This window comes from Sus scrofa, chromosome 2, assembly GCF_000003025.6.
Source record: "Sus scrofa isolate TJ Tabasco breed Duroc chromosome 2, Sscrofa11.1, whole genome shotgun sequence".
NCBI classification, from domain to species: Eukaryota; Metazoa; Chordata; class Mammalia; order Artiodactyla; family Suidae; genus Sus; species Sus scrofa.
The window spans coordinates 5516135-5759927 of NC_010444.4; the positions used below are offsets into that span (position 1 = coordinate 5516135).

General features: G+C 49.3%; 6 protein-coding genes and 1 pseudogene across 36 annotated transcripts; 4 read left to right on the forward strand and 3 right to left on the reverse strand.

Annotated features, from left to right (window-relative positions):
• On the forward strand, window positions 8203-25774 carry LOC110259301 (annotated as a pseudogene).
• On the forward strand, window positions 50474-71663 carry PC (pyruvate carboxylase). Its single transcript, NM_214349.1, is given in 23 exon segments — window positions 50474-50609; window positions 50714-50898; window positions 51103-51268; window positions 51348-51493; window positions 51628-51745; window positions 51861-51943; window positions 51946-52011; window positions 53478-53579; window positions 53582-53595; window positions 56143-56305; window positions 58164-58346; window positions 67212-67356; window positions 67722-67811; window positions 67902-68123; window positions 68574-68730; window positions 69274-69514; window positions 69629-69878; window positions 70090-70334; window positions 70420-70599; window positions 70671-70919; window positions 71198-71338; window positions 71416-71475; window positions 71478-71663. Coding segments are annotated over 23 exon segments (3528 nt in total).
• LRFN4 (leucine rich repeat and fibronectin type III domain containing 4) lies at window positions 60491-63263 on the reverse strand. The gene is made up of 2 exons (XM_021082774.1): window positions 61892-63263; window positions 60491-61341 (listed from the first exon to the last, which is right to left on the reverse strand). The coding sequence occupies exons 1-2, from the start codon at window positions 63238-63240 to the stop codon at window positions 60780-60782; spliced, it is 1911 nt and encodes a 636-aa protein (XP_020938433.1). The 5' UTR covers window positions 63241-63263; the 3' UTR covers window positions 60491-60779.
• RCE1 (Ras converting CAAX endopeptidase 1) lies at window positions 71719-79274 on the reverse strand. 13 transcript variants are annotated; one of them, XM_013987241.2, is made up of 10 exons: window positions 76791-79274; window positions 76551-76653; window positions 76373-76452; window positions 76027-76105; window positions 75371-75538; window positions 75172-75243; window positions 74831-74893; window positions 74398-74514; window positions 73285-73514; window positions 71719-73144 (listed from the first exon to the last, which is right to left on the reverse strand). In XM_013987241.2, exons 1-10 carry the CDS (start codon window positions 77055-77057, stop codon window positions 73028-73030), a joined length of 1296 nt encoding a protein of 431 aa, XP_013842695.1. In that variant the 5' UTR covers window positions 77058-79274; the 3' UTR covers window positions 71719-73027. The 13 variants fall into 13 exon arrangements, with proteins under 13 accessions (XP_013842695.1, XP_013842696.1, XP_013842697.1 ...); XM_013987242.2 differs by having other exon boundaries at window positions 76373-76456; window positions 76791-77073; XM_013987246.2 differs by having other exon boundaries at window positions 73007-73144; window positions 73285-73485.
• Window positions 77111-183129, reverse strand: C2H11orf80 (chromosome 2 C11orf80 homolog). Of its 12 annotated transcripts, none has more exons than XM_021082786.1 (16): window positions 166972-167086; window positions 164361-164502; window positions 159069-159122; window positions 136184-136293; window positions 127889-127972; window positions 123952-124007; window positions 123164-123235; window positions 115277-115472; window positions 107439-107589; window positions 102534-102680; window positions 98575-98696; window positions 97430-97540; window positions 94723-94821; window positions 81222-81297; window positions 77385-77538; window positions 77111-77328 (listed from the first exon to the last, which is right to left on the reverse strand). In XM_021082786.1, exons 1-16 carry the CDS (start codon window positions 166999-167001, stop codon window positions 77187-77189), a joined length of 1746 nt encoding a protein of 581 aa, XP_020938445.1. In that variant the 5' UTR covers window positions 167002-167086; the 3' UTR covers window positions 77111-77186. The 12 variants fall into 12 exon arrangements, with proteins under 12 accessions (XP_020938445.1, XP_020938437.1, XP_020938436.1 ...); XM_021082778.1 differs by having other exon boundaries at window positions 77111-77252; window positions 77351-77538; XM_021082777.1 differs by having other exon boundaries at window positions 77111-77252; window positions 77351-77538; window positions 81222-81300.
• Window positions 167280-223284, forward strand: SPTBN2 (spectrin beta, non-erythrocytic 2). 5 transcript variants are annotated; one of them, XM_021082771.1, is made up of 39 exons: window positions 167280-167369; window positions 176327-179969; window positions 185336-185461; window positions 187191-187369; window positions 192181-192332; window positions 192765-192938; window positions 194094-194185; window positions 194285-194365; window positions 194656-194771; window positions 197874-197986; window positions 198110-198297; window positions 200077-200194; window positions 200954-201112; window positions 201647-201949; window positions 203446-203599; window positions 203788-204658; window positions 207007-207144; window positions 207471-208227; window positions 209394-209596; window positions 209796-209886; window positions 210127-210273; window positions 212049-212312; window positions 213467-213691; window positions 213983-214072; window positions 214935-215195; window positions 215279-215409; window positions 215594-215798; window positions 216509-216883; window positions 217569-217813; window positions 217909-218047; window positions 218610-218694; window positions 218942-219138; window positions 219964-220106; window positions 220199-220274; window positions 220358-220408; window positions 220612-220832; window positions 221077-221250; window positions 221772-221814; window positions 222432-223284. In XM_021082771.1, exons 4-39 carry the CDS (start codon window positions 187213-187215, stop codon window positions 222663-222665), a joined length of 7173 nt encoding a protein of 2390 aa, XP_020938430.1. In that variant the 5' UTR covers window positions 167280-167369; window positions 176327-179969; window positions 185336-185461; window positions 187191-187212; the 3' UTR covers window positions 222666-223284. The 5 variants fall into 5 exon arrangements, with proteins under 5 accessions (XP_020938430.1, XP_020938429.1, XP_020938431.1 ...); XM_021082770.1 differs by lacking the exon at window positions 185336-185461; XM_021082772.1 differs by lacking the exons at window positions 167280-167369; window positions 185336-185461 and adding an exon at window positions 181483-181594 and having other exon boundaries at window positions 179950-179969.
• Window positions 229230-242043, forward strand: RBM4B (RNA binding motif protein 4B). 4 transcript variants are annotated; one of them, XR_002339625.1, is made up of 5 exons: window positions 229230-229456; window positions 230128-230551; window positions 238302-238978; window positions 240557-240778; window positions 241358-242043. XR_002339625.1 is itself a non-coding variant. In XM_021076836.1 (4 exons), the coding sequence occupies exons 2-3, from the start codon at window positions 230140-230142 to the stop codon at window positions 238967-238969; spliced, it is 1080 nt and encodes a 359-aa protein (XP_020932495.1). In that variant the 5' UTR covers window positions 229230-229456; window positions 230128-230139; the 3' UTR covers window positions 238970-238978; window positions 240557-242043. The 4 variants fall into 4 exon arrangements, 3 of the variants coding, with proteins under 3 accessions (XP_020932495.1, XP_020932489.1, NP_001116660.1); XM_021076836.1 differs by having other exon boundaries at window positions 240557-242043; XM_021076830.1 differs by lacking the exon at window positions 240557-240778 and having other exon boundaries at window positions 241439-242040.

Consider the following 243793-nt stretch of genomic DNA (forward strand, 5'->3'; position numbering starts at 1 on the left):
AGGATCTGACATTGTCACTGCAGCAGCCTGTGCTGGGGCACGGGTTTGATCTCTGGCCTGGGAACGTCCACATGCCACAGACGAGGCCCCCCCAAAATTGGTTGCATTACCTATGCTTGCTATTCCCATTTCACTCGTGTAGGCAATTGCAGGTTAGCTGTAATCACCTATTGTTCCAGAAAAGATAATATCCCTTAAATTATGTGCCTTTCAGTAAGAGTTCTCTGTGTATATATTTTTTTTCCTGATGGCAAATAGCTTGGTTGCCTTTTCTGATCACATAGGTAGTATCTGCTAATGATAAGAGATGCAGATAATGGCCTTACTTGGACCATGGCCTTTAGCTTTTAAAGGCCTCCAAATAATTCCACATCTGCAAAGGAGCTTCTTTTTTAAGAATCTCTTTGCCCTGTCTTGCTTTTCATCATCTTCTTTGCCTCTTGAGTTTGCTTGGCTTTCATCATTTCCTGCCAAATAGCTTCTTAGTCACCTTCTTTGAGACAGATGCCATTGTCCTCTTGTCTAAATCTTGTTTGCAAATAAAAAGGAAGAATAGAGTGTTTGCCATTTGTTCTGCTAAGTCAGTACCCCCTTAATTTCGAAATTTTTCCTTTCTCTCTCTTCCCTTTTTCTCTTCTTTTTATTTTTTGGTTGCTTCTTTCTTTATTTGTTCTCTCCCCCCCCTTTTTTTCCCTTGTGATTTTCTGAATTCCAAAGCTGTGTTGCTTTTCTGTGACCCACTTAAAACCTTCGTCTCTGACATAGCTCTTTTGCAGAAAGGAAGCGGAAGACTTGTAAGACTTCTCCCTTTCCCTTTGCGCGTGGCAGAGATGCTCACCAGCCTGCCTTGCTGCTCGGTGGTGTCTGGTCCCTTCCCCTGCTGCACTTCTGGCTTGGCAACCTCGAGGTGAAACAGGGTAGCAGTGACCGGCCATTCTGCTTATGAAGTTAATGTTCCTGACCTGTGCCTTGCTTTTCTCTTGGGAGTTATTTCCCAGGAATGAGGATGCTTTCATACTCTCTGCCTCCTTGTTTGAAACCACCACCCCCCCTTTTTTTTAGCTAGCAGCAAACTTGGGCAGGGCAGTTCCTCAGACTGAGGGGAGAGCCGAAGGATCTGGAGTGAAACTAACAGGCCTTCTTCCTGATGGAGAGGCTGGTGCTCTCGGCCTCCTGGGGACAGTAAACGATTCATGTCACCTGCAGCCAGGCAAGGATGTGAGCCAGTGACAGGAAATAAAAGAGGAGGACCAGGCACTTCTCCGAGGAGTTGCAGCTGCAAGTCTAGCAGAGCTCATGGCCATTGCTTTTCCTAACTGATGCTAAGGACCCAAAGAATGTTTTAATCTTAGGATGAAGCAGTCATTTTTTGAATCAAAGTATATCTGTCTATAGCTGCTGCGGCTTCCTTCTTGTCATTATTCTGTTTATTTAGATTTCAAGCCCCAAAGCCTATTTTCCACCCTCTCCCCTCTGGTTTAAATTAATACTGTCTAAACCCCTTTTTCTTCAGAAAGTCTATTCTGGGATTGTGGAGGCTGGGTAGGCTTTGTGCAGACAAAGCGACCCCACCCTCATTCACAAGCACCAGGAAATTGTAATTAGGAAGATGCTGGGTCTCTTTTTTCCTGTTTAGCTGGAGTTTAGGGAAGGAACCCCTTTGTGAATGATGTGGGCGGGGAGGTAACTTTCTCTTTGTTGGACCTTGTCAGTCTGAAACTCTCAGGGAGAATTCCAAAGTGCCAGCACAATGAGGTCAGAATTCTTGGGTTGTTTTGTATCTTTGGGTTGATTTTTCCTCATTTAGAAGTAAATTTATGAGAAAGAATGCAACACTCAAGTAGCAACAGCAACTACCTCCGTTCTGCTCAGCTGTGGTCTCTTCTGGAAGCAGAAGGAAACTGAGGCTCTGTCGGGTGAACGACTTTCCAAGAGTCGTCCAGCTACGAAGTGGCAGAGTCCAGGCTCTGGTGCTCTGCAGACAGCCAGGCACGCCCTGCGTGGCCACTGCCACAGAACGAGGCGCATCCCACTATGCATTGTGTTTCCTTGTCATGGCTGTACTTGTGTCCTCCACAAAGCCTGTGGCTTCCTTTTACAACCCCCCCCCCGCCCCGCGGCCTCTGACACCGCGATGCCCAGGGTCTAGAAGCAGGGTTCTCAGCTCTGCCAGCTTGGTTCTTATCTGTTTTACAAGATTATCCTTGACCTCTGTTCTCTTTTTGCATTTGTTTCCTCTCTGGAATGCTTCTTTAGTAATAAAGATAATCCTGCCCAAGGGCCTGAAGAAACAAGGAGCCGCTTCCTTAGGGAGCAGTCAAGTTTTTCAGCGAGGTTATTGTCGCTCCTTGATGCCCTGGTGAGAGGGGGTGGCCTTCCTCGCACAGCAAGGAGACAGGTGTATGCGAGAGCGCCGTCGGGGCTGTGGACCCAGGAAGCATCCTGTCCGTGGCCACGCTTCCTGTCACGTTTCTCTGCACTGGGGACGTTAATTGAGTCCAGGCCTAGCACGGTTCCCTGCAGAGGCTCAGAGTTCTGATCCCAGGTAGAAAGAGGAAGCCTGAAGGACGGGTGAGTCTGCCTGGAGGAGGCTGCAGTGAAGACAGAGGCGTGGCTCTGAGAGTCTTGGGGACTTGGGGTTGACAGGAAGCCACTGCTGAGATGGGCCCTTTGCCCTTCCTGGAACTGCCAGTGGGTCCCTGGGAGACAGACAGGCCTTCCTGGGGCTGCCACTTTCTGCACCTGGTTTGGGGTCCTGGCCATTTCCCCTCTTCCCCTGTCCTTGTCGCAGCCCCATGTCCCCAGGTCTGGGGCTGATGGCCCTGCTGAGGCATCTGGGCTTCCTCTTGTTGGCACGCGGGGTCTGGCAACACTGCCCTTCTCTCCCTCCCCTTCCGTCGAGGCCCCAGCTAGAGATGCCATATGTTCGGGGTCCATGTAAAATCAGCTTAGTTGTCCCCAGTCACTTAACGCTGTCACTCTTTTCTGTCTGTGCTACTCTGACTGCTCTGGATGGAACCAGCCCCACTCTGAATTCATTCATCTGTATGTTCGTTCAGCAGGCGTCGTGTGCCAGGCCCTGTGGCAGCCTACCCTCTCACGGCTGCATCTGATGTCAGACCAGTACCAAGTGTACAAGTTTGGGTCACTGCTCTGCCTTTGACCTGGTGCCCCTTTTATAAACTCATTTTCCTCTGGAGTAATACAGCACCTCCGCCCAAAGAGCTGAGACCTGGACTTTGATTCTAACCTCATCCAAAGGAGGAGCCTGGACCAGGCCCCTCCCTGCCAGGTCTCATTCTTTTCTCAGCCGTGGGACTTAGAACCTCCCTCTGCCTTTGTTATCTGTCTGCTATTCCTAGCACAGATCCTCAGGAGCCGCCTGTCCCCTGCCTCTGGCCTGGAGCCCACTGGACTGTTGTCGCTGCCCAGTCCCCCCACCTGCCGCCTCTCGCTCCTGCCCCCAGGCAATGGCTTCTCATTCCTTCCCAACCTGTCCAGCTCCTGGAGGTCTCCCATGTCCCTGGCTGCACACAGGAAGCCCCATCCAGGGTTCTGCAAACATTCTCTTAAGGGTGTGAGTGAAGGGAAGGTTTGAAAATAGAAAAATGGTCTCCATTTGTTTACCCTCTGAGACTAACCTTGTGGCTTGAAAGGCTCCACCGGGACCCAGGATGCCAGGACTGAGTCGTCTTTCCCAGGGACTCTTCTGAAACCCTCTGTTTTCTGGGTGCTGGAAGCTCTTGTGGGTACTGGAGGCCTGTGGGGCTTGGTCCAGCTCCTCTCTGAAGGGCTGTGTTAGGGGCATTTCTGGATTAGAGACCTTCAGCGAGAGACCCCAGTGCTGCTGTCCTTTGGTCCTGGGCCTGCTCCACTTGGCGGAGGAGTAGGACATCTGGAGGCTTCGGGGGAGGAGGAGTCTTTTATTCATCCTTTTATTTATTCTTCTGCCTCTCAGCTTCCCCCTACCACCCAGAGAGACGGCCAGAAGTAGAAATGTTGGCGTTCCCGTCATGGCTCAGTAGTAATGAACCTGACTAGTATCATGAGGACTTGGGTTTGATCCCTGGTCTCACTCAGTGGGTTAAGGATCCAGTGTTGCTGTGACCTGTGGTCGCAAATGTGGCTGATTCGACCCCTAGCCTGGAAACGTCCATATGCCACAGGCGCGGCCCTAAAAAAAAAGAAGTAGGAATGTTCGCAGCAGAAGAGACGCTTGGAGACTCAGGCCTGGTGGTTTATTTACCTTCCTTCTGCAGGAACCGCAAGTGGAAACAGGGTTCTAATTGCCTTCACATGAATTTTCCTTTAATGCAAAACATTTTTAGAAGGAAGGAAGATTTTACTTGCTGTTTTCTTTACCACCTAGAGCGCTCACAGGTTGCTGCAAGGGTAGAGGCTCAGGCATTTCAACTCAAGAGTTTGTGGCGGGTGCGCCATAGCGGTCAAGAACGCGTGCTAACTTAGGGGAGAGCAGACAGGCTTCCAGTTTCTTCCTCCCTATAGGTCCTCATGGCCTTTCCGAGGCCCTTCCCCACAGCCCACCCTGGGCTGTGAGTGTTGTGCTCAAGGCTGAGGCCAGGGGCTCTGGTGCCTCTTGCCCCAGGTCACCCAAGTTCAGGCCAAAAAAATCATCTCTCCCTTGTTATAGAGTGCCAGCAGTTTTCCAGAACCTTCTCCCTTGTCCGTCTCTTTTTTTCTGAGCAGTTGACAGGCATTTATGTAGGTGTTAGATGACGCTAAGCTTAGGCAAAACACGGACATACCAGACAAAGCCCGAGAACAATGCACAAAGCAGCGAACTCATCAACCGCTATAAAATGTGATCAGGCCTCAGGGCCTGGTTCCTGTTTTCCTTGGAGCTTAGTTCTGGAATTTCAGACTGGACCTCTTCTCTTGGCTTATCAATTTTCCATAACCTTGAACCCCTGTCTCTGGAAACCCGTACTGCTTGGCCTTGGTCTTCATACCGAGCAGGGCACCTTCACATATGTTCTTGGGGGAGCCCGTCAGGGACCTCATTTTGCAGATGATTTGCCTGCGGTCACAAAGAGGCAGGCCTGGGGTCCAGGTCTTCTGCCAGCAAGTCTCCTGTCCATCCTGCAAGGCCACGTCTCCCTCCCTTTAGGGTTTATTTGTTCTCTAAACATTTACTAATGCCTACTGGAGGCTAAAAGCGATGCTGGTGGGTGTGTTCGTGAGGGGGAGGGGGACTGAGCCAAGGTGGCGGGTGGGGGTGTAGGGAGAAACGGGGCCAACGGGGGGGTGGGGGTGGGGAAAGGCTAGTTAGCACCTGGCTTGACATGCTGAGACACCGGCGCCTAGGCGAGGCCGAGAAAGGAGAAGAGAGACTGAGGGTTGGAACCAGCCTCTCTTCCCTCACGGTCGCTCCTCAGGGTCAGGAATTCCACCTGATGGCCCCTCTGTCCCTTTCGCACGGGACTGCAGGATATTTGCCGTGGAAGTCTCAGAACCTGGCCCAGTACTTCCTGAGGAATTGCTGCCTGTGAGGCTCACCGATGCTGACTGTCCCCTCCCAGCAGCCCTCACCGAGGGGAGGGCCCCGGCACAGCTCTGCTCGGGCTGCAGCGGAATCAGCCCTGGAGCCCTTGGGCTCCATGTCCCTGGGCACGGGGCAGTCTGCAGCCAGCTCTCAGCTTCAGGGGCCACTGTGCAGCTCAGGGGGACTTGCATTTGCTCCCTAGCTGTTTCTTGAGTGCTCACCCTGTTCTGGGCCCCATGCTACATGCTGGAGACACAGCAGCGGACCAGGGAGGCAGACGAAAGGCCTGTTGCTGTGTAATTGCAGCCGTGCTGTAGGAAGCATGCTGTAACCTGGTGGGCCAGGCGAAGCCGCCCCCGTAGTGCTGTTGTCTGCGGCACTGCAGGCCGGGGCTGGGTATGGATCTTGGCAGAACACAGGGACCTGGAACAGGTGTTAGGAATCCATGAACTGGAGGGGAGGGTGGGAGGAGCGCCTTCCCTCCCCGGCTGGGGTCCCTCTGGTGGGTCCCTCTGGTGGGTCCCTCCCTGCACCCTAGGATCCCGAGGGGCACTGCTCTTAACCCTGCCCTGCGGGGATGGCAGAAAGGCCCCGAGGGGACAGGGCCCGTCAAGCTGAATGACATGCTTTCTTGCCGACAGCAGATTATATAATGTGTGTGGATTATTTTCTTCTCTCCTTCATCCATTGAGCAGTTACTTCAAGCCAGGCCCAGTCCTTCCCTCTAAACTCCCAGCAAAGTCTTCTTGATGTCTTTCTTCCTGGCCTCTTACCTTGTGACCGTACTGAGAACCCTGGGCCGTGAAGTGTGCCATCCATACCAGCCGCCTTGGTACCCATGGGAGTGCAGGCGGAGGAGACTGAGCCGAGTTCGGGGTGCCCAGGTGGCAGTGAGCAGGCAGCAGGGAGTGCGGGGGCTGGCAGGGGCTAGATTTCTTTGTTTGTTTTGTTTTTTGTCCTTTTAGGGCCACACCCATGGCATACGGAGGTTCCCAGACTAAGGGTCTAATCGGAGCAGTTCCTGCCAGCCTACGTCAGAGCCACAGCAACGCCAGATCTGAGCTGTGTCTGTGACCTATGCCACATCTCATGGCAACGCTGGATCCTTAACCCACTGAGTGAGGCCAGGGATCGAACTCGCAGACTCATAGTTCCTAGTTGGATTCGTTTCTGCTGCGCCATGACTGGAACTCCTAGATTTCTTTTTGAAGGCAACCCTCGTATGCTTCAGGCTATGACTCCGACTCTGTCCACAGGGCCAGTGCCACCCTTAGGCCAGGCACGTGTGGCCTCTGCCTGGAAGCTGCCCCTCGGGGCCCCCTTCCGAATATCTCCCTCTGAATATTCAAAGCCACTCCCGCCAAACCCTGGCCAGTGCTGTTCCTGCTGGGCATTCTGAACCCAGACTAGGATCCACGTCCACCCCTTTGGGGGTGCTCTCATCCCCAACCCTGTGCAGGGACAACCAGATGTCCAACCAATTGTCCCAGGGCCCCAAGTCCAGGCCTTGTTCGGGGAGGGCAGCTTCCACTGGTGGCCGCGCTATTTCTTTTATACGATCGTGTGAGATTGGGTAGCCCAAATGGCACTGATGTACTAATTTTGAGTGACTCAAGTTTTTTATACCGATGAAGGGATCCCCTCAAACTACTTGCCTGGGACCCCCCCACCCCCACCCCGTATGTAGGGCATCCCTGCCCAGGGCCTGCTCACTGGTCCTTCCAGCCCTGCTTAGCAGCTCTTGCCAGGAAAGAGGATAAGGGCCTATTGTTTGTCCCTGGGGCCTGAATGGCTCTCTGCTTTGTGCATTCAGCTCCCTGGCTGGGGGCTTTCATGCTGCTGCACTTGTAACAGTCCAGTCTCCGAGGAGAAACCCGCTCCCACCGTGCCGTCTGCATCGTTTGACTGAAATCCTGGGAGGACAGGGCTTTGAGCCAATGTGGGGTCTTGTGCCGGCCACTGCCGGGTGGGAGCTGCTAACGGAGGTGCTGAGAGTGGGCTTCCTACCAGGAGACCCTGGTCTGGGGAAGGAAAGAGGGAGGAGCCCCTTTGTTCACACTGAGCCCAGGGGCTCGTTGGCAGGAATCCAGGCCAGCTCTGAGCCCGCTGGGAGGGTGTGCAGGGGAGGCCGTATCCCCGGCCTCTGCCCTTTCTCCCCGGCCTCCCGGCTGCCCCTCCCCAGCCACATGTGTTCACCGCGAGGAGCAGGAGAACAGCCCGAGAATGAAAGGGTGTCTTTTGTCAGAGGAGGTCAGAGGAATGGAAAGGGGACGCTGGGCAGCGAGGGCGCCTGCAGGGAGCTTGTCTGTACGACTCTGAAGCCACGGGAGGCCGTGTGCTCAGGAAACTCCTGGGCCCTTTCATTGCAGGGCGCCCGGCTCAGCCCGCCTGCCGAGGCTCAGCATGGGACGCGGTCCCTTTCCGCACTGGCCTCTGCTACCTCTTCTGTCACAAAGCGAAGAAGCCTGTTCTCTTTATTGTAAAGTTGTTTCCCCTTCTCTCAGTCGCAGGGAGTGGCCTCCTAGACCCAGACCGGTGGTTCTTCAGGGGGACGGGGGGAGCCCTCTGGTCCCTGCAGGTCCTCAAGACCATTTCAAGGGAGTCCAAGTCAGAACGACTTTCCTAGGCGCCTGGGGGGCTGCTCACCGCCTCCACGGGGTTGGCATTTGCGCCGATGGTACAGAAGCCAGGGGGGCAGCATGGCTGGCGATCGGGGCACAGGTGATCAGGACACAGCGCTTCACCTCTGCCCAAGAGCCAGCCTCACTGAAGACCAGCCTGCACGAAGCAGTAAACGGTTCATTTTACTAGCTGTGCTTGTGTGCCCGTCTTTGATGTCCTTTGTGATGAGCTGGGAAGCAAATGAACTGCCTTGCTTGGCTTGAGGGACTGCACTTCTGGGGCTTGGAGTTACAAGCTAAACTAGCTATTTGGGCCGGGGTGGGGGGGCTGCTGTTTTTACTTGAAAATAACTGACAGGCAGCTGTGGTTATTCAGGCCGAGGTGTCTGACAGAGGTTTTCTGGAAAATGAATGTAATGAGCCTGAGGCTTCAAAGAAAACAACCTAACAGTATTTGTTGCCAATGGTAAAATTAGAGCTTTCCAGCAGCAGCTAGAATTTTAGAAACCTTGTATCCACATCTTGAGCTGCAGAGCTTCTCAATACTTAAAAGATGTTTCTAATGCGATTGGTGGTGCTATTTTACATGTGATACCTTGGCATTTTAAAACAAAATATGTCAGAATATTGAAGATCAGCATAACTCAGTAAACTGATACTTTCCAGGTGACCCGTGTATGAAGTTACGAAGTCATACTGGGAAAAGGCCCGTGTGCAATTTAAGAAAGGCCAATGGATTTTAAAGTAACAGAGTACATTAAGCTCATAGGGGTTCATATTTCACATTATAGTTAACTATTATTCCGCAAGTTTTACTGTAGTAGCAAACAGTGGTATTCACAGTTGTCTGAAAAGACTATTCAAATAGTCCTTCCTTTTGCAAGTACAGCTCTAGGCAAGTCCAAATTTTCTTCATAAACATTACTTATCACAATAAATTGAACACAGAGGCACAGATATGGGAATCCAGTGTGTTCTATAAGCTGGACATTAAAGAAATTTGCAAAAAATGTAAAATAGTACCACTCCTCTCACTAAGTTTTCTAAAATATAATTATGTTTTATTATAATATTTATGTTAACCTGCCCTCTGGTTAAAAATGTCAACAAAGGTACCACATCTTGGAATAAGCCAGCATTTCTTTTCCTGCAGAAAACCCTCTTCCATCATTAAAGGACTCTGAGGTTAAGGAGCATATAGACTTCCAATTGATGGTTAAAAGGCAAACACTAAAAACTTACTGGCACAAGGGTGTTAACTTCTTAAAAAGCTTTGACATATATTATTTAAAAAAAATTTTTTTAGGGGGGAGGGCATGTCTGCATCATGTGAAAGATCCCGGGGCGGGGGATTGAACCTGAGCCACTGTGGTGGAACACTGGATCCTTAACCCATGGGCTGAGCCACACAGAAACTCCCAAAATTCATTTTTATAACAACTTTATTAAGCTATAATTCATATACTTTAAAAATCACCCTTTTAAAGTATATAATTCAGTGGCTTTAGTATATTCACAACGTTGTACAACCATCACCACTATCTAATTCCAGAAATTTTTTTGGGGGGGGCTTTTTGGCTTTTTGGGCCACACCTGCAGCATATGGAAGTTCCCAGGCTAGGGGTCGAATCAGAGCTGCAGCTGCCGGCCTACACCACAGCCACAGCAACACCAGATCCAAGTCATGTATGTCTCTGACCTACACGTCACAGCTCACGGCAACACCGGATCCTTAACCCACTGGGCGAGGCCAGGGATTGAACCCACATCCTCATGGATACTAGTTGGATTCATAACCCACTGAGCCACAACAGGAACTCCTCTAATTCCAGAACATTCTTATCACTCCAGAAGGAAATCCTAATTTCTCCAGAAGGAAAGCCTCCCCTCTGGCCCCTGGCAACCACTTTCTGTCTTTGTGGGTTTACATATTCTAGACATTACACAGAAATGGAATTGAATAACATATGCCCTTTGTGTCTGGCTTTTTTTCAGATAGGATATTTTCAAGGTTCACCCACTGCGTAGCAAGTAACAATACTTCATTTTTAATGGTTAATTAATAGTCCAGGGAGTCCCCTGGTGGCCTAGTGCATAAAGGATCTGGCATTGTCACTGGTGTGGCATAGGTTCAGTCCTTGGCCTGGAAACTTTCACATGCATGCAGCCAAAATGATAATAATAGTAACACAAAATATACCACAGTTTGTTTATCCATTCATCTGTTGGACATTTGGGTTGTTTCCATCTTTTGGTCATTATGAATAGTCCTGCTACGATAATTTATAGATTCATATTTGTGTGGACAGATGTTTTCATTTCTCTTGTGTATATATCTAGAAGCTGGATCATATGATAACTCTGCATTTAATTGCCTGAGGAACTTCAGTTTTCCAAAGCAGCTGTACCATTTCATATTCCTACCAGCAGTGTGTGAGGGTTCCAATTTTCTCCATATCCTCATCATTACCTGCTGTTGTCTGTTTTTTTTTTAAATCATAGCCACCCTAGTGGGTGTCAAATAGTGTCTCCTTGCAGTTTTGATTTGCATTTCTCGAAGACTAATGATATTAAGCATTTTTTCTTATACTTATTGGCCATTTGTATTTCTTCTTTGGAAAGATGTATGTTCAAATTGTTGCCCATTTTTAGTTGGGTGGTTTGTGTTTTTGGCATTGAGGTTTAAGAGTTCTTTATATATTCTGGAGTTCCCGTCGTGGCGCAGTGGTTAACGAATCTGACTAGGAACCATGAGGTTACAGGTTTAGTCCCTGCCCTTGCTCAGTGGGTTAACGATCCGGCGTTGCCGTGAGCTGTGGTGTAGGTTGCAGATGTGGCTCGGATCCCGCGTTGCTGTGGCTCTGGCGTAGGCCGGTGGCTACAGCTCCAATTGGATCCCTAGCCTGGGAACCTCCGTATGCCGTGGGAAGCAGCCCTAGAAAAGGGAAAAAAAAAAAAAAAAAAGAGTTCTTTATATATTCTGGATATTAGACTCTAATCAGATTGTATGATTTATGGCAATTCTCTCTCATTCTATGGGTTGTCTTTTCACTCTCTTGCAGGAGTCTTTGAAAGCACAAACTTTTTATCTTGATGAAGCCAGTTTATCTACATTCGTTTTGATTGCTTGTGCTTTTGCTGTCATAGCTAAGAAACCATTGTCTAATGCAGGGCCATCAGGAGTTATATTTTATTCTAAGATTCTTACAGTTTTAGCCCTTAAATTTAAGTGTTTGATCCATTTTCTGTGAGCCTCTTTAAATGGCATGAGGTAGGGGTCCAACGTCATCCTTTTGCATGTGTGTATCTAGCTGTGACAGCACCATTCGTTGAATTGTCTTAGTACCCTGTTGAGGATCTAGTGACTGTAAATGTGAGAGTTTTCTGGGCCCTCAGTTCTATTCCACTGATCTGTATGTCTCTCTGTATCTCAGTTTCACACCATTTTTTTTTTTTTTTGTCTTTTTGCTATTTTTTGGGCCGCTCCTGCGGCATATGGAGGTTCCCAGGCTAGGGGTCGAATCGGAGCCGTAGCCACCGGCCTACAACAGAGCCACAGCAACGCAGGACCCGAGCCGAGTCTGCAACCTACACCACAGCTCACGGCAACGCCGGATCCTTAACCCACTGAGCGAGGCCAGGGATGGAACCCGCAACCTCATGGTTTCTAGTCGGATTTGTTGACCACTGCGCCACAATGAGGACTCCCTCCAATTATATTCTTTTTAAAGATTTTTTGGGCTGTTCTGTTTCCTTTGCATTCCTGTGTGAGTTTTAGAATCATCTTGTCAACTTCTGCAAATAAAGTAAGGTGTGATTTTTTTTTTATAGAGATTGTGTGCATTGAATCCCGTAGGTCAATCTGAGGAGTGTTGCCGTTTTAACGGTATTAAGTCTCTAAACATGAGGTTTTTGTTTAGGTCTTTACATTCTTTCGATGACATTTTGCAGTTTTCAGGGAGCCAGTCTGCGCTTCCTGCACACTGATTTAACCCTGCCTTGTTTGCTCTCATCCTCACTCCCCTCCCAGCGGCTGAGCACCCTGAGGGCCTGGCACGTTGGGAGCCCAGTGCACTGCAGTAAAGATTTTATTTTTCTTTCTTTTAAATCCTCACTGCCTTTGTAAAGACGGCATGGTCATTCTCCTCCTTGGCCTAATGGCTGAAGAAACAGAAGCCCAGAATGCAAGGCGACTGGCCTGTCAGTGGAGAGGGGACCAGGACTTTTCTGACTCACGGCTCCTCCAGTCACCATCCTGCATGGGGCGGACATGCTATTCTGGGTCCCCCAGCTTCTCCCTGTGTTGCCACCTCTCTTCCCTGGAGTCCCAGGGCACAATGGGAGGAGAAGAGGATCCAGGCTGATATCACCAGGGCAGATCAGTGGGGTCACTTTCCGGGGTACCTCTGATGTGCCAGACTCTCTAGCTATTTCAAAAAGATGTGACTTCCTTAAGTCCTCAGAGCAACTCTAAGATGACTCAGGTCATTTTGCATTTTATAGATCAGGAAACTAAGTTTCAAAGGGTCACATAAAGTCCCGAGTCAAAGGGCGAATTAATTCTGTGTTGGAGCGGCAGTTCAGCACAGTTCCCTAAGCTTAAGCTGTGGTGCTGGACGAGGGCAGTTGTGGCGCCGGAAGGTATGGGTCGTGTCGGGGAGGAGGGAATGGGGGCCTCTTGGGAGTCATGAGGCTCATTCACATGAGGTTGGTCTGGGCCAGTCCAGAAGCATTTGCTCATTGGGCTGGAGCTGATAGCTCAAAGTGGTTGGCTTGTTGCATCTTTCTGAGGGTGACGAGCAGAGCGCAGAGGCCTGGAGCCAGCCCCTGTGATCCTCTACCCTGTGGCGATAACCTGCGCTGGGTAGCTCTGCTGGTGGAAGCTCATTTGCCGTGTGTAGGTCTTGCCTTCACCATCCGCAGGGGGGAATCTTCAAGTGCAGGGTCATCACCTTCTTTGTTTCTCCATAGCTTCTAGCATCGGTTCTCTTACCTGGTGGGCATCCTTCTTAGAAGCTTTTTGAATAAATGGAAGGCATTCTATCCACTTGCTTTTGCTCCCTAGAAATCAGAACCTCAGTGCCTCTGTGGCTGGATTTGGGGTGGTGGAGAAGAAGGGGGGACGAAGGCCATTAGAGGGGTCCTGCTGTTTTGGGGGTATGAGACAAGAGGCTTGGGCTGGATGCAAGATCTGCCCCCTGTTGACCTTGGCCCCATCCCCAGAGTCCCGTACAGACCGGTGTCATCTGTCCCAAGCGGAGTCAGATCCGAGCAACCCGTGAACCAGAACAGCAGGGAATAACTTTGCCATCAGTTGAGCTGAGCCAGACCCTTACCCCCTGCCCCCCACGATAAAGAAAATAATCCTGAAGAAGTAGCAGCAATTGGTGGCCTTGGCTGTATTTTACAACTACTTAGAAAGTTAATTGCTGCGTTTTTCTATGCTGGAGGTTCTGCTTGGACTAAAACAGTAGCACAGATGGTTACGTTGCTCTGTGACGTAGGAGGGGTGGGGAGCTGGCCCCTCCCCAGCCTTGTTCTGGCGTGGGCGGCCCAGCCACGCCAAGCCATGCATGGCTGGTGAACACGCAAGGCCAGGTGGCCTCCCCGTCTCAGCGCTCCCTCTTCCTGGAACACTTCCTCCTCCTCCTTCCCTGCCAGGCCACCTGTCCGTCTCCTCCTCTTCCAGTCTCATCTCTGGATGCCTCTCCTGCTACCCGATTCTCCTTCTCCCACCGCCAGCTTCCGGTTCACCATTGCTTCCTAGGCCCTCGCCTGCCTGCTTATTCCCACATGATGGTACCCGCCACACGTCATTTCACTTCTTTTTTTCAAAATTGAGATATAATTGACACATAACGTTGTATTAGTTTCAGGTGTACAATGTGACGATTTGATATTTGTATATACTGTGTCTGTTGAAATGACCACCCCAGTAAGTCTAGTTAACAGCCGGCACCACACATAGTTACCATTTTTTGGTGTGATGAGAACTTTTAAGATCCACCCTCTTAGCAACTCACAGAAACACAATTTTATTCACTGTAATCACCATGCTGTAGAATTCCTTTCAATTCTTTGTTTACGTGTCTGGTGCCTTCCGTGGGAGGCACCGGAGGGCAGGGGCCATGCCTCAGTCACTCTGTGTCCCTACAGCTGATAGATGCTGGGCTCCCAGAGCACCCATCACAAAGCTGCTGCAGCTGCTGCTGCTGATTTTTGGTTCAGTTCAGTAACAATGGGTGAAATGACCACTGCAGGCAGACCTAAGACATGGGCTAAGCTCAAGTAATTTCTGATCTGAACGAGGAGCAGAGGCCCCTGTTCTGCCTGCTCTTGGTGTATAGAGATGAAGCATGCACAGAGGTGGCTGGGACCAGGAAAAGTGTCCCCTGAGGAGTGGCCTCAGTGCCCCCGGATATTGTCCCAGTTCCTGCTGGCCCTAGGGAGGTCCGAGCACAGCCCTGCATCCTCTCAAATCCTCTCTCCTTTCAGAACACAGGACTCTTCCTTCCTCCCTCCCTGCCTCCCTGCAGCAGGAGGGAGAAGTTCCCAGGCCAGGGATCCAGTCCAAGCCACAGCTGCAGCCACGCCAGCTCCTTAACCCACTGCACCAGGATGGGGATCAAACCTGCACCTCAGCAGAGAGCTGAGCCCCACAGACACAATGCCAGATCCTTAACCTGCTGCGCCACAGCAGAAACTCCAGCCAGGACTCTGCTTTCTGAGGGTACTCCCCTTCAAGGCTGGTGACTTGCCTCTGTGATCTCATCCTGGACACTGGGTGCCTAAGGGAGAAAAGTACCAGGCCTCCCAGGGCCTCTGGGCTGCCGGCGGTGTCCAGGGAAAGGAGTGTATGTCCCCAGCCATCCAGCTGGGCCTCCTTGTCCTCCGGTCTCTCCTCCAACCCTTGTCCGTCTTTCGTTGAATTCTTCCCTGTTGGGAGATGAACAGAAGTTGCAGAAGCAGTAGACCATTGGGAGAGAGTTCTCCTTCCCGTCTGCCTTCGCATGAGGAAGGTTCTACTTTTATGAGAAAAGCTTGGAACAATAGAATCTGGCAGTTCCTAATAGTCAGGCCCATCGAGGCCTCCCAAACAGCCCTGCGAGCTGGGGGTTGTTAATCACCATTCTGCCAGTGACAGCGTTGAAACGGGGAGGTTAACTCACTTGCCCAAGGCCATACACAGAGCAGCGCCGGGATCCAAGCCCAGGTCTTCTCACTCCAGCCCTGTTCTTTCCTACGGCTCATCCTCCGTGAGATCTGGTGCCCCCACCTCTGTACCCCGTTGGCACATGTCCAGAGCATCCAGTGGACGGGTTCCCATCCTGCCCAGTTTCGGCCAGTTCTTACCCAGGGGTGCTCAGGCAGGGCTGGGACCTTTGCCCAGGTAGGCTCATCCGGTCCGTCTCAGACCTGAGCTGGCGTATCTTGTTTCCTGTGCTGGTGTCATCAGGGTTTCAGCTCCCACCAGTGGGGATAAACGGCCCTGTCCTGCCGTCTTCCCAGTGCTGTGGGGAGCTCAAGACACGGTGTGGGCAGGTGCCTAGAACGATGGACCAAGACCTCATGCTATAGCAGAGTCCTTCGGACCCGCCTTGCTCCTGGCTGAGGCCGAGGCCAGTGCGAGGGCCGGATGCTGACCCAGCCGGCGGATGGCCAGTCTCGAGGTGGACTCTGCTGATGCTGATGCCGGGGGAGGAGGGGCTTGCCGCGCACAGAAGATGGAGCATGGGGAGGGGGATTTCTATGGGGTTTTCATGGTGGCATTCCAACCCACCCTCTTCTCTTGTTCCCAGGCAGGGCCGCCAGCTGGAGTGCCACTCTGGCCTCATCTCTGGGGGTCTCCAGCTGCCTGTCCTGGCAGGATTTCTTAGCAGATAGCGCCCTTTCTTGGTGGGCTGGAAACAGAAGTGCCTGTGCGGGTCAGGACCCGGATCCGAGAGGAGGGAGCAAGTCTCTGCCCCCACTGGGTTTTCATTTAACTGTGGGCTCCAGGACAATCCTGTGATTGGGGCCTCCGCAGGGGTCAAGTGCCCACATGTCAGCAGCAGGCTCAGCACACTGACGTCTCTGGGCACCACCTGCCCTATTGGGTGGATGCTTGGAGCCAGGAAAGGCCCTTTCTGACTAATTAACCTCGAGCTTGGGGTCAGAGCAGTGAGTTACTGGCTCTGCTTCCTCTAGGAACTTGTCAGAGCTGAAGCTGGCTTGTTTTTGTCTTGATGGTAGTGGGTGGTGCTCAGTGAGTGGAAACTCTATTCCCTTCTTTTTTTTTTTTTTTTTAATTTTATTTTTTAAGCGAAGTTGATTGAGTTGATTTAATTTATGTGGCTGGTTCACAAAGTTGTGTTCCTTTCTGCCGTGTAGCACAGTGACTGAGGTTTTGATGCGGTGATTCAGTGTACATATGTATACACACGCACGTATTCTTCTCCATTGCGGTTTCTCACAGGATATCGAATGAGCTCCCTGTGCTCTACCGTAGGACCTGCTGTTTATCCATCCTGGGTGTAATAGTTTGCATCTGCTGATCCCAAACTCCCACTCCTTCCCCCCCTCCCCCTTGGCACCCACCAGTCTGTCCTCTGTGTCTGTGAGTCTGTTTCTGTTTTGTACGTAGGTCCCTTTGCGTCCTGTTTTAGATTCCACATGGAAGCGATATCATACGGTATTCGTCTTTCTCTGACTTACTTCACTTAGTGCAATGAGATCTAGGTCCGTCCATATTGCTGCAAATGGCATTATTTCATTCTTTTTTATGGCTGAGTAGTATTCCACCGAGTATATGTACCACCTCTTTATTCATTCATCTCTCGATGGACATTTAGGTTGTTTCCATGTTCCAGTCCTGCTTTGGACTGGAGTGATCTTTGGGAGACCACTACGTTAAATGATCTGGTCTGGGTGGGCTTACTCGTATGGGTAAGCATTTAAACACCTTGCTGACGAAGTCACGCCAGGCCAGCGGCTCACAAGAGCCCCTGGGAAGTGTGCCTTGGGAGGAATCCAGTCTCCCATGGGGAGAAAGGACCGTAATGTCACCAGTTCCCGGGAGGACAACGTGAGTCCTCAGCAGAAGGAGAAAGACGTTAGACCCTTCATTTTTTGCTTCCTGGTGCGTCTGTCTCTCTCTCGGCTGGCTGGCTCTTCCATCCCTGGCCCTGGTCCTCCTCCCCTTGTAAATCCCAAATACCACTGCCCTTTAATCCTCCCGCAGAGCCCACGGGCAGCGGCTTTTCCCTGCCTCCTCCCAGCTCACCCCTGACCTGATTTTGTTTTTTTCCCCTTTCTCAAACAGGCCGTCCAAGGTCTACTTCTGAGTTGGAGATTGGCTCACAAGCAGCCTCTCTCCGGTGAGCTGTAGGGAGGGGGCAGTTCTGGAGAGTCATTGACAGAGGCTTAACCTGGAACATCAATTATAAACAAGCAGCAGGCCCGGGGCCCAGGCTGGGGCGTTCTGGCACCTAGGACAGCGTGTCCTCGCCGGGGCTCTGCAGACCAGCTGCCACGGTAAGAGGACCACCTCTCAGAGGCCTGGGCGCACCGTCTGGGTGGGGTGTGCACGCGCCCCGGCCACCCTCCTCTCTGGAACAGGGCAGCCTTCTCATACTTGGGAAAGGAGAGGGCAGAGGGATCCTGGGCTGGGTCATTGCTCATGGGACCATGGGGACTGTTCTGGCCAGGGATGGGCAAAACTGAGGAGCCAGGGTAGGCAAACCCTGCCTGAGCCCAGGGGACAGAAGAACATGGGCAGTGGGTCCCAGAGCCCTGGGCCAGAATGCCTCTGTGTGGTGGTGACATTTAGGGGAAAGGTCACATGGTTCCCTGGACTGGGGTCCCTTGTGGAGACGATGAAGCTGTCTGGTCAGAGGAAGAGCCTGCTCTGAGCACAGCACGAGCCCAGGAGCCCCGGGCACACACACGCTGTGCTCCAGGTCCTTGGCTCACCTGGGCCTTGATGAAATGCTCGAGGGGCTGCAGAGCAGGAAGGCCCAGCTCTCCTCTGGGACCAAGCCTGAAGGGCCACAATCAGCTCTTCTCAAGACTGGTGACCGTGTCCTAGACGGCAGCAGAGGGAAGGCAGGTATGCACCGCCTTCTGGGAGCCAGATTTCTGGCATTTTTACAGACTCGCAGCTCAGATCTAACGGGAGAGGACTTTTCCCAGTTGCTTAGAAGAAAACCTTTCCCTCAATTCACAGGGAGGAGAAACTGATAAGGGCCCCAAATGGCTTCTGGTTCTTATCTTCAACTGCAAACAGGCCAGAGTTTGCTCCGAGTCATGGGACAAGGATTCAAGAAGCGAGAAACTGGCGGTGTGTGTGTGTGGTTTGAGAAACAGGCAGGAGGGAGAGACATACCGTCCCCTCTGCTTCGATCCACGCGTCCCAAGAGCAGAAGCAGATAAGCAGCGGGCCTTTTCCCTGCGGTCCTGGACCAGGGATGGAGTGGTTCCTTTGACTTTATTCTCCGTCAGGAACTTTAAGGGGCAGCTGTCTTGAGGAGGAAGCCTGAGACCAGGAGGCAGTTGGGTCTCACTAATCGGGATGGGTCTGGAACAATCTTACGTATGTGGTCTTCTTCTGACTAGAGCAGGACGTCACTTTCACGAGGGCAGGGTCCTGCTCTCTCTTGTTCAGGTGCCTGATAGTACCTGGCGGGTCACAGAGGCTCCATTCAGCTTCATCTTCTGTTGATTCCAGACGTTTCACTTGATCAGCATCTGCCTGGTGGCCCCTGACCCTTCACTCATCAGGCCAGACCGGGCTTGCAGGGAGAGGATGCCAGACCCTCTCACCACCCATCTGCCCCCCAGCAGGGGCTGACACCTGTGTGCCAGGCACCCACCCCCGGTGCCTCTTGCTTGGCTCCTTCCTTGAGCCCAGGTCAAGTCCCCTCCCGTGACACCTTGCCTCACTCTCCCCAGCCCCGTTACCCACCCCCTCTTCCCTTTTCTCTCAAAGCAGTTCCTTGGCGAATGCTAGTGTTTAATAGTCCTTTATATTTCAAGTGTACTGGTCTGGTCTCCTCCCCACATAGAATGTTTCTTGGAGGCAGAAGCTGTGTTTTTTATTCTCTTCTGTCCTTCAAAAACGTGATACGGGCGGTAGGTGCTCCATAAACACTTGATGGATCTGATTGCACAAGACCCGATCGCAGTCTTGCAGTTGACAGTTTATGAAGCTGAAGAGACAGTCTGCAGCCTGCTTCATAGGTGGACTAACAGGTTTGAACTCTTTCTCACTTGTAACACTTCTGAGGTCAGATAGGAAGGGTTCTTCCCCCACACCAACCGACTCTCCAGGTCTCCGCACACATCAGCTACATATCCTCCAACTCAGTTCACTTGTGACGCTGGAAGTGAGTTAGCGCAGCCCCACAGGCCAAGAGCTCAGCCTGCAAGATGGCCCCGCGTCACACCAAGTGCAGGGCCTGGCCTCCTGGCCTCCGACCAGCCAGTTGTGATTCACGTTCCCAGGACCCCTCCTCGAATGGATAATTTGAGAGGACTGCTCACAGAACTCCGAACAGTACTTTACTTCCTGTTACGAGTTTGTTGTAAAGGATGCGGCGAACAGCCCGATGGAGAGGTGTACAGGGCGAGGTCTGTAAGGGTCCGGGGTGCAGGAGCTTCCGTCCCCAGGGGCTGGGGTGCACCACCCTCTTGGCACACAGGTGCGTTCACCAACCTGGAAGTTCTCTGAACCTCATGGTTTGGAGTTTTGTTTCGTTTTGTTTTTCAGCTGCAGCATGCAGCAGCTTGATGTGGGATCTTATTTCTCAGACCAGGGATTGAACCTGGGCCACACAGATAGAAGCACCAAATCCTAACCATTAGACCACCAGGGAACTCCCTCGTTTGGAGGTTTTTTTGGTTTGTTTGTTTGTTTTGTCTTTTTAGGGCTGCACCCGCAGCATATGGAAGTTCCCAGGCTCGGGGGCTCATCAGGGCTTTAACTGTGGATGACCTACGCCACAGCCACAGCCACACCAGATCCTAACCCACTGAGCGAGGCCAGGGATTGAGGCCAGGGATTGAACCTGAGTCCTCATGGATACTAGTTAGGTTGGGTATCACCGAGCCACAAGGGGAACTCCTCTTTTGGAGTCTTCATGGAGGTTCAGCTACATGGGTGTGACAGGCCGTTGGGTTGGCGTGTAACTCAGTCTCCAATCCCTCCCCTCCACATGGGAGGGGGAGGTTGGTCTGAAAGTGCCAGACTTCTAGCCACATGGTTGGCTCCTCTGGCAGCCTGCCCCATCCTGAAGCTACCTAGGGCCCCACGGGGAGTCACCTCATTAGCATAACCCCAGGTGTGATGGAAAGGGGCTCATTTTGAATGAGAAAAGTTGCTCCTTTCTCCCTTAAGACTCAGGAAGTTCCAAGGGTTTTAGGAGCTCTCTGTCAGGACCCAGGGACCCGCCTCACTCAGTGGATCAAGGATCCAGCATTGCCCTGAGCTGGTGTAGGTGGCAGACTCAGCTCGGATCCCGGGCTGCTGTGGCTCTGGCGTAGGCTGGCAGCTGCAGCTCTATTTCAACCTCTAGCCTGGGAACTTCCATATGGTACAAGTGCGGCCCTACAAAAAGGGGGAAAAAAGAGGAAGGAAGTGAGGGACAATATTGTTAAATATAATTTTCAAGTTACAGCTCAATAGGGTTGTCAGGTGGGATCATATCCAGCTCATAAGTGTAGGAGAGGACCTGGCCTGTGCCTCGTCCCAGGCCTGGCACTTGACAGACAAGTGTAGCCATCATTCATGAGTGTTGTTTTTGTGGTTTCTGTAAGACGTGACCTCTTCCCACAGAGAAGGGTGGGTGGCGCTGAGCAGGCCTCCCGGGGGACTGAGAAAATGGGAACAGCAATCTGTCGTCCAAGGCTTTCCTCACTGATTTACTACCTTGGTCCTAAAACCCTGTTTTTCCAAAAGTCTACAGTTCCCTGCCGGGCTGCCCCTGCCTTCCTGGAGCACTTCCTCACTCCTCCACGTTGAGGAGGAAGCATCACGTTCAGTGAGCTCGCCCTGCTGTGGGGGAGCGGAAGGCGGGTCTGGGCACAGGAGAGCCTGCTGAGCAGGCCAAGGGCCTGCGTTGTCCGGTTGTCACTGGGTTGTCACTGCTGGAGCTCCTGGGGCCACCCCGCTGCTCTGCCCTCACAGGGCCGGCCCTGTGGGGACAAGGCCAGTGCCAGTCTGTGAGCCTCGGGTCATCTCTGCGGAACTTCACCCCCAGGGAGGTTTCTGCCCCACTCTGCTGGGCGTGAAGCTGGGCTCCCACCTCCACAGGCATCAGGACGGATGAGACAGTTAGCCCGGGGGGCGGGGGGGGAAGGCTGTGCTGGTGAGGAGATAGGATGCGGATGTGACGCTGATCGGGCTGGCCCAGGAGGAGGCCCTCACCCAGTGATGGAATGCCCCGGGGTGGCCGGGGCGGGCATGATGGTCAGGGAGGCACAGCTGGAGGTTGGCAGGCAGCAGGGAGAACCTACATAGGACGGCAGGTCTGAGATCTGCCCACAGGGGCTCCTGGGGAGCAGGGCCATCACGGAGGTGCCCCTTGGGAAGGTGGGCAGAATGGAATACGAGTGCTTTGGGCTTTGAGACCGTGGCCACGCTTCTTATCCTGAGTTTCCGTTTCCTTACTCACAGAGCTGGGGCCATACTACTCACCTTGCAAGGTTTTGGTGGTTAAATGAGAGAATGTGAGGCCCTTTGTGCAGTGGGTGGCACTCGGTGGCAAGCCCAGGCAAGAGGCATCTGTGCTCCTGAACTTTGCCAGGTGCCTGTGGTCACTGGGATGAAACCAGCAGGAGCGGGTGCCCAGGACCCCGTCGCTGGGAGGCCTCTGGCCAGTTTTGGTGCTCGAATTCCAGAGCAGGGTGAAAGGTCTGATCAGGGGGCCACAGAGGCACGTCTTCCTGGGGAGTCAAGTACAGCCACAGTCAAGGTCATGTCCTGTCTGGGTCGCTGTTTACTTTGCTCCTTCCAGGAACCAAGGCCATTTGTCACTGAATTCCCGTCCATCCCCTCGGTTCACGGACTCTGAGCGTTGGTGAGCAGTTCACCAGAGAACCAGGTTTTCTCAGTGAGGTTCCATAGCGCCGGCCTTTACAGGAATGTTTGGGGGCTGGGCGTTTGGCAGAATAGCAGTAAAGGCTGGCCAGGAATGGCTGACGTCACACTTTGATTCTGAGGAGCTGAATTCATCAGCCAAGGCAAACGAGGCTCCCAGCAGGGGAGGATGAGGGCCCCAGGGATGAGCAATGGAGGGAAGTCATTATTACATCCAGGCTTGAAGGGGTCGGGAGAGGAAATGGTGTTTCCTCCAGGCTCCAGGAAGGGTTGACAGTCCCAAGGCAGGACTGTGGCACCTAAGCCGGTAGAGCTGGGAAGCCTATAGCCCACGTTCTCTCTCCTCCTGCCCATGCCTCCAACAGCTGACCCTGCAGGACCCCAGCTGGTGAGGGAGCCAGGCGCCTGCATCCACAGGCCTCAGCTTCCCCGGTGCAGAGCAGAGAAGGGGGTGCGTGGAGAGTAACTAACCAGGAAAGGCTGGATCTGGGGGACTCTTGGACTCGGCAGGCGTGGCAAGAGGAGTGCGAGCCTGGTCGCTAAGGGTCGTACAGCTGCTGCTTGTTTGGAAAGGGCTCTGTCCAAATAAGAGTCAGTCACCAGCTTCAGATTTATCATCAAGGGCAATTAGGAAAGATAATGAAAGGCATACAGATTGGAGAGGAAGAAATAAAAGTATCTTTATTTGCTGCTGACGTGATCTTGTATAGGAAAATCTAAGGAATTCACTAAAAATCTATTAAAACTAATAAAGGAGGAGTTCCCATCGTAGTGCAGCAGAAATGAATCCAACTAGGAATCATGAGGTTGTGGGTTTGATCCCTGGCCTCCCTCAGTGGTCGATGATCCGGCGTTGCTGTGAGCTGTGGTGTAGGTCGCAGACATGGCTCGGATCCCGGGTTGCTGTGGCTGTGGTGTAGGCCTGAGCCTGTAGCTCTGATGAGACCTCTAGACTGGGAATCTTCATATGCTGCAGGTGTGGCCCTAAAAAGCAAAAAAAAAAAAAAAATCAACTGTATACAAGTAGCAGTGAACAATCTGGAAATGTACAATATCATCAAAAAGAATACTATGCCTAGGAATAAATTTAACAAAAGAAGTATAAAACTTACAAGAATATAAAACATTGTTCAAACTATTACATAGATACGCAGTGAGGTTCTGCTGTATAGCACGGGGAACTATATCCAATCGCTGTGACAAAATCTATGACATCTCATAGAAGATAATATGAGAAAAAGAATGCATATATATGTATAACTGGGTCAGTTTGCTGTACAGTAGGAATTGACAGAACGTTGTAAATCAACTATAATAAAAAATTAAAAAAAATTGTTGAAAAAAATGAAAGAGGAGTTCCCGTCGCGGCTCAGAGGAAACGAATCTGACTAGCATCTATGAGGATGCAGGTTCGATCCCTGGCCTTGCTTAGTGGGTTAGGGATTCGGCGTTGCCGTGAGCTGTGGTGTAGGTCATAGACACAGCTCGGATCTTACTTTGCTGTGACTGTGGCATAGGCCAGCTGCTACTGCTCCTAGCCTGGGAACCTCCATGTGCCTCGGGTATGGCCCTAAAAAGACAAAAAAGAAAAAAGAAAGAAAAGAAAAAAAATGAAAGAAAACCTAAATAAATAAATGGACTCTCTGTGTTCATGGATGAGAAGAGTTAATATTGTTCAGATAGCAGCACTCCTGATCTTGATCTACAGATACAATGCAGTACAGTATCCTTCACAATTTCAGCTGCCTTTAATTGCCGATGACAAGATGGTCCTAAAATTCCCCATGGAAATTCAAGGGAACAAGACAGCCAAAAGAATCTTGAAAAAGAACACACACACACACACACACACACACACACGGGAGTTCCCGTGGTGGCGCAGTGGTTAACGAATCCGACTAGGAACCATGAGGTTGAGGGTTCGATCCCTGCCCTTGCTCAGTGGGTTAAAGATCCGGCGTTGCCATGAGCTGTGGTGTAGGTCGCAGACGCGGCTCGGATCCCGCGTTGCTGTGGCTCTGGCGTAGGCTGGTGGCTACGGCTCCGATTCGACCCCTGGCCTGGGAACCTCCATATGCCGAGGGAGCGGCCCAAGAAATGGCAAAAAGACAAAAAAAAAAAAAAAAAAACAAACAAACCTCAGAGGACTCATGTTTTCTAATTTCAACACTTACTACAAATCTGCAGTAATCAGGACAGTGTGGTGCTGGCATAGGGACAGACATGCAGATCAATGCAAGGGAATTGAGGGCCCAGAAATAAACACTCACATTTCTGGTCTGTTGATTTCTAATAAGGGTGTCAAGATAATGGGGAAAGAAGAGTCTTTTCCACAAATTGTGCTGAAACACCTGGATATCCACTTGCAAAAAAATGAAGTTGGACCCCAACCTCATACAACATAAAAAATTCAAAATGGATCAAAGACATAAGCATAAGAGCTAAAATGGTAAAACTTTCAGAAGAAAACATAGTCATAAATCTTTGATTTTGGGTTAGGCAGTGGTTTCTCAGATATGACCGCCAAAACACAATAACATTTTATAAATAGATAATTGGATCTTCATTGACATTAAAAACTTTAGCAAAGGACACAATCAAGAAAGTAAAAGGCAACTCAAAGAATGGGAGAAGCTCTTTTTGCCTCCAGCTGCCGCAGCGGGAGGAGCTGGCATCATGGATGGTGGTGCAGAGCTGTGCCAGCTTCCTTTTTTTTTTTTTCCTCCAGAATTGTTAAGTGTATATTTTATTTCTCAAAGAACAAGGGACCGTATCAACTTCTTTTTTTACGTTTTTAAAAATGTTTTCCTTATCAAGTAATCTTATTGTAATAATTGCTATTTCCCCAATACCTTTTTTTTCTACTGTACAGCATGGTGACCCAGGTACACCTACATGTACACATTCTATTTTCTCACATTATCATGCTCATCATAAGTGACTAGACATAGTTCCCGGGGCTACACAGCAGGTGCTCCAGCTTCCTAATCAAGAGGAAACAAGCAGACGTACAAGCACCGAACCCCATAACCTGAAGACTCGCAACTCCTTCCGCTGCAGCGGGCTGATTCACCACAAGACTGCGGGCGTGGAGCCGGTGGCGGACGGCAAAAGGGGTCGTGGTGGTGATGAAGTGGAGATCCAGGCAGCGAAAGCGGCCACTGCCTACGTGCCGACCACCGTCAACGAGGACGCCCAAGCCACTCTTGGCAGCATCTGGCACATGATCCGAAAGAACAGGTGCCGTCCGGATGTGCGCATGCCCAGCATCTGCGGCGCCAGTGCCACCCCGCGCAGCCAGAAGCCTGTGACTGTGAAGAGGAAGCCCACCCGCCCACCAAGAGCTCCTGAGCCATTCCTTTCCCCAAAGCCGTAAGGACGTCAGTTTCCTCCCCCCTCCCCCCCAAAAAAAAGAATGGGAGAAATTTTTTGCAAATCTTTTATTTGGTAGGCACTTATACCTAGAATATATGTTTAAGAAACAAACAAAAAACTCTTGGGAGTTCCCGTCGTGGCTCAGTGGTTAACGAATCTGACTAGGAGCCATGAGGTTGTGAGTTCGATCCCTGGCCTCGCTCAGTGGGTTAAGGATCCGGCATTGCCGTGAGCTGTGGTGTAGGTCGCAGACATGGCTCGGATCCTTCGTTGCTGTGGTTCTGGTGTAGGCTGGCAGCTACAGCTCCCATTAGACCCCTAGCCTGGGAACCTCCATATGCCGAGGGGGTGGCCCTAGAAATGGCAAAAAGACAAAACAAAAACAAAAAAACACAACTCTTGCAACTGAAGAGTAAAAAGACATAATTCAAAGACAAAAAAATCCGACCAAATTAATAGGTTAAGAGTTTGGATGTTGGCTATTCCAGGCTCTGTTCTGAGTTCCTTTACATGTAGTAACTCATTGTATCCTGACAACCACCGTCAGAGATGGGTATTATGAGAAAACCGAGGCACAGAGGTTCAGTAATTAGCCCAAGGTCACATAGCCTCCCCGTATAGCCCACTGGTCCAGGGTGCCTATTTGGGCAGAATGGGGTTGGAATATAGGCCATGCCCCTTTATAGCTGAGGACCATTGAGCAACTGGAGCCCTTCTGCACTGCTGATGGAATATAAACCGGTACAACTGCTGTGGAGAACAGTCTGCCTGTTCCTCGAGTGTTAAACATAGAGTGATCCAGCAGTGCATACCCAAGAGGAATGAAAACACACGTGCACCCAAAACGTGTACGCAGATGGTCACAGCGGCACTGTCCATAAGAGCCAAAAAGTGGAAACAACCCAGATGTCCATCAGGTGGGTTAGAAACGTGTGGGTATCTGTACAGTGGGATATTCTCTGGCAATTAAACGGAGTCTGGATACAGTCACAACATGGACGAGCCCTGAAAACATCATGCTAAGTGAAAGAAGCTGGACATGAGGGACCATATAATTTATATGAAATGTTCAGAATAGGCAACGCTGTGGAGACAGAGCGGATTAGCAGTTGTCTAGGGCTGGGGAGCTGAGGTGGGGGCAGGTAATGGCTAAGGGGGGGTGAACATGTTCTATAATTGTGGTGATGGGGACACACATAAAAGCCATTGAATCATACTTCAACTATGTGAACTGTGCGGGACATGGATTTTATCTCAATAAAACTGTTGAGGAAAAAAAAACACAGGAAATTCCCTGGTGGCTCAGCAGGTTAAGAATCTGGCATGGTCCCTGCTGTGGCTCTGGTTACTGCTGTGATGGGGGTTTGATCCCTGGCCAGGGAACTTCTGCATGCCACGGGTGTGGCAAAAAAAAGGAAAAAACACGCAAAAACCTGGCTCCCCAGGGGTGATCCAGTGCGCTGAAAAGTCTGTGGCTTTACGAGGAAAATTTCCCACTGTTCTGTGACCACTGGCTGGCTGGGCAGAGGTGTTGCCTGACTCTGACTACCCTCAGCTTCTCTTTCTGGGTGTGAGAGCATGAGAAGCCCCCCGCCCCAACAGATCATTGTAAGATTAACTCAACTTTATTTTGGTTCAGTTAAATGTTTCCAGAATCCTACTGCAAACCAGGCACCCAACTAGGTGTTGTGATAAAACAGGGGCTCTGGAGTCAGACAGGCTTGAGGATTCCTGAATCGGCTACTCCTTGTGGGTCTTTCTGGGCCTTGTTTTTCTTGTTAGAAAAATGAGGTTGATCCCCATGGGACTGTGCTGAGAATTAAGCAAACTGGAAGATGCCTAGTGTATAGTTGGCAGAGTGAAAGTTTCCTTCCAGGCTCTTGGAGCAAATTCAGAGGTAAGTTAGATCTGGTTCTGGGGCTCAGCTGGGGAACCAGCGAAGGCTTCCTGGGAGAGAGGCCTTGACGACTGGGGGGACGCTCTTTTCTTATATTGCATTTTATTCGCCTTTTGAGTAATCAGTTACATGATGCAAATTCGAAAGGGTGAACAGTGAGAGATAAGCCTTTTCCCCACATCTCTTCCCTAGAGGCACCCACTGTTACCCACATCTGGGGTCTTATTCTAGAAAAATTCTACCTTCAGGCTAAAATGTCAGAGGCAAGGCCTCAGGCCTCAGGTGTCACATGGCCTTCCTGTCTCACGGTCAGGTTCAGCCGGAGGCCCTTTTGCTGTGGGTCCCATCAGTAGGAATGCTGTCTCGGCTTTTCTTCCGGTCCCTGAGGTAAGGGTGCCCCTGAAGTGGTCCTGTGTAGTCCTTGACTCACCGGTGGGCCCCCTTTGCGTGATGCACTCTGGGGACACCCTCTGCCTTCCTCCTCTTGCAGCTCCTGCCTCCTTTCCGGCCTGTTCACTCCCTCGCTTTGGCAGAGCTCATGCCCACCAGCTTGTCAGGTCAGTTGCGGCAGCTCTGTTCTTGGTCTTTATTTTACCCCCACACACAACAATTGATAGTTTAGAGGGTTTCAGGCTGGAAATCATTTTTCCTTTTATTTATTTATTTTTGTTTGTTTGCTTTTTCGGGCTGCACTTGCGCCACATGGAAGTTCCCAGGCTAGGGGTCAAATCAGAGTTACAGCAGCCGGCCTACACCACAGCCACAGCAACGTGGGCTCCTAGCCGCATCTGTGACCTACACCACAGCTCACGCAATGCTGGATCCTTAACCCACTGAGTGAGGCCAGGGATCGAACCCGAATCCTCATGGATCCTAGTCAGATTTGTTTCCCCTGCACCACAACGGGAACTCCTCCTTTGCATTTTTGAGGAATTGCTTTGTACTTTGCTAGCTCCCCAAGTAGCTGTTGGGAAACCTAAAACCTGGCTGATTTCCTTGTGTCCCTTCTCCCCGTTTCTGAAAGTTTACCAGGTCTGGAATTTCATGAAGTGCCTGGCGTGGGTCTGCGTTCATCCCCCTTGTTGGCTCCGTGGTCTTTCCATGTGAGGACATGTCCTATCCTGGAGGCTTCTGGAATTATTTCACTTCTTCCCTTGTGTTTTCACTGTCCTCTCTTTCTGGGACTCCTGTTATTGATTTATTTATTTTTAAAATTATAGCATGGTTGATTTACTGCGTTGTGTCAGTTTCTGCTGTGCAGCAAAGTGACGCAGTCATACGTACCCAGGAGGTTGCATAGAGTTTCCTGCACTGTGCGGTAGGACCTTGCGGTCTACCCAGTCCAAATGCAGTGGTTTGCATCTTCTAACCCCAAACCCCCAGTCCATCCCTCCTCCGCCCTCTCCCCCGTGACAACCACAGTCTGTTCTTTGGGTCCATGGAGACGCCTATTATTTAGTTCTTGGATCTCTTGAAAGGGCCTCTAATTCTCTTCCTTTTCTTGTCTACTTTCCACTTCTTTGTCTTTTTGTTTCAGTTTTTAGATTTCCTTTACCCAGTCTTCCAACCCTCCTGTGGATTTTTTGTTTTGTTTTGTTTTTACTCTCCTATTTTTAATTTCCAAGAGATTTGCTTGCTCTCTGAATGGGTCTTTAAAAATGTGCATCCTGTTGTTACACCTGTGCAACGTCTTCTCGTTTCTCTGAGGATGTTAAAACTTGCTTAAGTTCTCTTCTCTTTGCATTGGCTGTTTCCTCCAAATCGCTTTGTTTTCTGCTGCTTTCCTTGGGTCTCTAGCTTTGAAGGAGTCCTGTCTTCAGCTGCCCAGTCATCTTTGGTTGCCTGCTGACCATTACTAGGGGCCGAAAGCCACCTGGGAGTCCAGTTCTGAGCTGTACGGTGGGTGACGAGGCGTGCTGTTTGTGGGGGGGACCCTGAGGTCAATACCCCGAGGTCTTCCCTCTAGGACTGGGTCAGGTCTAGGAGGAGGGGAAGGGCTGGCCAATGGGGTACTGGGAGCTGGGTGGGGCAAGGGGGCAGGGTACATAGACTCACCTAACTCCCTCTCCTGTTTTTGGCAAGGGACCCTGACCCTTGCATGTGCCCCCATCCCCCAGTGCAGACTCCGAGCTTCGCCCTCTCCGGAGAGCAAACCCCTGTTCTTCAGGAGGGGAGGAGGGGAGCCGTCCCCTGCAGCATGAGCTAGGGGAGCGGACCCAGGGATCTAACTGCTTCTCAAACGCTTTCATCCGGCTTCCATTGTACGTGTCAGCCTGTCTATCCCAGGCCCTAGCCTCCCCTGGGTCCCGAGCTGAAGCCGGTGGACCATCAGCCTTGTCCACTGCCAGGTAGGGCCAAGTGGTCAGTTACCCCGAGCTGCCTTCCAGCTTCCAGAGGCTGTGGTCTCCTCTCCTGGCCCCTCTGAGGACTTACAGCTAAAACAAAACAAGAAAGACCCCCTCTTACTAAAGTATGTTGGGATTTCAGGAGGGAGAAATAGACACATAACCCAGACGTGAGCAGGTTTTGCACAGGCAGCTAGCAGGCAAAGGGCTTTCTAGGTGGGAGTGTCCTGGTGGAGGGAGGTCCCTGAGGGAGACGGAACACGCTCAGATCTTTTAGGAGCAAGGAGGAGGCAGTTTGACTGGAGTTGTGGGATCCAGGAGGCTGGGAATTACGGGGAGTGACAGGCAGGTTGGACTAGGGATGGGAGGTGGGATTCTCACCTGTGGGCAGTAGGGGTTATGGCGGCTTTTAAAAGGAGGGTGATGGAGTTCCCCTTGTGGCTCGGCGAGTTAAGGACCTGACATCTCTGTGAGGATGCTGGTTGGATCCCTGGCCTCTCTCAGTGGGTTAGGGATCCTGTGTGGCTGTGGCATAGGCCTCAGCTGCAGCTCTGATTTGACCCCTAGCCTGGGAACTTCCATATGCTGCAGGTGAGGCCCTAAAAGTAAAATTCAATTCAATTTAGAAAGAGTGATATAATGCCTGTATTTGGGATGCTGACACCAGTATAGAGCGTGGATTTGTAGCTCAAGCTAACCAGTGGCTACAGTTGGTAATGGTTAGGAGGCTTTTACACTAGTTCAGGGAGCAAGAAGGGACCGGCTCGGGTAGCTTGGTGGAAATGAAGGAAGGAGGATGGAGGGGTTTCGGAACTGGAAGTGATGGGGCTTCTTGACTGGATGGTGGGAGGAGGAGAGGGAAGGGCGGAAGATAACCCCAAACTGAAGCCCTTGTTCCCTGGGCGTAGGAGGTGGGAAGAGGTATTTGGTTGGTTTGAGGGAGTGTCTGTCGTCTGGGGGGCGGGGTGGGGGGGGAAACACGTTCTGTTGCAGAATAGACACTTGACAGGTATATCCGACAGCTGTTATTTTAAATCCTCACATCTCGACCTGCAAAGGCCTATGCTGGTTAAGAAAGAGAGAAAAGTTGTCGAGGAAATCGGTCCCTTAAGAAACAAGGACTAATCTTCACCTTGTTAAATGAGGTGATTCAAAGGATCTTTGTTTTGATACCTCCCTGGTTCAGGAGTGTTGCAGAACAGCCTCGGAATTGCCTTGCGTGTGGAGACGGCTTCCAATTCGTTTCTCCCTTAGCCTGTGCTCGTGTTTTGACCGCATTAGGTGCCCTGCACACCAGGCCTTTATGAAAGACACAGAGGTCCCTTTGGGTTTTGTAGCCAAAAGGGAAAATAGAGAAGCGGTGCTACCAGTCACCCCGCCCCCGTTTCCGCCTGTCTTGGGTCAAGGTGAGACGCAGGGCCGTCTAGGGGTTCTTTTGCCATGGCTCCCAGGGAGATGAGGGAGGAGCCTGGCTGTAGCACCTGCTGAGTCCTGTTCTGCACAGATGCCCACTGTGGCCCATTTCAGGCTGCCAGCTTGATGTCCCTGAGCAGAGGGTTGGAAAGGGACAGAGTTGAAAGACTGGGAGCGAGCTGGGGGCCAGGAGGACCCCATTTCTTAGGTCGTCTGACTTGTTCTGACTAAGGGAGCTAGGAGGGTCAAGTTGGACTTCAAAATGTCCTCTCTACAAACAAGGTTCTTCATGCCCAAGCCAGCCCCGCCCACCTCCACCCACCAGCGGCAGGGCCAGTCCCCTGTTCAGCCTCTGCATTGCTGATGCCCAAAGCTGACATTCATATTAATGGCTGATTGGAGTTCCCATTGTGGCTCAGAAGGTTAAGAACCCAGCACACTGTCTGTGAGAATGCGGGTTCAATCCCTGGCCTCGCTCAATGGGTTAAGAACCTGGTGTCGCCATAAGGTGCAGCGTAGGTCACAGATGCGGCTCAGATCCTGCATTGCTGTGGCTGTGGCATAGGCTGGAAGCTGCAGCTCCGATTTGACCCCTAGTCTGGGGAGCTTCCATATGCTGCAGGTGTGGCCCTAAAAAGAAAAAAAAATCATGATAAAGACTGATTTTGTGCCCGACACTCTTCTGAGCACTTTGCATATGCATTGACTCATTTGATCTTTCAACAGACCTGTGTACACTGCTGTTACCATCCCTGGTTTTACAGCTGAAGGAATTGAGGCCTGGAGGTGAGCAGCTGAGAGCCCTGATTGGAACCCAGGCAGTGGGACCCCTGGGGGTTCACTGTGTTATCCTTGCCTCGAGATGTTAATATCTAGGAATTCTCTCTCCCTCGCTGCCTCTTTCTCTTTAGAATTTTGTGGGGTTTTTTTGGGGGGGGCGGGGGTTGTTTTTCACTGCACCTGTGTCATGTGAAAGTTCCCAGGCCAGGGATCGAACCCACAGGGATCAAGCCGCAGCACTGCATCCTTACTTAACCCTCTGCGCCACAAGGGAACTCCAGGAATTCTCTTCATGTATTTTTTTCTCCTAAGAGCTGGTCAGGGCCTCAGCACTGCTGGTGCATTGGGGCTGCCACATAAAATATAGGATGGCTAGTTAAATGTAAATTTCGGATAAACCAATAATTTAGTCGTATAAGTATGCTCCAAATATTGCACGGGACATACTTATACATTTTTAAAAATGCGGTTTATCTGAAATTCAGATCCTGGCTGAACAGTTGGCATTTTAACTGGCCGAATCTGGTGGTCCTGGCTCAGCAGCTTTATCTTGGTTGAGAAGAAAGTTGGGTGCCAGGAGGAGATAAGTTATTGGTCTTGCTGCTCTCATTTCTCTGGCCAGGTGGTGCTGAGAGTTACAAATCTCTGATTCATGGTACATTTAAAATTTTTCTGTTGTTAAAGTATAGTTGATTTACAACGTTGTGTTAATTTCTGCTATACCGGAAAGTGACTCAGTTTTATATATATATATATATATGTATATATATATATATATACACACAAATAATATTCTTTTCCACTATGGTGTATCACAGGATATTGAATATGGTTCCTGTGCTATACAGTAGGACCTTAGTATTTATCCATTCTATATATAATAGTTTGTATCTGCTAATCCGAAACTCTCAGTCCCTCTCTACCTGTCCCATACACCCCTCCACAACCACAAGTCTGTTCTCTTTGTCTGTGAGTCTGTTTCTGTTTTGTACATAGGTTCATTTGTGCCATGTTTTAGATTGCACATATAAGTGATATCATATGGTATTTGTCTTTCTCTTTCTGACTTAGATCACTTAGTGGGATAATCTCTAGGTCCGTCCATGTTGCTTCAAATGTCATCACGTCATTCTTTTTTATGGCTGTGTAATATTCCATCGTGTATATGTACCACGTCTAATTAATCCAGTCCATCGATGGACATTTAGGTTGTTTCCATGTCTTGGCTATTGTGAATAGTGCTGCTATGATTCATGGTGCATTTTAAAGTGAAATATACTTAATATCTAAATTCCAAACATTTCTAACTTTTGCTTTTCTCCTCTAAAGAAAGAATGTTAAAACTTCACAGGAATGTGCCAAGATATAGGTAGAGCACAACAGAAATTTAAGAAATCTCCTGCAATCAGTCTACTATTTTGCTATTTCAGAAGACTCACTTGACATAAACCAAGTCATTCAGAAAGCTGTCTAGATTCTTTAACTCCTCAGAGGGACATGCCATTGCTTTGTCTAATCTGTATCTTTTGCTGATCTGGCCAGATATTTCTCTTAAAGCTTAGTCTCATCCTGCTTCTCATAGCGGCCTGGCTAACAAGGACTTTGGGTGTGAACAGGAAGCTGTGTCTGGGGATCTGTCTTCCCTGGGCTGCTGCTTCTCCCCTGTGCTTCTCACTGGAGCACAAAAGCTACTGGTCATTTCCACCCTTGGCTGGGTCAGGGCCTCCAGTGACACCTGGGTCCCAACCAGCTCCATCCTCGCAGCTGCCTGGGGCCCGGTGCTGGCACCTTGATCTCAGAGGAGGGAGGTGCTCTTGGTCCAGTTCAAGGCCCGTCGTTCACCTGAGCCTTGGAGCCTCCTTCCCAGGGTCACTCCATCTCTTTAACTCCCAGCAGCCTTCCTCCTCCTGCAGAAGCTTTAGCTCGCTTGTACCCCCAGCCAGATGTGTACCTGCCTTCCCTGCATCCCTCCTTCTCGTGTGGTTATGTAACCTTTTAAAAGTACATTTTCAGTTTTTACATTATGAAAATCAGGTGAATACTCACAGCTGAGAACACCCAGTGTCTACATGATAACATTTTCCTGTGGAATCTCTCCGTTTCCCGGAATTACTGTTCATCCCATTCCTTCATCCCCAGATGAACTATAAACTCCCATCTCCTCCCTGTTCTTTCAGAGACATCAGGCAGTCCAGCCTTTTGGGGTTTTTGTTTGGACCCCCCAGCCCCTGCCCCCTGGGGCCCGACCCCCCGGGACCTTCCTGGCCTGTGCTGTTGTCTGGAGCAGTGGTTCTGGTTCTCACGGCCTTTCTCCTCCCCTGAGGATTCCCCACATTCCCTCCGTGCTGGTCCCCCGGGCGCCTCAGTCTTGGTTTATTTACTTCCCTGTTTGTCAGTGCTCCTCCCCCAGCTTCCAGGGCAAACACACACTTGGATTGTAAACTTTAAGGCCAACCATGTCTGAAAATACCTTTATTTTGCCCAAATTTGACTGCTAGTGTAACTGGGTAGAGAATTCTAGATTGGCAAGCATTTCCCTCAAAGGAGGCTCCGTGTGGCTGTGACCCCTGCCTTCTCCTCGGGAGGGCAGTGGGCTGAGTGCTGGCCCCCACAGATATCCAGGTCCTCACCCTGGCACCTGTGAGTGTCACCTTATCAGGGAAAAGGGCTTTGCAGGTGTGACGGAGTTAAGGATCTTGGTGCAGGGAGATGATGTGGATGATCTGGGGCCCTAAATGCCGTCACAGGCGTCCCCAGAAGAGAGAGGCAGGCGGTGAGACACACCCTGCGGTTCAGAGGCGGAGACTAGGGGCCACAAGCAGAGGCGGCACTGGAGGCTGGAGGAAGCAAGGAAAGACTCTTGCTCCCCTGCAGCTTCCAGGAGGCCCGGGGAAACTGACGCTGAACTTCTGGCCTCCAGAACGAAGAGAGAACACAGTAGTTTTACGCCACCAACTCTGTAGGAATTTGACACAGTAGCTCTGGAACGGAGCAAATACAGGAAGCTAAAGGGATCCCCCGATCTCATTTGGGGGAGGGACTTAGGGCTTGTGCGTGGTAATTTTGGGCTCATGCTGGGGTCTCAGGCTCCTCACAAGCACCAGGGCATGTCCCCAGCTCCAGGGGGTGCTGTTGGATGATGCTGCCCTGCTCTCCAACCCCCCCCCCGGGGGGGGCGGGGGAGGGGGCTGGGCTCCCTGGATTCATCTCTGATTTCGTTACATTTTCTCCTATCTACTGTATGTCAGTTTTTTTGTTATGCTCTCTGGGTGATGTCCTCGACTGTCTTCTAATTCTTCTATTTATTATGTTTTAAAATGTCTGCGATGCTATTTTTAATTCCCTAGAGCTCTTTCTCGTTGCCTTTTTAAAATAGCTGCCGCCTCTCCATGCAATAGCTTCTCTTCTCAGAGATTAATTATAGCTTTTCCCCCTAAGTATCTGCTCTCTACATTACTCTCTCCTCAGAGGTCCGTGTTTTTATTCCCGGTTTGTTTTGGTGAATTTTTTGGCTCTTTCCTCAAACATCTGGTGACTTTGGCCATCCCTTTGTACAGAGGGCTGGCACCAAGGCCCGACTGGGCACCACGGGGCTTGTGGACCAGTTGTCCTCCCCCTCTGAAAGGGGGCTGCAGGCCACCTCTTTCTTCAGGCACCCACTATGTGTCAGTGGCCGCAGGACATCGTCCTGGGCGCGTGGTTTCCTAGAGAGCAGTCTTCAGGGTGCTCCCTGGCGATCAGTCTGGGAACCAGTTCGTGAAAGCCGAGGGCCTCGCTGCCGCTGTCCGGGGTTCTGGCTGTGGCCTCTCCCCGGGCTGGGCCTCAAGGCCGTACTGGAGCCTTTCCGGGCACCCAGCCTCTCATCACCTGAAAGGTGCCAGTGCCTGGCGGTCAAGAGCAGGGCCCTGGATGCCCATGACCCTTCCATCGGCTCTGATGCTCCCTGGCAGTGCACCCTTGTGGACACGTGACTCCATCTGTCCTGCCTGAGTCTCCGTTTCCACGGCTGGGAACTGAGACCTGGGAGGCAAGTGAATTGTCACAGGGGTTGCTGCAGGAATTCAGCAAGTGAATCCACTGGCCTTTGCGAGACTGAGGCTGTTCCCTGTTCCTCTTGTTCTGGGATGTGACAGGGAGACAGGTCTGGGGCTCTCCTGCCTTTAGACTGTAACCAGACTTCTGTTTGCAGCCCTGCCGTGTAGACACCCGGCCCACCAAGTGCCGAACCTCTCAGAGCCTTCAGCTCGAATTCGCTTGCTCCGTGGCCCTTGCATGCTGCTCTCCACCCTTGACCTTGCTACTTGCCCACAGGCTGTGCGTTGGCCAGTTTGTGGGCCTTGCAGCTGCTACTGATGACTTTCCCATTCTTTGTCCTTGAGGGTTTGTGCTTTTTTAAAAAAAGAACCTTTTACGATGTCTCAGTGGGATTTCAGAAGGGCAGAAATGAACCTCTGTGTTCGGTCCATACATTTCCCGACCTAGTTCTCACCATCGCATGTGAGGCAGATACATCAGTGCCGTGACACCGGCTTTATGGGTCTTACATTGCTAGCTGTACTGTCTGTATTTTTCAAATGTTTCATAAAGGAAGGAGAGAGAGAGAGAGAGAGAGAGAAAGAAAAGGGGAAAGAGAGTCCCTTGCTCCTAGTCCCCTCTAACCCATCCTGCATTTTTCCTCTTAAACATTCTTGGAGTTTCTGCTGTGGCACAGTGGGTTAAGAGTCCAGCTTGTCTTTGTGGAGGTACGGGTTTGATCCTTGGCCCAGTGGGTTAAGGGATCCAACACTGCTGCAGCTGTGGCGTAGGTCACAGCTCTGGCTTGGATTCGATCCCTGACCTGGAAATTTCCATACGCTGCAGGTGCAGCCATAAAAGAAAAAACATAAACAACATAACGTCTTTGTCCAGACACTGGGGAGTCTGCAGTAGAGACCTTGCCTCTCAGTAACTCACTTTTACATCCGCCCATTCTGAGCCACTGCTGAGGCCACCACCAGTGAGCCCTCTGCTGCCAAATCCCACATCTTTTTTTTTTTAAATTCTGGTGCCTTAGACACTGAACACCCCTGGGAACCCTCGCTCTCCCCACATGCCCACCACTTGGCTGGGCCCCGCATGTGCCCCTCTGCTCATCCGGGTGGGGGTGGCGTTTCTGGCTGTCACATCTGCCCCTCCTGCTCTCATCTCCCCAGACCTCCCTCTCCCGCTCAGAGGGCTCCCTCGACCTCAGACTCACGTCCAGCAGCCTGTTTGGCCTCCCCAGCCTGATAGTTTGCAGTTACTTCAGGCTCATCAGGGTCACCACTACCTACACTGGCTTCTGTGTTGGGGTCACCGGTGCTCACCCTGTCCCTTGAAACAGGAGCTAGGAAGTTTCCGTTGAGGGAATTGCCCTAAGTGGTGCAGTAGAAACGAATCCGCCTAATATCCATGAGGATTCGGGTTTGATCCTTGGCCTTGCTCAGTGGGTTAAGGATCCAGCATTACCGTGAGCTGTGGTGTAGGTCGAAGATGTGGCTTGGATCCCACGTTGCTGTGGCTGTGGTGTAGGCTGGCAGCTGCAGCTCTGATTGGACCCCTAGCCTGTGAACCTCCATATGCCTCAGGTGCAGCTCTAAAAAGATAAAAGTAAGTAAGTAAATAAATAAATAAAGGTCCCATTGTGGTGCAGCGGAAATGAATCTGACTAGCATCCATGAGGATGCGGGTTCAATCCCCAGCCTCGCTCAGTGGGTCAGGGATCCAGCATTGCCCTGAGCTGTGCTGTAGTTCGCAGATGTGGCCGGGATCCCATCCCACATTGCTGGGGCTGTGGCTGTGGTGTAGGCTGGCAGCTGCAGCTCCAATTCGGCCTCTAGCCTGGGAACTTCAATATGGGTGTGGGTGTGGCCCTAAAAAGCAAGCAAATGAACAAAACAGCAACAACAACAAAAAACAGGAGCCAAGCGTCACCCTTAACCTGCGGCCTCTTTACCCCTCATCTGACGGGGGCTGGAGGTGATGCCTCTGGGGTGTGGCTCGTCCTGCATCAGAGCATCTTCCTTGCTTTTCTTCCACCTCTAGCCTTTCCTCCTCAAATTCAGCTTCCTCAGAACAGCCAGAGAGGTCCCTGCAAATGGCAGGCCCTCCTCCCCCGCCTGGTTTCTCGGGTCTCTGCATGCAGGCTCGTGGCCCAGTCATGATGTCCAGCCTCGGCCGCCTCCTGAGCAACTTCACTCACTGCCTCTGGCCTCAGTGGACATTTGCCAGGCTCTCTGTTCCTTTGCCTTTGCTCCAGCTGCCTCCATGCCCGAGCCGCCTCCCTGCTTTCTTGCTGTCCTTTGATTCGTCCCTGGTGGCCCTCTTTAGGAGGTCTTCCTGCTGACTCTGCCTGTGCTCCACCCAGCCACGTGCTGGCATTGGCCCTGTTCACATGCTTGGCTTCTTTTTTGCTGCCACCCACTCAGCCTGCCCCAGAGGGGGTGCTGATCGCAGTTGTAAACAGCTCCGTGCTCTGAAGGCCCTGGCGCCAGGGCCTGCTTCAGGCTGAGCAGGTGAGAGAAGGTATTGTTTTTGACACCCTGTGCTCCCAGCCCCTGGTTTTAGGGTCTCTGCAGGCTCTGGTCATTTGTGGAGAAGGAGGATCTAGTTTCCTAGGGCTGCCTCATCTAGTGTCAGAACCGGGTGGCTTATAACACCAACAGCCTGCAGACCAGAAGTCCAGGCTCACACTGTTAGCAGAGCCCACTCCCTCTGACAGGGGAGGGGCCTTCCTTACCTCTCCAGCGTCTGGCATCTCCAACAGTCCTGGCGTGTCTTGAATCGTCCATGTGTCTTCTCCCTGTGTGTCTCCACGTCGTCTCCCCTCTGTACGTGTCTATCTCCGTTCTAATCTCCCCTTTTTATAAGACACCAAGCATATTGGACGAGTGGCTGTATTTCACCAATCACTTCGGTAAAGACCTTATTTCCAACTCAAGTCACACTCTGAGCTCCTGGGGGTTGGGACCCCTACATAGCTTTGGGGGAACAAAATTCAGTCCATATGCTAGAGTCCGCTTTCCTACCACCTGGAACTAGGGTGACTTGCTTGAACACGTTGGGGTGAGGTCCTCCATGACCCTCCAGCTGGAGTGGGTGTGCCACGAAGGTGTCAGGGAACTTTCTGGACCACCTGCATGCCTGCCATGTTTTGGCGTCTGCCCCCCTGCAAAGCGTCATCCAGCCATGGTTAGAATTGAGGCTTTAGTGCCTTCACCCCTCTTAGCCCTGAAATGCTGTCCTGGTTCCCACCCTCAGTCTAGGAGGTATTTTTTGCTGACTTTGCCCTTTGACCTTCCTTGGCAACACCTTGGGCTCTAACCTCTGTGTAAGGGACATTTCTATGTCCCACTAGCTTGTGTGTGCTGCTTCTAGGCGGAGCCGTGCCTATTTGCCCATAGTATTTCTGGACTCTCCTCTGCAAGCTTATGGGGCCTGGCGTGCTCATTCATTCCTTCCTTCCTTCTTTCCTTCCCCAGACATCTAATTTCCCTGCCGGGCACTGTGCAGAGTACAAGGGAGACGGGACAAAAGAGACCGAGAATCCTGTCCCCAAGGCCCTCAGTGTCTGGTGAGACTGGTCCAGGAATCAGGGCAGCATTACGTGGTCCTTCCGGAGGACACAGGCACGACCTCACGGAGAACCCCCTTGGCATGTGGCAAGGATAAGGGCTCGGAGCAGAGCTGTGCTAAAGATAAACGGCTGCCTGAGGGAGGGTATCCGAGCTGACCGGGGAGGTGGGGGTGTCCAGGCAAGCCTTCTTGAGCGAGTTCTGCAGGAGGCCGAGGAAGGAGGGCCAGCGGCCTTCCCACAGTGACTGTTCCCCAGTACCTGGCGGCCCTGGGCAGACCAGCAGTAGCGCTCCTTTTGCACCAGGGGGCAGTGTTTGCCCTGCAAGTCTCCCTGCCCTCAGCCGGCTGGGACCCGGCAGCCGCTGCGGGGCTGCTGACCACTCACCCCGGGCCACCCCGTCCTGCCTCTCCCCCTGCAGACCCCGATCAGCCCTCCAGCGTCTTTCTCTGAGCCTCCTCCGCGTCCCAATCCACACGTCCCCTCAGCCCACGCAGCGCCAGTTGTCCCGCTTGCCGCTGTCCCACCCCCTCCCCGCCGCCTGCCGCCTTAAACCGAGGGTTGCCAGGGGCGATGCGGAGCCACGACGCCGCTCTGGGTGGGAGCGTCGCGCTGCTTCTGCCCTGCCTTCGGTATTCTCGCCCTCCTTTCTTCTTCACTGTTTCTCGTTTCTCCCTTCGGCTCCCCCTACTCAGAAATCTCAGCCTCCGTCTGTTCTCTCGGGCGCTTTGATAGCAGCCGTTACAGCCCTGAAGTCAGGTGGGGTCTCTTTCTTCTCTCCCCCTTGGCCACCAGCCCTGGGGCTCCCATGGGACACTTGTAGGACCGCGCAGCGCAGAGTTGCCTGGAAGGAAGGCTGCCGGAGATCGGCCCCCTCCATCAGGGGCTCCCTTCCGCCGCAGCGTGGAGTCCTCCACCAAGAATTCTTTCTCTCCAGTTCTGACCTGCTTTTGCTGGCGGCTGCCCAGGCCGGCTGGGGGCAGCGGGTTGAGCCTGCTGGGTGCTAGTGTTGGGCTGCCAGCAGGAAGCAGATGCATAGGAGCCTCGTTGGTTAACCTGGAGCTCCGGGGGCCTGTTTCCAAGTCCCCTCTCCTCTCTCGCCTCCTCTGGCTCCTCCCCAGCACGCATGTGAGATGGATGTGCTGAGGGACTTGGGGACGGGGGGTGGGCAGTTCAGTGCCTGGGCTTCCTAAACTGACACATCAGCCGACCACCCCTGACGCAGGACCATGGCTTCCCTTTCCTCTGTGGCTCCTGCCCATGGTTGCCCTCCGAGTCTGCAGGAGATGCTGTTTGAAGAACAGGGATACTTAGGGTGGAAGCCATGCAAGTCCTCAAAGGAACATTCCAGAGCCTGATGCTTGGCTGCAGCAGCCATTCAGGTGGCCGCCCCCACGCTGATCCCAGCCGACTGCTCTGGCTGAGCGCACATCTACCCTGAGCCCAGTGGCCATTCTGTCTGGACCAAAATGTGGACGGTGATGGCTTGACGGCAGAGTTTTGTGCTGTTCCTGGTTGCAGGAGGCAGCCTGAAAGATGTAGTTTAGGTCTAAAGTAGTGGGACTTCTAATGATATTTCATGATTTATTGGACAAGTTAAAGCTGCCCAGGGCATCAGGGACCCATGACTGCCACCACCATTAGCCTGCTCTCCGGTGGGAAGTGCCAAGCACCACTGGTGGCCCTGCTAGAGTTCAGGCAGTGATGCAGTGCTTATCAGGGGTGGGGTTTGGGGATCGTCTCTTTTGGTTCCTAGGTGCCTGTCAGTGCTGTGCTTCTGATGGAAGACACAACTGCTCCTTTAGTTAGGAGGTGACACCCCCTGGCCTAGTGGGTCAGAGCTCCTGCCCTAAGGGAGGCATCCACACTGGTCCTGCTGGGTCATCTTGAGTGTGACCTGATCCCACGATACCTGGTTCCTTCTGTTATAGGGAGAGAGTAGTTGTGGGGGTTACCTGAGGTAGTACCTGTGGAGCCCAGTGCCAGGGAAAGAGTAGTAGGGACTATGCTGGGTATGCTGGTCCCTGCTGTGTCCTCGCCTGCTGGCATCAGCCTGGCACAGAGTGGAGCTTGGTAAGAAGCAGTTTGATGTTGTAGAAGCCCCCGGGGTGGCACAGGTCACAGGGATGGGCAGATGATGTCAAGACCTCCCTGCCCCATGCCCCAGGTCATCATTGGCCCCTCTCCTGCCTCCACCGTCACCTTCTGGAAGGAGAATGGATCCAGTGTGGGGGACTCGAAGCTGGAAGAGAAGTAGGAGTCACGCTGAGAGGCAGTGGGGGAGAAACAGGTGTTCCTGACACCCCCCGCCTCACTGTGCCTCGTTCTTGCTGCCAACCGTTGTTTACACGTCCCAAGTGAGAGTCAAAGCCGTCTTACTCCCTGTCTCTAACGCACAACCCGAGGCCAAGGGAAGGGATCTGTCAGCTGGCATTTGCAAAAATAGCAGACGGGTCTCTCTGCCCATCAGCTCTCCGGGGAGGAAACCAGTGAGGGATCTTCCAGGATGGCAGATGCTTTTCTCTTGCTCATCATTCTCTCATCTCTGAGGTCAGAAAAGGAGATTTTTGCTCACGTGTATCACCGGCACCGAGTGAGGCCATGTGGTGTCCCTGAGGCAGGTGACCGGAGGCCAGCTGCGCCCCGGCTGCCTCTGAGGAGCTTCTCCTCCATGGAGACTCTGCTGGTGAGGGTGCCCCGTCCGCAGAGCAGCCGCCCTCGCCGAAGCCTTGTTCCGCCCTGGGGAGAACACCAGGGCTTCCCAAGACTCCAGGTTTAGTTAACCAGGGGCTTGGAGTTTTTAAGGAATGTTGCCAGGCAAACTGTCAATGACCTTGAGGACTTCTGGGTTACCATCCACGGACCCCAAACCTAAAAGCAGGGTGCAGTGTGCCCCATGGCGGGTGCCTGGCCTCTGCTTTCCTGTGACCGGTGCCATGGCCTGTGCCCTGCCCAGGAGTGTGACAAAGATGCGGGTGCTCCAGGGCAGGCCAGTGCTCTAGGCAGGTGGCCCTGTGAGGAGAGAGGCTGGCCCCCAGGTCACTCCCAGATGCCAGAGCTTGATTGCAGGGCCATGTGCCCCTCTCAGAGGGTGGCAGGAAAGGCCTTCCCCGCTGTGCATGCCTCAGGCACTTGGCTTCTGCAAGCGGGCTCGTTGGGTGCCTCCAGCCGTGCAGCTTCCTGCCGCTGCCACCACAGGCGGGAATCTCCCCACTCAGCTCCCCACTTTGAGCCACCCCAGACCCCTCAAACTCCACACACCCAGAGTGGTGCATCGCGCGCGCGCACGCACACACACACACACACACACGACCCTCAAAGGTCCTGCTTCCTGGAATCGAGGCTGCTATGAGGAGGCCCACGTCGCCCTGCAGGTTTTCTCCCAGCCGAAGTTGATTCCAGAAAGGCCTTGGGCAGCACCAGGCAGCCGAACCCCTGGGTTTCGGGTCCGGGAGGAGAGTGCAGTTTGCCAAGGGGAAGGCTGGGTGTTGGCCTAACCAAGTTCTGAGTAGGATAGAGATGTGTGCCGGGGGCGGGGGAAGGAGGCAGTATTTTTATTTGCTTTGTGTCGTGAGTCTCAAGCCTGGCATTGGGGGGTCGGGTGGGGGTGGGGCCATGTGACTAAGCCAGGAACTGAGCTGCAGCGGTGTCTAGGCTCTGAGGGGCGGTGTGACCTGTGCTGTGTCATCCCTGAGACCCCATTCTGCCTGCTGGCTGACATCTCCCTGCCTTTCACCTCTAGTGGCAGCAGTTAGTCTGGCGTCCTGCCTCAGAACATCTCCTGCACCATCCTTCCGGTCCTTGGGGATCAGGGAGTAGACTTTGGGCTGTGAACCTCCTGCTGCCTGTGTGACCCAACCTCCCTGCCTCCCCTGCTCTCCCAGGCCTCTGGGCCCGCTCCCGGGTGCCCCTTCCCCCGGTTTCAGCCTTGGCAGCCACCCCGGCCTCCAGCAGTCTGGGGCCAGAGAACTTTGTGTCCTGGGCCAGTGAGCAGCCGACGGTCTCCCTGGACCCCGGCCTCCAGCAGTCTGGGGGCCAGAGAACTTTGTGTCCTGGGCCAGTGAGCAGCCGACGGTCTCCCTGGTCAGAAGCAGCTCTGGGCCTGGCTGGTGCAGGGTGAGTGCTCTAGGGGCTCTCGCTTGTTGCCCGGGGGTCTCTCTGCCTGAAGGCGTGATCTGCTCTCCGTGTGCGCATGCGCAGGTCCTTATCCTGTGCGAGCCACCGGGCAGAGGCGGGGTGGGGGTGTTTTGGTGGTTTGGGTGGGAGTGAGAGCTGCTTGGGGGTGGGCTCCAGAGCAGGGGATTGTGTGTGGCTGTAGGATGCGGCTTCCTTCTTGCATCCCTCGCTCTTCTGGGAGGAAAGCCAGTGGAAGGTGATCAGGGCAGCCCACAGCCAGGCCCGCGCCTGGTGCTCAGGGCTCCTGCTCAGTGATTCCCCAGGACAACCTGCTGAGGCCGGGGGTGGTGTTACTGTTACCACTTTTACAGAAGAGGAAGGGAGGCCTCAGGTGCCCAGGTGTTGGGGGGCAGGTGGATTGGGGCCAGACCCAGGTCGGCTGACTATGGGTTCATGCAGCCGTTGGAGGAGGCTGCCTCTGGCCCACTTTCCCCACTGCTCAGACTTCAGCCAAGGACCGTGACCTTCTCCTCCTTTAAACATCTGCTCGGCTCCTGCCCCCTAGGGTCTGTTCAGGCCTTAAGTCCAGGCTGGCATTTGCTTCCCTCTGCAGGGGATTCAGAGCCCCCTCCAGTGCCCAGATCCCGGGGTTCTTGGTTTATAAGGTGGGATGCCAAGGAAGCCCTTGCTGTCCAGAGCATGTGTGAGGGTCAAATGCAGAAATGAGGTGTGAGTCTCTAAGGCTGGGCAGCGGATAATTCAGACTCCTTGTTTCCTGACTGAGCTAGCGAGGCAGTTGGTACCCACCCTGTGAGCATAACCTCTGGGGATCTCTCTCTCTATCTGGAAGAGGGACTGAGGAGTGTGCGTGATGGGGGTGGGGACAGAAACGCTCTGTTTACCCACAAGACAGCGCATAAGTGCCAGGGGTCCACAGGGGCACGTGCGCCCAAGTGGGAGGAAGGAGCTCGCCTCCCTGGGAATAGCTGAAACATCACCAGAGGATGGAGGGTCTGTCTCTGGGAAGCTGCTCACCTGTGGACAGGTGAGGAGGAGCTGTAGGAGGCTCACCTGGGGCAACGGGTGAGGACAGTGAGGGGACCCTGCTGTGTGTGGAGTGTGAGCCTCCTGGAAGTCCAGTCCCACTGAAAGCAGGACAAATCCAGTCCAGTCACCCAGGGAGACTATTCAGGAAGGACCTCCTCTTGGCGCTTCTGTACAAAGGTCTTCCTCCTCCCCTGTGTATTTTTTTTTTTTTTAACATTATTTTTTTATTTCTTTTTTTTTTTTTTTTGTCTTTTTTTTTTTTGTCTTTTTGTCTTTTTATCTTTGTTGTTGTTGCTATTTCTTGGGCCGCTCCCGCGGCATATGGAGGTTCCCAGGCTAGGGGTCGAATCGGAGCTGTAGCCACCGGCCTACGCCAGAGCCACAGCAACACGGGATCCGAGCCGTGTCTGCAACCTACACCACAGCTCACGGCAACGCCGGATCGTTAACCCACTGAGCAAGGGCAGGGACCGAACCCGCAACCTCATGGTTCCTAGTCGGATTCGTTAACCACTGCGCCACGACGGGAACTCCCCCTGTGTATTTTTTCATTTTTTTTCTTAAAAATAACAGTCTCCAATGGCAAAAATGTAGACTGCCTGGAGAAACATAAGGAAGGAAAAAGCAACACCTCACCAATTCTAGAACCTAGTGAATAACGGAGACCTGCCAGGTATTTTCCTGGCCTTAAAAAAACATTAATGATGGAGTTTCTGCTATGGTGCAGCTGGTTAAGGACCCAGGTTGTCTCTGCAATGCCTCAGGTCTCGGCTGAGGCACAGGTTCGATCTCTGACCAGTGCAGTGGTTTAAGGTTCCAGCATTGCTGCTGCTGTGGCACAGGTTGCAGCTGCAACTCAGATTCAGCCCCTGGCCCAGAAACTTCCATATGCTGCTGGTGTGGCCAAAAACAAACAAACAAACAAACAAAAAACCCACCACCACCAACAAAAAATCATTAATGGGATCGTATTATTTATCGTCTTATAAAGCATATTATAAGCATGTCCCATGTCATCGAAACTGTGGAGTCATTTTTAATGGTTGTGTAATGTGTGTATTGATGCCCCAGTGTTGGTGATTTAAGTGACTTCTAATCATTTGCTATTGTAAATAATGCTGATTTGAACATCTTTCTGCATCCATCTTGGTTCCCATTTTAGAATATTTCTTTGAGTTGGATTCCTAGATTGGTAATGACCTGGCCAAGGGGCATAAATTTTTAAAGGCTTTTGATAGGTTTTGCAAACTCCTTTCCGGAGAACTGCCCCAACATCCAGACCACGCCTGCGGGTCTGCCCCCTCCACCCGCCTTAGGCCTTAGCAGCATGCAATCTGCTTATTCACAGCTCTGTTCATAGGCCAAAGCAGCACCTGCCTGTTCTCTTTTGAATGTGGTGATTTCTGGTGAGGTGGGACTGTTAACAGTTTATTAGCCACTTGCGCCTACTGTTCTGCCCCTGCACCTGTCCTGGAGGACACATTGCCTTTTCTTGACTTGACCCTATGTGATTGGTGTCTTGGGCGCTTCCTCCTTGGCCTCCAGGCGGTCAAGATCCAGCCTGCAGCTCTGAGCAGAGCAAGCATCTGGTGCCCAGGCCGAGTGGGAGATTCGTGTCCCTCCCTGCTTCCTGGTGTGTCTGGTGTGTGTGCCTTTGACCTCCAGGCCTGCCTGCTCCCTGCTGCTCTCCTGGGAAAGCCTTTCCCTGGGGGCAGGGTGTGGGATGGGGTGGTGCTGTCCGAAGGTGGAAGGTGGTGCAGAGGATTCAGTGCTGCTGGGAGACCCCGGAGGGGGAGATAGCGGGATCCCTTCGAGGCTCACAGGCTTTCAGAAAGGCGTGAAGTCAGATGTTTCCACTCTGAGGCCAGAGTGGCCCCTGCTGTGAGCAGGCCCTGGGGTCCTGGGGGGACTCCATCGTGTCAGCTGCAGTGTGGCTCTGTGCCGTGTGCCACGGGAGAGTGGCAAAAGCGGTACAGAGAATTCTCTCACACCCTTACCCAAATTTCCCAGATACGACTGACCACGTGTTCCTGCGAACCATTTGAGCGTCATTTGCAGACACGATGCCCTTAACCCCTAAACACCTGAGTGTTTCCCCTAAGAAAGAGGATGTGCTCTGATGTAACCGCGGTACAACTAACACTGACACAGGGCTCGTTTCTAACCTGCAGACCTGTCCCCCTAAGGTCCTTTCGCACAGCTGAAATCTAGGATCCAGCCCAGGATCTCATGGGTGCATTTGTTCTGTCTCTGCAATCTCCTTTAACCTGGGAGCTCTTTCGTCTTGGTCTCTCATGACCCCTGACGTGTGTGAAGAGTACAGGCCAGTTTGGTGGAACAAACGCCCCATATTTAGGGTTTGCCTCGTGGTGTCTGCCCATGAGACTCAGGCTGGCATCTGTGGCAGGACACCCATTGGCAGGCACATGAGGGCCGTTTCCTGCTGGAGATGTTAGTCTGGACCCCTCATACCCGGGAGCCTGCCAGGTCGGTCCACTCTGCATTAACAGGTGAGGGCGGGGTTCTCTGTTTTAGAAAGGGGCTGGAGCCCAGGGAGGCTCCCCTCCCCCAAATTCATGCTGCCGGGTTGACCCAGGGCGCCCACCTCCCACCCCCCTCTTGGCCCCTGTTGGCTTCTGCTCCAGCCGTCTTCTCCCTGGTGGGTCTACCCCAGGCCCAGGGCTTCAACCCCATCCTTTTGCTGGACCGCACACAGGCTTCCCACCTGGCTCTGACCTCTCCTGCGGCCCATCCCCGCTTGCAGGCTGGCCTCTCCTGAGACGGGGGAGGTCACGTCCACCCCCTCCCCCATCCTGGTTTCACCTTCCCCTCATCTTCTGCGGTGGCTCTCAGAGAGTCTTGCCTGGGGGACCCCCGGATAGTCCCCCACCCCCGCCCCTTCTGCTCCCACCCAACTCAGAGGCACTGTGTCTCCCTCTCAGCCCCCTCCTTCCGTCCCTGCTGCTCCCAACCCAGACACCGCTTCCAACCTGCAGCAGGCCATGCCCCCTCTGCCACCAGAAGAGGTTGTGCGAAGAGGTTGTCCCCAGAGCCTGGCCCGTCCCCCTTCAGCCTCAGGGCAGCCCAGGGTCCCTGCCCCCAGCTCTGAGACCGGATCTCGGACACTCGCAGCTCCTTCTTCCTGTTACATCTGCTCGGGGCACGTTCCCTGCAGGTCAGATCTGTGCGTGGCTTGCTGCCTCTCTCCTCTCAGGTCTCTGCATCAGTGCCCTCCTCAGAGAGGCCTGTGTAATACATGCGCCCCCCCCCCATTATTCACAAAATGTTACCTGTTTTCTTGTCCTCGAGGCCCTCATCACGATCTGAACGATCCTGTCTGTTTTTTCTGTCTGGTTTTTCCTTTTCTCCTTCCCCAGGTCCACCTCCTGCGGGAGCCAAGGCCTTCCTGCCTCCTTCTCGACGCCCTCACCTGGGGCCGTGCCTGGGGGGGGCTGGATGGGCCTCCTGCTCTCCCCTGGTCTGACCCCTTCCCTCCTCTTCTCTTCTATGTAGTCCTTATTTATTTATTTTTGTTCCTTTTCTTTCTACTTGGTCTTTAGGGTTCTTCTCCATCTTGTCAGTCATAATACAATGCTGAGGTTTGTGCAATACCTTTTATTCACGGAATGTATTTTTAAGTTTCTTAGTTAAAATTGTCGCGTTGAACATTTAAACTTAACTAAGAAACACATCACATGGTTAGCTCAATAAAGGCGCTGGAGCAGAGGTTAAGGACCATGTGCCAGTTCGGGCTCTGCTGTAACAGCGGTGTGACCTTGAAGGCATCTTTTAAAACTCCTCTGGGCCTTGGTTTTCCTCACGTGTAAACGGAGCTGGGTGGGTCTGATGATGTTCTACATTCTGGAATGTAAGTTGCCCTCAGTTGTTTATTTTAAAAATTCTTTATATTGTGATAAAATCTGTATAACAGAATTTGCCATCTTAATTTTTTTTTTTTTTTTTTTTTTTTTGGCTTTTTGCTATTTCTTTGGGCCGCTCCCAAGGCATATGGAGGTTCCCAGGCTAGGGGTCTAATCAGAGCTGTAGCCACGGCCTACGCCAGAGCCACAGCAACACGGGATCGAGCCGCGTCTGCAACCTACACCACAGCTCACGGCAACACCAGATCCTTAACCCACTGAGCAAGGGCAGGGACCGAACCCGCAACCTCCTGGTTCCTAGTTGGATTCGTTAACCATTGCGCCACAACGGGAACTCCCATCTTAATTGTTTTTAAGTGTACGGTTAGTTCACTGGTGCTAAGGACATTCGCCGTGTTGCACAACCATCACCTCTGGCCATTTCCAGAACTTTTTCATCTTGAAAACTCGAAACTGCCCCCTTTATAATTACTTATTTTTTTTTAGTAATTATTTCCCCAATACGATTTTTTTTCTACTGCACAGCATGGACACCCAGTTACACATACATGTACACATTCTATTTTCACACATTATCATGCTCCAAAAACTGTCCCCTTAAACACTGACTCCCCAGCGCCCCCCCCCCACCGCCCTTGGGTGCCCCCACCCCCGCAACTGTCTGTCTCTATGAATTTGATGACTTTAGGAGCCTCATCTAAGTGGAATCGTGCACTTTTGTGTCTGGCCGTTTTTATTGTCCTCATCAGATTTTCATGACGAATTTACTTAGTAGCCTTGCAGAAAGGGAGGTGTCTGCAGTCCGAAGAAGTCTGCATTTCAACTGAGCAGAAGCTCTTATTCCTGAGGGAGAGCGCACTGCTGCAGTCGGCTCCTGGAGAGATCCGTTGTCACCCTCACTGCCCAGCCAGACAGAACCCTGAGGGAGGGACAGCCGTCAGGGTGGGGCACGAAGGTGCCAAAGCCTGGGGCTGCCTGGCTGCTCTGCTGGGCAGAGGGCACACTGACGATACACACCCTGGTCCTACAGGGCCTCTGGCTGGCCTTGAAATTGCTTTTTTTTTTTTTTTTTCTGTCTTTTGTCTTTTTAGGGCCGCACCCTCGGCATCTGGAGGTTCCCAGGCTAGGGGTCTAATCGGAGCTGTAGCTGCCAGCCTACGCCAGGACCACAGCAATGCCAGATCCAAGTCTCATCTTCGACCCACACCACAGCTCACAGCAACGCCAGGTCCTTAACCCACGGAGCAAGGCCAGAGATCAAACCCACAACCTCATGGTTCCTAGTCGGATTCGTTTCCGCTGAGCCACGACGGGAACTCCCTGAAATTGCTTTAAAACTTGTGTGGGAAGTTCCTATTGTGGTTCACCAGTAACGAATCCAACTAGTATCCATGAGGACGAAGGTTCGATCCCTGGCCTCCTCAGTGGGTTAAGGATCCAGCATTGCTGTGAGCTGTGGTGTAGGTCGCAGACGCGGCTCGGATCCCGAGTTGCTGTGACTGCGGTGTAGGCCTGCAGCCCCAGCTCCCACTTGACCCCTAGCCTGGGAACCTCCGTATGCTGCCCTAAAAAGAAAAAAAGAAAAACAAGCTTCAAGTGTGGTGCTTTAGAAATTAGAGTATAAGTCTGGAATGCCACTTGGGTTTGAATTTGCTCCCTTCCCTACAGCCAGTCAGCTCTACAGGGAATGTTGGGCTTGGCCAGGAGTTGAGGCGGGCAGTGTCCTGGCTTTCCTGTGGGGCCAACGTGGGGTTGGGGCGGGACCCTCACTCTTCCCGAGGACCCTCTGTGCTCGGGCGGCTCTAACCAGGCTCTGACTTCCCTCCCCAGATGCTGAAGTTCCGAACTGTCCGCGGGGGCCTGAGGCTCCTGGGTATCCGCCGAACCTCTACTGCCCCTGCCGCCTCCCCGAATGTCCGGCGCCTGGAGTACAAGCCCATCAAGAAGGTCATGGTGGCCAATAGAGGTGAGCCCAGTGGGAGGAGCCGGCGTCCAGCCCCGCCCCCGCGGCCGCCTCTCTCGGCCCGGGGATCTCACTCACTCCTCGTCCCGTTGCCCCGCCTCCCCCAGGCGAGATCGCCATCCGTGTGTTCCGGGCCTGCACGGAGCTGGGCATCCGCACGGTGGCCGTCTACTCAGAGCAGGACACCGGCCAGATGCACCGGCAGAAAGCCGATGAAGCCTATCTCATCGGCCGCGGCCTCGCCCCGGTGCAGGCCTACCTGCACATCCCAGACATCATCAAGGTGGCCAAGGTGAGCCGGGCCGGGCGGGGCCGCCTGAGGGCGGGACCGGGTCCTGTGCACCCGCTGGCAGTGAGCCTCTCCGAAGGGGTGGTGAATGAGTGGAGTGAAAGGAGCCGTGAGGTGGGGCAGGCGCCAGGGCCGCAGGGCTGCATCAGGCCTGTGCGAAGGGCTCGAAGGGGAGCCCCGCTCTCCTGACACCGCCCCCGCCCCCAGGAAAACAACGTGGACGCCGTGCACCCTGGCTACGGGTTCCTGTCCGAGCGCGCGGACTTCGCCCAGGCCTGCCAGGATGCGGGCGTCCGGTTCATCGGGCCGAGCCCCGAGGTGGTCCGCAAGATGGGAGACAAGGTGGAGGCCCGGGCCATCGCCATCGCCGCAGGTGAGCATGCGCGGGGGTTGGGGGGCTCTGGCCAGATTTCCACCTGTCCCTGAGGCCTCACCTGCCTGCCCTCCGACAGGTGTCCCCGTGGTCCCCGGCACAGACGCCCCCATCACGTCCCTGCACGAGGCCCATGAGTTCTCCAACACCTACGGCTTCCCCATTATCTTCAAGGCCGCCTATGGGGGCGGGGGGCGTGGCATGAGGGTTGTGCACAGCTATGAGGTGAGCAGGAGCCCAGGGCTGCGGGCCGCAGAGGGTCGGGGCGCTGGGAGCCGGTGGGGCACGCAGAGGGCGTGACGGAGCCCCCGGGCCCACTGATCTCCTTCTCCGCACCTGCCCCCCGACCCCCACCCCAGGAGCTGGAGGAGAACTACACCCGGGCCTACTCGGAGGCTCTGGCCGCCTTCGGGAACGGGGCGCTGTTTGTGGAGAAGTTCATCGAGAAGCCGCGCCACATCGAGGTGCAGATCCTGGGTGAGTGGGGCAGGGGCTGTCTCTCAGGAAGACACCCCCCTGCCGGGAGGCGGGCTGTGGGGCGGGGCAGGTCGCCAGTTGAGGATGGGAACTGAGCCCAGTTACCTCGCCCCAGGGGACCAGTACGGGAACGTCCTGCACCTGTACGAGCGGGACTGCTCCATCCAGCGGCGGCACCAGAAGGTGGTGGAGATCGCCCCGCCGCCCACCTGGACCCCCAGCTTCGGACCCGGCTCACCAGTGACTCCGTCAAACTTGCAAAGCAGGTGCGGAGCGGGGGCTCTCGGGACAGAGTTTGAAAGCCAAGGGTATGGGCCCCTGTCCTCATGGAGACAAAGAGCCTGTTCCAAAGGCATGAGCCTCAGGGCCAGTGGTCACTGGGGCCGGAGGTGGCCAGCCCTGAGCAGGGAGGACAGAGGGCTGGTGCGGGGCCCCCCCGGGATCCTCGCTGTGCAGTCGCAGATGCACCCGGCCCAGAGGCCAAGCCTGGAGAGCAGAGAGCCCGAGAGGAGGAGGGAAAGACCACTGGCCTCCCCCAGTGGCCTCCGCATAGACGGGGCTTCTCCGTGGCACCAGCGCACCCTGGAACAAAGGGACTGGGAGTCAGTGGTTCCGCGGAGATTAAGGAACAGAACGAAGGCATTTCTTCCCCACTCAGTCTCAGCTGTCCTCACACGTCACGTTTACTGTAACCCATTTGCTCCTCGGGTCCTCCTTCTGCCTGTCTCTGCTCTGGGGGCATGAAGTGACCTGCCCCAGGCCTGGCCCAGGAGAGCCCTGCCAGGACCAGCTGCAGCAGGGGTCCTGCTCTCTGTTCTTCTGTGCCCTCCTGCCCCCACCCCCCTCAGAGCCCAGGCACCCTGCCTCTGCCGGCCCTTCCCAGAGCCCCTAGTGGGCATCTATCTTTTCAGACCTGCTTTCCCCAGCAGCCGGGTGGGCCCCTGGGCCCGCTCTCCTTCCAGAGCTGAGCTCCCCCAGGCTCTCAGACAGCCAGGGCCCCCGGACCACAGACCACGGATGCTTCTGTAACCTTCCCCTAAGGGAAGCCAGGGTCAGCACTCGGCAGTGAGGCTTCAGCCACAGTGATGTGGGGCCTTCGTTAGGGTCTGATTGATAATAGTTGAAATTTTGGTTCCTTATTCTTGCCTTGAGTTTGGTCTTATTTATTGGCTGGTGCCGTGTCTCATCGTAGAACAGACTCGAGGGAGCCAAGTGAAGTCTAGTTAGTGGTTTCGGTGGGACCAGAAGTGAAACTGGAATTAGGCTTGTATTTTGAGTTAGAGCTTCAGCTGTTGGTTCATCTCAAATGGCATCTCTTTGGGTTGTGGCCAGAGGGGAGGAGAGAGGAGCTCTTTCTGAAGACCGTCTAAGAATAAGAAGAGCGTCCACGCGAGGCCAGGGTGTTTATGGTGGGGCGTGAAGGCTGAGGAGCTGCTGGGGTCGTGGGAGGCACCGAGTCTGGGGCGGACAGGAGTGTCTGCTCATGTCTCATCTGGACAAACGGGGTGCAGCCGTCAGGGGCTCCTGGCAGAGGCCTGGAGGAGATGGCCTGGATGGGGCCCAGCTGCAGGTCCTGGGCACTCGCCTCCCTGGGCCACGGCAGGTGGGCTGCCTGAGGTCAGCTGAGGCAGGGCTGCTGCAGTCTGTTCCTTTGTGGAGCCGACCTGGTGGGTGAGCCTCGTCCCTGTGGGGCTCCCGCAGCTGCAGCCCTGCTTACCCGGCTGCCCCGCAGGTGGGCTACGAGAACGCGGGTACGGTGGAGTTCCTGGTGGACAAGCACGGCAAGCACTACTTCATCGAGGTCAACTCGCGCCTGCAGGTGGAGCACACAGTCACGAGGAGATCACAGAGTGAGTGCGGGGCCGGCCAGGGGCAGGGCCAGGGGCCGAGGGGGCAGAGGGCGGCCTCCGGGACCAGCCTGCAGCTACAAACAGGAGGCGGCGTCTTCCCCATCTTGTGTAAAACCCACATCAGGTGGCTCCTAGGGAGCCGGTGGCCAGGAGCTCAGCTCAGTGTCCACTGACAGAGAACAGTTAGGGATCCCCGTTCTTACTTCTTACCAAAATTACTGCTCTGAAAGCCCGAGGTGGTTATTGTAAGAAGTAGCACAAAGGAGCAGATAAAAATGAGTCAGAGCCCTACCCCTCAGGAGCAGGATGCTGAGGAGGTTCCTGTGTGCTGTCCACCCTGACCTCCCTGGAGGAAGGGGCCCGTCAGCCCCATTCATCCGATGAGGAAACGGAGGCTCAGAGAGGTTAAGAGAGTTGCCCGAGGTCACACAGCTGGTCCTCTCCAGCCCTGTGCTCTCCCTCCTATGCCTGCGCTAAATTCCGTCTTTATTTACTTGACTGTATCAATAGTTTGAGATGTTTGATTACAGCTTTTGTTCTACTTTTTAAATTGAATATTTGTCTAAGGCATTCTCGGAGGCCATTATTCTTCCTGAATAAACTCTGCCCGCCTCTCTGAAGAGTTGCGAGGCCACCTTTAGTAGGAGTCCCTGAGGGGCAGATAAGCAACATCTCACCGAAAGAGCTTTCTAGATTTTGCTTGTACCATTTTCTCCCACATGCATTGCGTGTAGACATTCCCCAAACTCTGCCCATTTTATAAACAATTAAAATGGCCTTTCATTGTTTTGAGATATGTTTTTGTTTTGTTTGTTTTTTGGAGGTGGGGGGGGGCTTTTTTTGCTGCCCTGCAGCATATGGAGCTCCCGCCAGGCATCAGATCTGAGCTACAGTTGTGACCTAAGCCGCACCTGCAGCAATGTCAGATCCTTAACCCACTGTGCCAGGCCGGGGATCGAACTTGTGTCCCAGTGCTCCCAGGACACTGCCAGTCCCATTGCACCACAGCACGAACTCAACTCGCCAAGATACGTTTTTTTTTTTTTCTTTTCAGGGCTGCACATGCGACGTATGGAGGTTCCCAGGCGAGGGGTCACATCAGAGCTACACCTGCCGGCCTACGCCACAGCCACGGCCACTCCAGATCTGAGCCGCATTTGTGACCTATACCACAGCTTGCGGCAACGCCGGATCCTTAACCCACTCACTGAGGCCAGGGATCGAACCTGCATCTTCATGGCTACTAGTCGGATTCATTTCCACTGCGCCACAAGAGGAACTTCAAGATACATGGTTTGAGCCATTTAAGTGTTACGCCCTGGCTTTAGGCCAGTCCCTCTCACCAGGGAACGTTCCTGACGGTTCCTTCCCCACCCCTGACCCCACCTGAGCGAGGATGCTGCCAGGCGCCTGCCTTTGGCTGGCAGGTGCGTGGAAGCCTCCAGAGCCCCTGCTCCCTCAAGGTAAAGGCTGAGTTGAGGCAGGTGCACCAGCCTTGCGCTCTGGCCCGTGAGACTTTCCCCGTCAAGCTGCTGTGACATTGACAGCCATCTCGAGCCTCCCCTGAGCCTGTTGTGCTAGGGGTGGACGTCTGCTTGCTCGGGAGCGGAGGCTCTGTGTCAGACAGACACAGATCAGGCTGAGGAGGCCTCCCAGGTCACTGGCCACCTAGCGCTTGGGTGAGCCGCCGCTCCTCTGACCCTCAGGCTCCTCTGATGGGAATGGCAGTGACTCTCAGAGCTTTATTGTGGAGCCAAAGCCCAGAAAGCGCACAGCCATGGTCCACGCCGCGGACGTGGCGATACGTGGTGATTGCTGTCACTACTGTGAAGTGGTTTAGCAGGAACCACGAAACACTGAGGAGAAGCTGCCAGTGTAGTTTCCAGGCTGTCCTTACCACAAGCCTCAGTGACAGTAAATTTAAAACCTTGAGTTTTTTTTTTTTTAAACAGCTGCTCTCCTTGGATTTGTTGCTGTCCTTGGGAGTGCGGCCGTCGGCAAGGCTGGGGCTTAGAAAACCAGGCACATTTGGGGAGCTTTGTACTCTAAGATCTTGTTTGGGGAGGCGAGGGTCTTGGGCCCAAGCCCAGCCACAACACAGTCCTGGCAGGGTGGCATCCTGACCACGCTGGTGCCCACCTCTGGTCCCTCCGACAGTGGGGGCCCCATTTCCGTGAGTCTGGCCTTGGGGACACCCCCGTTCTCTCGCGGTGACCCCTCCCCACACCTCCCGCGGTGTAGCACCTGTAAGAATGCGGGTCTGAGGCTTCAAACCCAGGCTCGACCAGGGGAGGGTTTGGGGAGGCAGAAGGACAAAGAGCCCCCAGGACAGGGTGTGGGAGGAGCGTTTGGGGGGTGCAAGAGCAGGTAGGTGCGGGGTTTCAGCTGCCCCTCCCTGGCTGCCGTGCTCTCATTCCCACCAAGTGCGATGGCACGGGCGGCGGTCTGCGCGGGAGGAGGCCGGGCTCGGGTCCTCGGGCCGCCCCCCACCCCCCGCAGCCCCGCCTCACGCTCTCCGCCTGCTGCCGTCTTCTCCCGCACCCGCAGTGTGGACCTGGTCCACGCCCAGATCCACGTGGCCGAGGGCCGGAGCCTGCCCGACCTGGGCCTGCGGCAGGAGAACATCCGCATCAACGGCTGTGCCATCCAGTGCCGGGTCACCACCGAGGACCCCGCGCGCAGCTTCCAGCCCGACACTGGCCGCATCGAGGTAGGGCTTCTTCCCGCCAGCCCACCGCCGCCCTCGGTGCGCGAGGACTGCTGCTCCGGGGGCGCCTGTGGCCGGGGCGGTGCAGGAGACCCCGCGCTTGCTGATGGGAAGTTGGCTTGAGGACGCGGGAGCCGGGCGGTGGCCAGTGTAAGGGGAGAGCGTCTGCCGGGAGAGGGCCACGTGCGTAGGCCAGGAAGACCAGCGCGTCTCTCCGAACCCAAAGGGGAGCAGACCAGCTGGGTGGAGCCAAGTGCAAGGTCGCGGGGGGAAAAAGCTTGGCCCTTGGCTCTGTCTTCTGGAAGGAACCAAGCTTGGCTGCCCACCGGGTGGTACTCCTGGCCTCTGTCCTGCCTTCAGTCTGGGGGCGGGCAGGAGTAACCAGGGGTGCAGCAAAGGGGCAGCGGCAGGATGTCCCAGTGGAGGGGACAGGCTGGGCCAAGGGACCCATCAGGGATGAATGAGGGGGTCGGGGATGTGGGGGGCAGGGAGGACCCTGAGGGGCAGGCTTGGCTGTGGGGCTGAGGGCCAGGGCGGGCCCCCCTGCAGCCGCCTCCCTGGCCCGCCGCAGCCTCTGGGCCTCCATTGCCCTGGCTAAGAACCCCTCCAGATCCAGGTCCTGCCACCAGCTCTGCTGGTTTACTGCCTCCACATCTGGCCTGAGCCTCTGAGGAAGCAGGACACGCACAGGAGCCCAGGGAGGAGGGCCAGGGTGGTTTGCAGCCGGTACTGAGCTCCGGAGACAGTGACCTGGGGGTGGGGGAGGGAAGGGGAGCTCTCTGGGTTCTAGAAGTCCTGTGGAGCTTGGTTGGCTTGAGGCAGAGAGCTGCCTCCAGGACTCAGTTTCTGGAAGGATCCAAATCATAGGTGGGGGCCAGCCCCAAGGCCAGCGTGCCACCCAGCGGGCAGCCCCCGACTCTCTGCCCTCGGCCGGGGAGGCTGTGCTGCCTTCCTCCCCCTCCACCTCCAGGCCTGGCTCCTCCGAGCCTGGTTTACCACAGAATATTTTTAGCTGGCAGTTCCTGCTCACAACTGAGTGCTCACCCTTAAATATTTCATTAAGTTCCTTTTTATCGAACACAGGCCTGCGTCCCTTAGACACGAAATGTGTGGTGCAGTGGGTGTCCCCCAGCCCGGCTCCCCGACCTGTGCCTCACAGGGTCCCCCACCCTGTGCAGGCGCTCCTGCCCCTGCCGCAGACATTCACACCCCAAGCCTCTGTCCCCATGCTGTGGCCCCTCCTAGTCGGACTGTTGGAGCCCCTGTGTGTCCCCAAGAGTGGTCCCTCTGCCCTGTCACTGCTCCCCTCTCTGGGCCTTTGGGTCCCTGCCTCTGGCCCTCCTCCTGGCTCCCCTCTTTCTCATCTGCCCGTCTCCCTCTTCCTCCCACTTGGAAGGAAGGGAAGGTGCGGGGGGCACGGAGGCCTTCCCCGTCATTGTATACGATAAACCAAGATCCCTTGGCCTGCCCCTCTCTTGTCCCACAGCGTCCTTGTCGCCAGCAGGCTGGGAGCCCTGGGGATCTGGCCCACCTGCCCAAGTTCCTCTGGGCTCGCAGGCTCTGCAGCTCCAAGTGCTGGGCCTGGAGCCCTGGGGCTGGCAGGCACGTCCTCCCATGTCCCCTGTCCCCTGTCCCGCCGCCTTTCCCTGCCTGCACCTCCTGGGGAGGAGGAAGCAGTGACTGTGTGGCCCTTGGAGATGGTGGGGCGCCCCTGGGCTTGCTGGCAGAAACTAAGCAGAACTTCGCTGCCAGCGTTGGGGTTGACCTGTGGACCCTGGTGCACGGGCCTCAGCACCGCGCCAGGGGACACGTCTCGGCTCCAGCTTCCGACCCGGGTCCTGATGCTGGCCTCTCCCCGCAGGTGTTCCGGAGTGGGGAGGGCATGGGCATCCGTCTGGATAACGCATCTGCCTTCCAAGGAGCTGTCATCTCCCCCCACTACGATTCCCTGCTGGTCAAGGTCATCGCCCACGGCAAAGACCACCCCACGGCCGCCACCAAGATGAGCAGAGCCCTTGCCGAGTTCCGAGTCCGAGGCGTCAAGGTGAGAGGCTGAAGTCTGCAATGTCCTTTGGCCCCTGGGTCGGGCCCTGTGACCTGTGTCTGTAGCTGGAGGTGAAATGACAGCCGTGTGACTTCTTGTCCTGGAGGCCAGCACCGTCCCTGCATCCGTGGGTTTTCCCTGGGCAGACGCTGCGGGCAGGCACCCTGTGAGGTGGGAGGAGCAGGAGGACGGGGCTTGGCCCACGTGATGCTGGCTGCCCGGCAGACCCACTCCTCCTCTTCTGAGAGTCCCAGGGATGCTCTCCCAGGGCAGAGGCTGTGACCCCGCCTGCTGCACGCAGGTGAGCTGGTGGCTGAGGGCCCCTCAGCACCGCCTTCTCCAACTCGGTTGCTTCCGGCCCTGCCTCTGTCCAGGCTGGGCAGTGGGTCTGGGGCATGTGGCCCTCGGTGTCCTCTCAGTCCCATGTCACTCCCCTCCTATCGACGCACTCCATGGCCTGTCCTGGCAGGAGCTCCCTGGGTGCAGAAGCCTTTTGGAAAAGCATGTGGGAGGGAGGAGCCTGTGGGCCGATGCCACCTGGCCCACATCTCGGGGGCACCCGTTCCCTTGGTGCTATGGGGTCGCCGCATGCCCTCAAGGAGCGTCAGGGCTCCAGATCAGGAACGTCTCCTGCACGCGTGGCAGGGACGTGTCGTGACACCGGGTGCTCAGCCCACTTCTCGTTGCTTGATTTATCTGCGGGGTGGCCGGGGCAGTGGGTGGTGGCCACGCACCCCTCACTTGCTGCCCCTGTGGCTCTGTGTGGTCCTGTTGGTGAACCGGCTGGCCCCTGTGGTGGTGCCCCTGGGCCATCGGACCCTCCACCTGGCCTCCAGCCTAGAGCTGGAAGGTGGAGAAGGGAGACAGGGCCACGGGGCCGTGAAGGGGCAGAGGGAGGCGGGAGAAGTGCAGGACGTGTGATTCCTGTTCCTGGGCACCAGCGTCCTCCCCAGATGTGCCCGCAGAGTCGGCCTCGCCCCCGCCAACCTGCACCTGCCACCCGCAGCCCGTCCCTGCCCTCCACCCTCGCTCCCGGCCCCTCCCTGTTGAAGACCTTATTTCATTTTATTTAAACCAGAATCTCTCAGGCCACCTGCAGGTACGTGCTCCGGGTGGGGGGGGAGCACACTTGTGTGTCAGCGCTCTACACACCTCAAGTGTGTGAGCTCGGCCTGCACACGTGTACACACACACTGTGTACACACGCACTGTATTGCACCAGCTCTCACCGGGCTGCCGTCTGTGGCCGCACGTGGCAATGCCCCACACCCCTCAGCACAGGTCCACTGCCGCGGCCTGGGTGCCACACCTGCTCTCTGCAGCGGGGCCCGGGCAGCTGTATGTTCTGGGTGCGCCTGATGCTGTGGGAGAACCACGCGTGCCTTGGAGTGTGTGTTCAGAGCACTGGCGCCTCCAGCTGGCGCCCGGGAGCATGGTTGCTGGGGAGGCCCTGCCTGGGCCAGAAGCTGACGGGAACTTGGGCCAGGAGGCAGGGCAGGGCACACCGCCCAAGACTGTGGTTCTTGGAGGTGGCCATATGGGCATGGGTGCCCCCTGGTGTTTGCCCCGGGTGTCCAGCAAGAGCAAAGCCACAAGGGGCATCAGTGCAGCTGTTGAGAGGTCTCCCTCAGGGCCTGCACCCCCGATAGGAACCTTCCAGGGAGTCCTGGTCTGAGAGCAGGGTGTGGGATTCCTAGCCCTTTCCAACCTTTTGGGATGACTTTATACAAATCCAGAGGATGCCCTGGCAGGTGGTGAACAGGCTGTCACCAGTGGGAGCCATGGGGACTTTCTAGTGGCGTAAGAGCATTGGCAGCCCAGGTCCTTTTGCCCAGAAGGCCTGCAGCATCGCCTACCTGCTCCTGTTGGGCCCTGTGCACCGTAACACCCATGCTACGTGAGGACGTGACGTCCCGTTCATGCTCTGCCCGGAAGGGGCATTCTCTGCACTTAGAGCGGGCACGGAGCACAAAGGCACCTGGTCCCCACAGCGCTCTTGGGCCGAGGACACCCCAGGCTGCTGGGGCCACTTCCACGGGGCTGGTATCCCCGCGCTGACCCCATCTTGTCTGTGCCTCCACTGGCCCCTGTGTCCCCACCCCCCTTCTCAGGGAACCTGGCAGGACAAGACCAGAGACTAGCACTGAGGTGTCCCCAGTAATTTTATTATAAAGAAAAACAAGACTTCCACTTGGTGGCTGCAGCCCCTGCCTCAGAGGCCATGAGCACCTGTCACAGGGACCTGTCCCTTTTTGCCCGACTGGAGGCCAGAACCAGGGAACGGGCCCCCTGTCCTGCCAAGCAAAAGGGGGCCTGAGGTACCCAGGGTAAAAGTGGGAGGGGCTCTAGGCAGTGCTGACCCACCAGGCCAGGAGGCTGCCCACCCCACGCCCTCTGCCCTGTGCAGCCCGCCCCGGGCTGGCTCCCTTCCCATCACACCACGCTCTCTTCCAGCCGTTCCGCACTGCCCCCCACTCCCCGGCACCCCGCCCCGAGCAGCCCCCCATGCACAGAGTGGCTCCGTCGGGCCCAGGCCCCTCCGAGGCGCCTGGCGTAACCGTAGCACCCGCCAGCATCTCCCAGGTCCAGGGAACAGCTGCGCTGGGGCCGAGGTGGGGGGCTCCGCGGTGGGTGCGTCTTGGGTGTGGGGCTGGGGCCTCCATTGGTCTGAGATTGGACGTGGCTGAGCTTGAGGGGGAGGCGGCCATTCCCGGCCCCCCGGCCCCGAACCAGCAAGGCCACAGTGAAGACCAGTAAGGCAGCCACCAGCACACCCCCCACAGCCACGGTCAGGGTCCCGCCCAGCACGTGGGCCTGCAGGGCGTGGCACAGGGGCGTGGCTGGCAGCGTGGAAAAGTGGGCACAGCCCAGCAGCCTGGTGGCCGTGAGGTCGGAAGGCCCAGCGGCAGGTGACAGGGCCAGCAGGCAGAGGTCATAGTCGGCACCGGGGACCAGGTGCTTCAGCAGGAAGTGGTGGCTGGAGGCTGGGACGATCCTGTGGGTGAGGACAGGTAGTCAGAGCCCAGGCGTCGGGGTCCAGGCCCCGTCCCCACATCCACCTCCCCACACCCACTGGGCTGCGAAGCACTCTTCACAGCCCACCCCGCGTGCTAGGTCCCCGGGACCACGTGGGACTGTGTGTTCACTTAAGAAGGCATGTGTGGCCCTGGAGACAGGGCGAGGGGCCAGACAGGTGCGCGCGTTGGCACCCAGGCCCAGGGCAGCTGCGGAGGCGCTAGAGGGGCACATGCCACAGGCCCATGTGCTTAAACACAGACACCAAGCCCCGCGCCTCGCCTGCGCTGCCAAGCCTGAGAGACCTCGCCGGGCACAGGTCCTCCACCCCCCCCCACCCCGTGCCTCCCCATCCCTCCCCTGCAGCCCCACCTCCCCCCAGGCAGCTCAGAAGCTGAGGAAGGGTGTGTGCAAGCCCCAAGGAGGGAGAAGGAGCAGGAGAGGTGGCTGAGCCCCAGAGGGAGGAGCAGGGCTCAGAGGGAGGCGGCTGGGGCGAGGCTGGGGCCACGGACCGCGGAGCTCGTCCTCACCGGTAGATGGGGGTCTCGTCCTCGCTGCTGTTGTACTGGATTTGGAACATCCACACAGGGTCCGCCGGCCGCCCTGGCCCCCAGCTCACCAGCCCCGAGGTGGCGGTCACCTCTGTCACCTGCACGGCTGGCTCAGACTCTAGCGTCCCCTCGCCCTCGGCAGCAGTGCGGGCCGAGGCTGCAATGTCCGAGGGCCCCGGGCGGCCCCCCTCGGTGCTGCCGTTCCCTCCATGGGGTAAGGCCAGCACCCGTAGTTCTACACGGGCTGTGGCCTCGCCGGCAGGGTTGGTGGCAATGCAGGTGTAGCCCCCTGCATCCCCGGAGCCCGTCACCCCAATCTCCAGGGTCCCGTTGGGAAAAGCCCGGGCTCGGGAGGAATTGCCGACCAGCCGGTCATCAGGGCCGACCCAGTGCATGGTGGGCGCAGGGTCGCCGAGGGCCCGGCACCGCAGCGTGGCCCGCTGGCCCTCCAGTACCCAGAGGCGCTGCGTGTGGCGGGCGATGAGGGGTGGCTCGCAGGAGAACTCGCCCTCGGGCACTGCCCAGAAGTAGCGGCCAGCCAGGCCCGGCGGGGAAGCACAGGTCTCTAGGTCATCGGGCCGCGCCAGCCGCCGCAGCCACAGCAGCTCACAGTTGCAGTGCAGGGGGTTCCCGCTGAAGCTCAGCACCAGGGGGGCTGGCGAGGCCTCGGCGTCGCGCCCCCGGGAGAAGAGTGGGTCGGGGGCCAATGTGGCCAGGCGATTGGAGGTGAGGTCAAGGCGGGAGAGCTGGCTGAGTTGGGCAAAGGCGCCCGGGGGCAGTGCGTCGATGAGGTTGTGGTCCAGGTTGAGGGTGTGCAGGGCGGGCATGGCACCGATGCCGGCCCAGGGCACCTGCCGCAGGTTGTTGTAGGAGAGGTCCAGGTCCTCCAAGCTGTCCAGGAAGTCGTCGAAGGCCCCAGGCGCGATGCGGCCCAGCTGGTTGCCACTGAGAATGAGGTGCTGCAGGTTGACGGGGCCCCGCAGGCTGCCGGCGCCCAACTCCACCAGCCTGTTGCCGTCCAGGTGCAGGGAGCGCAGGCTCTCCAGGTCCCCGAAGGCGCGGGCCCCGATGCGGGTGATGGCGTTGCGAGACAGCGTCAGGTCCACCAGCCCTGTCATGTTGCGGAAGTCCGGCGGCCCCAAGGCCTGGATAAAGTTGTCAGCCAGCCGCAGCTCCACTGTGCGCCGGTCCACGTTGGGTGGCACGAACAGCAGGCCTCGGTGGGCACAGAGGGTGCTGAGTGACTCGGACAGGTTCTGGCAGACGCAGGGCAGTGGGCATGCAGCCGCTCCACTGGCCAGCAGCAGCAGCAGGAGTGGCGGGGCCATGGTGCGCACCCTGTAGGGAAGGGTCACGGCCCAGGTACAGGTGAGGCTGGCACAGGTGCCCGCTTGCCCCCGGGGGCCCAGTCTCAGGGGCCAGCTTCCAGAGGCTGGCCTAGGGGTGGGTCAGGGTCAAAGGCCCAAGGGGTCCCCCAAGGCTGAGAGAAGGCTGGGGCCTGCAGGGCCAGGCCCCCCAGAGTAAAGGTCACATTTCCCAAGCAGTTAGGGGGAGTCCTGGCTCTGGGGACAAGGTGAGGCATGAAGCAGGAAGCGGAGGTGGCCATGAGAGCAGGGAGGGTCCCGGAACTTCCTTTCCCCGGCATCCCCTGGAATCGCCAGTATGCCTTCGGCGCCATCCCCTCCCCTGCCCGGGCAGGTGCGGCCCTAAACCCTTCCCTGGCCCCTTGCCCCTCCCTGGCCAACCCCCACGGGGTCCCCCGCGGCCCCCTCACCTGGTGTCCGTAGCTCAGGGGGCGCGGGCGGGCCTCCCCGTGGGCCCGGCCGGCCCCCGCCGACTCCAGGCGGCTCTCCCGCGGGGGTGAGGCCCGGGGCTGACCAGCCGCCCTCGGCGCGCCTTCCGGCCCATGGCGCTCGGGCCCGCGGCCCGGGCTCTCTCGGTTCCCGGCACCTTTTCCCGGCGCGGCTCGCGGCAGCGGCAGCGGCGGCAGCAGCCGCGAAAGGCAGGCGGGTGCGCGCCAACGAGCACGCGCACCGCGGACACGCACGTGGAGAGCAGACGGGGAGGGGCGCGGAGATCCACCCGGGCCCAGGCTGGCTCCCGAGGTCACCGGGACGCGCGGCCACTGCAGCACCCACGGGGGGCTCCTGGTCACGCCCGAGGCCCGGGCCGGCGCGGACCCGCCGCGCAGCCCCCCAGCGCAGCCGCAGCGCACTCACCCCGGCACAGGCGCGCGCGCCCCCGGCCACCCTGGCGCCCCGGCATCCTGCACCGCACGGGCGCCTGCTGCCGCTGCGCGAACCGTCACTCTGCAGACAGCCAGACAAAGCGCCAGCTCGCGGGCCCCTTCACCATCTCCCAGAGACGAGAGTCTTTGTCACATGTCGCTGGGCACCCTCCCCAACACACCCACACATGCCCACACACCCACACGTCCCCGCACCCACCAGCAGGGCCGGGTGCAAACCCGCACTGTTGCTGGGACCCTCGCATTCGCAGACACACGCTGAAGGTCATAACCGTCCTGCATCACCAAGTCACGTGGAGGGTCCCCAACGGGCAAGGCCCTGCGGGGGGAGAGGGGAGGGTTCGGGGCGCTGCCCCCCGGCAGGGCTCCCGTGGGGTGGGGCCGAGAGGGCTCGGCCTCCGGGCTGGCGCCGTGCCCCGCCCCCGCTGCCGGCCCCTCCCTCCTCCCCGGCTCCCCCGCCCCGCCCCGCCCCGCCTGGCGCGCTCGGGAGCCAACCGGTCTCCGCCTCCGGCCCGATTGGTCTGCGCCGCGCGGTTTCCCAGCAGGCCGGCGGTGGCACGCTGTTTGAAGCTGTGCGTCAGTGGTCCTGGCTGTGTCGGCAGACCCCCTTACCCCTTCTGCCGCGCCCGGGTCATTTCCCTGGAAGAGTGTCCCAGACAAGCTCGGCTCTACAGAGAAAGGGCTCCCTGGACGGGGGGGCGTTGGGTTCCCGGCTTTCTGCCTCTGAAATCCGGGGCTTAGGTGGGAGTGCTGAGGGCTCAGAACCACGTTGGCGACTGGTCTTTCGTCGTGGCTGCCCATTCAGAACACAGGGGAAGTCACCTCCTCCCCTAAGTATCCCTGGTCCTCCGGCTACTCAGGTCCCTCCCTGCCTCTTTCCTTTTTCCCATCTCTCAGGGAAACAGACTGAATTCTCACCCTGCCTGGTGCACCAGGTAACCTTGAGGAAGTTATTTAACCGCTGAAACCATTTCCTTATCTTGGCCATGGGTCTTAATTGTAACGACTTCGTGGGGTGAGAGAAGAAATGAGGCAGCCTGTGAAGGGCTTAGCCACCTGGCAGCTGGAAAGCCAGTCTGTTGCCACCCCTTGAGCCTAGGCTCCTGCATTTGTAAAATGAAGGTGCTGGATCCTAGCTCGGGTCAACTCTGATATGCAGTGGCATCAGATACTGCCTTGTTTTTTTTCTCCCCATAAAAAGTGTTTTCACTTCCTCTAAACACGTGCACTCGTGTCCACCATGAGCAGGGGGTTCCCGTACATCAGGAACCAGATGGGCCTGGTCCCTGCCCCCATGCAGCTTACTCCCCCACAGACAGCAGATGGGGTGACAGATCCTTCAAAGTTAGGGAGGGGTCTATAAAAGAGGAGTGCAGGGTGGGATGGGGGGGCTCCGAAGATCCTCTCACCCCCGCCTGATTCTAGGTTCTTTAGATGGTTGAAGTGGTTTTCCCTTTCCCGTGCCATGCCTTGGCCCAGCTGAAAGGTCCACATCTCTTACAGCGGAGCATGGACTAGTCTCAGGTGCAGACAGGCACCAGGCAATGCAGTGGAAGCTGTGGGATGCTGGGCGGGTGCCCTTCGCAATCCCAGCCTCCAGGTGATGGGAGCCCTGGGGGGACAGGGAGGATCTCTCAGAGTAGCAACAGGGCCCAACAGCCCATACTGGGCCTGGACCTCCTGAAGGTGCCACCAGGGATCCTGAATGGATGATACACAGAGCTGCCTTCTCTGAAGTGACAGCCAGGCTGTAGCCATACGGTCATAGGCACAGGCGCACTGGAATCCCATCCACTTGGCCTTGAAGTCTTAGGGCATCTCTCCTAGCACCGGCTTCCAGGCTAGGAGAGGTTGGACTTATTCTGGCCCCGCCTGAGGCTGTCACTCAGCTGTTTAATGAGCAGAACCGAGGACGCCTGTGCACAGAGCACATGGACACGAGTCCCTCAGGCAGCACCCCTGCCCCTCAAGCGCTCCTGGCCACATGATGGATGCAGACAAGCAAAGGATGATGAGGCTGACGGGGGACCTTTCCAACGGCTGATCCCACAGGGTCCTAGAAAGGGGAGAGTCCGTCTCCACCATGAGGGCAGATGAGGACAGATGAGGTCTTCGAGTTCTGGCCTGCCAGGCAGGTGCAGAGGGGTGGAAGGTGAGGGCACAAATCAAGTTTGGTGTGACTAGAGGTGGCTGTGACAAGGAAGCTTGGCAGAAGGCATGGCCTGTGGACAAGGGCTTCACAGTCCAGAGATGGTTGTGGTAGGTCGTCTGGCTTGACCAGTGACACAGGCGTGGGTGATGGAGCATAGGTTTTGGTAACTGGGTAGGTGGCGAGACACCCCCAGGAGGCAGAGAAGGACTGGGTGACAGAAGCTGACTTTGGGCTTGAGCTTGTGTGAGGGTCACACAAGGAGAGGTGCCTGGGTCTGGAGCTGAAGCCTCAGGACAAGGCAACCCAGGGAGAGTCTGCTGGGTGACAGCCCTGAGAACTCCATCCTGCAGGGGTGGGAGGAGCCCCCAGTGGGGACAGGAGAAGGAGGGGAGCAAGATGTCATGGAAGCCCAGGGGGAGAATATCCAGGTGGGAGCTGCTGGCAAGAGGATGGTGGGAAGGTGCCCACAGGATTTAACTGCAGGAGGGACCTCAGAAGCATGGCTGTCAGGGGGGAGGAGGTAGGGCCTCTTGGAAGAAGCGTGGCAAGGTGGGCAGGAAGGTGGCTGCTTCATGCCACGGTGCCGTGGGAAAGGCCTGATCCGTGTTCCGGGCCGCCGGAGGGTGAGGTGCTTGTTTCCAGATCCTGGAGGAAGGAGGAGGTGGGGTTCAGGACGTGCTCCAGGGGGAGCAAGGACAAAGAACGGGCTCAGACCCCTGGCAGCTCAGGGGGCTCTGCCACAGTGGGGGTGGGGGTGGTGACGAGATGGGGTGGCTTGAACCTCAGTGTGGAGTCCTGGGGAACCGGGGAGGCAGTGCTAGCCTAGGGTGGCTTCTCAGCCCCTCCTTTCCCTGCCCGCGCTGCCCGGTGACACCCTCCCACCCACCTCTGTCCTGCAGACCAACATCCCCTTCCTGCAGAACGTGCTCAACAACCAGCAGTTCCTGGCAGGCACCGTGGACACCCAGTTCATCGACGAGAACCCGGAGCTGTTCCAGCTGCGGCCTGCACAGAACCGGGCCCAGAAGCTGCTGCACTACCTTGGTCCGGCCCCAGACTGCCCTCCTCTGCCCTCCCAGGCGCCTTGCTTCTGCCCCACCCCCACAAGAGAGCTTCCCAGCACCCGCTGCCCCTGTCCTCAGCCTGGTCCTGCACCTTCCTCCTCTGCTTCACCCTCCTCTCCACCCACCCTCCTTGCTCCTGATCTCAGAGGCCCCCTTTTCCATCCACGTGGCCCTCAGTAGGTCCCCACTGCCTGGACCCAGGAGACCCTGGCTGTGGAGAGGACAGGGGCCAGTTGGAAGACTAGGGATCCTGGAGGAACAGCCCATCCCTGACCACAACTACTCCCTCCTGCCCTCAGCTCTGACTGCCCATCCTGCCTGACCAGCTGCCCGCTCTCTCCCCAGGACATATCATGGTGAATGGCCCAACCACCCCGATTCCTGTCAAGGCCAACCCCAGCCCCACGGACCCTGTTGTCCCTGTGGTGCCCATAGGTAGGTGAGATTCATTCTGCCAGCTCGTATGGGCGAACAAAGAGGGGGCCGCCGTCTGCAGGATGAGTGCTAATGCCCAGTCTGCCCTAGGCCCGCCTCCAGCTGGTTTCAGAGACATCCTGCTGCGGGAGGGTCCCGAGGGCTTCGCTCGAGCCGTGCGGAACCACCAGGGGCTGCTGCTGATGGACACAACCTTCAGGGACGCCCACCAGTCACTGCTGGCCACTCGTGTGCGAACCCACGACCTCAAAAAGATCTCCCCCTACGTCGCCCACAACTTCAGCAAACTCTTCAGCATAGAGAACTGGGGAGGTAGGCTGGAGGGGGAATGGGACATGGTACCCACAGTGTAGGCAGGCCACTCAGGCACCCCAGGGAAGCTCGGGATGTCCATACTTAGGGAACCACTAAGAACTGAACAAAGCACAGCATTCCTTGCTTTAGCAAATAATGACTGGCGCCCACTCTGGTGCCGGGCATGAGACCCAGGCAGCTCAGGGTCTGAGAGAAGAGACACCTGTTAATTACAGCACAGAGAAGGGGGGGCTAGGAAAGGGGGCCTGGGGGGACACAGCCTGAGCTGTCCCAGGAGATCAGCCAAGGAGAGAGTCTGCAGGGGTCGGGGCTGGGATGTGAACGACCCTGAAGATGAGCAGGGCCTGGTCTCAGGGCCAGAGTCTTAGGCTCAGGCTCAGAGCTGCAGGGTGTGGCAGGCTCCCCAGGACGTGCAGGGCTGACCTGGGCCTCTTGCTCCCTGTGCAGGAGCCACATTTGATGTTGCGATGCGCTTCCTGTATGAGTGCCCTTGGCGGCGGCTGCAGGAGCTCCGGGAGCTCATCCCCAACATCCCGTTCCAGATGCTTCTGCGGGGGGCCAACGCCGTGGGCTACACCAACTACCCCGACAATGTGGTCTTCAAGTGAGCCTGGAGTGGGTGGGCAGACACTGCGCTGTGTGGCCGGGCAGGTGCCAGGCCACAATGTGGTGGCCCATGCTCCCCACCGTGGGCTTGAAAGCAAGCCTCTCAGTAGCTGTATCCAGCAAGGGCTGCGAAATCAGAGAACTAGAAGGGCTTCCAGTGGAGACCCTAGGAGGCAGATGGCTGGTCCCAGGCCACCTGGTAGAGCTGGGGCTGGAACCTAGGTCTCACCGTCTCCCTTAGCTGCCTGCCCGTCCTTTGCAAAGAATCCCCAGCTGAGTCTTCTGAGCTGGGCGGACTGAGCTACACTGACGTGGCTAGGACAGGACAGCCCTGCCCCTTGCCAGAGGCCTCTGGGGCGACCCTGCCCAGCCCAGGCTCCCTCACTCTACGGTTACGTTCTGAGCAGCCCCCCTCCCAGCTCTGTGGGTGCGTCCCTGCCAGGCCAGACCATCGGATCTTACTCCACAGGCGCTGTAAGTGGGCCGGAGCCAGGAAAGGAAGTTGCGGGAGGAGCTAACCCGAGCTCTCCTACCCACTCAGGTTCTGCGAGGTGGCCAAGGAGAATGGCATGGATGTCTTTCGGGTCTTTGACTCCCTCAACTACCTGCCCAACCTACTGCTGGGCATGGAGGCGGTGGGCAGTGCCGGCGGTGTGGTGGAGGCCGCCATCTCCTACACGGGTGACGTGGCCGACCCCAGCCGCACCAAGTACTCGCTGCAGTACTACATGGACTTGGCTGAAGAGCTGGTGCGAGCTGGCACCCACATCCTGTGCATCAAGGTGCCTGGGCTGCCCGGCCCACCCCAGGAGTCTCCCCACCACACCCTCATCTCCCCCGCCAGGCACCCGTCATGCCGCCGCCTCACCTGTCTTTCTCTGCCCCTTTGCCCTCAGGACATGGCAGGGCTGCTGAAGCCAGCCGCCTGCACCATGCTGGTCAGCTCCCTCCGGGACCGCTTCCCCGACCTCCCGCTGCACATCCACACCCATGACACGTCAGGGGCGGGCGTGGCGGCCATGCTGGCCTGTGCCCAGGCTGGGGCCGATGTGGTCGACGTGGCAGCCGACTCCATGTCTGGAATGACTTCGCAGCCCAGCTTGGGGGCCCTGGTGGCCTGTACCCGAGGGACTCCCCTGGACACAGGTATGAAGAGCAGCTGCCCATGGCCATCCCCCTGCAGAGCTCCAGTCCCCCGCAGAGTCGGGCATGAGCTAGAATCCAAATGCTTTTGCCTGGCCTTGCCTTCTATCACCCACGTCTGCGATGGGGCCTGAGCCGGCCCTGGGGTTCTGGGAGGAGCACCTGGGAGCCCAGCGCATTTCCAAGCCCTGTCCTGTTTCTGGCCTGACTGCAGGGGTGCCCCTGGAGCGCGTGTTTGACTACAGTGAGTACTGGGAGGGGGCCCGGGGGCTGTACGCAGCCTTTGACTGCACGGCCACCATGAAGTCTGGCAACTCGGATGTGTACGAGAACGAGATCCCAGGAGGCCAGTACACCAACCTGCACTTCCAGGCACACAGCATGGGGCTCGGCTCCAAGTTCAAGGAGGTCAAGAAGGCCTACGTGGAGGCCAACCAGATGCTGGGTGACCTCATCAAGGTGAGCCAGGCCCAGTGCTCTCACCCCTGCCTCTGGGCCGCTGTAAAGTGCCTGGCCCCCTAACCCAGGGGGCCCCTCTCCTCAGGTGACACCCTCCTCCAAGATCGTGGGGGACCTGGCCCAGTTTATGGTGCAGAATGGGCTGAGTCGGGCAGAGGCTGAGGCCCAGGCAGAAGAGCTGTCCTTCCCCCGCTCAGTGGTGGAGTTCCTGCAGGGCTACATCGGCACCCCGCATGGGGGCTTTCCTGAGCCCCTTCGCTCCAAGGTAAGGCAGGCCCAGTGGTGTGGGGGAGGGGGGTGCAGGGCTCAGGCCTGACCCTCTGCTTTGTACCCCAGGTACTAAAGGACCTGCCAAGGGTGGAGGGGCGGCCTGGAGCCTCCCTCCCTCCCCTGGACCTGCAGGCCCTGGAGAAGGAGCTGACGGAACGGCACGGGGAGGAGGTGACCCCGGAGGATGTGCTCTCAGCAGCCATGTACCCCGACGTCTTTGCCCACTTCAAGGACTTCACTGCCACCTTTGGGCCCCTAGACAGCCTCAGTACCCGGCTCTTCCTGCAGGGACCCAAAATTGCAGAGGAGTTTGAGGTCAGTGGCTCTGGCACCCCTCTGCACTCCACCCCGGCACCCCTGCCATCCCCTACGGACCCCAGCACAGCTAGAGCCCCAGGCTTTGGCTTGGCTGTACCTGGCCTCATAGCTGTGGGTTCACGAAAGTACCTTAAAGAGACCAGGGCGCTAGGCCTTTACAGTCGAGGCGCTGAGACCCAGGGTGGGGAGGGAGGCTTCCCTGGGACTGGGTCAGAGAGCGCCTCTCCCCAAGCTGCCCCCAGCCCTAGCTCTGAGCCTCCACTTCCTCTCTGCAGGTGGAGCTGGAGCGGGGCAAGACGCTGCACATCAAAGCCCTGGCCATAAGTGACCTGAACCGGGCTGGCCAGAGGCAGGTCTTCTTCGAGCTCAACGGACAGCTGCGATCCATCCTGGTCAAGGACACTCAGGCCATGAAGGTACAGCTCCCCTGGGGCCAGCCAGGGGGTGGGCTGGGCAGGGCCTGGCGTCTCACGTTCCCTCTGCCCTGCCTTAGGAGATGCACTTCCACCCCAAGGCCCTGAAGGATGTGAAGGGCCAGATTGGGGCACCCATGCCGGGAAGGTGATAGACATCAAGGTGGTGGCAGGGGCCAAGGTGGCCAAGGGCCAGCCGCTGTGTGTGCTCAGTGCCATGAAGATGGAGACTGTGGTGACCTCGCCCATGGAGGGCACTGTCCGCAAGGTCCACGTGACCACAGACATGACACTGGAGGGGGACGACCTCATCCTGGAGATTGAGTGACCTTGCCCTGGACTGGCAGCCAACCATCCACACCCCAAGCCTTCAAGATGCCGTGCTGCCAGGGCAGGCCCAGGCCAGCCAGGGCTGAGGGCAGGAAGGCCTGGCCCTGGAGCGCCTGTCCTCAGCTGCTCAGGGCGGGAGACACTGCCTGTGGTGGCCCATTCTCTTCCTCCTGCCATCTGTCCTCCACCTGCCAGTGGACAGTTGCTCACATACTCATCTCTTGCCAAATAAGGGTCCTCCCCTTGCTGGAGGCCACAGGTGGGGGCGCAGGTGGGCCCAGGACCCAGGGGAGCAGACTTAGGGGTCCTGCCTCCTGCAGGGGAGACCCAAACCCAGGTCCTGAGAACTCTGCTCAATAAAACTGGCTTCCCCTGCCCTCCATTTTGGGTCCTGTGCAACCCACCGCACCCCTAGTGCCACTCAGCAGAGGGCCAGGGCTGCCCTTGAGAACTCCCCTGCGGGAGTTCAGTTGTATCTTCCTCCTTGGAGGGTAGTGAGGATGGAAACTGTGGCCCTGGGTTAAGCCACTACTGAGTGCCTACTGTATACACACCCAAAACAGAACTCGCTAGTTGTCACTGAGACCTTGGACGGGGGAAAGGGTTGTTCTAAGCATGTAACATCTATTAACTCAAAGAATCAACCTTTACCCCTTTTAAGAGACACAGAAATGGAGTCAGAGGCCGTGCCCCACAGCTAGTGAGAGGCAGAGAGGATTAAAACCAGCCTATTGGTGGACTTGCTTCTCCACATCCTGCTTTATTTTCTAGACCAGGACTAACCTCCCACCCCGTTAGTGCAGCTCTAGATGCAGACAGACACCACTTTGTAGGGGGCAGGTGAGACCCCTGGATGTGAGGACTCTGATGGGAGGTTAGGCGCCCCTGACTAAAGGCCCAGGATCTAATCCTGCCACCCCCCACAACCAGCCCTGGGGAGAATCCTAATCCTTCCCCACAGTTCCCCACCTGTGTGTGGGATGGCACCCCTTCCTATCACTGGGCAGCTGCCCACTGCACGGGGGAGGAGGAGGGTGCAGTGAAGAGATGGGTGGGGCGCTGGGCAGTTCCTGAGCAGGGATGTAGGAAGGGGAGGGACCCTCGGGGGACCAGGCAGGAAGTACATCCCGGCACCCTGCCAGCCCAGCCATCTTGGGGTACCACGCCTAATCTTTGGGGTGGGGCTGCGCTGCCCCCTCTTTGGACTCCCAGATCCCAAATGGACCCTCTATAAAACCGGCCTGTGCTCACTCCCTCAGCTTCCCTGGCAGCTGCCATGCAGGCTAGCGGAGAGGAATGTTCTCCAGCAAGGCAGGTATGTGACTCACGGTGCCCTTTTAGATCCAGACAAATACAGTTTAGTCACGGCCAGTTGTGTTTGGGGGCTGCAGGGAGTGACTGCACATCCGTTTCCTTTTCTCCGACCACCACCCTCAGGGAAGGGGACGCAGGACAACCTCCTTGAGTCTGGGATAGGACCTGGAGGGAGAATATTCTCTCAGTCTTTGTCTTTTTTTTTTTTAAAGGGGGGGACGGCATAGAGGCAGGGGAATGAGAACATAGGAACCATTCTAAGAACAGGAAGAGCACGTAAACACTACCAGATTCTAGAAAAAAACCTTGAGTTCCAGTGTTGCGTGGCAGGGTTGCTCATGCTCTGAGCCTTTGGGCTGGGTTCCTCCAGGAACCAAAGAAGTGGCATCGTGACAGCGGTCTGAGGTGGAGAGAGCCAGAAAAGCCTCCACTCCCAGGTGACCGAGCCGGTTCCTCTTCCATCTTAGATTTGTTTCCTCCTGTGTGATGTGAGGCTGGCAGACTTTCTGTGGAAGGCACAGAGCGAAGGGTCCACCTATCAAAGGTCAGAGGATGGAGGCTCCATCACTGGGGTCAGGGCCCTGGGTCCCTCTCCCTGCTCCTGATCCTGAAGACAGACACAGGTCCCAGGAAGAGCTGGGCCCATACCTGGTACCAACAGTTCCAGGATCATCTGTGCTAGGACCTGGGTCCTGGTTCAGGAAGGAGGAAGCTAGAGACTGAGGGGTAGCCAGAAGCCCCCGTCCTGTCCGTTACTGCAGGCCGACCTGCCTAGAGGTCAGTGCTCACACTAGCCGGGACAGTGGTGGGCACACTCCCAAGACTCTGAATAGGCAGATTCCCAAAGGTCCAAGGCCGTGTTACCCAAGTTAAATCTCTTTAATATCCCAATACAAAGTCCTGATGCAAAAAGACAATGAGAAAACCCTGGGAAGTTGGGGGGAGGGCTTTTGTAAATTCCACCCCCGAGCAGCTTTTCAGAGGTGGGGGGTGGGGATGGGAGCGGCAGAGGAGCTCAGAGAAGCAGCAGTCCAGTGAGGAAGGGAGTGCCCAGCTCCTGGGACCTGCCCCTTGCCCCCTCACCCCCAGCTGCTCCTCAACCCCCTTTTAAGAGGGACCGCACCCTTTGGATATCTGCTTCTTTCTCTTGGTCCCTGGGAGTCAACTAGCTCTGGCTTCGATCCCCTACAAAAATTCCTGAGTTCTCGGGACCTCAGCCAGCTCCTCCCCTGCAGTACCCCTTGATGGGGAGGGGCTGGGAAGCCCATGAGTCCATAGGCGTGTGTACAGGAGCATGGGTCAGGAGCACAGTGGAGCCTCTGAGTCCCCGGCCCGCTCCAAAAGCACACAAAGGGGGAGGCTGCCGTAGAGCTTAGGGTCCGTGAGGGGCTGGAGCAGAAGAAGGAAGAGTCCCACACCCAGGGCGTAGCCTGCCAGCAGGGGGCGCCTCTGTGGATGCTCCAGGGCTGCACACACGGCAGGAAAGCCCATGTAATTGCAGAAAGAGTGGCAGAGAACTGGCCCAATCAGGTGTCCTGGGGAGGAGACACAGAATAGCTCATGGAGCAGCCCCACCACCACCAACCCAGGCCCTTCCAGGACTAAGACCCTCATCCCCAGAAACAGGAGATCAATGCCCCCAACCCCTGACCACCCCCCCCCACACCACGGCCTCTGCTTCCCTCCACCTGTGCTACCGCACCAGGCTGAGGACCCTGGCTCAGCCTGTCTCAAGGACTGTGGTAGAAGAAACATCACTCCTAGAATAAACACATTCCCATTCTCCCCCCACCCCCCCATTCCTATGGGCCCTTGAGCCCCCTGGGGACCCACGAGAGACTGAGGACCAACCTGTACGGATGAAGAGGAAAGCAGTGTAGGCACCGAAGACAGCTGTGTAGGAGAACTGGAATGCTGGAGATGGGGAGGCCGAGAGTGACCACCCCTGCTTGCCCTTCCTGCCCCTGCACTGTACACCCGTCAGCCAGGGACAGCCCCTTCCCCCCTTGCCCCGGGAACAGTGGCTGCCTGCCCCAGCACCTAGGCTCTCCTCCCCACCCCAACTCCCATAGTCAGTGGCCTCTCCAAAACTCTGCTCCCCATTGCTCCCCATTCTTCCTCCAGAGTGACTATCAGGGACACCCTCACACGCCCAGCCCAGGACTGCCCCAGGCAAGCTCTCTAGGACTCACCTGCAGACAAGAAGATGCTCCCCACGCTGCTCTGGCGGAAACGAAGCTGCTCAAAAATGTGATGAAAATGGGCTGAGAGAAAGATGAGAACAATATCACTTTCCTCCCGGCCTGCCCACCAGGCCCTGCCCTTGCCCCGAACCCCATTCCCAATTCCCAAGCTAGCAACATCTCAGCAGGACCAGGAAGACAAACTCACCAACTCCAAAGAAGAGTGGGCAGGTGAACACAGCAGGGCCCAGGCCTGTGCACGGTGCTAACATGGGCAGCATGCAGGCCCGGAACACCAGCTCTTCTGTCAGGGGTGCGATCACTTGGTTCCGCAGCCAACGCATGTCTGTGAGGCAGCGAGCCCAGGAGCGAGGTGCTAGCGAAGGGATTTGGGACAAGTGATGAGTGACTACTGAATAAAGTGACCCTAGAGGCCCCAAGGGCCCCTCTTCCACAACCTCCCCCTGGCCAAACTCAGGTTAAGCATAAATACTCGTGAGAACAGGGAACGGTCGATTTTCCTTTATCAGACCCAGTATAAAACACTGTCTCAAGGGGTCTGAAAGGGAGGGTAGCGTATTCTGATAGCAAACTCTGGAAACATCAAAATTTGACCAACCTCTAGTTTGGGAAACCAAAGGTTAAGGGAAACAAGGGACAGTGTTTTCCTGTCCACGCCAAGTACTGCTGGGGAGTCCCTACTGCTGGGAACTCAGTGAACATCAGGAACTAACTCTTAGAGACCACCCAACATGTGTTCCCGTGCTCCCGTGTCCACCAGGTCCCACCACAAGCACACTGATTCCCTCTTCTCACAGTCCTGAACTGCCTGTGCCTACTTTCCCCTCAACTATGAGGACTCACCTAGAACAACCTTCAACCCATCTGCCAGGTCACAGGAACAATCCATAGACAGCTGCATCAGTGGCCCCAGGAAAAGGATCTGGGGGAAGAAAAACAGGAGCGATCAAAGGAAAGGCTCAAACCATAATCCACTGCCCTTGCTCAGATAAGGCTTCTTGAGATTTCAAGCTTCCTATTCTTCGCCAGGATTTTCCACCTATGCATACCCGAGGGCCCTGGGCTATCTCACCTGTCTCCCATCAGTCTAAAGCTGGACACAATCAAGATAAAAAAAAAAGGGCCATGGAAAGGAGTGTCACGCTAATAACAATGAGCAGAGAAAGAAACGTAAAGCAGGAGCACTCACCATGGTCAGCAGCAGGGGCAGCAGCGCTGCTGGAAAAATGCCCTCCAGCCTGAATCCCATCAGGGTGAGCAGGGATGTGCCTGGCTGAGCCACAGGAAAGGGGGCATCAGTCTTGCTCCCTCCCCCAAAAAGCCCTGAGACGGCTCCCTCACTACCCTCTGCCCCGCCTCCTTCGCACCTGGATGCCTGTAAGTTCCCTCCAGAGTAGCACGCAGAGGGGCGAGAGACTTGACACCACCAGGACACTGGTGAAGCGCCGCTTGATGACGGCAGGGTGGTCCCTACGAAGGGGGCAGTAAGTTCAAGGGGCCCCCAGCCTCCTCCTGACAGCGCGGCCCCGCCCTCTTTTCGCCCAAGCTCCGCCCGCAGCCCCGCCTCGCGGAGGCGCGGGTTCCGGCCGCGCGCGCAGCCCCCGCACCTGGGCAGCTCGCTCTTCCACACGTAGAGGCTGCCCACGTAGGAGCAGGCAAGGCTGAGGCAAGAGAACACGGACACCCAGCAGCAGAGCCCGGGGCCCGGACCGCCCAGAGCCGCCGACTCGGGCGGCCGCTCTGGCCGCGACACCGACAGCAGGCGAAGCCCATCCCCGCCCAGCGCCGCCATCGCGCCTGGACCCGCGGCGCGCACCAGTGACGCATCCCGCCGCTGCCCAGCCCGCGCTTGCCGGAAGCGCGGGTGACGTCATCCGACGGCGCGGGCTGCCGCCCCGCCCCCGGCCCGGCACTAAAGAGACACGCGCGCGCGGAGCAGGTTTATTGAACAACAGACTACATGCGGCCCCCGCGGGCGCTGGGGCGCGGGGAGGGGGCACAGTTCAGGGCGCAGGGCCGGGACTCAGCCACTCGGACAGATTGGAGATTTCCTGCAGCCACAGCGCGTCCTGCGGGAGGAAAGGAGGCCCAGCGTGAGGACCCCTCGGCAGCAGCCGGGCCCCGCCCTGCTGCCGCTCCCTCCCCTGTGCGGCCTTAGCCCGGTTACCTCCAGGTCGCTCCCGGGGCCCGTCCTGCTTCGACTAGGGGTCAGGGGGGCCGCGGTGGGCTCCACGGGGCGCGGGGCCGCCTCTGACGGGCTCAGGGTCCCAGGTGAGTAGAAAGTCCGCGTCTCCTCCAGGCTTTGGCGGAGTCTGCCCCTCTTAAGTTTCTTGATTTCTGCCTGCCTGCTGGTCCCTAGGAGGAAGCACGCCCGCCCATCTTACTCCCTTGTCCTGTGCTAGAAGGAGCCGTAGGGGAAACCTGGGAGAAAAGGAGGCGCTGGGGTGCGGCTCCCTTAGCCCTCCCACCTCAGAACACTTTCCTCTGGTCCTCTCCGGATTAAAGCCTGGCAGCTCCGGATCCCAGGCTGAGGCTGCGCAAGGGCTTCAGTCTCCCTGTCCCCTCTGAGCTGGGCCGGGGAAGAGGCATCTGGGACTGTACCAAGCCCTCACTTGAGGCTCGCGTCCACTCACTCACCACACTGATCCTTTGTGGCGTCTGCACTACCCAGCTACTCCCTCCCTGCCAAGCTGTGATTCCCCTGCCGGAAAGGTGGCCTCGCCTTTCCCTTTGTTGCTCAAGCTGCATTAGGCGGTGCAAATTTAAAGCAGTTTGGATCTGTAGATTGTTTCTGAGAAGGTCCTGGGAACATAGATCAAAGAGCTGTTCCCTGGGTGAAGCTCACAGATTCTAGAAGGATGCAGAAGTGTGTACGAAGTCCACCGGCAAAAGAGAAAGAAGCTCTTAAACCATCTCTGTAGATGAAGGAAGATTCCCTTGAGATGTCTCAGTTGGGTTTTGAAGGATGAAGAGAAATAGACCCCACTGACAAGGCAGAGGAAAGAACTTCCTGGGTGAAACTGCTGGGCAAACACTCAAAGGCATTAAACAGTGTCCTACCTAAAATGCAAGGTGGGCATCCAAGGAGATGAATCTGAAGGGGTTAGTGGGAGTCAGAGAAGGCTAAGAAATGGATTTTTATCTGTAAGAACTAGGAAAGCAGTGGAGTCTTAACATTGGAGAACTATTAATTCTGTATTTCAGAATGATCATTTGTCAAAAGTGTGGCTTAGTCAAATTAGAGAAAAGACGACCTCAAGAGCCCAGGAGAAGTGAAGGCAGTGGGTATGAAGGAGTCAGAAGTATTCATAAGGCCAAATCAACAGGCCTTGGTAGACTGGATGCGGAGCATGAGAATGAGGGGCAGGTTTCAGATGTGAAAAGCGATAGGCTGTGGTGCTATTAATGGTGACTAAAGAAGAGCTGGTCATGGATGTGTGTGCAGAGGGCAAGATATCACGAGAGAGGAAACCCGAGGTGCCAGTGGGACCTCCACACAGAGCAGCCAGTGAGCAGAGAGAGTTCACATCTAATGTTCCAGAGAGGCCTGGACGGTTTATACCGTCTGCGGAGTCTTACACCCACAGGCAGTGGTCTACAACTACGATGGAAGAGAGCAGCTCGGGAAGGAGTACAGCATGGGCACCATTTGGGGGTGGCCAGAGGAAGCTAGCTGAAGAGAAGACCAGAGAGGGGAGAAGCAGGTGAGTCCCAGTCTCAGAGTGCCAAATTCACAGAATTTGAATAGTGCAGATATGATGAAGAGATGCATAGTCAATTTGGTAATGAAGAGGCCTTCCCAGACAAGAGACCGTGTGGTTCAGAAGCCATGCAGAAAGCAAGTGTGGAGTTCCCATAGTGGCATAGTGGTTAACGAATCCGACTAGGAACCATGAGGTTGCGGGTTCGATCCCTGCCCTTGCTCAGTGGGTTAAGGATCCGGTGTTGCCGTGAGCTGTGGTGTAGGTTGCAGATGCAGCTCGGATCTCGCATTGTTGTGGCTCTGGCATAGGCCGGTGGCTACAGCTCTGATTAGACCCCTAGCCTGGGAACCTCCACATGCCACATGAGTGGCCCTAGAAAAGGAAAAAAAAAAGAAAAGAAAGAAAGAAAGAAAGAAGTGTCCTGGATTAGGAAGAGAGGGAAACAGAGTGTACCTTGCTTTTTTGAGAAATTTGACTGAGATGTGATGGGGAGAGAGAGAGGTGGAAGAAGTTCAGGACCTTTTGAAGAATGAGAGACTGACCTCCTGGGGGAAAGGAACTCAGAAAAGAAGTTGAAGATGCAAAAGTGACAACTGATGCTACCAAGAAAGGAGTAGGGACAGTGACACCTCTGAACCTGAGGGGATGGGTGGGCCCCCCACTGGTAAGGTTCTGGCAGTGGGGAGAGTACACAGTAGGTGAGTTTACAGAAAAAGCAGACTAGTAAGTGAAGTACGAGGCTAAATCAGGAGGCAGAGGCTGGGTAGCCACTGCCGAGAAGACCAGGAAGACAGTGGAAAGAGCCGACAAACTGACGGCTCCTCAGTGAATGGACCACAGGCGTGTGCTGCCGTCGGACGACATTCAGTGATTTTCTTAGCATGGCTGCCCACACGGGACAGAGGACTGCTGGCAGCTAGAGCTGCAGCTTGGTAAGGCAGAGCAGCTCAAATGATTCCCCCCCCCCCCGGGGGGGGTCTACCATATCAAAACCACCTAGATTTTCAGGCTTATGTTGCGCAGTAAACATGAGCTTTAAGGCAGCAGACTGCAGTTCAGATCCCGCTCCTGCTAAGTGCTCTACCTGCTCTCAACCTGCATTGTCTCTTGTGAGAGGGGACCAGGGCTGCCCACCCCAAAGGGTCACTGTGGAGAAGTGGTCACTGGAAGAGCCAAGCATCTCCCTGGGTCCACAGAAGCTGCGGAATTAAATGTTAATTTCTTCCTTCTAAGGAAAGTACTTAACTCTTTTCACAGCAAAACTGCTGAACTGTGTGTGGTGAATACTGAATTGTGCTATGTGGTATACTTCCATTCTTTTAAATGTCCTAATCTAAGTTCGTAAAAATAGATTCTTTGCTTTATACAGCCTTTGCTGCAGGGTTCTTTTCAGTAGGAACAGCCCCCACAACATTTAAAATACAGTTCAACTGACAGAGTGATTCAGAAACACATCTTAGGCCTAAGCATAGACAACATGCTTACCCTGGAAAAACGAATTTTACCAACAAAGCACAGGTGCTAAAGTCAGTCCCTGCATTCCCTCAAGCCCAGACCCTGTTTTGTCTGATAGTACATCCCCACTAGTCTGGCTCTGGTAGAGAGAGACCAGAGCCAGGCCACCTGGGTTTGAATTCTGGTGCTGTCATTTACTAGCTGTGTATCCTAGGTAAGTTTATTGGCATCTCTGGGCTTCAGCTTCCTCATCTGTAAAATGAGGATAATAATAGTGCCATAGGTTGTGTGTGTGTGTGTGTGAGAGAAGAGCATAAATACACTTCAAAGCTCAGACTAATGCCTGGCACCTGCACCATACAGGTTCAGGCACCGAAGGCTGTGATTATTTTCAGACACATACACACACCTGCCACTGCAGGCCTGTTCACGTGTTGGAGGGAGGGGGAAGGACTTCAGCAGAATCACCATCACATCTCACACTGACCCCTCTTCATAACCTTCATCAAGGCTGAGGTGGTGTCTGCACCCAGGAGCAGCCTCCAGAGCACCCAACAGAGAAGTAACCAAATCCAGGGGGAGCCAGAGTATCAACATCAGTGATGGAGAAGCGACATGAAGGAACCAACTGGATTCAGGGCGCTGCCCCATCACGTGCAGTTTTCCGTAGCTACACAAATTGTATGAGAAACTTCTAGTCCTGTTTTACCAGCTTTTGGAGGAGCGTGCTTCCTGCTGCCCCAGAATACCTGTGAGTGATGGTGGGAGCCAGCCAAATCCCAGGACATTGCTGTGACATAAGGTGCAGTTTGAAAGCTTGAAGTCATGTTTTTACTTCCCAGCTTTGTCCAGGGCTCACCTGAAAAGCCGAAACCCTACCTGTGAGGAGCTCCAGACCGCTGTTCTCATGTGTGTCCTCTCTGCTCTGCTCTGCATCATTTTTCTCTGGGAGCAGCTGCTTAAAAAATTAGAAAGCCTAAGTGAGTTTTGCAGATGCATGAATAAACCCCAGTGAGGTCACGTGCATGGTGGGTTTGTGGCCCTCACAGTGTTGACCTGTCTCACCTGGAACCCCTCTTACTTCCTCCTGGCTCATGTGAAGCCCTCCACCCAGCCCCCAACCATCAAGGCTTCCCTCCTCTATTGGAGACTTTGCACCTCACTTCAGCCTCTCTGGGCATTTCCTTCTTCTGAACTCTGGTCACTCATCTACTGTCTGCTCCACTCTTGGGCTCTCAGGTATGCACTGCACGTCCCTTCCCCTCTTTGTACGTGTTCATGTCTTTCTGTTTTGTTTTTTGCTTTTTAGGGCCACACCTGCGACATATGGAGATTCCCAGGCTAGGAGTCTAATCAGAGCTGTAGCCACTGGCCTACGCCACTGCCACAGCAACGCCAGATTTGAGACACGTCTGTGACCTACACCACAGCTCACAGCAATGCCGGATCCTTAACCTACTGAGTGAGGCCAGGAATTGAACCCGCAACCTCATGGTTCCTAGTCAGATTCATTTCTGCTGCGCCACGACAGGAACTCCCTGTATGCGTTCATGTCAATTTTCTACATCTTAAATTCCTTGAAAGGTAAGGTTCCTCACACCTAGATCTCTTTTATAGGTAGCATAGCACCTGGCACAGGGTAAGTGCTCAACAAATGCCTGATGAGGTCAAACATGGGAAGCCACAGGGCACATTCTGTAGTTTCCTGTAGCCTTTCAAAGCCCTGCTGATTTGGTTCAACTTGGACAGAGAAACAGAAGTCAGAACCCAATCCTCCAAGAGCCTTGCTTTTCAATATAAGTATGTAAAAATAGATATCCTCTTCATCAAAATAAAAAGCTTTTGTGCTTCAAGGGACACTTAAATGAAAGTGAAAAGTCAACCCACAAGAGTGGGAGGAAATATTTGCAAGTCACATCTGATAGGAGACTTATATCAAGAGTAAAGAACTTAGGGAGGTCCCATCGTGGCTCAGAGGAAACAAAAATGACCAGCCATCCATGAGGATGCAGGTTCGATCCCTGGCCTTGCTCAATGGGTTAAGGGTCCGGCATCATGAGCTGTGGGGTAGGTCACAGATGTGGTTCAGATCTGGCGTTGCTGTGGCTGTGGTGTAGGTCAGCAGCTAAAGCTCCAATTTGACCCCTAGCCTGGGAACTTCCTCATGCTGTGAGTGTGGTCCTAAAAAGATGAATAAAGAACTCAGTTCAACAGTAAAATGACAACGCAATTAAAAAATAGATTTGCGAGTTCCCATTGTGGCTCAGTGGGTTAAGAACCCAACTAGTATCCATGAGGATGCAGGTTCAATCGCTGGCCTCAGTGGGTTGAGGATCCAGCATTGCTGCAACCTGCGGCATAGGTTGCAGCTGTGACTTGGATCTGGCTATGGCGTAGGCTGGGGAACTTCCATATGCTGCAGGTGCAGTTCTAAAAAGCCAAAAAAACGGGGGGGGGGGGCTTGAATAGACATTTCTCCAAAGAGATATAAATGGCCAATAAGTACATGAAAAGATGCTCAACATCATTATTCATTAAGGAAAAGCAAATCAAATCCATTAGGAGATAGCACTTAAAACCTACGGGGATGGTAGTAATAATAGACAGTAACAAGTACTGGTGAGAATGTGGGGAAACCGGAACCATTCTACAGCGCTGGTGGAAGAGTAAAACGATGCAGCCAGTGTGGAAAACAGTTTGAGTTCTATGACCCAGCAATTCTACCCCTCGGTGTTCTCCAAACAGAATTATAAACGTGTGTCCACACAAAAATGCTCATAACAGAATTATTCATAGTAGCCAAAAAGTGGAAAGAACAGTCCATCAACTGATGAATGGATTTTAAAATATGGTATATCCATACAATACAATATTCTACAACATGGGTGAACCTTGAAAACATTATGCTAAGTGAAAGAAGTCAGACATAAGAATCTACTTATTACATGACTCCACTTACATGAAATACCCAGTCTAAGCAAATCCATTGAGACAAAAAGTAAACTAGTTGCCAAGATACAGGAGATGGGGGAATTGGGACTGACTGGAAATTAGGTACAAGGTTTCTTTTTGGCATGGTGGATATGTTCTGGAATTTAGTGGTGATGGCTGCAAAACACAGTGAATATACTTAGAACCACTGAGTTGTGTGTATGTATATGTATATGTATATTGTACACATACGTACAATTCAGTACATATATATATATTGCTTTTTAGGGCCACACCCATGGCATATGGAGGTTCCTAAGCTAGGGGTCAAAGCTGGAGCTACAGCTGCTGGCCTACACCACAGCCACAGCAACGCAGGATCCAAGCCCCGTCTGTGACCTACGCCACAGGTCACAGCAGTGCTGGATCCTTAACCCACTGAGTGAGGCCAGGGATCAAACCTACAACCTCATGGTTCGTAGTCAGGTTAGTTTCTGCTGCGCCACAAGGGCAACTCCTGAATTGTATAATTTAAAATGGTAAATTTTATGGTATACGAATTCCAACTCAATAAAAAATGTATTCTATCATATGTTGTTTACTAAAGCGAGTTTCGATTTCTAAGTAATTATATTCCAAGGAACAGAGAGAAGTAAAGATGGCCCTAAAGGTATGAAAAAAGAAACAGTATTGGTAAAATTTCCGAACATTTTTTTCTTTTTTTTTTTTAGTCTTTTTTCTAGGGCCGCTCCCGAGGCATATGGAGGTTCCCAGGCTAGGGGTCTACTTAGAGCTGTAGCCACTGGCCTAGCCACAGCCACAGCAAGGCAGGATCTGAACCGCGTCTGCGACCTACACCACAGCTCACAGCAACGCCGGATCCTTAACCCACTGAGCAAGGCCAGAGATCGAACTGCATCCTCATGGTTCCTAGTTGGATTCGTTAACCACTGCGCCACGACAGGAACTCCCCTTTTCTTTTTTGAGGGAAAACTTATTCTTTTACTTCACTCCAGCTTAGAAAAATCTCAAGTCATAAGACAAACCTTTATCCTATCTTGAAATTGGTCTCACCAAGGCAATACCTACATTCAGATATAAATCCCAGTCCTGGAGAGACTTGTATAACCTTCTTTCGTCATCAGCTCCCCCAGATGAGACAGCCTTATCCTCAGGATAGAGTTCCTTGGATTTAACACTCTGAGACGTTTTGTTCTGGTCTGCCGCCCAGGAAACAATATCTTACCTTTACCCCAGCTCCTGCTTATTCTGAGTTTTTAGTGCCTACATTCATCTGTGACAGTAAGTTCAGGATTACCATCTTGTCTTTCAGAGCCCACTGTCCTCTGTTCCAACATCTAGGCTTAAAATGAATATATTCTATAAAACTCTGGGAGTTCCCATCATGGCTCAGTGGTAGCGAACCTGACTAGTATCCCTGAGGACGAGGGTTCAATCCCTGGGGGGTTCGATCCCTGGCCTTGCTCAGTGGGTTGGGGATCTGGCGTTGCCATGAGCTGTGATGTAGGTTATAGACTCTGCCCGGATCCCGCCTTGCTATGGCTGTGGCGTAGGCCAGCAGCTACAGCTGGGATTCACCCCCTAGCCTGGGAACTTCCATATGCTGTGGATGTGGCCATAATGACACACACACACAGACCTCTGAGTAGTCTCTCATTTCTTCCATTTCTCCATACACTATATAATATCTACAGATGGTTTTATTCTGTGTTACTGAAAAGGTCAGCTATTTACCTCACCGGTTTAGAAATGGAAACTGAGGGGGTGGTCCAGAGGAAAAAGAACTGGACCTATCATCACTGACATTGTAGTTTTTAGCTATAGCCACTGGGTGCCACTCTTGTGTCACTAACAAGTTATCAATAAATGGCCACTATCAGGGAAAGTACTGATCTTGAGTAGAGTGGGTTCTTCTCAATGCCTTTGGTGACTCATCTTCCCTGGGCTTGTGATCCAGTCGTATACAGTAAAAATGTTACTAGGCTTTGGATCCAGGGACCTCATTATAAATCCTAGCCTTTCCATTTGCTGACTGTATGATTCTGAGAAAATTAGAAAAGTTCTCTAACCAGTTTCGTTCTCTATGAAATGGGAAAACTGCAACTTACCTCTTAAGATCTTTGTGGAGATTAAAGTGGAAATCTTGGCACAGATTAGGGATTCAATAAAGGTTCCTTCCTGGATAGGATGGCTACAGGATAAGACCTTGGGTTCACTAGCCATCTGCCAAGTTTACTGGGCTATATATGGCCCTGAAGCTATGAGCCATCACTACAGGGACACAGTGGGGCAAAGGAGGTCGCATCATTGCCTTTTCAGACCTCAGGGGGATATCAGAGGCCCAAGCAGAAGGACTTCACAGGCTGAAATACTTTTAGATCCTGCCCATATATCTCACGTACTACAGTGTCACACACCTTGTCCCGTACCTATCCCTATGAATAGCTGCAGTGTATTGAACCGCAGCCCCCAAAAGATATGTTCAAGTCTTAACCACTAGTACCTATGAATGTGACCTTATTTGGAAAAAGGGTCTTTGCAGATGTAATTAAGGATTTTTTTTTTTTTTTGGCTTTTAGGGCCACACTCACGGCACATGGAGGTTCCCAGGCTTGGGGTCAAATTGAAGCTACAGCTGCCGGCCTATACCACAGTCACAGCAACGCAGCATCCAAGCCGCTTCTGTGACCTACACCACAGCTCACGGCAACACCAGATCCTTAACCCACTGAGCAAGGCCAGGAATCGAACTTGCAACCTCATGATTCCTAGTCGGATTCATTTCCACTGAGCCAAAATGGGAACTCCTTTAATTAAGGATCTTAAGAGAAGATAGTTGTGGATTTAGAGAGGGCTCTAAATACAATGACAGGTTTACTTAAAACAGACAGGCAATGGAGTCCCCTGGTAGCTTAACAGTTAAGGATCCAGCATTGTCACTGATGTGTCTCTGGTCACTGCTGTGTGAGGGTTCAACCCCTGGCCTGGGAACTTCTGCATACACAGTCAGAAAAAAAGGAGTTCCTGTCGTGGCACAGTAGTTAACGAATCTGACTAGGAACCATGAGGTTGTAGGTTCGGTCCCTGCCCTTGCTCAGTGGGTTAATGATCCGGCGTTGCCATGAGCTGTGGTGTAGGTTGCAGACGCGGCTCGGATCCCACGTTGCTGTGGCTCTGGTGTAGGCCGGGGGCTACAGCTCTGATTCAACCCCTAGCCTGGGAACCTCCATATGCCTCAGGAGCAGCCCAAAGAAATAGCCAAAAAAAAAAAAAGACAAAAAAAAAAAAAAAAAAAAAAAGGAAAAAAGGCACAATTGTAGCACTATTTATGATAGCCAAGACATGGAAGCAACCTAAATGTCCATCAACAGATGAATGGATAAATATGTGGTATACGAAGACAGTGGAATATTACTCAGTCATAAAAAGAACGAAATAATGCCATTTGCAGCAACATGAATGGACCTTGAGATTATCACACTAGGTGAAGTAAGCCAGCCAGAGAAAGACAAAAATCACATGGTATCACTTACATGTGAGATCTTAAAAAAATGATACAAATAAACTTATATTAAAAACAGAGGAGTTCCTGTCATGGCACAGTGGTTAACTAATCCGACTAGGAACCATGAGGTGGTGAGTTCGATCCCTGGCCTTGCTCAGTGGGTTAAGGATCCAGTGTTGCCGTGAGCTGTGGTGTGGGTCGCAGATGAGGCTCGGATCCCGCGTTGCTGTGGTTCTGGCGTAGGCTGGTGGCTGCAGCTCCGATTAGACCCCTAGCCTGGGAACCTCCACATGCTGCCGGAGCAGCTCAAGAAAAGGCAAAAAGACAAAAAACCCAAAAAACAAAACAAAACAAAGCAAAAAACAGAAACAGACCCACAGACATAGACAACAAAGTTAGGGTTACCAAAAGGGAAAGGATGGAAGGGATAAATTAGGAGATCACTATATACCATATAGTACTGTATATAAAATAGGCAACTAACAAAGACCTAGTGTATATAGCACAGGGAACTATTTGTAATAACCTATATGGGAAAAGAACCTGAAAATTATGTATATATTTGAATCACTTTGCTGTACACCCAAAACTAACACAACACTGTAAATCAACATAGTTAAATAAATCACCAAGCTAATTTAAAAAAGAGAAGGACAAAGGGAGATCTGAGAGACAAAGGAGAATGGCCATGTGAAGATGGAAGCATAGACTGGAGTTTTATGGCCACAAGTCAAGGGACATCTGGGGCCACTAGAGCTGGAAGGGCTAATGAAGGATTCTCCCCCAGAACCTTTGGAGCGAGTGTGGCCCTGCCAACACCTTCCGGACTCCAGAACTGTGAGTCACAGAAGTAACCTGAGCCACAGCAGCGACGGTGCTGAGTCTCTAACTGCTGGGCCACCAGGGAATACTCTTTTGTTTTTAAGCTACCAAATTTGTGGTAATTTGTTATGGCATCCACAGGAAACCGATACAATGGGTATTAGCCTTTATTTGCTCAAGTTGTGGGCAGCAGCTTTCCAAGTTGAAGGGAAACCAGCAAGAGTATGTGCAGTGAGCCCACTGAAAGGAACAGCGTTCCTAGGAAAGTACTTCCGAGAAAGCACATACGGCCATGCAAAAACAGTGTGGTGAAGGCAGCATTTACAGGGCTTCACTGCTGCAAAGCAGAAGAGGGTGGGAAAACCCATGAGATGCTGTGCTCCTTAGGTGCCGAGATACCTAAACCTCCCCATCCAATCAGGCAAACAAATGGAGGAGAGGTAGAGAGGCAGAAGAAGTGTTATTATGTCTGTAATTTTTAACAATTTTATTGAGACATAACTTGCACAATACAACACGTTTAACAATTTGTTAATTGTAGCACACGTACATACTTGTGAAACCACCACATCAGGAAAATGAACATATCCATTATCCCCAAAAGTTTCTTCTGCCCTTCATAACTCCTCTCCAACTCCCTCCAATTCCTATACCTCATATTTTTAAGCAACCACTGATCTATAACTATAGAGTAACTGGCATTTTATGACTTGTACATAAATGAAATCAAGCAGTATACACGCTTGTATTTCCAGGGGGACTAATGACTAGACCACCAGGGAACTCCCCATGGTAAGATTTTTAACTAAAAATTCAACTTAATAGTCGTAGAGATACTAAGTATATGGAGCTATTTCTTCTTGAGTAAACTTTGGTAACTATATCTTACTAATTTTTAAATTTTATTTTATTTTATTTTTAGGGACAAAAGCGCAGCACATGGAAGTTCCGGGGCTAGGGGTCAAATCGGAGCTGCAGCTGCCAGCCTTCACTACAGCCACATCAATGCTGCAGCTTGCAGCAACACACCAGCAACCTAACTGAGTGAGGCCAAGGATTGAACCTGCAGGCTCAGGGACACTATGTCAGGTTCTTAACCCACTGAGCCACAACAAGAACTCCAGTGACTATATTCTTCAAGGAGTTTTCCATTTAATCTAAACTGTCAAATTGAGTGCAGTGTTCATAAGATTCCCTGATAATCCTTTTAATATCTGATGCTACTTCTCTAATTTCAGATAGTTGGCAATTTGTGTTTTCTCTCAATTTTCTTTCTCAATGAATCACCTTTAATTTTCACTGATTTTTTTTCTCTATTGTTTTCCTATTTTCTACTTTACTGACTTTTACTCTGATCTTTATTATTTCATATCTATCTTTAATTTGTTATTCTTAATCTTTCGAAGTTGGAAGCTGAGGTCTTTGATTTAAGGCCTTTTTCTTTTCTAACACAGGCATTTCCCCCAAGTGCTGCATTAGCTACGTCTCAAAAATTTTGATAATTTTCACTTCCATTTTAATTAAATTAAAATATTTTCTAATTTCTCTCTCTCTCTCTTTTTGTCTTTTTAGAGCCAAACATACAGTACATGGAAGTTTCCAGGGGCCAAACTGGAGCTACAGCTGCTGGCCTTTGCTACAGCCCCGGCAATGCAGGATCTGAGCCACATCTGCAACCTACACCACAGCTCACAGCAATGCCAGATCCTTAACTCACTGAGGCCAGGGATCAAAATGTACCCTCATGGATACTAGTCAGATTTGTTACCGCTGAGCTATGATGAGAACTCTTGGGTTTAATATATCATCTTACTGTTATCTTTTTGGCAACACCCATGGCATATGGAAGTTACAGGGCAGGGGATCGAATCCAAGCCACAGCTGTGACCTAAGCCACAGCTGTGGCAATGCTGGATCCGCAACCCATTCCAGGGATCAAATCTGCACCTCAGCAGAGACCCAAGCCACAGCAGTGACAATGCCAGATCCTTAAGCCACTGAGCCACCAGGGAACTCATCTTTGTTTTTAAAAATAGTTTTATTTGGAGTTCTCTAGCAGCTCAGTGGATTAAGGATCTGGCATTGTCACTGCTGTGGCTCCAGTTCAATCCCTGGCCCAGGAACTTCAGCTTGCTGCAGGCATGGCAAAAAAAAAAAAAAAAAAAAAGATAGTTTTGTTATGTAAAGAATCCCAGGTTGACAGGATTTTTCAGTACTATATGTTACTCCATTTTCTAGTTTATACTGTTTCTGATGAGAAACTCTGTAATCCTTCTTTGTTTCCTTGTACATTAACAAGGTTTGGATTTTCTTTTTTTGTCTGTTTGCTTTTAAGATTTGCTTTTTACTACTGATTTTAACCCATTTAATTATGATGTACCTTGGTGTAGTTTTCTTTATTTTTCTTGGACTTGGTGTTTGTTAAGATTCTTAGATGTAGGGGGTATAAAGATTTCATCAGTATAACCAGTATGGGGAAAAATATGGAGGTTCCTTTATTTTTAAGATTTATTTATTTATTTTGCTTTTTAGGGCCATACCCATGGCATATGGAAGTTCCCAGGCTTAGGGGTCAAATCGAGCTATGGCTGCTGGCCTACACCACAGCTACAGCAACGTGGGATCTGAGCCAAATCTGTGACCTACACCACAGCTCACGGCAATGTCAGACTGAGCAAGGCCAAGAATCGAACCCCTATCCTTATGGATACTAGTCAGATTCGTTTCTGCTGTGCCACAACAGAAACGCCCTGGAGGTTCCTTTAAAAACTAAAATTAGAGCTACCATATTCAGCAATCCTACTCTTGAGTATATATCCAGAAAAAAAAACTTAATTTGAAAAGATACATTCACCCCACTGTTCATTGCAGCACTATTTACAATAGCCAAGACATGGATGCAACTTAAATTTCCATCAACAGATGGATGGATAAAGAAGATTACACACACACACACACACAGGACTATTACTTGGGCATAGAAAAGAATAAAATAAGGCCCTTTGCAGCAACATGGATGGATCTAGAGATTATCATAGTGAGCGAAGTAAGGCAGACAGATATCATATGACATCACTTATATGTGTAATATTAAAAAAAGATACAGGAGGGAGTTCCCATCGTGGCTCAGTGGTTAACGAATCCAACTAGGAACCATGAGGTTGTGGGTTCGATCCCTGGCCTTGCTTAGTGGCTTGAGGATCTGGTGTTGCCATAACCTGTGGTGTAGGTCACAGACATGGTTCAGATCCCGAATTGCTGTGGTTCTGGTATAGGCCGGCGGTTACACCTCTGATTAGACCCCTAGCCTGGGAATCTCCTTATGCTGCGGGAGCAGCCTAGAAAAGGCAAAAAAAAAAAAAAAAAAAAGATACAGGAGTTTCTTTTGTGGCTCAGTGGAAATGAGCCCGACTAGTATCCATGAAGATGAGGGTTTGATCCCTGGCCTCACCCAGTGGCTTAAGGATCTGGCATTGCCGAAAACTGTGGTGTACGCTGCAGATCCTGCATTGCTGTGGCTGTGGCTGTGGCTGGCAGCTGTAGCTCCAATTTGAACCCTAGCCTGGGAACTTCCATATGCTGTGGGTGTGGCCCTAAAAAGCCAAAAAAAAAAAAAAAAAAAAGGTGCAAATTAACTTATATACAAAACAAAAATAGATCTACAGACATAGAAAACAAACTTATGGTTACCAGAAGGGATAGCTGGGAGTAGAAGAAGATAAATTAAGAGTTTGGGATTAACATAAACACACTACTGTATATGAAATAGATAACCAACAAGGACCTATTATATAGCACAGGGAACTACAATCAATATTTTGTAATACCCTATAAGGGAAAAGAATTTGGAAAATATGTATATATGTATAACTGAATTACTTTGCCATACACTTGAAACTAAAGCAACATTGTCAACTATATTTCAATTTAAAAAAACCTAACAAACAGGAAGTTTCCTTGTGGAGTAGCCAATTAAGGATCTAGCATTACCGCAGTTGCAGCTGTGGCACCAGTTGCAGCCGTGGCACAGTTTCAATCCCTGGCCTGAAAACTTCCACTGCCACAGGTGCAGCCAAAAACAAAAACTGGAATTCCTGTCGTGGCACAGTGGAAACAAATCTGACTAGGAACCATGAGGTCGCGGGTTAGATCCCTGGCCTCGCTCAGTGGGTTAAAGATCTGGCATTGCCATGAGCTGTGGTGTAGGTCGCAGATGCAGCTCGGATCCTGCATGGCTGTGGTGCAGGCCAGCAGCTGTAGCTCCATTTGGACCCCTAGCCTGGGAACCTCCATATGCCATGGGTGTGGCCCTAAAAAGCAAACAAACAAACAAAACCCACTAACAACAAAAATATTTCATCGAATTTAGAAATTTCTTAGCCATTATTTCTTCAAATATATTTTTTGCTTTTACTTCTTCAGATTCCCGAATTATACATGTATTAGGCTACTTGAGGTTGTCTCATGATTCACAGATGCTCAATGTTCTATTATTATTATTGTCTTTTTAGGGACACACTTGTGACATATGGAAGTTCCCAGACTAGGGGTCCAATTGGACCTGCAGCTGCCAGCCTATACCACAGGCACAGCAACATGGGATCCAAGCTGCATCTGCAACCAACCCACAGTGCACAGTAATGCTGGACCCTTAACCCACTGAGCAAGGTCAGGGATTGAACCCAGGTTCATTACTACTGAGCCACAACAGGAACTCCTATTATTATCATTATTATTATTATTTTTTTTTTTTTGGTCTTTTCTAGGGCCACACCTGCAGCATATGGAGGTTCCCAGGCTAGGGGTCTAATCAGAACTGTAGCTGATGGCCTACGCCAGAGCCACAGCAACACCAGATCCGAGCCTGTCATGTGCAACCTACACCAGAGCTCACGGCAATGCCGGATCCTTAACCCACTGAGCAAGGCGGGAGATCGAACCCACAAATTCATGGTTCCCAATCGGATTTGTTAACCACTGAGCAATGATGGGAACTCCCTATTATTATTTTTTTAATCTCTGTGTTTCATTTCAGATAGTTTCTGCTGCTGTGTGTTTTTTAAGTGTCTAATGTGCCATTAATACTATTCAGTGTAATCAGTATAATTTTCACCTCAGAGACATTAGTTTTCAACTTAAAATGTATTTGGGGTTCTTTTTAAAAAATACCTTCCACATCTTAGTATGTTCAATCTTTTTTCTAGTTCCCTAAACATATGGAAGACAATTATAACAACTTTTTTTGTTGTCAACTAATTTTATCTTCCATGTCGGTTCTGGATCAGTTTTGATTGGATCATTGATTGATCAACTGATTGAGTTTTCATTGTGGGTTGTATTTTCCTCTTCTTACCTTATTAGTTTTTTGTTAGAGTCAAGGCTCTACGAATATTACCTTAGTGGGTGCTGGATATTTTTGTATTCTTATAAATATTCTTGAATTTTTGTTCTGCGATGCCACTGAATTACTTGGAAACGACTTGATCCCTTCAGGTCCTGCTTCTGCTTTTGAGCTTTGTTAGGCCGAACCAGAGGAGTGTCTACTGTAGATGTAATTTTTCTCCATTCCTGAGGCAAGACTATTCTTAGTATTCTACCTAATACTCCATAAATTATGACTTTCCTCTCTGTTTGATGGGAATAGGTACTATTCCTGGCCCTGAGGAAGCTCTGCATTTTGTTCCCTCTAATCCTTCTGGGTGGTTCTTCACTGGGACAGTTTCTTCACCTGAATGAGCCGATCAGTATTCAGCTGAATACTGGAGAGAGGAACCTCTGGGTGCAGCTGTCTCGTCTCGTCTCCAGTACTCTGCCCTGAAAACCTACGCTGCTTTGGCATCCCTGGACTCCCAGCTTCATCTATTTAACTCAGAGAGCCCACTAGGCTCTGCCTAGATGCCTGTTCCCTACGCCCTAGCTTCCCTGCTTTTTCTAGGCAGTGTGTAAGACAATCGTAGGGCTCACTGTGTTTGTTTTCCATCTCAGGAATAGCTACCCCATTCATTGTCTGAGGCCCAAAGTCTTGAGAACCATTGTTTCATATGTTGTATTTTTTGTTGTTGTCCAGATTTTTGGTTATTTCGGGCAGGAGGGTCAATCTGGTCCCTGTTACTTTATCTTGGCCAGAAGTCACTGTATATAATTTTGCCCTTAATATCATTTATTTATTCATCTTTTACTTTAATATCAGAAAAGTCACTGAATATAATTTCACCCTTAATATTGTTTATTTATTCATCTTATACTTTAATTCCTGATTGTTACAAAGGGAGTTAGAGAAGTGGGCTTCAGCTGGAACACTACTACTACCTACACACAGAATCTGGAAATACATACAATTTCCCAGCTATGATTTCTCTTCACTCCTTAGAGAAGCCTGTAACTATCTGACCATCATCAGGGCAGAGACCCCAACTAATGCAACTCTCTATCTCCAGCATCCAAAAAGGTGAATGGGGAGTTCCCGCTGTGGTACAGTATAGTGGGTTAATGATCTGGCTTGTCTCTGTGGCCTTGACGGTTTGATCCCCAGCCCAGTGCAGTGGGGTAAGGATCTGGTGTTGCATAGCTGTGGCATAAGTCACAGCTGCAACCTGGATTCAACCCATGGCCCAGGAACTTCCATGTGTCATGAATATGGCCAAAAAACAGGGGGAAAAAGGTGAATAGATAAAAGTATGTTTTTCATTAGGCAAAGCTAAACATAAGAATTCCACCGTATTGTCATCATCACAAAAGTAGCTACGTGCTTAGCACTTTACATATATGATTGTATTCAAACCTCACAGTGATCATTTTAGGCATGTATCATGCCTGTTGTACTGACAAACTGAGACTTGGAAAGGTTAAATAGCTTCCACAAGAACGTCATGTAACCAGGTAGTGGCAGAAATGGAATTCAAGCAACATCGCTAACCATGCTCTTAGTTGCTATGTAATACTCAATTCTATAAAGTTTTTCTAAACCACAGGCTTCCATGCTGAAAGGCTAACCCGCGATTGCGCAGTCTAAAGCACCCGCACCTACCCACCTGTGTTCAGGGTTCCCACACTTCAACATGGAAGATTTCCATCAAAGTCTGGTTATTACTCTACGCTTACCTGCTTCACCTCACATGAGCAGTGGAGAAGAAACTGGTGCTGGGTGATCTCATGAAATGATTTATGCAGCTTGGTTGCAAATTCCTGTGTGTCAGATGCCTAAAATGGGCCAGAGATAGAATATGCTGAGTTCCAGTACTGCCAACCAAAGCTAAGTGCCCACAGGAAGTTTACATGGGGAGAGGCTGAGACAAAGAGAAAAGCAAACCACTGACATCCTTCGTGTTCCTCAGCTGTTACGGACACAGGAGAAGGAGGAAAAAGGTCTGGGTTATTTGACATGAGACAGGTAGTTGTGGCTCCTAAGCAAGATCTTTCAAACAAGGTCTTTGTTCTCCTCTCTTTAGGAGATAAATATCCCTGAGAGCCACCTGTTCAAGAAGAGGTTATATACACTGCTCTCCTCTAAAACAAGTTCCAAGAGAGGGGAGGTTCTACTTAATAACTGAGGCTGAAACAGGAACGTCTTCTAGGGAGAAAAAGAACAAAGTGACATAGTTTACACCCATCAAGAATGGGTCACAGCTTCCTCTCTTTAGTATAGAATTGTAGCATATTAGAGTCAAAGGGGACCACGTAATCACCTCCTACAATACACTAATTCTGTAGATGAAATTCAAAAAGGAGAAGTGACCCACCCAACTAGCACGTGTAGAAGTTAGGGCTGATTCTAGCATTGCCAGTATAGTGTTCTTCTCACTACCTCGTGCCATCCACATGATCCAGAAAGCTGAAGCTGTGAGAAGATGCACTAGATTATGAAGTTAATTGCTTTGACCAATTAACTCTGTTTATAGAAATTTATTCTGGGAAATAATTCAAAAGAAGCAAGATATCACATAAAGATATTAACTGAAGTACTATTTATACTGGCAGAAAGAATGTAAACAACTTAAACGTCTATCATTAGGGGAATGGTTTATTAAATTAGATTAAACCAACACAACAGGAATATTGGTTAAACACACAGCTGCAACCTGGTCCAGGGAATTTCCATATGCTGCAGGTGTGGCCAAAAAAAAAAAAAGATTGTTCAAACAGGGGGAAATATTAAATTACATGTGAATATAGAATATTTTGGTTATAATTATATAATGCAGATAATATACAAAGTCAAAAATTAAGTGATAAAATTTATTAGTTATTAATTTAAATTTTGTATATATTATACTACCTTTTCAAGAAAAAAAAGTATCAGAGCTCCTGCTGTGGCATAATGGAAATGAATCTGACTAGTATCCATGAGGATATGGGTTCGACCCCTGGCCTTGCTCAGTAGGTTAAAGATCCAGCATTGCTATAAGCTGTGGTGCAGGATGCAGACGCAGCATGGATCTGATGTTGCTGAAGCTGTGGCATAGACCGGTAGCTGCAGCTCTGATTTGACCCCAGCTTAGGGACTTCCATACACCACAGGTGCAGCCCTAAAAAGAAAAAAAAAAAGTACAAAAAAAAAGGAAGCAACCGATATGGAATGAATGCGTTACCCTACTGATAATACCAAATGGTCAGCACACATTGAAAGGAAGGAAGGAAAGAAACCAATATTTATTAAGAATCTACCATGTGTTATAAAGGTTCACATCCAGCCCTCTACTTCATAATAGCCCTGTGTGGGACTATTATTTTTTTCCAATTTGTAGATGAAATTCAGAGTTCAGGAGTTCCCGTCGTGGAGCAGTGGTTAACGAATCTGACTAGGAACCATGAGGTTGCAGTGCAGGTTCAATCCCTGGCCTTGCTCAGTGGGTTAAGGATCCTGCATTGCCGTGAGCTGTGGTGTGGGTTGCAGATGCGGCTCGGATCCTGCATTGCTGTGCTGTGCTGTAGGCCGGCGGCTACAGCTCCGCTTCGACCCCTAGCCTGGGAACCTCCATATGCTGCGGTAGTGGCCCAAGAAATGGCAAAAAAGACAAAAAAAAAAAAAAAAAAAAAAAAGAAGAAGAAAAGAAATTCAGAGTTCAGTAAAGGCCTAAGTCCACATAGCCAGCAAGTAAATGAGCCAAGGTTTGAACTCAGGCCTCTGTTCCCAAAACTTGTTACACTACTCCACACTGCTAAATACATGTAATCCTTACGGTTGCTCAGTTATTTCCAAAATGTTCTGTCACCATGAGGTAATAGAACCTTCTTCAATAAGAAGTTGGGAGGGGGGAGTTCCCTTCGTAGCTCAGTGGTTAAGGAACCTGACTAGGATCTATGAGGCTGTGGGTTCGATCCTTGGCCTCACTCCGTGGGTTAAGGATATGGGGTTGCCATGAGCTGTGGTGTAGGTCAAAGACGTGGCTCAGATCTGGCATTCCTGTAGCTGTGGCATAGGCCAGTGCCTACAGCTCCAATTCCACTGGGAGCTTCCATATGCCATGGGTGCGGCCCTAAAAAGCAAAAAAAGAAAGAAAGAAATTGGGAGGAATTCCCATTGTGGCTCAACAGTCATGAGCCCAACTAGTATCCATGAGGATGTGGGTTGATCCCTGGCCTCGCTCAGTGGGTTAAGAATCCGGTGTTGCTGCAAACTGCAGTGTGATGCAACATGGATCTGGTGCTGTGGCTGTGATTTAGGCTGGCAGCTGCAGCTCTGGTTTGACCCCTGGCCTGGTAACTTCCATATGCCACAAGTGTGGCCCTAAAAAGAAAGAAAAAAAAAAAAAAAAAAAAAAAAAACAGAAAACCCTGGCACTTTCAAACATCCTCATCTCCTACTAACTTGAAGCGTCTGGAGGCAGATCTTTCGGAAGTTGCTGCTGGTGCTTGCAGTCATGATACTCATGATGGAATTTACAGCCACTGAGAGTGAGGCTTGCAGTTTCTGATGAGCCTAGAGAACAAAACAAGTAAAGAGGGGACTTCAGTGTATAATAATTACAAGCTGCTGGTTCAGAGAATCCCAAAGGAACCAAAGATTTTAAAGCAGGATTTGAACAGTTCTTCCCCCACCATCAACAATACTGAGATCATAATATATACATGACACTTGGGAATTTAAATAAATAAAAAATGTTCTCTCCTTTCACAGAGGTGACTTACTGACACAGACACATTCAGAAAACACAAGCAGTAAGACACTAGGCAATAAAACAGATACAATTACTATTTAAAAACAAAAAGCTTTAAGCTTCACTCTTTTAGTGTATTCATTATTTCCCTGAAAAGGGGGCCATATCAAAAAAAAAAAAAATCTGTTACCAAAAGTACACAGGATGGAGGAATTCAGAGAGTCAGGTAAGAAGAGAAAGCAATGTAAAAAGGATTAGGAAATGGGGGAAGAATGTAGGATTTATTTATTTATTTATTTATTTTTGTCTTCTTGCCATTTCTTGGGCCGCTCCTGCGGCATATGGAGATTCCCAGGCCTAGGGTCTAATCGGAGCCATAGCCGCTGGCCTACGCCAGAGCCACAGCAACGTGTGATCCGAGCCGAGTCTGCAACCTACACCACAGCTCACAGCAATGCTGGATCTTTCACCCACTGAGCAAGGCCAGGGATCAAATCTGCAACCTCATGGTTCCTAGTCGGATTTGTGAACCACTGAGCCATGACTGGAACTCCGAATGTAGGATTTAGTGAAACAGTAGCTCCAGAAGCATGTGTGGAAGGGAAGATATATAGATAAGAAAGAGGTGCGTTATTAGTCCTTTCCCCCTACTATTTTGCCCTTATTTATTCAAACTCACCTACTAGGAGGTGAGCCTAACAAGTTGGTTACAGTGACCCATCGAAGCAAAAGCCCAAGTTCCTAGGCGAGATGCAGATTATCAGATCAGCCCAGGAGGAAGGGCTTTCAGGCTGTCTGCCATATACTCCACCATCTTCTGAGAGAGAGAAGGAGAAAGGGAGTGTGAATGTATTACCTTGGCAGCCTGGTGATGCTGCTCCAAGGCCTGGTCCACAGCAACCTGGATGGACTCGTGCACCTTGCTGCGGCTCTCCACGAGGACGGCACTGAGATGAGCTGTGAGCAACGTGTGGACTCCTGAGGGGAGGGAGAGTGTTGGTAACCCTGAGTGAGAACGACCACTTCAAGGCTGCTGTTCATGTGTTATGAGTCAGGGCTGAGAACGGGAAAGAAGCCTCTTGAAAGAAGAGGCCACTTCTGCCTATCCACAAATAATTACTTTTTTAGAAAAACTCCCAGCAACTTACAAACCTACCCAATCCCCACTTACAAATGAAAGAAACCTCCTGAAAATTAAAGAATGACATTATTTTTGAAGAATCACATGAGGGATCTTGTTTAACTCACCTCAGAAACAGAAATACATATACTACATACTCTAAACAATGATCCGGGTGGCTCCCAAGGGAAGGAAAAGCCTCCTGCGGAGGGGGCCTAGCCCTGCTCTTTTCCTCCTTGAACGTCACCATTGTGGTGAGTTATTACCAGGGTATCAATTTTTTTCAGATATGCTGTGGTACAGAAAAAGTTAAAACTCACAAAGATGACTCTGAGAACTGCTGGTACAGGTCTTTCAAAATGGGGAACTATCTCTGAGAAAGTAACCATATGCGCCACTGCTCAGCATCCTTCAGAAAAGCTAACATGTGAGACGGATGGATAAAATATGTCATTAAACAATATGCTAGCATTGGTGACCCTGATACAACAATACGTGGAGGCAAATTCACTTTTCAGTGCACCTGGAAAAGATGCTTCTTAATTAATCTTTCTTTTTTCAGTGTTTTTCTAAGAAACTCTCCTCTGCATAGTCTGTTCAAAGGTGCTATGGTGAAGCAGCCTAAGGCTGGCTGGCTTTTCCAGGGCTGCGTTAAAAATGCAAGCCAGAAGGAACATTTTCTGCCACAAGGCACCATGATGCTTTCCTGGAAAGGAAGATAACAAGAGCTCTGCTCGAAAGGGGTCTGGAACCAGAGTCAGGAGAACCTAGATTCTAGGGTCGATTCTACCGCTAACTAGCACAGAAAGTAGCTTTATTCCACTTGCTCTCCCGGGCATTTTATGCAGAAAAACTGGAATAATATACAATAATATACAATGAAGTGTTTTAAAATTTACATTAAATATTCAAAGAGAAAATATTGCTTTTGCGATGATATCGTCTGGATTACTGTTTTCTATAGTTTGGTTCTAAGATTAGCCTCATGAAATCAGTCAGATCCCCTTTGAAAGCAGACATTTAATTAAAAAGCTATAGTTTCATTCCTAAAATTGCAGATACTGCCAGATGCCTTTAACACTGTGGCAAAATAATGAGTTAATCATAGAAAAGTTACCATGACGAGGTGGGCAGAAGGCCAATTAAGTGATTTTTTTAAGACACATGGAAACAGACTGTAGTTCTGCACAATCTGTTTCTTAAAAGGAGCTCTGGAGAAAGCTTTCAAGGATATGAGAAAGAAGAGGGGGAAAAGGAGATAAAATTACCACATATAGCTATGTCTATGTAGCTGTATCGACCTACCCTCACAGTGCATCTTCTTCAAAGTCTAAACCTAAACTATCAGATGTATAAGGACATTTTAAAAGATACTTTCTATGTTTACTAAGGATTTCTATGTAATCCAGTACTGAGTACAACTACCTGTGATGCTAAGGGCCTTCAGAGTCAAACTAAACAGGGGTGTACCAACTATCATGGTACTACAAGAATGACAGGTAACCCTGGTATCAGAGGAAGTATGTTCAATAGGATCCAGAATGTGGTATCAGACTTTATGCCATCCTTGTGAAGACTAAACATGGTGCCCCCTCTGGCAGAGCTTAAATGAACAAACAAACAAACAACCTGCCAGAGATAGCAGATCTTACATCCTAAGAGAGTCCCTAAAACTACAAGGGCCTTTGATATCACCTAGTCTAACAATCTCATATTAAATATATGAAAAGGGAGTTCTCACTGTGGCACAGTGGGCTAAGAAACCGACTGCAGTAGCTCAGGTCGCTGTGGAGGTGCAGGTTTGGTTCTGCCCAACACAATGGGTTAAAGGATCTGGTGTTGCTGCAGCTGCAGGGTAGGTCACAGCTGTGACTCAGATTCAGTCCCTGGCCAGGGAACTTCCATATGCCATGGGTGTGGCCATAGAAATAAAATAAATAAATAAAAATATGAAAAGGGGAAGTCCCCTTGTGGAACACCAATTTAAGGATCTGGGACAGTCCACAACTGTGGCATGGGTTCCATTCCCAGCCCAGGAACTTCCGCATGTCGCTGGTGCAGCCGAGAAAAAAAGCAAATATGAAAAGGAAGGATCAGATGATTTATGTGACTGATTCCCAAAAATCATTAAGGAATTTTGCAGCAGAACTAATAAGCCCAGATCTCTTGATTGTACCCTAAAGTCCTTTCAACCATACTAAGCTGCTTCTCTTAGAAGCCTCTGTCCACGCTGGTAACAGCCCTATGCATTCTCACCTTTGACCTCCTTGCTGGAAGCTCATTAATTTGGGTCTCTTCTATGTTCCCATTCCAGGGCCTTAATGAATGGAACAGTGGGGCACCAAAGAACACCAGCTCCTCAAATAAGAGTCGCAAGTCAGAGCCCAGGAAAGCAGTGCTTTTCTCCTAAAGAATATATACATGATGGGAAAAGATAGGAGAGGCATGGAAGGCAGGCAGCAGAAAGAATCCTACAAGGGACAATGGTTCGTTCAACAAATAGTTGGCACCAGTCAATGTGAGCTCTTCTGATCTGGGGTTGTAAGCTGTCTCATTTTATCTATGACTCAGCCATACCAAACAGCACTGGAATGCCTAGAGAGCGAAGTTCCAGGAAAAAAAAAAACAAAAAACACTGGCCCACAAAGAAAAAATAATAACATAGAAACATATAATGAGCATCAAAAGGGAGGCTTGTGAAATTTCCCCAGACTTTTATAAGCTTCACTTCTTGCTGCTTTCTTCAAAGATTCAGAGGGCATTGAGAAACACTGAAATTTATGCCAGGCTTTATTAGATTAAAATGCTTTAGCCAGCTCTCACTAATACTCAGTGGTTTTCAAATTTAACTATGCTTAAGAATTGCCTGAGAACCTTGTTAAAAACACATATGCTTGAGCTATACAGATTTTTACATTACAGCAAAGCAGCAAATTAATCCCTGCCCAGGAAGCCGCACATTTTCAAATACTCCAGGTGATTCTGATGCATGTGTTTCATGGACCACAGGACAGTGAACTCACTGCTTTAACTCCAACAGAATCTTTCTGATAATAGGTTATCACCTATCTGTTAGATAAATGCCAAAAGTTCCCCTTGTTTGCCTGAACAAGGATAATTTCTCCCTTTCCAGAGGTTGATGTGGCAATCACACAAAGCCATTTATACCACTGCACTCCCACACCTCCTCTGTTGTATTTGAGATTTGCATCAAGGCCAAGTAAGACTGATAACTTATCTTGACTCCACCTGGAAAAGCAGCAGAGTGGTGAACTGTTTTCAAGCTTAAGAAGCTTTAAAAACATACTGATACCTGAGCCCACTCAGTCCAAGGAAATCCAAATCTCTAGAGGTGAGCTTTGGGCATTTTTTAGAAGCTCCCCACATAATACATTGTGTGGCTGAAGTTGGGAACTATCCATTTAAGGTTGTATCCTCTGTAGGGACCAACAGGAAGTGTCTGCTGATTTCTAGCTAACCAAATCTGGGCATGTTGTCATCTGAGTGATGCTTGAAGGTACAGATCTTTCCCATAGAGCATATAATTTGCTTATTTAAGCAAGATTTTTCATTGAAATGTGTTATTCTATAGAAACACAACTAATTCAGATTTATGCATCATATAAAGTCTGCCTTTTTTATTCACTTAACATTTAGGCCCACCGAAGCTGGCAGCTCCATTCTCCTGTACCTACCCCAGAGTTCCATTTGCTGGACTGGAAATCCGCTGTGGAAATCCACAAAGAGAAAAAGCAGCAGTGTTTGTCCCTGGGGGTCCACATTCTGAGACTGATCCCCCTCAATGGATTCCACCTGATAACTCACATCTGGAAGCACCAAATCTAGAGAACAAGATATCACAGCATATTCTAAGACAAGTGAAGCCCTCAAAATGCTAAGTGAATAAAGAGACTATACCTCAAACAAAGAAGAATCTGAGATAGATCTAAATTTGAACACTCCCTTCTCCTCCTGAATCTGCTTCTCTACCCACATGATGGGAGCAAATAACAGTGACTCAAAGGAAGAACATCAAAATAGCAACTAGGTGTGTACAGTGCAAACCGAACAGCATTCTTTAAAATTTACTGAGAAGCATTATACAGTGAATTCATCCATTCCTCATACAGCTTTCTAAGGTAGGTGTCACTGGTAAGAGTAATAACAGCTACCTTGCACTGAATGCTTACTCCATGCCACGTACCACGTTAAATTCTTGGCATGTACTGTCTCAACATTTACACTTCACAGCGCTATGGTATCAGATCTAGTCTTACGCTTTTTTATAGATAAGAAAAACAGAGAGGTTAAAGACATCGCCCAAAATGAGACATTAGGTGTGGAACTGTTTTAGACTAACTCCAAAATCCGTGCTCTTAACCACAATGCTATATGATATTTGTATTCTCAAGTAATCTGCTCCCCCCAGTCACTTTCTAGCCTCTTGATCTTTTAGGATACAATCACAGTGGTCCTAAATTCCACCCAAATCCATACGCATAGGTACCCACATGTGGTTCCTGGTTGAGGGAGGGCGAGGAGGAGGCATTTTCTGCATTACTCATTTCCATAATTAACTGAGCAAGTTCATGCATCATAAATTGGCAGGAGTACTCGTTGTGGCTCAGTGAGTCAAGAACCCAAAGTTGTCTCTGTGAGGATGCGAGTTCTATCCCTGGCCTCACTCAGTGGGTTAAGAATCTGGTGTTGCTGCAGGCTGTGGTGTAGATCACAGATGTGGCTTGGATCCAGTGTTGCCGTGGCTGTGGCATAGGCCTCAGCTGTAGCTCCAATTTGACCCCTAGCCCAGGAATTTCCATATGCCACAGGTGCAGCCATAAAAAGAAAAAAAAAAAATTAAATTAGCAAAAATGAAGAAAACCAACAAAGCATGAGAATAAAAATGAAAGAGAGGAGTTCCCGTTGTGGCTCAGTGGTTAATGAACCTGAGTAGTATCCATGAGGACGTAGGTTCAATCCCTGGCCTCAGTCAGTGGGTTAAGGATCTGGCCATGAGTTGTGGTGTAGGTTGCAGACACAGCTCAGATCCGGAGTTGCTGTGGCGTAGGCTGGCGGCTACAGCTCCGATTCGACCCCTAGCCTGGGAACCTCCATAGGCTGCATGTGAGGTCCTAAAAAGACAAAAAAAAAAAAAAAAAAAAAAAAAGAGAGAGAGAGAAGGAGATATGGAGAGCCCTAGAGATTAAAAAATTCTGATGGCATAACATTCCATCTGTTAAGGTCAAATATCCTTTTATCTTTTTCATTTTTTTCCCCCTAGAGACATCAGTGGTTTAATGGATAGGAGATCTTCCATGTCTGAAGCAAGGTTCTGCAGTGACACCCCACCATGTAAGGCAGAGAGTAGGCAGCACATGGTTGTCAAATCTGGAGAGGCTACTTTAGACAGGCATCCCCAAACATCCTACAGAATTTACCTAAAGGGTCTTAGCTCATATACATTTACTTAAAATTTCATCATACCAAGTTATTTTCCTTGCTGACAAATTTGCAACAGATGTACGGTATATATATATATATATATCTTTTAAAAATACATCTATATATGTTTGTTTGTTTGTTTTGGCTACCCCCACTGCGTATGGAAGTTCCTGGGCCAGAGTGAAACCCATACCACAGCGGCAACCCAAGCTGCTGCATTGACGACACCAGATCCTTAGCCTACTGTACTAGATGGGAACTCCAACAGACATGTATACATTAATGAAACCAACAAGCTTAAGCTAGCTTCAGTACCAGGTATCAGTACTAACTTAGTACTATTTTCCAGATCACATAAACCTAAAATTCATTCTGGAGTTTCTTTTATATTTCTGAGAATTTATATAGCACTTAATTTCTTTTAGGCCAATTAAACAGAACTCATCCACAAACCAATCTTGGCAATGCCATTTGGAGATAGAGACACCTCATATTTAAAAGGTACACATAAGACATACACATAACCTAAATGCACACAGAAATCTCACAACTTTCCTGCTACAGTTTAAAAAGGCCTCTTTTTTTTTTTTTTCATGCTCAGAGATCACAGGTGATTAAAATTCCTGAGAGCCCAGGTAGATCATTTACGTCTCAAAAGCACAGGAAGAGAAATACCAATTCCTTCTAGAAAGCTAACCTCCTGTAAGGGCATATGCAAATACCAGTTTTAGAATTCAAGAGTCCCGTCTTGGGCATTTTCAGGGATTTTTCTTGGTTTCTAAATAGCCAATTCAGTTTAAACAAATAACAGCAATAGAAAATAACACAAATTCACTCACTCACTTGCTTTACTTTCAGAGGAACAGGAAGTTACTAAGACCCTCAAAAGAGAGTCAAAACCAGGAAGAGAGAACAGGATACTAAGACCCTCAAAAGAGAGTCAAAACCAGGAAGAGAGAACAGGATTTGGACTCAGGTACTGAGGCGCGAGCGAGCGCGCGCTCACACACACACACACACACACACACCCACACACACCCACACACCCCACACACCCCAAGATAAAAGCCAAACCAATTCTGAAAGGCTCACTTTGTTGTTGTTTTGCTTTTTAGGCCAGACTTGCAGCATAGGGAAGTTCCCAGGCTAGAGGCTAAACTGGGGTTACAGCTGCCGGCCTACGCCACAGCCACGGCATTGCAGGATCCGAGCTGAGTCTGCGACCTACACCACAACTCACAGCAACACTGGATCCAAGACCCACTGAGCGAAGCCAGAGATGGAACTCATATTCTCATGGATACTAGTCAAATTCATTTCCGCTGTGCCACAGCGAGAACTCCCCCAAAAGGCTCACTTTGCTATAAGAGCAGAGCCACTGGGGCCACAGTTCTCTTAATACATCTTTCACAGTTGCCCAGTGAGAGGAGCAGTAGGTACCACACCTCCACTGGGCCAGGACACAGCAGGTGGCCATCACCCAAGAGAGCAGGGAAAGCACTTCTCCCTCACTGATGGTCAGTGCTGCCTGAGGTCCGGGTGGCTAGCCACTGAGGCCATCTTTGAAGGTTTCTGGACAATTAAATATAATGTCTTCCCCGATGCCTGGGAAACAAACCTTTGCTTCCACTGTTCGCTCATCATCTGTGGCTTTTCTTAATATAAAAAGCAATGGGGAGTTCCCATCATGGCTCAGTGGTTAACGAATCCGACTAGGAACCATGAGGTTGAGGGTTCAATCCCTGGCCTTGCTTAGTGGGTTAAGGACCTGGCGTTGCTGTGAGCTGTGGTGTAGGTCGCAGATGCAGCTTGGATCCTGTGTTGCTGTGGCTCTGGCGTAGTCTGGTGGCTACAGCTCCGATTAGACCCCTAGCCTGGGAATGTCCATATGCCGTGGGATCGGCCCAAGAAATGGCAAAAAGACAAAAAAAAACAAACAAAAAAAACCCAAAAACAATGGCCAGCCAGCTGCGGTCACTGCCTTATTAAGACCAAACTCTTTCTGCACAAAACCACTTAGCTACAAGAACACAAGAACACCCTCCTTTCATTCCACCCTCTGGCATAACTACCCACTCAAGAAGAGTCTTCCCACGAGGCCTACTTCCTAGGTGAAGATTCCGTCTTCCCCCAGAGATACTTCTCCAGACCAGGAAGCTCCGATCTTCTCATACCAGTCACAACTCTTCCTACTGGTGATCTGCCTCAGGATCCAATCAACCAGACTACCTTCCTAATTTCAAAGAATTCTAGCCAACATCAATCAAGCTCAAGACCTCAGCTCATGGCTGCATATTCCTATTTCTCAGTTTTATGTCGGCACATTTTTTTTTTTTTTAATTTTACGGTCGTGCCCGCAGCATATGGAATTTCCTCGGCCAGGGACTGAATCCGAGCCACAGCTGAGACCTATGTCACTGCTGGGGCAACACCGGATCCTTTAATCCACTGCACTGGGGATGGAACGCACGCTTCCCCGTGACCTGAACCACTGTCATCCAATTCTTAACCCCACAGCACTACTGCAGGAACACTTGTCAGTCCAGTTATTAAGCACCCAACTTTCAGGATGATTCACCTAGAGCTGATGTGGTTAGGCTCCATATGAAGAGTACAGCCAGCTTTCTAGGTTCATTACTACATGGTTTATACTCCTGCCTTGCTTTTATATAGTATCATAATTTTTCTAAGTAATTTTATATGGATTTTCTCACTTCACTAGGAAATAAATATTACTTTCACAACAGTTCAAAGATGTCATTGCTCCTTAACGACCTTTCTAACCCCCGCCCCGAGTTGATGAATTAAGGTACAACAGAAACCTTTGAACAAGTCCCTACATGACGCCTTCAAGAGGACTGGGAATAGAGGAGGCAGTAGAAACGAGAGGAGAACCGGCATCAACATGTAATGGCCAAGACGGCTGGGCTCTGATGGGGCTTTGGCTGTGGACTCTGTTTGACTCACTTCCTGTGGACCCTCCAACTTAGCCAGACTCCCACCTGTACCCCTCAACCTAAGCCATTAGGTCACTGGGTCCTACTCTTGTATATACCTGCTGTTTCTTCTTCTTTGCACTTCTCTAATATTCTACAGATTTCTTTATTCCCATGTACACACACACACACACAGAGAGAGAGAGAGAGAGAGAGATTTACCTCTGTCTAAACTGAGATCCAAATTGGGCACCATTCGCAAGTGGTATTTCTTCCAGTCAATGAGATTAGAGGTGTCTTTGAAGACAGCGGTAGACAGGTGCTCCTGCCCCGGCAATATCAGAGGCAGACCTGAAGGTCCATATAGAAATATGTAGAGTTGCTAAAGAAAACTGCAAAATTTTAGTTTTTTGGCATCATTTGCATAAAATAAACATAACATTGACCTGGTTCACACTCTCAGAAATAAACTAGCGTGCTAGGTATTACATAGTAAGGCTTTTCCACACTGAGGATAGGTGTGAGGCACCAGAGGTAGATCCATTAGAATCCCCAGGAATTTATTTTGGGTTTAATGGGTGAGAGCCACAAGTATAGTACTGAGGCAATTCATTTATTTATTGATCCTACTCATTCAATCAGAGGCTTGAATGGTACCACAGGCTATACTAAGTTCTGGGGATACAAAGATGAATATACAGATTTAATACCTAACTTCAAGTTATCATGTTTAGAGTATGCGAGGTACATATAAAATCCAGGAAATTGTAGGAGTTCCCATTGTGGCTCAGGGGTAATGAACTGGACTGGTATCCGTGAAGATGCCAGTTCAATCCCTGACCTCACTCAGTGGGTTAAGGATCCAGCATTGCCGTGAACAGCAGTGTAGTTCACAGATGCAGCTCAGATCTGGCGTTGCTGTGGCTGTGATGTAGGCCAGCAGCTGCAGCTTCAATTTGCCCCCTAGCCTTGGAATTTCCCCATGCTGCAAGTGCAGCCCTAAAAAGAAAAAAGAAAAGAAAAAAAAAAAAAAAAAAAAAAGCCAGTAAACTGCAGTATGTGATACGTGCTAGAATAAAAGTATATACAACCCTATTCTCTAACCAAGACTAAGGAAGGTAGGCCCCTAAAATGGTTTCCTTCTCATAAACTTCCCATTCCTCCTCTCACCTCCTTTTTACCCAGTGTGTTTTTAACCTTGGCATTTTGACACTTTGGGCCAGGTAACTCTTCATTGTGGGGGCTGTCCTGTGCATTGTAGGATGTTTAGCAAAATCCCTGGCCTCTACCCACTAGATGCCAATATCACTCCTCCCTCTAGTTGTAACACTCAGACTGTCTCCAGACTTGCCAAATGTCCTCTGAGGGCTAAAAAAAGAAAGATAGAGGGGGGGGGGGGGAAAGGAACCACTGCCTAACCTTTTTGTCCCCTGAACCAAGGCTAATAAGACCAGAATACATTTTTTCCTTTTTAGGGCTGAACCCGTGACATATTTCCACATGCCAGGAACAGGGGTCAAATTGGAGCTACAGCTGCCAGCCTACGCCACGGGCACAGCCACTCAGGATCCGAGCTGCGTCTGTGACCTACACCACAGTTCACAACACCACCAAATCCTTAACCCATTGAGCAAGGCCAGGGTTCAGATCCGTAACCTCATGGTTATTAGTCAGGTTTGTTTCCGCTGCGCCCCAGTGGGAACTGTTTTCGACCTCTTTTTAATAGGGTAAACATGCGGCATTAAATGTAAAAATGAAAATCCTTACTCGGCACTAGGGCATTACAGAAAGTCACGATAGGAAAAAGGGAGGCAGTGCTTATAAATGAGGTCTCCGTCACAAATCCCAGAAGGCATTAACATGTGAGCCACGGCCAACACATTCACTGCTTAGAGCTGGGGAGCTTTAAGATGCTGCAAACTCAGAATAATAGTGGAGTATTTGAAGATTCAAAATGTGTGAATGTCTTTTAATTGGGTTGTTTAAACTATTTACATTTAATATGAATATCATTATGATTGGGTTTAAATCTAGCATCTTGTTACCTGTTTTCCGTTTGTTCCTTGTATTCTACTTCCTTTCTCTTCTATTTTTGGATTCCATTTTGGATTGGGTATTTTTGTAATTCCATTTTATCCCTTTGACTTACTAGTTATAACTCTTTGTGGTATTAATTCAGGGATGGCTTCAGACTTTAGAGTATACAAATCTAACTTACCACAGTCTACCTTCAAGTGATATTTTAACAGTTCATGGCAGTTCCCATCGTGGCTCAGTGGTAACGAACCCAGCTAGTAACCATAAGGACGGGCGTTAGATCCCTGGCCTCACTCAGTGAGTTGAGAATCCAGCGTTGCTATGAGCTGTGGTGTAGGTAACAGATGCAGCTTGGATCCTGAGTTGCAAGTGGCTGTGGTGTAGGGCGGCAGCTGCAGCTCCAATTCAACACCTAGCCTGGGAACTTTCACATGCTGCAAGTATGGCCCTAAAAAGGAAAAAAAAAAAAAAAAAAAAGAACTCAGTTCACACATATGAGAATCCTTCAACAATGTATTTCCATTTCTCCCCTTCTGGCCTTTGTGCTACTGTCACACATTTTACCACCACATACGCTGTAATTCTTACACACTTGATATTTTTAAACAGTCAATTATCTTTTTAGGAGATTTTTTAAAATAGGGCTAAAGTCTCTTATATATATCCAAATGGTGACAATTTCCAATGCTCTTTTTTTGCTTTTTTGCTTTTTAGGGCCGTACCCACTGCACATGGAGGTTCCCGGACTCGGGGCTGAATTGGAGCTACAGCTGCCAGCCTACACCACAGCCACAGCAAAGCCAGATTCGAGCCGTGTCTGCGACCTACACCACAGCTCACAGCAACAACGGATCCTTAACCCCCTGAGCAAGGCCAGGGATTGAACCTGCAGCCTCATGGTTCCTAGTCGAGTTCATTTCCATTGTGCCACAACAGGAACTCCACAGTGCTCTCACTTGGAGATCCAGAATTCCATCTGGTACCATTTTCCTCCTGCCCAAAGCATTTTCTTTAACATTTCTTATAATACAGGTTTGCTGGTGATGAAGTCTTTTGTATACCTAAAGTAGTCTTTACTTTGCCTTCATTTTTGAAAAATATTTTCTCTTGGTATAGAATCCCACCTGAACAGGTTTCTTTTCTTTTTTCGTTACTTTAAAGATGTTGCTCCACCTTCTTCTAGCTTACACTGTTTCCAGTGAGAAATCTGCTGTAATTCTTATCTGTTCCTCAACATGTAACGTGTCTATATCTCTAGCTGTTTTTAAGATTTTTTTTTTATTACTGGCTTTAAGCAATTTGAATATGTTGTGTCTGAGTACACTTTTCTTCGTGTATCTTATGTTTAAGGCTTGTTGATATTGGATCTCCAGGTTTCTTTTTTTTCTTTTTCTTTGCTTTTTTAAGGGCCGAACCCGTGGCATATAGAAGTTCCCAGGTTAGTGGTCAAATTGGAGCTAAAGCAGCCGGCCTACACCACCCCTATAGTAACACAGGAGCCAAGCCATGTCTGTGACCTACACCACAGCTCATAGCAATGCCAGATCCCTGACCCACCGAGCAAGGCCAGGGATCGAACCTGCTATCCTCATGGATACTAGTCAGATTTGTTTCCGCTATGCCACAACAGGAACTCTGTGCAAACTTCTAGTTTTCAAAAAATTTGGAAATTTGGGGAACATTATTTCCTAAAAAAAAAATTTTTTTTTTGGCCGTGGCAGCATCCTGTGGAAGTTCCCAGGCCAGGGATCAAACCCATGCCACAGAAGCAACCCAGGCCACTGCAGTGACAACACCAGATACTTAGCCCACTGCTCCACAAGGGAATTCCATTTCTCAACTATTTTATCTGCCCACCATCCCTGCAGGACTCCAACTGCACATCCCTGAATTAGCCTACTTGAAGTTATCTCACAGTTCACTGATGCTTTGCTTATATTTTTAGTCTTTTTTGCTCTGCATTTCATTTCAGTTTCTAGTGTTGTATCTTTAAGTTTACTAATCTCATCTTATGCAATGTATAAATTTGATGTCAGTTCTATCCAGTATATCGTCATCCTAAAAACTGTATTTTTTTCCTCTAGAAGTTCAATTTGGGTCTTTTAAAAAAGCTCTTTTATCTCTTAATACGTTCAATCTTTCCTCTCACTTTTGGAGTTCTGTTTTTTTAATGGCCACACCCGTGGCATATGGAAATTCCCAGGCCAGGGACTGAATCTGAGCCACAGCTGTGATCCACCCTGCAGCTGCAGCAATGCCAGATCCTTTAACCCACTGCACCAGGCAGGGATTGAACCTGTGCCTCTGCAGCAACCCAAGAAGCTGCAGTTAGATTCTTAACCCACTGCACCTCAGCAGGAACTCTTACTTTTTGAATATGGAATATAGTTATCACTTTTAATATCTTTGTTTACTAAATCTATCACCTGTATCATTTCTGGGTAGGTTTCCATTGATCGAAAATTTTCTTTCATTATGAGTCCTATTTTCCTGCTTGCCTGCATGTTAAGTTTGGACACTCAGCATTGTTAAGTTTACTTTGTTGGGTGCAGAATATTTTTATATTTCTATAAATACTCTTGAACTTTTTTATGGGACACTGTAAAGTTATTTGGAAATAGTTTGAGCCTTATTGGTGTTACCTATAAGCTTTTTTAGGTGGGACCAGAGACTCCTGTAGGCTAGGGCTCACTTCTCCCCAGTTCTTGGCAACCAGTCTTAACCTTCCTAGGACTCCACCTCATGCCTTAATAATGAGGCTTCTCACTCCGCCTGGTAGGAACAGAAACTCCACCTAGCACTGTGTGCACTCCAGAGTTCTCCTCTATCTGGAGCTCTATCTCTATTTATTTCCTCTTCAGTACTCTTCTACAAATCCTACCTATCCAGGCCTCTCTGAACTCCAAACTTTGTCACCTTGACTCAGAGAAATCTCCCAGATTCCTGTGCCACAGGCATTGGGTACCCCAACTGGCACCACAGCCTGGAAATTCTCTCTGGACAGTACGTGGGCAATAGTAAGGTTCACTTCTTTGTTTCTGCTCTTTCCAGAACCACTGTCTTAGACTATTGGTTGTGTAACATATGAAAGCTGTTGTTTAATATAATTTGTCCATTTTTTCTAATTGTTCAAGGTAGGATGATAAATCCTGACCCTGTTATTTGATCATGGCTGACCGTTCCTAAATCCTTTGACATAATAATCATTGGCCTTTTTTTTTTTTTTTTTTTTTTTTTGCTTTTACAAGGCATCTGGGAGAATGAGAAATCTAGAATCATCTTAATCCAATCTCAAAATTAAGATTTTCTGGTCTGCCTTAATTACCCCCAAAATATATGCATTCCATTGAAGGATGGTTTATTTCAGGTTCATCTTACTTCTTAAAGTGTAGCTTTTTAGTTATCTCTGTCCAAAACAAGAGGTATTTTTAACAGCACCTCCAAGCTTGGCAGGCCCTGAACACTTTGGCCTTCTTCTCCTGCACTGATTCAGAAGTTCATCTTAGCCTCTCAGCTGATTGCCCCAACTGTTAAAAGACCCCAGGGCAAAACAGCTCCCAAGCTGGACTCAGGTTTTTGTTTCTTTCCAAATCATGGTCCAGAAATTCCTCCCTATTCACTAACTCTTAGGTATTTTTATGATGTCTTAGTATTTCCTCCAGCCTTCGTCTTCCATAGAGAGCTGGTCTAAATGACCTAAGTTTGTCATTTTCAGAAATGGAAATGCCACCAGTTTTCACAGTTAGTTCTCTCTCTCTTTACTAAAATGCCACCTCCCTAGAATCTTCACTGACCATAATATATTAAAATAACATCCCATCATTATCTCTTTACCTGCTTTATTTTATCTCCACCGCACTTATCACTACCTAACATCCATTTATTTATTAAAATTTCCCACTAAAATGTAAACTCTAAGAGGATAGAAAATTTGTCTTATTCTGGAGAATGGGATGAGGAGGAAGAAGAAAGTTTTACATTTTACTTTATACTTTTCTATATGATGTAGATAGTAAGAAAAAGTATGTTTTAAAATACAAAATGCCCATGCATAGTTTATCACTATCTGTTCCTCCCTCCTCCTTAAAGATACTCTCAGCTGACATTTAACATACCATGACCTTGGCCGCCTTCTGTTCTTGTTTTTATTTATTTATTCATTTATTTGTCCTTCTGTCTTTTGAGGGCCACACGCACAGCATGGAGGTTCCCAGGCTAGGGGTCCAGTCGGAGCTGTAGCTGCTGGCCTACGCCACAGCCACAGCAACACAGGATCCAAGCTGCGTCTGCGACCTACACCACAACTCACGGCAATGCCAGATCCTTAACTCACTGAGTGAGGCCAGGGATTGAACCCTTGTCCTCATGGATGCTAGTCAGGTTCGTTAACCACTGAGCCACGACAGGAACTTCCTGTCCTTGTTCTTTATACTCCACTATAGCTTCACTTACTCCTACAGCTTCAAAATATAGTAACACAATATTTATTGAACACTTATTACGTGTCAGGAAGTCTGCTAAAAGCTTCACATGGATTATTACACAGTTAATCCTAAAACAAACAAAGCCCCAAAGAACAACTACAAAAACCTTTGCAAGAAAAAATAAATAAGTATTATTATCCCCATTTTAAAGCTGAGGAAATAAAGGCTTAGGCTGGCTGAGTAGGTTGTGCAGTCACACAGCTAATTAGGGTGAACCCAGTATGTATTCTCTTGCATCATGCTCTAACCATACCCCTACACAGTACTCACCTATGGAGAAAACTCTGAGGCTCTAAAACCTCTATCTCTAAATCTGACTACTTCCAAATTCCAGACCAAAAATCTCTAAATGGCTGCTTGCCATTTTTAAAGGATGTTCTGTAGGCACCATAAACTCAACATATGTAAAGCCAAACGAATCTTTTTTACTCCTCAAATCTGCTATTTATAATTTTCATCTTGTTGACAGTATCATTATTCTGTCAGCCATCCATGGAAATCTTTTTTTAAAAAGCTTTAATGAGATTTAATTTACATATCATACAACTCACCCATTTAAAGTGGTCTTAGTATACTTGCAACCAACGCCACCATCAATTTTAGAATTTTTTTTTTTTTTTTTGCTTTTTAGGGCCGCATGCACAACACATGCAGGTTTCCAGGCTAGGGGTCTAATCGGAGCTACAGCTGCCGGCCACGGCCACAATCACAGCAACACAGGATCTAAGCTGTGTCTTCGACCTACACCACAGCTCATGGTAATGCCAGATCCTTAACCCACTGAGCGGGACCAGGGATCAAACCGGCAACCTCATGGATCCTAGTCAGATTCATTTCCACTGCACTAGGATGGGAACTCCAATTTTAGGATATTTTTATCACCCCCCAAAAGAATCATTCCCTATCTATTTTCTGTCTCTATAAACTTGCCTACTAAGGATACAGAATTCTTTGACATCAGCTTTAGCCATTCCCTGCCCCCAATCCCTTCCCACCCAAACAGTGAACTGATTTCCTCATTATACTGACTCCTTCCAGTGATAAGCCCCTCCTTTCCACGGTCATCATCGCACCTTTAACTCATTCACTCATTATCTCCGGCCAAGTTCACTTACTTATTTACTTAGTAATTACTGACTTCTCTCTCCCACCCATCCTGTTGCTAGATGATGCTAGATTCCTAAAATATTCAATCGTTTCCCATTAAAAAGAAAATACAGTTCACACTGCTTAGTGTGGCACTTGAGATCCAACACATTCAACCTCAAACTACTTTCCCAGCCTCATCGCTCCCTCGTGTACCATTCATTCCATGCTTCGGTCATATTAAATTACATGAAGAGTGTGGCACACATGTCCTATTTTATAGTTTTCAGTTTCTTGGAAAAATTCTCAAGCTTAGCTTTCATATTGGATTTTTGTCTTTATACAAGTCATACCAACTTCTGGACACAGAGTTTCCAAAACTGAAATATAAAAATCCATTTTCAAAGACAACAAATTTGAAAATTTTGATGGACACTGTCATCGAAAGGATATGGAAACTGAAGAGATCCTATTCGGTTGGTTGGAAGAGACCTTTGGGCAAGGACACAAAGCAGCAGCTGGCGTCAGTATCAGCTCTCCCAACAAGCCCATTCCAGCCACATCGTCAGGGATGACGAGCAGTACTGGATGTCCTAGCACAGGATGGATTCTGCGGCAGAGTAATTCAGTTGTACCAAACTTTGGTGTACTGTCAAAAAACAGGTAAGACAAATTTAGCTTCTGCTCCCCTCTTAAGGAATTATTTTAACAGGAATTCAAATTCTTTTTATAACCTCTAGCATATGCATAACCATGTAATCCACTACATAAATTTTGTTGGAATAAGTAACTTGTGTCCCACTCAGGAAAGCACAAGCAATGGAAAAAGTAAACAAATTGGCATTTTAGGAATGACAGCATGGTTCCTGCTTTTATTGCCACCAATGGCCGTTTTATAGACTCAAAAGTATATTTCCTCCACTAAATTTATTCTATGGCTCTGAGCAGAAGTTTCCAAGATCACTCAAAGACCATCATGGTGGGGGTGGGAGCCAGGGGTCCCTAAATCACAAACACCCTAAAACTGGCCTCATGACGCCTGCTCTTACACCTGCTACACCTTTCCCTGAAGAAGTCTCAGGTTACTGTTTGACAGGAGTAATGACAAAAAATTGGGACATCTTTCTCTCCTAAAAAAAAATCTAGTGAAATTTGATATCTGCTTACTTTCCAATAGCTCTTTTCTAAACAGAAAAGAAACATTAACAAACCATTCCCCCTTTCTCCAAACTAATCAGGTCACCCAGGGAAATATGCCCACACACATTGGCTTAGAGGCTTAAACTCTCTCAGTAAATCTATGATAGCAAGCTGTCTACCTGTAGGGACTGAATGGTGCTAGAAGATTACTAAAGAAAGATATGTGTGTGGGGGGTTGTTTCCTGCAGATATTAAAAAATAAAATATATACTAATCTGAGAGGTCATTTGGGGCAGGAGTAAGAAAACAGACTGAAAAAACACAGGCAGCTTCTTCAAGCCTTAAGATCTATGACTACCTGTGTGGATTCAGGGCATATAAATGGAGGCACAAACTACTGAATAAAGAACAAATTAGTTGGACTTAAACATAAGTTAGGTTTTTTCTTGCTATAATTCATGTTCACTTTGGATTCTGTAGTAACAGGATAGCACAGGAAGGCAAGGCACAGGGTTCTATTCAATTTTTTTTTCTGCATCCTCCATGGATTTGTTTGTAATCTGAAGACAATGGAGGTGGGAAGAGAGATGGTTTCTAAGCCTATGTAAGGAGATGGGATTAAGATGGCAGACTAGAAGGACTAGAGCTCAACTTCTCTCCTAAAACCAACAAAATCACAACTAAAGGCTGAGCAATCTTCACTCCAATGGAGCAGAAACCTTAAAAAAGATATCCTACTCCAGAAGACAAAGAGGAGGCCACATCAAGAGGTAGGAGGGGTGGATTTCGTGATATAAACAACCCCATACCTCCGGGTGGGAAGCCCCACAGACTGGAAACTAACTGGTTCACAGAGACTCACCTACAGGAGTGAGAGTTCTGAGCCCCACATCAAACTCTCACGTGTAGGGATCTGGCATGGGGAGAAAGAGCCCCTGGAGCATCTGGCACTGAAGGCCAGCGGGGCTTGTGCACAGGAGCTCCCCAGGACTGGGGGAAACGGAGACCCCATTCTTAAAAGGCACACACAGACTTTCACGTGCACTGGGTTCCAGGGCAAAGCAAAGTCTCCAGAGGAATCTGGTCAAACCTGACTGTAGTTCTTGGAGGACATCCTGGGAAAACAGGGGTGAATGTGGCTTGTTGTGAGGGAAGGACATTGAAAGCAAAGCTCTCAGAAATATTCAGCAGCTGCCGGTCTCTGGAGGTGGGCATTTTGGGAAAACCTGGCCTCACCCGTCAGTCAGTGCTGAGAAGCCCCAGGGCAAACAACAACCCAGGTGGGATCACAGCCCCACCCCTTAGTAAACAGGCTCCCTAAAGACTCCTCAGGCACACAGCTGCCTCTAATCCCATCCAGAGACTAAGCCCCACCCACCAGAGGGATTAGAATCAGCTCCACCTACCAGTGCGCAGGCATCAGCCCCTCCCATCAGGAAACCTACAGCAAGCCCCCCATACCGACTTCAGCCACAAGGGGGGCAGACATCGGAAGTAAGAAAGGCTACAACTCTATTATCTGTAAAAAGGTCACCACACCAAAAACCTATAAAATTGAAAAGACAGAGAGAACTATAACTCAGATGAGGGAGAAAGGAAAAGCCCCAGAAAATCAGCTAAGCGATGAGGAGATTCTCAGCCTCCAGGAAAAAGACTTTAGACTGTCGATGCTGAAGATGATGCAAGACATTGGAAATAAACTGGAGGCAAAGATGGATAACTTACAGGAAACACTGACCAAAGAGATACAAGATATAAAACTTAAACAAGAGATGCAAAATACAATAACTGAAATAAAAAATTCCCTAGAAGCAGCTAACAGCAGAATACAGGAGGTAGAAGAACGAATAAGCAAGGTGGAGGACAGATTAGAAGAAATTACGAATGTGGAACAGAAAAGAGAAAAAAGATTGAAAACAAATGAAGAGAGTCTCAGAGAACTCTGGAACAACGTTAAACGCACCAACATCTGTATTATAGGGGTGCCAGAAGGAGAAGAGAGAGAGAAGGGGACAGAAAAAATATTCCAAGAGATAATAGCCAAAAATTTCCCTAACATGGGAAAGGAACCACCCACTCAAATCCAGGAAGCCAACGAGTACCATATAAAATAAACCCAAGGAGGAACACACCGAGACACATATTAAATCAAACTGACCAAAATTAAAGACAAAGAGAAAATATTGAAAGCAGCTAGGGAAAAGAAACAAGTAACATACAAGGTAAACCCAATAAGGTTATCGGCAGATTTTTCAGCTGAAACTCTGCAGGCCAGAAGGGAGTGGCATGATATACTTAACGGGATGAAAGGAAAAAACCTCCAACCAAGGTTACTCTACCCAGTAAGGCTCTCATTCAGATTTGAAGGAGAAATCAAAACCTTCACAGATAAGCAAAAGCTGAGAGAATTCACCAACACTAAACCAGCCTTACAACAAATACTAAAGGAACTTCTCTAGGCAGAAAAGAAAAGACAGCAACAGGAAACAAAAATTCCACAAATGACAAGGCTCACTAATAAAGGTATATATACAGTAAAGATACGAAATCATCCATGCACAATTATACCACCAAAATCAGAAATCATGAGAAGAGGTGGGTACAAATGCAGGACACTGGAGATGAACTTGCAATTAAGAGAACAACAACTTGGGAGTTCCCATTATGGCTCAGTGGTTAACAAATCCAACTAGGAATCATGAGGTTTCGGGTTCGATCCCTGGCCTTGCTCAGTGGGTTAAGGATCTGGTGTTGCCGTGAGCTGTGGTGTAGGTCACAGACACGGCATGGATCCTGCGTTGCTGTGGCTCTGGTGTAGACTGGTGGCTACAGCTCCAATTCGACCCCTAGCCTGGGAACCTCCATATGCCGCAGGAGTGGCCCAAGAAATGGCAAAAAAGACAAAAAAAAAAAAAAAAAAAAAAGATAGAACAACTTAAAACAATCTCATATACATATAGGCTCTCATATCAAAATTTCAGAATAACTGCAAACCAAAAATCTACAACTGATACACAAACAAAGAAAAATCAACCCAAATACAACACTAAAGATAGTCATCAAACCAGAAGAGGAGAGAACAAGAGAAGAAGGAAAGAAAAAAGAGCAACAAAAACAAATCCAAAGCAATTAATAAAATGGCAATAAGAACATACATATCAATAATTACCTTAAATGTTAATGGACTAAACACCCCAGCCAAAAGACATAGACTGGCTGAATGGATACAAAAACAACACCCATCTATATGCTGTCTTCAAGAGACCCACTTCACTTCTAGGGACACATACAAATTGAAAGTGAGAGGATGGAAGAAAATATTTCATGCAAACGGGGATCAAAAGAAAGCTGGAGCAGCAATACTCATATCAGACAAAACAGACTTTAAAATGAAGAATATTTTAAGGGACAAAGAGGTCACTACATAATGATCAAAGGATCAATTCAAGAAGAAGATATAACAATTTTAAATACCTATGCACCCAACATAGGTTCACCACAATATATAAGGCAACTGCTAACAACATGAAAAGGACAAATCAACAATAACACAATAATAGTGGGGGACTTTAACACCCCACTTACAGCAATGGACAGATGAACCAGACAGAAAATCAATAAGGAAACACAGGCCCTGAATGATGCATTAAGCCATATGGACTTAATAGATATTTATAGGACATTTCATCCAAAAGCAAGAGAATACACATTCTTCTCAAGTGCACATGGAACATTCTCTAAGATTGATCACATCCTGGGCTACAAATCCAACTTTAATAACTTTAAGAAAAATGAAATCATATCAAGCATCTTTTCTGACCACAACATTATATGACTGGAAATCAACAGCAAGAAAAAATCTGCAAAAAAACACAAACACGCAGTGACTGAACAACATACTACTAAACAACCAATGGATCACTGAAAAATCAAAGAGGAAATTAAAAAATACCTAGAAGCAAATAACAACGAAGGTACGACACTCCAAAACCTATGAGATGCAGCAAAAGCCATTCTAAGAGGAAAGTTTATGGCAATACAAGCCCACCTAACCTAGAAGAAATGGAAGAATTCTTAGAAAAGTACAATCTTCCAAGACTAAACCAAGATGAGATAGAAAAGATGAATGGACCAATCACAAGAACTGAAATTGAAACTGTGATTAAAAAACTTCCAACAAACAAAAGTCTAGGACCAGATGGCTTTACAGGTGAATTCTATCAAACATTTAGAGAAGAGCTAACACCTCTCCTTCTGAACTATTTCAAAAAATTGCAAAGGAAGGGATACTCCCAAATTCATTCTATGAGGCCACCATTACCCCGATACCAAAACCAGACAAAGATACCGCAAAAAAAGAAAACCACAGGCCTATTTCACTGATGAACATCGATGCAAAAATCCTCAACAAAATACTAGCAAACCGCATCCAACAATACATTAAAAGGATTATACATCATGATTAAGTGGGATTTATCCCAGGGATGCAAGGGTTCTTCAATATCCACAAATCCAGCAGTGTGATACACCACATTCACAAACTGAAGAATAAAAACCATATGATCCTCTCAATAGACACGGAAAAAGCCTTTGACAAAATCCAACACCCATTTCCGACAAAAACCTTTCAGAAAGTGGGCATAATGGGAACCTACCTCAACATGATAAAGGCCATATACGACAAACCCATAATGAACATCATTCTCAATGGTGAAAAGCTGAAAGAATTCCCACTGAGATCAGGAACTAGACAAGGATGTCCTCTCTTGCCACTGCTCTTCAACATAGTTTTGGAAGCCCTAGCCATGGCAATCAGAGAAGTAAAAGAAATAAAAGGAATCCAAATCAGAAAGGAAGACGTAAAACTATCACTATTTGCAGATGACATGATACCATACCTAGAGAACCCTAAAGACTCTACCAGAAAACTGTTAGAGCTCATCCATGAATTTGGCAAAGTCGCAGGATACAAAATTAATACACAGAAATTGATGGCATTTCTATATACTAACAATGAAAAAGCAGAAAGAGAAATTATGGAAGCAATCCCGTTTACCATTGCATCCAAAAGAATAAAATACCTAGGAGTAAACCTACCTAAAGAGACAAAAGACCTGTACTCTGAAAACTATAAGCCACTGATGAACGAAACCAAAGATGACACAAATAGATGGAAAGATATACCAGGCTCATGGATTGGAAGAGTTAATATTATCAAAATGACTATACTACCTAAGGCAATATACAGATTCGATGAAATCCCTATCAACTTACCAAGGACATTTTTCACAGAACTTGAACAAAATATTTTAAAGTTTATTTGGAAGCACAAAAGACCCAGAATAGCCAGAGACATCCTGAAAAAGAAAAATGGAGCTGGAGGCATCAGGCTCCCAGACTTCAGACTATACTACAAAGCAACAATCATAAAAACTGTATGGTACTGGCACAAAGACAGAAATATAGATCAGTGGAACTGGATAGAAAGCCCAGAATTAAACCCACACACCTACAGTCAACTCATCTATGACAAAGGAGGCAAGAATATACAATGGAGAAAAGATTGCCTGTTCAATAAGTGGTGCTGGGAAAACTGGAAAGCCACATGTAAAAGAATGAAATTAGAACACTCCCTAATACCATACACAAAAATAAACTCAAAATGGATTAAAGACCTAGATATAAGACCAGATACTATAAAACACTTAGAGGAAAACATAGGCCAAACACTCTCAGACATGAACAGCAGCAATATCTTCTCAGATCCACCTCTTAGAGTATTGACAATAAAAACAAAAGGGACCTAACCAAACTTAAAAGTTTCCGCACAGCAAAGGAAACCCTAAACAAAACAAAAAGACAACCCACAGAATGGGAGAAAATCTTTGCAAGTGAATCAACTGACAAGAAATTAATCTCCAAAATTTACAAACACCTTCTGCAGCTCCATACCAAAAACAAAAACAAAAACAAAAAAAAACCCCACCCCATCAAAAAATGGGCAGAAGATCTAAACAGACAATTCTCCAAAGAAGACATACAGATGGCCAAGAAACACCTGAAAAGATGTTTAACATCACTCATTATTAGAGAAATGCAAATCAAAACCACTAGGAGGTACCACCTTACACCAGCCAGAATGGCCATCATCCAAAAGGCTACAAACAATAAGTGCTGGAGAGGGTGTGGAGAAAAAGGAACCCTATTACGCTGTTGATGGGAATGTAAACTGGTGCAACCACTGTGGAAAACAGTACGGAGATTCCTCAGAAAACTAAAAATAGAACTACCATTTGATCTAGCAATCCCACTCCTGGGCATCTATCCAGAGAAAACCATGACTCGAAAAGATACATGTACTCCGGTGTTCATTGCAGCACTATTTGCAATAGCCAAGACACGGAAACAACCTAAATGTCCATCAACAGAGGAGTGGATAAAGATATGGAATATCATAGTGGGATATTTCTCAGCCATTAAAAGGAAAGAAATATGGCATTTGCAGCAACATAGATGGACGTAGAAATTATCATGCTAAGTGAAGTCAGTCAGACGGTGACACACCAACATCAAATGCTCTCACTGACATGTGGAATCTGAAAAAAGGACAGACTGAACTTCTTTACAGAACAGATGCTGACTCACAGACATTGAAAAACTTATGGTCTCTGGAGGAGACAGTTTGCAGGGTGGGGGGATATGCTTGGGCTGTGGGATGGAAATCCTGTGAAATTGGATTGTTATGATCATTATACAACTACAGATGTGATAAATTCATTTGAGTAATAAAAATATTAAAAAAAACCCATGTAAAATGCTAATATACACACAATAACATATAAAGAATTCCTTTGTATTCATAGTATCTTTCTAGCCAAGAGTTCAAGTAACCTTTTAATGTCATTTGTCTCTTCTCACATATAAACGGGAGTGGAATTTGTTTTTTTTCATTTACAAAAGAAATTAAGCCGTGGAGAGGAGAAAGAATATGTACTCAGGTCAATTAGAATATATTCAAGGAGCTGGGAATAATAATAGTTTTTAATAGAGATAGCTTAAAATTTTTACTTTGACTTTTCATACAGAGAATCTGACACCTGGCACTTTGACAAGTGAAACCATTTCCAGTTTCTCCTAAATTCATTCTCATAGTAGGAGAGTAAACAACAGTGCATGGACGACAATGCCTTTCCCCTTCACCTCACATAATGCTGATCGTTTACGACAAGAGCAATTCCGTTTGACAGGTTCAAAGTAGGTTCATTCTCTGCCCTGCAAAGCAAAAAAAACCTAAGCCACATTTCAAAGATGCTAAAACAAATCTCCACCTGATAAATTGGGGCCCAGGAGTACCAATCCCAGAGATTATTAGAATTTAGTAAGCAATTAACCAAGGGGAAAATGGCTATTTTCAAGTTCACTCATCCTAGTGAAAGGGAAAGACATGAAAGGTTTAGATTAGTCTACTTACTTATTACAAGATAATACAGAATAAGGAAATGGCGGAGGTCTCATAAAATTAGTTTAAAATAGCAACAACAACAACAACAACAACAAAGACAAAAGACAAAAAAAAAAAAAAAGGAGTTCCCGTCGTGGCGCAGTGGTTAACGAATCTGACTAGGAACCATGAGGTTGCGGGTTCGGTCCCTGCCCTTGCTCAGTGGGTTAAAGATCCGGCGTTGCCGTGACCTGTGGTGTAGGTTGCAGGCGCGGCTCGGATCCCGAGTTGCTGTGGCTCTGGCGTAGGCCGGCGGCTACAGCTCCGATTCAACCCCTAGCCTGGGAACCTCCAAATGCCACGGGAGCGGCCCAAGAAATAGCAACAACAACAACAACAAAGACAAAAGACAAAAAAAAAAAAAAAAATTAGTTTAAAAGTGACGAGTCGAAAAATCAAACTCTGAATCTACTGGAAAAAGGATAATAGTGACTGAGAAAAACTGTACAGACATTGCATAAACTTAAGCTGTGGATTAAGGACTTACCCAAAGTTCTCCATGGAGAGGATTCCATTCACCTTTACACTGAAATTAAATCTAAACTGCAAAATAAATGGGGTGTAAGATTTAACATGAACTATGATATGGATTAAAAACTTCCCTACTCAATCCCTAAAGAAGATTTTTTTTTTTTTTTTTTTTTTTTTTGCTTTTTTTTAGGGCTGCACCCACAGCATATGGAGGTTTCCAGGTTAGGGGTCAAATCGGAGCTAACAGCTGCTGGCCTACATCACAGCCACAGCAACGCAGAATCTGAGCCACATCTCCAACCTACACAACAGCTCATGGCAACGCCAGATCCTTAACCCACTTAATGAGGCCAGGGATGGAACCCACAACCTCATGGCTCCTAGTAGGATTTGTTTTCACTGAGCCATGATGGGAACTCCGAAGAAGATATCCTTTATGTCATCTTTTTCCCCCAATGGACTTTCCCTAATCACAATTAACATTTGTCTATGTTCAAATTCTGCATCTTAAATGTATTAAGTTCCACACTACAATTCCAAACAGTCACAAATTATCAGGAAATACAACCATTTTCTCCTCTGCTGTTCTCCTAATGTATCTTTTCTCCCTCTTCTTTAGATTTTTTTTTTTCTTTTCTTTATCAGCCACCCCCAAGGCATGTGGAAGTTCCTGGGTCAAGGATCGAATCTGAGCTGGAACTGTGACTTATGCCATAGCTGCAACAACACTGGGCCAGAGATCAAACCGGCATTCCACAGAGACAAGACAAGCTGCATCTTTAACCTACTGTGCCACAGCAGGCACTCCTCCCTCTTAAAGGTACTACCAATTTTTCTCTCTATTCCCTCCACTGTTTTTCATCAATGGAATATCCTGTGCTATTTCTTCTCCTATCCCCATTTGACTCTTATGTCCTCCCTCAATTTATTTTACTGTTGTAATTATTTTCTACTGTCAACCTATATTTTTCTTTCTATATAAATAATAGGTAATAAGGGACTCTAGAGCTAGACTACCTCATTTCAAATCCTGGCTCTGAAAATTATTTAACTTCTGTACTATAGTTTCCTCGGCTATGAAAGAGGGATGATGATGACAAAACCTACTCACAAGGGGTATTGGGAGAGGTGAATGAGTGAGAACATGGAGAGCACTCAGAATAGTGACTGGCAAACACTAAATAATGAATCCTGCTTAAGACAGAAAGAGTAAGAAGCTTGCAGAAAAAAGAGGGGAAGTTAATAGCATACTTAAATGTGTGAAACTTTATGAACATATCTAACTACACATAATAAAAATTTTAGCTCTCTAGAGTTCAAAGCACTTTATCAAAATTTCCTTATTTGCTCTTACACTCACTTTAGAAAAAAAGGAGTCAATCAGCAAGGTTTATTATCCAGGCTTAAAAGAAAAAATGAAGCAGAGAGGAGGGACACAAAGTACCCAAAGTGATAAAACAGTAAGGTAGTGAAAATAAGAACCTAAAAGAAAGTTCTCTCTATATCCAAGGGCTCTCAACTATGTCACTTGACCAACATAAAGACTGCCTTAGGGATACAGAAACCAAATCAAATCACATCAAAAGCTGTAATAACTGTCATTAAAAGAAAGAACACCAGTCAGATTGTTCCATACTCTACAGAGTGAAAGTCTTTAAAAACATATGCCTTAGTCCCTTCAATAAGTGGTGCTGGGAAAACCAGACAGCTACATGTAAAAGAATGAAATCAAAACACACTAACACCATACACAAAAAATAAAGTTAAAATGGGAGTTCCCGTCGTGGCGCAGTGGTTAACGAGACTAGGAACCATGAGGTTGCGGGTTCAGTCCCTGCCCTTGCTCAGTGGGTTAACGATCCAGCATTGCCTTGAGCTGTGGTGTAGGTCGCAGACACGGCTAGGATCCCCTGTTGCTGTGGCTCTGGTGTAGGCCAGGGGCTACAGCTCTGATTAGACCCCTAGCCTGGGAACCTCCATATGCCGCAGCAGCAGCTCAAGAAAAGGCAAAAGACAAAAAAATAAAATAAATAAATAAATAAATAATAAAGTTAAAATGATTAAAGACCTAAATATAAGACCAGATACTATAAAACTCTTGGAGGAAGACAAAGGTCAAACACTCTCTGACATAAACTGCAGCATCTTCTCAGATCTACCTCCTAGAGTAACAACAATAAAAACAAAATAGGAGTTCCCATCGTGGCTCAGCAGAAACAAATGTGACTAGTATCCATGAGGACACAGGTTCGATCCCTGGCCTCAATCAGTGGGTTAAAGATCCAGCATTGCTGTGAGCTGTGGTGTAGGTTGCAGAAGCGACTCAGATCCCACATTGCTGTGGCTGTGGTGTAGACCAGCAGCTACAGCTTCAATTCGACCCCTTGGCCTGGGAACCTCCATATGCTGAAGGTGCAGCTCCCCCTCCAAAAAAAAGACAGAAAATTAAAAAAATAAACAAATGGGACCTAATTAAACTTAAAAGTTTTTGCACGGCAAAGGAAACCCTAAACAAAGCAAAAAGAGAACCCACAAAATGGGAGAAAGTATTTGCAAATGAAGCAACTGACAAGGGACTAATCTCCAAAATATATATGCACCTCTTGCAGCTCGACAAAAAGAAACCAAAAAACCCCAGGAAAAAATGGGCAAAAGATCCAAACAGACATTTCTCTAAAGAAAACATACAGATAACCAAAAAACACATGAAAAGATGCTCATCATCACTAATGATTGGAGGAAGGCAAATCAAAACTACTATGATGTACCTGCCACCTTACACTAGCCAGAATGGCCATCATCAAAAAGTCAACAAACAATAAATGCTGCAGAGGGTGTGGAGAAAAGGGAACCCTCTTACACTGCTGGTGGGAATGTAAATTGGTACAACCACTATGGAAAACACTATGGAGATTCCTCAGAAAACTAAAAATAGAATTAACATTTGATCCAGCAATCTCACTCCTGGGCATCTATCCAGAGAAAATCATGACTTGAAAAGATACATGTACCCCAATGTTCACTGCAGCGCTATATACAATAGCCAAGACATGAAATCAACCTGAATGTCCATTGACAGAGGAGTGGATAAAGATGTGTGTGTGTGTGTGTGTGTGTGTGTGTGTGTGTGTGTGTGTGTGTGTGTGTGTGTAATGGAATATTACTCGGCCATAAAAAAGAATGAAATAATGGCATTCGCAGCAACCACAGATGGACATACTACTAAGTGAAGTTAGTCAAACAGTGAGAGACAAACATCATATGCTATCACTTATATGTGGAATCTAAAAAAAGGATACAAATGAACTTATTTGCAGAACAGAAACAAACTCATAGACTTTAAAAAACTTATGGTTTCCAGGAGTTCCCGTTGTGGCTCAGTGGTTGACGAATCTGACTAGGAACCATGGGGTTGCGAATTCGATCCCTGGCCTTGCTCAGTGGGTTAAGGATCTGGCGTTGCCGTGAGCTGTGGTGTAGCTCGCAGACATGGCTCAGATCCTGAGTTGCTGTGGCTCTGGCGTAGGCCTGTGGCTACAGCTCCAATTCGACCCCTAGCCTGGGAACCTCCATATGCCTCAGGAGCAGCCCTAGAAAAGGCAAAAAAAAATTTTAAAATTAAAATCTTATAAAGGGCACAAGGGGGAGGGATGGACTGGGGGTTTGGGATGGAAATATTCTAAAATTAGGTTGTGATGGTGGCTGTACAACTATAAATATAATAAAATTCACCGAATTAAAAAATACATAAATTTTAAAAAATCAAAAAAAAAAAAAACAAAACTAATATGACTTAGGAGTTCCCTGGTGGCTTACTGGGTTAAGGATCCTACATTGTCACTGCTGTGTCACAGGTTGGATCCGTGGCCTGGGAACTTTCACATGCCATGGGCATGGCCAAAAAATATATAACTTAAACAGGAGAATCATTTTTGTGCAAAAGAACAGCATACCTTAGGGAGCACCACGACAGTTTTATGTAAAAAATTCTTTATAACCAGACTATCTGTCATCAAGGTTCTGGGCTTTTCATCAACCTGTAACAACATAACAGAAACATCCACCACACATGTACAAACTCAAGAACACAAATGAATTATGGTATTTCTTCTTATAAAAGTAACTAAACCTCAGAAAACTTTTCAGACATCCAAGGGGAAACATCTTTGGATCTAAGAACTGGACACAAAAAAGAATTTAACAGCCATCACTTCTTGAGTTAAAGTACCTTTTTCATGGAACTTCAGGAGACACATGAACGAACATAAGAGTAAAACCCACAATATCAAAACCACCTTTGGGAACAATTTTTAAAAGTTATTTATTTATTTATTTAAATGTTAACATTTTATTTTTTACTTTTTAAAAAATATTTTGGAGTTCCCATTGTGGCACAGCAGAAATGAATCCAACTAGGAACCATGAGGTTGTAGGTTCAATCCCTAGCCACGCGCAGTGGGTTAAAGATCTGACATTGCCATGAGCTGTGGTACAGGTCACAGATGCAGCTTGGATCTGGCATTGCTGTGGCTGTGGCGTAGGCTGGCAGCTGTAGCTCCGAATCGACCCCTAGCTTGGGAACCTCTGTATGCTGCAGGTGCAGCCCTAAAAAGCAAAATGATTTTTTTTTTTTTTGTCTTTTTGTCTTTTGTTGTTGTTGCTATTTCTTGGGCCACTCGCACGGCATATGGAGGTTCCCAGGCTAGGGGTCTAATTGGAGCTGCAGCCACCCAGCCTACGCCAGAGCCACAGCAACGCGGGATCCGAGCTGCATCTGCAACCTACACCACAGGTCACGGCAACGCCGGATCCTTAACCCACTGAGCAAGGGCAGGGACCGAACCTGCAACCTCATGTTCCTAGTCGGATTCATTAACCACTGCACCACGACGGGAACTCCCCAAAATGATTTTTAAAATTAATAAATAAGTAATATTTTGGCCACACCCATGGCATGTGAATGTTCCTAGGCCAGGGACTGAACCCACAGTACAGCAGTGACTTGAGCCACAGCACTGATAACACCGGATCCTTAGCCCACTGAGCCATCAGGGAACTCCTTTAAAAATAATTTAGATTGGGAGTTCCTATTGTAGCTCAGTGTGTTATGAGCTCAACCAGTATCCATGAGGATATGGGTTTGATCCCTGGCCTTGCTCAGTGGGTTAAGGATCCAGCATTGCCGTGAGCGTGGTGTAGGTCGCAGATGCAGCTAGGATCCTGTGTTGCTGTGGCTGTGGTATAGGTCAGCAGCTGCAGCTCTGATTTGACCCCTAGCCTGGAAACTTCCATACGCCACAGGTTTAGCCCTAAAAACCAAAAAAAAAAAAAAAAAAGGAATTTATATTGGAGTTGAGAAGAGAATTCTATCTCAATTCTACCATCCTAATGTGGGTCAATTTGTATTAAGAATCTGAGCAGAGGAGTTCCCATCATGGCTCAGTGGTTAACGAATCCGACTAGGAACCATGAGGTTGCGGGATCGATCCCTGCCCTTGCTCAGTGGGTTAACGATCCAGCATTGCCATGAGCTGTGGTGTAGGTTGCAGACGCAGCTCGGTTCCTGTGTTGCAGCGGCTATGCTTCTGATTCGACCCCTAGCCTGGGAACCTCCATATGCTGTGGGAGTGTCCCAAGAAATGGCAAAAAGAAAAAAAATAAAAAATAAAAAGAATCTGAGTGGAGTCAAAGAGGCAGACACTATCCGTTTATCTGAACATTTATTAGTTGTAAAGCAGAAAGCTCAAAAGTCAGAAGACTGGTGTTCTAATTCTAGCTCTGTAAAAATGAAATAATCATGAAAAAAAATCGCTTAATTGCTCTGGACCTTACTTCCTAACCTGCAAAACAGAGATAAAACTCACGCTTTCAACCTCACAATACTATTTTAAGGACCAAATAATAAATCAAAAATATGTTATACATGATAACAATAGACTCTACTTGATGAATGCCTACTACCTGGCAAACAATGTGCAGGTGCTATGACTACATCACATCACAACAGTCCTGGAGGCAAGTATTACGATGCCCTCTTTGTAGATTAAAAAAAAAAAAAACTGGGAGTTCCCGTCGTGGCGCAGTGGTTAACGAAGCCGACTAGGAACCATGAGGTTGCAGGTTCGGTACCTGCCCTTGCTCAGTGGGTTAAGGATCCGGCGTTGCCGTGACCTGTGGTGTAGGTTGCAGACGCAGCTCGGATCCCGCGTCGCTGTGGCTCTGTTGTAGGCCGGTGGCTACAGCTCCGATTCAACCCCTAGCCTGGGAACCTCCATATGCCGCGGGAGTGGCCCAAGAAATAGCAAAAAGACAAAAAAAAAAAACCAAAAAAACCTGGAGTTCCCTTTTGGTGCAGCAGGTTAACAATCAGGTGTTGTCACTGAGTCGCTGGTGTGGCGCGGGCTGGATCCCTGGACCAGGAACTTCCAAGTGCCACAGGCACAGCCAAAAAACAAAAAGAAGAAAGTACTGAAAATTCTGGAAATAAATCTAGGATTATTTATACATGCAAATAATAATATTTAAATAGTAACTCCAGCATACATACCATAGTCACATTCTTTTCTTAAAATTTATTATTATTATTAATTTTAAGTGAGAATTGCAACATTTTTAATTTGTATTTTTTATTTATATTTTATGTATGTATGTACATATGTATTTTGCTTTTTAGGGCGCAGCATATGGAGGTTCCCAGGCTAGGGGTCAAACTGCAGCTACAGCTACCGGCCTATACCACAGCCATAGCAACGCCAGATCTGAGCCTCGTCTGCAACCTACACCACAGCTCATGGCAACGCCAGATCCTTAACCCACTGAGCGAGGCCAGAGGTCGAACCCGCAACCTCACGGTTCCTAGTCTGATTCGTTTCCGCTGCGCCATGTCAGGAACCTCTTGTTATTATCATTATTTTTTTTCTTATTAGGGCCACACCTTCAGCATATGGAAGATCCCGGGCTAGAGGTCAAATCAGGGCTGCAGCTGCTGGCCTATGTCACAGCCACTGGCACAGTGGGTTAAGGATCTGGTGTTGCTGCAGCTATGGCTCGGTTTGATCCCTGGCCTGGGAACTCCATGTGCCACAGGGCAGCCAAAAAAAAAAAAAGTAGCAGAAAAGCAATGATCTCTTAAAAGCATTTTTTTTTTCCTGGATTTTTTTTCTTAATTTTTATTTTTTCCGTTATAGCTGGTTTATGTCAATTTTCTACTGTACAGCAAGGTGACACATACATATATACATTATTTTTTCTCACACTATCATGCTCCATCATAAGTGACTCGATACAGTTCCCAGTGCTATACAGGAGGATTTCACTGCTTATCCATTCCAAAGGAAATAGTTTGCGTCTCTTAACCCCAGATTCCCAGTCCATTCCACTCCCTCCTCCTCCCCCTTGGGAAACAAGTCTGTTCTCCATGTCCATGATTTTCTTTTCTGTGGAAAGGTTCATTTGCGCCGTATATTAGATTTTCTATACTTAACACTTCCAAAACAACTTCTTGGAAAAGTTCCAAACTTCTGTAACCTTAGTGATTACAGGGTGTATCATAGAAAGGGCTTAATTATATCTAGCAGTAAGGCAACCAAATAAGTGAAAGTTCCTTGAGCAGCTCTACCAGAGAGAGTCTACAATTAATAATGACAGGAGCTACCATTTACTGAACACCTGCTACATGACAAGCAGTCTATATACAAGTAGGAAATACCCCATTTCATGGATGAGGATAATGAGACTAAATAAGCTAATTAATTTGTCCAAGGTCACACATTGCTAATTAAGTGGCAGAACCAGGATCCAAACCTAGACCTAACTCTTTTTTTTTTTTTTCCCACTGTACAGCAAGGGGGTCAGGTTATCCTTACATGTATACATTACAATTACATTTTTTCCCCCACCCTTTGTTCTGTTGCAACATGAGTATCTAGACATAGTTCTCAATGCTAGATCTAACTCTTAAAGCCCACATTTCACTATGCAATGCTGCCTCTCAGGAATGTTCATTTTCTGTACATATACCATTTGAATCAGATATTACATAATCTATCAATTTTTTATGGACCTTGACAGGCAATGTTTATGCATAACGACTATATATGTATTTATTCACTAATAAAATAATTAATGTGGTTTATTATGTACCTGGGCCTACAGAGATAAATAGTATCTTAATTTGAAGAGTTTACACTAAGGTAGAAGAAAGACAAGCAAATAATTTATATGACAGTGTGAGAAGTTTTATGACTTATATGTTTAAGAGGTGCTAGAGAAATATACAAGAAGGACTGGCACCTAATCCAGACTGAGACGATACAGTGGCATAATGTCAGGTCAGTGGCAAATTGCTCACACAAAGCAAACAGCGCCTTCTAAGATCTACTCATGTTCTTGAGAGAGACAGACAGAGACAAAGACAGACACCACACAGTCTTTTATAGCCTTTTACACTGCGTGTTAGAAACCCAGTACCCCAGGCCTGGCAAACCTACAGAAGCAATGAATTTACTTTCATGTTGATAGGAAAAAATAGATGTTGCCAGCCCTGGGCAGCAGAAACCACTACTGAATCATATCTTTCGGCCTTTACCTTTAAATACGAGTCTAATTATATGACAAAATATGGGGCTGTTTTATATTTTCAAACATGAACTTTGTGATTATGGGTTCTATATGACTTTTTAAAAGAAAGTCAGAGTCTCTCTTTCCTTAAGTAGTTAAGTAGATATATGATGGATAATATAGAAATACAGATCGGTATAAATACATAGACATGTCTGTGTATATATATGTATTTCTCTACTCATTTTATCATTTAGTATCATGACAAAAATAAATATTAAAATGAATATCACTGTCAAGAATGTCTTGTAAAATCAAATTGTTTTTGGAAGGACATGTTACCCAGCCTAATGGACCCCAAGATGAAGGACTGATTGAGCATAAACACAAAACCCAGCATCTCTCTTAAATGAAGTTTTCCCTGGGATTAGCTCTTCTCAGATGCCCAACGCAGTGGATCATTTTTTACAGCTTTTTCATAGATGTCTCCACTCAGTAGCCTTTGCTATAAACCTTGCTTACTTGACTCTTCTCCTCAGTCAAGTATACAAGTATGATGAAATCTTCCTCAACCTCCCCTTTTTCTCTTCATTCAAATATCTTTTAAATAGCTGCACAGTATGAGAGACAATGAAATGTAATAGAACAAAAATGCTTTCAAGAGATCCTTGCTCCTCTGAGGTTCTACTCCTCTCTCCTCACCCATCACCAACTGATTACTGGGCATTAGTTCACAGCTTTCCTTTACACTCAAGTCCTGCCATCGTCTTGGCTGACTTCCACACCCAAGCAGATGACCAGTCTGAACAATAACATAGCCTCACAGCTCTCTCACCACCTCATCCAACAACATTGACCTTCACTTATTTCCATGCCCATAGCTTGGAACTGTACTGTTCTGGAAACCTTGAAGTGAAATGTCCCACTCTTACGTGAAAAGACATACACTAAAATGTAATAGTGGCCACACTGATTAAGTCAAATAATCTGTGCTCCAAATCACACACTTTGATTTTCCTGGGGAAAACACTGCTTTTGTAATAAGGAAAAAAAAATGAGAGAGAAACTTTATCACTCTGATGACAGCTTTCTATTCTTTCAAGTCTCTGAACCCTTTAGACCCAGAAAATCTGTTTTTCAGTCTCATCAGGACCTCTAGACCTTGACCCTTTGCCCCTGGGATAGGTACCCTTCCTCTGGGCTCCCACAGCAGTCAGTGCTTACCGCTGTCACAGTATAACCACATTCTCCTGTTTACTGTCTATCTGTTTACTTCTCTATCTTTTCCTTTAGAATCCAAGTTCCTTGGGATCAAGTAACAAGTCTTAGAACTCCGTCTAGCACAGTGAGGCCAAGGTGAATGCGCAAGGGTTTCTGAATGAATGAATACTGAAAGAACCCTGATCAATATGAGTAAGACTTTGGTTCAAATTCTATTGCTTAACTTTGGTATGACCTTGGGAAAGCCAGTCAAATTTTCTGTATCTCAGTGTTTCTCAGTGTTTCTTTTTCTTTTTTTCCTTTTTCAATTTTATTTATTTATTTATTGGCCATACCCGCAACATGCAAAAGTTCCTGGGCCAGGGATGGAACCCACACCACAGCAGCGACAATGTCACAGCAGTGACAATGCCAGATCCTTAACCCACTGCATCATGAGAGAACGCCTTGTATCTCAGTTTCCTTGTATCTGTAAAATAGGGCGATAATCCTTGTCCTATCCACTTCAGAGTTGTCAGGAGGCTTGAATAATATATATAAATGTTAGGTTAAGAATTACCATTGTTTGTTCAGACTGGCTAAAACACCTGATCTCATTTTCTAGAACTGCTTCCCTTGGTTCACTGGAATTAGTTTTTTTATTGCTACTTGACTTTAATAGTTTTAGAGCTGACTAACTTAATTGCTCCAGATTGTTTACCCTTTGTTCCCCTAAAAGAGATAAGGCACAGCCAGGGATATCTGCTGTCCCAAACCATACTCATTTCCTTTTATTTATTTTTTGGGTTTTGTTTTGTTTTTTAGGGCCACACCTGTGATTTATGGAAATTTCCAGAAGGGGCGAATGGGAGTTGTAGCTGCCAGCCTATGCCACAGCCACAGCAATGCCAGATCCAAGCCACATCTGAGACTTACACCCACAGCTCACGGCAACATCAGATCCTTAACCCACTGAGCAAGGCCAGGGATCGAACCCGAGTCTTCATGGATGCTAGCTGGGTTCATTACTGCTGAGCCACTATGGGGTCTCCCACTCATTTCCTTTTAGAAGGAGCATATGATTGTTCCAACACGAGAAAGTCCTCCCAAGTGCTTTTTGAGAAAATGTTTTCAAGTAGTCTAATTCTTTGTCTCCACTAGCTCAAAGGAAAGAAAGATAGAGAACCAGAGAATTGGAGGGTGAGGGAGGGTTTGCATTTTAGGGCTGCCTTCATGGCATATGGAAGCTCTCAGGCTAGAGGTCAAATTGGAGCTACAGCTGCCAGCCTACACCATAGCCACAGCCATGAAGGATCTGAGCTGCGTCTGCAATCTACACCATAGCTCACAGCCACGCTGGATCCACGACCCACTGAGTGAGGCCCAGGGATCGAAACCACATTCTCATGGATACTAGTTGGATTTGCTTCTGCTGAGCCCCAACGGGAACTCCAGAGAATTGTTAAGGGGAATGGAGAACCCAATTGTCACTTTTATAAATCTGGGCTATTAGTAAATCAGTAAAGATCTTTAACCTAATAAAACTGTATCTAAATAAGATCTGGACTGAAAATCGATTTTTCTTTTTAAGGATCTCCAAATTCAATAATGGCTTATTTATGTGGTTCTCAAATTTACCTGCACATTAGGAACCATCTGGGATTTTTTTGGGGGGGGGCGGCTTTTGTCTTTTTAGGGCCACACCCACAGCATATGGGGGTTCCCAGGCTAGGGGTCCAATCGGAGTTGTAGCTGCCAGCCTACCCGACAGCCTCAGCAACGCAGGATCCAAGCCGTCTGTAACCTACACCACAGCGCACAGCAACCCCAGATCCTTAACTCACTGAGTGAGGACAGAGATCGAACCCTCAACCTCATGGTTACTAGTCTGGTTTGGTAACCACTGAGCCATGACAGGAACTCCTGGGATTTTAAAAATATTCCAACGTTCAGGCCATACTTCTTATGGACTGAATCATATCCTCCCAAAATCATCTATTACAGCCCTAGTCCTCCCCACCCCCAGATGCGGTTACATTTGGAAAGAGGGCCTTAAGGAGTCATTAAGGTTAAATGAGGTCCTAAGGGTGGAGTCCTCACAAGAAGAGACACTAGAAAGCTCTCTCCACATATATACACAGGAAAGGCAATTTGAGCAAACAGTAACAAATCAACCTTAATCTTGGACTTCTAGCTCCAGAAGTATGAGAAAATAAGCTTCTGTTATTTAAGCCACCCAATCTGTGGTATTTTTTTATGGCAGCCCAAGAAGACTACTCCACCACCCTAGACCAATTAAATCACAACCTCTTGGAGTGGGACACAAACATCGCTAAATTGAAAGCTCTTATGTGATTTAAAATTTGCACAGGGAGGTTTGGGGACCAATGCCTTATTTCATTTCAACCATGGACCTAGGTTTTTCTATCCTGTTATTGTAAAATAAGAATCAAAACATCATTAATTTACAGAACCACAGCAAAACTTGCCTCAAAAGTCATGAGGAAGGATGTCATCCCCGATGTGTCCTGAGAATAGCTGGCTTCATCTGAAGTCCAGTTCAGCTTTGCAGAGAATCCAGGCAGTATAGATTGTATCTCTGTGCGAGAAGAAATGGCAACAAAATAGAACAAGCGGTCAGCATAAGGACCAGAGTTTCTGGGGCTGTTTATTAAACTGATGAGCCAAGAAAGCTTTTCCCTGATGAAAAGATTATCTGCAAAATTTTAAATATGACTGGAAGTGGCTATGCATCAGCAAATTGCTTGAACACTCAGAATTACTTTATGGGGTTAAGACATTTCATCTCATGTTTTCAATTTTACACAAATTGAAAATTTGCTAAATCAATTTGTATTTTCAGTTAATTTCCACAAGGTCAGATCCAATGCCAGAAATCTTCAGAACTGATAGCTCTGATATTCCTTTTTTTTTTTTTTTTTTTTTTTTTTTGGTCTTTTTGCCATTTCTAGGGCTGCTCCCGTGGCATATGGAGGTTCCCAGGGTAGGGGTCTAAACGGAGCTGCAGCCGCCGGCATACGCCAGAGCCACAGCAACGAGGGATCCAAGCCGCGTCTGCAACCTACACCACAGCTCATGGCAACACTGAGCAAGGCCAGGGACCGAACCCGCAACCTCATGGTTCCTAGTGGGATTCATGAACCACTGAGCCATGAAAGGAACTCCCTGATATTCTTACATTTTTAATAAATCAATCCATCATTTAATAACACAAATCCAGTAGATGAGCTAAATTAGAAAGCAGAAAAATTCAGGAATGACCTTCTCAGGCATTTACTTAACATTGTATGTCCTTTAAGGGTAGTCTTTAACAAAGAAAAGGAAACTTTTGCTAATTTAATTTGTAAATTAACCACTTGGTATATTTACATATGTTGACTCAGAACTCTTTACACAAAGCGACAGTGAGTCCTGGATCATCATCAATAAAGAGGACCTCAAAGTACACACCATCCCTCTCTCTTTCTGTACCTTGGCACTCTTATTAGAAAGGGAAGAAGCAAATCTCCCATTTTATAAAATGCCACTCCCCTTACTCCCCCTCTGTAGTAGTATTACAATGGAAAACTAAATATGAATAAAGATCTCAGTCTCTGCAAATTCTACCTTTTAAATACGGTTGATAACGGTGACATACAATAATTCAACTTTAAAATTTAATAACAATAAAATATGTTCTAAAATAATACTAACACCTTTCTACTAAAGCATTCATGACATATAGCTAATAAAGCATTAACCACCTCAAAAAGCATGAACTTTACCAAGATCAAGTTCTAGCTAGCAATCTTAATGGGTAATATTTTTCTTACCATTAGTTTGTTTTTCAAATATAATTCAGTCACGAAGCCTGAGATAATATGGAAACAAGGTTATGCTACATTGAATTTTAATGAACTTGGCACTAAACCAGGAGGACTTGCATCAATCTTCAGTTTTACCACTGACTGACTTTCTGACCTAGGGTGACCTCTCTTTTTTCTGTGATTTAATTACTTTTCTGTGAAATAAGAAAAAATTGTTTCTGACTTTAAAGTAGCATTACAATCAAAAAGAATAAAATACCTAGGAATAAACCTACCTAAAGAGACAAAAGACCTGTACTCTGAAAACTATAAGATGCTGATGAAAGAAATCAAAGATGACACAAATAGATGGAAAGACATACATACCATGCTCTTGGGTTGGAAGAGTCAACATTATCAAAATGACTATACTACCCAAGACAATCTACAGATTCAATGCAATTCCAAGTTTGGAAGCACAAAAGACCCAGAATAGCCAGAGACATCCTGAAAAAGAAAAATGGAGCTGGAGGCATCAGGCTCCCAGACTTCAGACTATACTACAAAGCAACAATCATAAAAACTGTATGGTACTGGCACAAAGACAGAAATATAGATCAGTGGAACCAGATAGAAAGCCCAGAATTAAACCCACACACCTACAGTCAACTCATCTATGACAAAGGAGGCAAGAATATACAATGGAGAAAAGATTGCCTGTTCAATAAGTGGTGCTGGGAAAACTGGAAAGCCACATGTAAAAGAATGAAATTAGAGCACTCCCTAACACCATACACAAAAGTAAACTCAAAATGGATTAAAGACCTAAATATAAGACCAGACACTATAAAACTCTTAGAGGAAAACATAGGCCAACACTCTCTGACATAAACAACAGCAACATCTTCTCAGATCCACCTCTTAGAGTACTGACAATAAAAACAAAAATAAACAAACTGGGAGTTCCCGTCGTGGCGCAGTGGTTAACAAATCTGACTAGGAACCATGAGGTTGCAGGTTCGATCCCTGCCCTTGCTCAGTGGGTTAACGATCTGGCATTGCCATGAGCTGTGGTATAGGTCACAGACATGGCTCAGATCTGGCGTTGCTATGGCTCTGGCATAGGCTGGTAGCTACAGCTCCAATTAGACCCCTAGCCTAGGAACCTCCATATGCTGTGGGAGCAGCCCAAGAAATGGCAAAAAGACATTAAAAAAAATAAAAACAAACAAATAAACAAATTGGACCTGATCAAACTTAAAAGTTTCTGCACAGCAAAGGAAACCCTAAACAAAACAAAAAGACAACCCACAGAATGGGAGAAAATACTCTCAAATGAATCGACTGACAAGGGATTAATCTCCAAAATGTATAAACACCTCCTACATCTCAATACCAAGAAAACAAACAACCCCATCAAAAAATGGGCAGAAGATCTAAACAGACAATTCTCCAAAGAAGACATACAGATGGCCAAGAAACACCTGAAAAGATGTTTAACATCACTCATTATTAGAGAAATGCAAATCAAAACCACTAGGAGGTACCACCTTACACCAGCCAGAATGGCCATCATCCAAAAGGCTACAAACAATAAGTGCTGGAGAGGGTGTGGAGAAAAAGGAACCCTATTACGCTGTTGATGGGAATGTAAACTGGTGCAACCACTGTGGAAAACAGTATGGAGATTCCTCAGAAAACTAAAAATAGAACTACCATTTGATCCAGCAATCCCACTCCTGGGCATCTATCCAGAGAAAACCATGACTCGAAAAGATACATGTACTCCGGTGTTCATTGCAGCACTATTTGCAATAGCCAAGACACGGAAACAACCTAAATGTCCATCAACAGAGGAGTGGATAAAGATATGGAATATCATAGTGGGATATTTCTCAGCCATTAAAAGGAAAGAAATATGGCATTTGCAGCAACATAGATGGACGTAGAAATTATCATGCTAAGTGAAGTCAGTCAGACGGTGAGATACCAACATCAAATGCTCTCACTGACATGTGGAATCTGAAAAAAGGACAGACTGAACTTCTTTGCAGAACAGATGCTGACTCACAGACTTTGAAAAACTTATGGTTTCCAAAGGAGACAGGTTGGGGGTTGAGGGGATGTACTGAGGATTTGGGATGGAGAGGAAAGGAAATTTGGTTGTGATGGTTGTTGTACACCTATAAATGTAATAAGTTCATTAAGTAATTAAACAAAATAAAGTAGCAATACAAGATTTCCCTCATGGCCTACACCATAACTACTTGGAGTTGTCTCTACAATGGCTCTGGTTCAATCCCTGGCCCTGGAACTTTCATATGCCGCAGGTGTGGCCACACGTTTAAAAAAATTTTTTTTCTTAAGTAGCAATACAGTTCAGAATGGGGAAAATATGAAGGTACACGAGGAAAAGGCTTGTCAATAATTCTGAATTCTCTACAAATCTTAATAACAATTTAAAATAAAACAAAACAAAATACAATACAATAAAATAAAACAAACAGAAGTTCCCATTGTGGCTCAGTGGTAACAAGTCTGACTAGTATCCATGAGAATGCAGATTCAATCCCTACCTAGCCTTGCTCGGTAGGTTAAGGATCTGGCATGGCTGTGATCTGTGGTGTAGGTTGCAGATGAAGCTCAGATCTGGCGTTGCTGTTGCTGTGGCGCAAGCCAGCAGCTACAGCTCTGATTTGACCCCTAGCCATGGAACCGCCACATGCAGCAGGTGCAACCCTAAAAAGACAGGAAAAAAAAAAAAAAAAGAATCTAGCATTGCCATGAGCTACGGTGTGGATCACAGACATGGCTCAGATCCTGTGTTGCTGTAGCTGTGGTGTAGGCCAGCAGCTGCAGTTCTGATTCCACCCCTAGCCTGGGAATTTCATATGCCACACACGTGGCCCTAAAAAAGGCAAAAAAAAAAAAGAAAGTAGAGTTCAATAATTGAAATTAAGATAGGTTTAATAGCAGATGATAGAATAATAACATTGAGATGATAGAAAAGTCAGTGAAATTATTGAAGGCAAAGAACAAAATTATCTAATCTGGATATTAGAGAAAAAAAAGGTTGAAGAAAAATGAATAGAATATTAGAGATCTGACAATATAAATTCTAATATAAAAAAAAAATGTGTAATGGGAGTCCCAGAAGAAGAAAGTGAGAATGGAACAGGAAAAATATAAAATTATAGACTAAAATTTTCTAAAATTTGATGAAAAATAAGAAAACATGAAAAGCTCAGAAAACCTCAAGCAGGATAAATACAAAGAAGATCACACCTAGGTACATAGTAATCAAGGTGACTTAAAAAAAAAAGATAAGGGAGTTCCCGCCGTGGCGCAGTGGTTAACGAATCCGACTAGGAACCATGAGGTTGCGGGTTCGGTCCATGGCCTTGCTCAGTGGGTTAACGATCCGGCGTTGCCGTGAGCTGTGGTGTAGGTTGCAGACGCGGCTCGGATCCTGCGTTGCTGTGGCTCTGGCGTAGGCCAGTGGCTACAGCTCCGATTAGACCCCTAGCCTGGGAACCTCCATATGCCGTGGGAGTGGCCCAAAGAAATAGCAAAAAAAAGGACAAAAAATAAAATAAAAAAAAAAAGATAAGGAGAATAACTTAAGCTAGAGAAGCACATATTACATATTGAGGAACTATAATATAAATTATAGCTGACTTCTTCCAAGAAACAATGGAGGCCAGAAGATAATGAAATGACATCTTTAAAATACTAAAAGGTAAAAACTGTCAAGCTAGAATTTCAAATCCAATGAAATATGCTTATAAAATAGGGTAAGATAAAGATATTTTTAGATAAAAGATTAAATAATTTTTTCCACGAGTTCCCACTGTGGTGCAGTGGGTTAAGGATTCAGCATTGTCTCTACAGCAGCTCAACCTGCTGCTGAGGCACAGGTTCAATCTCCAGCCCTGGAACTTTTGCATGCCACAGGCACACCAAAAAAAAAGAAGAAATAATAAGTGGATAAATATAAAAGACTATTTTTTCTTCTTGCATTTTTCTTAACATACATTTTAAAGCAAAAATAATAACAACACTGTAAGGCAAGAATTGTAACAATTGAAAATTTTCAAAACAGTATTGAATTATAACCCCCCAAAATATAATAAATATCCACAAGTTCATCCTCATATGAATAGGCAAATTAATAAATTAAAGGTGAAGAAGAGACAGCTCTTCCTTATAAACTCCAATGAATATGGAAGGAATGGGACATATTAAATCATGATAACACTATACTGCTACAGGTAAGACCCACCAATGAATGCTAAATTAGTAGATAAACGTTTAAGGAGAAATAGGATATTTGCATAGTCTCACGGTATTTCCCCCAAATATTCAAAAATATTTTGAATATCTCTACTTGTAAAAATCTAGCAGATAACACCTTAATCAAGTGATCGAGGTTAATATTATCAACAATAAGACATATCAATTCCCTGATATCATGCACTAAAAGGGACATATCATCTCTGTGGTATTCTTCCTAACAATGTATAACCTCAATCTAATATAAGAAAACATCAAACAAGCTCAAACTGAAGGACATTCTACAAAATACTTCACAAGTACATTTCAAAAATGTCAAGGTTATGGAAGAAAAAGAGAGACTTAGGAACTGTCATAGATGGCAAGAGATTAATAAGGCACGAAAACTGAATACAAAGTGAGATACTGGAATGGATCAAGGAATCGAAAAAGAATGTGAACATAAAAAGTGATAAAATCTTAAATCTGTAACTTAGTTAATAGAATTTCACCAATATTAATTTCTTACTTTTGATAACTGTACTACAGTTATGTAAAATATTAATTCTGGGGGAAGCTGGGTGAAGGGTATATAGGAACTCTTTGTACTGTTTTCGCAACTCTTCTGTAAATCTAAAATTATTATTATTATTATTATTTGCTTTTTAGAGCCATACTCACAGCATATGGAGTTTCCCAGGCTACGAGTCAAATCAGAGTTGTAGCCTCTGGCGTACGCCACAGCCACAGCAATGTGGGATCTGAGCCAAGTCTGTGACCTACATCACGGCTCACAGCAATGCCAGATCCTTAACCCACTGAGTGAGGCCAGGGATCGAACCCGAGTCCTCATGGATACTAGTCAGGTTTGCTACTGCTGAGCCATAACGGGAACTCCCAGACCAATTTTTAAAAATAGAATATCCTTCAATTTGTGTGGTCTTCTCTTTCCTTAAAATATGCAGGTTATGCTTTTTTTTTCTGCAGAAATACCACAAAAGTGATGTTGTGTCCCTCACAGGACATATCTGGAGGCATACGATATGAGTTTGTCCCAAAACTGGAGATGTTGGAGTTCCCGTCGTGGTGCAATGGAAACAAATCTGACTAGAAACCACGAGGATACGGGTTCAATCTCTGGCCTCGCTCAGTGGGTTCAGTTGCCCTGGTCTGTGGTGTAGGTCGCAGAAGCGGCTCGGATCTGGCACTGCTGTGGCTGTGGTGCAGGCCAGTAGCTGCAGCTCTGATTTAACCCCGAGCCTGGGAACCTCCATATGCCATGAGTGCGGCCCTAAAAAACAAAAACGAACAAACAATACTGGAGACGTTAAATTTGATCTTCTGGTTAACATGTCCCATAGATTCCTTTACTGAAACTATTTCCCCCTTGTAATTAATAAATATTTTCAAAGTACCTCTCCCCCAGTTATGTAGTCTATTCCTCATCAAAGTTACACGCTTTGGTTTTAGGATCCCTTCATGATTTTCTAAGTCCTTTATCCCTTCTACATTTATTAGTTGGCATTCTACCTGTAATTTTTATGAAGGTATATGATCAGTATCTAGATTCTTTTTTTTTCCCATGTGGATGTCCAGTTGTTCCAATACTAACAGGAACTTTGATGAGGAGTTACAACAAGTTTGCAGGATACAAGGTTAGTGCACAAAAGTCAACTGGTTTCCTATACACCAGCAATGAACAAGCAGAATTTCAAATTAAAAACACATGACCATTTATATTAGCACCGTAAAAACAAAGTACTTAGGTATAAATCAAAAAATCAAAAAACAAAACAAAACCCCTAAGTATAAGAGCTACATGAGGAAAATTATAATACTCCGATGAAAGATATCAAAAAAGAATAAATAAATGGAGAGATGTTCCATGCAGTGCTGGGAAGACTAAATACTGTCAGTTCTTCCCAAGATGATCATGGATCCAATGCAATCCTAACAGAAATCCCAGAAAGTTATTTTGTGGACATCAACAAACATTCTAAAGTTTATACGAAAAGGTGTTCCTGCCGTGGCTTAGGGGGTTAAAAACCCGACATAATGTCTGTGAGGATGTTGGTTTGATCCTGGCTTTGCTCAGTGGGTTTAGAATCTGCCATTTGCCATTAGCTGCACACAGTGTTGCTGTGGCATAGGCCAGCAGCTGCAGCTCCAATATGACTCTTATCCTGGGAGCTTCCATATGCCACAGGTGCAGCCATAAAAAATTAAAAAATAAATAAAGTTTATGTGGAGAGGCAAAAGACTCAGACTAGTCAGTTCAATATTAAGGGAGAAGCACAAAATCATAAGACTGATTTCAAGACTTCCTATAAAGTCACAGTAATCAGGACAGTGTGGTTTTGTTGAAGAAAATAAATATCAATGGAACAGAATAGAGCAACCAGAAACAGGGCCCAGAACAGAAAGCCCACATAAATACAGTCAACCTATCTTTGACAAAGGAATTAAAGCATTATAAGGATCTAGCATTTTCCATAAGCTGCATTGTAGGTTGCAGATGCAGCTTGGATCTGGCATTGCTGTGGCTATGGCTGGGACATATGGCAGCTGCAGCTCTGATTCAGCCCCTAGCCCAGGAACATCTATATGCCACAGGTATGGCTGTAAAGAGAAAATAAATAACGTTTTTACATTTTAACCCTACTAACAACCCTAAGTGTTATTATTCCCATTTTACAAATGAGAAAACTGAGGCACTAGGAAGCTATGTAACTTGCCTATGATCACAAAGCTGGTAAGTGGCTAACCTGAATGACTAAATCTTAGTTGTATGCTCGCCTTCTCAATTTCTCTGCTTCTTGAGCTATCCATTCATTCAACAAACAATTTTTGACTATCTACTGTATACAAAGAATGACGAAAGTTACAAAAATTCAGAATAAGACACTAAGGTTAGCCATTTTTTTTTAACAACTGCACCTGCAGCATATGGAAATTTCTGGGCTAAGGGTCGAATCCAAGCTACGGCTGCCAGCCTATGCCACAGCTACAGCAACACCGGATCCAAGCCACACCTGTGACCTTCACAGCAGCTTATGGCAATGTCAGATCCCTAACTCACTGAGTGAGACCAGGGATCAAATCCACATCCTCACAAAGACAACGTCAGGTCCTTAATCCACTAAGCCACAACAGGAACTCCAAGGTTAGCAATTTTTAAAACTATAGAAAATGCTCACAATATAACGTCATGAATAGAAAAAGATCTTGGCTATTGTGAACAGTGCTGCTTTGAACATAGCATCTGTCTTTCTGAATAAATGTTTTGTCTGGATATATGCCAGGAATGAGATTGCTGGATCATATAGTAGTTCTACATTTAGTTTTCTAAGGTACCTCCATACTGTTTTCCATAGTGGTTGTACCAATTTACATTCCCACCAGTAGGAAAAGAGGGTACCCTTTTCTCCACACCCTCTCCAACATTATCCATCAATGGATGGATAAAGAAGATGTGATACATATATACAATGGAATACTACTCAGCCATAAAAAAGGACAAAATAATGCCATTTGCAGCAACATGGATGGAACTAGAGATTCTCATACTCAGTGAAGCAGTCAAAAAGAGAAAGACAAATACCATATGCTATCACTGATTTTTGGAATCTAAAATATGGCACAGATGATCCTATTTACAAAACAGAAACAGGAAACACCCAAGGAGAACAGACTTGTGGTTGCCAGGGTGTGGGGGGAGGGAGTGGGATGGGCAGGGAGTTTGGGCTTGGTGGATACAAACTGTTACATTTGGAATGGATGGGCAATGGGCCGCTACTGTACAGGACAGGGAACTGTGTGTGATTAGGTCATTTTGCTGCACAAGAAAAATTAAAAGAAACACTGTAAATCGACTACAGTTGAACAACAACAACAACAAATAGAAAATGCATGTTAAGAAGCTCTATATACCATTTGATTCGAACTTTGTTAAAAAAGAAAACCAACCATATTAGCTATGTCTGTTACATTGTTTGGGCTTATGTGTAATTATTACTATACTAAGATTATAAGAAAAAAACATCAAAATGCTAAAAAATATTATCTCTATTCAGTGGACTGATGAGTGATTTTTTGTTCATGTTTTATTGCATATTCCAAATGTTCTACCACCAGTACTCATCTTATAATTAGAAAGCAATTATTAAAATATAAAAATATAATAGAATAATGTTGACCTTTTAAGGGTGGTTTCAAAAGAATGATTAAAATGAAGAGTCAGGAGCTCCCATCATGGCACAGTGGAAATGAATCCAACTAGAACCATGAGGTTGCGGGTTCAATCCCTGGCCTCACTCATGGGTTAAGGATTGGGCTTTGCCATGAGCTGTGGTGTAGGTCGCAGATGCGGCTTGGATCTGGTGTTGCTGTGGCTGTGGTGTAGGCCGGCAGCTGTAGCTCCAATTCGACCCCCTAGCCTGGGAACACCCATATGCCACAGGTGCAGCCCTAAAAAGATAAAAGACAAAAACAAAAACAAAAAAAAACAAGAATCAATTTATAAGACACTAAGGAATTGAGTGAATGAGAAGAGTTAATAAGACCAGTAAGTAGAGGAGTTCCCGTTGTGGCTCAGTCGTTAATGAACCCGACTAGGAACCATGAGGTTGCAGGTTCGATCCCTGGCCTTGCTCAGTGGGTTAAGGATCCGGCGTTGCCGTGAGCTGCGGTGTAGGTTGCAGATGCGGCTCGGATCCCGCATTGCTGTGGCCCTGGCATAGGCTGGTGACTACAGCTCCAATTAGACTCCTAGCCTGGGAACCTCCTTATGCCCTAGGTGCGGCCCTAGGAAAAGACAAAAAAAAAAAAAGTCCAGTGAGTAGAGATTCTTCCCTTAAGAAATTTATGTAGGAAAGGAAAAAAACTATACAGCAGGATTGAGGGTTGATTATTTCTATTCTTTGAAAGACTGGGGAAGACTTGATAATATCTGCACATAGGGCAAAAAAGCTAGTACAAGAGAGGCAAAGATTTAAACAGCAAAAAATGAGGCAATATAGCTAAGCAGGAAGAGACTAGAGCCCAAAGAAATATTTATCTTTCTTAAAGGATGAGAAAAACTTCTGGAAATACATTATATCACTTATGTTCATTTACATGGTGTCTTATACTTTTTCAAACTGCTTTCACATTATAAAATTAAAGCTACCTATTAAAGAGACCAATGTTTTTCATTTTACGTATATCAGAAAAGGAGTTCAGAGATGTAAAGCAGAAGTTTAAAATTAGATTTTGAAAGATTTTTACACAATGACTTTCTATATTTTATATTCTAGGAAAATAAAGTACCAAAAAAAAAATCAAGATAACCAAAATCACACCAAAACTATTTAATGTCAGAGTCAGGACTACAACCCAGATTCCTCAATAGTCACTGCACATCTTAATGAGACCATAGACATTTAACACAGATATTTAGGTAAGTTTGTTATCTTTTGCAAGAAAGTTTTTCTTTTATAAACACCTTGTACCTACATAATCAAAAGCACTTCATTATAATTTTATAATAAAGCTATTACAAATTAAGTTCCAGAGAGTCAAACTTCTTAAAAGATATTTCAGATAATGACATAGTTATGAGACTCAAGTATCTAAGGCCATAGACCTAATGAAAGATCTCTTCACTGAAATTCAATATTTCAAACTTAAGTTACAAAGAGAATTTGAAGAAATACCACTTAGACAACCTCACACTTCTCCGTAAAATAGATGGCCTTTGTTTAGATGAGTTCAGGCAGTCTGTAACATACATTATGGGAATTATAAAAAAGTATAAAAAAGATTTAAAAATTAATACTAAATGACCCTAATTAGAAATTCTACTTAAATTTGTAGTATACTCAATGTCTACTTTTATGATTTGCACTAGTAACATTCGGCAGCTTAAAAATAGGAGTTACCGGCGTGGCACAGGGGAAACGAATCTGACTAGGAACCATGAGGTTGTGGATTCGATCCCTGGCCTTGCTCAGTAGGTTAAGGACCTGGCGTTGCCATGAGCCGTGGTGTAGGTCACAGATGCGACTTGGATCTCATGTTGCTGTTGCTGTGGCTGTGGTATAAGCTGGCAGCTGTAGCTCCTACTGGACCCCTAGCCTGGGAACCTCCATATGCTACAGGTGTAGTCCTAAAAAGAAAAAAAAAAAAAAAAAAAGAGTGGAGGGGAAGGGAGTGGGATGGACTGGGAGTCTGGAGTTAATAGATGCAAACTATTGCCTTTGGAATGGGTAAACAATGAAATCCTGCTGTACAGCCCTGGAAACTATATGTAGTCACTTATGATGGAGAATGATAACGTGAGAAAAATAATGTATATATGTATGCATGACTGGGTCACTTTGCTGTACAGTAGAAAATTGATAACAGAAAAAATGAAAATCATTTAAATTATTTTTAAAAAGTGAAAAAGCAAACAATGGGGATCACCCATGCTTAGAGACTATAAGGAAGAAAAGGTATAAAGCCATGGTAGTGTGGGGATTATACTGCGATAAGTGGTTAACTATGGGTAGGGTAGCCAAAAAGGTGTCAGTCTAGAGAATTGGGAAGGAAAAGAGAATGGGAGTTCAAGAAAATTTAATATCACATAACTACTGCTTAAAACTCAGATATAATTCAAATACCATAAAATTCACCATTTTAAGTGCACATTTCAGTAGTTTTTAGTATGTTCACAAGGTTATGCAACCATCACGACTCTAATTCTAGCACATTTTTATCACACCAAAAAGAAAATTCCATACCCATTAATAGTAACTCTCCGTTCTTCCTCCTCCCACTAATCTACTTCAGATGTGCCTCTATAGACTTGTCTATTTTTAGACACTTCATATAAATGAAATCATACAATATGTTGTGACCTTCTGTGTCTGGTTCCTTTCTCTCGGCATAATGTCTTCAAGGTTCGTTCATGTTGTAACATGTATCAGGACTTCTTTCCTTTTTATAGCTGGATTAAGATTCCATTGTATGGATAGACCACATCTTGTCCATCTTGATGGACGTTTGTGCTGTTTCCACCTTTTGGCTATTGTAAATAATGCTTCTTTAAATATTCATGTGTAAGTTTTTGTATGGACATTGCTGGGTGATATGTTATAACTCTATGTTTAGATTTTTTAGGAAATTACAAACTTTTTAAAAATTTTAAAATTGTGCAGTCACTGCACAAATCAGGGGTTAGATAACACCTCCATCATATCACATAATTATATATATATATATATATATTTTTTTTTTTGCTATTTCTTTGGGCCGCTTCCGCGGCATATGGAGGTTCCCAGGCTAGGGGTCGAATTGGAGCTGTAGCCGCTGGTCTACGCCAGAGCCACAGCAACGCGGGATCCATGCAGCGTCTGCAACCTACACCACAGCTCACGGCAACGCTGGATCGTTAACCCACTGAGCAAGGGCAGGGATTGAACCCGCAACCTCATGGTTCCTAGTAGGATTCATTAACCACTGTGCCACGACAGGAACTGCACATAATTATATTTTTAACTCAATGAATTTTATTACATTTATAGTTGTACAACAATCATCACAACCAAATTCTGTAACATTTCCATCCCAAACCCCCAGCCCATCTCCCAACCCGTCTCCTTCGGAAACCATAAGTTTGTCAAAGTCTGTGAGTCAATTTTGGTTCTGCAAAGTTCATTGTGTCCTTTTTTTAGATCACACATGTAAGTGATAGCATATGACACTGGTGTCTGTCTAACTTCACTTTGCATGATAATTTCTAGGTCCATCCATGTTGCTGCAAAGGCCATTATTTCTTTCCTTTTTTAGGGCCGAATAATAGTCCATTGTGTATATGTACCACGTCTTTAACCACTTCTCTGTTAATGGACAGTCAGGTTGTTTCCATGTCTTGGCTATTGTATATAGTGCTGCAATGAACACCAGGGTACATGTATCTTTTCAAGTCATGGTTTTCTCTGGATAGATGCCCAGGAGTGGGATTGCTGGATCATATGGTAATTTTATTTTTAGTTTTCTGAGGAATCTCCATACTGTTTTCCACAGTGGTTGCATCAATTTACACTCCCAAGCATTCATTGTTTGGCCAGTGTAAGGTGGTAGGTAGCTCATAGTAGTTTTGATTTACATTTCTCTAATAATTAGTGATTTTCATAATTTAGTGATTTTCATGTGTTTTTTGGCCATCTGTATGTCTTCTTTGGAGAAATGTCTGTTTAGATCTTCTGCCCATTTTTTTGTTGGGGTTGTTTTTTGGTATTGAGTTACAGGAGGTGTATATAAATTTTGGAGCTTAATCCCTTGTCAGTCACTTCATTTGCAAGTATTTTCTCACATTCTGTGGGCTGTCTTTTTGTTTAGGGTTTCCTTTGCTGTGCAGAAACTTTGAAGTTTACTTAGGTCTCATTTGTTTATTTTTGTTTTTACTGTCATTACTCTAGGAGGTGGATCTGAGAAGAAGTTGCTGTAGTTTATGTCAGAGAGTGTTCCGCCTGTTTTCCTCTAAGAGTTTTACAGTATCCGGTCTTATATTTATGTCTTTAATCCATTTTGAGTTTATTTTTGTGTATGGTGCTAGGAAATGTTCTAATTTCATTCTTTTACATGTAGCTGTCCAGTTTTCCCAGCACCACTTATTGAAGAGACTATCTTTTCTCCATTGCATATTCTGGCCTCCTCAATCATAGATTAGTCAACTGTAGGTGTCTTTTTACTTTCTTGGCAGTATTCTTTGAAGCATAAAAGTTTTTAATATCAAGTCCAAATTATCTATTTTCCTTTTTTTTTTTTACTTTAAATGACATATCTAAGAAAATATTGCCTAATCCAAGGTCTTGAAGATTTACATCTATGTTTTCTTCTAAGAGTTTCAGTTTTAGGTCTTAGATTTAGGTCTTTGATCTATTTTGAGTTAACTTTTGTATATACTGTCATAAGACCACCTCTTAAAATGTGCTAAATGGGAGTTCCCGTCATGGCACAGTGGAAATGAATCTGACTAGGAACCATGAGGTTGCGGGTTCAATCCCTGCCCTCGTTCAGTGGGTTAAGGATCCAGTGCTGCCTTGAGCTGTGGTGCAGGTCACAGACACAGCTCGGATCTGGTGTTGCTGTGGCTGTGGTGTAGGCCGGCAGCTATAGTTCTGATTCAGCCTCTAGCCTGGGAACCTCCATATGGCGCAGGTGCGGGCCCCCCGGCCCCCAAAAATGTGCTCAATGGCTAACCATAAGGTCTACTCAGGAAAATGATACTCAAAATGCCCTTTCTTCTCATATCTGCCAGATTCGTTACCATAGACAACTAACATTTTCTACTACAGAGATGAAAGGGATATGGTAAACCAAGAGGTCAGAGATGGAGCAACAGGCGCCTGGCTGATACTCACTGAAGGGAAACGACAATTCAAGCATTTTAAGCCAGAGCAGGTACAAGGTGGGCCAGTCCCAATGATTACTGAATAAAAGCCCCTCAAACAGGGTTATGAGCCATTTCTCAGGATCACTAATAAGAAGAGTTGTCCATCCCCCCCCCCTTTTTTTGCTTTTTAGGACCCAACCTTCAGCATATTCCAGGGCTAGGAGTCAAATCTGAGCTACAGCTGCCAGCCTACACCACAGCCGCAGCAACATGGGATCCAAGCTGTATCTGTGACCTACACCACACCTCACAGCACACAGGATCCTCAACCCACTGAGCGAGGCCAGGGATCGAACCCTCATCCTCATGATCACTAGTTGGGTTCTTAACCTGCTGAGCAACAACGAGAACTCCCATTTCTCCCTCTTTTACCTACCCAAGTTCAAGAGGAAGAAAAATATATCAAGGTTCATGTCCTCTCCATCCTCTTCTCTTTCGTATTAAATCTTGAACATATTCTCAATAGTGAAGTATGATTAGATAAATTTAATGGGGAAAAGAGTAAATAAATATCAAGGAAATAAAAGCATACAAATTCATTTATTCTTTTCTCTTTTTTTTGGCCACACAAGTGGCATGTGGAGGTTCCTGGGCCAGGGATCAAACCTGAGCCACAGCAGTGACAACACCAGATCCTTAACCTGTTGAGCCGCCAGAGAAGTCTGATTTTATCTTTTGATCTTCAATCTTCTCTTCATAAAAAAAATTTTTGGCCACACCCAAAGCATGTGGAAGTTCCTGGGCCAGGGATCAAATTGTGCCACAGAAGCGACCCAAACTGCTGCAGTGACAATGCTGGATCCTTAACCCTCTGTACCACAAGGGAACTCCTCTTCATAAAATCTTGCCAAGTGTTATGCAAACTTTGCAGTAAGACACTATCAGAATGTATCAAGAGCTTGAGGACTAAGTGTGAACTCACAGGATAACCAATGACCTAAGTGCACAAACTCTTCCCTTACTTCTAAACTTAACATCAGAAGCTGAGGTAAGTCTCAGTTTCCTCATCTGTGAAACCGAAATGGTGATAACTTATGTCTGACCTACCTCTTGAGAATGAATGAGGTCATGTCAACAAAATGAGCTCCTGGGAGAAAAAGTGTTAGATAAGTAGTGAGCCTTAGCTCTGTTGATCTTGCAAGATATTGTAACAGATTTAAATTTGTGAATATGAAAATCTCAGATTTTAAAAAGATATATTAAGTCAGACATCCAAGAGTTCATCATTGTGAGTTTCTCGCTCAATGATGAGCAAGTCTGGACACATCACACAATCTCTCTCATGTATGAAAAGCACCACTCCTCACTTCCATTCCCAACAAATTCACAAAAGGGACAAAACTAAACTTTTTTCTTTTTTAAGTCTCCCTGATGCCAAAACAGCAGAACACAGGGAAGTGGCAAAAACTTAACTATCATAACAATATAACCAAACATCAACAGCTAAGCTTTCTTCCCTACTTTCAAGGGCTGGTATTCCTACCTAGTCTTTTGAAGAAAAAAAAAAAAAAAAAAAAGGCTATAAATTTTCTTACTTGGGAAAAACACATGAACATTTTTAAAAAATGACTATCCAAAATTTATTTTACCAAAGAGTTAAATTATGTCAATAAACATGACAATGTGGAGATATTTATTTATTTATTGATTTTTAAGGGCCGCACCCATGGCATATGGAGGTTCTCAGGCTAGGGATCCAATTAGAACTACAGCTGCCAGCCTACACCACAGCCATAGCAATGCCAGATCCGAGCTACATCTGCAACCAACACCACAGCTCATGGCAACACCGGATCCTCAACTCACTGAGTGAGACCAGGAATTGAACCCGAAATGCGAAGATATTTAAAAGAAGATTTAAAAAGGAATACCCTGGTGGCTCAGCGGGTTAAGGATCCAGAATTGTCACTGCAGCAACTCGGATTGCTGCTGTGTCATGGGTTCCAATTCCTGGCCCGGGAACTTCCACATGCCATGCGTGCAGCCAAAAAAAAAAAAGTTTACTGGACAAAAGTACAAATAATGTTCAGAGAAGAAAGAAAATTTAAAAAGAGAATATAAACTGTTAGGTAGGAAAACAAGGAGATTATCTTTTTTTTTTTTTTTTTGTCTTTTGTTGTTGTTGCTATTTCTTGGGCCACTCCTGCAGCATATGGAGGTTCCCAGGCTAGGGGTCGAATCAGAGCTGTAGCCACCGGCCTACGCCAGAGCCACAGCAACGCGGGATCCGAGCTGCGTCTGCAACCTACACCACAGCTCACGGCAACGCCGGATCGTTAACCCACTGAGCAACGGCAGGGACCGAACCGGCAACCTCATGGTTCCTAGTCGGATTCGTTAACCACTGCGCCACGACGGGAACTCCCAATCTTGATCACTGTTTATTAGGCTAGCATAAATAAAACACCCAGAAATATGAGCCTGTTTGTTTGTTCTGAATTATTCGGATCCAGAGAAAAAGTACCTTGGTACAACTCTGACAGAACAAATTGAAGAGTAAAGAAAACTGAAGCTGGATGGTTCTACAACAGTACAATTCCCCTAAAGAAAAGACAGATCTTACTTTAGGCACTGAGAGAAATCAGCTGAGCAATGAAGAGATGACACAGCTAACAAATTGAATTCAGAAGCATATTATTCATTTTACACAGGTATGTAATTCTTTAGTACCTGATGGCTAATGAATCAGCCACCAGAGACTTTCTGATGAAGCTAATTAAATAGTCTAAAGACTTGTGAACAGACCAATTTAAAGCAGTTTGCTGAATGCTAAACAAATAACAATAGTAATAAAGGCATAATTAATGGTATATAAGCTAGGGAGCTAAGGGATTCAAATCTCAGTATTGGACAATTTCTTTTGTGAGCTTCAGTGAGTCACTTTTGTCACTAATTAGTAAGAATAAATAGCAGTATTGAGTGGAAGTTAACATTGTAAGCCCTAACAGCTGGAGAGAAGACAAGCTAAAGTTGGCTACTAAATGTTTCTACGAGAAAATGACTCAGTTGAGGACTTGATCTGAAGCACTTCCTCTTTGTACAAAAAGTTGGCCACCTCCACTTTATCACAAGGATATGAAAACAGATTAAATAAATATGCACAAAATTGCTTTAAGCCTTTAAAATAACAAATTAAAACTGAGTCACCATGACACAAACTGTCTAAAGTTTGTATTAGCATAACAAATAGGTGGTTATTCCACAAACTATACTCAATATGATACCTTCTCCCTAGTATTAATAATGATAATAAAACCATTTCCTTGTACGTACATGGCTTTTTACTTTTTTCAAAGCACTTCTAGAATTATCAGTCATGGCATTATGCAAGATTTAACCACTAATTGTACAGGCATGTTAAGTATAGGTTTATGTTGCAGGAAATACTCCTATCCCCTCCCTAGTGTTAATAACATACTCCCTTTTATTTTTATGAATTTCCATTTCTTTCAAAGCATTTTCACACATTTAACTGGAGCAGTGGCATTAAAAGTGATCTTTCCATACATGCAATTCTATGCAATACTGTAAGCACTATTTACAACAGCCAAGACATGGAAACAACCTAAATGTCCAACAGAGGGAAGGATTAAAAAAGACATGGGGTGTGTGTGTGTGTGTGTGTGTGTGTGTGTGTGTGTGTGTGTGTTCAGCGGAATATTACTCAGCCATTAAAAAGAATAAAATAATGCCACTTGCAGCAACGTGAATGGACCTAGAGATTATCATAATAAATGAAGAAAGAAAAAGACAAAATATTATGATATTACTTATATGTGGAATCTAAAATACAACATAAATTGATATATCTACAAAACAGAAACAGGCAGAGCTTCCTTGCCTGTCCACTTGCATCTCTCACAAGTATCCTACCCTAATAAATCTATTTTTTGCCTATCAAAAAAAAAACAAACAAACCAGAAACAGACTCACAGACATAGAGAACAAACTTGTGGTTGCCAAGGGGAGGGGCAGGGGAGGGAAGGATTGGGAATTTGGCATTAACAGAGGCAAACTATCATAATAGGATAGATAAACAAGGTCCTACTGTATAGCACAGGGAACTATATTTAACATCCTAGGATAAACCAAAATGGAAAAGAATACATATATAATGTATATATGTATGTATAACTGAGTCATTTTGCTGTACAAGAGAAATTAACACAAGATTGTTAATAAAATATACTTCAATAAATTTTTTTTTCTTTTTAGAGCTGCACCTGAGGCATATTCCTGGGCTAGGGGTCAAATCGGAGCTGCAGCTGCTGGCCTACACCACAGCCACAGCAACATGGAATCTGAGCAGCATCTGCAACCTACATCACAGCTCACAGTAATGCTGGATCCTTAACCCACTGAGCGAGGCCAAGGATCAAACCTGCTCCTCATGGTTACTAGTTGGGTTCTTAACCTGGTGAGCCACAACAAGAACTCCTCAATAAAAATTTTTTTAGAAGAATTATATTTCCATTCTTTGCATAATCTCAACAGCATAATTCCAAAAAGGAAGAGAACTAAAGATTGATAAATACACTAGATGAATTTGAGGGAGTCAACTCATGATTCTTAAAGTTGAATTCAGATTTCCTGAAAATCTTAGAACTGGAGCAAACTCTCCAGGTCAGTAAGCTGGTTCTCCCTTTCTTTTAAACACAGGCTTTGAGAAAAAGTAGAATTAAATGATTAAGATATTTTCAATATGAGACTAAGGGAAGAATCATGTTCACCACTGAAGCCCTCTGTGTCAAGCACAAAGCTCAGTGCATAGTAAATGCTCAACAAATCGTCATTTTGATTATTGCTACAGGGAGAACATTCTATTCAAGCTTCCACGGAATATCTGTTACAGAGCTAAGAACAAAAATCTCAATTTATTTTTTGTTTTATTACTTTTCCTCCACAATTATTGCTTTCAAATGTGTGCACACCAAGCAACATGTAAACAAATTAGGACCATAGAGCAAAAAGCTGAGATCTGTTAAGAATCCAGGATACAGACAACCTGAAGGTAGATTCAGAGGGCCAAGACAATTTCACACCTCACAACTGTTAACAAGCAAACTTTTAAGTCCCCATGCTTAAACTAAACATCACTTCAAAAAAGAAGTTTCAGGGGAGTTCCCATTGTGGCGCAGCAAAAACAAATTCTCTTAGGAACCATGAGGTTGCAGGTTCCATCCCTGGCCTAGCTCAGTGGATTAAGGATCTGGAGTTGCCGTGAGCTGTGGTGTAGGTCATACACGTGACCCAGATCCTGCATTGCTGTGGCTGCGGTATAGGCCAGCAGCTATAGCTCTGATTTAACCCTTAGCCTGGGAACCTCCATATGCTGTCCATGTAGCCCTAACAAGCAAAAAGTAAAATAAAATAAAATAAAAAAGAAGTTTCAAAGGTAGAATTATTTCCTACATGTTTACATCTTTAGAGTCTTTCATCTAGTGAGTTCCAAAAAAATAGTTTCCTCTTTTGCTTTGATATAGCTAAGACAAAGGAAGATACTTTGGCCTATGCAGTAATTAAGTTGAAATGAAATTTTAAATTGATTATATTTTATTTTATTTTTATTTATTTATTTATTTTTGTCTTTTTGCCTTTTCTAGGGCCACTCATGTGGCTTGTGGAGGTTCCCAGGCTAAGGGTCTAATCAGAGCTGTAGCCATTGGCCTATACCAGAGCCACAGCAACGCAGGATCCCAGTCAAGTCTGCGACCTACACCACAGCTCACAGCAATGCTGGATCCTCAACCCACTGAGCAAGGCCAGGGATCGAACACGCAACCTCACGGTTCCTAGTCAGATTTGTTAACCACTGAGCCACAACAGGAACTCCTAAATTGATTATATTTTAAAAAGCATTAAGAAACCTGGCCATATCAGAGTTCTCTTATGGTGCCATGGGTTAAGGATCTGGCAGTGTCACTGCAGCAGCTTGGGTCGCTGCTGTGGTACAGGTTAGATCCCTGGCCTAGGAACTTGATTATGCCACAGGTGTAGCCAAGGAAAAAAAGAAAAGAAAACGTGCCATTTGAAAAAGTCCAATGGCGGCAGAGCCTCCTTGCCTGCCTGCTTGCATCTCTCACAAGCGTCCTATCTTAATAAATCTATTTCTTGCCTATCACTTTGTCTCTTGCTGAATTCCTTCTATGTGGAGGCAAGAAGAACCTGAACCTCAAACTAAAACCCGCAACAAACCAAAGAACTATTTGATGAAGCATTTATTCTTCATTCTGGGAAGAAGGACCACGAGAACCAGGCCTGGGGCCACTAACATCAGCTTTGAAAGACAGTGTAACCTTGCAAGCTTGCCTCTACCCTGATACTTATCTTCAGCCTGATTTATTTTTTCCACTCCCCAAACTATAACCACCTTCTAATCTCTCCCAAGGGGGGCACAGTCTTTAAGGCAGTATCCTGCTATGGCCCCATTTGCCTGGCAAAGCAATAAAGATATCGCTTTCTCCTTCACCCCCCAAAATAAAAAAATTTTAAAAATCAAAAAGTCCGGGAGTTCCCGTCATGGCCCAGTGGTTAACAAATCCGACTAGAAACCACGAGGTTGCGGGTTCGATCCCTGGCCTTGCTTGTGGGTTAAGGATCTGGCATTGCCGTGAGCTGTGGTGTAGGTTGCAGACGCGACTCGGATCCTGAGTTGCTGTGGCTCTGGTGTAGGCCGGCAGCTACAGCTCTGATTAGACCCCTAGCCTGGGAACCTCCATATGCCACAGGAGCGGCCCTAGAAAAGACAGGAAAAAAAAAAAAAAAAAAAAAAAAAAAGTCCAATGGCGGTATATCTCACCAACATTTATATATAACATTATACTATTCTAATGTAGCTTTTTTATTACCTCTATATTTAATATGTAGCATATTTTCTTAAAGCAATGACAAATGTTTTTTTAAAAACCCACCAAAATCTACTTACATCCCAGATTTAGTTGGGGAAAGTTTCTTTTAAAAGGTTATTTTTGGGGGTGGGGAGATGCACTGAGGGTTTGGGATGGAAATGCTATAAAATTTAGTTGTGATGATCATTGTACAATTATAAATGTAATAAAATTCATTGAGTAATAACAAAAAAGTAATTTTGGGGAGTTTCCCTTGGCTCAAAGGAAATGAACCCAACTAGTATCCAAGAAGATGGGGGTTCAATCCCCAGCCTGGCACAGTGGATTAACAATGTGGTATTGAAGTTATTTTGTAAAATTAACCACTCATTAGGAAAAGACAAGTCCTCTGGATAATAAAAAACCATGAAAGATTAAAATGAAAGCACAATGGTTCTCAGATCCTTTTGGTCTCCTTAATGTATGTCCTTCAGTTTTAGATTATTCTCAAGTCAAAGGAAAGAAGAACTTCTAAAACCAGTCACTGAAAACTCCTAAAGCATACCAACTTTGACATGTGGAAAACACTATTAATACTAGTCTAAATCATTTACAATAAAAACATTCCCCGTACATTATTTCTTTGAGGTAGATGAGAACAAATACTTTACTAAAAATTTTATTTTACATCTGGGAAAGTTTTGCCCAAGGTTGTATCGAGAGAATTCAGAAAAGCTACAGTGACCTAGGTATCTTGTCTTAGGTCTATACAACTTTTCCGTATCTATACAATTTTACAGATCATCTTTCAGTAGGATTTCCAGATAAAATATTGCATGGAACATATATATATATACACACACACACTAAAATATATATACACACACTAAAAAAGTATTCAGTTTATCTGAAATTCAAATTTAAGTGGGCATCTTATATTTTTATTTGCTAAATCTGGCAACCCTTTCAATATACGATGAGTCTGTTTTAGAAAATACCAAACTTACTGTCAGGAAGAGATTCAGTCTTGTGGAAGTTGATAATTCTTTACCTTTTAGGAACTTCTTGAGGACCAAACCACCATAAACACTTCCTGCTGAAACAACTGTAAGAAATAAAATAGAAAGAAATATCACAAAGAGAGCAATTAAATGGATATTACCTAGGAATCACATGGGAGCCTGAAATCACTGTGATAGATACAGAACATTAAAATGATGGCCACTACCAACGAATTCAATAAAAATTGAAATGCCAAAAAAGTACCATAAGCCTACAACAACTGTTTGGGATAGAATAGCTTCTTGGAAACGAGAATCTAACAGCAAGTCTTTTTACCTTTTCACTAGGGATGCTTCTTTGGGTATTACTGTTCCTGATAGAAAAGGATCATAGAAAGACTGCAAACTGTGGGTGGTAACCAGAGCACACCACACCAATAACTCACATTCCAGTACAAGATTCAATTTGAAATTTGGCCTTTCTTTTAACCTCTTTACTCCTGAGTAGAAAATACTTGGAGTTCCTGTTGTGGCACAGCAGGTTAAGGACCCAGCATTGTCTCTGCAATGGCTCAGGTTGCTGCTGAGGCATGGGTTCAATCCCTGGGCCCAGTACAATTGGTTAAGAATCTGGCACTGTTGCAGCTGTGGCATTGGTCACAGCTGCGGTTCAGATTTGATCCCTGCCCTAGGAACCTCCTGCACGTGCAGCCAAAGAAAAAGAAGGAGGAGTTCCTTCGTAGCTCAGCAGTTAACAAACCGACCCAACTAGGATCCATGAGGATCGATCCCTGACCTTGTTCAGTGGGATAAGGATCCCTCGTTGCTGCGGCTGTGGTATAGGCTGGCGGCTGTAGCTCCAACTCAACCCCTGGCCTGGGAATTTCCAAATGCCACGGGTGCAGCCTTAAAAAGCAAAAAAAAAAAAAAAAAAAAGGAAGAGGAAAAAATGCTTTACTAGACTATCAGGGAAGAATTTTCTGTACCTGGAATTCTAAATATGAACACTAGAACATTTGGAGCAATAATTCTTCAGGGGCAGAGAGGAAGCAGGCAAGTAAGGGAAGATCAGAACCATCTGAAGGCTTTTTTCCCCAAAGAGAACATGTCTTCCCCTAGAGTGATGTGACACCATAGTTCAGAATCTAAGGAGCACTGCCATAGGAACCAATGAAAATGGGTCTATCCCCCAAGAAATACATATTTTTCAGGCAGGGAAAAAAGGTTGACAATCACTGATCTAGAGTGAGAAGCAATATCATTCTCTAAATGTGTGTGGTCCAATACAATAGCTACTAGCTACATGAGACTATTTAAATTTAAATGTAGCTACATTAAATTAAGGGAAAAATTCAGTTCCTCAGTCACACTAGCCACATTTCAAGTGCTCAATACCCAAGTGTGGCTAATGGCTACTGTACTGAATAGCATAAAGAATATTTCCATCACCACAAAAGTTCTAGTGGTTAGCAATGTTCTAGATCTCCAGATTTTGAATAATTATGGGTAAAATGACACATACTTCAAAAAACTTAAGCCCCAGTAGCATGGAACATTTAATTAAAAACAATCTTTTCTTCACATGTAAATCAATGAAATTAGAACACACCCTCACCCCACACACAAAAATATTCAAAATGGCTTAAAGAGTTAAACATAAGACATGATACCATAAAACTCCTAGAAGAGAACACAAGCAGAACATTCTGACATAAAGCATATAAATGTTTTACTAGGTCTGCCTCCCAAGGCAATAAAAATTAAAACAAACAAGTGGGACCTAATCAAACTTACAAGGTTTTGCACAGCAAAAAAAAAAAAACATGAACAAAACAAAAAGCCATACAGAATGAGAAAATATTTGCAAATGGTGCAACTGACAAGGGCTTAATCTCCAAAACATACAAACAACTCATACAATTCAACAGCAGCAACAACAAAAACAAGCCACCCAAATGAAAACCGGGCAGAAGACCTGAGTAGACATTTCTCCAGAGAAGGCATAAGGAAAAGATGATCAACATAACTATTATAGAAATGCAAATCAAACTACAATAAGGTACCACCTCACACTGGTCAGAATAGCCATCATTAATAAGTCCACAAATAACAAAACGCTGGTGAGGATGTGAAGAAAAGGGAACCCTCCTGCTTAACTGGTGGGAATGGGAATGTAAACTGGTACAACCACTATGGAAAACAGTATGGAGGTTCCTCAGAAAACTAAATATAGAATAACTACATGATCCAGCAATCCCACTCCTGGGCATTTATCCAGATTAAACAATAACTCAAGGGAGTTCCCGTTGTGGCCCAGTGGTTAACAAATCCAACTAGGAAACATGAGGTTGCGGGTTCGATCCCTGCTCTTGCTCAGTGGGTTAACGATCCGGCATTGCCGTGCACTGTGGTGTAGACTGCAGATGCGGCTAGGATCCGGTGTTGCTGTGGCTCTGGCGTAGGCCCGTGGCTATGGCTCCAATTAGACCCCTAGCCTGGGAATCTCCATATGCCATGGAAGCGGCCCTAGAAAAGACAAAAAGACAAAAAAAAAAAAAAACCCACAATAACTCAAAAATATATCTGCATCTCTGGGGAGTTCCTGTCATGGTGCAGTGGTTAACGAACTCAACTAGGAACCACGAGGTTGCAGGTTTGGTCCCTGGCCTTGGGTTAAGGATCCGGAGTTACTGTGAGCTGTGGTGTAGTTTGCAGATGTGGCTCAGATCTGGCTTGCTGTGGCTGTGGCTGATAACTGTGGCTTCCATTCGACCCCTAGCCTGGGAACTTCCATATGCAGCTGGTATGGTCCTAAAAAGACAAAAGAAAAGAAAAAAAAGAAGATATAGAGGTTCCCTTGTGTTGCAGTGGGTTAAAGATTCAGCATTGCCATAGCTGCAACACAGGCTGCAACTGCAGTGTAGGTTCAAGCCCTGGCCCAGAAAGTTCCATATGCCCCAGGTGCAGCCTAAAAAATATAAAAAGAAAAAAAAGACAAAAATACGGTACAAAGGAACCTTTCTACAAAACAGAAACAGACTCACAGATGTAGAGAACAGACTTGTGTTTGCCAAGGGGGAGTGGGGAAGGAGTGGGATGGACTGCGATGGATTGGAGTTAAAATTAAAAAAATCTTTTTTTTTTCTTTTTTTTTTTTTTAACTTAGCTCCTCAACTCAAGAAACACCAAGGGCTTTCTGGCAACTACCAGAAGCTAGGAGAGATGCATAGAATAGATCTCTCCCTCAGAGTCTCCAGAAGGAACCCTATGGAGACCTTGATTTTGGGATCCTGGTCTTCATAACTGTGACAGAATAAATTTACTTTGCTTTAAGCTACCCAGCTTATAATACTTTGATACGGCAGCTGTAGCCATCATCAGAGATTTCAGACCAATGACACCACTCGACTCTTTCAGGTAAAAATAGCCAACTTAACGTACACATCTATTTTTACTCCCTCCTGGAATCTCAATAAAACAACAGAAAAGGGATATTCTTTTAAAAGAATAAACCCACAAAGAAAGAGAATAAGAGACAAAGATGACTGTGATATCAGAAACCTCTTGAAGTAGAGGTGGGAACCAAATAAGAAGAGTCAGTTGAAAAAATGAATTTAAGTAGTCATATCTTCAGATTCCCTCCTCCACTCAGCATTCTAGGGACTAGCCCTCTCTAACCTTGAGAGGGATGCAGAGAGGTTATTCTTCGAAAAGACGGAAGCATGGGTCTCTAGGCTAGAACCAAAGTTGTACTAAAAAAACAAATGGATTGACTCAACATAAACACTGAATGCTGAGATACACAACCCCCTCCTTATACCTCAATCCCAGAATGCTAGCAATCTGGCTTCCTATCTACCTGGTGAAAGACTATGAACATACACATAGAAAAGTCTAGAAAAACATATATTGAATGCTAATAATAATAATCTCAAAGAGTGAGGTTACTGAAAAGTCTCATTTTCCATATGTTTCTGTAATGTTAGAATGTTACATGACAAGTACATATCATCTTTCCTCCTACTAAAAAAATAATAATTACATAAAAAATCAGAGACAATAAACAGAAGAGAAATGCCCCTTATGCTAGGTGGGCTGAAGATGTCTATTAGGCTCAAAATGGATTTCGGTTTCTGGCCAAAAGCTATTGCGGCTCAAATCCTTTGCTTTGAGTGAAATCAACCCTGTCACCTTGGTCACAGTTACTGGACCAGAATCAATGCGTGAGCTGATACAACCACATGCAGACCAACATCACCCTAGCCACGTGCTAACCATCTCTCTCATGAAAGGTGGGAACTCTAACCAATCAGAGTGGTGTCCAAACTCTAATACTCTCTTGAGGATGTTTACTGCTAGGTACACAAAGAGAAGACGGGCCATTCCAGTTCAAGCGAGAAAATGTCTTGCAGAGCTTAAAGTACTGTCCAGTCTCAACTGGGACTCAGGGTGACTCCTCTAAGACTGATGCAACAATTTCATTCCAAAGTATTCTTCAATAAACCTATACACAAACACACACACAAACAGACAAAAAAGTTTATCACTTCCCAAGTTCAAGGAAATCGGTTGTGTCAGGGCCACTCAATGCATCAGCTTCCCAAGAGTATCGGCAAAAATGATGAAAGATTAAGAGCCAAATAGAAGAGATATATATTTTCAAATTAACTGCGAGTTAAATTATCAAAGAACGCACTTCTTTTCTTTCTTTCTTTTTTTTTTAGGGTAGCACATGCAGTACATGGAAGTTCCCAGGCTAGGGGGTCGAATCAGAGATGCAGCTGCCAGCCTACACCACAGCCACAGCAACGCGGGATCCAAGCCACGTCTGCAACCTACACCACAGCTCACAGCAATGCCAGATCCTTTACCCACTGAGCAAGGCCAGGGATGGAACCTGCATCTCCATGGATACTAGTTGGGTTTGTAACTCACTGAGCCACAACGGGAACTCCTCCATTTCCGTTACTTTTTGGCTCTTTCCCAACTACTAAAGGCTAGACATCAAAGAAAGGAGATAAAATTCAATGTAATACAACTTAGCTGTGAAAAAGGAGGTTAAAACCAAGAGCAAGAGTTAGATTGTTTCTGAGCAATTTCAACTCAAACCAGTAAAATAAATAATCCTTTGATAAGAGTCATTCTACTCACCTTTCCTATATGACAGATTTGTAAATCTATCACCAGATACTTATTTCATAATCCTTTAAGTTTAATTTGGGACAAATTTGGACTGATAACATGATAAAAGATTATGACTAACTGAAAACTTTAAATAAACTGTAACATAAATCATAACAAAACAAAGATGGAAATCAGTATTTTCTTCCTTCTCCACTTACTAGTTGTTACACAATGAAGAGTATCTGCCTGGTACTTAGCATTTAACGCGTCTATGGAAATCATTAGCTGTCCTTCTGGCAATGCTCCTTTTGATACTCCTGCTGTTTCACACTTCCAGTGAATTATTAAATATTTCAATATCTGAAAAGGGCACAATTCAAAGAAAGCACAACCTTCTTTAGAAATCATGTAGTAGTAAACTTTTATGATACGGTTAAATTAATAATTCTCATTTCAAAAAAAAATTCTTGCTTGCAAAATGTCAGATTTACATTTGTTCAGAACAAATATTATGTCTAAACAAAAGAAATATCTAGGGGAGTGACATAGAAAAACAGACAGTGAAATTCAACACAATGTCCAAGAGAGAAAATGGAGACCAAAAAATTGCTTTATTCAAAGAGTAAGTTCATCTGGAAATAATAATTTGGAAAAATTAAGTGGGTGTTTGTTTTTCCTGTGTTTTTTTTTTTTCCCTCCCCAAATAAAGGCCAACAAGAAGACTAAGAATGGCATCTGCATATGAAGCATCTTTACCTTCCAGGAGCCAGAATACTAGTCAGGAGCACTGGCTCTGGAGACGGATAACCTGGGTTTGAACCCCTGATGAGCCAAATTCTAGCATGTGGCTTTGGGCAACTTATTTAACTTCTCTGTACCTCAGATTCTTCATTTATAAAAAATGAAGACAAATCTACCAGGTATGGCTGCTGCTGAAGGTAATCAAAATAATATGTGGAGTTCCCACTGCAGCAAAGCAGTTTAGGAATCCAACTGCAGCCACTTGGGTCATTGCAGGTGTGGTTTCCATCCCCAGCTCAGCGCGGTGGGCTAAAAGGTCACAGCTGCAGCTCGGATTCAATCCTTGGGTGGGGAAAACTTCAATGTGCCTCAGCTGCAGCCACTAAAAAACAGTATGTGCACGAGTTCCTGTTGCAGCTCAGTGGTTAACAAATCTGACTAGGAACCATGAGGTTTGTGGGTTTGATCCTTGGCCTTGCTCAGTGGGTTAAGGATCCGGCATTGCCGTGAGCTGTGGTGTTAAGTTGCAGACACAGTTCAGATCCCGCTTTGCTGTGGCTGTGGCGTAGGCCGGCAGCTATAGCTCCGATTCGACCCCTAGCCTGGGAACCTCCATATACCATAGGAGTGGCCTCAGAAAAGGCAAAAAGACCAAACAAACAAACAACCAGTATGTGCAAAATGCTCAACACAGTACGTGGCATTTACTAAGTGCTTAATAAATATTAGCTATTCTTTTTTTTTTTTTTTTTTTTGTCTTTCCTATGGCTGCACCTGTGGCATATGGAGGTTCCCAGGCTAGGGGTCTAATTGGAGCTGTTGCTGCTGGCCTACGCCACAACCACAACACCAGATCCTTAACCCACTGAGCGAGGCCAGGGATTGAGCCCACAACCTCATGGTTCCTAGTCAGATTCCTTAACCACTGAGCGAAGACGGGAACTCCCAACATTCCATCTTGATGCAACAAATTTAAAATAAAATATACTGTATTTAATGTCGTTTACTGTTTATGACAGTAGACACTCACTTCCACACTGAGGTACCATAACGAAAATTACTACTTTTTTTTTTCAAAGGCAGGGAGATCTCAGCGTGAGAACTTGGGAACGAAGATCCTAATTTGTACCAGTTTAGAAGGATGGTTTCCAGGCTTTTCTACAGTCTACCACTTTCCTTCACACATCCTCTGACTTACTGTGCTCCCTCTGCTAAGATTTTCCCAGTTTCTTTATCCATAATGAGAGAACAGTTGGGGAAAGGACACTAGCCTGTGAGTCAGAAGCTCTGGTTCTATCCTAGGTTCTGCCATCTGTAAAATCTAATCCTCCAACTTTCTTTGAAAATGAAGAAGGCAGGGAGACTGGGAGAGGTGCCTGCAGGTCAGCCCCTTGCGGCCTCTGGTTGGATCTGATGGGTCTAGCATCCCTGATGAGGCCAGTACCCACGAATTCAATCAGCTAAGGGCTGGGAAACTGCTGTCATAAACAAAGGTGGCGGGAACTGGGGCCAGAGCGGAAGAGCGGGGTCCGAGCAGGGCGAGCGAGGCCTCTGGACCTCGGCCTCTCAGCACCCCAGCTGCTCCCGGAGCGGCCCCGAGAACCCGCCCCACACCTCGGCTGACCCGGGGCCTGAAACCGCCTTCCCTCGCTCCCACCTCGCACAGGTGGGCGCCCACATCCCCCCAGGGGCGCCCGGCCCCGCTTTCTGCGCGCCCTGCCCCGGGCCCGAACCCGGCGTCCGCTGACGTCGGCCGAACGCTCCGGCTCCATCCGCGAGCCTCGGTTTTCTCAGCTGTCACGTGGGGGCGACACCTGCGCTCCGCGGACCGCCATGCCCCCCGCCCCTACCCCGCCTAAACACTCCTCAGGGGCACCCCGCGGGCTTGACGTCCCACGGGCGCTCCACGTCCCACGTGCTCCTCAGAACCCCGCGTGGGACTGGCTGCCTTCCACCGACTCCTATCATTCCCGAACCTTCCTTCTCCCCTCAGGCAACGCCAGACCCCTCTGCCCAAACTTCGCGGCCTCCTCACAAGGGCCGTCTCCTCAGTGCCCTTCTTGGCTTGCGCTCCCTTCCGGGCATCACCTCGCAGACGGCCACGGCCGTGCCCTCCATGCCGCGCGCGGGGAACCGCAGAGACGCCCAGCCGCCGGCGGTCCGCCGTGACTTCGACCTCCTCCCACGCCCGGCCGCGCGACGCTGCCCCTTCCCGCCCGCGCGCGCGCGCCCCGCCCACCGGCCGCCGCGCCTGCGCACTCGGCACCGCCCACCCGCACAGCCACCGCCTCTGCCGCGAGCGGCTGGGACCCGCCGGGAGCGATGGGGAGGACCCAGCGGGCGCGGCGCCCCGTGGGTGGACGGCGGGGCGGGCCGCGGGGTGGGGGTGGGGGGGCTGCGGGCGCGATCGAGGCTGGAGGCGAGCAGGAATGAGGCCAGGCCACGACTCGTCCTTCCCGAAAGAACTTTCCCACGGTCCCTCCGAGGTACAGCCCTGGGCGCTTTGCCTCAGCCGGGAGAGGCCCTGCTAATGCGGGTGCGGGATCCCCATGCTTGTGCTTGACCCCCAAACAGTCTCAGTTTCTGCAGGGCCTGCCCCAGGTGCCCCAGGCCAACCTCCGGTTCCCAGACTTAGAAAATTTAAAAAGTTAAATTTAAATTTCGATGTAAAAAAAATATCAATTTATCTCCTGCAATATTTGGGACATATGTATACTAAAAAAATTATTCGTTCATTTGACATTCAAGACTGGGTGTTTTCGTATTTTATCCGGCCACCTGTCCCAAGCAGTTTCCCAGCTTAATTGCAGGGGCCCAGCCAGCCCCAGGCAGGGGACAAGGTCCCCTTCCCAGGAAGAGGCTCCTCCCCACATTTGACTGCGCTAAATATGCCAGCGGAAGGAGCTGGCTTTCTTAGGTTCCAGCTGACAGGAGAAGCTCTGGGGTTTTCCAGGAACGTTCCCAGCTGATAGGAAGACAGTCCTCCAGACTCCAGCTGCTGAACTCCCAGCTCTTCAGGGAGGGGCGTGATTAGAGAGAATTGAGCCCAAACTGGTGCTTTGGCAGCTGGTTCCTCAGACCTCCAAAAGGAACCTGGTGAGAGAGAGCCCTGCCTGGCAAGTATTTGCCCAAGGAGAAGGGTGGGGCAGGGTGTTGGCTGCTTTCCTTCAGGGAAAATTCTTCCACCCCAGCTCCAAGAAGCCAGGACCGGGCAGAACAGGCAGAGGGCTGGCAGAGTGGCTGTCCAGGACACAATCTTGGTGCCACTCCAGAGAACGTGTCTCCTGAGCCAGGGGTCATGGACATGTCTGCTCAGCACTGACCATCCTTCCCATCTCTGTTGCTCAGAGATAGACCCCTTGGAGAAAGGTGACTTTCTTTCTGGAAAATTCTTCATAATACCATCTCGGATTTGATAAGAGAGCTGAGATTTGGGGAATCAATGGAGCCTTCCTCTCCCTTCCACGCTCCTTTCTCGAGTGCCCCTCTAGGAAGGGGAGCTGCCAAGGGGAAGGGAACCACGATGAAATGACTGACTACCTGTCGTCAGATGCCACTGGTTCATTACATCATGTTCTTTACTCTCGCAAGCATCTTGTGAGATAATTACCTTTACTGTGTGGTGGGTGAGAAACCAAGGTGCTGAAGAGTGTTGACTCAGCAGAAAATGCCCCACCTTGAGAACGGCACTGGGAAGGAAGGGTGGAGGAACAGCTGCCAATGGCTCGGTTGTCCTGGTGTGTAGCCCTTGTCCTTGGAGTGAGCCTCAGCGATGAACATGGAGAGGAACATTCAACATCATCCTAGAGGCAGGGGAGGCCTAACAGGTGGCCAGGGCCATAGCCGGGGACCAGATGTAGGCAGAAGGGAGGGAGGGAGCTTGTGATCTCAGGGCCTGTCCTCAGGATTTTCACCACGGAAACCACAGTAATCAGCCAAGTTGGAGTCAGGCTTTTGCCATTTGGTGAGCACCTACTCTGTGCTCAGTGGTCTTCGCCTTCCCTTTCATCTTAAGTAATCCTCCCACCTTGGCAGGGAGATGCTGTTATCATTGTTTTACAAACGATGAAAATGAGCTTCCAAGAAGATACTGTATGGGACCCTGAGTTTGGAGATGGCAGAGCCAGAATCTGAAATAAAAATCTCTCAACCACTCTCTCCACTTCTCCACAGCTGCTCAGCGCATCTCGTGTGTGGCATGACCTCCCTAACTGCTTGTCCCTTACCTTAGTTCTGTGGTATGGGAGCATTCACTTCACTATGAGAAGCCGGCCCCTCCGTGCAAGAGCTAAGACGATGAGCTCAAACGCCCTCATCTCCCTAGAAACTAAGGCTTGAGTCAGCCACAGCTCCCACCCTTCTTTCACCTCTCAGTGTGTGCCCCATCCTGTCTGAGAGCCAGTAACTAAGATATTATTGGACCGACTCCCCACATTATCAAACTCATTTTTATCCACACCCCATCCTCGGCGCTGTAGAGTGTCAGAGCCAGAGGGGTGTTAGAGGCTCTCAGTGATCCTTGATAGATGAAAAGATTTGAGGCCCAAAGAAATTAAATGACCTGTGTGAGGTTAAGATCACTTCGTCAACCAGGTCAGCCAAGGAGCCTTTGGATGCTGCTCTGGACATTTTCAGCGCTGGTGTCCGGGACCTTAGGAGTGTCTTCAGGGAGCCAGTCCTCTCCAGTCCTTAGACTTAGTGACATACTGGTTCTGCTTGCCTACCTCCACCTACCATGGGGCTATGGGTGCATATGACCACTTTGGACATCCCATCTGTTCAGAAAAGAAGTCCCCTGTCTGGCCAAAAGAGACACACTCCCCACCCCCAAAGAGCCCCACATTGATTCTGACCCAGACCCAAGGGTTTGAGTGAAACTAAAACGTCATAGGGAATGCTGCCAGGTGAACAGTGATGTTTTAGCACCTGTGAAGCTGTTTTTCCCCTTTGTGCCCTCTCTGTGTATATCATTCATGGATACTTCCTAGGAACTACCTTGTTCTCAGGCTCCCCTGGAGCATTCAAAGGCCCGGAAGAGACCCTAGGCATTTAGGTGGAAAATATCTCTGAAGTTCCCCTTCTCAGGCTGTTGCCAAACTAAGTCCATTTGAGGAGTTTCTTTCCCCCTGGGGAACTGTTAAAAGAGACTTTCCCACACAGGAAATGGTAAAGGGTTAATAAACTGCTTCTCTCGGGTCCTGAGCCAAGTCTGTCCTCCACCAGTTCCTATAACCGGGTTTCCTGAAATGGAGCAGGTCCCAGGTGCCTCTCCACTAATCACATCCCTGGAAATGGGGCCAGGAAGCTCAGATTAGCTCATCCCTTCACCTTCTTGAGGCCTTCTCCACCTGGAGCACAGAATCTGGGTCTCACCTCCCTCTGCTTCCCTACCCGGGGTCAGACGGGGATGTTCTCGCAAAGGAATATTAGGTTATGGGGCCACTAGAGGCCACAGGGGTGCTGACTTTTGTGCTAATTCTTGGGCTACAGCAGAGGAAAGACTCTCCCCCAAGACAATACCAACATTTGTGTAACTAGAGTATTTCTTCTTCACCCCCTTCCCTATGTTTCTTCCTCTCCTTCGTAGAATGACTGTGATACTGGGTAGCTTCCTGTTTTTCCTGCCTCTGCAGAAAAACCCTCTGCAGATTTCTCATCTACCAGTAGCAGTTTCTGGGACCAGCCCAGGAGAATAGCGTTCCTTTCATCTGAGTGTCCAGTTTCTCGCCTTCCTAGATAACCAATAAAATCTCTATCATAAAGTGGTTCTGCTCTCTGTAATTGGCTTTTTACTTTCTGTGTAGGCAGGGCTGACTTTGTCCTTCCAGCTGGTGTCCACCGGAAGGAACGTATTCCTTGTGGTCTAGAGGACTTGGGAACGGAAACTGTGTCATCTGGTCACATATGGCCAAATAAACCTATTGATCCAAAGGCCAGATGATCAATTTCATTTGACGGACAAGTAGGCTAACCGAGACAAAGACTCTTCTCCTAGGCACCCCTTGAAAGAGGATGCTGGCTCCACGTGTTCAGTCTTGGTTAAGTTGTTATATGATTGCAGGACTTGAAGTATTTTTCTAGGAATGCTGATGAACAAAATCTTTAAAGCAAGTAAGATACAACCTTGGTGGAGCTTACGTTTCACCGATCTCCAAAGTTGACTCGATTTCCCCCCATTCTAGCTCTAAGGCCATTTCTGTCTTGTTTCCCCAGTTTTCATTCTCAACAGTTGAGAGGAGGCTGTGGGATCAAAAGTCTAAAAGGGTCAGGATGTCTGAATTCTTTTCCCATTTTACCACTTACTTTAGGTGTTATGTTCTAGTTTTCCACAACTAAAATAGGAATGTTCTCCCAGGAATATGGTTAAAATAACATCTGCGAAACAATTGGAGACTTTTAGAATCTTTAAATTAGAAGGAATCTTAGAAGTCATTCAATCTAGTACTTCCTGACCAGAGGAGCAATATTTTTTCCAATTCGTTTACTTTATCTCCAGCCCTCCTCCCGTCTCTACTTCCTCCTCAACCTCTTCCTGGTATCCATGGCAGAGAGCAGAACTAGTTGGCATATCTTGTGTCTTTTGGGTTAGGAAAACCACCCCCTAATGTCAGGCAAGAGTCATTCCAGCTGTCCTGACAAGTTGATATCTAGCTTTTCCTTGAATTGTTGGATTTGGGGACATTTGCCATCTCAGAGGCAACCCGTTCCCACTTTGGAAAGCAGTGGTTTGGTAGACGTGCTCATTACAATGAACTGAAATCTCCCCCACGCTCTCTTCCACCCGTTAGTTCCCAACTCTGCCCTTTGAGACCACAGAGAATTCATCTAATCCCTTTATAAAGGGTGGTGGGAAATACCCAGGATTGTTATTGTTACCTTGTCACAGTGGCTCAGACCTGGCCTGAATGATGGTCTTACAGACGTCCTTTGCTTTATACACTAGCTGTCCTCCTAAAATGCTGTATAAACCCAGTTTTGTGTGAATCAAATCCATGTTAAACATACTGGGAAGTTGACTGTCTGAAACCCTGTAATCAGTTCTTTCATGAACAGAACTATCTTTTTTTTTTTTTTTTTTTTTTTTTTTTTTTTTTTTTTGTCTTTTTGCCATTTCTTGGGCTGCTCCCGTGGCATATGGAGGTTCCCAGGCTAGGGGTCTAATCAGAGCTGTAGCTGCCAGCCTATGCCAGAGCCACAGCAACTCTGGATCTGAGCCGCATCTGCGACCTACACCACAGCTCACGGCAACGCCGGATCGTTAACCCACTGAGCAAGGGCAGGGGTCAAACCCGCAACCTCATGGTTCCTAGTCGGATTCATTAACCACTGCGCCACGACGGGAACTCCAAATAGAACTCTCTTTTTGTAATGCAAGTAACTTCCCTTAACCTTTTTTTCAAATCTAGATTTTCATACATTATGTTTTACTTATTGGAAGATTTGTCTGCTTATGAAACAAGTAAAATAATGATAATAGCAATAGCTAACATTTACTGAGCCCTTAGCTGGCATCAGGTGTCACATACCTGACATGCATTTTTTGGTTTTGGGTTTGTTTTTGTTTTTGTTTTTTTGGTTTTTTTTTTTTTTTTTTGGTCTTTTTAGGGCCACACCTGAGTCACATGGAGGTTCCCAGGCTGGGGGTCGAATCTGAGCTATAGCTGCTGGCCTACGCCGCAGCCATAGCAATGTGGGATCCTTAACCCACTGAGCAAAGCTCATGGATCTGCTGCGTTAACCACTGAGCCACGATGGGAACTCCCTGACATGCATTATTTTATTCCTCTCCACAATTTCCCTTAAAATTATCCCCTATTTTCAGAGGAAGCTGAGGCTTAGAAAAGTTAAATAAGAGTTCCCACTATGGTGCAGTTGGTTGGGAATTTGATTGTAGCAGCTTGGGTTGCTGTAGAGGCATGGGTTCGATGCCTAGCGGCCTGGCGCAGTAGGTTAAGGATCTGGTGTTCCTGCAGCTGTAGTGTAGGTCACAGCTCCTGCTCAGATTTGATCCCTGGCCCAGGAGACTTCTGTATGCCGTGGGGGTGGCCAAAAAAGACAAGAAAAAAAAGAGAGAGTGAAATTAAATAATGTGTCCAAGTTCACACGAGTAGAAAGCAATGGCCCAGAATTTCTACAAGGTCATAAGACTTCAGAACCTTGTGTTTTAACTATCAGAAAATTTCCGATGCCAATAATAGTTGACATGGCTAGTTCCTAGGAATTGTGCCACAGCACAGATAAATCAGGCTATGATACAGAAAACTGGTCTAAGATTTCTACATTTCAAAGATGGACACAGCCTCTCCTCTTTGGGGGCTTCTGGCCTAGTAGGATTCCCAGGAAAATTCATATTTTTGATCAAGGAACTCCAAAGGCAGCCCTTCAGCTCTTAGCATTAAGCAGATGCTGCCAAATTGTATTTCAGGTGTGTGGTGGGTATCCTCATTTTTTTCAAGAGAGTCTGTATCCTTCCAGGGGTTTGTGACATAAGCTTCTTAGAATGAAAAAAGTGGTTCATTATGGACAGGTAAAATCAAAAGTATTGAGAGTCGTGGTTGATCCTAGCCTGTTCCTTAGTGAATCAGAATCATTCAAATGTATTTTGGGGCCCAGTTTTTAATGGTGCTTAGGTTTGCAAGTTAAAAATAGTTTGGAAGGTATTTCCATAAATAAGTACTGTTTTGAATCCAAACTGGACAGAGATAAATGGATGTAATACTTCTATGTCCTCAAATCAGTTCCAGTTTCTCCAGTTTAGTCAACAGCAGCTTGCACTCAAAACATCGCTCAGCTCAGAACACATCCCTAGCGGCTCCTGGAACCCCAGACACTCCTGCATTGCGTAAGGGAGCTCCAGGTAGGACCCTCCATGGCCGTCCTCCACCCTCTGCCATCCGAATGCCCCATTTGACTGGAGACTTTACCTTGGCTCATCTGCAGACTTTTACTTTCAAATACACGATCATTCTTTGCAAATCGTGGCTGAGTTGGTGTTGCACTGGTCTCTGGGTCCACATTAGTCTCAGGAAATCAGGGCAGTCCCTGTAAGGCACTGGACCTCTCCTGCAAGCCCACCTTTCTGACCCCTTTACCTGTACAGCAGACTTGTTTACAATCTCAAGTCAGAGACTCAGGTGAGGAAATATGTAATTTTTTTTTTTAATTTGCTTTTTAGGGCTGCACCCGAAGCATATGGAAGTTTCCAAGCTAGGGGTTGAATCAGAGCTACAGCTGCTGGCCTCCACCACAGCCACAGCAATGCCAGATCTGAGCTATATCTGCGCCCTCACCATAGCTCACAGCAACACTAGATCCATAACCCATTGAGTGAGTGCAGGGATCAAACCCATATCCTCTTGGATACTAATTGGGTTCATTACTGTTGAGCCACAACAGAAACTCCCCCACTTCTACTAATGGCAGAAAAATCATAAACTGTATCAATTTAAGACTCAACCAGCTGCATGACCTTGGCCAAGCTGCTTAACATCTTTGGGTCTCAGACTGCCAGTTTTTTCAAGTGAGCCGTTTGGATTAAATGATCTCTGAGCTCCATGCCAACTCTAAGATTCTATAACTCAGTGCTAATGTCCCCTTTACTTTTTCAATTTATTTATTTATTTTTTTTGGCTGCGCCCATGGCATGTGGAAGTTTCCAGGCCAGGAATTGAATCCTCTACACAGCGGTGATACCCTGGATCCTCAGGCCCACTGAGCCACCAGGGAACTCCCAATTTCAAGTTTTAAATTCAATCTCTCAGGATTCTCCTCCCAATCCCCTCCCACAATGTTCCACTTTGTGGTTTATACATTATTCCGGTATATGGAAAGGGCTTCAAGGTCAAGTGCAATCTTCTGTCTCTCTTGGATAAAGTGCAGCTTCCTTCACTGGGTCTTGACTTTGGGCTCTATCACACTGTGTCTGGAGTTCTCTGGCAAGTGGAAGCTGTGGTCTTGGTACAGAGCAGGTGCAGTGATTGCTTTGTGAGGAACTCTGTGGCTTCCATTTCAGCTTTCTCTGGTACATCTGAGGCTCCACCGGGGTCCCTGGCTTGGCTCGCATACCCCTCAGCCTCTGCAGTGGGGTCCTCCCCATCCCCCACAACTCCCCCACCTCCGTCCCCACAGGCACCCAGTTCTCAGCTCACTTGCACGCTCTTCTCAGGCTGGGCACCAAGGAACTTTTCAGATTTCCTCCAAAGGTCAAGGAGTCAAGGACACTTGGGCTTAGTCGGGGTGGGGGGGAAGGCTGCGGGCGGGGGGGAGGTAGAATATATCTCAGACCTACTTCTCCTACACAAATGACAGTGCCACTTCTACTCTGTAGCACTTGTGAGCACAGGGTACTTCAAACAGCTGTGTCGCCTCAGAGTTCCAGGAAGAAAATGGCGCATGAGCCCCTTCTGTCTGTATTGTTTGGTGGTGGGGACAGAAAACAAACCCCACAGTTGCATCTAAACTCCCTTGTGCTCCTTTCCCAGTCTTTTTCAATTGTACTACAAGCTCACAAAGGGCTTCAGTATCTGTGTGGAGGGGCAGCTCCTACCTTCTTCCCAACGTGGCAGTAGATGGCACAGACGCTGAACCTGAGGTTCATCCGGCTGTGTGTCTTGAGATTTAAAGGGAAGCTTCCAAAGGGGGGAAAAAAATCCCTCTGAAGAACCTGGCTCTCTTTTTGCCCTTCTTGGTGTGCAGCAGCTTGATGTGGAATCCCAGTTCCTGGACAAGGGATTGAACCCAGGCCATGTTGTTAAAAGCACCAAGTCCCATCCACTAGTCCACCAGAGAACTCCTGAGAAACTGGTTTTTACAGTTTAAAAAAATTGAAGCTTTTGGAGTTCCCTGGTGGGGCAGCAAGCTAAGTGTTGTCACTGCTATGGCTCAGGGCACTGCTGTGGTGTGGGTTTGATCCCTAGCCTGGGAACCCACATGCCATGGGTGTGGCCAAAAAAAAGAAAAACCCTCAAGCTTTCAAGAACATCTTCTCTACAATAGATTTTTTTTTTTTTTTTTTTTTTTTTTTTTTTTTTGGCCATGTCTGTGGCAGGCAGAAGTTCCTGGACCAGGGATCAAACCTGTGCCACTGCAGCAACCTGATCTGCTGCAGTGACAATGCCAGATCTTTAACCCGCTGGGCCACAAGAGAAGTCCTGCAGCATATTTTTAAAAGTCAGTTAAGGGTTTAAAAACCAAGACTTTGACTCTGAGCTTCTATGCAGAGGGCAGTACATCACTTAAGCACTTGCCGCTGCTTAAGTGATGGGGGATGGAGGTAAATTAAATGAAAATACTTTGGTATGAAAACCTCTAGCTTCTCCTGTTTCCAACAAGAAATCACCTTCTCCCCCAAGATTTTTTTTTTCTGTTATTCACACTGATTTATTGCACAGGTATCTATACCTCTGCTCTGCTGGTGAAATGGATATTCTCTCTTCCTTCACAGAGCTCATGCTCCAAGAGGAAACACAACCAACAGAGTAGAATGATGCCACAAGGCCCCTGTCCCAGACTCGGAGCCCAGGGAAGGCTTCCTGGAGGAAGCAACAGCAACGACTTTGGACTTTGTTCCAAAGGCATTGGGGCACCACTGAAAGGTTTTCAGCAAAGACGTGCTCTGCCAGGTTGTTGTGTTAAAAAGACCACTCTAGCTGTCTTTTGGGTAGTAGATAAAATGGCCCAGGAAGAACGCACAGAATGAGAACAGGGCCTCAAACACAACATCATCGCCAACAATAACAACCGAGTTATTTCACAGCTAGAAAAGGAACTCACGAAAGAAACAAAGGAGGGACCACGGGGATTAAAGAAAAACCGGAGAGAATGTGGCAACCCTAAATCAAGGGAAGAACGTTGCAAGAAGCAGAGTCAAGTGCTGCCCAGAGAAAGGGTAAGATGGCAATTGGACATTGACGCTGTGTTTGGCAATAGGATTATTGACGACCTTGTTGAAAGCAGCTTTAGAGGAATAGAAGTTCCACTCGATCAAATCAATCACATCAGTGCTCATCTGGCCCCTTTACTTACCACCTGCCTCTACACCGATGTCTTCAAAGGTCTAGCTTCAGCCCAGACCTCTTTGAGCTCCACACCCAGATACAACTGACCCCTTGATATCTCCAAGACCAACACTCTCCCCATCCGAACCTCGGCAAATGGTACCTCCCTTCTTCCAGTTGCACGGTCCCTCCATGACAAACCCCCTTTTCCTCACCACCAGGCCTGTATCTAACCCACTGCCACATCCGGTCATTTCTTTCTACCCACGTGTTCCTCTGTCTCCACTGCCAACATCCAAGCTCAAGCCACCATCTTCTCTCTCACCTGGACCACGGTGGCAGCCTTCTAGCTGGTTTCTCACCTCAACTTGGGTACCCCTCTAATCTGTTCCCCACACAGCAGCTGGAGTCATTGTCTGGCCACGCCCACGGCACGCAGGCAGGTCCCTGGCCAGAGGTCAGACCCAAGCCACAGCAGTGACACTGTTGGATCCTTAACCCGCTAGGCCATCAGGGAACTCCTGGAGTAATCTTTTAAAAATATAAAGTTGATCACTTCACTTCCTTGATTCAAATCCTTCGGTAGCTGCCAGGACTCTAAAGGTAGCAGAGTGCTGCTCTACCGGCAGGATTCTAGTAGAAAGAAAGAGCGAAAGAACGAAAGAAAGAAGGAAGGAAGGAAAGAAAATCCAAATGCGGTGGAGGTGTGGGATCCCCCAGCCCAGCTGAGGAGGTTGAAGCTCCAGCTCGGATTCAACCCCTGGCCAGGGAACTTCCATATGCCACAGGTGCGGCCATAAAAACACACACACATACATAAATGTTGATGGGAAGGAGCCAGAAGAGAGGGAGCTCAGCAGAAGGAGTGAGAGCCATGAGGCTGCAGAAGGGAATGGGACTTAGGGCAGGAGCCAGAAGAACCTGGGCCTGGTGGGTCTCAGACGTGAGCAGGCCCACCTCTTCTACGGCACAGGAATGAAAGCTGACATCTGTAGGTTTGGTGGCAGGAAGTCCTACTAAGACCTTTCCATGAATCTTGGTAACATAAGCAGCAAGTCTGGATTCTCCAAGAAGCTCAGCCTATTTTACAGACATCATTCCATTCACGCAAAAAGGAAGCAGACGTTTTCTTCATCATTGACTGTACTGACGCACTACAGAGCCAAATAACAAGTTTCCAAAGCAACTCGGTAGCAGAGCTGAGAGCAGCGATCTCCGTGTTCTCTTTATTGAATGAGCTTCCTCCTCAAATTGGGCAACAGTATGGTAAAATGATAATGTGGTACAGTAATGGCTGACACTGGTTAAGCGCTTTCTATGTACAGGTGCTGTTCTAGTACTTTACCTGCAATAATGCATTTGATCCCCACATTATGATACAGTTGAAGATGAGGGAAACTGAACTCCAGGGAGGTTAAGTAACTTGCCCGAGGTCAACAACTGGAGGTGGCAAAACTAGGTTTTATTTATTTTTAATTTTTCTTTTAGCCACCCCCAAGGAAGTTCCTGGGGCAGGGATCAAACCCGAACCCCCACAGTGACCAGAGCTGCTGCAGTCGGCTTCTTAACCCCCTGTGTCACAGCAGGAACTCCCTCATGAGGCTTTTAAAAGGACTATGAAATGACGAAAAGGGGAAATCACTATATACCAGATATTATTATTATGCTAATCATAAACCCTAGTATCCTTGTCCTCTAGTTGGGTCATAGTCTAATAGGCGATTGTGGAGACCCTCAGTTCCCATAAGCAGGGCAGGAGCAGCAGATGATCTGATTCTCATCCCATCAGCTTTAGCATCCCTGACCAAGTCTCCTTGATGACCAAAAGCACATCTTGGTGCTCCCTTCCCCTGAATCCACTCACTACTCCCTTTGGGAACAGGTGCAGCTTATGCCCTCACTTCTTTGATTGGGTTGCCTGAGGTGTGACTGTCAAAAAATAAATAGCCTGAATTACAGTTAATGGCGAAGTGTGGTGTGGAAAGTCAAGTTCCAGCTTGGTGGCAGAATCACTGTTCCAGCTGAGTGGTGGAATCTGACTATCAGAGCTGGGAGAGAACTTCAAAGTCATCGTTTAGTGCAACTAACACCTAGTCTATAAAATGGGTTGCCTCTCTCAACCCATTTTATAGACTAGGAAAACTGAGGCCAGGTAGGTGAGATGACACCAAGGAGTAGGGCTTCTTTTAACCTTGAAAATGTTTTGAGTGGGTTTAACCCAAACAATTTCACCTTACCAAAATCATATTTGGAGGTACTTTGATTACTTATATATTTGTTTCAGTTTGCATACTTTTTCAGAAAGGAGCAAACTCCTAAAGTGCCATTACCCAGAAATAAATAAAGCCTTAAACCAATCATTCAAGCAGAGTCCATTCTTCACATTGCCCTAACTTGGCCATTTCAGGCATTTCCCAGGTAGAAACAGGCCCACATCTTCAGGGGCAGTAAAATCTAATGGTTAAATTCAGACTGCTCTGTACCAAGCTCAAACTAGTATTACTAGTTCATCTCTGAGCTTAATCTCCTAGGATGAAAGAACTGTACCTACCTCCTAGAGCTGGCGTGTGTGTGTGTGGGGGGGGGAAGTCACACGAAATAATGCACTTTTAGTCCCTACCTGGCACTCTATAACTTAATTATTTGGGCATAATTCCTTACTCTCTTAAGCAGCGAGCAGTTCACCTTGGTTAATGACCTTAGCCCTTAGACCATTCAGATGCTACTTACACCAAGGAGAAACCCAGCTGTGCCAGGCCTAGAAATGTCCGTCCCCACCCCCATTCCCTTTTAAGACAGTGAGTAGGCCGGAATTCTGGTTGATAAATGAGAGGAGCTGAGAAGGAGCCCAGAAGAGCTGCAGTGATGACTGTTCCGAGAATGTGATCTGCGAGGAGGAGACGAATCTCCACCACATGTACCATGGAGATGCTTTGGAAAAGAGAGCCGGCCTACCTGCCCAAAGGAGGACCAGAGAGAGAAGGGATGGATGAAAGAAATGCCTAAAGGGAGATGGACTGACTGGAGGTGCCCAAGGAGGAAAATCTGAAACGGAAAACAGAGGCTGAATATTGGGAAACATTCTGGGCGGTGAGTGCCATTAAAGGAAGGATTGCAGGTCCCCGGGATACAGATTTTGGGCGAAAAGCGGCGTAAGGACAAAAAAGGTGGGGTACTCAAACTGCGGGAACAGGACCGCGAAAGCTGGGGGTGGGGGCGGGGGTTACCCTGAGGGCCCGAGGGTGACCAGGGCCGGCGAGGACCGGGAGATGGGGCTCTGGGCGCACTCACAGGGAGGGCGGTGAGGGATCGGGAGCCGGCGGAGGAGCCGACGCCACGCTCGCCCCGGGGAAGGTCAGCGACCTCCGGCCGGGGAGCGGAGCGGGGACCCGAGAGGGGCCGCGGTTGCCATGGCGCCGGGCGGGGAGGGGGTGACTCCGGCCCCGCCCCGAGCCCCGCGGGGCCGCCGGCTCCAGATGGTCCCGGGCCTCCCGCGGGAGCCGGCGGCCTGCGGCAGGGGGAGGCTATTGTCCTCCTTCCGCGGCGCCGCAGTCCCGCCGCTCGCGCCCGCGCTCCGCCACGCGCCCCGCCGCCGCCGGCCCCGCGCGCCCCCCGCGCCGCTCGCGCCCCGTGACAGCGCCCGCCCGCCGCCTGCCTTGCGCCCCGCCGCCGCCGGCAACCGCCCCTCGCGACCGGGGTGCGGGCGCGGCGACGACCGGTGCGCCCCCGCCTGCCGCGCTCCGGTCTGCCCGGCCGGCGCTCCGCACGGAGGTAGGTGCCGGTGCCCGGGCCCGCTTTGTCCCGACCGGCGAGGCGGTGCGCTTTGTGCGGCCGCGTGCGGGCGGCGGGATCGGGGTGGGGGTCGGGGTCGGGGCCGGCCTGGGGAGCTGGGGTGGGAGGATGCGGTGCCTGGCGCTCGCTCCGGCCGGGTCCCGCGGACGGGATGGGGAGTCAAGTGCCAGCCACCCAGGTACCGGTGTGCGGGCAATAGGGGTCGAGGCTTGCGGGACGCGGGCCTTTCCGGAGCCGAGAGAAGACTCTGGAAGAGTTGGGGCTGACAAACGCGTTAAGGGATCGGGTCGCTGGGCTCTGAGCGTGTCTGACAGCGCCAGCTGTTCCGCGTAGCGGAGGCGGACCTGCCGGCGCCGATCCAGGTGCTGCGGGCTCTGCCGGCGGTCTCTGCCCCGCGACTGCGAGCGCCCGGCTCCCTATGGAGCCAGGTGGGCTTCTCCTCGCCTCTCCCCTTTGGTAGCTAGCTCCTTGCTCTCTTTATGGTCCCTCGGTGTGTGTTTGGGGGGGGGGGTCGGGGACATGGCTAGCTGTGGTGACCAGCACCCGGTGGGTAGGGGGGTAAAGGGGCGGGCGTAAGGTGTCCCTGTGGCCGAGATGTGCAGAGCGCTTGGAGTCCGCCGACACAGAACGAGCGCGCAAGGCCTTCTCCTGGGGTGTTCCAACTCCAGCACCACCGTCGGCATTTCCCATCCACTCTGGCTTGGAACGACTTTTCCCCCCATTAAACCGTATGGCATTGCATGCTTGTCTGAGCTGCCGGTTTGCCCCTGTCCTAACCTGCTGCGTGTTGTCTCCGCGGGTTGTTTCTCAGCTGCCCTCCTCCGGTCCGCGAGCAGCCGCGATTCCAGCGCTGGAGAGCTGGTCGGTTCAGGCGCGGGCAGGGTATCCACAGACCAGTTTTCCTTGAAGGTGAAGGGAAGAGAGTGAGTTCCAAATATGTCTTAGCTTGGGTGCTGGGCAACATCTTGGCATATTCAGAAGAGCAAAGTATTAGGAGGAAAAAGCTAATAGGGATCTTGGATGTGTCCCTTCCAGAAACTGATGTAACCCCGCGTTTCGGACTTGGGGGAGGGGCGTAGCAAGGGAGTGCAAATGAGTCTGAAAAATTCTGCCCTGAGTGGCGGATTCTAAAGAAGATTGAACAAAAATTCTGTCCCACTCTTCAGCCCAGGTCCTAAGTTTCCTGGAAAAGAGTTCCTGGTGTTTTTCCAGGAACACAGTCTTGGGGGAAGTGGTTGGGGTTTTGTCTGTCTTTCCTGTCTCTGCTTTCCCTGAGTGCCTCCTCCTTTGCTGTCCTAGGAGCCCTGAGTTTGCTGGTGATTTCCTTTTTCTTTTCTCTCTCTGCTGGTCCACTCATACTTGAAGTCAGATGAGATTTTCACTGTGCTGAAGTTCCCATTTCTTCTCATCTGTTCTTCATCCGGCTGTCATTTGTTCAGCTCTGCCTCCAGGCAGAGTCTCCGGCCATAGCGCTTTCTGCACCTCTCTGCTTCGCCTGTGTCCGGCCATCAGCTCTATTTGTCTCATTAGATCTAGAGCCCACTCCATCTTCATTTTCCCCTCTCATTGCCTGAGGCTTCTTCACTGCGCTTTGTGGGCCTTGGGGTTTCTGAGGGGAAGTTGTATCTGAGTTTAGCCTGGGATAGAGCCTCAGCAGACCCAGAGGCTAACCCCTGGTCACACTCACCCTGGAAACTTGGTGACCTCTTTGTCCACATAGTTCTCACTGCTCCTTGTCTTTGGACAGCGGTGGCCCTCAAAAGATGGTCTCCCGACTAATAGTTTTAGTGTCATCTGGGAACAGTTTAGAAATGCACATTCCCAGGCCCCACCCCAGGTCTCCTGAATCAGAAGCTCAGGGGGCGGGGGGGGGGGCGGGCAGGGCCCGGTGGTGTGTGTTTTAACAGCCCTCCACGTAATTGGGATTCATGCAAGCTTGAGAAGCCCTGATCCTGACCTAAGCGTGTTCAACCCTGGCAGTACTCCCGGATGAGGAGCAGAGGGTCTTCTCTGATCTCATTAGCATTCTTTCCTCACATTTTTCTCCAGCCCTAAGAAAGGTATTAATTTGATGGCAAAAAAAAAAAAAAAGAATTATGGCCCATTCATTCAATATCTCTTTATCGAATACCTATTATCCAGGGAAAACACCAACCTGAGTAAGACCCCTTGGCTTCAAGGGGTTAAAAGTGGGGCAGGCAGAGAGTCACATAAACAACTAACTGTAATACAATGTGATCAGTGCAATAATAGCTGTGCGCTGAAGTGCTGTGGGAGCACAGAGGAGGGAGCGATCCACTCTCTCTGAGGGAGGTAAAGAATTAATCAGGAGGAGGATGTGGCAAGAGGAGGAATCAGGGTACAAGACAGGCTGTAGCCCCGGGGATAGGATTTCTAGCTTTACCCCAGCTAAGCGGAGGAAGGGGAGGGGGCAGCAGTCCTGGAAGATCAGCCCTAGGCTGAGCAGAGCCCCCATCCAGCAGCGCTTGGTGTAGACTCTAGCAAGACCCCAGGCTCACAGCTGGCGGGAGTTGGCTTTATCCTAGCGTGAACTGTGTAAACTGCTTGGGTCTGGCCTCCAGGTCATTGGCTAAGAATAAGGCACTGGTGAAACCGTAATCTGGAGTAGCCACTGTACTGCCCCATAGCCAGCGTCCAGGAATCCATGGAGAAGAATAAGGTTGATGATTCTCCAGCATAGAGACAGACAGGGGGTCATGGGGCTGGGATGCCGGCTGACTAAGGAAATGGGTATGGAGACTCAGGTCTGAATGATACTTCAGTGAGAAGAAACCAGAGTGGAATCCATGTAACGAAACTCGAATAGGAGTTCCCTGGCAGCTCACTGGGTTAAGAATCTGGCATTGTCACTGCTATGGCTCAGATTGCTGCTGTGGTTCGAGTTCTATCCATGGGCTGGGAACCTCCACATGTCGCAGGCGCCACCCACCAAAGAAAGAAAAGAAAAGAAAGAAACTCAAAAACAGAAAAATCTTAGACCCTAGAGATGGTAGCAGGGAGCAGAGAACCCAGTATACTGTTAAAAGCCAGGGGGCTGCAGAGCCCAAATGCTTGAAAACCAAAACGCAGAGGCCCTCAGGATCCTTGTGCTGAACGCATCATTCACTACGGGAACAAACTCCTTGGAGTCCCAGCATGGTGGCCCTTATGGGGACCTATGACCCAAGGACACCAGTGCCATCTTGGCCCCTTACCTGTATGATGGCAGGCATCCCTGGCAATTCAGGACACAAAGCACGTGTGTCTCAGGTCGGATTTGGCCAGAGGACCATTTAGGTGGCTGAATTCTTATGTGGGAGAAGGGGAGGTTCTAGCTTCATACTTTCTCCCTCAAATTATAGGATTCCATGGAGAGCCTCAAACACCCAGACCTCGCTGGGAGGTCTGGATACCATGCCTAGGTCCCAACAGGATCCCTCAGGAGAACTAAGTTGGATCACCAAAACGAAGCCAAAGCAGTATCCATTCAGGTTTTGTGCACTTGCAGGGGTCCCGGGGGACTCTCAGTAGTTTGGAGATAGGGTCAGGCTGTCTGCTTCTTTAATGGATATAGGGAGGGTTTGAAACCCTCAGAAGCCTTCACTGGCCAAGCAGGTAACAAAAGTGTGTGACATGCCAGGGAAGGAGACAATGGGGAATGGTGGGGCCTATAGAGAAATGGAAAGCACGGGCCCACCTAAAAGAATCCCAGATTAGGAAGTTTCCTTGCGGAGCACTGAGTTAAGGCTCCGGTGTTGCCATAGCTGTGGCATACTTGCAGCTGCGGTGCAGGTTCAATCCCTGGCCAGGGAACTTCCACATGCTGCAAGTTGAGCCAAAAAAAAAAAAAAAAAGAGAGAGAGAGAGAATCTCAAATTAGTTCTTTTAAAAAAAAATAGTTTACTGGCCACCCCCCTGGGGGCTGGCTTTCATTGGTTTCTGACTCCCGATAAAACGAAAAGGGGTCACAGAATGGAAGGCTGTGGCGGGGTTTGGGGGGTTGAGGGAGTGCAGGGTAGAGAGGAATTTTTGTCCAGAGGTCTTTGCAGGGAGAGTGTGAGTGCTGGAAAGGTCCACCCCCAGCTAAGTGTAAGCGTGGCTCCTGGGAGGAAGCCCTAATCTGAAGGGCCCAGAAAGATGGAGTTCAAGGGAGTCCCTGCTGTGGCTCAGTGGTAACAAATACGAATACTTCCAGGAGGATGGGGTTCAATCCCTGGCCTCACTTAGTGGGTTAAGGATCCAGCGTCGCTGTAAGCTGTGGTGTAGGTCGCAGAGGTGGCTCAGATCAGAGGTTGCTGTGGCTGTGATGTAGGCTGGCAGCTGTAGCCCCAATTGACCCCTAGCCTGGGAACTTCCATATGCCGCAGGTGCAGCCCTAAAAAGCCAAAAAAAAAAAAAAAAAAAAAAAAAGAGTTAGAGTTGGTCCTGGGGTTTGGGCTGCTTCCTGTCCAGTGGCTGAGAATATTAGGTGGTTCTAGCCCAGGTCACATCTTGACTACAGTAGTCTTTGCTCAGGATGACTTGACTCTGCCCTGGAATTTATTTTTATACCATACTTACAGAGCAAATTCAAAGCATCTGCTAGGGATTGGAGGAAATGATGGATTTTAAATAAGAAAGGAGTCCTAGGCCGAGTGGAAATTAAGCTCTCTTTCCTATTATAGGGAATGAAAAGCCCAAATCTAGGAACCTTGGACCTGAAGTCCCTTGCACCTCATCACTGCTGCTTCCAGGGAAATCCTTGTGTGTGTGAGGGAGAAAGGGGAGCGGCAGACAGTCCAGGCCCTCAGGTGGGTCAGGTTCAGCTTCATGGAACCAGTTAATGACAGCAGCCAAGTTCTGCCCTCTGCATCCATGGGAACACAGCCCCTAACCACCCACATCTCACCTCCCCCTCTTTCTTCCTTTCCCCAAGCCACACAAGAGATACCATACCCCCTTTCCAGAACCAGACTGCCAAGGTCACAGCCGAAACCTTAGGAAGTGGCGCTAAGGATTAAAATCTCTTTGTACTTGAGAGGCACTAGGAAAATGAGAAATTCAGAATTTGAGGTTCATTTGCAGGTGCAGTCCCCTACCTTCTCTTGAATGGCTGCTGAATTGCTCGAGAACTTTTGCACGGTAGAGGTTTAAAAAAAATATTCCTAGCCGCTAATCAGAAGCTCATTTGTTAGTTTTGAGAAGGACAGGGTTTGTTTGTGTAACCTAGAGTCATGAGTGGTGCTGGCAACTGAACACCCAGGGTCCCAGTGTCCCAAGCCCGGGCCCTAGAAGGGAATGATGGGTGCTGCTCTGTCCCAGGGCGCTCTGAAGGGCCCCAGGAAGTTTGAGGAACATGTAAATATTGTGATTAAGAGCTTGCCCCAGGGTCAGCAACACTCTCACTTCGAAACCCAGCTCTGCTTCTTCCAGCTGCCTTCAGTGACCTTGACTTTCACAGAGTAACTTCCTCTTCTGTGCCATGGGGAGGGTAATGGAGCCTTGCCCCACAGACAGTTGTGACGAGGTGGATGGATGTACATGATGAGGACACATGTCACCGCTGACATTTATCCAGCACTGGTTAACTAGTCTCTGTCACAAGCAAAAGGAGGAGTTCCTGTCGTGGCGCAGCGGGAACAAATCCACTAGTATCCATGAGGACACGAGTTCGATCCCTGGCTTCGCTCACTGGGTCGGGGACCCAGTGTTGCCATGAGCTGCGGTGTAGGTTGCAGACGTGGCTTGGATCCAGCGTTGCTGTGAGCTGTAGTGTAGGCGGCGGCTGTAGCTCTGATTCGATCCCCAGACTGGGAACTTCCATATGCCTTGGGTATGGCCCTAAAAAGCAAAAAAAAGAAAGAAAAAAGGGGGAAATAAAAGGGAAAGAACTGTACTGTGTCCTTTTTGAACTTCTGGGCTCTTTATCATAACACACTGACAGCACATCAGTCTTCCTGGTGTATCACAGATGCATCTTGGCTTGTGAGTGGGATCTGGGTCTTTTCATCTCAAATCAGTCACAGGGTAAAGGAGGCCATCGTGTGTGTGTGTGTGTGTGTGTGTGTGTGTGTGTGTGTGTGTGGCGGGGGCTCAGAGCAGTTTGTGGAACAAGAAATGAAAGAACTCCGGTCTGTATTCGTGATTGCCCAAGGAATCCCACACCTGCTTCCTGCACTGCCCTGGTTTACACAGGGCATCCTGAGGTCCTGAGCCATGATGGCCATCACCCCTTTCATCTCTTGCCCATTGTCCCTCTGCAGCCTGAGGCTCTGGAGCCCTTCATCTCCACTATGTCACTCTTAGAACTGCTGCCTTCCTGCCTCACCCCATATGTGCCTGTCATGTTCCCATCCCTCTGCTTATCCACTGGGAGATGATTTCCCATTGGCCAAAAAAAAAAAAAAAAAAAAAAAGCCAACCACAACCTTTGGCCATCAGGAAGGCAGAGCAGACCTAGGGCAGGGGAGAGAAGGACATGGTGAGTGGTGGGCTCAGTGGCCTCAAGATGCCCCTCACCAGCCACGTTCCCCCTTGCAGGAGCAAGAGGCCACCCACCACCATGAGCAGCACCCTGTCGCCCACAGACTTTGACAGCTTGGAGATCCAGGGCCAGTACAGCGACATCAACAACCGCTGGGACCTGCCCGACTCAGACTGGGACAATGACAGCAGCTCCGCCCGACTCTTTGAGAGGTCTCGAATTAAGGCCCTGGCAGGTGAGGTCAGGGGAGGGCCAGGGAAATGTTGAGGATGCTGGGGAGGGAAGCTTGTCTCGAAGAGTCCTTGAACTTCATGGGAAGACAGACTTGCTTTCTAAGCTGCTTCGCTGGAGTGGCAAATCCTGATCGCCCTACCAGGCCCCTGGTCCTTGTCTCCAGCCTCAAGAAGAAACTGCATGCAATCCAGAACGTGCCCCAGCTTCCTTCCCCCAAGCAGAGAAGCCACGTGCCCCTGGGACTCAGCTTGGTTCCCCTCTGCACTCAGCTGACTTCCCTGCCTCTGTCCCTGAGTCACTTTCCTTAATTCTCTTGCACTCTTGGTCTTGCTGGTCTGTCTCCCTTACCTTTCAACCTCTCGTGTCCTCCTTGATGGCTGTCATCTCTCACACCTGTTCTCCTCCCAGTCCATTATCCTCTCCGCTCCCTCCCCACCTGTTCCTTCCACCTGCTGCCTGTCCCTCCCATCATTTCATTGGCCTGTTCCCTGCAGCAGGTTCCCTCCACCCACTGCTGGTTTCCAAAGCCTGCCCCTTCTTCCAGGTTGCTCAGCCCCTGCCCTCCGCTATGGCCTGGGCTCTCCCCTTCAGCTCCTCCAAGCGCACAAGCTCATAAGCAAACCCGTTCGACGGGCCTCCCTGCGTTCTGGGAGGAGTTGTCATGGCAACAAGAGCGCGGCTGCCACCTGACACCATCAGCGGCTGGCGTGGGGCTGAGTCACCCACACACCCCAAGGCCACCCACCCTGTTTGGTTCCCCTCCTCCTTGCCACCCTCGTCTTTTCCACTGACCTGCTGGCCTCCCAGCCCAGTGCAGTGGGCGAGGTCACAGCTACTCCCTCCTGAGAGGCAACGCTCCCAGCATGGGCGGGGTGGCCTCCTGGAAGAAGGGAGACACCGAGGGGGGTGGTTCCCCAACCTGGCCGCACTTTTTACAGGATCATCCAGGGATGTTTTCACAAACACAGGGTCTCAAACCCCACTCTGGACACACTGAGTTCATCTTTGGACCTGTGGTCAGAAATCAGGATTTTTAAGGTCTCCTGGTAATTCTTTTCAGCCAGCCCAGCACGGGTCTGAGGACCCCTGTGGGGCAGCCATTGCTTCCGGGGGTCCCTGTTCATCTCCTCCTAGGTCTACAGGCTGGCTTTCCAAGTCTTCATGTCACCATTTCTGTAGGTGAGAGAAGGTAGAAGACGGGTTATGGAGAATGTCACCTCTTTAGTGGGAGGTTTCCCTGGTACCTTGAGAAAAGCAGCTTCTAGAATGGTCACCATGTCTGCGTGCACACAACACGAGACACCCAGGACTTGCCATATCCATGCACAGGACACAGGCCACCCGTGCTGTCAAAAGCTACTTGTCTCCACCAGTAAACTGAGGTCTCCTGAGGAGACATCGCTGTGTGGGCTCTGCCTAGCGCTGTGCCTTGCACCCAGTAGGTGCCAATAAATGCTGAATGGAGGAAGAGGGGAGGGGGCAAGAGTAGGCTGTGAAGCGCATAGAGAGGTGGGGAGGGAATCGGGTAAATGTGCCCAGCAGAGGGTGTCCTGGGGCCCAGATGGCCTGGCAGAGGGTGTCCTGGGACCCAGGGTGGCCTGGCCCGCATGGGCCTGGTGGGCTTGGTGGCAAGGAAGGAGCTGGAACCGGAGGTGATGGTGAGAGCCAAGGAGGAGGATAACGCCTGTTTCACAGATAAGGGAACCCAGACACACCTCACGCGGTGCCTGGCTAGGACTGAGCTGGCTTTGCCCTTCCAGATTGCTTTTTCTCTGCTCTCTGAGGCGGGGATAACGCCCGCGTCCTGAAGGGGGCCCTCCCAGAGTCACTGAGAGGGGGCATCCTTCTCACACCTGCGAATGGGGAAGCAGGACCCCCAACCCCCACCCCCACCCCCTTCTGTTCTCTTAGGCAACTCAGGGCCTGACGGGCAGGTCTCTAAGGCACTGGCGGTTCCCTCCTCCGCCCCGCGGGCCTGGCCCTGCCCCAGCCGGCCGAGCCCCGCCTCCCACCCCTCCCCGGCACCGTCCGACCTGTTTGTCTGGAGCTGCCTCGGTCTCCTCTCGCCGCAGCAACCAGGTGTGCTCTGCCGACGGGTCCGGGAGCTCGGGGGCTCAGACATCCGCTAGACTCCTTTTTCCCACTCCTGGAAGCTTCCAGCCTCTTTGAAGCACACCCCGGCCCGCCCCCCGGGACCCCAGGCTCTCGGCATCCCAGGCTCGAGGAGGGAGCGGACCCTTGGCGCCCCGCCCCGGCGCGGGCAGAGCATGGACTCTGGGCCCCGGGCGAGAGCGAGGCAGCAGCACCATGAATGGGAACGGAGTGAGCAGGGGGCCCGGGCACGGCCTGAACGGGGCCGACGAGCTTTACTACGAGGCCGTGGAGGGGTCCCAGAGCCCCGGGGGCCTCCTGCTCTCGCCGGCTGCCTTCATCAACCCGGCTCAGTACTCCAGCGTGCTGGAAGGGCGCTTCAAGCAGCTCCAAGGTGGGCTGGGGCGGGCGGCGAGGGGCCCCCCGCGGAGGGCGGGGCCGGGGACGTGGGAGAGGAGCCGCAGCCGCGAGCACGGTGGGGGCCACATCTGTGACTCAGACGTGTGTGCTGGGAGACGATGTGCCAGGGGAATAATTACAAGTGGCCAGAAAATCCGTGGATGCTGACGGAGTCGGGCAAGGCTGGGACCCACTGGAGGGGCGGGGGGAAGCCAGAGTGGCTGTGACGGGGCCGGGGAGGCCCCGCTGGGTGTGTGTGGTGGAAGCACCCTGCTGGGGTGGCGGGGAGGGAGCCGGCAGGCCAGGGACCTCGGGCATGTTTGCGCTGCCCTGGGTTTCTGAGTGGGCGTCTAAGTGTGTGTGGAGAGCAGGGAGTGTGTCAAAGGGAGTCCGTGCAGACAGACTCAGGTGGATGTCTGAGCCGGCTTCTTCATCCTGGCACCCACACTCCTGTGTGTTTCCGGGAGCCGCTGTGGTTTGCGGGTGGTGTGGACACTTTGTAAAGTTACACTTTGTTCGCGGCACTTGGCTCAGCACATTTTTCTCCCTGCTGCCCCTGTTTTCACGATTTCCCCTTTGATGCTGCCTGTGTGCCAAAAAGACCTCACCCCCGTGTTCTTTGGCATCCGGGCGGTCCCGGGCTCTGGCCGGGCCTGTGGACCCTGAAAGGAGGCCCACAGAGCATCAGGCCATCGGAGCAGCTGTTGGGACCCCGAGGTTGGCCTAGGTACAGGGTTGGAGGTAAGAAAGACAGGACTCGACATGGGTGTGTCGCCGTGTTTCTGGGTGAGGTGCATCGGAATGCAAGATTAGGGGTGCGTCTTCGGTGTCTGAGATGCTGCTGCCGAGAAGGAAACACAAGTGACGCTTCAGGCCCAGGCCCCTTGGATTGGGTCCTTGCCCTGGACTCCTCTGGGGAGAACTGGCAGAAATCTCAGTGGCCTGAGCCACTTTCGATGGCCCAAGCCTCGTCCCTCACTTTGTCATTTATAATATTTTTCATTTCTATTTTTCTGTGAACCTTAATAGCATCCCCTCGGCAGCAGCTCCCCCTGGGGACCAGGCAGCTGGGCATCTCCTTACATTTTTGGAGCCTGGCGATAAACTCAGCCTGGTTCATACACGCACACCCTGCTCCCTCCCTGTTTCTTGGGCTCACTCTTTCCCCTGTTCCCACCTCTCAAGGTGATGTTTTCGCTCTTAGCGTGGGAATGTTAGTGTCCTGGACAGGACCCCCTTGAACCAACTGAACGAACCCAGCCCAGAAGTCAAGGAGCCTGTCTTTTCTTTAAATTATCCCAGGAGAGCCAGCTGACTCAGGAGGCCGCAGCCTCCAGAGGGTCACATCCTCCTAATGTGATGACCACACGGAAGAGCCACTGCTGTAATTTAAGTCCACACCCTCCCCTTTGTCGTCCCCCCCCTCCAAAAAAAAAGGGAATATACCCCTGCTGGACCTACCTGAGCAACTCATACTCTTTCCTTTGGCTTAGATCATGCCTGTTTAACAGGAACTCGTCGAGGGGCCGTTCCGTGCTGTGTCTTACACTGTCTCACTTAATCAACACGATGACCTGTTGAAGGAGAAAGTAATGTGCCCATTTTACAGACGAGGAAAGTGAGCCCTGGTGAATGAAGCAACAGCGTTTCACCACCATTACATGACAGAGCCTGAGCTCAATCCCAGACCTTCTCTGCACATCCCCTGCTTCTAATTTCTTTCATCCTTTCTTTTTTTTTTTTTTTTTTTTTTTTTTTTTTTTTTTTTTTTTTTTTTTTTTTTTTTTTTTTTTTCATCCTTTCTTCTCCAAGCCTGTTTTCTGTCTCTTATTTTTGTTCTTTACCTTGCATCTGAGCTCAGTCTGATTTCTTTATCTCCTAGCTTTTGAAGTTACAGGTTTTCCTCTCTGCCATCTCCCTTCCCTTCCTCTTCCCCAGACCTCACTTCCCCAGCCCCACCAACTGGTGTTTAGAAGCAGGTGCCCTGTGGAGTTCCCATCGTGGAGCAGAGGAAACGAATCCGACTAGGAACCATGAGGTTGCGGGTTTGATCCCTGCCCTTGCACAGTGGGTTAACGATCTGGCGTTGCCGTGAGCTGTGGTATAGGTCACAGACGCAGGTCGGATCTGGCGTTGCTGTGGCTGTGGTGTAGGCCGGCAGCTATAGCTCCGATTCCACCCCTAGCCTGGGAACCTCCATGTGCCGTGGGTGTGGCCCTAAAAAGACAAAAAAAAAAAAAAAAAAAAAAAAAAAAAAAGAAGAAGAAGAAGCAGGTGCACTGTACTTGAAGGGCAGAAATGACCTTGTGGTTGCCGCCGCAGATGAGCGAGAGGCTGTGCAGAAGAAAACCTTCACCAAGTGGGTGAACTCGCACCTGGCCCGGGTGACATGCCGGGTGGGAGACCTGTACAGCGACCTCCGGGATGGACGTAACCTCCTGAGGCTCCTCGAGGTGCTCTCGGGAGAGACGCTGGTGAGCTGTGGTCACGAGGGAGGGGGCGGCCTGAGAGCCAGTGGTCCAGGGGCCGAGCTACGGGAGGGGCCCTCAGCGAGGAGAGGGACACCACAGAGCAGAGAGCAGCGGCTGCCCTCTGCTCAGAGGATGGTTTCGTTCTGAGAGGCTTTGCCGCCTGGATTAAACGGGAGCATTGCTTCATGGAGACGGGAACAGTGGCCCCATTGAAAAACATTTTTTTCCCACCCACTCTGGGTGCAGTTAATTCCCTTGGGAATCTTAATCTGCCCCAAGCCTCATCTGCGACTCAGCTGTGGCTCCCTGGGGTGGTCCCTGTGTTCCTGGGGGAGGTCATGGGGAAGGTGTAGGAAGCAGGGCCCTGGGAAAGCGTGGAGGGAAGAAGGAGAAGGGCCACCATCCCGTGCCTTTGTGTCCCCTGTCCCCCGACAGCCAAAGCCCACCAAGGGCCGAATGCGGATCCACTGCCTGGAGAACGTGGACAAGGCGCTGCAGTTTCTGAAGGAGCAAAAAGTGCACTTGGAGAATATGGGCTCCCATGACATCGTGGACGGGAACCACCGCCTGACCCTCGGGCTGGTGTGGACCATCATCCTGCGATTCCAGGTACCCTGCACGGTGTTACTCGGCGTGTGCTCTACGCACAGGTGCTGCCACCCTGGCCGTCACTGCGCACCTGGGGGGCCTGGAACCTCATGCACCTGTTCAGGGGACCCTCCCCCTTCGACAGGGTAGAAGCCAGCGTGGCTGTTGTCACACCTCTGCAGCAAACTTCCCGTGGCCTCCCCTGCCTACTGGGCATGTGCGGTAGGACCTCAAGTGCACAAGGGTCTGGGAATTTTACAGACTTGGTCCTTCACCACAGGGGGTCTTTTTTTTTTTTTTTTTGCTTTTTTAGAGCCGCATTTGCGGCACATGGACAGGCTAGGGGTCGAATTGGAGCTGCAGCTGCGGCCACAATCACAACCACAACCACAGCTCACCAGATGTGAGCTGTGTCTGCCGCCTACACCACAACGCACAGCAACACCTGATCCCTAACCCACTAGGCGAGGCCAGGGATCAAACCCACATCCTCATGGATGCTAGTCGGATTCGTTACCCGCTGAGCCATGATGGGAACTCCACCTCAGAGAGTCTTAGAACCGCACCTGGGATCTGGTCACTGGCTCAGTCCTCTGCGTCAAACTCTGCTCACCTCCCTCCAAAGAACAGCCACCCTGGAGTTCCCAGTGGCCTAGCAGTTAAGGATCCAGTGTTTTCACTGAGGCAGCTTGGATCACTGCTGTGGCTCAGGTTCCATCTCTGGCCCAGGAACTTCCACATGCCACCCTACCCTTCCTCATGCTCTGAACCTAGCCAGTCTAGCGTCCTAGTACTGTCACAGCTCTCCTGCTCGCCCTGCCTACCGCCCGGGTGTAGCCGTCTCTGCTCCCTCCAGCCCTAAGCAGAGCTCCGTCAGCCTCCTCTTTGAAACCCAGCTCTCAGAAAATATCCGCTCCTCCACCTGCAGTTCCCCACCTGCAGGAACCAGCCTCCCTCGCTTCAAGGCACTTCCACTCTTGTGAATTCCCACCCCGTTCTGCCTCAGATCCCTTTGACCTGAAGTTTTGTGGTCGCCAGCGCAGGAGGAAAGACCCAGGATCTATCTCTGGATCTCTGCCTATTCCATTTTCCTGCTGTGCACCTCTGAGCGCCTCCGATAACCCCGGGAGCCTCCCTCCGTTCAGGGAGTGAGGGCCTTCCTTCCTTCCTTCTTAGATCCAAGACATAAGCGTGGAGACAGAAGACAACAAGGAGAAGAAGTCAGCTAAGGATGCCCTGCTGCTGTGGTGCCAGATGAAGACGGCGGGGTGAGGCTGTGCGGTAAAGGACCCACGAGCTGGGCATCCATCCTGGAGGCACAGACCGAGGTGGCCCTACTCACTGTTTTCCCCGGTCTCTGCTTCTAGGTACCCCAATGTCAACGTGCACAACTTCACCACCAGCTGGAGAGATGGGCTGGCCTTTAACGCCATTGTGCACAAACACCGGTGAGAAGACGGGGTGCCAGGGCCTGTCCGAGCTGCTGGGTGGGCTGATGACCTGGGGGGCCCACACCCACGGAGGCAGAGCAGTGGGACACGCTGAGCTACAGGGCAGTTCGGAAGAATGAACTTCAGAGAGGAGCCAGGATGTGGGGGGCCTCCTGCACAGGAAGCAGGGGGTGGGAGCCGTGGCTGTGGGGAGCCGGGGACTGCGGGATGAAGGTAGAGGTGGCTTTCATTTTCCTCCGTGGGATTTCCCAGGCTCTTGATACCTTCTCGATCTCCTCCCCACCCAGGCCAGACCTGCTGGATTTTGAGTCCCTGAAGAAATGCAATGCACATTACAACCTGCAGAACGCTTTCAATCTGGCCGAGAAGGAGCTGGGACTTACAAAGCTGCTGGATCCTGAGGGTGAGGCAGAGCTGTGGAAAAGAGAGGCTGTGGGATAGAGACAGAAGGTAGATGAGGGGGTGCCAGGGGCTGAGAGCGGGGAGCACGGGAAGTAACTGCTCATGGTTACAGGGTTTCTTTGGGAGGTGATGAAAACATTCTCGAATTAGATCGTAGTGACAGTTGCCCAACCTTGTGAATATCCTAAAAGCCACTGACAGGTATACTCTAACAGGGTGACTTTTTTTTTTTGTCTTTTTTTTTTTTTTTTTTTTGTCTTTTTGCTATTTCTTGGGCTGCTCCCTCGGCATATGGAGGTTCCCAGGCTATGGGTCTAGTTGGAGCTGTAGCCACCGGCCTACGCCAGAGCCACAGCAACACGGGATCCGAGCCACATCTGCAACCTACACCGCAGCTCATGGCAACGCTGGATCGTTAACCCACTGAGCAAGGGCAGGGACCGAACCCGCAACCTCATGGTTCCTAGTCGGATTCGTTAACCACTGTGCCACAACAGGAACTCCTAACAGGGTGACTCTAAGGACGTGAAAATTAGATCTCCATGTAGGAAGGAAGGCGGTCCTGTAGCAAAAAGAGCCCTGTCACATGGTTCGAGCCCAGCCCCTCCACAGAGCCACTCTGTGACATAGAGCCAGTTTCTTGGCTTCTCTGTGGCTCAGGTTCCTCATCTCTAAAATGAGAAGATTGGCAGGGAATGAATCTTGTGGCTCAGCAGTAACGAACCCAATGAGAATCCACGAGGATGCTGGTTTGATCCCTGGCCTCGCTCAGTGGGTTCAAGATCTGACGTTGCCATGAGCTGTGGTGTAGGTCACAGACACAGCTCAGGTTTTGCGTTGCTGTGGCTGTAGCATAGGCCCGCAGCTGTAGCCCCAATCTGACCCCCAGCCTGGGAACCTCCATATGCTGCATATTTGGCCCTAAAAAGCAAAAGAAAGAACCCAACTAGTGGGAGTTCCCATCATGGCTCAGCAGGTTATGAACCTGACTAGTATCCATGAGGATGCGGGTTCAATCCCTGGCCTTGCTCAGTGGGTTAAGGATCTGGCGTTGCCGTGATCTATGGTGTGGGTCAAAGATGTGGCTCGGATTCGGTGTTGCCAAGGCTGTGGCATAGGCTGGCAGCTACAGCTCCAATTCGACCGACCCTTAGCCCAGGAACGTCCATATGTCACAGGTGTGCCCCTAAAAATGAAAATTAAATAAAATAAAATGAGAAGATTGGTCTACATGGTGTCTAAGGGACCTTCTTATTCCAAAATTTTAGGATTCTAAATTAAGTTACGTGACTTTGAGGTCTCACCAAGCACTGGCCTTAGGTTCAGCTGACCCTGCTGATCGGCCCCTGTGATTCTGATCTAAGGCTGACGAGACTGCTAACGGCCACTGGGCTCTTGTTGTGCACCTGGCACTGCACTTGCCACGCTCCAATTCCCCGAGTCCTCACAATGCCCCCTTTGAAATCAATATCCTTATTATCCTCCGTCTATGGAAGAGAAGACAGGGGCCTCTAAAGGTTAAGTGACTTCCCCAGGCTTCTGGCTGGTGGAGCTGAGATTGAAATTCAGGCAGCCTGGCTCTAGAACCTGCTTCCTCAGCCTCCTCTGCTGGAGAGCAGAGGGCAGTGTTGGTGCAGCCAGAAGACAGAAGGACAGAAGGGCCAAGGACCTTCCTTGCTGGAAATGCTCCTTCTGAAGCTCCCTGGGCAGCTTTGGGTCTTTGCTATTTTCTCCCTGTTTTCCCTTCCACCTGCGGCCCCGGGTCCCCTGCCCTCTTAGTCCAGAATGACAGACATCGGCTAACTAGTGAGGCGAGTAGGCTAAGCATGAGGTTTCTTGGAGAGCCTTTGAGGAGCATACCTGTGATAAGGAACATTTGAGTAAAGTCTAATATCCTGTAACTTTTGAGTTGTTGTCTTTTGAAGACCGCACTTGTGGCACATGGAAGTTCCCGGCCTACCGCACAGCCATAGCCACACCAGATCCGAGCTGCGTCTGTGGCCTACACCACAGCTCATGGCAACACTGGATCCTTAACCCACTGAGTGAAGCCAGGGATCCGACCCACGTTCTCATGCATACTTAGTGGGTTTGTTGCCACTAAGCCACAACAGGAACACCTTCCTTCCGTATCTTTCTGAGAGGTCGTCCATGGCTCCTGCCTGCCTATGGGGTGTCAGAGGTGCTCAGGAGGGCTTTCGCTCTCATAGTCTTCCCCGAAGGTAGGATACAGTCTGGCCTAATTAAGAGAACCCAAGGGCATTCCTGTTCGGGCGCAGCGGGATCAGTGGTGTCTCTTCAGCGGGAGGAGACAGGTTCGACCCCCAGCCTGGCACAGGGTGTTAAAGGATCCGGCACTGCTGCAGCTGTAGCATAGGTCATAGCTGTGGCTCAGATCTGACCCCAGGCCCGGGAACTCCATAAGCTGTGGGGTGGCCAAAAAAAAGAAAGAAAAACGAGAACTCTGGGATTTCAAGTCATAGTCAGCCTTGGTCCTTGGTCCTCGTGGTAGAAGTTAATTTGGCTTGAAGGACACTCCCCTTCTGGGCCCACAGCTGAACTTTGGGCTTGCGGTCAGAACTAGACATGACTCTGCTGGAAGATGGCCCTGAGGCCTGGCCTCTGTCCCTGCTGCCAGGGCTCCCTGGCCCCCTCCCTATGGGCATCCTGGGTTCAGGAGGCTTTGTTTGTTCATTCTGTCTTGCTGCCACTAAACTGGATGACTTCATGGACATCGTTCTAGCCCATAGGTCCATGATCCATCCCCAAACTGGAATGCTCTTTCTTTCCTTGTCGCTCTTCCTCCCAATGACCAATTTTGGTCTCCACTGGGAATAATGGATAGAAGCCTCCTCGGGCTTCTGGGTTTTATATTCTGCTTGTTTCTAGCAAGGGAAAAAAAAAAAAAAAAAAAAAGGTTAGCTTATCATGCACTTTTAGTCCAAGTGGTTTCTCTGTCATTTTGCTCTGAAGGGAGCTGGAAAGATGTCAGCCTTCGAGGGCTGGGAGGGCCCGGGACTGGAGTCTGTGATTCAAGTTGTGGGTGTGCTTCTGGGAGGCAGGTTTCTAGTCTCCGCCTGACCTGAGCGCTCCTTCTTCTCAGACGTGAACGTGGACCAACCAGATGAGAAATCAATTATTACCTATGTGGCTACTTACTACCATTACTTTTCCAAGATGAAGGCCCTGGCCGTGGAAGGCAAAAGAATCGGCAAGGTAGCCTTCACCGGGGCGGAGGCGGGGCGTCAAGGCCGGAGGAGGCCTGGTCGAGGGCTCCTACAGCTTTAAAGCAGGAGCGGGGGAGGACGGGACCGGGGAGCCCACACCACTGTCTTGCAGGTGCTGGACCACGCCATGGAGGCCGAGCGCCTGGTGGAGAAGTATGAGTCCCTGGCCTCGGAGCTGCTGCAGTGGATTGAGCAGACGATTGTGACTCTCAACGACCGGCAGCTGGCCAACTCCCTGAGCGGGGTCCAGAACCAGCTCCAGTCCTTCAATTCCTACCGCACCGTGGAGAAGCCACCCAAGTAGGTGTCCTGGGCCACACCGTGGCACAGCTCGCCCGCCCCAAGCTGGGCTCGCACAACGGGAAGCCTCAGTTTGGGCGGCCTTTGGGGAGGGAAATTTGGCAGCACTTAAATGCAGCCAAGCCTCATTGCCCCAGCTCAGAGCACCAGAGCAGTTCTAAAATTGCATTTTTTTTTTTAAATGACTCCGTTACAAGAAATTATGCTGTGGACATGAATGCTGTGGTTTGTGGAGTCGATGCCATCCGACTGGCACCATCAGGGTGTCACAGCAACCCAGCCCCAGCTTAAGGACGAGGTCTTGGACCCAATGGGCAGGTCGTTGCTGGCCACACCGGTGTGTGGCTGATAACTTGCATGTTGCCCAGGGTCTTATCATGTAGCTATTTTAGCAGCTGACTGTGGCAGTGTGGAGTTGCTGTTGGGCGAGTCTCTACAATACCTGCCCAAACTCTTGTGTTTTTCTGTTATTGAGTCTTTTGGAGTTAATATGTCTTGCCAAGCTAATATTAATCCAGAAAGCATCTCTTCCTGTGGAGTCCAGGGAATGATTTGACGTGTGCCCTTTGACCCAGAAAGTCCTCTTCTGGGCATCAAACAAATATGTCGCTTCCAGGGTGTTCACTGATGTGGTCTTTGTAAACAAAAATAAGTCACGGGATAGCCCCTGAAAATAGTATTGGAGAAATGCCTTTATTGACCTGAAAAGATGTTCATGAAGGATAAGTCTTGCCAGGCAGTTATTTATGTCAGCAGAGAGCAAGGGGCTAAGCATCCAGGTTCAAAGTACCTGAGTTCAAATCCTGGCTCTACCACCTAGCCGTCGTGAGCATTGGGCAACTGATGTAGCTTGTCTGTGCCTCGGTTTTCTCATTGGGAAAATGGGATGAGGGGAGAATGTAGATGAAGTGAGAGCAAAATAAGTTAATTCGTGCAGAGCTCTGGGAACGGGGCCTGACTGTCAGCGAGGGGTCCTTGACACATGTTGGCCATGGCTATGATGTGATCTAATATGCGTAAAGCAAACATGCAGGATGAATGTGCCTGTGGGTGACAGTGGTCCTTTCTCTGTGGTTTTGGATTGGCTCAGCAGTTGATGAACCCGACTAGGATTCATGAGGATGCGGGTTTGATCCCTGGCCCTGCTCAGTGGGTTAAGGAGCTGGTGTTGCCGTGAGCTGTGGTGTAGGTCACAGATGCACCTCGGATCCCCAGTTGCTGTGGCTGTGGTGTAGGCCGGCAGCTGTAGCTCTGATTAGACTCCTAGCCTGGAAACTTCCATATGCCGTGGGTGCAGCCCTAAAAAACAAACCAACAACAAAAAATACAACAAAATAAAATTATGTTCTTTTGGAGTTTCCTGGTGGCTCAGTGGATTAAGGATCCAACGTTGTCACTGCTGTAGTTCGGGTCAGTGCTGTAGCACAGGTTCAGTCCCTTGCCAGAAGAATTCTGCCTGCCACAGGTGTGGCCAAAAAAAACTAAACTAAACTAAATAAAATTAGGTTCCTTTTTTTGGCCACGCCCACAGCATGGGGACCTTCCTGGGCCAGGGATCAAACCTGCGTCACAGCAATGACCTGAGCTACAGCAGTGACAACACCAGATCCTTAACCCGCTGAGCCACAAAAGAACCCCCGGCTTTCTTTTTTTAAACGTGGTTTGCTGGTGTTTTCTGGCTCTCACACGAAGAGCACACAGAACCCTTGATTTTGAAGTGGAGGGTCCCCAGGCCCCTCATGGCCTTTGACTCTGACCTGGCCTGGCCTCCTGCCTCAGGTTCACCGAGAAAGGGAACTTGGAAGTGCTGCTCTTCACCATCCAGAGCAAGCTGCGAGCCAACAACCAGAAGGTCTACACGCCCCGGGAGGGCCGGCTCATCTCTGACATCAACAAGGTCCACGACCTCCCCTCTGTCCCCCAGACGAGCCCCCCTCAGCACCAGCCCCTGCTGTCCCTGCTAGAACGCTGGGCCCAGCTGCCCGCACCCTGTCCTGGCTCAGACATGACCCGTGTGTCCTCTCCCAAGTCCGGCACCCCACCCCCATCTCTCTATGAGAGTTCCCATCGTACACATGTCCCCTAGTCCCTTAAATTATTCAGCATGACCCCAGCTCACTCACCTTATTTTTTTTTCCTTTTTTGGCCGCCCCTCAGCATACAGAGTTCCCAGGCCAGGGGTCATATCTGAGCCATATTTGCAACCTAAGTCACAGCTGTGGCAACACCGGATCCTTAATCCCCTGTGCGGGGCCTGGAATCGAACCTGCATCCCAGACACCGCTGATCCCATTGTGCCACAGTGGGAACGCCTCGCCTGCCCTAGCTTAATTTAATTGTATTTTTCACAGACAGCCTAAGATTAATAAAAGTAATAAGGTTCACCCACAGCCTCACCACCACAAATCCAGTGATTTCCACCCCTGTGTCCCGATCCCCTCCAGTGCTTGTCCCCAAGCAGACGTGGTCTCCGCGTGGCTCCCTGGCACTCACCCTATTCCTCAGACTCCCTGCACAGGCGTCTGACCACATTCCGCAGACCTGCCAGACCAAGCTTCCCTGGGACTCACCCTGTGCCCCCTGCCCTGGTGACCCCTCCCCACCCTCACTTCCTGAGCCCTGGCCCTTGAGCGCTAATCCTGTCTCCACCCCGCAGGCCTGGGAGCGGCTGGAGAAAGCCGAGCATGAGCGCGAGCTGGCCCTGCGCACAGAGCTGATCCGCCAGGAGAAGCTGGAGCAGCTGGCCGCCCGCTTCGACCGCAAGGCCGCCATGCGGGAGACCTGGCTCAGCGAGAACCAGCGCCTCGTGTCCCAGGTAGGGCCTGTGCAGGCAGGTCTGGAGACGTGGGAGGGCGAGAGACGGTGGTGGATAAGGAGCCCTGCCACATGGGGAGCTAATGAAACAAGAAATCCATCACGTTGGAGTTCCCGTTGTGGCACAGCAGAAATGCATCTGACTAGGAACCACGAGGTTGCGGGTTCAATCCCTGGCCTCGCGCAGTGGGTTAAGGATCCGGTGTTGCTGTGGCTGTGGTGTAGGCCAGCACCTGTAGCTCCAATTTGACCCTTAGCCTGGGAACCTCCACATGCCGGGGGTGCGGCCCTAAAGAGCAAAAAAGAAAAAAGAAAAAAAGAAAGAAAGAAATCCATCATGCACAAGAGAAGACCAAGAACCAGGGGCTGGGGGCTTGATCAGGAGAAGGGTTGGTGCTACAGGATGGGGTGGGACAGGGAATACTTAGAGCCACCTTGTGGAGTCAGCGTTTTGCCACAGGAGGGCTCTGGGGGCAGGGGATGAGTAGACAGCTGGCCCTGAGCTCCCTGGCCCCCCTCCCTGTCCCCGCCCCAGGACAACTTTGGGCTGGAGCTGGCAGCCGTGGAGGCAGCGGTGCGGAAGCACGAAGCCATTGAGACGGACATCGTGGCCTACAGCGGCCGGGTGCAGGCGGTGGACGCCGTGGCGGCGGAGCTGGCCGCCGAGCACTACCACGACATCAAGCGCATCGCCGCGCGGCAGCACAACGTGGCGCGGCTCTGGGACTTCTTGCGGCAGATGGTGGCTGCCCGCCGGGAGCGGCTCCTCCTCAATCTGGAGCTGCAGAAGGTGTTTCAGGACCTGCTCTACCTCATGGACTGGATGGAAGAGATGAAGGTACCAGCAGATGCTCGGTGGGGTCGAGATGCTCGGGCCCGTGGGGGTCCGACGGGGGAGGGGGGTGACGTTCGCTGGCGTGCTCAGCCCGGCCTTTGCAGAGTATGTACCAGTTCAGGACCCTGTCCCCAGTTCAGATGAACAGAACAGACACGTCCCTGTCTTTTGGGGGCTCACATTCCAGCGGGAGGAGACTGATGATAAAGCCCTTGGGTCTATCAGTATAAACAATACGGCAGGTGGGTGTGAGAGGAAAAGGAAGCAGGCCGGGTGATGGAGTGGTCCAGGAAGGCCTCTCTGCAAAATGCCACATAAGCTGAGAGCAGAATGCCCCAAGGAGCCAGCGCAGAGAGAGCCGAGGAGAGCACCCTCCAGGCAGAAGGAACAGCTGGGCAGAGGCCCTCGGCCTGCTCATGCGTGGCACGTTCCAGATGAGAAGGAAGGCCGGCAGGCCTGTAAGAACAGGGAGGGGGCGTGGGGGGGGTGGACAACACAGCCAGCTCACTTAGGGCTGGCAGGCCTAGCCAAGGAGTTTGGATTTTATTCAGCGTAACATGAAGCGTTGAAAGTGGTTAGAAGGTTTTGGTTTTGATTTTTTTTTTTGTACCTTTCTTTTTATTGAATCATATGCATAATAGAATAAGTAAAAAAAAAAATACACAGAAGCATTTTAAATATAATTATTATAACTCTAAGATCTAGTTTCCTCTAAATCTATCTGGCTGTTTCAGTGAATTCTCAAACCATCTATAATAAAGATTCTGTGTTAAAGGGCCAGTGCTTTAGGATGCAGGATGATTTGCCACATGCATACTGAAGTTCACCATTCATTAAATTTAATTAGCAAAGGTTATATACATGAGGGAAAAGAGAAAAAGAAAAAATTTTAAAACCAAAATTAAGCAGTGTCTCATGACCAACAGAGAATGCTGGATAGAAGGTTTTAAAGACAGGAGAGACATGATTCTGTGTTTTTACATTTTAAAAATGTTGCTCGGACTGCTATTTGAAGAAGGGTTGTGGGCAGCCAGAGTGGGAGCCGAGAGACCAGTCAGAGGCTGTGGCGATGATCTAGGCGAGAGATGAGGACATGGCTAGGTCTGGAGAGGCGCTGGGCATTGCTGGGGCGCCGGGGCCTGAGCCATGACCATGGGAGGGTAGTGATAATTCTGGGGCTGCAAAGATGAGTCAGAGCAGAGATTCCAGGAGTAGGATTTAATAAGAAAGTTGTTTCAAGGGGAGGAAGTTGAGTACAAAGAGGCCAGGGTGCCAGGACAGAACCAGGCTGTCATTGTGTGTGAGTGAGGGCTGATGGAGGGGAGCAGGTGTGCTCACCTGGGCGAGACACCTGGAACCGCCGAAAGAAACGGGAATGTGTGGTTGATGCAGGAAGACGGGGCGAGATTGGCATAGGTGTGCGGGGGGGCAGGAGGCCTGGCTGGGAGGGAAGCGGGCGGCTCCCTGACGGGCAACGACATGCCATGTGTGTCTGGCAGGGCCGGCTGCAGTCCCAGGACCTGGGCAAGCATCTGGCTGGAGTGGAGGACCTGCTGCAGCTGCACGAGCTGGTGGAGGCAGACATCGCCGTGCAGGCCGAGAGGGTGCGGGCTGTCAGTGCCTCTGCGCTGCGCTTCTGCCGCTCAGAAAAAGGTGAAAACTGGGGGAAGGAACTGGGAAGGAGCAGCAAGAGTGGGAGAACCTGGGGACAGGCAGCATATGGGTGGGTGGTGGGTGACAGAGCCAAGGGAGCGGGGTGGGGGAGTTGTAACTGGGGGTGCTTGGAGGACAGCAGAGGGCTGGGCTATACAGCCCTTGACTGTCTGCTGTAATCTTTTCAGAGTACAAACCGTGCGACCCCCAGCTGGTGTCGGAGCGGGTGGCCGCCCTGGAGCAGAGCTACGAGTCGCTGTGTGAGTTGGCAGCGACTCGGCGGGCCCGGCTGGAGGAGTCCCGGCGGCTCTGGCGCTTCCTCTGGGAAGTGGGCGAGACGGAGGCCTGGGTGCGGGAGCAGCAGCACCTGCTGGCCTCCGCAGACACCGGCAGGGACCTGACCGGCGTCCTCCGCCTGCTCAACAAGCACACAGCCCTGCGGGGCGAGATGAGCGGCCGGCTGGGGCCCCTGAAGCTCACGCTGGAGCAGGGCCAGCAGTTAGTGGCCGAGGGCCACCCTGGGGCCAGCCAGGCTGCCGCCCGCGCCGCCGAGCTCCAGGCCCAGTGGGAGCGGCTGGAGGCCCTGGCGGAGGAGCGCGCCCAGCGGCTTGCCCAGGCCGCCAGCCTCTACCAGTTCCAGGCCGATGCCAACGACATGGAGGCCTGGCTGGTGGACGCGCTGCGCTTGGTGTCGAGCCCTGAGCTGGGGCACGATGAGTTCTCCACGCAGGCCCTGGCCCGGCAGCACCGGGCCCTGGAGGAAGAGATCCGAGGCCACCGGCCAACCCTGGATGCCCTGAGGGAGCAGGCTGCCGCCCTGCCTCCGGAGCTGAGCCGCGCCCCCGAGGTGCAGGGCAGGGTGCCCACCCTGGAGCAGCACTACGAGGAGCTGCGGGCCCGGGCTGGCGAGCGCGCACGTGCCCTGGAGGCGGCCCTGGCGCTCTACACCATGCTCAGCGAGGCTGGGGCCTGCGGGCTCTGGGTGGAGGAGAAGGAGCAGTGGCTCAATGGGCTGACCCTGCCTGAGCGCCTGGAGGACCTGGAGGTCGTGCAGCAGAGGTAGGCCCCCAGCTGACTCCCTCCCGAGTGGGGACCAGCATGCAGGGTGGCATCCTGCCACAAAGTCCCCTTTCGTGCCACTTCCTTTTGCGTTTTCCCAGTGGCCAGTCCCCCGCCGGCCCCAGTGGTCTGTTTTATTGAAAAATGGTGTTTTTTTTGTTTTGTCTTTTTGCCTTTTCTAGGATCGCTCCCGCGGCATATGGAGGTTCCCAAGCTAGGGGTCTAATCAGAGCTGTAGCCACCGGCCTACTCCAGAACCACAGCAACTCGGGATCCCAGCTGCATCTGCGACCTACACCACAGCTCACGGCAACGCCAGATCCTTAGCCCACTGAGCAAGGCCAGGGACCGAACCCACAACCTCATGGTTCCTAGTCGGATTCATTAACCACTGCTCCATGACGGGAACTCCTAATGAAAAAAGTTAAAATGTACTCAGAAACACGCAGCCAACTCCTGTACACCTGTCACCCAGATTCGATAATTATCAATACCTTGCTCTATGTGAATAATTTTCTTTTCCGAAGCAAATCCCCAATATTAACATTTCACCTCTATATTCTCCAGGGATGTAGACATTTGTAATAGGAGTCAATTATTTTTAATTGTATGCACAGACTTAAAATAGCTACGGCTTTGAAATTATAAACTTTAAAAAAAAATTTCATGGCCACACCCATGGCATATGGAAGTTCTCGGGCTAGGGATTGAATCTGAGCCACAGCTGCAACCTATGCCACACCTGCAGCAATGCTGGATCCTTAAACCCACTATGCCAGCTGGGGATTGAACCTGCCTCACCTCTGCAGAGACCCTAACCACTGCAGTCAGATTCTTAACCCACCAAGCCATGGCGGGAACTCCTGAAGTTATAAACCTTTTAGACGGAGACATTGATTAACTTCTCAAGAAGTTAGCTTTATTTACAGAAGAATAAATCTTAAACTAATTTGGAAAGAATGTTTTTCTTATAGAACAACATACAGTACCGTTTGCACATAAAACAAAATTAGCAATTCCTTGGTATCATCTACTACTCAATCTATAGTTACATTTCCTGGGGTTTAAAATGTAACTAAAGTTTTGGTTTTGGGGATTTCCCATCGTGGCTCAGTGTTAATGAATCCGACTAGGAACCATGAGGTTGTGGGTTCGACCCCTGGCCTTGCTTAGTGGGTTAAGGATCCAGTGTGGTGTAGGTTGTAGATGTGGCTCTGATCCCGAGTTGCTGTGTCTCTGGTATAGCCTAGTGGCTACAACTCTGATTAGACCCCTAGCCTGGGAACCTCCATATGCCGCGGGAGCGGCCCTAGAAAAGGCAAAAAGACGAAAAAAAAAAAAGTTTTGGTTTTTGTTTTTAGCTATTTAGTTTTCAAGATAAACCATGACAGGAGTCTGGAAACTATAATCCTTATACTAAATTCAGCCTCTGCTTTTTTGGGAAATAAAGTATAGCCACGCCCATTCATTTGCATATCATCCTGGCGGCTTTTTGCACCAAAACAGTAGAGCTGAATACCTCTGATAAAAACTGAATGATGGAGTTCCCTTGTGGCTGAGTGGTTAACTAATCCGACTAGAAACCATGAGGTTTCGGGTTCAATCCCTGGCCTCGCTCAGTGCGTTAAGGATCCGCGTTGCCGTGAGCTGTGGTGTGGGTTGCAGATGCAACTCTGATCTGGCATTGCTGTGGCTGTGGCGTAGGCCGGCAGCTGTAGCTCTGATTGGACTCCTAGCCTGGGAACCTCCACATGCCGCAGGTGTGGCCTTAAAAAGCAAAGGGAATATAAATGACCAATTGAAGACTCCCGGATATTTTTTTAAAAAGGCAAAAAAAAAAAAAGACCAATGGCTCTGGTGTTCCCAGGCTAGGGATCAGATCTGAGCCACAGTTTCAACCCATGCCACAGCTGCAGCAATGCCAGATCCTTTTTTCCACGGTGCTGGGCTGGGGATCGAACCTGCGCCCTGGTGCTGCAGCGACGCTGCCCATCCCATTGTGCCACAGCGGGAACTCCTCAATTCTTTTTTAAACACATGTTCCTAAGAGTGGACCCAGACAGGCAGCTAAGGGGTAAGTCCAAGGAGGAGCAGGGGAGGTTCCACTGCGGGGTGAAGCCCTGTGCCAGGGATTAGTCTGACTTGTCCATAATGTTCATTATGTTTTTGAGCAACTCTAGAGATAACAGTTTTTCTACTTGTTTTGGGGGAGCCAGGGGCTCCCCTTCGACCACAGATGCTATGAATCGTGTGGGGAAGAGGTGCAGAGGCTCCCAGGAATAAGCCTCACATTGATGGCGTGTACCGCCATCGCCCCCGACTCACACCCAGCTCTTCCACCCCATCAGGTTCGAGACCCTGGAGCCCGAAATGAACGCCCTTGCAGCGCGAATTACTGCCGTGAATGACATTGCAGAGCAGTTGCTGAAGGCCAACCCCCCGGGGAAGGGCAGCATTATCAACACCCAGAAGCAGCTCAACCACAGGTGGGGTGAGGAGGAGGCCGCAGACAGGATGGCACCTGGAGAGGTTCCATGGGGGCTGGAATGGAGGCTAAAAAGGAGGAGAGAGAGCCCTCTGGAATACGTGGGAGGGGGCGGTGATGAAAGTGGGGTAAGGTCATCCGAAGAGGCTGGTGCCTGGACGGGGAGCAGACAGGGAGCGTCAAGGGGGTATGGGTGGGGAGCAGCTTCTCTGAGTGGCAGAAGCAGGTGGTAGAATGTACCAGGGAGAGGGAAGCAGAAGGAGGCTGCCGAAGGTACTGGATGGGGCGGGGAAGCTGAGCCGCTCCAGACACGCCCTCTGCTCTCAGGTGGCAGCAGTTTCGGTCCCTGGCAGATGGCAAGAAGGCAGCTCTGACTTCAGCCCTGAGCATCCAGAACTACCACCTGGAGTGCACGGAGACCCAGGCCTGGATGAGAGAAAAGACCAAGGTCATTGAGTCCACCCAGGGCCTGGGCAACGACCTGGCCGGGGTGCTGGCGCTGCAGCGTAAGCTGGCGGGCACCGAGCGGGACCTGGAGGCCATCGCCGCCCGGGTGGGCGAACTGACCCGGGAGGCAAACGCCCTGGCTGCTGGCCACCCCGCCCAAGCCCCTGCCATCAACGCCCGGCTTGGAGAGGTGCAGGCTGGCTGGGAGGACCTCAGGGCCACCATGCGGAGGCGAGAGGAGTCGCTGGGGGAGGCGCGGCGGCTGCAGGACTTCCTGCGCAGCTTGGATGACTTCCAGGCCTGGCTGGGCCGCACGCAGACCTCCGTGGCCTCTGAGGAAGGGCCGGCCACCCTGCCTGAGGCAGAGGCCCTCCTGGCCCAACATGCAGCCCTGCGGGGAGAGGTGGAGCGGGCGCAGAGCGAGTACAGCCGGCTGCGGGCTGTGGGCGAGGAGGTGACCCGGGACCAGGCTGATCCCCAGTGCCTCTTCCTGCGGCAGCGACTCGAAGCGCTGGGCACCGGCTGGGAGGAGCTGGGCCGCATATGGGAGAGCCGGCAAGGCCGTCTTGCCCAGGCCCATGGCTTCCAGGGGTTCCTACGGGATGCACGCCAGGCCGAGGGTGTGCTCAGCAGCCAGGTAAGAGTCCAGGGAGGCAGTGTTCCCATCGGGAAGAAGTGGGAGATGGGGACCAAGGGGATATGAAGGAGTGGAGACTGGGAGGTGGTCAGCGGCAGGTGGAGTAGGTGAGGAAACAGGATGGGCAGGCAGAGCATGTTAAAGAGAAAAAATTAGGGGAGTTCCCGTTGTGGCTCCGCAAGTGAAGAACCCAGCTAGCATCCATGAGGACACAGGTTCAATCCCTGGCCTCGCTCCGTGGGTTAAGGATCCAGTGTTGCTGTGAGCTGAAGTGTAGGTCGCAGGCGTGTCTTAGTTTCTGAGTTGCTGTGGCTGTGGTGAAGGCCGGCAGCTGTAGCTCTGCTTCAACCCCTAGCCTGGGAACTTCCATGTACTGCAAGTGCAGGCCTAAAAAGCAAATAAAGAAAAAAAGAAAGAAAAGAAATAGAAAACCTGGCTCATGGAGTTCCTGTCGTGGATCAGTGGTTAACGAATCCAACTAGGAACCATGAGGTTGCGGGTTCAATCCCTGGCCTTGCTCAGTGGGTTAAGGACCCGGCGTTGCCGTGAGCTGTGGTGTAGGTTGCAGACACGGCTTGGATCCCGAGTTGCTGTGTCTCTGGTATAGCCTGGTGGCTACAGCTCTGATTAGACCCCTAGCCTGGGAACCTCCATATGCCTCAGAAGTGGCCCTGGAAAAGGCAAAAAGACAAAAAAAAAAAAAAAAAAACCTGGCTCATCATAGAACTGTTAAGGAAATATAATCAGCAGCTGTAAATAAGACGGACCAGGATTTGCAGTGTTAAAGGCCCTCCAGGAGTTCCTGCTGTGGTGCAGTGGGTTAAGGATCTGACTTCAGTGGCTCAGGTTGTTGTGGAGGTGGGGGTTCCATCCCCAGCCTGGCACCATGGTTAAAGGATCCAGTGTTGCTGCAGCTGCAGCTGCAGCTTGGATTCGATCCAGGCCCAGGAACTTCCATGTGCCTCGGGCATGGCCATGCATAGAAAAGGCCCTCCAGCCCAGCTCCCTCCTCACTTTCTGAGACGCCCACATAATCCGGCCCCACCCCCCTGTCTCCAGAGCCACACGGTCTGCCTGCCTGGCTGGCCTCCTGGTCAGAGGTACCCTTTGGGTAGATTTCCTCAGAGAGGCTGAGAGATGAGCGCAGCATCTTCGCTCCCACACAGGAATACGTTTTGTCTCACACGGAGATGCCGGGGACACTCCAGGCTGCTGATGCCGCCATCAAGAAACTGGAAGACTTTATGAGCACCATGGATGCCAACGGCGAGCGGATCCGCGGGCTCCTGGAAGCTGGGCGCCAGCTGGTGTCTGCGGGCAACATCCATGCCGAGAAGATCCAAGAGAAGGCCGACTCCATAGAGAGGAGGTAGGAGGAGGACAGGGGGCACACGAGGGGCCCAAGGGGCGTGAGGGAAAATGGGATTCGTGGCCCTCAGACCGACAGGTGGGGAGGGAGAGCCAATGAAAAGTAGAGGAGGAGAAACATCAAGGGCTTCCAGGTTAATTAGAGGGTCCTGACCATTTCACGGCAAGTTCAAGGGCTTCACAGGGGCCTGTCATTACAGACACAGGAAGAATCAAGAAGCAGCGCAGCAGCTTTTGGGCCGTCTTCGGGACAATCGAGAGCAGCAGCATTTCTTGCAAGACTGTCACGAGGTGAGGCGCTGGGCCCCCCTGTCCCCGCGGACACTCCCTAGCCATCCCTTTCCCACAGCATCCTCACTCTTTGAGCCTAGAATCGGTCCACTGCAGCGACACCTGAGCATGTGACCCCGTGCCTGCCTTCTCCGCACATCTGCCACCTCTCCCGACCCACCCTGGTCCCCCTCCCGCCTCACACTTCCCTCCCTCCAAAATGGACTCTGTCCTTCTCTCTCCCTGCTCATGTTGGTCCAGCTGAAACTCTGGATTGACGAGAAGATGCTGACAGCCCAGGATGTGTCCTATGACGAGGCCCGCAACCTGCACACCAAGTGGCAGAAGCACCAGGCGTTCATGGCTGAGCTGGCCGCCAACAAGGACTGGTTGGACAAGGTGGACAAGGTGAGTGATGGGAGGGGAGCGACAAGAAGAGAGCCTTTGGGGAGTTTCTGTTGTGGCTTAGCAGTAAGGAACCCGACTGGCATCCGTGAGGATTTGGGTTTGATCCCTGGCCCCACTCAGTGGGTTAAGGATCCGGCATTGCCATGAGCTGCAGGTGTAGGTCGCAGAAGCGGCTCAGATCTGGCATTGCTATGGCTGTGGTGTAGGCCGGCAGCTACAGCTCTGATTTAGCCCCTAGCCTGGGAACTTCCATGTACTGCAGGTGCGACCCCGAAAAGAAAAAGGAGGGGGGGCTTTAGAGCCTCACTGGGGTGGCCCTAAAAATACAAAAAAAAAAAATAGAAACTTACTTTCAACTCAGCAAGTCTTCCTGGGCTCCGCTGGGTTCTGCAAAGTATACAAAAAGGCGCTTTTCTTCCCTCAGGGGTGTGGAGGTTGGGAAGGGGAAGAGAACCATGTGTCTTCAGCTTTTCCTTCTGTTCAGCAAATATTTGCTTGGTGCTACGCTATGTAAAGCCTTGGGTTAGGCACTGAGTAGGGAACAAAGGTGATTCCGTTGCAGGCTCCACCCTCAAGGAACGACAGGAGACGTGTACACAAACAGCTAAATTCGACCCAGAGCAGAACATAACGAGGGTAATACGAGCCCAATAAAGCCTGGGCACTAAGGAGAGAGGAGATGCGGGAACCCTAGAAGCAGGGCCCTTGGGGTGGTCCAGGAAGGGTGAGTCGAGTTAGGACAGGCAGGGGTGTCTGGGGAAGGATGTTTCTTGGGAGACTGGAAGGCAGGGGTGTGGCAGTGAGACCCCTGTAGGGAGCGAGGGCATGAGTCCCTCTGGCAGGAGCACAGAAGCACAAAGGGCCATGGGAGGAAAGGTGGGGAAAGCCTGCCAGGCCGGATCCTGCAAAGGCCAGATCACCCCGTAAGGACAGAACATCAGAGTGGATTGTGCCGCAGGTTTGTGAGGTTCCCCAGTAGTGCCCTACTCTGGCGCTTGCCATCCTGGCAGTGAGCAGAAAGCGGCCTGAGCGCAGTGTCTTGGTGGGTGTTCCCCTTGGAAGCCGACCCTGAAGCGAGGCTTCCAACACAGGCTACTTCCTTGGGAGGTGACTGCAGGGCATAGGGAGGTGAGGCGGAAAACCGAAGGCAGTCTGTGAAGGAGCCACCTAAGTGCCAGTTACCCCGGTGGGCACCTGGCACTCAGTCCTCATGGGACACCCTGGGAGACGTGTGGAACATGCATTGGAATCACCCCAACCAAAGCAAAGGATGCCCAGAGTTTGCCCACCAACTCCCTGTCTGCCTCTGGCTGAGGGCTGCTTTAAGGGGCAATAACTTCCTGGTATTTCCAGCCCACCTTGGGAAAAAAAAAGTCCTCAAGCAGAAAGGCTGGTCTTGGGCAAACCAGGTGAGACGCACTTGCCATAGTTCAGGTGAGAGGTAATAAGCTGAGAAACATGAAATGATGGCCAGTAACTCAAGACCCTGTGCAGTATGACCCTAGAAACCACAAGCACCAGGGCGCTCAAAATAAAGAAAGAGTACAGTGGCTTCCAGTGGAGACGAGGTTTGAGCTGCACTTGGAAGAAGGAGCAAGAAGGGTTTTTACTCAGCAGCGAAGGTCGGGAACCTTAGCTCGGAGAGCATCCAAGAACTTGGTACCACGGCCCACACTTCAGGTCTCTGCTGTCCTGTAGGTCCCTGTTTTCCATCAGCCCGTGAAGTTCGGTGACCTTGAATTCTGACACTGACCGCTTCCTTGTCCCACACCCAGGAAGGGCGGGAGCTGACTCTCGAGAAGCCAGAGCTGAAAGCGCTGGTGTGGGAGAAGCTGGAGGAGCTGCACAGGCGCTGGGACGAGCTGGAGACCACCACCCAGGCCAAAGCCCGCAGCCTTTTTGATGCCAACCGAGCAGAGCTGTTTGCCCAGAGCTGCTCGGCCCTGGAGAGTTGGCTGGAGAGCCTCCAGGCCCAGCTGCACTCCGACGACTACGGCAAGGACCTCACCAGCGTCAACATCCTGCTCAAGAAGCAGCAGGTGCGCCGAGGGCCTCGGGTGGGAGGGGGAGCAGCAGAAGCGAGGAGGGGCGTGTCTGTAGCTCTTGACTCTCAAGGCCATTGCCAGGCCTCGCAGGCTCCTTCACTGGTGTTTCTCAAAGCGATTTCCACGGCCACTGGTGTCAGAATCTCCAGGAGTGCGTGTGTCAGAGTAAAATCGGGAGACAGAAGCCACACTCTAATTTGAACAAGGACACTTTAGTGAAAAGAACTATTAATTAATAAAAGCTGGTTAACTACCAGTGGGGTTTGTAAAGAGAACTCCAAAGCAGGAGTCAGAAAACATTTTTCCACAAAGGGCCAAATAATATTTTGAACTTTGAGGGGTCCACAGTCTCTGTGGCAATTATTCAGCTCTGTCCTTATAGGGTAAAAGCATTCATGGATGATACACCAAAGAATGGTGTGTCTGGGTGCCAATAAAACTTTATTTACAAAAATGGGCAGGGGGCTGGGTTTGCTGATCCCTGCTCTAAAGAATACCAGAAGAGCAAATATAGGGAGCAGCGACTACCTCTAGGGTTGAGGAGGGGTCCCCAGGAAGGAATAGGATGCCTTTCCCCACCCCAAAGCTGAGTTTCAGACCTTGCTGGGAAAGGCAGAGGCCTGCGGAATGGTGCAGAAATTTGCTGGGGGCATCACAGACCAGAGCAGGTCTGAAGCTGGCAGGCCAAAGCTGACCAGCAGGAAGTTGCCACTGGGATGCCAACAAAATTCACTGGAGAGTGAGAGCCACTGGGTCTCCTGCACACCAGGGGCTGCTGTGCTGAACCTACCGAGAAGCCCCTTCCTTGCCTGGGCATTGTGCTATCCCTCCAGCGCCCTCTACTGACAGAGCCTACCATTGCACCAGCTGGCAAAAGAAATGTTTTCAGGGTCCAGCTCCAGTGACTCAAAATGGGCAAAGATGGACTTGGAACAGAGATGGATTTGGGACCGAGAGACAGTCAGTTGACAGCTGCCGCAGTTGTCCCCCACACACCCTGGATTCTTGTATATATTAAAGTTTGAGGTCCACTGATGGAGGCCATGACAAGTTAAGAATTCATGACTGGCTTGAGCTAGACTCGTGTCTCCTCTGGGTTTGAAGGTGGAGGCGTGGTGGTGACGTCGCCTTCCTCTTCTGCTTGGCAGATGCTGGAAAGGGAGATGGCTGTGCGGGAGAAGGAGGTGGAGGCGATCCAGGCTCAGGCTCAGGCGCTGGCACAGGAGGACCAGGGTGCAGGGGAGGTGGAGCGGACCTCGAGGGCCGTGGAGGAGAAGTTCAGGGCCCTGTGCCGGCCCATGAAGGAGCGCTGCCAGCGCCTGCAAGCCTCTCGCGAGCAGCACCAGTTCCACCGGGACGTGGCAGATGAGATAGTGAGTGTCTGGGATCTGGGCTGGGCTCAGTCTCCTTCACGGTAACGTGCTCCCGCCTTTGGTTCTCGAGTCTCCTTCCTGGTGCTGGGGAGGTGCGAGCAGCGCTCTGTTTCCCTTCCCTTTGGCCTTGAATCTACCCTCTCGGGACACCTGGGGATGCCCTCTAGGTCCCTTGACCCCAGAACCAGGGATGACTGTCCCCAACACACATATACCAGGAGCCCTAGAAAACCTTCCCCCAGCTCTTCCTCCGCTCTCCGGACCTCCACTGACCCCCTCTTTCTCATCCAGTTGTGGGTGACAGAGCGGCTACCCATGGCTAGCTCCATGGAACACGGCAAGGACCTGCCCAGTGTCCAGCTCCTCATGAAGAAAAACCAGGTGAGGCAGAGGCCACAGGCAAATTACAGGTTCCCAAGAGCTTCCCCAGACTTGATAGTTTGTTTTCGGAGTTCCCGTTGTGGCTCAGCGAGTTCAGAAACCAACATTGTGTCCATGAGGATGCGAGTTCAATCCCTGGCCTCACTCAGTGGGTTAAGGACCTGGCGTTGCTGTGAGCTATAGTGTAGGTCACAGATGAGGCTCGGATCCTGAGTTGCTGTGGCTGTGGTGTAGGCCGGCAGCTGTAGCTCTGATTAGACCCCTAGCCTGGGAACCTCCATATGCCACGGGTGCAGCCCTAAAAAGCAAAAAAAAAAAAAAAAAAAAAAAAAAAGTCCTGAGGTTTCTCCAGCTCCCGCTCGATGCTGTGTGTCATCCTAGACCTCAGTGGATGGCCTTTCCTCGCCCAGAGACTGGGGGTGGGGGGGTGTCCCCTGTTAGGAGATCATGTGACTTGAGAGGTGTCATCCTCACGTCCTTGGGCCAGAAGAGAGGGGAAGCGAATCGGACTCAGGAAGGACAGGGAGCAAGAGTGTGTGGAGTTCCCACTGTGGCGCGGTGGGTTAATGATCCCACTTGTCTCTATGGCGTCGCCGGCTCGATCCCTGGCTTGGTGCAGTGGCTTAAGAATCTGGCATTGCCACATCAGTGGTGTAGGTTGCAGATGAGGCTCCGATTGGCTCCCTAGCCTGGGAACTTACATGTGCCACCAGTGCAGCCACAAAAGAAAAGAAAAAAAAAAAACAAAAACGAATCGAGAGTGTGAATGGGGCTTGCTGTGGAGTAGGTGTAAGGGGGGATGTAGGGAGAGGGGGCCCCTTCGCAAGCCTTTCAGCTTTTCCCCTCCTATTGCTCCGGACAGACCCTGCAAAAGGAGATACAGGGTCACGAGCCTCGGATCGCGGACCTGACAGAGCGGCAGCGCGCTCTGGGTGCGGCCGCAGCAGGCCCGGAGCTGGCTGAGCTGCAGGAAATGTGGAAGCGCCTGGGCCACGAGCTGGAGCTCCGAGGGAAACGACTGGAGGAGGCCCTGCGGGCGCAGCAATTCTACCGCGATGCCGCAGAGGCGGAGGCCTGGATGGGAGAGCAGGAGTTACACATGATGGGCCAGGAGAAAGCCAAGGTGAGGGCCAGGGCAGAGCTCAGGCTGCTCTTTCCTCCAGCACCTTGACCCCTACTCCCTGACGCCACTGTCCCCTCCCCCAGGACGAGCTGAGTGCCCAGGCAGAGGTGAAGAAGCATCAGGTATTGGAACAAGCCCTGGCCGACTACGCCCAGACCATCCACCAGCTGGCAGCCAGCAGCCAAGACATGATTGACCATGAGCACCCAGAGAGGTGAGCACAGCGGGCAGCAAGGGAGCCAGTTCCTGGGGCAGAGGGGAGCCCGGTCCGGGAAGGCGCAGAGATGGCAGAGCCTTAGGGACTTGGCAAGTAGTGGGGCGGGGGGTGGCTAAGAGGGACAGGACTCTACGGGATCGGCGAGGGGTCAGAGCAGTGCGTCCTCCCCCACCCTTCGCAGCACGCGGATATCCATCCGCCAAGCCCAGGTGGACAAGCTGTACGCCAGCCTGAAGGAGCTGGCGGGAGAGCGGCGGCAGCGCTTGCAGGAGCACCTGCGCCTGTGCCAGCTCCGCCGTGAGCTGGATGACCTGGAGCAGTGGATCCAGGAGCGAGAGGTTGTGGCAGCCTCACACGAGCTGGGCCAGGACTACGAGCACGTGACCGTGAGTGTGGGGAGGGGGCCGGCCACGGTCCAGGAAGAGTAGAGGACCCGGTGGGAGACTAGCGCCTCGCCCTGAGCAGAGCGCCAGTGGGCGGTGGGGTGCAAGCCCAGGTTGAGCAGACGTGGTCCTCCAGGTTTTGAGGTATTTAATGTGAAGAATTGTGCAGGAGATCCTTTGGGGCACAGAGGGTTAAGAACCTGGTGTTGTCACTGCAGGGTTTGATCCCCAGCCCAGGAATTTCTGCATGGTGGGTGCAGCCAGAAAGAGGAGAAAAAAAAAAAGTGCAGAAAGGAGGGTGTGGGTGGGGCCGTGCACAGACGTGGGCAAAAAGCAATGACCAGTCACTCTTTTCCAGCAGAACTCAGTATTGGGGGGGACTTGAGATTCCCCTTCACCTTTTGGGGTCTGGACCCTCACTGGTGTAGAAATATGGCGCATAGTTCGGGTATCCTTATCTGAAGACTTAAAGGTTGCAAGCAGCCTGACACCTTAGCTGGGGGCTGGAGGCTGGGGCATCAGGCACATCCAGGGTCATTGGGAAAGCACTCTTCCCCACACTAACTTGGCCCTGCTGCAGAAACCTATTTTGGCCCGTGTGGCTCCGGGGAAAGAAGTGGGTGCTCAGTCTGGGGTGAGAGGACTTGTCCACAAGGCAGGGAGCGCATCCTCCAGTATCACAGCATTGACTGTGCAACTGCTTCTGCCACCAGATGCTGCGGGACAAATTCCGCGAGTTCTCCCGGGACACGAGCACCATTGGCCAGGAGCGGGTGGATGGCGCCAACGCCTTGGCCAATGGGCTCATCGCTGGGGGCCATGCTGCCCGGGCCACAGTGGCTGAGTGGAAGGACAGTCTCAACGAGGCCTGGGCTGACCTGCTCGAGCTACTGGACACGCGGGGTCAAGTGCTGGCAGCTGCCCACGAGCTGCAGCGCTTCCTGCATGGGGCGCGCCAAGCCCTGGCACGGGTGCAGCACAAGCAGCAGCAGCTTCCCGACGGGACCGGCCGAGATCTCAACGCAGCTGAGGCCCTGCAGCGCCGGCACTGTGCCTTTGAGCACGACATCCAGGCCCTCAGCGCCCAGGTCTGACCCCAGCACGCGTGGGGCTGGGGGCTGGGGTCTGGGGGATGTGGACGGGGGGTGCTCAGAGGAGACTCCGCACAGAGTGCAGGAATGTGGAGGGATGGCATCCCCCGCAGGGACACTTAGGGACGGTTAGAATGGTTCTAGGAAACCATCTCTGGCCAGGGGACGCCTAGCTACCATGTCCACACCTTTGACCACAAGGCTCTTTAAGGGCCTGCGATGTTTTCCGATGTCTTCATGTTGTACTAAAATCCATATGTTGATCCCAGATGGATCAGGGATTAGGCGTTAGACCCACACAAAATAAGCATAGATCTTTCCTCCAGCTGTTTCAACCCAGTCAGTTCCCCACCCGGTCCTTTCTTGAGGCTGAAAATCTCATTCTAGCAATCTTCGAGGTCCCCCATGTGCTGAACGGGCCTCTGAAAGTTCAACTGGCTAGCGGCCCTTTTAAAGGGTTGACCCCCAGGCTAAGCCCAGGCCCCCCAGGTGAGACCCAGCAGGGTGGAGTGTGGCAGGACTTCCTCCCTCCCCCGCTCAGCCCCCCCCCCCGCTCCCCCTCCCACTTTTCCAGCTAGTCAAATGGATAGGAGGTGGAGGGCAGAGGCCTGGCCTGGACAAGGCAGGTCTTTGCAGCTCCTTAGTCTCCCAACTCTGCTGACTTTGACCTGGGGCCTTGCAGGTCCAGCAGGTGCAGGACGACGGCCACCGGCTCCAGAAGGCCTATGCCGGAGACAAGGCGGAGGAGATCGGCCGCCACATGCAGGCTGTGGCCGAGGCCTGGGCGCAGCTTCAGGGAAGCTCTGCTGCCCGCCACCAGCTGCTGCTGGACACCACGGACAAGTTCCGCTTCTTCAAGGCTGTCCGGGAGCTGATGCTGTGGATGGATGGGGTGAACCTGCAGATGGACGCCCAGGAGCGGCCCCGGTGAGGCCCACAGTGCCTGGCGGCCTCCAGGGGTTGCGGGCTGGTGACCAGGATAGAGTTGCGGGCAGTGGATGATTTGGTCTCTGTACCCCCAGGGATGTGTCCTCCGCAGACCTGGTCATCAAGAACCATCAAGGCATCAAGGCAGAGATAGAGGCCAGGGCTGACCGCTTCTCCTCTTGCGTCGACATGGGGCAGGGCCTGCTCGCCAGGAGCCACTATGCGGCTGAGGAGGTGGGAGAGGCCTGGCATGGCTGGTCCTCTTCATGGGGAGGCCTCGAGGCTGATGTCTCCTGTCAGTCTTTGGGCTTCTTCTCATTCTTCCTTTGTAGAAACCTTTCGCTCTCTCTCCCTTCAAGGATCTTCAGGGATCTCTGCCCCCCCTCCTTTTTTTTTTTTTTTTTTTTTTTTTTTTTTTTTTTTTTGCTTTTTAGGGCCACACCCATGGCATATGGAAGTTCCCAGGCTAGGGGTCTAATCGGAGCTATGGCTTCTGGCCTACACCACAGCCACAGTAACGCCAGATCCGAGCCGCGTCTGCGACCTACACCACAGTTCATGGCAACACTGGATCCGTAACCCACTGAGTGAGGCCAGGGATCGAACCTGCATCCTCATGCATCCTAGTTGGGTTCTTTAACTGCTAAGCCATGAAGGGAACTCCCATGAGATTTCCCCATTTTATCTTTCCCCAGGACTGTCTGCCTCTTGCAATAAGAAATCACTAGTTTCCCCCATGTGAGAAAGGCCCTGCTGGGTGCTAACTCCCATCTCTACCCCTCCTCCCCAACCCCAGATCTCAGAGAAGCTGTCTCAGCTTCAGGCACGGCGCCAGGAGACAGCCGACAAGTGGCAGGAGAAGATGGACTGGCTCCAGCTTGGTGAGCCACCGTGAGGGGCAGGAAACTGAGGGCTCCAGGCCCAGGGGGAGGGGCTGGGGGTCTTGCACCCTAGAGATTCCAGGGTAGGTAAGATCAGGGGGCCTGGGCACGGAATTCAACCACCCAGGCATGGCACTGCTGGGCTCTGCCCTGAGTTCTTGCTCTGGACCAGTGGCTTTCTCTGTGCCCTGTCCCTGCTGTGTCCCACTCTGATTTGTCATCTCCCTGTGACCCCCGATCCCTGCAGTTTTGGAGGTGCTCGTGTTTGGGAGAGATGCAGGAATGGCGGAGGCCTGGCTGTGCAGCCAAGAGCCACTGGTGCGAAGTGCTGAGTTGGGTTGCACAGTTGACGAAGTTGAGAGCCTCATCAAGCGGCACGAGGCCTTCCAGAAGTCTGCAGTGGCCTGGGAGGAGCGTTTCAGCGCCCTGGAGAAGCTCACCGCGGTGAGGGCTACAGGACCCCAGGGACACCGCCCCCTCCCCCGCCTCAGGCCTTGTGCGCACTCCTGCCTGCAGGAGCCATTTCTTCTCCCATTGCCCCAGCCTGTCCCACATGGGAGCCGTGCCCTATTGTCCCCTCAGCTGTAGGAGCCATCAGTTCCGCTGGGTGGCCCTAAGAGACACACATCCCTCTTTTTTATTTCCACTTGTGGCCGCCCCACAGCAAATGGAGCTCCCAGGCCAGGGATCCAAGCCACAGTCTCCACTAACCTGAAGCTGTGGCAACGCCAGATCCCGAACCCACTGTGCCAGGCCAGGGATTTTTCTTTTTTTTTTTTTTTTTTTTCTTTTTTTGTCTTTTTACCTTTTCTAGGGCCGCTCCTGCGGCATATGGAGGTTCCCAGGCTAGGGGTCTAATCAGAGCCGTAGCCACCGGCCTACACCAGAGCTACAGCAACGAGGGATCCGAGCCACATCTGCAACCTACACCACAGCTCACGACAAGGCCGGATCCTTAACCCACTGAGCAAGGCCGGAGATCGAACCTGCAACCTCATGATTCCTAGTCGGATTCATTAACCACTGCGCCACGATGCGAACTCCCAGGCCGGGATTGAACCCGCGTCCCAGCACTCCCAAGACACCACCAATCCCATTGCACCACAGTGGGAACTTCCCCCGTTGCCTCTCATCCTCACCTGCTTCTGAAATTCTGTTCTCCATCCTTCCTGTTTCATCTGACTAGAGCTGGGACGGTTCTGGCTTCCTTAATGCCCTGGTCCTCTTAGATGAGACCTTCTATGCTCTGACCTCAGAAATTTTTGACAGCTGGAGGAGCAGGAGAAGGAGCGGAAAAGAAAGAGGGAGGAAGAGGAACGGAGGAAACAGCCTCCTGCTCCAGCGCCCACAGCCAGTCTGCCTGCAGGGGACCTGGTGGACAGCCACGCAGCCCCTGAGGCTACTTGGGACGGGTGAGAGTGGGGACCCTGACGGGGGAGGAAGACGAGGCTGAGCCTGAGCAACCCGAAGACTTAGTATTCCCTGTCCCCTTGTGCCACTCCAGAGCCCACCCCCGCCTACCAGCATCCTCACAGCCAGCCAGCGTGAACGGAGTCTGCACAGATGCCGAATCCCCCCAGGTGACCCCTGCCGCCCCGAGCACCCCCATCAGGATCTCAGCCCCTCCCTGTGCGCATCGTCTTACGGTTTCTTGTCCTTGTAGCCCCTGATGGAACAACAGAGACTCGAGCAGGGCAGCTTCCCAGAAGGGCCTGTGAGTTTCTCCTGGAGGCGTGGGTGTGATACCTGGGAGCAGAGGGGCGACGAGGGATGTGAGCTGGGTGGTGGGGCTGCCGGGGTGAGGAGAGGAGAGAGACTCAAAGGCAACGTGGTGGGGGCAAGACCAGCTCTTGGACATTCAGCCTGAGAGTCTAGCCCCCCTCTGACCTTTTGTCACAAATACCCTTTGCTTCCCAGGCCTCTGGTGCTGGCGACGAAGCCAACGGGCCACGAGGAGAGAAGCAGACGCGGACAGGGGGCCCAGCCCCTCCTGTAATGCCCCAGAGCAGGTCGTCCGAGTCAGCCCGAGTTGCCACGTTGCCCACTCGAGGCCCGGAGCTCTCTGCCCAGGAACAGATGGAGGGGATGCTGTGCCGCAAGCAGGAGATGGAGGCCTTCGGCAAGAAGGCCGCCAACAGGTACTGGCTCTGGCCACACAGGCCGGCAGGGGGGCTTGCCCAGAACCCCTTCCTAGATACAGGCGGGAGGGGGAGGGCTCGGGAGCAGAGAGGGCCCTCAAGCAAAGGCCAGAGGGTACAAAGAGGATGGGCCTGGCGACAGGCGTGGCACTGGGAGTCCCCCGACCCCCAAGCTGTTCCCGGGGTTACCGGCCCCTCAAAGGCCCTCCAGTCACCTGCGTCACCTGCACCACGTCCCTCCCAGGTCATGGCAGAACGTGTACTGTGTCCTGCGGCGCGGGAGCCTTGGCTTTTACAAGGACGCGAAGGCAGCCAGCGCCGGAGTGCCCTACCACGGGGAAGTGCCTGTCAGCCTGGCCAGGGCCCAGGGCAGCGTTGCCTTCGACTATCGAAAGCGCAAGCATGTCTTCAAGCTGGGGTAGGACCAGAATGTGCCCTCAGGATGGGAGGGGACGTTGCAGTGACATAAGGCCTGGGAGCCATGAGCTAGATCCGGAGAGATCAGAGTTATAGGGCCAGAGTTATTTGGGGACAGAGACGTAGCTGAGGTGGAGGCGGGGGATCTGGTTGTATTCCACGCCAAGAGGAGCAGGAGCACCAAGATGCAGGCCTGTGAGGCTGAAAACCTCCTGCGTGGGATCTTGGGCAGAGTGCGGGCACTCCCCCGTCTCCAGGGACTCCGGGGGCTGCCCGCACCTGCCAGCAAGCAGGAGGCAGGGCCTGGGATGGAAGGGAGCTTGCCCTGGTCCTTGGCAGCTAGTCAAGAAGGATTTGCACGGTCCTGGGAATCTGAAGAATGTGCAGAACGTGTCCAGTCTGGCTCTGAGCGCCCAGGGCATGTTCTCCAGCCTGGTCTCAGGGTGGTAACTGCATGCTCACCAGCCCCGATCTGGCCAATCAGATGCTCAGTTCTGCTCTGTGGTTTCTCTCTCCCAACAGCTTACAGGACGGGAAAGAATACCTATTCCAGGCCAAGGACGAGGTGAGCTGTCCCTTCTCCGCCCGGGGCCCCGTCTCTCCGTGCATGCTCAGACCCTCCGGGGGACAGCCCCCTTTCTTCCGGCTCCCCTTTCTCCTTGTCTTAAGCGTTTCATTCTCGGATATCAGATGGCCCACCATGTGCCGGCTGAATGCTTGTGAAGGCCACCCCAAAACTCATCCCCTACCTTAAAGGAGTTTGTTCCTCCAGTGAGATGGAACAGTCATCTCTGCCACCTCCTTTCACGTTGCCCCCAGTTCCACTCCCTCCGCAACCCCCTTCCCCTAGCCTTACACCCCTGTCCCCCTTTCATGCTGGTCTTTTTTTTTTTTTTTTTTTTTTGTCTTTTTAGAGCCGTACCCGCCGCATATGGAGTTTCCCAGGCTAGGGGTTAAATCGGAGCTGTAGACACCAGCCTACGCCACAGCCACAGCGATGCCAGATCCAAGCCACATCTTCGACCCACACCACAGCTCACGGCAACACCAGATCCTCAGCCCACTGAGTGAGGCCAGGGATTGAACCTGCGTCCTCGTGGATGTTAGTCAGATTTGAGCCACGGCGGGAACGCTCATGCTGGTCCTTGAAGTTGACCAGCTGTCTTTCCACGCCCCCTGCAGGCAGAGATGAGCTCGTGGCTGCGGGTGGTGAACGCGGCCATTGCCACTGCCTCCTCTGCCTCTGGAGAGCCTGAAGAGCCAGCGGTGCCCAGTGCCACCCGGGGCATGACCCGGGCCATGACCATGCCCCCGGTATCACCGGTCGGGGCTGAGGGACCTGTCGTACTTCGCAGCAAGGACGGCAGGGAACGAGAGCGAGAAAAGCGCTTCAGCTTCTTCAAGAAGAACAAGTAGTAGAGGCGAGACTCCCGGCCAACTCCCTCCCTCTGTCCAGGAAACTGCCAGGGACGTCGACAGGGACCACCCTCTTGTTGGGACAACTGCCTGCTGCTAGGGTCTGTTGCCAAGGTCAACCCATCACCAGGAACTGTCTCTGGGGACAAGTCCGTGTTCCCAAGGGCAGCCCTTTTCTTCCGCTATTTAATTCCAGACTGGTGGTGGGACCCAGGCAACCCCCGATTCCACTCCCTCCGTTCCCCCCTCTCCCCCAGCCTTACGCCTCCACCCCCACCACAGCGCGCACAGCGCTGCGCCCTCAACGTAGGCCATGCGGGGAATGGCTGTCCCCCCCCTCAGGGCCCTCCTCCCGCCACAGCTAGGGCACGCCATCCATTCCTTGCCCCTGGGGACCAGCCAGGAACCTCAAAGAGCTGAAGCAGGACCTGGGGGCAAGTTTGCCAGGTGACGAGTCAGAGATGCTGAAGCTCCCCCACCCCGCCCTTCCTCATCCTCTGGCTCAAGCGGCCCCTCCATCTCCAGCGATTCTCAACAGCTTCCAGGTGTGAGTTGTTCAGGGGCAACCACAGCCTTGAGTCTGGCCAAGGAGGTGATTAAACAGCTCAGCTTCTCTTACCGCCTCGGGGTGTCTTTGCTTTCCTGACCACAAGCCTCTCTGCCTTTGCCCGTGTCTCCACCCCCACGTTCCACCCCATGAAAGTTGGGCACCAGGAAGGGAGTCGTTCCCTGCCTCTTAACATTAATGCCCCTTGTTAACACCGTCCTGACCCGTGCTGAACGTCTTGGTCTAAAAGAGGCTTGACAGTGGGCAGCCCAGCAAAGTGGAGGTCACTACCATGGGAAAATGAAGCCAAGGTAGGGAGGCTCTCAGATCAATGTGTTTCTCAGGGGCTCGAATGCTGTGGCCAGAGTGGAACCCGGACACAGGAGACCAGGGCTGGGAACTACTCCCTGGTGCACAACTTTCTTCACTCATGATTCTCTCAACTGTTTTCAAAACCAGAAGTCTTCAGAGCCTCGCCACAACCTTGTCTCAGCCTTACAGCAGAGAGTGGAACACACAGGCAGGGACCACTGACCCCTCTTTCTCCCCCCGCTCTGTCTCAATAGAGAAGACCCCAAAAGAGGATCAAGAGAGTTCAGACAGGGAGTTCCCGTCGTGGCGCAGTGGAAACAAATATGACTAGGAACCATGAGGTTGCGGGTTCAATCCCTGGCCTCACTCAGTGGGTTAAGGATCCAGCGCTGCCATGAGCTGTGGAGTAGGTCACAGACGCGGCTCGGATCTAGCGTTGCTGTGGCTGGGCTGTGACTGTAGCTGGCAGCTGCAGCTCTGATTCAACCCCTGGCCTGGGAACTTTCATACGCCATGGGTGCAGTCCTAAACCAAAAAAAAAAAAAAAAAAGGAAAGAAAAGTTACAGAAGAGTTAACCCCAAAAACTTACGAGGAACAAGAAGAGATGCTTAAAATCATTAATAATCAGATGCAAATTAAAGCAAAGATGATATATCACTTTATACCTCTTATACTGGCAAAAATTAGACAATTGGATAATGTCACACATTGGTAGAGACCTTGAGATGCAGGGCCCCTCAGGTGCTGCAGGTGGCAGAGTCGCCTGGTTTCCAGAGGACAACCTGGCATGATTGGACGGTTAGTCCCACATGCACCCTACAAGCCAGCAACCCAACAATTCCACCCCTGGGTTCATCTCCCCTCAAATTCTCACACCAATCCATTAGAACACACATAATTAAAATAGGATGTTGACTGCAACCCGGTTGATAACTACAGTAAGGAGTCGGAGGCAACCTGAGTGTCCCATGCTGGGAGATGGCTTCGTCAAATACAGTGGCTGCACACCAGGGAGTATTACTCAGTTGTTAGACACCGCACAGTAACAGTGCTTACTGAAAAAAGGAAGAGACAGGAGTTCCTCCTCAGAAAACTCAATATAGAACTACCATATGACCCAGCAATCCCACTCCTGGGCATATATCCCGACAAAAGTACGATTCAAAAAGGTACATGCACCTTTCTGTTCACAGCAGCTTTATTCACAATATCCAAGACATGGAAACAACCTAAATGTCCATCGACAGAGGACTGGATAAAGACAATGTGGAACATGTACACAATGGAATGTTCCTCGGCCATCACAAAAGAGTGAAATAATGCCATTTGCAGCAACGTGGATGCATCTAGAGATTCTCATACTAAGTGAAGTAGGTCAGAAAGACAAATACCATATGCTATCACTAACATGTGGCATTTAAACTATGACAAAAATGAACCTATCTACAGAACAGAAACAGACCCACAGGCACTAAGAACAGACCTGTGGTTGCCAAGGGGGAGGGGAGGGAGAGGGGAGGGAGTGGGACGGACTGGGAGTTTGGGGTTAGTAGATGCAAACTATTGCATTTAGAATGGATAAGCAATGAGATGCTACTGTATAATTCAATCACTTGTGATAGAACATGATGGAAGGTAATATGAAAAAAAGAATATATGTGTAAGTATGACTGGGTCACTTTGCTGTACAGCAGAAACTGACAGAACATTTTAAATCAACTATACTTTAATTTTAAAAATTAAAAAAAAAAAGAAACAGGAGTTCTCTACTGGCACAGAGGGTTAAGAATCCACTGCTGTAACTGCAGTGGCCTGGGTCACTGGTACGGCTTGGATTTGATCCCTGGCCCCAGTTTCTACATCCATCAGGCATGGCAAAACAAAACAAAACAAAAACCCAGTGAACTATACAGCACAATTTACATAAACATTTGCATAAATTAACTTACCCAGATGCACAATGGGTGGGCTTTGTTTAGATCCATATTAGGAGCAACCAAATGTAAAAAGATACACTTGCAACAATCTAGGAGAAATCTGAATACAGATATTAGATGATATGAGCATAGCATGGAGCTTTTTAATTAGAGGCGGGTAATGAAATCTTTACAGGGGAAATGACATTATGCCTGGGATTTGCTTTTTAAAATCTCCAGCGTGGAGTTCCCATTGTGGCTCAGTGGTTAACGAATCCGACTAGGAACCATGAGGTTGTGGGTTCGGTCCCTGGCCTTGCTCAGTGGGTTGACGATCTGGCGTTGCCGTGAGCTGCGGTGTAGGTCGCAGATGTGGCTCAGATCCCGTGTTGCTGTGGCTCTGGCGTAGGCCAGTGGCTACAGATCCGATTAGACCCCTAGCCTGGGAACCTCCATATACCCCGGGAGCGGCCCCAGAAATGGCAAAAAGACAAAAAATAAAATAAAATAAATTTCCAACGTACCCACCCACCCTCCCATAAACACCAACAAAAGTAGAAGGATTACATGAAATAAGATCAGCAAAATGCTGATAATTGTCAAAGCTGAATAAAGGGTCCATAGGAATTCATAATACTCTCTCTTTGTGCCTTTTTGAAAATGTCCACAATAAAATGTTTTTTTTAATTTTTTTTATTTTTTGTCTTTTTGCTATTTCTTGGGCCGCTCCCGCGGCATATGGAGGTTCCCAGGCTAGGGGTCTAATCGGAGCTGTAGCCACCGGCCTACACCAGAGCCACAGCAACGCAGGATCTGAGCCACGTTTGCGACCTACACCGCAGCTCACGGCAACGCTGGATCGTTAACCCACTGAGCAAGGGCAGGGATCGAACCCGCAACCTCATAGTTCCTAGTCGGATTCGTTAACCACTGCGCCATGACGGGAACTCCAATAAAATGTTTTAAAATGGAAAAATTGCCTACCAGGATGGAGACCCCAGACCTGTTGGAACCATAAGGTAGATGATGTTGACTCCTGATGCCTCACCACGAGCCAATCAGAAGAATGTCCATGTGCTGGTTGATCATGCAACCCACAAGCCCCTTCCTTACCCTGTCTTTAAAACCCTTCCCCTGAAAGCTATTGGGGAGTTGGGGTGTTCTGAGCACCAGCTGCCTGGATTCCTTGCCTGGCACCTGCAATAAACACTGCAACTCCCTTCACCAAATAAATAAAATAAAATAATTAAAAATAAATAAAATGGAAAAAGCAGATGTGCACTAAAAAGACATGCCTTGGGAGTTCCCTGGTGACCTAGCTGTTAAGGATCTGGCACTGTCACTGCTGTGGTGCAGGTTCAATCCCTTGCCCAGGAACTTGTGCACGCCATGGGTGCAATTGAAAAAAAAAAAAAAAGACATGTCTTGTAGAAAACAAATTTATGGTAACCAAAGGGGGGTTGAGGAGATGGATAAATTAGGAGTTCGGGATTAGCAGATACAAACTACTATTTTAAAAATAGATAAACAAGGTTCTACTATATAGCCCAGGAAACTATATTTAATATCTTGTAATAACCTATAATGGAGAGGATATGAACAAAGTATATATAACTGAAATCACTTCGCTGTACACCAGAAACACAGCACTGTAAATCAACTATACTTCAATTAAAAAAAAAAAAAGACATGTCTTTCAAGAACACAAACAAAATAATACACACTAAAGTCATTTAATGGTTGCCTATGGGGGAAGGTGAAGGAAGGTAAAAGGGAATAAATGAGAACAGGGAAATAGGAGTTCCCATCGTGGCTCAGTGGTTAACGAATCCGACTAGGAACCATGAGGTTGTGGGTTTGATCCCTGGCCTCGCTCAGTGGGTTAAGGATCTGATGTTGCCATGAGCTGCGGTGTAGGTCAAAGATGCGGCTTGGATCCCGAGGTGCTGTGGTTCCGGCGTAGGCCAGCAGCTATAGCTCCGATTCGACCCCTAGCCTGGGAACCTCCATATGCTGCAGGTGTGGCCGTAAAAAGCACACGCACACACACACACACAGAGAGAGAACAGGGAAATAGATGAGGGGACAGGAGTTGGAATGGTACAGTCAGAGCTATGAGGAGGAACAATATAAAAAGAGGAGAAAAGAATGGTGAAAATGAAAATATTAAAAGGGTGAAAACTGCTAAAACACCATTAGTTTTGGTGACCTCAGAAAACTTGCAGAATTGGAGAAAGACCTCAAAAGACAGTGCATGACGGTGAATGACAGACAGCAGGTCCGGACTCTATTTGCAAAGTCTGTGCTGGAACACAGGAAGAAACCCAAGTTAGAAAACAAGCAACGGTGGGAGTTCCGGTCATGGCGCAGTGGAAATGAATCCGACTAGAAACCATGAGGTTGCAGGTTCGCTCCCTGGCCTCGCTCAGTGGGTTAAGGGTCCGGCATTGCCATGAGCTGTGGTGTAGGTCACAGACACGGCTCGGATCTGGCATTGCTGTGGCTGTGGCATGGGCCAGCAGCTGTAGCTCCAGTTAGACCTCCAGCCTGGGAACCTCCATATGCCGCAGGTGCGGCCCTAAAAAGACAAAAGACAAAAAAAAAAAACAAAAAAAAAAACAGTAATGGTGAAGATGACTGTAAACTATTTCAGAAATGGGCAAGGAGGTCCCTACACATGTTTCAAAAGTCTGAGTGTAGAGAGAAACTGGAAATGACCAAGAAGAGAGGGAAAAGGAGAGAGAAATAGAATTAGGTGGGAGACAAACATGAGTGTTATCAGAATTGGAAGAACAGTGCCTCTTCTGAAATTGCCGGAATTTCAAAAAGAATTCAGGGAAAGAAACATAACAAAGTAGTTGGGCAGGAAGAGAGCAGCCTGGAGAATTTGTGCCTGATAGTATCTGAGAGGATATCAAGGAGGAACGGTGACTGACAACCAACCTGGCATGCTCTACCTGCAGATAAGCTCAGGCCATCCATCTCCATAAATGTCTATTCTTTGTTCAAAGCTAACAGCGAGTAATTCACATTAATAACTTCCCTTCTTGCCACCAGGAGGTGCCCTTGGACCACAGCTGAGTTCTGAAAGCGAGGAAGTGCCGGGGAACTCAATTTCCCAGCCCTCCCGCGGCTTGGTGTGCACGTGGGGACGCTGGGCTACCCCTGAAACAAGCACCCTCTCTGGGCCTGCACACCAGGTATTCCTTTGGTGTGCTCGCCAAGGACCAGAAACGCGAATGACACACAATTAGGGCCTAGTTCTCTAGCTAGGGAGGGAAAACTCGCCTTTCAATACATATGACAAACGAAACTTAACTAAGTTAGCCTCTTAGAGCTACTCAGCTCTGCCATTTTTAGTCCTCCGTTTCCTCACCAATGAATAATGTTTGCAATTTAAAAATTTTTAATTATGTTTAAAAACTCTACAAAGAAAGATTAGGTTTGCCTAAAATGTGGCGCGCCCGTATTTCTCAAACGTTCTCCCAAGCGGCCGTAGAGGATGGCCAGGCCTCTGAGAAAACCGCCTTTTAGCGGACCCAGTGAGATAACCCTTTGTCATCAGCCACTGCCCTCCTCCCCCACCCCCATGGCCCAATAGCACGATCCATTGTGATGCTTAGTGACTCTCCCGGGCTTCTGATTTCACCCAGGCAGTGGTTGCGTCCAGAGCCCTTCTGACGCAGGAGCTCCGACCCGCCACCTTCCAGGGTGGTGATTGGCTACCGGGGGGCAGGGGGCGGGCTGACCTCCGCGCCGCAGCGCCGTCACCAGCTGGCCCCGCCCCTGTATCGGGGCGGCTGGGAGCCGAGCCCCGGGCAGCCATTTGTATGCGGCCGCGGGATTGGTCGCCCGGCTCCCGCGAGGGGGAGGGGAGGGAGGCAGCGCGCACTCGCGCGTGCGTGAGCTGGCGCGCGAGAAAGGGCCCGGTCCCGCCGAGGCTCGAGCGGCCGTCGCCATTTTGTAGGGTTCTCTCTGACGCGGGAGCCGCCGCCACCGCCGCCGCCACCCGGAGGTGCGAGGGGTTCTTGTGGGTGTGTGGGGGGCCTGGGAGCGGGCCGGGCCGGGTCTCTGGCGGACGGGGACGGCCTAGGGTTTGCCGTTCTCCTCACACTGCAAGAGGTCCGGGAAGACAACGGGAGGAGGCGGGGCCGGGTCTCCGGAGGGGGCGGGGCAGGGGTCAGGTCGAGTCTTTGTTGGGGCGAAGGAACTGGAGTTGGGCCGCTTGAAGAGGGGTGGTCCTAGTTTGGGGCCAAGGAGGCCTTTTTATTCCTAGAGTATCGTGAAAGGTGATGCTGCACGGAGGAGAGGTACCCAGATTTCCCTCCAAAACCGTTGTTACCAGGGACAGTCAGATAGATGCCTCTTGCTCCCAGCTTGGAGTCTTCTCGTACCTGCTCCCCCAAAAAGAGTTTTTTAAACCAACCCTGTGCTTAGAATGTGCCTCATTTTACAGAGATGTTGGACTATGCAATGCATGCTGACACCCGCTCTGTTTGCACATTACACAGAGCTTACACTACTCTTTCAAAGCAAATCTTTTCCCTCCGCTCTTGGAAGAATAATGAATGTCTATGTGAGGATCTTGAAGATGCCAAGAACTTCGGAGGATTAATCCAAAATGCAGTGTACCGAAAATTTCTCCTCCACTGCTAACTTTTGGAAATTTCGTTTCTTTTCTCCCAGGCTCTTGTCAGGATGGTAAAGCTGTTCATTGGGAACCTGCCCCGGGAGGCCACAGAGCAGGAGATCCGCTCACTGTTCGAGCAGTATGGGAAGGTGCTGGAATGTGACATCATTAAGAACTACGGCTTTGTACACATAGAGGACAAGACGGCGGCCGAGGATGCCATTCGCAACCTGCACCACTACAAGCTGCACGGGGTGAACATCAACGTGGAAGCCAGCAAGAATAAGAGCAAAGCTTCAACCAAGTTGCATGTGGGCAACATCAGTCCTACTTGTACCAACCAAGAGCTTCGGGCCAAATTTGAGGAGTACGGTCCAGTCATCGAATGTGACATCGTGAAAGATTATGCCTTCGTACACATGGAGCGGGCAGAGGATGCGGTGGAGGCCATCAGGGGCCTTGACAACACAGAGTTTCAAGGTGAACTGCCCTGGGGCCTGGGTGGCGAGAGTGAGTGGGGTCTAGTTCTAGACAGAGGCAGAAACACAGGACCATGGGTCTGGTAGGGTGGTGTCTTCCATTCTATTTCGGTTGGAAATAATAGATTGTATGTTTACCACACTTCAGCACAACTTACTCTTGGAGAAGCAAACACTTCTCCTTTTCACCTTTGCCAAGATGTTCCTCAGCAACTTTGTAGAATCTCAAACAGTGGGGGTTACCTTATCCTGCAGCCTTCATTCACTTAAGTGCTGTTGGAGGTTTAATCTGCCTGGGCCAATGAGTACCTCATGGGAGAGGGGAGGACGAAGGCCTGTGGCTTACCTGCTTCTTTTATGATATGATGGAAAGTGTTATATTAGAGAATTTATTTAATTTTTTGGACTGCGGCCACAGCATGTGAAAGTTCCTGGGCCAAGGATCGAACCCACACCACAGCAGTGACAATGCCAGATCCTTAACTTGCTGAAGCACCAGGGAGTTCCTTTTAGTTTTATTTATTTATTTATTTATTTTTTGAGATTTTAAATGGTTAAGATTTATACTCTTTACTGCTTTGAGGTATGAGTTATGGGAAAGGAGAACCGAGACATCTAGAGGTGTTCCTGGTGGTGACTCTGGATTAGCTCTTTGCTCAGATTTGCTCAGTACTGTGAACTATACAAGCAGGTCCAGAGACCATGGCAGGGACTAGACTGTTCCACTTACTGTTATTTAACTCGAAGGGAAAAAAAGAAAATTTCTAAAAATATTAGGTTGAATGGGAGTGATGGTCCTGCTTATGAGATTTGCAGTAAGGCTGCTGTATTATTTATGTTATTAATAAAGGTACATATGTTGTCGTTAATGCCAGGAGGTTGTCTGAAGACTCTAGAACTGTGCTCATGTGGTAGCCACTAGCCCCATGTGACTTTTAAATTGAAATGAAATTTTAAGATTTGGTTTCTCAGTTGTGCTGCACACCTTTCAAGCATTCAGAGTCATATGAGGCTAGCGGTTGCTGTATTAATGCAGATATGGAACATTTCCGTCATCACAGAAAGTTCTGTGCATAGTGCTCTTCTACAAGTTTCTTGTTGACAGCATCATCTTGGACAACAGGTTTACAGCCACTTTTCAGGTTTGTAAATTAAGACCTTTTTTCTCGAGTGCCGCTAAAGGGGTTGTTAACACTTACTCAAGAGTCCTCTACTAAACCTAGAAAACAGAAAAGAAATGGAAAGGAGAAAAAGGTGACCAGAAAAGGGTAAGAAAGTTTACCAGTAGTAGAGATTGCAAATAGTGTGTCAGATATCTCTGCCTCAGCCAGTGGTGCCCTGGCCTTTAGCTACTCTTTAAAGCACAGGCAAAAGTTGTAACTTGTGTAACTTTGGGCAAGTGTCTTAATCTTGCTGTGTTTCATTTCCCCACTTAGAAAGGAGAGTTAATGACCCCTGCCGTACCTCCCTCACAGGATGATAGTGAGCCCAGAATGAGGTGCTAGGCGTGAGAGTGTTTTGACGTGAAAACACTGTATGATGAAAGGTGAGGGGTTCCCTTCATGGCTCAGCCGTTAATGAACCCGACTAGGAACAATGAGGATGTGGGTTCGATCCCTGCCCTCGCTCAGTGGGTTAAGGATCTGGCGTTGCTGTGGCTGTGGTGTAGGCTGGCAGCTGTAGCTCTGGTTCGACCCCTAGCTTGGAAACTTCTGTATGCAGCAGGTGCGGCCCTAAGAAAAAAAAAAGGTGAGTGGTGTTGGCAACAAGAAGTATATTTCTGTTATGGTTAAAAAACTTCTTTAAAATGTGGTAGTTAGCTTTCCTTATGTATATTTTTCTTTTAGTAGTCTGGAAGCTGTTGCACTTCATATAGCTTTAAAAATATTCTTAATTACCGTCATTTGATGAAGGAGAGGACTGTGAATGGACAGTGTTGGGAACTGGTGTTCTCTTTTTACAGGCAACAAGCAAAATGTAAAAATGCGGCCTGAGTTAGGTACAAACTGCAGAGATATTCTAGGATAATGCTGCATGTCCTTACCTTTTTTTTTTCATCTTGTATAATGAACTTTTATTGACATGGAAAGTAGTCATTAAGAACAGGGGTTTTCATGAGTTGCTGTCGTGGCTTAGGGGTAACAAATCCAAGTATGCATGAGGACTGGGTTCGATCCCTGGCCTCACTCAGTGGGTTAAGGATCTGGCGTTGCTGTAAGCTGCGGTGTAGGTCACAGACCCGGCTGGGACCTGGCGTAGGCTGCATGGCTCCGATATGACCCCTATCCTGGGAACTTCTGTGTGCCACGGTGTGTCCCTAAAAAGACAAAAAAAAAAAAAAAAAAAAAAAAAAAAAGATACCATTTGTTGAAGACATGAAAGCTGATGTCCTCAACATAAGGCTTAAAAATTTTTTTGTTGTTGTTGCTGGGAGGCGGGGGGCGTGCCCATGGCATGTGGAAGTTCCTGAGTCAGGGATCAAACCTGAGCCACAGCAGCCACACGAGCTGCTACAGTGACAACACCGGATCCTTAACCTGCTGCACCACAGGGGAACTCCCATAAAGGTTTTTAAAATTTTTTTGTTGTTTTTTGGCCGCCCTGCAGCATATCGAGTTCCTGGGTCAGGGATCACATCAAGCCAAGCACAGTTATCACTTACACTGCAGCTGCGGCAAAATAAGATTTTTAACCCACTGTGCCAGGCCAGGGATCCACCCTCCAGCCCAGCACTGCAAAGAAGCCGTCAATCCCATTTTGCTACAGTGGGAACTCCAAGGTTTATTTTTCATGCCATAATGCATTCAGCCTGTGTTTATCAGAATTAAGTTTTTCAAGTAATATAATGAAATGATTTATAAGATGAACATTTTTGCTTTTTTTTTTTTCTTTTTAGGGCCCCACCTGTGGCATATGGAAGGTCTCAAGCTAGAGGTCGAATCAGAGCCTCAACTGGGGGCCTAAACAGCCACAGCAACTCAGGATCCAAGCCTCATCTGCAGCCTATACCACAGCTCACGGCACCACCAGATCCCTGACCCCATTTTTGCTTTTGAATCAGCATAAAGACTATACATTATTTTGGTGGGGGGGCTCTTAATGTTCCTTATTCTTAAGATTTATTATTTCTCAAAATGATGTAAGAGTTTCTTTTTTTGTTTTTTGTGTGTGTTTGTTTGCATTTTAAGGCTGTTCCCACAGCATATGGGGGTTTCCAGGCTAGGGGTTGAATCGGAGCTACAGCTGCCAGCCTACACCACAGCCACAGCTACATAGGGTATGAGCCTCATCTGTGATCTACAACACAGCTCACGGCAACACTGGATCCTTAACCCACTGAGCGAGGCCAGGGATTGAACCTGCACCATCATGGATGCTAGTCATGTTCGTTACTGCTGAACCCACAGCAGGACCTCCTAATGTGTGTGTTAATGCAGTGGGTTTAATTACTTCAGGAAGTGGCTGTCTGAGTAAAACAATGATCCATAATATTTTTTAAAATGTCATTATTGGGGGACAAAAGGATCCTTTATCTGGTTTTCATGTTCTTAGCCTGGGCCGTCTGGAGAAAGCATTCGACTTGTCAGTTATACATACAGACATTTTTGTAACCAGCTGTTTTTTCCCAGATGACAAAAGAAAGTTTAGCATTGGATAAGAAGTTGAAGTTTTACAGAAAATACAATCTAGGTATCCATTTGTTCCATAAAGCCTTTGCAGCTTCCTAATGAAGAGGGACACGTCAGGTATCTTTTGGACCTTTGTATATTGATAGCTGTCCTTTAGGGTTCCTCGTTATATGGCTTCTTAAAGGAAGCAGCAGAATCTGAGTTTACCTGGGTCTTCCAGGATCTGTTTCATCTCCACAAGCAGCAATGAACTGGACTGGTATTGAGTTAGCAACCAGTTTGAAGACCCTAAAGAAGCTATTCCCAAGTAACAATTCAGGTAGCTGAATTGGGAATGAGATGTAGGAGTCAGATGCTTGAGTGTAAACAAGCGTTAAATTGGAGTACAGTTGTGTACTGGCCACATCCCTAATCTCTGGATCCTGGCATTTGATAGGAGCTCAGCAATGAGGACCCCAGGTTGCCCACCTCTTAGCATTTTTTTTTTCCTTTCTTGGCTGCCCTGCGGCATATGGAGTTTCCAGGCCAGGCATCAGATCCAAACTGCAGTTTCAATCCATACTGCAGTTGTGGCAACACTGGATCCTTTAACCCACTGTGCCAGGCTGGCACAGTGAACCTGCATCCTGGCGCTACAGAGACACCATCAATCCCATTGCACCACTGTGGGAACTCCTCTTAGCATTTTAAAAATGTTGGCCGCACATCTCAGTAACTTTTGGAGCTCTCAGAAAATCTTTATGCTTTTGGCCTCTCCAAATGTAGTAGAGTGATAAAATTTAATCATTCAGTCTTCTTCGCTGCTTCCTTAAGGGAATAGAAAAGCACAGTATTTTGCAGTTATTATAAGAACTTTAGAGGATTTAAATGAAAAGCCTAGGTATAACCTTTAGAAAGATTATGTTTAAAAAAACAAAACAGGAGTTCCCGTCATGGCGCATTGGTTAGCGAATCCGACTAGGAACCATGAGGTTGTTGTGGGTTCAGTCCCTGCCCTTGCTCAGTGGGTTAAGGATCCAGTGTTGCCATGAGCTGTGGTGTAGGTTGCAGACGCAGCTCGGATCCCTCGTTGCTGTGGCTCTGGTGTAGGCCAGTGGCTACAGCTCCGATTCAACCCCTAGCCTGGGAACCTCCATATGCCGCAGGAGCAGCCCAAAGAAATAGCAAAAAGACAAAAACAAAACAAAAAACCTGTCACTTGTATTGCAGGTCTTTGTGTGTGTGTGTGTGTGTGTGTGTGTGTGTCTTTTTGCCATTTCTTGGGCCGCTCTTGAGGCATATGGAGGTTCCCAGGCTAGGGGTCTAATCAGAGCTATAGCTGCCAGCCTACTCCACAGCCACAGCAACTTGGGATCCAAGCGCGTCTGCAACCTATATCACAGTTCATGGCAACCGCCGGATCCTTAACCCACTGAGCCAGGGATCAAACCCACAACCTCATGGTTCCTAGTCGGATTTGTTAACCACTGCGCCGCGATGGGAACTCCCTTTGCAGATCTTTTAATTAAAAAAAAATTTTTTTTTACTTAAATCCTATTCACAGCTAGTACAGAGGTAGTTTTTGCCACAGATATTTATAAACTTATGAGTTCTACATTAAGTAAAGCAGGAGCGAAGATTAGATGCAGTAATAGAAACACCAAGGGGAAAAGACCATTGGGTTTTGTTTCTCAAAAAAAATGGACCCATCGGAGTTCCTGTTGTGGCTCATCGGAAACGAATCTGACTGGCCTCCACGAGGACACAGGTGTGATCCCTGGCTGTGCCCAGTGGGTTAAGGGTCCAGCATTGTTGTGAGCTGTGGTATAGGTCGCAGGTGTGGCTTGGATCTGACATTGCTATGGCTGTGGTGTAGGCCAGCAGCTAAAGCTCTGATTCGACCCCTAACCTGGGAACTTCCATATTCCACAGGTGTGGCCCTAAAAAGACAAAAAAAAAAAAAAAGGGACCCATAATTTATAAAAGCATGTTAAATTGAAATCTTTTCCTTAGTAATGTATTTTTTTTTCTTCAGAAATACTACATAGGTTTTTTTTTAAGATTTTTATTTTTCTATTATAGTTGATTTACAATGTTCTGTCAATTTCTGCTGTACAGCAAAGTGACCCACTCTCTCTCACATACACACACACGCATATATATATACATCTTTTCCTCACATTATTCTCCATCATGTTCCATCACGAGTGACTAGATGTAGTTCCCTGTGCTATATGTATGTATGTATGTGTGTGTTTGTGTGTGTATAGCAGGGCCTCATTGTTTATCCACTCCAAATGCCATAGTTTGCATTTACTAACCCCAAACACCCAGTCTACTACACTCCCCACACCCCTTCGCAACCAAACCATGTACTTCTAACAGTCTCTGGATGGGCTGTTTTTAGATTGGCATGGTTACACTGACTTCAGAGTTAGAGCACAATTCATGTCTATCACACAGATAAATGTCACCATGCACGTTAGGAAGCCATGTAACTTGTAATCCTCCAGTCTAAATTATAGGGAACTCTACATTTGGGATAAAAATTGGGGCAAAAACCCATGTGTTTCTGTTCTAAGCACAGTTAGCATTAATAGTTTCTAAGAATGGGAGTATAAATCTGAAAACAGTGGGATGGCTAAATGCCGCTTTCAGAGAATTATTGTTGTTTGGTATCTGTTGATGGATGATGGTGGTGATGGTGGATGCCGCCTCTCTGCTAGCATCTGGAAGTAAAAACCTGAGCATCTTTGTTCCTGCTAGAGAAATAGTTTTAAGCTTGAGGTGGCAACCACTAGAAACTGCGGTGGTAGGAATGTTAAACATTGGGCAGAACTGAGCTTAACTAAAGTGATACACTGCACTAACCCACTCCCCTCTCAGGGTCAGTGCTTGGTGCTGTTCTGGCTGCTGTCCTGAATCAGGCTGTTTCCAACAGGATGGTGGAGCACCAGGCCTCCTATTGCATAGCTGCATCCAGAACAAGGTCTGTTAAAGAGAGAGCAACCTGCCTGTTGTGGGGGGGATTTGTTCTGCGCAGCCCACAAGAGTGCTATGAAGCCCCTGTTCTCTACATGTGTACTGGCTGCCTTTTGGCTACAGTTTGTAAAGCACTGACTTGATCTCCAAGGTCTTAGGCAGTTTGGCACTAAATACTACCAAAAATATGCCTTTTCTCAAACTGCTTTTAAAGACCTTGGATGCTTTCATTAGTGAGAGTCCCTGGGCTTGATGGTACACAAGCCCAGGGCAAAGACTGTTTCTTTTCCTAGCTGTTCCTAGTGCTGGTCATTTCCTGGAAGAATGGATGTGCCTTGTTTGTATGGGTGCCCAGAAGCCTTTAGGCAAATGCTGCAATTTTTAACAAGTAGATAATCCCCTATAAAAAAACTGTAAACTACTTTGGCAGGATGACATGCCAGTCATTTCATTATCTCGAAACATACTCAGTTTACCTAAGAAACCAGTACTGCTTCAAGATCTAATACTTGCTGTTGAGAAACCTAAGTCAAGTAGTTTTCTTTGCCACAGCAGGCATGGATTCACCCTTGCTAAAAAGGTGGGGATGGGGTTGAAATCTGGAGTCTTATAATTCCTAGAGGTACTAGAGATGAAGTAGGTGATGAACCAAGTATGAATTCTTTACCCAGCATAGCCATCTGGTGACACCTGCAAAAATGGCTGGAGGAAACAAGATGGACAGAGTATTGCTGTAAATGCTGATGTTGCCCCACGTAAATCAGGGAAAGGTTGGTAAGAAGCTTTCCTCTGGCATAACTGAGGTTTTGTTGGATACTTGATTTGGAAAAATTGTCAGGTTTTGAATTGTTAGAATAAATAATAGTGTCAGTGAAAAGTGTAAACTCTCATTTGCTGTGTTGAAGGAGAAGAAAGTTGTGGAATCGGAAGTAGGAAGGAATCCCAGTCTCCTGGTGCCAGTAGAAAGTACTGGCTGGTCTCTGAGGACTCATTTTCTAGCTCTCCTCTGTTACAACTCTTTTGGAGGTGACTGCCGAAATAGGGTTGTAGGAGTGTGTGTGTTTGTGTGTCGTTTGCCAACTGTGTTCACTTTCATTTTTGAAATTTTGGGGATAAAGAGTGTCAGTGAGCTATAATAAATCTTACGTCTGTTTCTTCAAGGCAAACGCATGCACGTGCAGTTGTCCACTAGCCGGCTTCGGACTGCGCCCGGGATGGGAGACCAGAGCGGCTGCTATCGGTGTGGGAAAGAGGGGCACTGGTCCAAAGAGTGCCCAGTAGATCGTACGGGTCGTGTGGCGGACTTCACCGAACAGTACAATGAACAGTACGGAGCAGTGCGTCCACCTTACACCATGGGCTACGGGGAATCCATGTATTACAACGATGCATATGGAGCGCTCGACTACTATAAGCGTTACCGAGTCCGCTCTTATGAGGCAGTGGCGGCGGCAGCAGCAGCTTCCGCGTACAACTACGCAGAGCAGACCATGTCCCATCTGCCTCAAGTCCAGAGCACAGCTGTGACCAGTCACCTCAACTCCACTTCCGTTGATCCCTACGACAGACACCTGTTGCCTAACTCAGGCGCTGCTGCCACTTCAGCTGCTATGGCTGCTGCCGCTGCCACCACTTCCTCCTATTATGGAAGGGACAGGAGCCCCCTACGTCGCGCTGCAGCTGTGCTCCCCACAGTTGGAGAAGGATACGGTTATGGGCCAGAAAGCGAGTTGTCTCAGGCTTCAGCAGCGGCACGGAATTCTCTGTATGACATGGCCCGGTATGAGCGGGAGCAGTATGTGGACCGAGCACGGTATTCAGCCTTTTAAAAACTGGAGGTGAGAGTGGGGTGGGTGCGGTGAAGAGATTCCATTTAGTTTCCCTGAAAGGAGACCTATGGGCATAAGAGGGGGCTAAAGCCACTTGTTTGCCGACAGGACAGTATCTGAAAGGTATAAATTGCATGTTAGTCTTAATATTTCTCTAGCTTAGGCCAGGGTTCATTTGGCTTGTCGAGGTTTTAATGTACAACTCCAGCCAACTTGTTCCTTCTGAGAGAACAACCACAACTCAGTTTGTTAGTGAGAATATTGTTCTTTAATCAAGTGTAAGCAGAACTAGATTACAGAAACATAATTAAAAGTTAATAACATTTGTTGAATGCCCTCTTTGTACATTATATCACTTAATTATACACTGAACCTTTAAGATATTTTCTCTTTTACAGAGAAGGGAACTGAGGCTCAGAGAGGTGAAATACTTAGCCTGAAGTCATCTGGTAATTGAGAAGTGTAAGAGCCAGAATTCAAACCCAGGCCTGGTGGACTCTTTCCACCACAGAAGTCATTGTGGTGTAAGCGGAAGAGTACAGGTTCAGGAGTTAGTAGTATTAACTATAATTTTAGACTTCCAATTTGCTAGTAAAACTATTTAAGTCATGAGCTTTTATCAGAGGAAACTCTTCTAATAAAACTGTAAGCCAAATAAAATCCTTTAAATTTTAGGTGTTTAGTTCTAAGATACATGCTTGAAAGCAGAATATTTTGATGCCACTGTTTCATGGAGTCCTTTCTCATTAGTAATCCAAAGCATCTCATTCTACTTGGGCACTTGAGCTGTATTTCTGCACAGCCTATGATGCTGCTTTCATTTAAAGCCTAACACTTCCCATTTCTTCCAGCAAATTTTGGGTTTTTTGTTTAAGAGAAACATTTAAGGAGATAGACAAAACAGGTAATTTTCTGACACGTATAAAATCCCATTAGGGGTAACCCTGGAAATTTAATTTTTCCTAATTCAGAAAATGTATAGCAAAGATGTTGGAATGATAGGAATACTACTATAGGACTACCTAGAGATTGGTAAACCTCATTTGAGTGGAAATTGCATCATAACTTTCTATTCTCATGGTTTTCCTTGTACCTTGAAATTGAGCATCACTTGAGCTGGAGGCCTTGTAGCAAAGTTAAAGAGAGTTTCCAGTGTTCCTACCATACCTCTTTGGCGTATGTGTAGAAGACAATGAAGTGACAGGAAATTTTGCCCTTTTATGTCGTGAGAAGCAAATATGATAGAGACTTGTGTTATGTCCCCTACGACCACAAGACTGGGATCTCCTGAGACCCCTGTGTAGCAGTGTGATCATGCATGGAGTGGACGATCTTATAACTAGTGCCACTAATTTTTATTTTGATCCTGCTGGATCTACCATGAAGTAGGATATGCCTATAAAGGTCATATCTTCTATTGGATAACTTAAATTTCTCTCAGATATGTTCCAGAGTTAATATTAAATTAGTATATTGTGGTCTTTAAAGGATATTGCTAAGGCATTTTAAAGTGATTTTTGACTGCAAACAGTGGTTGTTCAACTAACTTCTTTTTAGTGATGACTTTTAAAGAAACTTACCTTCCAGGTGTGAACCTCAAATGGACTGAATAACCCTGAGTTGGTTGCAGTCCCAGGAGCCTGATGTTAATGAGGCTGCCAGGATGAAATACTCCAGAACTGTTGGGGATCCAAATTCGGGTTTCACCCTAGCAGAACTGATTCAAGAACGTCACAGCTTTTGAAGTCGATTGGCACAGATCAAGACCAAGATTTGGCCCTTTGTCTGTAATAAGTAGAGGAACTTGGTGTGAGTTTTAACTTTTTTTTTCCCCCAGCCATTAGTGTCTGGAGTTATCAATGGAAGAATTAGAGAATTTAGGATTTCTTCCTTTGATTTGGTAAGGGAGATTTGGTTTGCTGGAATTATGGCTCTAAATATGATAGTGTGATATGCACGTATGTTGGAGGATGAATGAACCACTCCTTGATACCTTTTTGTGACTGTCATTTCTGAAAGTTTACTGTGAAAGTTTAAAGTGAAACAAATTTAGAATATAGTGCAATTGGCCATATTTGAGACCTTGGCATCTTATTTTTCTGGACCCCCAAACTAAATTATAGTTCTTGATAATATCACCCTCTGTTGCAGTGACAGTAGCCTTGTATCACAGAACTGGTTTTGCCTAAAAGATGGGTAAGAAAATGAGAAAGATATATTTATCACCATCACAGCAGTCTTCCGGATTGATTGCTTCTTGTTCTATGTATAGCTATAAATAGATTCCTATATATAGCCATAGTAGACTCCTAGGTAATTATATGGGATATAAGTTTGATCCAGTCTGACTTGGTTTTGTTTTGTTCTTTTTTTCCCCCTGTAATACAGGACGGGACCAGGGCCCTTGTACTCCAAGCCAAGCTGCTCTCCAGGCATTGTGTAAGCCTCTTGTGTTGTGCTCTCTTTCAGGTAGGATAATTGCGGACTGAACCCTCGGGCTGCGGTCATATATGAGAACTTGCTCCGCGCGGTCCCCTTTGCCGGGATGTTTCCATTGCTTCATGTTTCAGTAAACAAAGGAGTTTGTGACCAACTATGTTTTCTTTCTTAATTTAATTCTTCTAAGTTGACTCTTCTTTCCTCCTGATACTAGTCTTTGTAGCCTTTCACTCTGTTCCTTATATTCTCAGCCTCTGAGCAGCCCTAGGTAAGGATTATGCTGGCATCCCCTTTTTCCTGTACAGTGGAACCCCCTCTTATCTTGCTTTCCTTAGGAGTTGAACCCTTCTCCCTATCTACCTGCAACATCTCCTTTCCCTTATTAAAATGACCATGTAGTGGCAAGCAACCTTTTGCTCTTCTCTGTTAGCTCTGGACTCTAACATTGAAGCTAATCTTCTGAAATTGCTAGGACCATTGGGGTTTTGGTTGTTGTTTTGTTTGTTTGTTTTGTTTTTTTTTGTCTGACCTGTGATCGTGATGCAGCATTAGCTGAAATTTAGCCTTGTTTTACTCCACTCCTCCCATTTTTTTTTAATATATTTTGACAAATAAACGTTTCTAACACTTAAGTATCTCGTTGTGTTTTGTGTGACTATTATTCAGCAGTATATTCTGATTCTTTCTTCATTGTGCTCAAACTAAAAAATCCAAGTGAAGAAGTATCTGGGAGTTCCCGTTGTGGCTCAGTGGAAGTGAATCTGACCATGAGGACACAGGTTCAATCCCTGGCCTCACTCAATGGGTTAAGGATCCGGCAGCATTGCTGTGAGTTACGGTGTAGGTCACAGATGCAGCTTGGATCTGGTGTTGCTGCAGCTATAGCATAGGCCAGCAGCTACAGCTCTGATTCGACCCCTAGCCTGGGAATCTCCATATGCTGCAGCCCTAAAAAGACAAAAATTTTAAAAATCTGAAAATTAGATATAAGATTTAGTGAGATAATAAAATGGCCTTAGCCATGAGTGGCAATAAGTTAGCCAGCATCTTGAGACACTGATAAATGTCTCTAGTAGGCTCCTTCTCGCTAAATAACCAGAGCACTTTTTTCTGTTTACAGGCCAGCAAACCCAGGTTAGTCATGGCAGAGGCCAGCCCTCACAGAACCTTGCATCAAGAAAAGGAGTCAGAACAAGGACCTGTCAGATTGACTCAGTTTGACTTTATAGCATGTGTTCATTTAAATTCGTTAAACTAGGATAAGACTTTGACTAAAATGAGTAAGATAGTTATGCCTATGTGAGGAAACATCTGAGCAGAAAAGCAAGTAGGATATTTATGACTGGCAGTGATAATATTCCACAGTAAGATGTGTCCTCTAGAACTTTTTTAAAAGACTTGAAGACATTTTCTTAACATTGTTTAGAGCCTCATAAAACCAGTTTAATGATGGGCTCAACCCCAGTTAAGCTTTATTGTATCCTGCGTGAAAATGATGAACGGTAAATTCTGTGAATTTTTTTTTTTTTTTTTTTTTTTTTTTTTTTTTTTTTTGCTTTTTAGTGCCAAACCTGCAGCATATGGAAGTTCCCAGGCTAGGGGTTGAATCAGAGCTGCAGCTTCCCACCTACACCACAGCCACAGCAATGCTGGATCCTTAATCCACTGAGCAAGGCCAGAGATTGAACCCAAATCCTCATGGATACTAGGCAGGTTTGTAACCCGCTGAGCCATAATGCAAACTCCCTCTGTGACGTTTTATCTAACAATTATACAGTGTTTTCCCCAGATATTTTGTACTTAAAATAAGAGGTGAAACAAAACTCTTCCCTGCTTTTGGGGGGTAGGATACAACCACCTCCAGAGAGAGGTTAGCCTCCCCATATACTCCAAATAGTGATGATGTACAACGAAGCCCATGTTGGCCCCAGCAGTCCTCAAGGAAGCAGGGTTGTGCCCTTTTTAAAAAAAGAAAGTAGGGCAAAGATCCTGGCATTTCCTTGTGATTATCTGCAAGGCACCAGGCAGAGCAAAAAAATACCTATGTATAGGCTTTTTCAGCTTCACCAAAATCTCTGGGCCTCCTCTGCTCCAGTTGACACAACAATTTTACATATTTTGATTTCCATCTTACTGGCAGGACAAGCAAGGAAAAAAATGGATTCTACAGAAGTTTGTTTTATCTTTTCTAGGGCCCCACTGGCGGCACATGAAGGTTCCCAGGCTAGGGGTCCAGTCGGAGCTGTAGTGGCTGGCCACAGCCACAGCAACGCAGGATCCAAGCCACATCTGCGACCTACACCACAGCTCATGGCAACGCCAGATCCTTAACCCACTGAGTGAGGCCAGGGATCGAATCCACAAACTCATGGTTCCTAGTCAGAA

Bases quoted from the DNA above. Each gene is read 5' to 3' on its own strand.
- LRFN4 (XM_021082774.1), bottom strand. From the start codon at position 63,240: ATGGCCCCGCCACTCCTGCTGCTGCTGCTGGCCAGTGGAGCGGCTGCA. The intron at 61,342-61,891 runs GTGAGGACGAGC...CCTCACCCACAG, and splicing joins GACGAGACCCCCATCTACCG to GATCGTCCCAGCCTCCAGCC.
- RCE1 (XM_013987241.2), bottom strand. From the start codon at position 77,057: ATGACGTCACCCGCGCTTCCGGCAAGCGCGGGCTGGGCAGCGGCGGGA. The intron at 75,539-76,026 runs GTGAGTCCTCAT...TCCCTTCGCTAG, and splicing joins TGGGTTGAAGGTTGTTCTAG to CACCTCGCTCCTGGGCTCGC. The intron at 73,145-73,284 runs GTTTTTTTCTAG...TTCTCCCTCCAG, and splicing joins ACGCAACACTGGAACTCAAG to GTCCTATCCCAGACTCAAGG.
- C2H11orf80 (XM_021082775.1), bottom strand. From the start codon at position 167,001: ATGGAGGGCACGGCCGTGGCCGTCTGCGAG. The intron at 124,008-127,888 runs GTATGCTGTTCT...TTTATTTTGCAG, and splicing joins CTGTCGTGGTGCTCCCTAAG to TTTAGATTTAATTTCAGTGT. The intron at 115,473-123,163 runs GTGAAGGGGAAA...GTTTTTTGACAG, and splicing joins AACGATCAGCATTATGTGAG to TACACCAAAGTTTGGTACAA.
- SPTBN2 (XM_021082769.1), top strand. From the start codon at position 189,676: ATGAATGGGAACGGAGTGAGCAGGGGGCCCGGGCACGGCCTGAACGGG. The intron at 218,048-218,609 runs GTGGGAGAGGCC...CCCCAACCCCAG, and splicing joins GCCACTATGCGGCTGAGGAG to ATCTCAGAGAAGCTGTCTCA. The intron at 218,695-218,941 runs GTGAGCCACCGT...CGATCCCTGCAG, and splicing joins GATGGACTGGCTCCAGCTTG to TTTTGGAGGTGCTCGTGTTT.
- RBM4B (XM_021076836.1), top strand. From the start codon at position 230,140: ATGGTAAAGCTGTTCATTGGGAACCTGCCCCGGGAGGCCACAGAGCAG. The intron at 230,552-238,301 runs GTGAACTGCCCT...TGTTTCTTCAAG, and splicing joins TGACAACACAGAGTTTCAAG to GCAAACGCATGCACGTGCAG.